General features: G+C 42.5%; 6 protein-coding genes, 3 long non-coding RNA genes and 1 other non-coding gene across 24 annotated transcripts; 3 read left to right on the top strand and 7 right to left on the bottom strand.

The window, feature by feature from the left end:
* Positions 1-9,743: 9,743 nt before the first annotated feature.
* On the bottom strand, positions 9,744-47,646 carry LOC121071416. 2 transcript variants are annotated; one of them, XR_005820579.1, is made up of 4 exons: positions 47,083-47,646; positions 44,233-44,335; positions 11,997-12,294; positions 9,744-10,309 (listed from the first exon to the last, which is right to left on the bottom strand). It is a non-coding gene; the product is annotated as an uncharacterized LOC121071416 (long non-coding RNA). The 2 variants fall into 2 exon arrangements; XR_005820580.1 differs by lacking the exons at positions 44,233-44,335; positions 47,083-47,646 and adding an exon at positions 32,905-33,759.
* Positions 47,647-63,356: 15,710 nt separating this feature from the next.
* On the bottom strand, positions 63,357-72,807 carry DACT1 (dishevelled binding antagonist of beta catenin 1). Of its 4 annotated transcripts, none has more exons than XM_040560126.1 (4): positions 72,314-72,807; positions 70,256-70,388; positions 68,463-68,618; positions 63,357-66,097 (listed from the first exon to the last, which is right to left on the bottom strand). In XM_040560126.1, exons 1-4 carry the CDS (start codon positions 72,671-72,673, stop codon positions 64,239-64,241), a joined length of 2,508 nt encoding a protein of 835 aa, XP_040416060.1. In that variant the 5' UTR covers positions 72,674-72,807; the 3' UTR covers positions 63,357-64,238. The 4 variants fall into 4 exon arrangements, with proteins under 4 accessions (XP_040416060.1, XP_040416062.1, XP_040416061.1 ...); XM_040560128.1 differs by having other exon boundaries at positions 63,357-65,983; XM_040560127.1 differs by having other exon boundaries at positions 68,556-68,618.
* A 36,630-nt stretch (positions 72,808-109,437) lies between these two features.
* KIAA0586 (KIAA0586 ortholog) lies at positions 109,438-177,315 on the bottom strand. 8 transcript variants are annotated; one of them, XR_005820727.1, is made up of 32 exons: positions 176,858-177,315; positions 175,410-175,489; positions 174,263-174,332; positions 173,286-173,352; positions 172,453-172,630; positions 171,826-172,059; positions 171,120-171,291; positions 170,417-170,584; positions 168,820-168,940; positions 167,832-167,976; positions 166,695-166,736; positions 165,582-165,808; positions 164,520-164,592; positions 163,933-164,193; positions 163,371-163,545; positions 157,625-157,813; positions 156,511-156,698; positions 155,260-155,367; positions 153,941-154,021; positions 147,885-148,081; positions 147,567-147,685; positions 146,791-146,975; positions 144,621-144,780; positions 143,845-144,070; positions 143,097-143,338; positions 142,524-142,591; positions 141,584-141,718; positions 139,791-139,971; positions 137,866-138,005; positions 133,017-133,098; positions 117,266-117,388; positions 109,729-109,793 (listed from the first exon to the last, which is right to left on the bottom strand). XR_005820727.1 is itself a non-coding variant. In XM_040560113.1 (31 exons), exons 1-31 carry the CDS (start codon positions 177,147-177,149, stop codon positions 109,648-109,650), a joined length of 4,752 nt encoding a protein of 1,583 aa, XP_040416047.1. In that variant the 5' UTR covers positions 177,150-177,315; the 3' UTR covers positions 109,438-109,647. The 8 variants fall into 8 exon arrangements, 7 of the variants coding, with proteins under 7 accessions (XP_040416047.1, XP_040416048.1, XP_040416054.1 ...); XM_040560113.1 differs by lacking the exon at positions 117,266-117,388 and having other exon boundaries at positions 109,438-109,793; XM_040560114.1 differs by lacking the exon at positions 117,266-117,388 and having other exon boundaries at positions 109,438-109,793; positions 137,866-138,002.
* An 18-nt stretch (positions 177,316-177,333) lies between these two features.
* Positions 177,334-184,561, top strand: TIMM9 (translocase of inner mitochondrial membrane 9). 2 transcript variants are annotated; one of them, XM_040560124.1, is made up of 4 exons: positions 177,334-177,473; positions 180,891-180,959; positions 181,316-181,411; positions 184,045-184,561. In XM_040560124.1, exons 2-4 carry the CDS (start codon positions 180,921-180,923, stop codon positions 184,177-184,179), a joined length of 270 nt encoding a protein of 89 aa, XP_040416058.1. In that variant the 5' UTR covers positions 177,334-177,473; positions 180,891-180,920; the 3' UTR covers positions 184,180-184,561. The 2 variants fall into 2 exon arrangements, with proteins under 2 accessions (XP_040416058.1, XP_040416059.1); XM_040560125.1 differs by having other exon boundaries at positions 177,385-177,473; positions 180,896-180,959.
* LOC121071644 lies at positions 180,946-184,037 on the bottom strand. The gene is made up of 3 exons (XR_005820728.1): positions 182,950-184,037; positions 182,000-182,100; positions 180,946-181,035 (listed from the first exon to the last, which is right to left on the bottom strand). It is a non-coding gene; the product is annotated as an uncharacterized LOC121071644 (long non-coding RNA).
* A 9,456-nt stretch (positions 184,562-194,017) lies between the features above and the next one.
* On the bottom strand, positions 194,018-242,362 carry ARID4A (AT-rich interaction domain 4A). Of its 2 annotated transcripts, XM_040560121.1 has the most exons (25): positions 242,242-242,362; positions 241,716-241,791; positions 240,430-240,540; positions 237,957-238,022; positions 236,922-237,012; positions 225,994-226,073; positions 225,792-225,886; positions 225,266-225,398; positions 223,258-223,337; positions 221,267-221,343; positions 219,496-219,659; positions 211,259-211,331; positions 209,002-209,096; positions 208,756-208,853; positions 207,042-207,270; positions 205,232-205,482; positions 202,794-202,991; positions 201,409-201,493; positions 201,043-201,238; positions 200,776-200,838; positions 198,703-199,833; positions 198,416-198,520; positions 197,335-197,550; positions 196,250-196,396; positions 194,018-195,870 (listed from the first exon to the last, which is right to left on the bottom strand). In XM_040560121.1, the coding sequence occupies exons 2-25, from the start codon at positions 241,719-241,721 to the stop codon at positions 195,767-195,769; spliced, it is 3,894 nt and encodes a 1,297-aa protein (XP_040416055.1). In that variant the 5' UTR covers positions 241,722-241,791; positions 242,242-242,362; the 3' UTR covers positions 194,018-195,766. The 2 variants fall into 2 exon arrangements, with proteins under 2 accessions (XP_040416055.1, XP_040416056.1); XM_040560122.1 differs by lacking the exon at positions 200,776-200,838 and having other exon boundaries at positions 242,242-242,335.
* Positions 242,363-242,839: 477 nt separating this feature from the next.
* LOC121070492 lies at positions 242,840-247,905 on the top strand. Of its 2 annotated transcripts, none has more exons than XR_005820114.1 (3): positions 242,840-243,182; positions 244,161-244,242; positions 246,585-247,905. It is a non-coding gene; the product is annotated as an uncharacterized LOC121070492 (long non-coding RNA). The 2 variants fall into 2 exon arrangements; XR_005820115.1 differs by having other exon boundaries at positions 244,164-244,242; positions 246,585-247,420.
* A 6,319-nt stretch (positions 247,906-254,224) lies between these two features.
* Positions 254,225-265,706, bottom strand: PSMA3 (proteasome 20S subunit alpha 3). The gene is made up of 11 exons (XM_040557750.1): positions 265,548-265,706; positions 264,673-264,755; positions 263,768-263,891; positions 262,693-262,794; positions 262,493-262,566; positions 261,847-261,919; positions 260,836-260,901; positions 256,998-257,044; positions 255,167-255,234; positions 254,960-255,024; positions 254,225-254,416 (listed from the first exon to the last, which is right to left on the bottom strand). The coding sequence occupies exons 1-11, from the start codon at positions 265,566-265,568 to the stop codon at positions 254,372-254,374; spliced, it is 768 nt and encodes a 255-aa protein (XP_040413684.1). The 5' UTR covers positions 265,569-265,706; the 3' UTR covers positions 254,225-254,371.
* A 57-nt stretch (positions 265,707-265,763) lies between these two features.
* On the top strand, positions 265,764-265,836 carry TRNAK-CUU. The gene has a single exon. It is a non-coding gene; the product is annotated as a tRNA-Lys (tRNA).
* A 1,787-nt stretch (positions 265,837-267,623) lies between these two features.
* ACTR10 (actin related protein 10) lies at positions 267,624-281,128 on the bottom strand. Its single transcript, XM_040557749.1, has 13 exons — positions 280,847-281,128; positions 278,933-279,005; positions 278,361-278,443; positions 277,264-277,372; positions 275,495-275,602; positions 275,066-275,133; positions 274,679-274,758; positions 274,242-274,277; positions 272,602-272,681; positions 272,440-272,513; positions 271,911-271,992; positions 270,206-270,407; positions 267,624-269,057 (listed from the first exon to the last, which is right to left on the bottom strand). The coding sequence occupies exons 1-13, from the start codon at positions 280,921-280,923 to the stop codon at positions 268,876-268,878; spliced, it is 1,254 nt and encodes a 417-aa protein (XP_040413683.1). The 5' UTR covers positions 280,924-281,128; the 3' UTR covers positions 267,624-268,875.
* Between the last annotated feature and the right edge of the window lie 7,230 nt (positions 281,129-288,358).

The following is a 288,358-nucleotide window of genomic DNA, read 5'->3' as shown; positions in this document are numbered from 1 at the left end:
TTTCTTGCAGCCCAACCCCATTCCTCTGCCCTTTGAAACATCCTTGCTCTGAGTGCCAGAGAGATAGCATCAGAAAAAAACAACTGTCACTTGAATCTCCCGGAGAAAAAGGCCAAACCTCCCGCACCCTCTGTACAGTTTACATAGGGGAAAAAATAAAATAAAATGAAACAAAAACACAACTTGACCTGGCAGGTCTGCTCCTGGGAGCCCAGAAGGATGTTTGACCTTCTCCAGACAAGCACGGCAGTCGCCCTGTGCTTCCAGAGAAAACCTCTGCAGTTCTGGGAAGTTTGGGGAGGGATTCAGCGAGGGCACTGAGCTCTCTCGGCAAGCAAACAGAAGGCCAGGCTGAAAAACCCTTCTCTCAAGAGGAGCCTAGATGAGGAGAAAAGGAACAAGATGTTTTTCTCACACTGGGACTAACTCCAGCTATCGGTGTTTCCCGACAAAAGCTTGTTTGGGCAATTGGTAGGGTTATGTCAGGAAAAGAAGGAAGAGCAGCTGAAGCATTAACACTTCCCTCTCGCAGTGCTGGTCCCTTGGAAAATGCTCCCCATGCAGACTTAGCAGCAAGCCACCAGGACGCTGAATGAAAGGGACATTTAGAGTGGGCTTAGACACGGGACAAACGATGCTAATGATAAATCCATCCCCCGACGATGAACGGACACGGATGTCCGCAGCTAAAATAAACAAATGGTCTGGGTGAGCTGGCAGGCTTGTTTAGATTCTGCTTGGGATAAATCACAGTGCCCTTTGATCCCGTGATGTTTTTGGCGCCTGTGTTGCTGTCTAGCAGCAGGGTATATTTTTCTATCCTGAGGAGCAAGTGGATTCAGCTGCCTATAGCTGATTTATAGTAGGAAGTGATTCACAGGAAATCAAAGCTTCTCACACAGTAAAAATTGCTGCCTTTTCACCTCCACCATTGGTGCAATGATTAGAGCTCTAGGGACTTTGGTTAGGAAGATCAGCAAAGTGTTTTGTGCTTAGCATAAATCGCTTTCTGCCGTGACTCACAAAGGATGCTCGCAGCAGGCTGCACCTGTCTGTATGCCCTGATGCATGGGCACTGACAGCATTTTCACTCAGTCCCATTCCAGAGATGTGAAATTCACATTTCTGTGCTCACTGCAGCAATGCAGGGCTGGTTCTGGATTTGGATTTCCTCTGTTAATCATATCATTGCTGGGGATTCAGGTCTCCTGTGGGTGTGCATGCTGCTGGGGATTGTCCCTGGCCGCACACCCCCATGAACTGTGTCAGGCCAGGCTGTCTTTTGTCAAATGCCTGAAGCATGTAGTAAAATGAAGGCTACATGTAAGAATACTAGACCTTCCAAAACGTGCTTATCACTAGCAGTGGCTCTGCACTACCAGCCAGGTCATTTAGAAGCTGGTTACTGCTCGCAGTTTCTGATAACCACTTGTATCAGTCTCAGGAGCAGATGAAGCATGTGTTTATTACTGCAAAAACTTGAGACCCCATGGGACATTCAGCAAATATCTCCATGTTTCTAAGAGAAGATTTGGCTCCCGTTGCATCCACTGTGAGCGCAAAGCTGAGTTAAATGAGGAGGGTTTGCCATCAGCATAATCAGAAACACGGTGAAAGGGAAGGATGGGATTAAGACTTGGCTGCTGGTAAGCACATGTCACTTCAATTAATTGCATGGAAATTTCTATGCTCAAGATAGTGATAAAAATCAAATAAAAAAAAGTGTGAAAACTCAGCTCTGGTGTAAATGCCTGGCTAGTTAAATATAGAGGTGTGTGTACACATACAGATAGGTCCGGGTTGAATGATTATTAATATAAATAAAAGTCTGAGTCTTAGCTAGTGAGCATTAGGGTCCCCACTGATGTTAGAAAAGCCAATTACAGCCCCCAGCTCCTCTTTTTCTCCCCAAGATCAGGCTCCCTGGGTGAGTTTTCAGCCACTCTGACATCTCCACACTCCTCGAGCTTGAACAGGGCCAGTCCTCAGGCATTTATCTCCATTAACCCATGACCCTGCACAGCTCACATCTGCACAGCATGCCCCATGCACAGCGGCAGAGCGGCAGATCTACTCTTCTCAAATCATTCTGGGTATTTATTTCCCTCTGTTTCATCCTCCTGGCACAGGCTGCTCCTAAAAGGGCTAGCTAAAAGCATGGGAGAAACTGCATTTTGAGTGGTTATTCCTGAAAATTGCTTTCTAGGTAGGGAGTTGGAGACCTAGACTAGATTGTACCCATAGGAGACACCACAGGAGGGACTTAGAGGAGCTGGGAGGAAGCAATACTCTCTTACCATGAAGAGAAAGGACAGAGTAGGGAATAAGAATGTCAAGCCTGCAAATGCACCCTTACGGGCATGGGACCACACACAGCGTAAGGGCCATTTACAACCATCTCCCTGGCGCAGCCTTGACACCACCAAGATGCAGAAATTTACCTAGCTGGCGAATCCACACTACCAATTTCATTCTGTGGATTGAGGGTAAGCAAAATCTCAGCCAGCAGGAGCTGGAGAAAGACCACAGTGTCCTCAGGGCCCAGAACACGACCCAGTCACACCAGTTGCGTGGGCAGAATGGGTCACACCACACAGCAGTCCATCGGTCCCTACTCATAGGTCCCACATGCAGACCCCCAAAGGCACCCTGTAGAATTGGGGGAAGAATCCAATGATTTAAGCACAGGGAAACAAAGGTGGCTAGTTTGGTCGTTTTGCAGAGAAGGCAGGATCTGTGCCTACCTGAGAGCAGCAGAGGCTGTGGGAAGCGTAAAGAACTAGAATGGGCTCTGTCCCCTAAGCATTTAGTGGTTTGCTCTAATTAAGGCAGCAAGCCTCTCTCTCTTTTATTTTTGCAAACCAGTTTCTTTGTAGTGGATATTTGGTCCAGGGAAACTTTTTTGTAATCATTGCAATAAGTTACATTTATTGGCGTCAGTATCAAAGATTCGAACCAGCTCAGCAAACCAGGATATTTCTTGAGCACAATGACGACAGGGATTTGAGAAATCTTGCCCCTGTTCTTTTTCTTTCATCAATGTGAGACCAAAGGTCTTTCAGCTGAGGATAATTCCAGAAGAGAAAATTGCAGCAGAAAGCCTTTTTTCGTGTTTTGCAAGAGTTGTCTGTGAAAAAATACACTTGCCGTTTCCCATTGGGAAGCTTCCCTATCCAGGGTGGTTACCAGTAGGTCTTTCCTCTAGAAAGACTGGTTGGTCTTTTTTCTCGAACCATCCCCCTACAGCTGGCTATATTGTCTTTCAAAACATGCATTATGTTTATTTGATATTTCTTTATTTTAATTTGAAATTTGATTTCTTTCATGATTGGGTGGGATGCGTGTAATTAACCAAAAATTAACACCCCAAAAAACACCTCATTCATCCTCATGGCTTTGTAAACAATGCTGTAGTGTTAGGTAGATATAAGCCCTCTCCATATTTGACGAGGACAAAGAAGCAGGAGAATATTCATGTCTTTAGAGCAGAAAAAAAGTATGGATTTTGTTTTTATAGACCAGTACATATTTCTCTGCTGAAATATATGGCATAGTTGCCAGCATGAGGCTAGGATGGGGATAGGAAATGAACAATCAACTGCTCTTCCAGGATTCTTCTGGCCTTGTTCTGATCAGTGGATCTGGGCCCCTTTAGCCTCTTCGGCAGAGCTCCAAAATTAAAGAGAACAGAACAACTGCAAAACACAGCCTTGAAACTCCATCCAGTTCTCACAAACACACCCAAGTACATGTATTTAGCGAGCAACAGTTCAAGCACTCTGGTTGTACTTTATAGCTGTCTTCCATGCCAGTCCTGCAGCAGACAAGCAGACAATGCATGTCAGTTCAGCTTTCAGAGGAAGAACTGTCCAAAACCTAATCAAGTCACAAAAGATGGGACCCCTCTCGAGATTAGGTGAACTAAATTTAGGTGTCTATATGTGAGCTAGGTGTCTAAACTCCTGTTATCACATCTTAAATATTAGAAAACCTGGATTTGTTATAGACCAATATATGTTAAAATATGAGGTAACATTGCCAAGTGAGACAAGGATGAGGACAGAAGATCATCTATCAGCATCTCCAAATGGTGGAAGAGCGTCAAGTTACACAACAAGAATTAAAAAAAAAAAAATCAAGACAGGGCACCAAAGGAAAACAGATTCCACCCACTATTTTGAGAAGTTTTAATTTACATTTCAAAAACAAAAATAAAAATAAATTTAAAAACAAACAAACAACAACAACAAAGAACCTCCAACATCTGGAAGATTGTAAGGGACCTTGTACTCCAACCAGAAATCCTTCAGCTGTACCTAAGAGACACGACTGTTGAAGAGGTTAAGTTCTTGGTAAGTAAAGTTCTTAGCAAGCAATCTTTTCCCACTGAGTTGGCCTCTTAAAGTTTCTATTTGTGCTGCTAATGAGGTTCCCACAATCTCCAGGAAGCTGGTCCGAGTTCTAATTAAACAAGACTCAAGGAACTATTCTGCCAAAGTAAGCGCTGGATCTGCCCACCCCATTGACTGACTAATGCAGGCTGGATACATGCAGGCTGGAAATATGCAGGCTGGAAATGTAAATCATGTATTGACATGGAGAGTTATACTCTCCAGTGAGGGCGCTTTCTACAGCTGCAGCATTTATTAAACCTTTGCCATCATCCAAAAACAACACTCACAACTTGAACAGTCCCTAGGGCTGGAGAGTCTTCCAGGACTCTTCTGGCTATGTTCTGATCAAGAGATCTGGGTTCCTTTGACCTCTTGAACATGGTCCCAGGCATTAAGGAACAAGACCCTGGAAAATACAGCCCTTGGACTCCATCCAGTCCTTTACATAAAATACACATGCGCATACATTACTGGTATTAGTTAGAATATCCTCATGGAGCTGCAGTATTCCGGAAACAGCCATGGCATAAACGTGAGGACTGCAAACGCCAGTATGGCCTTAGGCACAACACGTCTCCGTGAATTTTCCAATCCTATTTAATACTTATTATATGTATTTGCTTGTTATCTAAACTTTTAATAATAATCACTCTGAATCAAAATACCAAGATATCCACTCAATGAAAATCGCAACTGTGCCCTCCCCACGAGTGTCACTGTAAGAAAACGGAAAACACAAAACTGACTTCTATAACATTCCCATAGCACACAGATTTTTTGTAGTGTGTTATGCCAGGTCCCGATGAGTGCCAGCAAAGAGCAGAGAGAGGTGCAACTCTCCAAGGATGCAGCAGAGATGAGATTAGCGTCTGTCCATCCCCAGCCAGTCTGCAAGCACTTGGGTATGTGACAGTGTGTGCAGACCCTGACCAGACAATGAAAGATTTCCAGCCAGAGCTATGAGAACAAGGCTAGAGAACAAGTCTTGTGAGGAGGGCTGAGGGAACCAGGGTTGTTTAGCTTAGAGAAAAGAAGGCTTGGGGGAGACTTCATTGTACTCTACAACTACCCTAAAGGACGTTGTAGTGAGGTGGGGATTGGGCTCTTATCCCAAGCACCAAGCATTAAGATGAGGGGAAACGGCCTCAAGTTGCACCAGGGGAGGGTTAGGTTGGATATTAGGGAAATTTCTTTATAGAAAGGGTTGTGTGGCAGTGGAACAGGCTGCCCAGGGAAGTGGTTGAGTCACCATCTCTGGAGGTCTTCAAGAAATGTGTAGATGTAGAACTTAGTGACATAGTTTAGAGGTGGACTTGGCAGTGCTAGGTTAAAGGTTGGACCAGGTGATCTTAGAGGTCTTCTCCAACCTGAGTGATTCTATGATTCTATGAGATGATCTCAGAGTCTCCAGCTACTCCATCCAGATTGAGGAGAAATCTTCACACAGTCTGCAGGACATAAGGAAAACAGCTTGTGCATGTATATTGAGGGAAGATGTTTTTACTTAGGCCAGCGATAGTGGAGGATACGTTCAGCTGGAGGCCTGTGCTTTTGTAGGGCTGCCTGAGCTGACCACAGGACAGCCCCTTGGGATCAAACCGTTAGGTGACAAAAATACTGCAATAAAACTGGAAATGTTCCTTCTCCCAGTGAAATATTTTAAAGGCTGTCTGGTGATAAAGCAGTGTTATCACAGGAGCTGAGTGCCTGAGAGGATGTATTAACAGTGTATATGGTCAGATAAGCAGGAAGGTGTGAGCAAGGAGCTGCCACACTACACAGCTCGATGGTTGCTCCTGCTGCACATCAAAGCAGCTGCACGGAGAGGGACCAGGGAGGCAAATGTAAGGAACTGGTGGCAAATGTTAGCAAGACAGCTCTGGAAATGTCCTGCCCCAAACCAGCAGCAATTAGGGAGCAGAGGCGCACAAAGCTGAATGTGGATGAAGGCAGGTTTTTCAACCCAGTTGCTCCACAGCCTTCGTAGTCCCAGTCCAGGATCTGCTGGCATCAGTGATGGACTCCCATCGACTTCACCAGGGCTTGAATTGGGCCCTTTAGGAATCGAGACAAAAGAGCAAGCGCTTGACTTTAATAGATGATTCATCCATCACCACAGCCCAAACTCCTCTTGACAAGTAGAGGGAAAAACCCACAAATTAAGTGACCAGCGCCTGCCTGCCCCTTTCTTGCTGTTTGTAAAGGAGAACTTTTGACCTCTCTGCCTCATCCATCACTGCTTGGCAGGAGCTGGTCGCTCACCCTGGCTGAACTGTGCCATGCATGTAGCCCCATACAAGCGGTGCTTTTCACGTGCTAAATGATCCTTCCCCTGCTCCTTTTCTCTGCCTCAGCCCTGTAGGGACAGACAATGGCATAGCGCCACTGCTGAGGGAGGAGGCCCTCATTAGGGATGAAAGACCAGCGGGATCATCCTGCTGTCATTTGTGCTTCGTGCTGATTTTCAGAAGAGTCTGGTGGGGAAGTGTGTCTTATCCTGAAGGGTTTTTTCCTTCCAAGCAAGATGACCAGCAGCGGATGCTCTTGCACAGGGCATGGTTAGGGTGCTGACAGTGGGGTCTGAGGACAACAAAAGGCTGCAGGACTTGGGCATTGAGTGGGGATCCAGAAGAGTCCTTTGGACAGGTCAGGAATTTGGGGAGCACTTCAAGGATTCAAGCCAGGCCTAGGCTTGCCTGGAGTTAATTTCAGACAGGATAACCCCACTGCAAAGCTCCCCAGCAGCGTGAAGGATGGTAATACCTGGGTCTGCGAGCCACTGGGTGCCTTTGGGATTCATTTGTGGGAGCACAGCTCCGTGACACAGGAACAGGCTCTTCCTCCAGAAGTGTCCGTGTCTAAGGCAACATCACTCTTCCATTAACAGAAGAAGGCACCCAGAGAAACAGATATGATGACACAGGGAGCTGGTAAATACCAGAGAAGGCAAAAATACAGAGCCAGTTGACTGTAAAGAAGGTCATTTGCCATAAAATTATTTCTCCAGCCCTACACCAAAATGTTATTCAAAGCTGGCATTTCTTGTGCAGCTACATGTCCCATTGCTCCACCAGGAGCAGATAAATTGCTGAGCAGAGGCTGCCAGTCGTGTGTGGTTATTGTGTAAGGGAAGCCTGGCCTGGTTTGAATTTAGGGAAGAACCACTGGAGGAACAAACCCCATCACAAAAATAAATAAATAAATAAATAAATAAATAAATAAAAAGCACAGATTTACCTCTACCATGAGTAGTTACCAGAGTACCATCACCGTGATGCCTTGGTGTGGTTCAGAGACTGAATCGCAGACAAGGAGCCAAATCTGATAGAAGAAGAAGCTGCAAGTGATACTGAAAATGGATTTTAAGCTACTCTGCAGGGTGCATGTTGCAGTTCTCATTAAGCCGAGTGCCTTGGGCCACAATTCTGCCTTAAAGACTGGAGCTGCTGCCAAGTCCTTGCTCTTAAAAATTGTTGACTGACCATCCCTCCTGCACAGAAGAATAACCCACCACCAAAGGCTTGATGTGAGCAGAAACCCTGGGGTGTTTTCTCTCACCACCCCTTTCTCTGGCCATTTCACCAGCTGAGTCAGGCTGGGCTATGTTGTAAGAGTGCAGAGGTCTGCTCCCTGGGTGGAAGCCTCTGTCAGATCTGTTCATGCATTTCTTTGGCTGTTTGGGGCAAGCTTGAAAACCCAAGGGAAGCAAACAGTTGCTTGTATGCCCTGTGCTTTCCCGAAACAAGCACTTCAAGCACTGGTTTGGACTAAAGGCAATGGGGAACAGAATAACATCCCTGAGCATGGTGAGGAAGTTCAGCATCACTGGATTTCCCCTGCAGCTTCACTCAGAAGGCAGCGTGCTCTGAGTGGGAGCCCATCCAACACTCCCAACCAGAACCTCCAGGACAGGAGATGTGGGGTCACAGCTGGGAAAGCGGAGGGAGTTGCGGGGAAGGGGAGCTCATGGGCACCTTGCTGGAGGCAGCCAGTGCTCTCACAGCCACGTGGTCCACAGAAGAGCTTTGCTGGTTCCTAATTTTCTAACTGATGAAGTTTGGTTTCTTTCCTGATCTACAGGCACCTGCTGAGCACTATGGCTGAGTCCTGCATTTTCTCCAATCCAGACTCACTGGGTTAACCCTCAGTTCCGTATTTCCAAAGCCAGCCCAGACCGTCAGCACCTGACAAGGAAGCATTTGCTCCATGGCTGGATGGGACCCAGTCCTTAACCTACAAGTGATCCATGAAGCAAAATCTGTCTGTCTACACAGCTTTTTGCAAACGCTTTCACTGGAGCTAACACCAAGGGAAAATAATAATAAGCAAAGCAATCTTGAATCCAGAGTTGCTGGCCAACATAGGTTAAACAAGTTTTGATCTCAATCGTATGTGAAAGAAGCTAAGACACACTTGTATCAGACACTTCAGACCATCTCAAATCCTTGTTTGAGGCCAATATGGAACAGTATTAAGGATGATGAAAAAATGGGAAGAGAACAAATTGCCTGTAACTAAACAGTAACCTGGGGAAACTGGAAAATCAGACAAATGCCCTCTTGTCTCAGATGTTCAAAGCCCATGGTGGGATCCTGCTGCCTGTTTCACAGCTGGTGTGGGGACACATTTGAAGACGAGAAGCCACGTGGAGCTGGTGGCACTGCCAGAGCATCACCACCTGGAAGCTCCCACGGGACCAAACTTCCCACCTTCAACCCCAGGGCTCAGAGAGCCACACTTGCAGCCTGGCAAAGAGGTTTGTATAAACACACTGTGCCCTCTTCCCAGGGGCCGTGTCAGCCCCCAGTTTGATGAATGTGGGGAGGGAGAAGCGGGGATGTTGCCCTCCAGCTGCAGCCTCCTAAAGGTCTTTTCAAATCCACGGCTGCTGGGCTAAACCCATATCACTCACTGCTGGTTTATGCAGGTTAAATGCAGCCACTGAGGCCAAATCCCTGGTCTCCAGCAGATTTGCATCCTGAAAACCAATGCAATCATGAATGAAACAAAGGAAAAGGGGAAAAAAGGCTTAGTGAAAAGCTGAGGGCTTGAGGGAGCAGGGGATGTGTATTTGTTGGTGTGTGCAGAAAAGACAGGACTCAGCAGAGAAATGTCTGGCGGGATCCCCTAAGCTTAGTGCAAATAATTGTTCCCATCGTCTTCTAACAAGACACCTGAGGGTGTGGAAGGAAAGCAGACTGGAGTGTCACTGGGGCTGGTGTTCAGGGATGGTGGAGCTGTTTCCACTGCAGGCAGCGTGGCTTTTGGTCCTTACAAGGGGGAGAAAATCATTCTCTATATGGGCTCAGAAAGACACATGATATTTCACACTCACACCAATAAAAAGAATTGCCCAAGCAGCTCTGCCCTTTGTGTTTGTGGACATGTTATTGCTGCAGAACAAAATAAGGTAAATAAAATAAAGTCTTGCATTACCGCATTCATGTCCTTCTTGAAGAGAATTGCCAGGGGTTAGGGATTTACCAGCAGCTCACCGCCGTGATCAAGAAAAACAGCTTCCAGCATTGATTTGAAAATCCTGAGAGGTATTTGATAACTTGTCCGAGGCCCACCCTGGCCCCCTGCACACCTTGAAAGACAACCATCTGCTTCTTGGGACTTTAACCCCCTGTCATATGGTCCCCACTAAGTGCCTGTCCCCGGGCACAGCTGGGGACCTGTGCTGATAAAAAGGAGAGGGGTGGGAGCCCAGCTGGGGCAGCAAGCCTGCCTGGCCACGGGGACAGGAGAGATGAAAGGCACTTGTATTTTCCCAGGTGATCCCAATTGCATCTCAAAGCTCCAGCTTTCTTGCTCTGGCTTTAGCCCCAATCCAAACAAACCAGTGCCAGTTTGAATACGCCGAGGGCTGGCTGATTTGCGCCTCTTGTTGTGATTTCACAGTTAGCAGCCGACTGGAATTCAAAGAGGAAAGGAAAAGAAAATAGTCAGAGCAGATTGATAAGATTCCTGATGGGAAACATGGGGCTTGAGTCCCAGCCAGGCCCGGGGAGGCAGGGCTCAAGAACATCAAAGTGAAGATCGAGGGGAGCCGTCCCAGCAGGAGCCAGCGAGATAGCCACTCTCTTGCCCCTTACTCCTGTGAATAAGGGCACATTTGGGGACATTGGGACCCCTGGGGCTAGAGGATCATCTGACAGCCCCCAGGTCAGCAGCAAAGGGGGCTGTAGCAGCAAGCCCGAGGTCAGGAGGAGCTTTGCACTGGAGCACGCTGCTCCCTGTGCATCCATGAGGGCACTTCTTCCTCTTGCCCACAGGGTGCTGAGCACTGGAGAAAAGGGACATGGGGACACCTGCTGTGCCCTTTGTGTTGTTTCTAGCTGTGTGGGTGGGAGACCATATCCATGAGCACCAAGAGCTGCTCTCCCCATCACGGGAGTGAAATCCAGCAGTATCCCCAGCCCACTCCACAGCTGGGTGATTAGTTTTTCTATGTCAGATGTAAGGAAAGGCTTATGTGCTCAAAAACCTGTCTCATCCTCCACCCCCCTACGCACAGTTATATGATCTGAGCAAAATCCAGGCTTCGGTGGCAAAGCTCACCTCAATCACAGCCTGCAGGAGCAGGATCAAAGAGGGATTAAGCAGGGGAGAGCGGCCGCAGGATGCTGGGGGCAGCGGTGCTCAGGCACCCACTGGGTGCCTGGGGAGGACAGGAAGCAAGGACGGACAGACAGATGGACAGAAAAGGGACAGGGAGCAGGATAATGCTCTCTGAAGTCAGCCACCTGTGATAGCCCTGCTGCGTGTCCCATCCCTGCGGTGCCACATCCCGTGCTGGCTGCAGGGATGGGGGGCTACTGATCCACGGGATTAGTGCCTGGAAATCCCGGTGGGGGTTTTGGCTGATGGCACTCACTCTGATAAAGTGCAAATAAAGGGGCCTGCTGGGCAAACGGGATATTACCAGCTCCTGCTCTGGCTGCAGTTTGGACCAGCCTCGGTAGCATCTGTAGGATGGGAATTTCTGCTCGTGTCCTTGCTCGTCCCTGTCTGACCTAGACAGACCTGGTTTGGGCAGGAGGGGGATTGAAAGCACATCTTAAGTCTCTTAATCCTAGAGTTACATGAGTTGCTAATGGAAGAACATTCTCAGAAAATTGGAAAAGCTGAACCAAATCTACCTCAGGGGGCTAAAAACAGAGCGGAGCAAAAAGCGTCCATGCTAAAACCAAAAACATTGTGTGGCTCTTAAGCCCAGCTTTGTTTCCGTGGGATGTTGTAGGGCTGCAGTCCCACGCACAGGTCTGGCACTGCAGCTGTCCCCATGGGGAGCAGCCTCTCACTATCCAGACTGTGGCTGTGCCCAGCTGATAACAAGTCTGAGCCCCGCAGACCCATGAGCTCTGTACGGGAATGGCTGAGAATCTGCAGCTTTAGTCTAAATAGGAAGGAAAAATGGGCACCAAGCTGCAGGCTCACAGGCAACAGGGCTGCTTCAGCCTAAACCCCAGCCCCTGCCCACTGCAGGGCATCTGGTCATGCAGCTCTGCTCAGGGAATGATGTTGTTTGGGGAGAAAACCTCACTGAGGAGGAAAAAAATAAAAAATAAAAATGAATAAAAAGCAGGGTTTGGTCACCTGGCTGATCTCTGCAATCCACTAGCAAGACAGAAAGGTCAGGAGCCGCAGCTGGAAAGACAGTCTTTAGGAGTGTTAATATAGCTGTGAAACCGCAGCCTAAGGGGAAGTGTCCTTTCATCGCAGCTCGTTGTCCATCGAGAACCGGGGACATCTCTGCTCGGCACTAGCAAGGGGTGGAGGTTTCTGGCGTGTCCTCATGAGGCAGCCTGTCCCCAGCCTGATCCCCCGTCCGTCTGCATGGAGACAGCCAGGGATGTGTGCCACCCACGGCAAAGCAGTGTATTTCAGATCATGCCTGTTAAAAAGATAAGCAGAACAACATGGAAAACAATTCAAAAATGACAATGACAGATAAGTTCATTCCACCCTGGGTGGAAACGCCGCTCGGCCTTCACAGGGCCAGTGTCTGCCCTGGGGACCTGGCCTCCCGTCCCCCACCCATTCCTGCTGTTCTCCCTTGTCCATCCCATAACCCCAAATGGGACAGCAAGCCTGTGCTCAGGAGCCACCAGCATGGGCTGTCAGCACAGGGCAGCGTTGTTTTGACTTTATTCACAGGGAACACAAATGTGATCTGTGCATGCAGCCACCCAGGAAAGCATCCCCCTTTGTTTCCTAAAAATCAGCATCCTCCTGAACCCAGCCTGATTGCGAGCATTGTTCCAAATCATGAGACATCCCATATCTAGCCATTTGCAACAAAATAAGTCCTCTCCCTTTCCCTGCCCTGTAAATATTCCCGATATGTTGTTTCAGTGTCAAACTTCCCAGAGCCATTGCCCTCCCCAGCACCAGACTCAGTGGCGACGTGCAGGGCAGCCCGAGCCAGAGCCTCCTGCCACAGTCAGCAAACGAGCATGTTTTATATTAGGCACATTAAGAGGGAACAGTCCTATTGCAAGGAATATTAAATTAAAGGAAAACAGCCAGGAGAAGGATTCAACCCTGGCTATGCACAGAGGAACAGAGGACCAACCCTACATTTGAAGCATGTGGCAGCCCATTGTAATTTCCTCGGTCTATTTGAGCTGTCTAAAGCTACAGACACAGTTATGGTTGTGCTTCATAACTCCAGGGACAGACGGCAAATTCACTCTTATGTTATCTCCTCCACCACTCGAGGCAGTCGTGTTATGCCATAAAACCCTTTACCCCGTGATGGTAAAAAGGAAAACCCTCTGTGCCCCCAGACAGAGCTCAAAGGAGCAGCACAGCTGCCGAGGGCTGCGGGGTTTCTTGCCTATGGCACAGCATCAGGATTGCAAACCTTGTTCCCCCACCCCAATAAATCAACAAACCTGCCCTGCCTCCTCACCTGGGCAGACCCTGTGGCAGCATCACAGCCACCCTCCTGCCCCAGCTAATCTCCCCCAGCCTCACAGACCTCTCACAAGGAGGCAGGCACATTTTTTCCTCCCCTCCACGTCCTTCCAACCTCCTGTCAGCCCAGAGCACTTGAAAAAATGTGAGATTCCCCAGCCAGGATTTACAAATACCAACATAAAATGCAAAACCACCAGCCCTTCTGCCCTGTTGCCTTGCCCTAAGGGATGGTTCAGCCACAAGCAATGCTAGGGGCTTGTGCAGAGTGTCTCAGGGTGTGAGGGGCAAGACCCCTGGCAGCGGCGAGAAAGCAAAAAGCTGAAAGTAACACCAGGAAAAATGAGGAGAACAATGTTTTCAGCATGGTGCAAAACTGAGCCCATGGAAGGAGTGGAGTCTCTGGCAGAACAAGGTGCACAAGAGACATTGCTCACTGCATCCAGCATGTGGGTTTCCAGGCAAAAACTTCCAGGGTGCACGGTCCCTACAGGCAAACACCATGGGCATTTCAATGGACAAAGTAGGGAACATATTGCAAATTAAAACTGCTCTTCAATACTTCCTAAATCCTGCCAGCTGACATGGGGAAGGGGATGGTGATAAGGTGGGCAATGCCTGGATCCTGTCGGGGGTGATCTCTGGTGGTGCAGCAGGGGCAGCCTCAGGAGATGCTGCCCTGCAGCCAAGCACCAGTAGTGGCCCTCTGCTCTTAGATTTCCTGCCTGAAAAATTGAATGAATTTGTGAAAAGAGCTTAAGCAAGTTACTTGTGTGTGGGACAGGAGAAACACGGTTACCGTCAATCAGCTGAAGGGTGGTGTCTGTTGAAGACAGAACAATACAGCAGGACTTGATCAGGTGGCCATTCCCTAAATGCAGCATCGGTGCTTAGGGACATGATTTAGTGGGTGACATTGGTGATAGGGTGACGGTTGGACAAGATGATCTTGAAGGTCTTTTCCAACCTTAATGATTCTATGATTCTAAAGCAGACGCTAACACTGCTGGAGCCCTTCTGCCTGCTTCTGTCTGCGTATGGACCTTTTATACAAGGTCCATTCTGTAAATGTAACACAGGTCTGTACACGAGGCCCCATAGCTTTGTTTATCCCAGGATGACTCTACAGAGCTGAGGTCAAGGAAAGCTCTGAACGACTTTTGTGCTGTGTATTCGCGGAGGACAGAGCAGAACGGCTCATCTGGAGCCTGTTCGGGTCCGAGGTGGGCCCAGGGCTGCAGCAGCTGGACCAAAACCCCAGCAACTGAAAGGCTCAGCAACGCTGGACAGAGTTTGTCTCCTTGTAATGACAGAGCCAGAGGGAAACTTCAGATCCTCCTCCAAATCCATATTTTTCCAAAACTCAGGCATGCTCAAATCCAAGGGGCTGGCTTGGCCTTTCCTCTGCTGCTAACAGCATTCAGTGTGAAACGTACAGCATGCCGGAGAGCACTAATGCCTTGCAGACCTGTGTTGTGTCATTCCAGTGTTATTTATACAAAACTATTTAAAAACACAGGGTAAAACTTGCAGAAGCCTCTGTGTGGAAGATTCATTTTATCTAATTTTATCCACCTATAAACAGCAAGCCTTAAACTAGACACCCAACGTAAGGATGGCTGTAGTCTTCAAGGCTCTTCTGCAGTCAAAAAGCAGAGACCAACATGTCTAGGAGGTAATGTGACCCTCATAACCAGGACACCCGTCCTGGGAAGAGGAAAATCATGTTCTAGAGCTGCATCTCTCTCAACCAGACACACAAAATAGCTTCTGCTAAACATTTGGCTGTTAGCTGGGTTGATCAGGTAAGATGAATCGTGCTGATATGACTAAAGAACCTAGTTCCCATTTCTAGCACTGACCTAGGCACTCCCAGCTGGGTTGTTACATACCTAAAAATGCTGACAATGATTTATAGAAGTGCCCACAGGCTGTTGCAGTCAATGATACTTCTGAAGGCTTCTCCCCTTTTATTTTTCAGGAAAGATTTGCACACAAGCCTGCATGTAGCTCCTTCACCCACAGCAAGAATTAAGCTCTTTGGGGCAGGGCTATTGGTCTAATTCATCTGAGCAATGCAGGACACACCATCTCCCACGTCTGGACTTTGAACAATACCATAATGTCAAGAACGGGAAAGAAAGCACAAGCCTCCCAGCTGGGAATTGAGACCTCAGTGCTGTGCATTTGTCACTCCCTTTCAGTCACATCTCCCCTTATCTGTACATGCCTGAGGAAATTCTTGGCTGGGAGCAGGCAGGACCCCGTCTCTTGACTTGCCTCCAGGTCTTCATGCCTGCTCCAGAAGCTTTCATGGAGTTCCTCACCCTCCACAGGATGAGCAGTGCTGCCCTTGGCAGAAATGAGCTGAAAATGCCGCGAAGGCAGCAAACCAGGCAAATGCCACAATGGTGCCTGGTGCCGTACAACAGCTCCTGATACCTGGCCTCGTTAGCACCAAAGACCACACGCTCTGAGGCAGGTCGTCTGCCTTTCATTAGGTCTGGGATTATGCTGAGAGAGCCTCGTTAGATCTCTGGCGTCGCCAGATCGAGCCGGCCAGCCCGCAGCAGCGAAAGTGTCCTCTCCATCTGCAGGATGGCTGCGTGAGCCAGAGAGGCTGTGTGGGATCCACGGTGGCCTGACAGTAGTTTCCTCTGTCAGCAAAATCCCAAGGAAAAAAAAAAAATAAGAAAAAATAAGAAGAAAGCTACAGGGGGAGCAAACATTGCAACAAGCAGGATAATCAGCTGCAATTCAAAGCAGGGAGGATATCTGCTTATTCCCCTGATTTACCCGCTGCAGCTCAGAGCTTTCCGCTTTGCAACTCCCACCCCAATGCTCAATGGGTAAATAAATGCTCCCAGAAATGAGCTGCAAAATATTAGTCACGGCTAAACGCTCTTGTTTTCTGCGAGCTCTTTTCACAGCAAAAGCTGAAATTATCGTTATTGAGATAATTGCCTCGCTGTAGACTGTTTAGCCTGTCATCTGCAAAACGAAGAATGGCCGAAGGAGCCGAATCTGCTCCCTGCCCCACCTGTGTGCTGGGGGGGAGCCCTCCTGGCCGTGTGGCTTCCCAAAAAAGCTGTCAATGTCCCTACAAGAGGCTGCTCTCAGCACTCTCCCGCTGCTCCCTTCCCGCAGCCCCAAAGGAAGTACGAAGTGTGAATTATCACAAACCAAAGAAAAATCTCATTTTAAAGGCAACACATTTGGGGGAAAGGGAGAGAAATAGTAATCAAGGGGCGCAGCTTGAAAATGGCTTTGAAGGGCCAGGGTGCTTGCGATAGCAGAACATTTCTGCCTCCCCGACGGAGCAGGGAGGGAGGGAGCAGCCGAAGGTCAGCGCTGAGCTGAGGAGCAGCCGCAGCCAGAGCACTTTGTACTTGAAACAAGGCTTGGCAAACCTTTGGGAAATCAAGATTTTTGTCAGGCTTTGCAAACTATTTTTGTCCCTGTTGTTGCTGGGTATTTGGAGACAAAATAATAGAGGCCGAGGGGAGAGGGGCTGCTGTAATTTAACCCCAGGACCTACGTCCTCTCTGAGGCTCAGATGGATGGATGACCTGCAGATATTGCTTGCTGGCTCGTACACTGCGTGACATAGCGTCCACTGCTTCCCATTTCCTCTCTGCTTTTTGTTTGTTTTTAAGATGGTCTCCCTAGGCTGTGTTTTCACTCTTTTTCCTCTATTTCAAAGGTTTTCACTCTGTTGGATTATTTCTCTCTGCTCCAAAGAGCTGTACTGTACTGAGAAGGAGATGAATGCACAGGAGCTATCTGCTCTATCCGAAACAATCTGGAAATCCTCCCATCTAGACATGCTGCTTTCAGATGTCTGCTCCTCAGGCTTGTCCCAGGCTTGTTTTGCACCCATCCTGTGGGGCAGTGCAGTTTGTACCATGGTCCCCAGTCCCACCACAGTCACAGCAAGGCAGGATGGGCTAAATACTTTGAAGACCTGGTGGTTGTAACCTAAGAGGAGATAGGTACCAAGTGGCTGTGCATGTGGCACCAGCATGAGCCTGGTGTCTTCTCCGACTGCTTCAAGGGCTGGTGGCATTGCTCAAAACGCCCTTGTGTTTCATGCTTGCAGTTCTACAATCTCTGATCTCCTAGGACTAGGTAGGAGTGGTTTCACCTGGTGCCACTTGTCCCTTTTTCTGCCCTTTTGCCTGAGGACACTGAGTAGGGGCAGGCAGCAGTGAACAGGGAGGTGCTGAGCTCCTGCAGACCCTGGGTTAAAAATAAAGGCAACCAGGAGATTGCACTGCAATGTGCATCCACTTCTTCCAGACCATCTCCTCTGCTGGCTTGGCATTCCCCATAAGAGCTGCTCATCATTAACCAGAGGTGGATAACTAGTTCCTTTTTTTTTCATTCCTTTTTAATGCATTGCACAAGCATGGTCTGGAGAACATTTTCTGCAGCTGCCTGTGTGTCACCCATCTATTTTCTCGAGGCCCTGCAAAACAATGGGGGCTGGTGTTTGCTGTCAGAGGCCAGGGCGCAGCTCTCTACACCATCTGCTCGGGGCTGAGGGACAGTCACGCTCTCCTCCTCCTGCCTGGCACTTACTCGTTGGCTTGGAAAACAGAGCCAGAAGGGGCGGCTGCAAGCTCCCTGTGGTGGGCAGGGGGTAAGGACTCCTTCCAGACCCCCACGCAATGGGGAGGTGGCCCACGGGAGCCTCCTGGGAAGCTGTGATTACTTGGTGGTGGCCAGGATGTGCCAGCACCCACCGGGGGCAGCTTTCCAAGGCACAGACATCCAACACGAGGATTCATCAGGAAGCTAATAAAATAATCAATGCTGGGGAGAACGCCCTTAAGTAATTGATAACAAGGGTCCTCCAGGTGACAGCTGGCCCTGACAAGTAATAATCGCCTGGCCGAGAGAAAATTGCCACAGTGCAGATCACTGTCAAAGATGTCTGCTGTGTGTGATGGATATCACTGGTACGTCTCTCTCCATCTCCTGCTTCCCCAACAGGGAGCGCATCCACTCTATTGGAAACCCTGCCTGCTCCCCAATTACATCTATGGCAACTAGATAATTTCAGAGATTGCTCCCCAGCCACTACCTACCCTGAGCTCTGCAAACAAAAGTAATGATCTCCGCTCCTTGTTTTATTACGGGTTTACTGAGCTCAGAGACCTCAAAATGCCACCTTGCAAATATTAATTCGCGATGCTTCACGTTTCCTCTGGTGTCAAGGAAACATTCACTGCCATTTGCAGCTGATCATAGAAACAGAGGCTGTTCTTCACTATTGTTCTCGTAAAAAGTGCTCAGAAAAAAAAAAGTTGGCTAGGTCACATGCTGCATTCATTGTAAATGTTGTCTTTATTTTGTAAAAGTGTAACCATTCCCTCATATTTTCATGCCCACTATAAATAGCTCTGTTTGAAAACTAGACAAAAACCATCACATTGGTTTCGCCTCTGGGCTTTTCTTTTGTTTATCCACAGGTCTAGATAAACCACCGATAGCAATGAAGGTTAAACACAACAAACCAGAGCAAAGTAGTTCACCTGTTTAAATTAATTTACCCCCAAATGCTGTTTGTGGCTCCCACAGCTGCAGGGCACCCCTACACAGTAACATTCAGTCTCTGCACTGCACCTGCCTATATCCAACACCTTGGGCGACCCTGACCCTAAAGATTTAACCCAAATTGCAAGGGCAAAGGGGGCAATTTCACCCTTAGCAGAAACATCTGGAATGCATCAAGCTGCCAGTGGTCCCCTTGCACACTTAGCCCAAGGTGCTACACGTGAGCACAGAGTTAGGGACCGGCTCAAAAAAAAGCACCTAAACTTCAGCTTAATTTTAAGTTAACTTTGTGTCAAATATTGTGCCAAGGAGGGGTGGGTGCTTGCATGCCCTGCTAATAAAAACCATGTGTGTGCAGGCAGTCAGACAGGCCCATGACTTTCTTATTTTTCTGGCCTCTTGTCAATCATGTGTTCCTCCCTCTGCAAATTCCCCAGTGGCAAAGCCAGCACCCAAAACACACACACGTCCTCCAGCCACTTATTTATGGTGCTAAGGCTCTAAATTGGTACTTCGTAAATCTCCTTTGCAAGGGAGCTGGGTTAGCATTGCCAATATCATAATACAGCCTAATCATTTATCAGTTCTCCCCTTCACACTATTATTCCTTGTCTAACAGCTCTGGCTTTTGGCACTGAATACTAATGCCACGGGCTCATCAGTATGCTGGAAGGCTGCGCGTGCATCTCAGCCATGCACGCTGATAGCATGAAATCCATGGAGGGAGTAATGAAAATTCACACGCATCTCCATAGCCCCATTAGCATACTGCACAGCCTCTTACCTATCGCTGGCATAAACTGCTGGCCCCAGATGTCCCGTGGACTTGGCCCTGCTACGCTCATCACCACAGACACAGCCAAGTCTCCTTTGTGAAATGCAAGGGAGCGGCCCAGGAAAAAGATGTCCTTCCTAAGCTGGCTCTACCTTTACTGTTTTTTATGCAAACCTTTAACTTACACGGTTTCTGCTGCTGTAGCACTGAAAGCGTGACCTTGAGCAAAAATGCTATGCTGTTCTGAAGGGACCTAGCAAGCTCCTGAAAGCACAGAAAGCCACGGAGGGAACTGCGGGAGATCTGTAGCTCTCAGATGGGATGAAGGGATGTGGATGGGATACAAAACAAGGCAGCAACCACCTCTGAACTGGTGGGATCCACCACTCACTCCTCCAAGAATGGCATTCGTCTCAGTTGCATGTTTTTTATTTCTGTGTTGCCATACCTTGTGGCATCTCCAGCAAAAGGGCTGTGCTGTGGACAGGGGAGAAGGTGACACCCATTAGGGTGTCAGCTCCAGCCAGGAGCTCTGGGGCTGGCAGGGTGGAGAGGCAGCCTTGGGTCTGTAAGAAAGGACACTTGCATCCCAAATGAGAAAAGCTGGGAGGGAAACAAAGTCCTTGAGAGGGAAAAAGATGTGCCTAAAATCACCCAGCAAGGTAGCGGCAGCACCGAGAACAGGTCCAGCTCCCAGCCCTGGGCTCAGCTCCCTCCTGACCTGCAAGCTTCACCTCTCATTTCAAGGGCAGTCAGAAAAGAAACCAAATGTGCGTTGGTGTCAGAAATCAAACACACGAGACTAGTTAGCCCTCTCCTTATTATATTGCTCTGTAATAAGGGTCTGCTCCAGAGTCGGGGCTCTCTCTTTTCATCCATCCAGACAATGTACCCACTGTTATTCCCTCTGACTCCCGAGTTGCATGACCCAGCGATGAAAAATGGTTCTGATTCATTTACATTAAAGATGTGGATATTTTAAGGAGCATAGAAGACCTTCTCTCATGATTGTTAAATGTCCGCAGTGAAGCACACAGAATATAAGCCACTGGGTCATGAAATTTAGCATTTCTTTCATTCTTATCTCCTTTTTCCAGCTTGCCAGAACACTGCAAGCCATCATATTGATATATAAGCAGCAAAATCTCCCTCTCAGAATGGAGAAAAATATTCACCTTTAAATAATATTGGCCTTTGCCAGTGAAATGCACAGCTACAACAGCAGGACACACAACACAGGTTATTACAAATGCTAAATACGAGCAACCAAAGACTAACAAGAAAGCACAGCCACAAGCATCATCTCAATAATTTGCAGCAAACTCTGTGCTGCCATAGGGAAGTGAATGTAGCAGGCATGTGGATGCAGAGATCTAAGTTTTCCGGGCAAGCTGAAATAAAATCAAATAGGAGGCAGAAAACAGGTTGTTCTGCTACCAGACTTCAGACTCAGTTCCTCAATTAGCTTTCTGATGAAGCATTGCCTTTACTTTGAACCCGCTCCTGGGGGAACCAGCATACAACTGATGTATTTGATGTGCACACTGCTCTCACATGCTAGAAATGCCTATTTACACACAGGGCACATCAGAGAAAAATAATTACAGTCTCAGCCCCCTGCACCCATCCTGCCAGCTCTCCCCTGCCTCTCATTCACTGTGCAAAGCCCTTGCCTCACTTTTCCTGCCCTAAGCACAAGTGCTATGGCACAAGTACAGTGAGGACCAAGGGATTTCTCCCCTCCAACCCACATGCATATCCCACAGACCCCAGCTAAAACAGGCATCTGGTCTTGAAAATCAATGGTAGGCACTGACATGCCCTTCAGGACATGTTTCCGGCTGGTGGCAGAGCCAGCGGCTGCAGGAGGCACAGCAAATCACAGCAGCCCAGGGAGCTGCCCCCAGCCTGGGATGTAAGGGACCTCAGGGACCCATTACCAAGACCTATTAGATATAACATCCATGCACGGAGCGATCAGCCATGTGCTCTGCCAGCCACCACACGCTGCAGTCTATCTTTATAAATTAGCCTCTATTTCCCCTTTTGTAAGGGAAGAGGAGGAGGTGAAGAGTCCCTAGCCCATTCCCACAACTCAGAGAAGAAATCCTGTATTATTAATACAGTAATCTGTCATGCTGCCTGCTCTGCAAGAAATGCACTCCTTTTAACACAGAAATCCATCCCTTCCTATGGAAATGAAACAAATGTAATCACCACTAAGTATCGCTAGTCCTTCTTGGCTTTTGTATCTGGGGCCCTGCACGTCTTGACATTCTTCATGGATTTTCAGTGCTGACCAAAAGTTCAACTCACTGCAAGTGAAATTTCTGGAGGAAGCAGGGAGTGTCCCATCTGAAAGCTATAAAGAGCTCCATGAAAAACAACAGAAAACACTCATACGTCTGCAACAGATTTATTTGTTGGATTAAGAAAGTCTTCCCTAAAGTTGCAATTTATGTCCCAAACTCAGGAAAGCATCCGCAATCAGGCTATCACTCAAACACATGATTAATTTTAGAGCAGACACGCCAAACACATGGTCTGTTGGCCAGACCCAACCTGCACAGTACATTCACCATGCTCTCTGCGTCATATTCAGATTCTCCAAAACTATATTTGCATCCTATAAATCATTGTTCTTGTATTTCTGATGCAACCAGTGCAGCAGCATCTGTCTGGCTGTGTGGACGACCAGCAATGACTCTAAAGGGCAAACACCAAAGACCGCTTCCTTCAGATGGAAGCAAGAAGTCATTCTTCCCATGCTATGCAGTGAATCTAAATCAGCGCTCCCAAATTCCTGCTTTGCCCCTGGTTATCCTCTCCAGACCTGCATCCTTTGGATCTCAAAGGGGGGATCTTGCTCCTACCAATCACTCTGAGCTTGTCAAAGTGTCCTGCAAGCACCCCAGTCCATGCACCATGCTCACAGGGGAGTTTGGCTGGAAATGCTCCATCTGCAGCATAGCTCAAAATTCATTCCTGAAAGAAGAGCCCCCACAAAAAAAAAAAAAAAAAAAAAAAAAAAAAAAAAAAAATTAACCAGATATCTAAAAAAAAAATGGGAGGAATGCAGAAAATGAATCCACCAACATGAAAACCCAGGAAGCTACCTTTTAGCCACCAAGAGAATCTCGCTGATAGACTTGATTTTTCTCACCCAGCCAGGAGTAATGTTTTCTTTTTTTTTTTTTTTTCCATTTGCTGAATGTGTTCATTCTACGGAGGATTTTTTTCTTTCTTTTTTTTTTTTTTTTTTTTTAAATAAGACAACAGACATTCATGGCTCCCAGCTGTCAAAAGCCACAAAATGCCTGAGGCTGTCTGTCTTCTTGCAAATGCTGAAGCTGTTTTCCTGTAGACTATGTTGTCATTAATCAAGCTTCAGACTCAGCTTAGTCTATATCATTGCCCATAAGCCAAGGGAGACACTTTAGGGTCATACTGAAATGCAGAATCTCTGAACCTACCACAGGATTGTCAAAAGCAAATGTATCAGCTGGGCTCGTCTCCCACTGAAATCAGTAGGTTTTTCTTTTGATGTGGCTCAATTCAAAGGCAGCATCAAGGATCTAGGAATAGAGGTAATCTCTACAAATTGGTGGACTATATCCTTGAACATCACCCAAAAAAAGCATAGCTCCAGACCCAAAATTAAATAGTGTTTAATTTCCACTGGACCACTAGATGTGGGCCTGGCTGGTGACTGGCAGTGACCCCCAAGCTGCTGTTGCTCAAGTCCAGAGATCAAGAAGGGCCCCAAGATGTGTATGTCTGCAGGGTGGCAGGAGGAAGAATGGCACATTCACCATTTGCTTCTGGAAAAACATGCCCATGTCTGGCGTTCTCACTTCAAAAAGAAAGTTGAAAAACTGTAAACAGTTCAGGAAAGTGTTCTAATAGGGGGGAAAACTTATCCTGAGTGACAGATTAGAAAGTTGATCTGTTCCACTGAAGCAAGGCACAGTTCAAGGGTGCCGATGCTGAGGTCTATAAGAATTGCATCTCCAGTTATCAGAGCAGCAAAGACACCATGTGGGTGCAGGCTTGGGCTAAAGATGTTCAACCTGGAAATGGGGAGCTGCATCAACCAAACAGCAGACCCTCCAGCAGGTGGAAGGGCCTGGCAGGCACTGCCATGCTCCGCAGGGCCAGGCAGAGGTGGTGCAGCTCAGGCGTGCACCATGCCCACAAAACCTCCATCTTGCTCCCAGCCATAGGGATTTAACAAGTTAAAACCAAGGCCAGCGGAGAGCAAGTGGTGACATGACCCGCTGGCTCCACAGCATCGCTCCCAGGCCCAACCTGGCCGACGCGGGCTGGAGCAATTGGGCGTAATTGCCCCTTTTCGGCATTCTGGCCTCGGGAGAAGCCGCAGCGGGGCCTCCCAGGCCTCCGGCAGCAGCAGAGGCCCTGCCCTCGCAGGCTGCTTGCGAGGCCCGTCTCGGCCTGCGCGAAGGCTTTGCCTTTGCTCGGGTAATGAGATATTTCGCATCTCACACTTCTCTCCTCTGAGCCAGGCCAAGTGCCGTGGTGGGATGACCTCACTGCGAAGCGTTTGCCACACGTCGATATTCAATTAATGGCTGTGAAAATGGCCATCAGGGGCTGAGCAATGTGAAGGTCACCACAGGGAGACAGGCAAAAGGAAGAAGCAAGAAGTACAAGCAGAGGCACCAGGGACAGTGATGCTTTCAGCCCTTTTAAACTCTAACTCAGTGATATTTCTGTCATTCAGTCCTTTGATTTTTGCCTTTTTATCTCATTTTCTAATACTTGTGCAGAGATTTCTCTTCTGTGAACCAGTTTGAAGAGAGCTTCTTTCATTATCCACATGTAACGTCAAGCAGGAAGCCCAGTCCCTATATCCTCAAGTCAGTTTGGAGAATGCTCACCACACTCCTGGTGGCACGTTTGGCTGCTTGGGCACTGACATGAGTCTGGAAATATCCGTGTCTCCTCTCAGTGACTGGCAGAACAGTGAATGATGGGAAGAAAAACAGACTGGGGAAAAAAAACAAGACCTTTCTCCATCTCATCTCACTCAGAAAAAAATTTTGCTTTGAACGTTTGTATCTTATCTTATCGTTCAGGTCATCTTTTAACTGCTGATAATTTTAATTCTAGCAGGCACTTAATGTGCTAATCAAACCTGATGGCTTCTCAGCAGGATAGAAAATCCCAAGCATAGATGTGATTATTGGGCTTCTAGAGAGAAATGCTGGCATGTAAAGAAAAAAAAAAAAAAAACAAAACAACATTTGCAGAGGGATTATTTACTGCTGTCTTCACTCTAAGTCCTAATTCACCCACATTGTTCTGTTTTACACTTGGGTTATCCAGGCACATGTTACTTCATCTGTTCCATCCTACAGTGGAGGAGGGATGTAGCACAGGTGTGAATGGTAATAACTCCCCTTTTCTTGTGCTATTAACCACAGCTATTCTGCTACTCAGAAGTTCACAGCCAGGCCAAAACACCACATCTGCAACCCAAATAGGTTTCCACGAGGCCTGCACACTTATTCCCTGCAGCAGCAGGACTTAACAGTGGGTGAGGGTGCAGATGTGGCCCAGAGGTTCAGGGTGATGCAGGCACCTCGGGCACAAATTTTCTTTCCTCAGATTCCCATGCCAGCACAGGGGATGGGGCCCAACTGAAGAGGCACCTTTGGCATGGGATGTAGCTCCCCTGCTCCTGCCCTGCTGCTGGTTCCTGTGGGTGGCCTCACAACTAGGGAGAAAAGAAACTTCCCCTTCTCTTCCCCTGACTTGGGCTGGTAAAATACAGCCTCTCCGAGACCAGCATGGTAATAAATCCTAACCTGCCAGGGTGATGCATGGATGCACAATACAATCAGTCCCAGAGGGAGGCAATCTCTGCCTGACTAGACCAAACTGATGTGCTGCAGCAGGTGGGAAGGATGTGGATGCTCCCCAGCAATGACCCAAGCGTGCTGCCCACGCACCCTGAGTAGGCTAGTGTTCAACAGAGGAGGCTGAAGCAATGAGTGCAACCAGCTCACCCAATGCAAAGGAGACTTCTCCAGACAGGAACAGACTTCAGGACTGATCAAGACCAAGGGTGGCATCTTTTCTCTCCTGTGGCCTGGATCTGCAGCATTCCCTGCATCAACAAACTCTGGAATCCACGACCCGCTCCACAATCACCCAGGATGGTTCAGATAAGGGAAGTACAGAGAAGAGTAGTATGATTTCACCCAGACCCCAAGATAGCTCTTGCACTAATCACGTCTCTGCAGTGTTTTGCTCCTCTGTATCACCAGTCACACTGATGCCGTACCAGTGTGCCAAGGAAGCTCACACCTGAAAGCTAAACAACTTTAATGCAATCAGGAGGAGCATCCCAAAAGCAGGCAGCAGAACCAGACATCCCAAGCACCACACAGTCCAGAAACATTGATCAGCTCATTACACTGGTGAACACATAAAGGCACAAACCTGTCCTTACAGCAAAATTCTTACTACTTCAGTGCAGGATTCCTGCCTGCTTAGCCTCAGATTTGCTCTAAGCCATCCTTGGAAGGGTCCACCATTTCCCTCTGAGATAATTTCCATGGAGATATGCAGAGAAAGACAAACATTTCTGTAGCATTTTCTTCCTTTCTCTCTGCCTGCAAACAGAAAATTGGGAAGGTACACAAGGGCATATGTGGTATAAGTGAGTTTTGAGATGCTCAACTGGCAAATTCTTTGTGGAAATATTACAATTAATTATCAGTGTAGTTTCTCTTGTGTTTTGACTTTCGAAGAAACCCATTTAACCTGTTTCCCTTTGTACTTAGTACTTCTAACATCAATGAAGAGTATCACCTGGAAGACCTTTTATAGGCACAATATATGCCATGAAAACTAAAAAGATATTTCCAAGAAATCCCAGCTGTAGCCTTCAGACCGTAAATCTGGGAGACATTTCCCACATCATAATTTCTCCCTTTCAGTATCCTCTGTTCATAGGGAAGTACTGACTAAGTGTTAAGCCTCCAGACTGAATTTCTGATTCCACCCCTCAAAAGAGCAAGAACCCATCATTTGAATTTATCTGGAAACGCTTGTACAGAAATGCTGATCACTGTGATTAATTGTCACATCTGCGGGAGCATCCTGTTCAGGGAAAATTTAGACTCAATTCTACATGGGTTATTTACGAGCCAGCTGCTCCAGCCATTAAAACCGCCCTAAATATCTGCTTTCCCTACTACAGTTTGAACAAGCAGATTAGTCCCTGAAATCACAAACCCCCATGTTTTCCAGCTCAGTACAGCTCACCGCAAAATAAAGACCTCAATAAATAGCACTGTTAAGGGCACTCCTGCTGGAACGAGCCTTCCCTAGTAATGTTTCAACTCCGGAAAGAGCTTGTTTTGAGCCCCGAAGAAATCCACCGGAAATAACCTTGGAATTTGTATGTTTATCTCTGCGTGGCTGTGGAAGAACTGTGGGAGAGGGTTGTTTTTGTTTTGCAAGGCAAATAGAAAATCTATGATATTCTTCGATATTCCAAGGCCTCCCTCCCTTCCTGCTGCAAGCAAAGGGCTCTTGTCCAAGATGTTTTTTTTTTTTTTAATCAACGCCTCCCCTGCCCCAGCATAGAGCAATCCAGTGTGGAGCACATTCCTTGGCATCCTCACCCCTAATTGCTCTCAGGCTGTTGCAACACTTCTCGTGTTCCCGGTTCAACCCAAAGGCTGACTTGGCTTTGGAGGAGGCTGGGCTGACCCCTGGTCCTGCTGAATCCACACTCCTGGTGGGGTGGCTGGGAGACATGCAAGGAGCCTGCTTGAGAGATGAATCACCTGTTGCTGGGGATGAGGGAAGGTCTCTGCTCTACAGCTTGCAGGAGATCTTGCTGAGACTGGACAGAGAGCACGTTACAGAACATCTGGGATGAGGATATTCACTCAGACTAGTGCCCCCAAACTGTCCACAGGAATAACTTGGCTTATCATTTCCATTTTCACTGTTTCCCCATTTTCTCCTCACTTCTGCTCTGCTCCCCACCTCCTTTCCAGTCCCTGCTTGGCAGGCTGCCTGCCGCTCCCTTCTATTTGACCCCCATTCTATCCTGCAGCCCACCTTCAGAGTGGTGAAGCCTGAGATGCGTTGACTGAGCTGTTCTGCCCAACAATCACCCTACTGCTCTGCTACCAAAAAGATCTCTCCCCCACAAGTCCCCCTGGCATCTCTGCTTTCTCCATCTTGCCCGACCCATTGAGGAGAGCCAGGACCCCTGCCATGGGAGCAGGCAGAGGCACCATGCTGCTGCCAACTCAAGCGTTCATCAGTAAAAAAGACCTTGAGCCAAATATCTGTATGATAGTGATGGGCTCACAGATACCCACAAAACCTCACTGTAAACCATTTACTGCTTACATCGCATCAACACTTCTTTCCAAAGCACCTACACAGTGCCACACATACAAATCCAGGTGGAGCCTCAAGCAATGCTGTAATATTAGTAATAAAATAGGATAGCTCAGTTGGCAGGGACCTACAAAAATCATCAAGTCCAACTGCAATACTAATAGGCACAGCCTCTTAGTGCAACCTTGCCACTGCACGTTGCCACACGCACACGATTGCCATTCATGATGCCTGCATGCACGAGGTGTTATTCCCTGCAGAAACCCCAAGGGAACAGGCTGTCCTGGGGGCAGCATGGTGCGTTAGTCCATGGGAGGGTTAAGCAGCTAATGACAAACTATCACCGCCATAATCGAAACCTACGCGTGCAGGCAGCGCCAGATGTATTCAGCATCCTGCAAACAAAGGCTCCAGGCCAGCACAGAGCGACGTGTGAGCCAAAGGGTTTTCCCAGAATAAGGCTGGGTCTGGCATAAGGCTTGGGAAGGGAACTGCTCCTTATTGCTGGACTGCCCTCCGTGCAAGTGTGTGGGGCACCACTGGGAAAGGGGCCTGGGTCTGGCACCATGTTCCAGTGGTAATGCAGGAGCAGAGGCTCCCTGCAGTGAAAATGCTTGCACTGTGGGGTGGAGAGGTTGCTCCATCGACGGGGATTTTCCACAGCGTCAGTCATAGCCCCACGGTCAGCCTCAACCGGGATGGAGGCAGGCCTGGGGCTGAAGGCTTCCTGCTGCTGATGTGTTCATGTGGAGGAAAAGTGTCACAAAATGCTGGTCAGTGATCAAGGGGGTGCCCAAGGACAGCCTTCCCTGCTATGTCCCAACCACACTGGGGCTCTGGATTGCTGCCATGGCCACCTGGCACAGGGCCCTCTGTGGTTAGACACCAGACCTGGTGCTCACCAGGAGAATTGTACCCATAACCTTTACAAAGGCAGACATGGGCATCGCTGAGCTAATCTGTGCCATGCATGGAGCTGTGGTATTAGGGCGCCGATCTGTAAGGCTGCCAGGCACCTCCAAGTGACAAGCCCTGCTTTCATGTGCCCTGAAGCCCTGAGGTTGTTTTGGCTGGTACTGCCTGCATGGGGCACCTGCTCAAGAAAGGGCTGAAAACTGTTGGTTATTGCAGGCAACGATTCACCTGCTTCATACACAGGACTGAAAAATCTACCTGGTGTGGTCCATCTGAAAGCACTCTGGTGGGCTTTACTTTGGTCTTCCCCACTGCAGTGTGCAAGGAGTGGGAAATGAGTGAACCTCCATGGTGGGGATCAGCCTTCTGCCCATGCACAATGACCATTTTATTTGTGCTCAGGAGACCATAAGCATAAGGAGGAAAGGAAAACCTGAACTTGGGAAGGGTTCAATGACAGCACCACGCAAGGAAACCATGAGCAGGAGACAGGGCACACCAGGCAGACCGAAGGAAAAAGCAGGGGCAGGGGGAGAAAATTTGGGCTGCTCAAGCAAACTCACTTTTGGTCTTCCCCGTCTTTGTCGTGCTTGGCTTGCCTTGTCAAGCCTGTCATCTTGTGCACAAGAGCCTCGAAAATGGGGGGTATGGGAGCTTTTCTGCAGGGAGATGTTTGGAGCAGGACATCAGGGTGGGGATCTGGAGTCAGCCAGATCACATAAATCATTGGGATTTCAGAGCCTGATCTCAAGGCTTTTGGAGGGACTTATGTGCTGTTTGCAGATGTGGGACCCACCCTGATTCAGACCCCTTGCTCACTGCAGGGCCAGTAACATTTCCTTGATGCATAATAAATTGATTAATTCTTGCAAAGAGTAGAAATAATATGATATTGATGTCCCTAGGTTTGGGTACCTTCACGAACTTTTAACATACACCCTCCTTTCTGCATTTAAAAAATAATAAATAAATAATAATAATTAAAAAAAAGCAATTTCAGAAAATTTCTTAAATCTCTTACAGAACCACAAGACCAGCTCCCTGGACAATACATCTCTTTGCAGTCATGCATTTCCTCCCCCTTCCCAGCTCCAGCCTGTAAACTATTTGAATGCTGATGGTTTTTAAATAGCTCTCAATGAGGATTTTACAAACGGGGAATGGCAAGGCAAAATAAATAAATAAGTAAATTCTGTGGGTTGGGGATTTATGTAAACACAAATTCCCTGCAACAGCAAGTTCCTCACTGCATGTCGCTCCTTTTACACAAACACACCATCAGATAAAGGAATGAACATGATTCATTCACTGCCCTCAGATGTGGTGGAGCCCTTGAGTGAAACATTTAAACTATTCTGCTAGATTATGCTGCTTAAAATCAGATTCATAGGACTTACAGGCTGAGGCAGTGTGGCAAGAAGCAGGCTGGGTTTCCAGCAGACACAGGGTTGTGCAGAACAGATTGCTCCACGGGTGCTAAAAACTCTCATGGGGGCTAGAAAAGAGGTTTTGTTTAGCTGCATTGAGCCATCGGTGTGTGGAGACGAGGAAATCATATTTAGATCTGTTGGCCTGCTCTGGAAGCTGTTACAGGCTCAACTTTCCTTGCCAGTGGATGCTTTATCTTCCCATGCTTGTGCTAGAAATATCATGGGACCACAATGATGGCAGGCTGCTAGATAGTGAATTCATTATTAGACCAAAATAGACGGTGCCTGTCATTCAATAGTGCTGCTGATGTGACTAAGTTTTCAGTCACATGTACTTCTTTTTTCTTTTTTCTTTTTTTAATCCCAGGAAATGAGCCAGAACTGGCAACACTGTTAAAGCACTTCAAGTGAGAGCTGTGGACATGCTTCACGGAGGGTCAGGGGGAGCCCACACAGCTCCCTGAGACTGAGCTGAAAAGCACTTTGGTAGCCGAGATCCAGGATTGTCTGCATGAGAGCTGGCATTTTCTGTCAGCATTTCAGCCTTGCTACGTGACATGCTAGTCCCCACGACATCCCCGTCCCAAGGAAACCTGTGATACTTGCCCAGACAGCTCTGTCCTACTGTGGTACCTGAGCCCTTACTAGTCCTTAACGATTCCTGTTATCCTTGTCTTGGTGAGATGGGGAAGTCCTGTAGCTCCTCAGGGGGGAAATATAAAGCCCTGGTAGAGTTGCTCCCAGTCCCACAGGAAGCTCATGGTTGGGCTTCAGCCCCGTCTCCAGATACCATCCACCTTATCCCACCAGCTGTGATGCACCGAAGGTCCTGCTGCAGTAACTGAAGGAAGAATTTGGCATCCGAGCCCTCCAGCCTCTCCTTGCGACAGTCTGCATTGTCTCAGTGGTTACTCATGCTCATGAAACGGGAAGGGTTTCAAGCTAGAGCCCATAATCCTGTTTTTTTTTTTCCATGAAGCCTGTGTAGAAAATGTGGACAACTGCCCAGTTCCTCCTTCACAACACCAGCAGCTCCATTATGTGTGCACCAGGGAGCTCGTCTCACATAAGAGATCTCGGTTTCTATTCGTTCTCCAGGTGATAAAACACCAGGTAAGACTTGTGCAGAGAAAGGAAACCCCAGCCCTTGGCCCACTCTTGGCAAAATTCCTTCCTCCTGCCCAAAACCCAGCCCAGCTCTCCTGGCCGCAGAAGCCTTCAGGCACCAACTGAACCCAATCTCTCTGCTGCATTTTGGCCATTTTAGGCGAAGGCAACCTCCAAGCACAGGACTGAGGATTTTGGGTGATGTTGGTGTGCACAGGTGCTCTGGAGAGGCTGAGGCTGGTGCACAAGGCAGATGAACCCTCCTGCCTTCATCTGAGTATGGGGGATCATTCCCCTGGACAAAAGGACGTGCTGCCTGGGGCAGCACTTGCTGACATCTCCCCGGGGTTCCTGCTAGCAGGTAACCCCAGGCTGCATTACTCCAGCAACACTGGAAAGCAGGTTGGGAGCAGAGCAAAGCTGTGCTCTTCAAGCAGTTGCCAAGGTGGCTGTAGACCAGACACTTCAAAAGAAAAATAAGAAAGGAAAAAACAGTGTTTGAATGGTCCTGAGTCCTGGCACTGCCTCCACAAGCCATCTGTTGAGAGCACCCTCTCCTTTCCTACGGGGTGTGTTATTCCCAGGACCAGAGAGGAAATTTCTATTTCCACAGGACCAGAGAGGAAATTCCCCAGTTTGAGCACAACAGTCCCCTGTTTGCATAGGGTATCCCGCAACCTTGGAGTTTTCCTACAGAAACCTGCCCCCATTTTTCTCCTGACCACAAAGCATTTGCTTTGCATTCAGCAGGAACAACCAGTTTCGTGGTTGAATGAACGATCGGTGTTAATTAGTAGCATTCAAAATTAAAATAAAGGTCAAAAGAGGGTAGGCACTATCAAAGAGCCTTGTTTGCTCAAAGGAAACATGAATGACACTTGTTCAGTGCTTCAAGATAAACTTGTTCAGGCACCAAGTTAATGAAGAAATAAATCCTCCTCTCCAAGGAACGTCACAGCTCTTCAAACACCAACCACACGTCTTTCATCTCAAGGTGTGCCGTGCCCTATCTCTCATCTCTCCTGGTTGTTTCGTTTCTCCTCACTCCCGAGATGCCAGCTTGAGGTGAGATGGGCAAAGGCATCTCCCTGCCCTCCTTCCAGATCTTCACCATGGAACGAAGGACGAGGGGGTGTCACGGGGTGTGGGTGCATGTGGAGTGCAGGGTGGTTGATTTTAGGACTTTGGCTGGTTGCAGAGGGCTGGAGGAGTTGGCAAGTGGTGAGCTGGACCCCACGGGCACTGTGGACCCTCCGTGCTTAAAACCACAAGGAAACATGAAGGCAGACAGACACGGGGTGTAACGAGACCCCTGCCCGCTGCTCTCCCCGGTACCATCATCCTGCCCAGCCACCTGCGGGCACCCAGCTGGTGCAGAATTAGCCAGAAGGCAATTAAGGGAATCGCTCACCTGGGCTGGGTCACCTTCTGCAGGTGCTTCGCTCCATCGACAACAGAGGGAGCCCGAGGATGTCTGTGCTCCACACTCAGGCATCTCAGGCAAATCTAGGGTGGGATGAACCAAAGCCAAACATCTATCCACGCATTCAGAAGCCAGCAGTAGCAGGCACTAGAATATATTTATATGTTCACAAAGAGGGAGGGAAGGTGCGTGTGCACCCTTTGGCTCCCCCATGACCCCCAAAACACCATAAATCACCCTCCTCGGGACAGCAGGATGCAGCAGGACATGCCTCCTGCCCTGGCTGCTCCGCTCCTGGCCACGAGCAGAGGGTGAGGGTGTGGGTGCTGGGGGGTCTCGGCAGCAGTGCTCCAGCTCCAGCTCCCGCTGCCGAAATCTCCGGAGGGGAGGAAGATGGTATTTCCATCTTTTGGAAACCAAGCACTGGGAACACGCCCACACAGGCTTTGTCATAATCTCCTCAATTCAGTTAGAAGTAAAGAAGAGGCAGAGGTCAAAGTTTTCCTGGCTTAACAAAGATGCTATCAAAATTTAACCTCTTCCCTGCTGCCAGCACGCAGGTCTCCCTTTCCTCAGCATTCAGGAACACAACAAACACATGCTTATCTTTGCAGCAGCAGCATTTCTCTTCTCCCCTTGCCCTGCATGCACAGCCAGCAATGTTTCCGACACCAGAAGGCTGAGCAGATTATATTGCATGGCAGCCATCTGCGGAGCGATGCAGTCCTGCATGCAGCATCCCCTTCGGCTGCAGACAGGCACGCTGCTTCGCCCCATCTCACATGCTGGAGGAGATGAGGCATGAAAGATGAGCTTCCAGGGGAGCAGATGGGCACCTGTCAGCAGCCATACATCAAGAGATCGTTGCTTTGGATTGTGCATTACAGAAAAGAAAAAAAAAAAAAAAGAAAAGAAAAGAAAAGAAAAAAAAGACCTGCAAGATTTTCAAACACATGATTCTCAGCACTGTGAAAAAAATAATAATAATTTAAATTAAAAAATTGGCAGCTCTATCCTGTTTCTCTGGGTGACCAAGAGTGAAACAGGCCAGCATCCCACACTTATCACTGCATCCCTCACCACACAGGAAAAACAGCAAAGAGGGGTCCATTTTCTGAGCTATTGCCGCCGGCATTGCAGGGGAGTGGTGGTGGCTGCATACAGATGGATGACCTGTAGAGCAAGAGCAGCCAAGTGCTGAAAGACTGCACTCTGCATCTCAGCTCTGTCAATTCCCAAAAGGTCTGGAGTTTGTTCTGGTCCGCTGGTTGGTGGCCATTGGGATCCTGAGTCCCAGAAATCAATAGTGGACTGCAAATGTGACATGTTAGCGGCAGGGTGAGGATGCTCGAGTAACTTTATCCTGCCCAGCAGACCCCTGGGTGGCCTCAAGGCTGTTTGCTCCAGCCCAGCTGTCTCGGAGCCATACGGCTGGTAGGGCGTCAGAGAGGGAGATCAAATTTGGAGGCTGCAAAGCACGTGGTTGTTTGCTTTCCGTGTCCCAGCTCAACTTTTGGCCTCCTCCTTTCATAATGAATTTCTCAGAGGTTCTCAGCATTGCTTGCTCTTTCACAGAGTGCACTTCCAGCTACAAAAATAGCACAGACACTAAAACAATCTTCAGGAATCAGATAAGAGCTCCTCCCAGGAGGAAGAAAAAAGATCCTTTTCTTCCCTTTTCTTTTTTTTTTTTTTGTTCTCTCTATTTAAGAAGGCTGATATGTTACAATTGTAGGCTGTGATTTCCATCCTGAGGTGCTTCACAAGAGCTCCCCAGCATCCTCCAGCCATGCTGGCCACCCAGCTTCTCCCTCCTCTGGTCCTGATGCTCACTAGACCTTTCCCCAAGCAGCACCAGTTCTTGCTGGCTGGCATTCTCCCATCCTCAGGAGTTAAATGAGCCCTCAGAGGGGTCCCACCGGTCCTGGAGCCACAGTGAGAAAAGCCCTGGGAGAATGAGGATGGGAGAGGGGAGGGGAGGGAGCGTGGGACTTTGTGCAGTCCTTCTTCCCCCTCGCTGCTTCTCAAGGAAACATGTTTAAAACCATTCTCTTCTCTAAAATTGGAGCTTTATAACTCCCTTATCTGCATATACTGACAGATAAGCACCCTGATATATGTCTGGTCACATTGTGAACTCCCTGCCCCTTGCTCCGTGTGTATGTGTACGCACAGAAACAGACACCCACGAGCCAAAAAAAGAGCCTTTAAATCTTACATAAGTACAAGTAAATAGCTAAAACACAGCAAATGGTGCTGTGCAGCACCTTGAGTGGTCTCCCAGTTCATCCCCCAGCACAGGGTCAAGTTACAGCTTATTGCCCGGGTCTGTGCTAAAAATACCCACTGGCTGAAATTCCAGTCTTCCTGGGCAACTGCTTCCCTTGACTCTCTCCTTTTCACCCTTCAAAGCTTTTCCTGGACTTGCTTGTCCCTCACTGCCATCGAAGCCCGGGGAACAGCTCATTCCCAGCCCACTCACAGCACACATCTGGAGATGGTTACGTCTCCCACTCCAGCTCTGCTACGTTCGCATCTCTTTTCTAGGCAGGCAGTGGCAGTCTGTTTGGGGAAAAAAAAAAACAGTGGGGACAGTGTTGGAGGAAGCAAAGGAGGGGTCAGAAAGAGAGATTATAAAAACAGATGAAGAACATGCTGGACCAAAACCATGTACTGCATCAGCCTGAAAACACAACCTGAATGTGGCATTTGTTGCAGTCCCCATGCAACACTCCCACCTCCAACACGGAGCGTGGCCTCTGCACAGGGCAGCACCTTGTGGCATGACTCACCTCCACCAAGCAAAGCACATTTTCCACCCACGTAGCTGCAGCTCCTCTGCTGGAGGTGACCACGGCAGCTGCGGACAGGAGCATGCACCCGCCCCGCAGCACAGACCTGCCCCACCAGCCATTTGCACTAACACCTCTCCCCTCGCAGAGCACCTAAAATGCAAGGGAAGAACAAAAGTAAGCAAGAAGCCACGCGGTGGGGAGGGCAGAAGACAAAATATGCTGCCTACATTCCTGGATGTGCCATACTGATGCCCACTTTTCCCTTTAAAACCAGCAACGACTCATTGAACCTTAAGAGTAAAGCTGAATTTACCAATACATGAAAAATTCTTGAGTCCTAACCGGAAGGAAATCACTGTCCACTGAAAAACCTCCAGTTTAGCCTGCTTGTCCCTTACAAAACACCCTGCATGAGTTTTGGAGCTGATGCAATCCCATCTCAAGGTGTCAGGGCCCCAGGTCAGTCCAAACACTTCTGGGAGCATCCCCAGCCCTTTTTCCTCCCCCAGCCTCAGAGACACTGCTCCACATTTTTGCCTTACTATTTTCCTTGGCAGCTGTTTTCTTTCAAGCCGAGCTATGGCTGCGTTGCTTTTAGGTACTTAAATTCATATTCTTGATTCATTTCTTCCCTAATCACTTGGGATGCTGCATTTTACAAAAGGGAGTGTAATTAATCTTCCAGGTTTGTGCATGTGTGATGAAAAAGATGTGATCCATGACAATTTAATGCGCCAGCTAGCTGCTAGACAATGGAAATCTCTGAGTTATACCCAAAAAAAGCCACACCCAGACTCACAAAGACTGCAGCAGCTGACAAGCATCTTTTGCAAACTCTTAAAAAGGAACATTTTTTGATTTTTGTTGTTGTTGTTGCTGGCGTTTTAAACTTGGCCCCAAAAATCAGTTGCAAAAGAGCATTTATTCAATTTATTGAATTTAATTTTTCATTTATTCAAAGACCCATTTGTTCAATGGGTCAATGAGCTGCAGAAGCTGCTGAATTTCTCACAACACTATCAGTCATCTAGGAGAGCCATTGTGGTGCTTTTTGTAGGGTGATGGCACTCCTGCTCCTGTCTTACATGCATTCCTTGCAGCGATGGTGGCGGTTGGACCCTCCTCGTTGGCATTGCTTACAAACAGCTCCATCCCATCTCAATCACTCTCTTAGATGTTAACAGCTCTGTGATGTTCAACATAGATATTGGCTGCCCATAACAAAGCTGTTAGAGTGACATTTTGGTAGGAAATGGTGGGAAATCTGCAGCAATCAGACAGAGCTATAAAAGGTTAATGAAGATGAAAGGACAGTAAATGCAGAGGGAAAGCGCAGGCAGCCAGAGAGATTTTTGGCAAGATTTGCTAAGCTGCTGCCTGGCCACATGTTAATACATTTCCTGCATTTCCCAATCAAGCTGCTCGTTTCCAGTAGCCTCAGCAAATCTGTATCTCTGGGTGAATCAGGAGAAACGCAGAGCTACTGTGGGGATGGCAGCATTTGCAGCAGCTCTTGCTCATTATTGAGCAAAATGTTCAAGTTTCCAAATGGAGTTTGGAAAGAAAATTTATTTCATCTGGGTACTGTGCCACTGGGGAAGCTAAATTCACAAGTGCTCCAGCCTGGAAACTCTCTTGGAACTGAAATATTAACTGTGGTGCTCACCTAGGGGCAATCTCTTTCCGAGTCACCTCTGTGTTTTTGGAAGGAAGACGTTTCACTCAGCATTATCAGGGGGCTGCTAAGAACAAGCACTGCCAGGTAGGACAGGACGGGGCAGGGCACTCTTTCAAAGCAGAGAGGAGGAAACTACTTAATTAGTCTCAATCCTCATCATGGGACAACTCTCATCATGGGATGCTACACTTGCACTGCAATTCCCAGATTTCACTACGGGACTTCAGTCACTGCCTTTGGAAAGCAGTTTAATGCTCTAATAGATGTCCTCATTACAGTTTTCATTTTCCCTTGCCACCCCATTGTGTTCTTCATTATCTCGCTCACCACCAAAAATACCCCTCCTTCCTCACCAGCACTTCAGGCTTTCAGAGGACTGTGTGCTCTTACCTAATCTCTCCTACCCTCATCCCATGTCAAGAGGGGTGCTTAGCTAAGCCATGCACACAGCTCGCTGTCAGCATCGCCGCATAAATCAGCCTCTGCAGCCCCAGCACGCTGCCCGGTGCTATTCCCTGAATTCCTGCCACTCATCACCAGCGCCCTGCAGGCAGGTGCCGAGGAGGGGACAGGGTCCTGCTGGGTGGGCTCGGACAAGCTGAGGACTTGCAGCCCGTGTTCACCCCAGCCCTGGGCACCCGCACGTACAACCCTGCCCTCCAACCAGCGGTTTTGCTGCCATCTCCTTGAACTCATCCTTCATATGACTGTTCACGAGAATTTCTCCATGCTTTTTCCAGCTTCCCCATCTCATTAAGGAGCAGGTTATTTTTAGCTGTGTTTACTCAGCTTAAGCATTTCCAAAGCAAGCCTTGCTTTCTTCTGTTGCTCATTTCTCTCGGTTCCTCCCAGTTCCATAGCGACTGCAGGTTTGGCTACGCCGCATTTAGCACTGAGATCACTTAGGAAGGCAGCGCGTTGGGCCAGCTTTGCCACTAGCACCGTCTGTCACCCGGGAGACACCTCTTTCATCCCAACCACACGTCCTCCTGCAATTACCGCTGTCAATACTGATGTCAAGGGTACATGTCGGCAAACAGACTTTGCTCACTGCTAACTCGGACCCGACATGGCTTGCCCTTTGGGGAATTTGGGCAATAGCTGCCACCTTTCCTATCTCCCATGACGGTGGGAGTCTGCATGGCAAGACACTGGGGCCACCCAGACCCTGGGCTGCACAGCCCCAGTGCACAGCAATCCCCACCCCACCCTGACACCAGCCTCAGCCTCGCCAGCCTCAGGATTTTTGTGGCCGTGACGAACTTTGAGCCGGCTTTCAACTTCTGCAAGCTGCCGTGTCCGTGTCGCTTTGAACCGGCTCCATGAGCAAGCCACCCTGACAAGCCAGCGTTCGTGGGGCTTGCAGCCAGTCATGCTGCAGCCCATGACAGATTTAATTGCAGATTAGAAATGCCGTAGCAGAAATATTACAGGAGATTTCAGATTCTAATTGTTTCCTGAATAAGGTAGGAGACAAATTTTATTTTAAAACCCCCAAGTGATGACAGCCAATGTTTTGGTGTGAAAAAAGATAAAGAAGCAACTGCTACCTCACCGTGAACAGGTAACAACTTCCAGAGTTTAATCTTACACCTTAATTTGTTCTTAATATTTGCATCGTGGCAGCAGCCAGGAGGCATTATCAAGCTAAGTGCTCCTTTGTGTCAATACACAGCAGCAGAAAAACTCCCCGCCCAAACGAGCTGTGAGTGTTGTATCTGCTGGAAGAAAGCCACGCTCCCTCTTGTGCCATATTAACACACTTTTAGCGACAGAACTGATTAGGATTACTGGTTTGGATTTGCTCAGATCGAGCTCGGTTGGGTTTTTAATCTTTGGGATAAACTGTGGATAGAGAATTGGCTGTTTAGGTGTAAGGGCATTGCTGGGAAACAGTCCGCCAACAAAATGACTTCGGTGCCTGCCCTGGCGGGTGGCAGCTGATAATGAAGTGCTAATCAAGGGGGCAGGGGGGGATTTTTGGCTTTCAAGGAGCATCAGACATCTTTGCCTGATTCTGTCCCCACTAGCACAGAAATTAAGAGAGAGCTGAAGAATGTGCGCTAAGAGTGAAAATAAGCACCCTCCACTCTTCTCAGATTCAAGACGATGCTTGATAGAGTAATTACGGAGCCATCGCTGGCAAGCCAAGACACAGGGAGCATCGCTCGGGCTGTCTGAAGCTCACAGCTCTCCTGTGATGTATTTTGATGCGGCAGCCTAATGAAGTCTGGCAGGCCACACGTCCCTTCCATCTCAGTGAGGCTGGCGGGTGGCGTCATGCTGTGGCTCAGGGGTCCAACACAACGGCAAGCTGCTCCTATCGAGCTGCTCTCATCTGATTCCACAGCGCCTGATGAAGGGAAATGCTTCCCGACATGCCACGGGGGGACTCTGCTGCTGCACGCCAGCACTGCGATGCACTGGGACCCCAATCCCTCACCCTTGCCACCCCACTTTCCTTAGGGCTGCCCTCAAACCTGGGATGCAGACTGCAGCCGAAGGATGTCAGAGCCACGATCACTGGCCACTCTCAGCCTGAAGTTGATGTCCTTTCTAATTCTCATGGACATCAGAAAGATTTATCCGGAGAGATCCTATTTTACAGCCTGTGCCCTCTGGTGTGTTTGCTTTTCCTGCGCTCTGGGTTCACAAGCTGCTCAACCCTCCCCAAACCCTCTCCCAACCAAGCTGGGTGGCTATAAATTATAATGGACTGCAGTGCACTCAGCTACGGTCCTGTCCATCATCTGTGTGCGGTATTAACCCCGTGAAACTTGGTCACCCAGATCTGTGTTTCCCCAGCTTTGAATCCTTATCCACCACTAAAACCCTTCAGACAGCCGAAGAATGAAATGCGCGCAGCAGCAGGCATTTCTAAAGAAAACTTGATGGCTTTCTGACACCCGACACATGCAATTCCCAACAGAGTTAATTGAAGCTAATTCCTCAAAGGCTGAGATGAGAATATCCCCATAAATTATGTTCTTGCTTCATTCCAGACAAGAACGGCATGAATGCATTACACGCAATCCCTCAATTTACAGTATTAAAACTGGCAAGTCAATCAAGGAGACAGCATAAAGTCGCTTGAAAGCTGAAATTCATTTTCAGCCTCTCTCCATCTATACTGTAACCTGAAGGTCTGATTTTTTTTGAGGGCATCTTTCGTATTTCCACAAACAGTGGGACTCCTTTTGGAATAAAAGAGACTTCCCCATGGGTTTTCAGTGTGCAGAGCCCCTGCTTGGGAGATTTTTCTGGGGTGCAGGGTTTTCATGGTCTTGTACAGAAGCAGCTTTCAAAGATATCCCCAGAGACCTTTGGGTTTCCAAGCCAAAGAGAAAACAAGGCAGGATGAGCAGCACTACATCTCTTCGTCAGCTGCAGAAAAGCCACGGCTGATGATCGGGGAGGGCAGGCACAGGCACACGCATAGGCTCTAACCTATAGCACTGCTACTGCCAATTCGCTCTCGTTAGCAGAGTTATTTTTAAATCCTGTGTTTTTTGGACACACTCCTAACGACAAGTTATTTTTAAATGGCAGTCCAAAGAAATAAGCACATTCTGTGTGCCATTCATGTCGCTCTTGTAGGGACTGAAATATCAGTGAATTGTACTGGGGGGATTATGTAAATGAAATCCAGATTCCACAAAAACTGCCCGGCTTCCGTGTTGCTCAGAATCAGAAGCTTTGAAAATAAATTTCTGTGAACTTCTACTGCCTTGCAGGATCTCTGGGGATGCAAAGGTTGCAAGTGGTTTCAGGTGTGGTCCATAGCTGGTTGGTATCTATTGCAAGGCACCTGAGTACTTCATGTTGGATAGTGGAAAAATAAATATCCACACAGAGCAAAGGTGAAAGCTTAGCTCAGATCAAACAGAAAGCCTGTGACAGAACCAGGATCTTCTGAGTTCCACCACGGCTGAACCTCAAAGCCATGCTCTAACTTGATATAGATTAATGAATCAGATTTTGGCATCATATGCCACAGGATAAATGACCCATAGGGCAACACTACTGTCTCCTTTTTTCATTTATAAGGCATCTTTGACATGTGTTATTTGGCAATTAATATTTTCCCCAAGTTCAAGGCCGGCCATGGTGACCGTGCAATAATTCTTGCTGGAATTCATAGACGTTAGGGCCCAGAGAGGCCTTAACGACTGTGTCCTGACCTTCTGCATAGCAAATAACCCAATTCCTGCCTCAAGCCCATAACTCCTGACTGAGCTATGACCCATCCTCCGGGAGATATGCAGACTCAACATAAAGACGTGCATGATGGAAAATCCAACTTGTCCTTGGAACACTGTTGGCAAGGTTAGCTGCCTTCCTTCCTCAGAGTCCTCCAGCTCTAATTAAGCTGACTCTCATTTCCATGTAACTTATTCTGCTAGAATGAAGCACTGACTCCTATTAGAAACATCTCCCATATGCAGGTGCTCCATGACCACAGCCAAGTCATCTCTTAACCTCTCTGATCAGCTAAACCAGAGGGGTTAACATTTAATCCTGTATTCACCACTGTAGGTCTGCACACGCAGTGATGCTGCTGCTCTTTAATGAGCTGCTCTTCAATGAGCAGCAGTTGCCACAGGTCAGACGAGGTTCAGTAAATGTCCACATGAATGCCCTTCACCCAGAGCTAATGCAGGATTATCGTCATGTCTATAGCCCAGCTCAGGAGCAGCAATGAACTGACATGATTTCTTTCACTTTTGTCTGTTTTGGATAGAACAATTCATGAATGAAACATTCAGCTCCAGAAGCATTAAATGCATTGACACAGCAGCCCAAATATATTTAAATATAGCAATACCTACCTATAAAAAATAATGGTGACGTAAACACCTTTTTTAACAATTAAATGGTAAAAGCTGTGTTACCAGCTCAGACTCACAGAAAAGAACCCACTTTAGGGAACCCCCTTACATTTTTACAAATGAAAGGTTGAAAAAATATTGAGCATCAGTGATACATGAGCAATATCATGTTCTGTTCCTCTATTCTACCCAAGAGATAACGTTAATCCTTTGATTTATTCACAGCGCCTTAACTAATACCGTAATAAATGGTATTGACAATTGAACTCACTTCTGTAAGAAATTCATTGTACTTGCAGCACATACAGTAAGAAATGCCTTCGCACACCTGTCAGGAGATCTAAATAAAATTAAAGAACTGAGAACAAAGGCAAATCAGATAGGCATAGCTGATTGGGAAATGTGACTTGCTTATACTGGGATAATTTTTCTATACATCTAATGCAGCAAACTGCATGTAAAGAAACCATTCTTCACATCTTCTTCAGTTCTTCAGTTTAAACACATGAAACTTCAGTTCTTTGTTTCCCAACGTAAGGATGGCTGAGCTACTGACCACCATACAGCACTGGCTTTGAAAAGACAGGCAAAGAACTGAATTGATTTAATCTTATTAAAATACAGAGCAGTTTAACTATATTATCCCCAGTGACTTACTGATGGCTCAATTGCTGCTACAATCTATGCAAGGCTTCAAGTGATGAAACTGTATTTGTTCCTGCCTTGTCTCTCCTTTTCAAAATGGTCTCAGAGGTTACTGCTATCACTGGCTAATCAGCACTCAAAGGAAATTGTTTCAGAAGCAGAACTAGAAATGTCTCCTCCTGCATTACCAGTATATAATTAGGGGAAAGCTGCATTCCTTTCTGCTATATACACAAAGTCACAAAAAGCATTTTCTAGAAATGGCCTTAGCTTAGGGTCAGACAACAATGATCATCTATAACTCACCCAAGAACAGTCAAAAGAATTAATACCGATTACAGGTTATGAGCTAATTCAGTCATTCCTCTTAAAAATAAAAAATTAAAATAAAATAAAATAAAATTTAAAATAAAATAAAATAGAATTAAAATAAAATAAAATAAAATAAAATAAAATAAACCCACCACTGCTGTTAAATGTTAAAAACAGAGCACTTGGCACAACCGAGTGCTGCCAGCCTGCCACAAAGAGCCGTCTATTAGGCCCCTGTGGTGTGTGTGCAGCAAACCCACAGATTCAGCAGTCGCTCAGGATGAGGCACCAGCCCAGAACCGAATTCATGCAATTTGAACACTGACCTATGATTATTCTCAGGGAATGGTGGCAAAAAGCAGCCCAAGGTTCCAAGGTTTGATTACAAAAAGAGCATAATGTTACACGAGTGCATGGCAGTAACTATAAAAGTCCCAAACTGCTACAGCTATGGCATTTTCCCTCCAAGCTACACGCTTTAGGCAGTGAGGAGGCATGGGCTGTCTCCGAAAGGATGAAATCCTCTCCTCCATGGGGCAAGAGGGAGAGGGAGAGGTGCTCGTGGCTGCCGTGCAGCCGTCTTTCTCTCCATCCAGCCACACCTAGCACACGCGCTGGCAGCTCAGCTCGTTCAATCAGCAAGATAAATCATCAGCCTTAATGCTTTTGAAGTGTGTCCCAGGCAAACCACCTCGTGAAGAACCCGCACCCACTCTCTGCTAAACTCCCAGTGCCGCTCAATTGGACTTCCAGGAGCTGGAGCACAGCCGACGCTGGTGGTGGAGGCTCAGCTTTTCAAAGCCCTATGTTCAGCTGCCTTTCAGCAACCGCTAAGCAATTTGTGTTTGCACCCTGCTATTTGTTAAAGCTGGTTCAGGAAGGAAAAGGATTCAGTGCCTGTTTCAGATCAATCCCCTTAGAAATGGTCACTTAGCCCGAGATGAAAATGAAGGATTCTCGGTTCTGGAAGGGCACAGCTCAAGTCTGAGCAATCCCTTTGAAATATCCCTACAAGGTGATGAAAGAATGGGAGTTTTTCTGAGCAGAGGGGGATTACCAGTGCAGTCAGCATCTCTGCTTTGTGGAAGCTGTTTGAGTCTGCGAGGAGAGGCTGAGCACAGACAGCAAGATGTGGAGCTCCCAGTGCAACATGACAGTGTCTGGAAAACACGCAAGAGGAGGTCATAAAATGTTAGTACAGAAAATGTTAATATTTTAGTGTATGGCAGAAACAAAATGCAAGACGCAATGTTTACAAATGAAGAGTTGCCCAAAGCATTTCTGTCTTTCAATTTCGTTTTAAAAGGGCCGGGGTGCTGGGGGAGGAGTGGTGCTGTTTCCAGGGAATGCTACCCATTCTGCACAGTGTAAATCAAAATTTAAAAGGGGAATGCTGGAGTATTTCAGCCACCCATGGGGTTTCTCCCACAAGCAATCCCCAAAGCTCAACAATGAGGCTTTCTTTCCTGAACTTTAAAATTTGTCTTGTTAAAGACAGAGAGGGAGCAAATGTGGACAGAGAGACTGGGGACATACTTGATCAGGAAAGGCAAGCACAAGAAGCATATGGTGGGGAAGTGGATGGCCTGAGGTGTGAACAACATCTCTGTGAAGCTAAGAACCTCTGTACAGGGGCCATTGATCACTCTGGAGGATGTGACACTCACCAGTGAGAGGAAATGGCAGGAAATTAAGCCCAGAATGTGTCCTGGCCATGCCACTGTCACCTCCACAGTCAGAGCACGATCAGACCTAGATGTGGGCAGTCACCTTGGAATAACGCCACGAGTTACCAGCAGTACACAGCAGCAGATAAAAGCAAAACCATCCCTGAGACTTGTGCCATTAAAAAAGGGGGGTGAGGAGAGGAGGGAGGGTGAAGGGGGGAATTAGGAGGATATATAGATTATTGTACTTTGGGCAGATATAAGATCTGTGAAACTTCAGAAAATGGGATCTTTCTGTATAATGACTTTACTGTACCCACCTCCCCTTTCTCCAGACCTTGACCCATCTTCACTTGTTTTAATTTGCATCTCAAGGCCAGAACCAGCCTGCTACAGTCCTCTGCTGCACCACTCACTAACAGCCTCACCTCCCACTCTTCCATGCTTACAGCCACCTCGTTTCCTTCTTCTGGGTAGGGGCTAATGTTGCAGCCAGCCTTTCTGACTACTTTACAACTCCTGACAAGATTTAGATCGTTCCCTGCTTTACCTCCGTGATGATGCAGCAGGCTGTGCCAAGAGGAAATCTTCAAAAGACTTTGTGTAATGTCATAGCTAAAGTGCTGCAACCAGCCAGATCTGGGCTCAGGATCTCCCCAGTGAGCTCTGCCGTGTGAGCAGCCCTGGTTATTCCTCCCTTCTGCTGGATGCCCAGGGAAGGCCTTCCACCCTTTTTCCATGTTATTTTTGCTGCAGAAGAATGCTTAAATAAATCGAGCCATCGGGTGCCCCGACCTCCCACCTCCTGATTCAATGCTTTCCACAAAAATCTGGAATTTCCAGACGCTCTGTGAAGCTGCTGCAGCATCCTTTTCCAAGATGAGTGCACGAACTCAAATCTGAGGCAGATCAAGGAATCGCTGTGCATAGATGCCTCTTTCCAAATACCCGGTGCTATCGTCCAAGTCTTTTAACTGAGTCCAGCGTCCTCTTGGTGATTACCCAAGGCTTTGTTAGACATGCAAATGAGACACTCATCTAGGATCTTCTTAGATGAGGACTTCATGATGTGTTGCCTACCTTACGATGACAATGGAAGAATTTTTTTTTTTGCTTCTATTAGAGACTGCTGAGTGTGCACGGGAGTGCAAGCCCTCAGAAAACAAGGTTTCGAGGAGCTGACAGCATTCCCGACTGACAGCACACCAGTTCGCCTGTTCAGCGAAACCACCGTGAATGGCAGCGAGGAGCAGGCAGGCAGCCAACGGAGATCGCTGCCTTCTGTGCTTTTCTTCACCTTCCCTTTGTCCTGCAACCTCACCGCCCTTCTAATCGAGCTGTCTGCTTCAGGCTGGGGCTGCCTGCCTGTCTGTACGTTATTACTCTGGCCTCCTAAAAGGGGCTTTGGACACTAGCGCAGAGTAAAAAGGAACGTGCAGACTCCATTTCAGAAACAGCATCTACCACACCCAGCGGCATCTGAAACACCGGCTTTTCCCAACACTCACACTAAGAACTAGTTTTCCAGCTAACTGCTGAGAAATGTTGACATTTTGAAACATGTCCCTGATGGATTACTGCAATCGAGTTATGGGCATGGCACTATTTAGTAGCATTTATTAGATGCTGCAATTTGGAATAGTTTAAACATTATCAATGAATGAAGCAAGCAGTTATTAGGTAACCTGGACACGGTAAATATTCAGTCTCTCCTGTTATTCATTCCCCCACCCCATCGCTTTGTGATTTTAAAGCACTTTGTTAGGATGAGAGTATTCTGCTGCTGTAGTGATGGGAAGAGCAGGGATCGGGAGATGGAGGAGTTGGTAGGAAGGGAGGAGTAAGAGCGTGGAGTTACTCACGAGCACCTGGCAGCTCAAAGGCTGAAACTGCCAGACCCATTTCGGAAGGGAAATTTTGCAAAACCCACGATAATACCCTTGCAAAGGTGAACTGGAGGATCCACTGGTCTGCTGGCATCAAGGCAATCCAGTTCTGGCCTTGGGTGATAAAGGAGCCTGAAATCCCAGCTGCTCTGCACAGACAGCAATATCCACACACCCAGCACTGGGTAGAGCTGGCCCCCAGTGTGGCACAGCCTGGCCAGCACAGTTCTATACCCACACCAATAAACTTTGCCCCATGCAGCTGTATTCTGCTCATCCCAGAGCCAGCTTCAGCTCCCCACCACACAGCATCAACTTGCTCCAAAAGGCCAAGACTTAAATGCCAATTCTTACATTTCTGGAGTCGAAGATGGGCTCCCCCATACTGCACTGGAGCATTATTTCCACATGCTGCTGTGTTTTGCCAAGCCATTCTGCTCATTTCTAGGAGGATCCCATGGGGTTAAGGAATTAGCCCGGGGCATGGGAAAGTTGAGCTTCATTCCTTGATCTGCCACAGAAACCCCAAGTGCCACTGGGCATATCACTCAGCGCCTGCACTCGGGTCTCCTAACTGTAAAATAGGGATAGGAACCCTGCGAGGGTGTTGGCAAGAAGATAAACGTATTACCATCTGGGAGGTACCGTGATGCTGAGATAAGAGGGGCCATGGAAGAAACTTAGATAAACAGTTTCAAAACCCTCAGCTTTATGGTCCTTTCTCTTCTACACTTGACGTAGTCATTGATTTCACATAGACAGCTTCAGTCTTGTTTGTTCATAACTTCCAAAGCGTTAGAGGATGACAGCCCAAGTAACAGGTCCTCCCTCAAATTTCAAAAGGTTGTGATCTTTACAATGGCCGTTTTCACCCTAGATTTTAAAGGGAGCAAGCAGAAACCTCCAGAACACTTTGAGGCCAGCAAACCTAAGGCTTTGAGCTGTGAGTACAAGAACATCTGTGTCTTTTCCCAATGCTGTCTCAGCAACCTCAACGTTTCCCCTTGGAGCATACCAAGTGAATCCTCTTCCAGAAATGCTACATCTCTAATGACTGCAAGATTTGTTTTGCCCATCAGCACTTTTTAGGAGCAGGAGGAAGAATTATAGAGAAGTCATTCCCCAAAAGCCCAAGTAAAAGAAATCTGATCCTGCAAATACTTTCTAGGATCAGTGGTTTAAGCTTTCATAGACACTGAAGAACTAGGAGATGACATGAAGTCACTGCAGGAAGATGTAAACAACCCATGAAAAAAACATTGCATTTCAAAAGATAGGGTACTTCTGAGGCTTCGGCATTCTAAACACAATTATCTGATGCCAGCACTGTTTATTTGGTGTCTGAGGTCTCACATGCAGGGCAGCCACAGCTTATCAGAGAAGAGTTGTCACCCATTTAGAGAGAAGCTTTAAGCTAACAAATTCCTGCACTCTGGAGATACTGACCACATGTGAGAACGGGGATGGTCGGGTTCATTTTCTACTAGGGAAAACAGCAGCCGGCACCACTACCTCTTCTCTCATGATTAGCCCCAGCTAAACAACACAAGGAAGGAACAGGTGAGTCAAACTGGAGTCCTAGCATCATTATTCCAATTATCCAATGTGAATATATATAAATAAACAGCTAAACACCAAATAGATTCCTTAACTTCAAAGTTCCACATTACCTGGCTGAATTATCCTACTTCCACCCTAATAGAAGATGCTTAAGAGAATAAGAAGCTTTCAGTCACATTCAGCAAGACAGTTTTTATGCACATTCATGCACAATGCACCTCAACTGAGCAACAAAATGGTGTAAAATATTTTTTTTCAGCTTCTGAAATGATTTTGCTGATGGGCCAGGGTCATTCCATAGGTTCATACGATATCAAATACCCTTTTGTCCTTTTGAAAACCGTGAATTACAGCTAAATAAACCCTAGTAGCTTGTTCCTTGACATTAACTATGGAATTGTGTTGACATATGAACAGCCGACTCATGTTGTGTTGCTCAGCGTTTACCCTGTGCCAGCCCGGAACATGCTTGGATAATTCCATCTAAGTAGTTACAAAAACAGCAGAACTCAGGAGAAAAGGCTCCTGCAAAATCTGGCACCATTCCAGTTCGCTAGCTAAATGCTTCCATCTGATATTCAAAACAGGCAGGTGGAAAATTATCCAGAGACACACCATCATGTTCCGCCTGAACAAATGCAAGAGGGACAAAAATACCACGTTGGGCAGTAAGTCAATTTAAATCTAACAGCTTTCCCATTGATCCTCCAGTTTTTTTCTGGAAGATACACCGGCTTTTCTTCTGTGGAAGAGACCTGCGTGTTTGAGGATTTAGGGGTTGTAATGCACATTATTTTTTAGTGTGTTATAATGTACATTTTCCTCCTTGCTTGGTAGGATTCAATGGGAATCCAGCTTCCTTCCCTATGTCAGCCCATCGCTTTATTCCACCAGGACTCCTGTGCAAATAAAATCACCCAGGGGGTTTGTAAGGTCTGCTCACAACAGTGTTGGAACTAATTAGCGATAAAAGCCAAGGTGATGCTAAGCAGAGCATGCTCAGAACTGCATCTCACCTGCCATCCAAAAAACTACCGCCCATTACAAACGCCGATCCCCAAGGTCAGCTCCTCTTGCAACAAGATGCGCTTTGTTCTCACCTAGCAGGGGACACATCTGATGTAGCTCTTACACGGTGTGACCTCCTCACTCAGTGCACCACCGGCCTCACAGGTTGCAGAGTCAGCAGTCATGTCAGTGCTTCTGACATCGCAATGTCCATTAGAAAGATGTATTAGGCTTTATTATAAACAAACAGGCTTTGGTACAAGGAGCTGTATTTCAATTACTTAAGCCCTAATGCCAAACTTGGTCTGTTTCAGAAGCGAGATAATACAGCGCTCACATAGTGTGTTATCCTTGCTTTTCAGTAGCTACAGATAAGTATCATTGTGTCACTGTGAAAAAATGCACTCAATTATCCTACGTTGTTATTACTTAATCTGCGTTTCAAAAAAAGCTTTAGACTGAAAAGATGGTAGATAAAGACTAAGTATTGCAGATAAAGGCACTGCTTCATTGAATATATGCTGTAAAAGCATGAGCTGTGGTTGCACACATTTGAATGAACCAGGCTCCTCTCAGCGTGTTCCCATCTTGGCAGAACCGCAGCCGCGGCGGGCTGCTTGCACAAGACGGAGGTTGGAGCGCTAAAAGCAAAATGCAGAGGTAGACAGGGGGAGAAGCCTGTTTCACGTAGGAGAGAGGCTTTGCAAAGGCTTCCGTAATGCCTAGCAGCAAATCTCCTCCCTCCTAAGGTCTGTCCAGGCATCACACGTATGACCAAGCTGCACAGGGCACAGCTGGAGGTGACAATCCAGTCTGAGGCTTTCTCAGATGGGAAGAGGAGCTGCATGCAGCAGACCAGGGCCACCAGGTTAGCATTCTAGTGAGAGGTAGCAGGACTCTTACTGTGGATACCCATGTCTGGATTACAGCCACAGCCCCGCACAAGTGCTGTGTACTTTAATGGCCCCAGAAAATGGGTCTGGCACTCTGAATCGACGACAAATTGATTGAATCCAGATGTTGTGAAAAATGGCTTTTCCAAGTTCAACGGCACATGAATGGTCTTAGCATGCCCCCGGATAATCTGACTTCTGTGCCTGAGTCTGCTGCAATAAACTAATTGGAAGGAATAATATGTTGTCTCTGTGTTGTGAACTCCTTGGGGAAAAGGGCTTTTTAATTGCATGCACAGCCCGTGACCTGGTAGGCTCTAAATCTTGCTGGATGATGTGCAAAGTTATAGTGGGACCTCAGCTGAACACCCCGAGCTCATGTTACTGTCTGGATTAGCAAAACTTTAGACTATTAAATTGTCTGTATTCTTCAGGCATTGCTGGGAGTTTGGTTTCCTCACCAAAGTAAGCTTTTATTTGTCACAGTCAAGACAAGCAATACAACATAGGTATAAAAGCACAGAAGTATAAGCAGCATGGAAATGTTTTTTGGCCAAGCCAGCAGAAACAGTATGGTAATTTTGGCTTTGTAAGAGTGCAGAGATGGCCAGAGCCTGCACAGTCAGGCTTCATCACTTTGCAGAGCCCACCAAAACAGATATATTTGCATTGCCTCCACCTAATTAATGCACCCTGCCAGACCCAATCTTGCAGTCTTCAGCCTGCACATGCAGAGCAAGACCGCAATTTGGTCAGCTTGTACAGCTCAAGGCAGATAAAAATGACCTCAAAAGCCAAGCTTGATTCATGGACTGCCTTTAGAACATCCCTGGGAGGATGACTGATTGATCCTGTTTACCTTTGGCACTGCAAAGCACTTAACATCAGTTTGGGAGAATCACAGCTTTGTAGTTGTTATTCTAATGGGCTTCAAGACAGGAGTATTTGTTTAGGAGCACGATAAGAGTTTTCAGACCACTGGCTCCCTGGGCAAGTCTCTGAAAATCTACCACAACACACTCAAAGTCATGGTGTTAAATTTGTTCTGCAGAGCATTACTTCTCCATCAAATTAAAAATAAATAAATAAATAAATAAAAGAATCCTACAGTGTTTAGCCCACAGCTGTCCCAAAACTGCAAAAGTGGAGGAAGAAGCCTGCAGCAAAGGTACGGAAGAGAAAAGGTTGCGAGCAGACTCTTCTAGTGACTAATGCGGCTGAGATAAACATCTCGATGCTCGCTAAAACATACAGTATCACACGCAGATTAAAGGCTCGTTCGGAGATTTTGCAAGCAGCCAGTGACTCCTACCCAGCCATCTGCCCAGAAAGGGCCTCTGAGTTGTCAACCAATCCATTTCCCCAGTGCCACAGGCTGGGCGATACCGATCTCTGCTGTGTTTTGTTAGCAGAGCTTTGAAGTAGGAGTCTCTGCCCTGGCAGCAGCCCCCTTTAGGGAACAAAGCCGCGGTCTAGCCAGGCTCTTCACCAGTTGGCCAGGTATTAGGTTCTTTTTCCCAGCTTCGGGGCAGCCCTCTCACTAACCTTTTCCTCTGACCTTTTGCAGGGAGCCTTCTGCTCGTGGCCATCTGCATCCTTTTCTTGTAAAGCCTTCACCTGAGCGTTTGCAGCAAGCAACTGCACACACACTGGTTTGCATCAGTCACAAAGGCTGTAAGCCTCCAATTAACCACCTCATGCCTTTTAATGATACAACGCTCAACAAGGAAGAGAATTAGAGGGAACATCCTCAGAAGTGGTTTGCAGCAGGACAGAGCTGTCTTTATTACTGTTTATATTAGGGTAGCACGTAGGAAACTCAGCTAGAGGCTGTGAAAACAAATAGAGAACTTGGGGAATTAATTTAATATGGAGAATTTATAGTCTATAGGACAAGATAGAGTAGGTGGATGAGGTGTAGGGTAATGAGGAGAACACAATGATTTTTTAAGGATCAGAATAGCCTGCCAGCATCCTCCGCTCACCTCTGCCAAGTTCCTGTGTTCTCCTTCCTCAACACCACTTCAGGAGTGTGAATGATGGCAGAGGCCTCAGGAGCAAAGGCAAGTACTTCTGTGACTCCCAGAAGACCCATGCAGCACAGCACAGGGGAACGCACTGTCTTCATCTTCAAAAGATAGCTGGAGATACCGCACCTGCTCAGAAGGTTTCAGGCAAAACAGCATTTCAGAGGAATTCACCAATTCAGCAAAATCTCAACAAGGTGAGTCAATTTTACCCAGGTTCCCATGAAACTCGCACAGGGCTCCAAACATCAGAAACCTGCTGAGTTTCCTGCCTGGTCACCCATCTGGTTCCTCCACCGTTCAGGTTTCCAGGGCCCTAGGGCAGCCTGCTGCAATGCAGGCTGCTTCGCAAGAGGGGACTTCAGTGCTCCCACACCTCTCCATTTGGGTGTCCCAGGTGTTAGACTACCTCAGGGGCAAACACAAGAGCATCCACAGGTGGAAAGCCCATGAAACCAACCTGAGAGGCTCGGTGCTCCAAGAGATCAGCCCACAGTGAGACAACCCACAGTGCACGGTGATGCACAGTTTCCTTCTGTGGAATTCCTACCTGGTTGTGTTTTGCTCCAGTTTGGAAGGAATTGAGCCTACTCAACCCAGAACCACCATTTTAAGCCCATTTCCAACAGCCCCATCAGGGCAGCCGTAGACATTTCCCCTCTCAACAACAGCCTTTGCGACTCAGGGAAGGTGTCAGAGGCAGGGATGAAACACCACAGGGATGTACAAATCAGTCAAATCTGAATTGCCTGATCTGGAGGGCAGATGATACAAACCACCTTACAGTCCCATGAGCTCTCCAAGGCAGCAGAACAAGGTGAAATCTGAATTTTCTCCATCATCTTCCAATGGAAATACTTTGTCTGTGGAGGAGTACACATTTGATGTTAGGAGTGACCCTGTGGTCCTGGGCCTGACCCCAGGGCTCAGACCACCTCATCAGACCCATACGACAGAGAAAATGGGAGGAAAATAAAAGATTCACTGAGAAAAATCACTCGTTAAATATTTTTTTTCTATGATTTACTAGAAAACATGTGGAAAGAGGGCAGATTTTTGAAAGGCTGAGATGAGATAATACCAAGACAAAAGGGATTGAAGGTTACTTAAGGTATCTGAAAGGTTTCTTGTTCTGCTTCATGTGGCGCTGGACATTTCTCCCTGGTCATGGACCAAGAGATAGCAGCATCTGCCATGCACAGGCTCCTTTGCTTACCCTGTTCAGCCACAAACAGGCTCCACCAGGAGCTCAATTTTATCAATACCATGAGAAAAACATCTCCAGTCGTCTGTGTTGTTCCCAAAGACATCCCTGCAACATGTCAAGCAAGCACCAGGGCTCGTCCTGGGGCTGCAGCCGGGCATGCTGTGAAAGCTGAGAGCTCCTGAGCACGTCGTGGGGACGTCCTCCTGGGAAACATCTGCGGGAGACACTGACACCAGCTGTAGGGTTATGTGGGGCTTGAGCAACAAACCATCTGTCAAGACCTGCTTATTAGGGTGTTTACTCACAAAATTGGCCTTTTCATCACTGCATCATAAGCGGTTTCTGAATGCAGCCCTGACCACCAAGAAAACGGTCCCGCGGAGTCAGTCAACAACAACGAGAGTGGAGCCAGCGGCCAGAGGAATTGGTTTCTAGCACAAGGACCAGCTACATTTTGCCCAGCTTCACAGCTCCCACTCATCCATTTTGCTACCCCCACTAACTGCAGAGATCAGTGAATTATCTGGGGGTTTAGATTAACATCAATGAGCATCCTTTGGCAGGAGAAAGGACTTTTTGTTTCCTTCCCCATGTTAAAGCATTGACTCTGTGCTAAACTGTAGGGATTTTTTTTATTATTATTTTCACTTACTTTGTTGTCTTTCCTGTCCACATCGTGATGCTTTTGTTAAGAAGATAAAAAAGGGTGGAGAAAACACATGAGAGGAGAATGAATGAATGAATAAACAAATAAATAAATAAATAAACAAATAATCTGCTCTCTGCTCATCTTTTTTCCAATACAAAATCCATTGATCATTTGGAATGGATCCACAAAGTTCACTTAGACCACACAAGTGCTGTGCTCTGAAATCATGAGGAACACTCCCTCAGCTGAGTGACTTCAGACAAGAGTAATGAGGACAGAGGAGGAAAGTTAAATAATCCTGCTTTACTGGCAGAGAGGAGGGAAGTGAGGAAGGCTCAGAGCACTCACAGTACTGCATGAGCCTGAGCTACGTACCTAGGGTGATAGTGGGCCTCTGTAACAGCCCGGGGGCAGCCACATGCTTGGAATAAAGCATCAGCGATGCAGCAATAAAAGCCTCTCCCACGGCTAAGACCATCCTTCAAGAGTTGAGTCAGAGATCAAGACAGGAAAAAGAAAGCAGTGGGGACCACAGCAGAGATCACTATCTCCATGGCAGGAGTAAAGGCAAGGGAGGGGAGGGGAAGGAACTTATCGTTTAACAGCAATAATAAACATTTCTGAGTGTGTTTCCTCTCAAGGCTCCTGTGGTGCTTGGTCCCAAAGACGGAAAACCAGAACAGAGAAGTGGTATCCTGCAGGTTGCTCAGGCAGAGTGGCAGTAGATAGGGCTGAGCTGATGAAAGCCCTCTAAGAGTAAATTTGGGGTTTTCCGCAGATGTGAAATACAATTCTGAAGCCCTCTGCCTGCCCCATTAACCCTGGTGAAACTTCTAATCTAAACCTCCCCTCTTTAAGTTTAAAGCCATCACCCCTTGTCCTGTCACTCCACTCCCTGACACAGAGCCCCTCCCCAGCTGTTCTGCAGCCCCGTTTAGGCACTGACAGATCCCTGTGTGGTCTCCCCGGAGCCTTCTCTTCTCCAGGCTGATCAACCCCAACTTTCCCAGCTTCTCTTCATAGAAGAAATGCTCCAGCCCTCTGATTATCCTCGTGGCCCTCCTCCTCCCTGCTTGTACACATATAACCAGGATTTAGCCCCAAATTCCATGGCTGAGTGCACAAATTACAGAGGGAGGAGAGGGGGAGCAGCTTGGCTCCACTCTCCCCAGCAGATCCCCTCCTGATCCTCTCACTGCAGGCTCTCTCTCTGCCCATGAGCTTTCTTACCCCAGCACCTGCTCTCCTTGGGCAGCACCCAGGGCCTCCACAGCGGCAAGGAACAAATCACAGAGCTCAGAGAGAACCAAAATGGGAACAGGTAGTTAAGAAGAAGCGACAAGGAGAAGACAGGAGCCACCCAAGGTGCTTGGAAGCAACAGCCGCCAGCCCCCATCATTTACTGCCCACGGAGAGGCAGCCTTTGAACAGCACTTGTGCTCCCCTTGCCAGTCTCACCCATGGCCACCAGATCTCCCTGCAGGATCGTCTTCACCCTGAGTGTTGATGGGCTTTGGGTAGGAAGAGTCATATCCAAACCTCCCAGTCTTGATATCCCTGTCAGAAAAATATCTTGGGGTATCTGGGGATTGTGCAGATACAGGGTTGCTATGTCCTGTGCAGCACCATAAGACAGCAGTGTGTTGACTGGACATGTTGTTCCATGCGTGGCTCTCAGAAGATGCCTGTAAAAAAAAAATGGACATGTTGCAGATGAGAAGGGGACGGTTTCCTTTTCTCCTGAGCAACTGAACATCAAGAAAAGCACTATTGTGAGCTCTTTGTCAGGAGAAACAAGCCAGAAATTCAGTTTCATACAGCGTTTGTGCGTTAATGCTAAGCCACAATTTGTATCATTAAGAAGAAAAGAAAAACAGTGAAGGAAACACTTACCAGCATGAACGTGGTGTCTGCAGTAGCCTGGAGGCATGAAGGTGGCGTAAGCACTAGCAGTGGTTTGGATATCCAGGTCAGTACCCGGCACTGCCCTTGACCTCATTGGCCACCAGGTGAGACGGCTGCTCGCGTGATGCAGTCAGGTGCAGCTCCCAGGGCTGGTGCCGTGGCCTTTGCAAGCTGCTCCGACTGGATTTACAGACTACTCTCTTATCAAACCTGATGGATTTCCTCTCCCACTCCTTTCCCAGCCCTTGCCTCGCACTAGGAGATAGAGAGCATGACACAGCATAGAGGACTGACCTTATGTCTAGAAACAGAAGGACATCGCTGCGTTTTTGCCTTCCAAGGCTCTGGATTTTCAGCAAACTCCTACTCTTTCCCAAGTTTGCCTTCCCAAGAGAAGAGCAACCTCTGGAAATGGTGTCAGTCAAGAGTCCAGGAAAGAAAACTGTAATGTGATACAGGTCTAACCCACTGAAACACTGGGAATGTCTCATTTTACAGTGGGCCCTTCCAAGAGGAAACCAACCCACTGTAAATAATGTGTCTGGGAAGAGAAGACAAACTTTTAACCCTTCCCTAACCATTACTGTTTGCTCAAAGTGCAGCTTTCCTTGAAGCTGTGCTAAGTCAACCTCTCTATGCTTCCAGGCTCTGTTCTCCAGTCCAGGTAACCCTGACACCCCATTGTTTTGCTAAGCACACCACCCAAAACTGAGACTCAAGTAAGATTAGCCAGGCACAAGAATGGGTGGTGGGTCTCAGAAGGCTTGTGTGTGTGCTGGCCCTCTCTGCCCAGATCAATCTCCCACCTCCACCTGGACACCTGAGGGAAATGAGCACATGCAGAAGGGGTCATTTTTTCTCCTCCCAGGTGCCATTCTCAGGGCTTACAGAAAGCCCTGCTACCAACACAGAGCACGAGCACATTCCCTCTTACGTGTCTCTAAGTGTTTTAGCTCAGTCACCTCAAATACAACAAATAACAAATGCATCTCTTCCTTTAAAAGACCTTGTTTCCATTATTGGTTAAAATACAGACTCGAGATACTGTTCCTCCCGAGTTCAGATGAACAGTTTGAATCAGGTTTCACCATACAGGGTCTGGCTCTGAAGGGAGAGCAGGGATCCACCAGGGAGTCCCTCCAACATTATCCAAGAGAAGTCACGAGGACAGCCTGCACAAACAGATATGTTTCATCGGGATGCTTGTAAAGACAAGCTTAGAGACCTCGATCCACCAGCACTCCTGAGCACATGCTTAATTCACTCCTAACCGTGAAGTACCCAGAGCATGTGCTGAAATGCTTCGTTGAGTCGGAATGGGCTTAATCAGATGCTTAAACACTTACCGCATGAATACTTCAGATATTAAGATTGATTGGGTCCTTGTCCCCCCTGTACCTCATGCTTCCCCTCCAGAAAAGCCCATTTCTTAAAATGTAAGGCTTACAGATTGCAAGGAGACCCAGGGAACATATTTTTCAACAGGTTGCAAGTTTTCCAGCTTCCTGCCCTTGACCACAGAAGACTTGAACCTTTCTGGGGGGAAAACACTTAATCTGCTTGCAAAGCCATTACATCATGAGGTAAGACTCCAGACCATATACATTTTCCTTCAGTAATGTCATGAAAACCTTAGTTTGCAGGACTTTCAACTCCAACTCCTTTAAAAAGAACAAAAGCCAGATTTTCAGAGCTTGGCTCAGTGACATCAAGTTATTAATGTTAATATATTTTATTGATCTTAAAGGAATACAGCATGGAAACAAAGGCCATTAATAGAGAGAGGCTCTGCTTACATTAGCAAGGCATTCCACACAGAAGGAGCAGATCCAACCTGACGGCCCCACAGGTACAATATATACAGTTCTTGTGTTTACTTCAGCCTAGATTTACTCTTGTCCCCGGTGTAATTTGGAACAAATTTGTCCACGTTTTTTGACTAAATTTATCCATATTTTTGGACTGGAAGCTGTTCTAGGGAGCCATCACAGGTTCAGACCCCATGCTCCTGCCCAGGTAGGAGCACATTTCCTGAGCCCCTGGAGTGGAGTGTCTAGGTTAGGGTCTCAAAGGCATCTAGCTAGCACGCACCAAAACTGCTCTGCTGTCCAAACTAAAAAGGCACAGATGTAGATACAAACAGAGAAAGAGGAAAACTCTCCAAGGACAGCAAAATCCCAAGGCAAGGTGCAGTAAATGCCCAGTGCTCTGCTATTACTACAGTTTGTTTGGGTTGGTGGTCATCAACATTTTCTGCAGTTTAGAAACTACTGTAGGATGAAAAATTGCTGTCCAGTGATTCCCATGGTAAGCTAGTAAATGGACTATGTCCATAACTGCATTTCCATTACAAGCGATGGATGTTCAGCATGATAGAATTATATAATCATCTAGGCTGGAAAAGACTTTCAAAATAGTCAAGCCCAACCAGCAACCTGACCTATCAAGTCCCATCACTAAACCATGTCCCTTAACACCACATCCACGTCTCTTAAATACATCCAGGGACAGGGACTCCAACACTTCCCTGGGCAGCCCGTCCCAACGCTCGATCGCCCTCTTTGTGAAGAAATTCTTCCTCTTATCCAATTTAAACCTCCCTTGGTGCAACTTGAGGCCATTATCTCACATCCTATCACCTGTCACCTGAGAAAAGAGACTGAACACCCCCCTCACTGTGGCCTCCTTTCAGGTAGTTGTAGAGAGCAAGGAGGCCTCCCCTCAGCCTCCCTTTCTCCAGACTAAACAGCCCCGGTTCCCTCAGCTGCTCCTCACAGGACTTGTGTCACAGACTGGCCACATAAAAAGGTGGAATGAAATTGTTTTGCCATGGGACATGAGTGACCAGAAACACTTGTCCATTGTTTGAAGAAATGCGTGCCACCATCAGTCAACCGTGCAAAGCAAACTTCCTTGCAAAGCAATGCAAACCACATCTTCAGCAGCGGTTGGGAGGACAAAAGAATAATAAAGACTGAGGGAATTCAGTTGCATAGACAACTTCTATCAGCTAAACCAAGATCACAGGGATCTTGGCCTTCTCAGGACCACAGGCCTTCTCAGCCAGCACAATGTCTCACCTCTCCAGCTTCAACAGTTCTGTGCTTCTGTGCAACTGTGCAACTGTGCTTCAACAGTTGCAACAATCTTTAGGGAAAACATGCAAGCCTGGCCACTATCTGCAGTCCATTCTCCTCACACTCCTTCCATTTTCTACAGTCTTTAACTGGGGGTGGTAGAGCACACATCCCTCCCTCCTTTCTGTAATACCCTGTCTATCGCCTTTGAACTTGCTGACATTATATCTGCGCTGCTATTGCCTGTGGCAGCACATTCCTTGCTGTGCAAAAAAAAAGCACTTTTTGTTATCCCATTTAACTGATCTCCCACTTGTTTCTGTACATCTCCCCTCATGCCAGCACTGTGGGATTTTTAAACCCCAGAGCAATTGTTTCTTGCCACAGTGATCCATCTATATTATTTTGCCAAATTAAAAAAATAAATAAATGAAAATCATGCCATGCAAGGAGCCTCAACGCAATTCCTTGGAGTTTCAGGGAAATTCACAGGAAAAGCAGATAGGTCTGGGTTTTGCAGATTGTTTCCACTGGTTTGCAGTCTCTGTATCCTCTCTGTACTGTGCACAGGAACTGTAAAATTGAGTATTATGTTGGAAAGAGTTGGGAATGGTTCTTTTTTTGTGCTAGCAGTTCACTTATATGTATGATTGTTGGCTGCTCCAAAGGTACAGCTAAATGCTGAATTTAGCTATTAAAAACATCTTTAGCTATTTCTGCTTCTTCACAATTTTCATGTCCTTGTTCCCTCCTGCGAGAAAAAGCACATTGAGGGAGAGCCATGCCCTGTGTCATGAATCATCTGCCGAATGGCAATCACAGCTAACAAAAACCTTGTCTGCTCTTTGTGGCAGAAAAGGATACAGGTCCCTCAGGGATGGCTTTGCTGGCTGCCACCTGAGGAGCTCCTGACCTTTCTCAGAGCCAACAAACAGATAGATTTAGGATTAATGAAGGTAAAGGACTCTGTTGGGGGAAATCAGTTGTCAGTCTGTACATCCAGGATGAATCCCACGCCAGGAGAAAAACTAGAAAGCTTTTAAGAGATGGACAGATTCTTTCTGAAGGCCCAGAACAAGGAAAGCTGCAAAGGCTGTGAGCTGAAGGCTCTCTGCAAGGAGTTGGGCTATGGAAGGGAAAAAACAGACCTGGGAGACTGGAGCTTATCACTTGTCCCAGTAAGGCTGTTGCAGGACTTGACCAGACACTTAAAGTACCTCATCCACTGCCACTGCTGAGAGTGGCCTTAATCATTTCAAGAGCACTGGAAAAAATGAAACACCGTCCCTGAGAGGATTCAGGCTTGCCCAGTCCATCTTACCAAGCCGGACATTGGACTGAAACACCTCCTTCTTCCAGCCTTTCCTGGAAATACAGATGAACCAGAATCAGACCACTGCATTTATGGGCTCTTTGTTGACACCTTCTTTCAGACCCAGCTGTTCCAAACCCTTGTGACACCAGTGGATTGAATCTCTCAGGACAAGCACAAGGTCCACAACAGGGGCCCCGCGCAGTTGGGACGTCTAGGCAAAAAGCCAGGGCTTCTCTCTGACCCCCCATACACCACAGCCAGCTTGCTTTGTGATCCACTGACCCACAGCTGTGACTGGACTTATGGAGCATAAGACAGACCCCAAAAGCCTGCTGTGACACTCTCATATCCCTTGTGAATCATAGCACCTCGAATCGTATGTGATGCTGAATCCTGCACTAGAGGAGATAGTACTTCAGAGATGCACAGTGACACTCCATAACCTAACTCAGAAGCAATCCAGCTACGTTCCTTATGTTAAGCGTGTCCTTCTGTGCTTTGCTGGGCTCAGTTATACATGCAGCACGGGGGTATAAACCCAAACCTCCCCACCATAACCTGTCCTCACCTTGAAATAGGCCCCAGTGCACTGAAGACAAACCTCGCAGCTTCAAACTTCCAGAGACTACCATAAACACTGTGGATAATTAAAACACGAACATTATGAAAAGTACATTGGCAAGGACTCAAGGCTGTGGAGATGGAAAGCCAGGTAGCTTAAAGAAGTGCCAGATATTTAACTGCTGTCCAAGATTTGCAGATGTTTTTCAACCTAACATTGCAAAAACTTACTAACATAGATGTGTTTCCTAAATCAGAACCAGAGAAAAGAATGTGTGCTGTGTTTTGGGACAATATCAAGTACTTTTCCAGCACTGTAAGATTTTTATTTTAAAAATAACAGGGGGGGAGAGAGGGGAAAGGGGGAGATGTAGGCCTGTTTAAAGGATTCTGGATGCTTACCTAAATCATGTAGGAAAAGGAAAATTCCTTTTCCAAACTGAAATGACTCAGATGCAATTAAAACAGAGATAGCATCGGCGCATTTCCCCATCTGGTATTAAGCTACCCTATGAGCATGCTGCAGAATGCAGTGGTTGCAGCTGATGCAGTTTTAGTGATATTTAGGTGGTTAACTTCTTATTATTTTACTCAATTACTTAAACCGAAACTATTCAGCAACTCACTTTTGGAAACCAGCCTCCTTCACCCGGTAAGAGACAATATGCTAAAACACTGTAATTAAGAACTTATCTTTCCAAAGCCACTGGTCAGTTTTCTTTCCACCAGCAGCCCCTTTACAGCCACAGAGACAGTGCACATCTGCAGATCCTCTCTTTTACTCTGCTACACCTTTGAGGAGATTTACAGGGATTTGCATGTTTTTTTCTTGCTCAGAGAGAGATTATGTGGCATGATTAAGAGAGATTTTAGGAAAGAAACCATGAGCTTTGACAAGCTTCTTGACATTCCCTTTGTTTGATATAACACCCGTCAGTTATTAACAGGGATGTGTTGAGCTGCTGATCAGCTTCAGTAATGCCGTGTTTCATAACAAACATTTCTTCCCTCCCCTCTCTGTAGCAGCAGCTATTGTCCAGCAACTTCTGGAATAATTATTCTATATTAATATTTTATATAACATATATAAAATGTATACAATGTATATACTTACATATATACACACACAAGTTACCCTTCCATTTTAAAGCAACAGGAGAATTAAGACCAGCTGAGTTACAGCTTCTCCTTTTTCATGGGAGATGGACATGTAAGGACTTTGTGGGTCACTGCATCTAGAAACTTATGACAATACTGCATGACCCCACACAGAAAGTGATATTCCTCTACTAAAAAAAAAGAAAAAAAGAAAAAAAATATGACATGCATCTAGATGCATCTCATGATGAAATCCACCACTTAGACAAAGTGTTACCACTATCTCAGAAGCTGTTCCTAGAGACATTTAATTCTTGGTGGATCTCTCCTTCCGACATTTGCAATGCAAGGAAACCTGAGAAAGTACCATTCTGCTTTACAGCTGGGTGACAGCAGGAAGGACACAGAGAAACCACAAAGGAAGGCCTCTGCCCAGCCAGGCTTGCTATGGACCAGACGAGCTGCACATATATCCCTGAAATTCCTAACCATCACAGCATCCATGCTAGTTGTATGCCCACTGCTTCACAGATCCTAGAGCAGAAGATGAACCTGCAGAAAGCAGCCCATTCCCTGGCCCAGCTCCACCAGACATGCCTGCCATAAACCTCCAGCCATCCTACAGGCAACCTGCAAAGTTGTTGCTGCAAAGGGAAGCAGCGTTGTCTGCGGTTAGCTCCTTTCTCCTTTGCTGGCACAGACTCACCTCCAGTCCTACGGGAAGAAAGAAACTGAGACAGAGTCCAGTGGGTGACACAACTGTCACTTCTTTCTCCTAACCTTGTCAGGGTTGTGCCACAGATTCCACGCCTAAAGGGGGCACCAGGGACACCAAGCCTACAGTCTCCTCTACCCAGCCCAGCACCTGAGCGAGCACGCAGCTTTTGACTATTCTTTTACTGGTCAATTCAGAGGGACACCCGTTGCATTACACAGATCTGTTTGGTTACAGAAACCTACCATCTGCCCCTCAGTTGTACGTTAGTCTGCAAGCACCCTGAAGCAAGGAGGATTAATATTACATTTCCATCTGCTCCGCAATATGAGCTGCCCATAAGCAACAACCTGAAGACATCTCCGAGCTCCTCAATCCCATCTTGCCCTTAAAAAAAATGCAAGTTACTGCAAGAACAAGAGGAGCCACGACAATCCAGTTCCCTCAAAGCACAAATCACATACACAGCAACATTTTAAACTTGCTCCATTTCCTGCATGACGAATTCCAGGGAATGTTAACAGGCCACATTAAAGAGACACCGAGGTGGTGACAACGCCAATACAAAACCATTGACTGGGTCTGCCCCAACGTAACAAACTTTAAAAAAGTATTAAAACAGACTGTTTATTACAGCATATGATGTGTTATATTAATTTACACAATGATATATATATAAAAACAGCCATTGATGATGTACAGTAAATTGGACATCAACAGGAATATTAAAACTACTGATACTCATGCACGTGACATGCATATGTTTTTTTTTTTCAAAAGCAGTTTTACACAATATACTGAAGCTACTAAGCCTTGGTCAGCTGCTCCAACAGTTTATTCTGAACACCACCACAGTCCACACCGGGACTCCCAGGAAATCAGAGCAGAGTGCACTCCAGAGAAGGCAACTTGACCTTGGAGATAGATTTAACAGGAGCCCTTTCCTCATGGGAGAAGGTTGGGGAGGGACAGAGGCCAGCTTCAAGAAGAGAATCAACAAGAAAAAAAAAGACAAAAAAAAATCAGGCTGGACTATCAGGAGGAACAAGTTCAAGATGTGGCAAGAGGAGCAGCAGAAAGGGAACAAGCAAAAACATGAAGACCACCCATACTCCCTCCCCCTCACCCCCTAAAACCTTATGACCTTAAGCTGTTGATATCCTGTATAAGACCCAGAACTGGAAAAAAAAAAATAGGCAAAGAAGATCCATTCCTGGAAACATTAGCCTTTTTTTTTCAAAGCCTTCTGATACTATGCACTGGAGGCTGTTCACCACTGAAATGGCAGTGTTATGTTTTGTTTTTTTTTAAACAAGTGTAATGGTTTTTATTTCCACTTAAAAGGCACTAGTATCCACCCAAGTTCTGAAGACAAGTGACATAATTTACCTTAAGTTTTAAATATTTGTATAAAAAAAAAAATCTGTGGAAATATGTACACAAAAGCACCTTGCTTCCGAAAGCAGAAGCAGATACATTCCACCAAGTCCCTTCACTAGACGGTCGTCATGAGCTTCAGGGAGCCTGACCGAAAGCGCAGGATTTTCTTCTTGAGGTTATGGGAGGCTTTGATTTTGACAAAGGCCTTTGCTGCATTTTCATGCAGCTCTGGAGCCGTGACCGTCTGGATAGGGAGCGTCTGGACAAACTGAGACCAAATGAGGCCCCCACTTTCATCAGAGTCACTGGTGGTAGTGCTCTCCCCGACGAACTCCACCTCACTCAGGCTGGACTCGCTGTCTCCGAAGCAGTTCGTCGTGTAGTTGCTCTGCTCGTCCTCGCTCGTGTCCACCACGGTGGAGTGGAACAAAGACTCACACTCCGCTGAGTACTCCGAGTCGCTGGCTACGTAGGCGTAGGGGCTGACATACGGCAGGGGGACTTGCGAGTAGACTCCTACGCCATCCCGCCGGTTCCTCCTCGCCCTCCGCAGGGCCTCCTCGTAGGAAATCTCCGCCGACGACTTCCACCGGCGGTAGTCGGCCCGCTTGTGTTTCGGCTTGGCCACCACAACCTCCCGGCCATGTCCGTGGGATCTGATTACCGATTTATGGAGGCCGGCAGGCCTGCCCTGGAGGCCAGACTCCGGCTGCAAGCTGCTGCTCCTCTTCCCCCTTGAGGAGGGCTTTTTCAGTTTCTTATTTGTATCCAATTCCTCAGGGAAGCGGCACTTCTTGCCGACCGGCTTGCCTTTCTCCCGCAATGTCTGCGCGCCATTTTCCAGCCCATTGGTGAGGTGCGGCCTGTGTTTCAGCGCTGAGCTTTTCAAAATCTTGACGTTTCGGGTGCCTTTGTGGAGCTTAACGCTTTGCTGCTGGGCCGGTATGTACTGGGCATTCACCAGCAACCCATCGTCAAGGCTTTGAGAAGAAGAGCCCTCGCTTTTGAAATCCAGCATGGGCCTCTCCTCCACAGGAGGCGAGGAGGAGTGAGCCACCTGCAAGCTGCTCTTCAGCAGAACCTTTTTGGGAGGCTGGCTGACCCTGGTCTCTGGCTGCAGCACCACCGGCTTCCCTGGGCTCTCTTTGGGAGACACCGTGAAGAGCTGGCCGCTTTCCTTGGGAACATCCCCCGTGGTAGCCACCATGTGCCGGTTTAGCTCTGAAGGCGCTGGCTTGGCCCCCCGCAGCAGATGTTTGCTCTGGGCTTCACTCGCCGCACCGGGTGGAAAAGCCGGTGGCAAAGGCACCTTTCTACTCTCCACCTGCTCACCACCCGCCTCCCTCGGCCTCTGCTTGAGCGGGGAGGACACCACGTTGTCCAAAGCGGCCGTCCCACTGGGCGGCAAGCACGCTTGCTTCGTGCTCTTCAGGTTCACGACATTGCTGTGCGAAACTGCCCCAGCAGCCTGCCTGACGCACATGCTGCCGTGTCGCAAGATCCCTTTGGTGGGATCAGCGTTGAGACTTGTCCTTGGTTTGTTAGTCCTTACAGAGTGAGTCTTTCTCTGCACCAGGCTTAAGATGTAGCCGTCTATCCTCTTGCTGGCGGACGGGCACGATGCAGGGCAGGAGCCCGGCGGGAGAAAGGCATCGGCTGCTTTTCCTGAGTCTATTTCAGATCCAGCGCAAACGTCGGTAATATCGCAGCCAAGTCTCTCCTCTTCTCGCTGGGGGTTCTCAGTCACAGGGAGAAGAAACATGGGACTCTGCACAGCGACCGCATGGAGAGGGCTGGGGTACCGGTAGACGTCACTCCCGTTTTTAGACACCAGATCACACTGGTACTTTGGATGTACATCTGCAACGACATCGAGGGAATTTGAGTGCGGTGTGGACAAAGAGCGACAGACAGAGCCTGCGGTCTGGTCCTCATGCTGGCCTTCCTTATTATAATCCATCCAGCCTATGAGATCTGAAAGGCATTTTAGAAGAGTTTAGAGAGCCTACCAGTGACAGTCCTGCTGTTTTTCACACGCTGTCAGGGGCTCCGGTCTCATCTACACAAGTGGTGTAACGTTTTCACTACGGCAGTGCTGTTCAAACAGGAGAAATCTCTCTACCAGGTTGCTGCTCAACAGCTATAAAAGCAGCACTATTCTTCTGTGGGTCTCTTCCCACCTGCATCTAGGGAGGGTTTGCACCAACATGGCCAAATTGTTGAAAAAATAAAAATCTCAGCCCTGATGAGAATATTTACATTGATTTCATACTTGTGCCTAGACTGCTAAGAGCTTCCTGTTTCATATCCAAGCCACCCAGAAGTCTGTAAAGGTCTCTCATGTTTGTGTGTTACACTGTCACCTGTATAACTCACTGTGGGCCTCAGATGTATAATTCTTATTTTACTTTGCCCAAAGAGAAAGAAAAAACATAGACAAGAGACCAATGAATTGCTTCTAGCTTACTGACAAATTTCACTTCCAGATTTTTCCAAGTATGTCTTGGGTCAAAAAAGAAAACCCAGATTTAATTTTATTGTTGTTATTATTATAATTATAATTACTATTAGCATGATAACTATTTATAATTGCAATAATGTAAATAATAATAATAGGTGTGCATTTTGAACAATAAGAGGTGAAAGAACGGGAAACAGGCTCATCTTTCCACACAAGTACAAGGATTGCAGGTCAATACAGCCGATCACCTAGCCTTGGCTCTGCAAAGAGAGTTGTGGAAGAGAAATCCAGTGCGTTTCAAGATGCATGAGTCAGATGTAATGGCTAAGGCACTTATGTAGGAGACAAGCAACCTTACAAGCAAGGCTTCAATCCAAGCACCTAAGATTATTATTTTCTTAAGGTTTAGTTCATTTTGTCTTCCTGGGTAGGGGGACAACCTAAATGATCCTTGCAGATTATTGTCAGTTTTGTTTTCTACCCTTGGGCTAGAAACTTCAGCCAGGGTTCTCAAATTTGAATGCTCAGTGCTTGCCACTTATCTAAGGCTTATTTCAAAAGAGGTCTCACATACTTTGATGAAATTAGCTGATAGAGATGATGTTCCTGTGTGGGCAGGAGAGGGAGAACAGGGAAGGTAGGAACAGGCACTTCCTCCAGATCACCTCACAGTTTTCCCACATTTCCTAAATTCTATGTCAGAGTCAGGAAATGTTGCCAAAAAAGACTTCTTTGAAACGTGCCAGTTTGAGAAATTTCCTTCCTAAAAGTGAGACGGTATGATTAATGAGAGTTTTAGATTTCATGTTGTACACAGAAAAAAAACAGCAAAGCAATCTGCTGGAAAGCCTTATGTATGTTTTTCTTTTTATGTATGGCTGCTGAAAATCACATATACCTTTCAACAGGGAACATTAAATTACCTCAAGCTGCTCAAAGGATAACTTAGAGGAGTTCTCAGCATCTCAGAAAGAATGTATCCCAGGCTGAATTTTCCCACTTCTGAGTCAGAAGAACATGAATTATTTTGTCCTCGTTTCACAAAAATTCACTATAAGTTAACCTTAAAGAGCAGAATGGAAATTAGAAATACTATGGTTACAAGCATCCTCCACAACCCAGAATGGACTTAAGGCTTTTGAATGAGTACGGCTGCAACTTCAACCTGTAATGCTCAATCACAAAAGTCCTATTGAAGCAGGACAGAGTAGGACAGAGGAGGCCTTCCTATTTTACCATCATACACAGTAAGGATTGCAACTTCAACCTAGTGACAATGGAAACTCAACAGCTCTCTGCCGGAGACAAAATACGTTTTCCCTTTTCATTATGTCTATTTGCCTGTAATACCTACATGAAGAACACACCTGAGCATCATCACGTGCGTGTTAAGGACCTTCAGAGCTGACAAAATGACTGCTACAAACAGACCAACTTGCAACCTGCAGCTAGCTCCTTACTCTGTCACTTTTAATAAGGACAACAGTGGGCCTATATTGCATGGCTGTGGAGGTACTTCTAATTACTGCTGTTTAGTAAAAATGCTTTTCTAAAAGAAATCATGAGAAAATAGCCGACTAATGTGTTTATGTGCGTATGTACCACTGCCCTCTACTGGGTAGAGCAGCTGTCATATTTTCACGAGTTTTTTTCATACGTTAAGGGCGACAGATTCACATGTAAGGCTGGAGTGGTGGAAGGGAAATGGTCCTCCTGCCTCATGACACATGTACATGATAGGCACTGGAATCTTTTCAGAGCACAGCACATCAAATGAAAAGAAGAAGGGTTAATCCAACCCAGATACTCCTGAGGCAGTATTTCCAAAGCCAAAGCCACCTCCTGGAGTATGATGTATTCGACCTGCTTTTACTATACCTGCAGATTTAGGGCGTCCATCTGAGATATTCAGTGTTGCCTCCAAAGGGCTGCAAAAGCAAGTGCTAGAATGGCAACTGGATAAACACTCACTGAAGACAGAGTTAGACGAATTCGAGAGCGATCCAGAAGCTCCATCACTCAGCTCATAAAACCCTATAAAAATAAGAGTTTGGATTTATATTAGTTATGTCTACACAAAGTTACCAGTTGTGTCCCTAGAACGGCAGTCATGCTCATGTTTATGTTGGCTTACCCTATTGCAATTAGTTATGGGATTTCATTCAATCATCCAAAAAAGCAGTGCACAATTTAGTAATACCCTTACTGCTACAAAGAATTCAGTTTAATAGTAAGGCACTTAAAAGTAAAAGAGCACAACTTTATTCAGCATATGATTTTTTTAACTGTATTTTTTTTAACCTTTATAGGGGCTCGGGTTTTAACCTTTACAGGGGCTTATGGATTTTAGCTAGAAGGCTCCAGGCTGTGTTTGCCAGCCCACTCATTTAATAGCATATTCCAACACAGACTCCCCAGCTATCACTTGACTACAGAATTTTTTACCAAGTGTTGGGCCCAATGCAATCCATTATTTTCACCAAAGTTCTGGACATAGATATAATATTTAGGATGACATGACAGAAGAATAGTAAATAATGTGCAGACACAGAAAATCTTATTTCTTGGTAAATAGGGTCTACCCAAGAAAAATACAACACACTATAATCAAGATTTAAATTGTACATTTAGGAAAAAGGAATGCAGATCATGTCTACAGAACGAGGATGCATCCTGGAAAACAATTCTCTTGAAAAGGACTTAGTCAGCATGGAAAAGCAGCTCAATCAAGCTTAATGATACGGAAAAAAAAAAAAAAAAGGAAAAAAGAAAAAAGCTAATGAGATTGCTGGATGTACAAAGAGACTAATGAATAACAGTTGGGAAATGACTTCACCAGTCTATATGGCACTGGTAAGAAAGACATTGGAACGGTGTGCCTAGTCCTCAAATCCAGCACGCTTAAAACAAAGCTAAAAAATTGGAAAGGGGCCATAAAGCTATTTAAGAGCTTGGAAAAATGCCTTGAAACAAATGACTTAATGAACTTGACCTGTTTAGCTCATCAAAAAAAGCTGGGAATTAAAATGTATAGCACCTCCAAGAGGAGAAAAAGCTGGGCACTAGAAAAGACCTTAGTCTATGGGAGAAAAGCATTTGAAAATAAATCAGTATGGGAGCAAGTCAAGTTCAAATTAGAAATAAGCAATGGTTTTAACAGTGCAAGTGATTGTTTGGTGGGTTTTCCACTTTTTAGTGCCATCAAAAGTCTAGATGCCGCTAAGGAAGGTTCCCCATAGTTAAATACCATTTATTGGCTTCAACACAATTAGAATGGAATGAAATTCAATACATCGGGGATCAGATATTACGATTCACTGTTCCATCTGGATGCAAGATTAACTTTGACATCTTTCTCTTGCTGTCGCTGCTTGCTTTTACCATTTTTCCTGCAACCTCCTTCCTAATACACAGGAGGATTGGAACATTTTGTGGGTGGCCTTGAGAAAAAAACATGACCCAGACACTAAAAACCTAATTAAGCTTGAAACATCCCTCTGAATATGTTGTCTACAAACAGCAACCTTTCTAGTAGTAGGTGAACTTTCCTAGTTGACACTAACTATCAGAGTGTGAATGTGCAATATACATTTACTGTTGCAGTACTGAAAACTACAGGCTGCTTAATTCCAGGTACTCAGAGGCTCCGTCCTGCTGCACATTGGCCTTACCTGAACTTGGACGACTGTCTGTCTCAAGGTGTTCATCTGTCGTTTTTTCCACGTCCAGACGGAGGTCACTTATTTGCTTATCTAGCTCTTGCAACTGATTTAATAGGCCGGCATCCCTCCTCCTCAAGCAGTTCTGGAAAACAAGACGACAAATGTCAGCTCCTTCAGTGGGGCAGACACGAAGGGGTTCCACAGACTATCAGCCTTCTCCCTCTGAGCATCATGTCAACGTTCTTTAAAAAATAAAAAATTACAAACAGGACGAAGTCCTGAAATTCTAGATACTTGCTCTGGATAAATACTTAACTGAAGAATTATGCAGGCACTTCATTCCAGCCTTTTCCAACCAGCTCTACATAAGGAGCATGCCCCACAATACACTGTGTTGGCAAAGCGCTCTTTTGCGAGAACACAGCTGTAACAACAAAGCTGTTTTGTATGATATGGTAAAACCAGACCTGCACATATGAAATGGGTTACTTCAGTGAAAATACAGCTTTGCCAGTGTAATAGGGGACGTTCACCACCGCAGTGATGCTAGTCAGAGATCACATCTGTTCACACAATGGGACGAGCGGCTCTGCCAACAAGTGTCTGTAGTGTGGGAACCGCCTCGTTCTGCTGCACGGTATAAGCCCATATTCCACCACAGAGGCAGCAAGATTCCCAGAGCTGGGATCACCACCCTTTTATTAGTTTTGCAGTGCAGCAGGAAGGAAGAGAAATTCTTCCTCTTCTCCCATTATAATTGTACAAAATTGCTGTGAGATGAATTTTAAGGCTATTTATGAAGGTAATTTGATGGCATAAAATAAGCAATAAGAAATGATTTTGTAAGGCACTCATTAACCCACGGTCAATGCAATCAGTTTCCCTGTGTGTATTATAATGTTGCTTATCCATCATCTGTTCTGCTTCATACTCTTTAATTGTTCTGGCTTTGGGGAAAGTGGGGGAAGCAGGGGGAAGGTTTATCTCTTTTTTTTTTCTAAGTGCATCATTTGATCTGTGCCCAGCGGTGCTCCAATACGCTCATCGCAAAGAGTTTTGATGCTCATAACTGGGCTCGCTCTGAACCCATTAAATCAAGGACGACCCTTCCCTGGGCTGGGCCAGTCCTCGGGCAAAGGGAAAGCGAACGCCAACAGCACGAACGAGGCCGTTTGAAGCCGCGCTGGCTTTGATCACCATCCCTGGAGAACCAAAGGGGTGACCCAAGTCTTCTCCCACCTTTCTGGCCGGAGCTGGGAGCAGGCTGGAAGCCGGGCTGGGGTTCGAGCGGTGCCTGAGGGCGCCACCTACTGCCCCCGGTGTCCCCCCAGCCCAGCCAGCGCCGTGCCTGCAACGTCAAGTGCACAAATGGAAGCGCTGCCACAAAGCCCCTCTTCGGGTGGTGGTGCCCTGGTACTTGGCTACAGCTCTTGCCGAGCAGCGAGATCATTTTTTTTCTTTTAAGGAAGGAAATCAGTCTATATTAGGTGCACCAAAAGGCTAGGATGAAAAAAAAATTGGGGGGGGGGGGAGCAAATAAATCGCGCCGTCCAACTTCTCCCCCGGTGAAAGCAAGTGCTGAGCCGCGCACAAAGAAGGCCAGGCACAGCTGTAGGCTATTTTCATTGCAAACCGATCTGCCGCTTGCCTTCCCTTCCCGCACGAGCCCCCAAGCGCGTCTCCAACAAAAGCACCCCTTATCGCGCGGGGCCCGATCCCGAGCGCGCCGCAGCTCCCGGCGCCTCCTTTGGGGCTCGCCGAGCCAGGAGCTCGCTTCCCACTTCCATTCAAGGCAAGGGGAGCGCATCTCTTGCCTTGAATGGCAGTCGGGCCGGGCAGCCACCAGCAAAACGCCGCCGGGGCTGCGGGAGGCGGTGGCCCCCGTCGGGGCTCTCCCCTCCAGCCGGTCCCCGAGAGCCATCCCCCGGCTCCCCCGGGACGAGGGCAGGGAGCCGCGGGGAGAACGGGGCGTCACCGCCCCGACGGGACGGGGTGTCGGGCTGCGGTGCCTTGGTGCCCCCCCCGCCCAGCCGCCACCCCCAGCACCCCGAGGTCCCGGGGGCTCACCAGCTGCCGCCGCAGGAGGAGGATGTTCTCCTCCAGGAACTTCTCCTCCAGGCTCCGCGGCGGCGGCCCCTCGCCCGGCTGCTGCTCCCCGCGGCCCCCCTGCGCCCCCGGGGGTCGCCGCAGCAGGAGGCTCTTCACCAGCAGCTCCTGCCTCTGCCTCAGGTAGTCCAGCTCGCCCAGCCCGGCCAGCGTGGCCTCCAGCCGCTCCCGGGTGCGCTGCCGCTCCGCCTCCGCTTCGCCCTTCTCCCTCCAGCGAGCATCGGCTCCCCCCGACGGCCCCGCTCCCGGGACCGGACCCGATCCCGCTGCCGGTGCCGGTCCGGGTCCCGCCGAGGCGGCGGCCCCGGGGCTGGCCTTCATCGCCGCAGGGGAGGGGGCTCCGCCGCTGCCGGGCCCTGCCCTCGGGGGGCCGCCGAGCTCCGCGCTGCCGGGGCCGCCGCTGCCTCCGGGGCCGCCGGTGCCGGTGGCGAATGGGCCGCGGGGAACCCGGCTGCCGCCGCCGCCCCGCGCCCGCCCACCGCCGCTCCGCCCTCCTCCTCCTCCTCCTCTTCGGCCTCCTCCTCCTCTTCCTCAGCTCCGCCTCCCTGCGGGGCCGCCGGGGGTCGGTGGTGGCCGCCGCCGTGCCCCGGCGGAAGGAGCCGGGGGCGGCTTGGGGGTGGGTGAGGGCTCTGAAAAGCCCCTCGGCGGCACGTCGGGGCGCTGGGCAGCTCAGCGCGGCTGGAGGAGGAAAATAAATGGGGAGAGAGCAGCCCAGGGTGGCGGGGAGAGCGGGGGGAAGGTGGGGAGCGCAGGGGGAAGGTGGGGAGCGCAGGGGAGGTGGCCTCAAGTTGTGCCAGGGGAGGTTCAGGCTGGAAATGAGGAGACATTTCTTCTCAGCAAGAGCAGTCAGGCGTTGGGACGGGTTGCCCAGGGAGGTGGTGGCGTCGCCGTCCCTGGGGGTGTTCAAGGAGAGGTTGGGCCTGGTGCTTAGGGACATGGTTTAGTGGGTGACATTGGTGGTAGGGGGATGGCTGGACCAGATGATCCTGGAGGTCTCTTCCAACCTTAATGATTCTGGGATTTTATCATTCTTGTGCCAGGCTGCAGCGTGGGCACGAGGATCAAAGCACCGGCGAGGTGTTGCTGCAAAGCCCGTTGGAGTGGACTGGCCGAAAAAGCCGTAATGAAGTGAACTTCATGCAGCATGTGGACTAATTGCAGCCTGGGACGTGCAATTAGGTTTACAATGGGTAGGCGGTGGAAAGAGAGGGGGTGGGGGGAAATGCAGATGCTGAAGGGAAAAAAAGAAAAATGTTAGAATGAAAACAGAGCAAAAACTGAGTTCCGGATGTGTTCTGAGGGGAGAGAATGGAAGAGGAGAGAAGAAAGCATTCAGGGAGCCCTTCACAATACGGGGTTTGTTTGGAAACACACCAGTCTGCGGTACAGCAGCTCTCCCAGACATAATGAACTGCTCTTTCCTGCTCTCCCTCTGCTCCGCAGAAGATTAGGACTGTTTGTGGTATGGAGAGGTCTCACACAAAGTTAGTGTCCCACTCCCATGCTGTCTGCAGAAGGCGGTGGGTTGTGGGGTGCCATCCACCTGCTTTGTCCACTGTAGGTGCTGGTCCTCGTTGCAAAGAGCCTGCAGCTGACACAGATTGCTATTTCACAGACATTTCAAGCCAACGTAAAGTGCTTTCTAAAAAGAGCATTCATAACCAGCCCTCAGTCCCTCCCAAATGTTTGAGGCCGTATACATCACCTCAGAGAATGGCTGACGCTAAAGCCAGCTCCATTCTTTTTGCTTTTGATCTGTTCCCAGACCTGGTTCACCACACAGCCGTGTCAACAGAATGCATCTACATTAATATTTCAGTTTGGATTAGGAGTGCCTTTTTGAGCCAGCCCTCAAGTCATTCCGGCTTGCCGTGCTTCAATTCACATCACGGGCTGATCTGAGAGCAAATGCACCGAGCTGGTTTGGGGCAAAACAGAAGAGGAGGAGGGAGCACACCCAAAGTGCTGCAGCCACTAATGGGAGGTCATTAACGGCCATTCAGTCTGTGGGATGAGAACACAACTAGCAGCACCCTTGAAACACATACAGCATGGACGGCAGGCCCTCAGTACGGCGATACTGCGTGGTAAATCCTGTCCTGGCTACTAATGTAGACGTAGCTGTACGTGCCAGCAAAAGCAGGGAGGCGAGGCAGCGCAGGAGCAAGCAGCCAGAGAAGGCAGGGCCACTTCTTTGGGGAGCAGTGTCAGTGCTGCCAGATCCACAAGACCATGAAATTGCAGCCACAGAAAGAACTGACAAACACTGAAAGGACAAGGGATACCCCAAGGGCAAAGGAGTGACTGAGGTTGCTAAGCAAAGCTGGAAAAAAAAGCCGAGTCCCGTACTGGACCAATGCCCCTCTACTTATTTTATCTCTCTCTGCCCATAAAAGGCCCAGAACTGGACTCGGACCCTGCCCACAACCTATAGGCCACCGCTGATGACCAAAAAACCTGCTCCATGGCTCCTTCTCCTGCATGGAGCTTGGCACACAGCACCCTCTGAGCATGTTTATGCTGAAAGCGGTGTTGCAATGCCAGTTACTTTCCCAAGCAGGTACCAGAAGCTCTCCAGATACGGAAACACAGAGCTCATACATTTTCCTTCACCCTTTTTAGCCGAATTTCGCATGTAGCTCTGTGCTTTGCATGCGTTCGTACACAAGGCTTCATGCAATATTTATGCAGAGCTATTTCAACTATTTCTGTGCTATTGTGCGCTGTGCAGTGTACGCGTAGCTTCAGATAAAAAATACAGTGGTAGGTAGCTCCTGCCTTAATGTTCAGATGTATTTATTTGCCACTTATCATTTTGTAGATTACTGTCAATTCCTCCCTCCCAAGGCACCTCTTCCACTCTGACAAGTATTAGCTGCTGCCAGTCTCCCGTGCTCCCTGCTTACATTTCCATGTTCATCCTTTGCAGTGCATCAGCTACAGGAGGGAAAAGCAGCACGAGAACTGCCAAAACTGTCGACCGTGTCCATCACATGGAGAGGAGAATGCAGTTTGGTTCAACTGAACCAAACTCACTGAATGGCTGGGAACAGCAAAGAGGAAGGGAAGGGGAATGTGAAGAAAAGGAGCACGGGTTTCACCCCATGGACAGAGCAGTAAGAAGGTGCCAGCGAAGCAATGGGAGTTAGGAGGCTGGGCAGCATGGGAGATGTGCGAGTGAGCAGCCAGAAAGAAATGTCAACGTGATGTGAGTACCAGAAAGAAAGCAAGAAATTACCTAAGACACCAGGAGCGAGGGAAGGGTCAGAGAAGACTGTGCAAGAACTAGGATGAAGCTCAGCAGAGCTGAGAGGTCATGGAGAGGAGCAGAGGGAGAACCTAGAAAGACAGAGTTTGAAGAAAGATCAAGGAGAATGAGCATGGAATAGTCTCTTTCATTTGCTTAGGAAGATACTGTTCAGAAAACAACAAAAAGTCGTGAAAGCGTCTTCCTCTCCTGGTGTGCAGCAACACCTGCAGGACTTGCTCTTACACTCCTTTGTAAAGTTGCTGTTCCTTCACTTGTTTAATCAGTTCAAAATCTCCAAAAACCAAATAATCCCAGGTTCTCCATTCTAAACTTGAACACAGAAGCTGCAAGGAGTCAGTGAGGTATTTGCAAGGAAGGAGAAGAGGCTGCGATTGAGGAGCTCTGTTGCTAGGATGTTATGAGAGGTGTAATTCTGTCTGGTACAGAGGCGGTTATGAAATGGCTCATCTTCTTTGATTATCCTGGCTCATCCCTTATGATTACATTATTAGGTGGTAGCAATGATGTATTCCCTTTGCACCAGGCATTTCATACATAGGGAGTAAAGAGATGATCTCTGCCCCACAGAGCTTACAAGACAAGAAGCAGCAGATGGCAGTCACTGGTAATATGAAAGGAGCCCTGAGAAGGTAGGGGCTGCATGAGCAGTGAATTTAAAACACAGAGGTGCAGCTCCAGAGAAATTTTCAGAGCTACCACAGTGACATCTTGCAGAGAGAGATGAAGGAGGTTAAAGAACTGAGTCTGTGTACACTGCTGATACTGCAGGTCTGGGCAGAGGAAAATTGTACGTCCAAAGTCTCTGAGGACTGTGGCAGCCCTGAGTAGCCACAAGCCAGCAAGGTCATTACCGTGAATTTTGCCAACAGAGAAACCAAGACAGCAAGGGGGAAGAGTTTTGGACCCCCATCTCACCACTGATTTCCTTCCCTGTGGGATCAAACCCCTACATCCCCATGCATGCAGTTGACTTTCCATCCTCCACCCCTGCTGATCTTTGAATCCAGTTTAGATGAAATGAGGCCAATTAACACTTGTTACGTTTCCTAGGTTAATTTCTGACCAGCCACACTAAAACGCATGCAGGAAATTGCAGAAATTAAGAGGAACATTACAATTCCCTGTTTGTAAAACGAAGGCAATTGCTTTCTTTGCTTATTGTAACAACACATCTGAGGCAGGGCAATACGTTATCCAGAAACATCCACTTGGGGACCATGCTAAAGACCCACAGCCAACATTATGCCTCTAATACTTTATTTTAATCTATTCTAATGTTAATTTTCTAATCATTTCTTAATTGCGTTGGATAATATAATGGGGTATAAATCTTACCAGCAAATCAGACTGACATCAGCTTGAGTTATCATATTTCCATGGTTACATTATTATTACAAGTGAACCTTGCGCTTGTTACTAACCACAAACAATCCCAGCAAATAACCTAAACTGAAGCAAAATATCCTGGCAGCGTTTCCATTTTTTGTCAAATGAAAACAATTTCTGTGGGTGATAGGTAACTGCTGCGTGCCTACGATTCATTTTACTCTTTTCAGCCTCCTTCAGCTTACATTTATTTCCTTGCTTTTGTACAGTGCTGAAACACGTCCATGCTGCCAACAAGATGCACAGGCCTTAAACGTGGAATAGGCTCCTTAACACAAAACTCACAATATTCAGTTGATAACGCTACCCCAGCCTGTCAGAACATTACCACATTTGTATTGTTGTGCCAAAAACTACTAATGACTGCTACATTAAGAACCACCAACAACTCATTAGGTCCCTTGAGGGTCCATTTTCGCCTTATTCTAACCTGATCTGCCTTTGGTCTCCCTTGAAAAGAAGCAGTTCTGTTTGCTCTCACCCCCAATGTGTGTCAGGTAGAAGGACAGACACCTCCCATGGGGTCACTGCAGTGATCTGAGCCCCTCATGTGCACCCTGATCTGACGCAAGAGAGGGGAAGATGCGCTGGAACCAGGACAGTGACACCATCCCTTCCACTCCACCTGGTTGGGCATTTCCTACATTGGGCTATTCCTCTGCCAATGATCATTGTCCCACCAGCTGTGCAGGGACCATGGCTGGAAAAGAGCTCATTGCCCCTATATGAGTTAAAAAAATTGCCTCTTCTTTCCTTTTTTTAACCCAGATATTTCGGTGATGCAGTTTTCAGCAGGAAGAGTTGCGCTGGCATGTTTGAGAATGCAGAGCTCAATGTACGAATGAAAGGAAAAGAGCAGGAAAACCTCCAGCAAAAAGCTTCATCCAGAGGGAATGTGGAAGGAAGGATGGACTGTTTGCAAAACAAGAAGTCACCCAGGAGGCCACGGGAGAGGATGCAGAAGACAGCTGCTGGTGGGGAAGCGACATTAGAGCTTCTCCAGACGTCCCTGTCAGGCCGTGAGCCGTGCGAAGACATCCATTTCCTTTCCAGAGGTAGCAGCCCATCTGCGTAGCCAGGAAAAGGGCTGACTTGGAATCACCCATTGCTGCCTCAGATGGCGTGGTGCTTCCCCAGGTGACAAAAACCCCAGTTCTGCTTCACAAAGGAGGCCAAGCAGTGCAGAACCTCTGGGGAACTGGCAAGCCCCGAGCCCAGCGAGGTGCTGCAGCGCTGCTCCAGCAATGCCTCCGGGCTGAGGCAGCTCCCAGACTGGCCTAGAAGATGCAAAACTTGATTCTAGTCACTAGATTAGGGAAGACGTGCAAGAGAATTGGATGGAAAGGTTGGAAAGGCAAGATCAGCTCTCTTTTTACCTCTTTTTTTAAGGATAGGAGTCTGATAAAGACAATGCAGGGAGAAGGAACATGGGGCTAACTAAACCGGAATCACTCTCAAAGGTCATAAGTGACAAGAAGCAGAGCTTGAAGCCACCCTCTTGTTCACTATAAAGAAACTTTACCAGCTGCATTCCCTCCCCAGGCCTGTGAACACTGCTTAAATGCATCAGTGCTGAGCCGCTCCAGTGACACATTCGATCTCCCTCTTTTTCTTCTTTTTCTCCCTCATGACCAAGCAGATGATGTCAGTTGAGTTCTGCCATGATGACTTTTTGATTCATCCTTCCCAATCTCTTGTTTGATGTTCTTGTGCTTTTATTCCTTTCCTTCTCCTGGCCTGTGTTTCTTATTTACATTTGAGGATGCCTAACCGTTGGTGACGGACATCTGCCAGGTTAATGCCTTCTTGTTCCCTTGCTGCCAGTGTTCATCTCAGCACATCAGGCTGGCAACAGTACGGTGTCTGTGGAGAAATATCTGTTAAACTATGAATAACCAGCTACCAGAAGTGGAAGAAGAGAAATGATGGGTTTAAATTACAGTTTAGGATTTAGACAGCCTGGGAAAATTTCCCAGGAGAAGGAACTCGCACAGTCTGAGGAATAGAAAGCTTCTCCATCATGGGATGTCTTTGATAAAAGGTTAAACATGGATTTGTCAGGATTGATAAAACTCTCCAAGGGCCAACAACTCTTCAAGCCTTCCCCTCTCCTCCCACATCAGGGCCAAAACACAGCAGGGCAGGAAAGGTCCCCTCAGGGGGCTGACCAAGCCAGCTATGGTATAAAATGGTGAAGATATAGTTACAGTGACAGCAGCACGGCCCAAATGTTTTGTCCCAAAGCGAGCTTGTGCAGTTTGTGCTTTCCCTGCTACCTGAAACACTGCACCCACATCAGTGCTTCTGTAACAGCCCCGGCTCAGCATTCAACCCAGCACCAGGGGGGTTCCTGCTGGTGCAGTGAGCCCTTCCCTATTTTTTTTAATTATTATTTTTATTTTCTTGGCGAACTCCAACCCTAAAGCCTTTAAAGAGTTCGTCCAACCCCAGCTGATGCTCACTTGGGACCATCACAGCTCCCCTCTCAGCACATAGTGAGCATGAACCTGAGGCCACCTGCCTGTATCTGCTGTGCACCAAACAGCATGCCTTATGGACTGGCCGATGCTTTCTTTTGGATATGGGCAAGCCAAGTTGGGCTAAATAACTCAAACAAGGTCACCAGACCTCAGTGCCAGAGGCCAAAGAGTTAAGGTGTGGCAACCCCCATCATATGGGATCCCTCAGAGATGGAGATGTCCCAGGTGTAAAGGGAGAGACCTCAAAGGACACTGGTCCTCAGTACCTCACTTCACTCCCACTGTCTCACCCTCCTCCCCTTTTTGTGTTCAGGAATTTAACTTTGCATTGAAGAACCTAGCCTAAAATTCTCTGCTTCTTCTCCATGCATCATCTCCCTGCTGCTTTTGCATGCTCAGAGGGTTAACAGGAGCGAGTCTCATTTTGTGTGCAGCAACAACAGGTCAAGGAACCACTGAAAAAAAAGCAAGAAAAAAAAAAAAAACATAAATCTCTTTGCCTGAAACAAATCCCCTTTCCACTGCGCTGGGGAGAACAAACACAGACCTCTTGCTGCTGCTTGAGGCACGTGCCTGGAGGAAGGGAGGTGTCACTGGCTCCAGCTTTGCATCAGCGAGTCCCATAAAACTTGGAAGGTCAGGTGTGCAGTCACGGAGCCTGCTACACGTGCACGGCGTGATCTGAATCGGAACAGACAGCGCTCAGGAGGGAATTGCTGTCAGTCTCTGATCCTCGCGGTGAACCTGAGCCAAGAACCTGCCGCACACAAAAGGCTGGCTTTGACTTCAGGTGCAAGCTGACCTGCTGCACAACCTGAATCTCTGTTGTTTTCATTGTTCCATCATTTTCTGAGTATTAATCCTGTTATCAATGTTGGCTTAGGAGGAAATATCATTTCTAATCTTCTTTAATGAAGGCTTTGCCCTGGAAGAACACATTTTCTATCAACCCGGCTATCTGCAAACATGCAAGAGAAAAGAATGGCATTTCAATTTCCTGAAAAGATTGGCCTAAAACTTTAATCTGAGTCTCACAGCTGAACCGTTGACTCAGGGCACGCTGCTTCTGTGCATTGCCGTTTGCGGTATGAGCATCAGATGTGCAGACGGGAACAATTTTTAGAAAAATAGCTGGCAACGGCATGGCAGCACTAAGAAATTATTTCATTCCAAAAGATGCTGGCGTGGCACATCAAAGTCTGTCTCTCATAGTCTTGGGACAGCACTGCCAGCCCCTGCAGGACCACAGCTCTGTCCCAGGACAGGCTCAGCAGTCAGCCTGCTTCTGCCCAGGCCCACGAGAGCACCAAGGGCAGGGAGCACTGGGTCTGGTGTGCTGGCCGAATGCCGCTCTGGTCCTGTGATTCTAACTTTGTCTTCACTTTAAAGGGAAATCTCGTTTCTGGTAACCATTTTGGTGCCTCTGCAATAGGCTGAAATTGTTGCCCGGAACTGTTCCTGCTTTTCAGATGATTACCTCCAAGTGGCTCTCAGATTCCAACTGTTAGTCTCATGCATAATGTATTTCATTTCAAGCCTTTCATCTGTGCATAAGTTTTCCATCTATTTCCATCCCGGACTCAGCCACTCTTATACCTGTGAAGCACCAGAAGTTGCTTTTTTCCCCACATCTGCATTCTCATTGCTCTCAAACGCTGCTCACTGGCTCCAGCTCTCATACCATAAAACATTATTTCAGGGGAAGAGGTTTGTATTCACCCTCTTGCTGCAGATTTTTGGGGACACCTCCTTTCCAGCAGCTAAGGAGTTCACTGCCTCCGGCTACTCTCTGCTCCCTGCGCTTGGTTATGGACCAGCCTTGCTCCTCAGTCCACATCACCCATCCACAGGGAGCAGGATTAGTCCACACTCACCCTCTCCTCTTAAATAAACTGGATGCAGGGGCTGTCCCACAAGGAAAAGCTGGTTCTGGAGGGCAGAAGGTGGCCAGCAGAAGAGGACCTCAGAGGCCTCAGCTGGGCCAGTGAAACAGCATCACACATCAGCATCCCGGTATTACCAAGCTGCCTTGAGATCTCTGATGCAAACTGCAGGGCAGTTCAACTTCTCCAGGAGTTGTGCTGGGGCATGTGTTGAATATCCATAACTCCCTGGGCTCACTTGCATAATCACCTGGTGGCCAGGGACAAGTCATTTAGATGACTCGGAATAGCAATGGGAGCAGATTTAGAGGAACAAGCCTTCAAAGCAGGAATGCAGAGCTCAGCAGTCAAACATCCAGCAGTATCTGGATGCCACTTCTTTTCCAAATCCTTTCAGATGCAGCCTAAGGGGTCAGTATTGACTTTAAAAGCCAGGGGCCCTGATTCAACAAAAACAGCTAAGCACTTAATAACATTAAGCACATGCTCAAGTCTCTTCCTATTCAACAAAGCACTTAAGCACATACTTCACCCGTCTTAGATGGTCCAGAACCAAAACACCCAGTTCTCAGAATTTCTTCTAACTTTATTTAATTTTAGAGGAGGGACAGGAATTTGAACCTTAATCCATGTTTTGCAAAGGGTCCCTATTTGCAAGTGAGTCAGACTCCATCCCCAGACCTACACACCCAAACGCTGGCGCATTCATGCTTTGGCCTGGGATCTGAATTTTTCAGCTTGTGCCTCACTCATCTATGCTCATGTTCATTAAAGAGATTGAACTGCAGGCAGGGAGCTGTTAAACAGTGTTCCCATGCAAGGTTTAAATAGATGAGATTGATGAGACTTTCCCCCACTCCGCCTAACGAGAGGCAAACCTGAGCCACCACCTCTGTGCACATTGTGCAGATGCTCAAGCTAGCAGCATGCAGGATTTGCAGAGCTCCTCCAGTCTGGCAGCTCTTTCAGAAATCTAACCCCACCGCAGCACAGCTCCGTAGCCCAACTCCCAGAGTCACGTGAAATCCTCAGACTTTAGTTATTATTAAAATCCCATGTAGCATTCCCTTTGCGCTGCAGAGGGAGAGCGCAGAGGGAGCAAGCAAGGCGCGCTGCGCGCCCAGGGGCTGCAGCCAAGGCAGGGGGCTGGCAGCCAAGAGAAAGCACCCAGCCCCGCAGCGAGAGCCTCCCAGCTGTTGTTTCAAGCTTTCGGCAGACTGCAGCAAGCATCACCACATTGCTTTGCACACATTTCCAAATGTCACTGCTTCCTCCAACACCTTTTCCTCTTTCTTTTTTTTTTTTTGCATTTTGTTTGTTTATAACAAAAGCTTACATCCTCCAGAGTTAAGCAGCAGGCATCGGGTAAAGTAGCAAACAAACAAAGAAACCCAAATAAAAACATCTGGGCCACGTGGCCAAATCTGAGCTTGCTTCCCAAGTGCCAGTCGCATCTCGGAGCTCAGCTCTTTGCTTTTGCTTTGGCGAGGGAGCTGCAGGGCTGCTGGCAGGGCAGAATAAAGCTGTGGAATAAAAGGCCAGACTTGTTCTAGGGAGACTGAAAACAAATAGACAGCCAGCTGTCTGCGTGAGCAGGGGAAGTGGTACTCAGCCATCTGAGGCAGCAGGGGGATGTGAGCCCTCCCAGAGACATCACCCATTGCCTGGAGGAGGAAGAAAACAAACCTGGTTAAAAAGAAAAGAGCGCAAACAGCTGCATCAGGGACCTTCCAGGAAGGGCATCACAGGAGGGTCTGCTTATTAAATCATTTCCAGAAGGGTGAGAAGAGGAAGGAGCACCCAGACAAGGGCAATAAGAGGCTGCCACTTTGGCAAACAAAAGGCCCAGAGTGGGCAGCCCCCTCCTGGTCATGGAACACCAGGAAAGGCAGAGCAGGACAGGCTCACTCAGGCTCACTTGTCCTCGCCAGGCAGGGAGATGCAAGGGGAGGCTGGAACAAAGATTGAGCATGAGACCAGTAATAAGGAGAGACTGGCATGACAACGGCCTTTTGGGCAGTATCTGAAAGACAAAGCCCTGCCTTAAACCTGCCTTGTTAGTTGGCTTAGTGCTATGGCTGCTCTGAACTAAAGCCTAGGCACTGGGAACACCGAGCATCCTGCATTTGGGCAGCAGGCAGAGCCTGCAGCAAATGCCCCATCTTACGGAGGAGGAAGCAGAGGCAGGGAGACGAGTCATCCTTCCCAGCTACATCACCGCGATGAGGACAGAGCTGGCCATGCACATGAGTTTTACTTGTCACCATCTGGTGCTAATGCCACCAGACCAGGCTCCTTGGCACCACTGGATGACACAGTTAAACAGGGATTCTTCCTGAGACAGATCAATCAGGCTTGGAAAACTCAAAGGAAAATAAAAATTGACAGCAAACCCTTGCAGCCCAGCAGCATTCCTGGAGCCTGTCACACTCGGCTGGGCTCAGCCTGGGCGTGGGGCTGTCACCTCTGCGATGCCAGGCGTGATGTGGCCACACATTTCCCTGCCTTTACAAACAGGTGATGTCCTGGTGCAACCAGCTTTCAAAATTACCCCACTGCCTTGCAAGAGACAAACAGCACACCGCCGTGATGAGGCAAGAGTTTTATCTTGCATAGGTAGATGGACGCAGGCACTGACCACGGCATGCCTGAGAGGGCCACGCACGGTCAGGCCCAGGTGCCAAGTGCTGGTGCAATAACAAGGGCTGGGCTCCTGGGTGTCACTCGCCACCCTGGAGATCATCCTCTGTCCTCTCCTGTCCTGCTCCAAAGCCAGGGTGGGGAGCAGATGGACTTGGCCCCAGGGCAACGAGCACAGGGTGCTGCCTGGGTTGCGCTGATCTGTCCAGGCCTTCTCCACCACTCCCCTGCTCACAGGCCATTCCCACAGGGGTGCACCAACCCCAAATGTGGGTGCAGCCCCTAATTTTACCACAGCAGACATCTTGCCAGGTAGCTCACGCAAACAAGGCCACGAGGAGCACAGCTGATCAACGCCGGCTTAGTCAAGAAGCAGGGGAGAGGCTCCACAGGCCGTTACACCCCCTTGTCTTTCCCAACCATCCCCAGCAGCTCATCCAGGGGACTTTATCCCTAAACTGACCTAAAACATCATTCCCTCCTGCCTCCTTGTTCCAGTGGTGTATTTTCTACCCTACAATCACAGAGACCATGGAGAGCAGGGGATGCCTGGCTGATTTATGAGGGCAGCGAGCTCTCGGTTTCCCCGGTCGCCCTCGGAGGATTTACGGCCCAGTGCGTCAGGGGTGAACAAAGACCTGCTGTTCGTCAGCAGAGACCTAATGATTCTGTCCGTGGGGAGGAGGTTTCAAGCGCAGATAACCTCTGCGAGAAGAAATAGCCACTCCTGGGTGTAACACGAGAGAGAAAGCAAGCATCCGCAGTGCTCTGGTGAAGCTTGGGGAACAGGAGCTTGCGTTGTTTGTAAGGGTGGAGAAGAAAGGTTAGTCATGGGGCAGCGGGAGGAGGAAAGGAAGTTGGAGTTTGTAAATTTGGCTTCTGGGCTGATTTTCTCTTGGGTGTGCTACAACTAAAAGCTGATTCTTTACAGGCCTCGAGTTCCAGCTTCAACCTGCAGGACACACAGCTACGAGGCACCTACGGGCAGGTCTGGAGTACAAGGGCTGACAAACGTTCAAAGGCTTGGCTGGAGCCTGTGCACTTTGCCCCTCCATCAGCGTGGGTCTCTGATCTCCCTGCAATCACTAAGAGCACTGCGGGCAACACTTCCTAAAAGACTTCAATACGGAGTGGTGGCCCGTGTGGTTTTCCTCTCGGCTTGTTATCCAGTCTCAAAGGACTGGCGTGAGACTCACTGTCACTGCAAGAGGTGATTCTGCTAATGGATCTGACCACGAATCCCACCCAGCTGTTTACTGTACCCTTTGTACCAGAGTCATCAATAAAGGGGGAAGGACTGTAAACACTAATTACTATGCAGATTTCAAAGAGAGGCGCATCTGTGTGTTTGGGTTCTGCTTTGTTTGTTTGCTCACACCTTCACAGGACAAAGCGGAGCTTTTTCCTTAACCCTTAAATTAGCAGGGGAAGTATGAATTTGTTGTGATACTAGCTGTCATATACATTTCTTTTTTATTTTTTTAAACAGTAACACCACTCCCTGAGACTGGAGATGCTGCATCTCAGTATGTGGCTTCCTGAAGGAATAAATCCAGAAAGCAGCAAATTCCTGCTCTAATTAAAAGAACATCTCTGAGACAAGCTTTTCCGTGAAGGAAACAGGAAGGCAGAGCTGACACGTCTAATGCATATATTAACACTAAAGACATGGAAATTAATTGGATTTATTACCAGTCACAGCTGCAAAGATGGCTCATTTCTAAGTTTATTTTACAGAAAGTGGCGGGAGGAGTGGGATTTCATAGTCATCTCTGTTAAGCTAATGAGCCAAAACTAATGGTCTCTTCTCATTTAGAGAGGCCCCAGTTCCATGGAACACCAAAGTGTGCGTGTAGCTCTCACTGTGGTTTCCAAGGGATGCTTTGCATCTGCTGGAGTGCTTGGTGAATAGGATGCTTGCAGATGTGTATAGTCTGGGAGGGAGGGGAAGCATTTTTTTCTGAATGGGAGTCAAAATGAATAGGATAAACCCAGTGAAATTAATTGCATTTCAAATATAAACTGAAATGAAGTAAATCTGGCTTGCCAGTGAAGAGGGCAGCCCCAGGAGGATGTCTGGGTGCTGCAGGAAGACTGGTCTCTGGCTGGGCTTCCTTATTTATTTATTTTTTGTTTCCCTCAGTCAATTTTCTACTGTTTTAACAAGTTGAACCTGCTTTCCAAGGGGGCAGATACATTCAAAAAAGAAAGCCATAGCTACCTTGTGATGGCTCCAGGCAGGTACACCACTGAGATGGGAATCCAGGAGCACAGCTGCACCTCGATACCTGCTCCAATGCCCCTAAATCACAGCCCCTCTCTTGTTTTCTAGGCTGTGTCACTGTACACCGAAGAGCTTTAAAAGATCCTGCTTCTCCTGTAAGTGTAAAAATAAATAAAATAAAATAAAATAAAATAAAATAAAATAAAATAATGGGTTTTTGGTGGGAAGGCTGACCATGGAAGTGGCAAGGTGAGTGTCATTTGCAAAGCATTTATCTCACCTCCCCATGAGAGTGTTTTGGAGGATTTTGGAAGCTTCTTTCCCAAACTGGAAAATGATTTTCTGAGGGAAAGACAGGCTGCTTCAGGCAAGGAGGTGTTAGACAAACAACAAAAGGGAAAGGTGCAAAGAGGGAACAAATGGAAACTCATTTAGCACATAATGAAGGTGCTGAGAATAAAATTAATCAAAGCACTGAAGGAAGTGCAGAGAAATTCTTTCATCACTTACCCACCAAAGGTAGGTTCTGGCTAATAAACAGAGGGAATCGCTCTTGTACAGACATAAATTTGGCGTAGCTGGAATGATGGAAACCTAGTGGGAAGCTGATTGAAGTGTTAAAAAAGCAAGGCTTTAGGAAGGCTGAAGTGGGGAGAAGAAGGGGAAGCATTAGAAATAGGATCATGAACATCCAGGTCATTGGACTCAGTTGTAAATTAATCTGAAAATTGATGGCTTAATCGTCTAAAGCAGAAAGCACAAAATAGACCAACTGGTATCTGCAGCAGAGCACAAAATCAAACCTGCGCACCAGCTGAACATCTCCTGAGTGCCTGCCAAAGGCACGGAGGGGAAAAGGGCCAGATTGTCACGGGGAAACTTCACATGGAGTGAGTTCTGCAGGAAAGCTGCCTCCAGCGCTGAAACAGCCTCCGTGTTTGTAAAGATGATGGTGATTATTCCTTATCTCAAAAGAACTCTCACATCCAACAGGGGGGAATTGTATATTAGACCTTTTTTCTTGGCAGATACAGAGAATTTGATCACAGGACTGAAAATGCACAGTAGCTTAGGTAGGAAGTGATTGCCACTTGAAAACATTTGTTTTGTGCAGGCAGAACAAAATCAAACCCAGGAAGATTGCCTCGCTGCTCTCCCAGGCTGCTGCTACAAACCTGAAAGCACTCACACGCCAAATCAGATCAGAGAAGGAATTTAAACAGAAAACAAAACAAAACAACAAAGAAAAAAAAAAACATACAAGAATGATAACTGGGGAGTGTTTAAGAACGTTTCTCTATACTGACCAAAAGCTACAATCTCACAATGGAGACAGACTGTTGCATGGGCTCAATCAACAAGCCTTTCTTCCTCAAGCAGAGAATATGTGTATCCTTTAGGAAACAAATGGGGAAAGAGGAGCCGACAGCAGTGAATACAGTCAGAAGGTAGGACCTATAGATCGTCTGTATGGTGAACAAAGGGGCACAAGAGGTGGGAGACAGCCAAAGAATTAGGGCAATTGCAGCATTTTTTTTTTTAATTACAGGGGAACTTCTTGTTTTCCATGCAGGGGGCAAAATAACCCTGCAGAAAAGGCACCGAGGGACAAGCACCATTTTTAGTTGTGTCTTGAGAGCGGCCAGATGGCATGGAGACATCATATGGGGCTGATGACATACTTTTCACTCCGGTGGTAGCTAAGGTGGTCATTAGACAGAGGCTTGATATTTTAAAACAAATGGCTTTATCCAACCTGCAGCAAGGCAGAACTGTCCATACCAGGCTTTTGCCTTGAAATTTCTATCACTGCTTTGTTGACACGAGCAGTGCTGGGAGCTTTCATGCAGGGGCACCGCCAAGAAGCTTGTTGGGTAAGAGCAGATAACGCAACTGCTAAGGCACTGGGAGCAGCCTTACAGTAAAACTCTGCCGTATCTCCAGTGGTAGGCATCAGCCAGTGGTACCAGCACTAGCAAACAGCTCTTTCCTGTCCTCACGAAGAGCAGATTAAATCTGGTGAGGAGCCTGTGCTGCTGCTGGCTCCGTGGCACAAGAGCCACAGCCCCTCGGAGCAGCGAGGAGGTCCCAGGTGCTGGGTGGGACAGGATCTGGCTGACGCTCCCCTACAGATCCTGGGCTTGGGCTCGCTGGGGGATCAAGTGCTTGCCTTTCCAGCTGGACACTCCCACACCCACCTCATCCGGGTTTGTTAACAGAGATTGCGTATTGCAAAGCCAATTTGGAAACTCAGTAATCCTCAGCCTCTTCCCTGCTGTTTAGCAGAACTCCAGCCCTCCTGGGAGCTCCCCAAACATCCTCAGAGCTGCCCAGGAAGGCAGAGTTAGTCACCTATAAACCTTTTACTGATGGGGACAGATCCAGAGGAAGGGTGAGCCCAGGGCAGCTCGATAAGTACACAGCCAGGCTCGCTTCCACTGCTCTGGTGTCCACCTCCCAGCCCAGGAGGGCAGCCAGATTCCCTTGTCAGGATGGGGACACTGATACTCCTTGGCACTGCTATGTTCTGGTGGCCGCCCTGCTACCGACCCCAAATGCTGTCCCTGATTCCACTGCAGCTGCACTGAAATCACCCCAAGTAAACGTGTCCCACTGTTGGCTGAGTCAATAGCTGAGGTCGTGGTGCACGTGTGGAGGTGTGCACCAGCAGGTACCTTCCACTTCCAGGGCCCCATGAGCGAAGGAAGACCACACAGAGTGGCACCGACCTGCCGTGTTCGTGGTCAGACAAGACTCGAAGCAATGTCCACACACACCCACCTCCACTTTCCCAGAAAACGCCCGTTACACCACCACGGCAATGAACCCTCAATTATTAGCGACGAACAAAAACATTCTCCCGAGAGGTGGGAGAGAACAGGAAAGCCGATGGGCCCAACCCAGCTCACCAGAGCCAGCGATGCGGGGCATGCATTGCCAAGCCATGACTGATGCAACGTGAGCAGTCTCGAGCCAGGAAAGAGCAGAGACCTGGCCTGATGAAAGAGGATGCCAAATCCCATTAGCTTGTAGCACGGCCTGGCTGAAAACTTTAGGACAAGAGGCAAAGAGCAAAGTTTGAGTCCACCAAGAAACCCACCAGGCTCCTGGGTGCTGCTGGCGACATCAGCGCTTATTAATACCGACTGTTATGTAGCAAGGGAGCGAGTAAAAGCAATAATATACTCCAGATTCATTACTGTCAGCTCCCTCAGAATTATGTGTATTAATGACCAGATTATATCTGTTTATACAATACAAATTACCATAGAGTGACTGCCGGCATTGAAACGCTCCTTGTCTGTTTGACACACATAAATAATGGAGGAGCTCACGCTGCATTTGGTACACATGAGTAACCTTTTATCCCCGGCACCCTGGTGCAGGCTGGAGAAATGACTCGGGTTTCAAATTCCTCGCCCCAGCTGTCATTAGCCTCGCAAAGCGTTAGCGAATCGGCGGCTAATTGATGTCCTTGTTGGACATTATTTTATTAGTCAGGCCTGGTGAGCATCAAGTGGAATTTTAATGCCCTTCCATCCTTGGGTCCCCTTGTCTGTAAGTGTCAAGGCTTGGAAATAATTAACTGCACTCTGAGAGTAATTTTAGGAAGAGGTAAGAGTTATCCTGTGGGGTTGGGTTGCTGCAGCTGGCCCTGATGCTGTGGCCAGGCTGCTGGCAAGGACGGGCCGAGCGTCCCTGCTGTAAGAAGGCAGAGCCCAGGCCTTGGTCCCCTGGTGGTGGTGGTTTGTGGGGCAGTTTATCGACCGGGTCTGGGGTTGACATCGTCCTCGGGTGTGGGTGGTCCTCAGGGAAACTGCCCTGGGGAAAAGGGACAAGCGGGAGTTTGCAAATGGCCTTGGGAGAGGGTTCAATGAAAGCCCAAGGGATAAAACTGTGTGGGCTACTGGTGGGTAATGGAGATGTTGCCCGTGCAGCATCATGGAGCCACCCAGCATGGTGCAGAGCAGCAGATGTCCCTCTGCCATGTCCCAAAGCCCAGGCACCTGGTGATGGCAGGGCTGGGGCTGAATTGCCTGTCGGTCAGGGCGCTGAATGTGGCCCTGCGCTGGTCCTGAGTGCCTCTTGGCAGCAAGATTGCTGTCACAGCACCAGGCTGAAGCCAACCCCCTGTGAAGGTGAGGGGGAGGTTTTGCTTTGATCTGCACACAGAGCATGTTGCTTGGAAAGTACTAGCCTTTTGCCTTTTTCCTTCTGCTTTTCAGGCTATGTAGCCTGAATGTGAGCACAGATTTATCAATCAGGGACAAAATAAAATATTTTTCCTTGGGTTGAAGTGAAATTTTGGGGATGTTTTCCTTTATAATTTTTTTTTTCCTTTTGGTTTATAACAGCAGTGGGAAGCCCCCCACAAACCCAGGCCTCCCGAGCTCACAGAAGAGGATATACTCAGCCCCATCCCCTGCCGATCCCTTGGGACTTCTCCCTGTCCTTTTCGTCTTCTACCCATTTCTCCATAGCCTCGGGAACAGTCTCTTGCTGCATGTGTATTCTGCATTTGCTCTCAAGCAGAGCCTCTGAGGTGACAGCTCACTGCAAAAAATAAATAATTTAAAATAAACCCCTCATCAATCTCACGAGCCCCTTACTCCAGACCCGCTTACGTACTGCACGAGCTTTCCAGGAGCCGAGTAAAAACGAACAGAGAGCTCGGGCACACCAGGCTATTCATACATTAGGCAATAATTATAATGTATATTAACTGCCTGGGTGTTGAAAGAGTCCCAGCATGAGATTGCTTCTCTAATAGGAGACAGAAGTGATAAAAGACAGTAATAGATTGCCTTTCAGATGTGGAATTAAAGGCAGCAACTCATTAGATTATTTTTTTTTCGCAGCCTCTAATCGCAAGGAGTTTCTTTTCAAGTCAGATTTCCATTTCCAAGGCTAAGCTCGGCAACACAAACAGAAATTAAAGCAGGGGGTCCTATTCCCACCTCCGCGGCATGGCAGGAGCCGGGAGTAGCAGCGCTCAAACCAGCAGCGCTGCCCGGAGAGAGCGGAGCCCAGGAGCCAGCCCACCTAGGCAGCCCTCTGAAGAAACAACCATCAAAAGATCAGGATTTGGCTGCTTTTTATTTCTTTAATACTGGTTGCAGCCACTAAATTTCCTTTTTTAAGAGATAGCCTAGGAGATAAAGCTTTTGAGTCAGAGCAATCAAACAAAAAATGAAGTTACTTCAAAGCAGCAGCAGAGATTCTTAAAAACTGACATTTCCACTTACTGATCCAGTTTGTCTCTTGCAAGGAATGCTTTCCAGACAATTTTGGCTGCCAGTTTTAAAAGGAAAGCAAAGAAAGCAGAAGAAAAGGCTAGATTTTAGCTGAGCTGGGAAGCACAGTAAATAACATTCATTAGGTTCTCCTGGACAGTTTTAATGACTCAGAGTTTTAAATCGTTCATTCAACATCTTTACGGGCCAAGCTATGGTATGGTTTCAGACTTAAATCCTTTGGCAGGAGCTACATAATCCATAAAACATTTGAAGGGGGAGGGGAAAGGAGGCATAAAACCAGGCTGGGAGTGATGTCGCTGGTCTGATTTCAACTAAATCAGCCCCAATCTCGGTTTTATCTCTATCACCAGCACCTCACTTGAGAGCGGAGCACCTCCACCTCCCTGTGCCCAGACCCTGGCACATTTTGGGTGCCAGTGCTCCTGGGTACCCCAGGCACAGGTTAACCAGGTCCCATCGCCTGCGTTTCGAGTACTGAGCTCCTAAACACAGATGGCAATTGGGATCTGGCAGCACAAAAGCTGCATATTTTCCCCCCGCGCTGTCCACCCTGAATGGAAAACAAGCTCTTTGGCAGATGAGGATTTTCATGGGATTCACACGCAAAGCCACACCTGGGGTTTAGGGGTAATTTAACCCCCTGGGGAGGCATGGTCCTTGTCCCTTGGGAACATGGCACTGCCTTGTGACCCCCTGTCCTCCCAGCACTGCAAACGCTGCTGGTCCTGGTACAAACACAGCCGGGGCTGATGTTGCTCTTGGAAGGAGCTGGGGTCTGGCCAGGGGAGGGATTTCATCCTCGTCACAGCAGGCAGGGGCTGCCCAGGCCAGGGCTTTGCCCGTCAATCCCAACACATCCCACCTGTAGTGCAAACCCGCAGAGGCACGCTCCAGCTTGGCTCTGTTCCCCAGCTCCGGTCATTCCTCCGAGGACAAAAGTTCCAAACCCTGCAGCTGTTTACTTCGCAGAAATAGGATCGGGACCTAAAAGTAGCCTTTAGACCCCCCCCACCAAAAAAAAAAAAAAGCTTCATGGATCCATTTTCTTTGCTAAGCCTGCTCGCCCCTTTCCCCTTCCTCCCAGCATCCTGTTGCATGGAGAGCTCTAGCACAAACCAGGTACAGCTGAAAACAAAGCATCCCCCAGAGAAACCAAGGAAAGCAATACAGTAGTGAGCCCTTCCCTGTGCTGCTCCATGTGCTAAATCCATCGGAGATGAGTGGAGCAGACGAAGAAACCCCAGGACTTCCCCCCCTCCCGCCCCTTTATGACTGCACATCCCCACAACGAGCAGGCAACGAAATCCCGCAGCCGCATCAACAAAATCAGATCAATCCCCCGGCTACACCTCCCCATTTCAGCCTGATCAAATCGCTCCTCATCCTAAGCAGCTGGGGGAATAGCTCTTTATAGGGAGAGGCGCAGAAGGAGATGGAGCCAAATTAAAGATTCATCCAAATTAACAGGTTCAATTTTAAAAGAGGCAGGACCGGGCAAGAGAGAGCTGGGGAAAGTCTTTCTTAATGAGCTCGGTGGCAGGAGCATCGTTAATAATAGATCGGCTGGGGGAAGCACGCAGCCCAGCAGCGCGGGAGGCATCTCCCTCTGCTCCGCAATAAAATGAGCGGCGTGTGTCCCCGCACAGGTGGCTGCTAAAGCTCCCTCCGAGCCTGAGATTAAATTTCGGTGACCGGAACAAAAACGTGGCATCAGTCGTACCGACAGGCCCGATGCCGCCAATAGCATGGAGAGACAGTTTGTATTCCCTAAAAACAGGGAATATAATGAGTAGTTAGGGAAGAAAATGAATGATTCTGCTGTAGGATGAGGTTCCTGCAGGTTCAGCTGTGCCCCTGTCTGGTCCTGGTTTGAAAATGAACCCACCAGGAGAAATGCTGCCATCATCAAAGCGCAGATTTTTTCAAAGTGAAGGGTTTTCCCCGACATTTGGGCTTAAATTCTGGGGTGAGCTCAGTGCGGCCACACAGAGCAGGCCAGGCGAGGGGCTGGCTGCGTTAAAATCAGACGTGCAGCACTTGGACACAGCACTTCCCCACAGTTTTGTGTTTGAGATGGAATCGATCTAAATTCTTCCGGGCTGGACTGGGAACTGAAAATAAAAGGTAGTTGGTAGATATCATTGTTTTCATACTTTATTAATGTTGATGTAGTTATTATTATTATCATTACTACTATTATTATTATTACTACTGTAATTACTATTACCATTACTATTGCTATTACTATTACCATTATTATTACTATCACCATTATTATTACTATTATTACCATTACTGTTATTATTATTATTATTGGCCAAAATGCCTCTGTTGCAAGGAAAACACAAGTTTCAAACAAAGATTTTAGTTCAACCCCCCAGCAAGGGGACTCTGAGCCGGCAGCCTGGCTGATGCCTCTCCCTGCCCCACCTCAGCACCCACTTTTAGAGAGGTTCAGAGCATTTCTGCGTGCCCCGAGCCTGCCCAGAGCAGCACCCAGCATCTCTGCTGGGGCCGTTTCTGCCGACGCTCACGGCTGATGCTCTCTCGTTTCTGTGCTGGCAGGGGCTCCGTGAGCAGGAGGCAAGATTTATGGGAACAGTCGTGGGAGGGAAGGCAGGAAGGGCTTACAGGGCTCAAGAAAGTCTGCAACTGGATTTTTCCGCGCTGGCTCCCCGGCCAGCAGAGCTGCTTCGCGGGCCGCCAGCAGCCCCATGGATCGCATTGCTCCCCTGCTACGGCTGGGCAGAGGCTTCGCGAGGGGTTCCCGAGCACTGGAGAAGTGCAAGGGGCTGCAGACGAGCACAGGGGCAGCGAGAAGGGGGCTGCAAGAGGGGGACGGGGCAGGTGGGACGGGGCCACGGTGTGGGGTGAGCTGGGAGGGAGCCTGGGCAGGGAGGAGGCACAGCCAGCAGGAGAAGGGACAAGGCAAGAGCCACAGGCAAGGAACCAGGAGGAAAACAAAGCAGTTTGTGCCTCCACATCCCCAGCCACAGATCAATCCTTTTAAATTTTTTTTTTCTTTTCTTAATTTTCTTAATTGACTTCAATATTCCTCTCTCTTGCTTTTCAGCAGAGCCTGGCTCAATTTTTTACCCCCAAGGGAGAGATGGACAGCCTATTTCGCAAAGTGCCTGTGGGCAGGCTGATTTGCTATGTATAATGTATAGATATGTGTGTGCGTATGTATGTATGTGTGTGTATGTGGTGCCTTAAAACTCCATGCAACGTGGGTATCTAAGGACTTTCACAGAAACCCTTCCAAACTAACTGGCTTCAAAACCAAGGTGCCACCATGCCCTTAACGGAGTGTCCTGACCCAGGAGCACCTTGTCACCACCTCCCTGGAGCAGCCACTGGCCACGGAGAGCAACCAGCGTCGCTTGGTGCCACGCAGACATCACAGAACGGTGTTAGCACTGCTGCAGAGCATCTCAACGCCAGCTCCCACTAACAAAGTAACACTTTATTCTTACAACTGTTGGGTGAAAACCACTGGAAGCACATCGGCTCCGTGACCTGCAGTGCCAGAAACTAACAAGAAGCATGAGCAATCTGTCCTTACAGAGGGCATGGTTTTCTCATCCCAGTAATACACATTTTATTGTGTTTTTTTTTTTTTCTGGGGTGACACCCTATTCCTTGCTTGCTTTGTGATGCATGAGACCTGAAAGACCACCGAGGAGTCCTGATACCTTTAGGATCCACCAGGACTGGGCCTGCAGGGTAGCTGCATCTCCAAAACGCTGACATCCAACCAAAGCATCAATGAGCATCTTTCCCTGCTGATGCTTCACTTCCAGCATGACCACCCTTGAGCTGAAGGTTTTGGTTTTTTTTCACTTGTTCAAGACTTTTTTGTCCTCAGCAAAGCACCGCTCAGTGCTCTCAGGCAGGGAATAGCCAGTTCCCATGAGCTGAAATTGTTGTACTCCCAAAACAACATTTTAAAAAGTTTTGGCTGCTGTACGGCAAAAGCCCTCGGTCCCCACTTGGGGTCGGTCCTTTGGAAAGCAATTGCTGGCGAGTTTTGTTTTTTAATTAGAATGTGGCTGCGTAAAAATTTATAAAGAGGCTGCTGTTAAACCCTGCTTTTTACAGCTGCGCCTTGGGGAAAAAGCCCTTGCTGCAACGCGAGGGGAGGAACAGGCGGGTGCAGAAGGCGATGCTTCCCTGCTCCCTGCTGGGGGCCAGGGGAGAGGCTGAAATGGGGACTAGGGGTGTGCTGGTCCCACCCAGCTCCATCACGCTCACTTCTGCCTGCCCCAAATCCTTGCCATGCCCCTGCCATGGTTGTGCAGCTCCCACCTCCCCTCTTGCCAAGGACCTGCTGCACGATGAGTCAAAAAAAAAAATCAATTTAGCAGCACGCACACAAGCAATGGCACCAAAAATTAAGCAACTACAAAGGAAAAAAAAAAAAAAAAAGGACACTCCTGGTTCCCATTCTGCAAAGGATCCAGGAGCAGAGATCTGCATGCAGGTCCGGCTGCACTGCTGCAGGTACCTGAGCCATGTGCTGGCAAAAGCTGCAGGAGTGCATTTTTCCATCCTTGGCCACTGGAGGATCTGCAAAATTTCTCCCAACGTTTTATTTATTTATTTTTATTGCCTTGTAACCGCTTATAGACGTTTCTTTTGGAGTAGCAGGGGTTTCTTTGTTCAGGAGCGAGGAGCACTTTGGCAGAGCACAAGGCAAGTACGACCCCTCCTGAACAACTCCCCGGGATCCCAGCAAAGTGCCTGGGTCTGCAGCAAGACAGGGGCAGAAGCCTTTCTTTGCCAGCTCTCTTCAGAGAAATAAACACAATAAATATGATTTATGCAACAGTTCAATGTTTTCCCTGCTCCCGAAGGTGGGAAATCTGCTTGGTTCAACTCACCCCTCCCTGAGCTGTTGGCGTGCACCAAGAACATGAGATCCCAGCGTCTTGTGGGAACATGACAGAGACATCAAGGCCCAGCACAAAAGCAGTAACTAGCAGCCCAAGCACCAAGCCCATCAGCAAAACAAGAGAAACCAACTGAGCCTTGGGTTCCCACCTACAGGTAGCAACTTCTCTGCTGCAGCCAGGGCAGTGAGCAGGCATCTGCAGCTCCGCAAATACAGCAGGAAGATGAGAAACATGTTCCTGCCCCAGGCAAAGCTGCAAAGTGGCCAGGAGAGGAGTGTGCAGGCAGATTAATGTGGTATCAGCGAAATATTTGGAGCCAGCGCAGCCAAATGAGCCCCGCTGAATGCATGAGTGGATCAATACAGGTCCGTGAGCAGCCCCCAGTTAGGGAGAACTCTGGAAACTGCAGGTGCCCAGGTCCAACACAGCACTGGAGCCATGGCTCTTCTGAAATCCTCCTTGCGAGGAGCTGGCTGTGCTGCTGCACACACCAGGGCTCCCCACTCACAGTGGCTTTGCTCCAGCAGCTCCTGAGCCACCTGCTCTGACTGTGGTCCATGGGAAGTGCACGGGGAGGGGGCTCACTGCCCACCCCAACCCATCACAGCTGTGCCAGGGCAGCAGCAGGAGTGGGAGAAATGCTCTGCATGTGCCAGTGTGCGGGCTGAGAGCCAAAATCCTATGCACATCAGCCTGACAGAGAGAGGAAGGTTATCATGTTAGTGGTCAGTGAGATTTAAGGACTGGTGTAGGATTTATCACCGTGTTTTCGCACTCATCTGCTCCATGTACCCAGCTGGGATCTACTCTACATTCACACTGTGACTATTTGGGACCCAAGGAGGAAGCATGTGGATTCCTTCTATGTTTCTCTTTCAGTGAGGCTAGTGAGCCTATGCCTAAATTTACCCTAGAAAAGGGTCTCCTTGAAGTCAGTGCAAGTATTTGTATGTTTAAATGCAGGCATGTGTTTTAAATATCTTATAAATTTGAGGCTTGGGCACAGTAATCCAAAATACTCTCACATTTCTGAGCTTGTCCCAGGCTCAACTCCTTTCAGAGCTTCTTTCAAGTTGCTCAAAATCTTTGCACATGAAAATTTTCCATTTTGTGTGGATACTGTGTCAGTTTTACGAGCAGCGGCAGCAGCCCCAGCAACTCAAATACTCCTAGAAAGAAAGTAAGGGAAAAGCAACATTTGATTAGGTCCTTGGACTGTGTCAGAAATGTCTGCATCACCTCTATTCTGATTTATTCCTTGCTGCATGAGCTCAGCTTTGCACCCCTTAAACTATTCAATTTGAGCATTGTTTTCTTCAGATGTTTCATTTGCCATGCTAAAGCTAAGTACCACAGCTAAAAATCCCTGTTACTCCAAAGGAAAAAAAGGGGGAAAAATCCTTTTCCCTGCCAGAGATACCTAACAAGACACAGAAATAGCTATGAAAATAACAGACTGGAGAAGCATAACAGCTGTGCTGCATCCACTGAGCTTTGCTTTGTGTTTCTGGTCGTGGCCACCAGCAGATGCCCACAGCAGGAAAAAGAAATCTATGACAATTGTATCGCATTTACTGAAAATGATCTGAATTTCCAGCTCATTATCTCATTTGAAATTTGCAATCTAAGCCTTCCTGTAGTTCATAAAATGACTTTGCAGCCAGCAACTGGAAGAAGCAATGGCCATAAGAGTTTCTCAAGAGATCTGTGCTTCCCTGCCATGCTTCCCCGCTCTGCCTTTCTGTGCTCCTGTTTAAGAGCGATGTTCCTGGACTGCAGCTCCAAGAGGTTTGGGTTTCACAGCTGCCATGACAGCAATTTTCTCAGCTTTGCAAGGTTCCCTCACATCCTGTTCAAAGGGGCTTATCTCTGCTTGGAGGCGATGCTCCTCCGTGGAACAGATGTTCAGGCTGATCCCGCATCGCAGCGCTTGACGGTGACGCGGCCCCATTTTGAAACAATTAGCCTCCACAGTTGAAAGAAACCTAATGTTGGCTGCTTGTGCACTTTTGAAATGAGAAAAAAAAATCAGGAGTAACCTCTGATTTATGTTTTTTTCCAAGTGTGCTAAGATGCTCTGAATTTACAGTTCATTAAAATGGCAGCATGTCCTGGTTCAGCTGCCGGTCCCAAGATTTGTTATTTGAAGAAGCAAATCTCTGGACAAAGCTGCCAGCACTGGCAAAGAGCTTCCTCAGTCACACAAGCGACAAAAATAAAATAAAATAAAATAAAATAAAATATAAAAATAAAATAAAATAAATCTTTACACAAATTTACATGAATTTAAAACTAATGAATTAGCAAGAAGTGCTTATAGCAGTGTCATCCATAGCTTTTGGACCACAGACCACTGTCAACACACAAAATTTATCATGGAATTTGAGGCAGTCTCCTTATTAAGTCTTTAAATGAAATTGCTCTGGAGGTGATTGCACACAGCTGAAAGCCACGTACCCATGGTGGTGGCTGTCTGCAGATGACAGCTTGGGAACCGTCCGAGCGGGATGCTAATGCAAACCCAGCAAGTCACAAACTGCTGTAAACGGCTGTAGCACCGCAGAAGTCAATGAGGCCACATCCAGATTTATATCGGCTAGTAATTTGGTCCCCTACACTAAGTGGCAACAATACCCACAAAAAAGGAACTCACAGCCACTGTAATGAAATTATCTCCCTTTGATCTTGTTGAGGCTCCTCTAGCCATAGAATCACAGAATGGTTTGGATTGGAAGGGCTTAAAGAGCATGTAGCGCCAACCCCCTGCCATGGGCAGAGAAAAATTCCATGAGATCAGGTTGCTCCAAGCCCCATCCATGAAGTTTAACAAGAGCAAGAGCAATTCTGCACCTGGGATGGGGCAACCCTGGCTGTATGGACAGTCTGGGGGACCAGAGGCTGGAGAGCAGCCCTACAGAAAGGGATCTGAGGGATTTTGGTCAACAGAAAGCTGCACATGAATCAGCAGCGTGCCCTGGCAGCCAAAAGGTCCAGCTGTACCCTGGCTAGCACAGCACTGATGGTCAGTTGAGGGAAGTGACTGTCCTGCTCTGCTCTGTGCTGGTGCGGCCTCACCTCCAGTACTGTGTGCAGTTTGGGGCACCACAGTATAAGAGGGACATAAACATTGGAAGGTGTCCAAAGGAGGGCTACAAAGATGGGGAAGGGTCTGGCGGGCAAGATGTATGAGGAGCAGCTGAGGTCCCTTGGTTTATTCAGCCCAGAGCAGAGCAGGCCGAGGGGAGGCCTCATGGCGGCCTGCAGCTCCCTCACAAGGGGAGCTGAGGGGCAGGCGCTGAGCTCTGCTCTCTGGGGACAGCGACAGGACCCGAGGGAACGGCATGGAGCTGGGACAGGGGAGGGTCAGGCTGGGTGTTAGGGAAAGGTTCGGCACCCAGAGGGCGGTCAGGCACTGGGACAGGCTCCCCAGGGATCTCACAGCACCGAACCTGCTGGAGATCAAGAAGCGTTTGGACACCGCTCTCAGACATAGGGTTTTATTTTTGGGTGGTCCTGTGTGGAGCCAGGGATTGAACTTGATGATCCTTATGGGTCCTTCCAATTTAGGATATTCTATGATTTTATGATTCTTATTTAGTTTAATGTCATTACTCCTTGTTCTATCACTACCCAGCTGTCCTGCAGCCCCTTTAGGCACTGGCAGGCCGCTGTGAGGTCTCCCCGGAGCCTTCTCTTCTCCAGGCCGAACACCCCCAGGTCCCTCAGCCTGTCCCCACAGCAGAGGTGTTCCAGCCTCTGAGAGTCCTCGTGGCCTCCTCTGGACTCGCTCCAACAGCTCCCTGTCCTTGTGCTGGGGCCCCAGAACTGGGTGCAGGGCTCCAGGTGGGGTCTCACAAGGGTTGAGTAGAGCGGGACAATCCCCTCCCATGGTCATGCAGATCCAGATCAAGAGCAAGTACCCAGCGCAGAGCCGCTCTGCTGACAACACACATCCCCTGCCTGTCTCTGTCTCATCTCTCTTTGCTATAAACTAAAACCCTGCTTCTTGCCCTCTTACCTTATATCACCTCTTTTAGCTTGCATTTGAAAGCTTGGTTTCGTTGAGGCATGTGCACAGGGCGCTGTGGGATGTTGACGGGCTCAGCAGTGTGGCAGGCAGTGATGGCCGAGTCCCCAGCAGGCAGCAGCTGCCAGGCCATGTGTCCCTGTGTCCACGTGTCCCTGCTGCCAGGTGGCCTGGCACCGATGGGTGCAGTCTGCCAGGACCAGGCTGAGAGCCCAGCAGGACCAGCATCTCTGGTGAGAGCTCAGTATCAGCAGATGGAAATAGGGGACGAGCTGAGGGTCAGGAGGGGGCTTGCAACCACCATGACCTTCAGTAACAGAAAACAACTGCGCAGGCTGCCTGAAATAAAACTCCTTCTCCTATCAGGTGACAATCAAGGCAACTGCGTTTTCAACCATCAAAGCAAAACCGAAAGGCTTTGGTCTCTGCAATTGTTCACAGACCTTAGCTGGGAAGTTATCTTGGCACTGAACATTTTAGTGAGAGAAATGCTTTCTCAGGCTCCTGGAAGGACCACACAGCACAGACATGCCAGAGACATCCCCAGGTATCAGATACATAACTCTTTTCATAAGGATGCTTTAATCTCTAGCAGACAGCCCCTAAAATAGGGTAGCAGAACCGAAGGGCAGGAGTGGAATGGCCAAACATTCTCAGGGACCCAACACACACATAACACTCAACACTCCACAAAGAAAGCTTGCAAGATGAGGCTTTCAGGCCAATGGTGCTATTGTAAAGTGACCGTGGGGGTGGGTTCACCTCTACTACCCCCTGCTCCCTGCCACCAAGGCTCCCATCCAGCCACTGAAGGGGAACAGCCACCTTACCCCACCTGGGAGATGTCTCCAAAAGCAGAGCTCACATCCTAAAAGGCCTGTTCCAAAAGCCATGAGGAGAATCAGAGGCCCAGCAGAAGTGTGGACATTGCCCCATCCCTGGAAATGTTTAAGGCCAGGTTGGATGGGGGCTTTGAACAACCTGGTCTGGCGGAAGGTGTCCCTGCCCATGGCAGGGGGTTGGAATTAGAGATCTTTAAGGTTCCTTCCAAGCGAAACCATCCTGTGATTCAATGATTTATGATTCTGTGATCTTCGCTGCCCAGCAAACTGAATCCCACCCATCAGTGGGACCTCTGTACTGGCTGCCTTTTGCATACACAAAAAATAGCAAGGCAAAACATGGACCCAGCACTTATTCCCCCTGGAATATTCCTACGAGGTTCGTCACTGACTAAAGCGATTTCAGCTTCCACCCCCCTCCAAACCTGGGCTTTTTTCCCCTGGATTCCTGCAGTGCAACACGCAGAGACAGAACCACCACCGTTATAGTTCTTGGCTGTGCACTCTTAGCTACAGTGAGGCATTGGCAGAGCTCAGCGCACTAATTCACCTCCATGTAAACATGATTATTTTAAATGAACTCCAGACAAGGTTTAACTGTAAAAACATCTCCAGTTTTTGAAGCATTTTTAAGTGCTCAGCTCAGAGTTGTTTTAGTTAAGGTAAGAACTCACCCTTTTTTTCAGTTTACAAATAATATTTTCAGAATTAATAATGTCCCAACACCCCCCTAACTATAACACGATGCTTGAAAGAAAGTCGCACGTCTGAAAATAAAGCTACACCAGGATTTCACGGTTAGGATTTTCCCTTTCGTAGCTGGGCTGTTCATTTCCTTACAAGCAGGAATGCTTTCTGCTTTCAAAGCCAAGATGAAGAAGAGAAGCAAAAACAGTAAGAGGTATTCATTTGGCTGCCTTACTTTAAATGTTTCTGGCATAGAATTCCCATTATAGCTCGCAACGAAAAGTGGCAGAAGAACATTGTGTATACATTGTAGTGGTTGTACTTTCTCTGAGCAGACATGCTTGCAGGAGGCGGCAGATTAAAGAGCTGGTGTTACTTCAGACGAAGAAAAATAACATCTTGCCAGTTGTGTTTATTTGCAGGGACACATGATTTATGCTTTCCCATTTGTAGAGTGGTTGAGAGAAATGGATCACGTGGCACTGTTTAGATAATCCCTGAGGAAATTCAGGCTGCATCAGGCAAGGAGAGATAGGGTTTGTTCTCTGAGATGAGCAGTGCTGGGAAATGGCAGGGAGACGTGAGATTTCCTCAAGTTCTTGGAATGAAGTTTAAGGCTCCGATTCCCTCAAAAGATTGAGTGTGGGTTGGGAGAATGAAGCAATTAAGATAACAACCAAAATAACCCAAGTATGGGGGGATGAATGGTCCTTTCCTGTTATTGATTGGCCCAGTGCAGAGAAAAAAACAGTGCCTCCCTAAAAGATCTTTACCTGTCAAACAGGACAGCAAGAAGGTACAGATCTGCTCCTGTGAGCAGCAAGGAGGGGTTTGTCACCCTCCTGTCTGTGCTCCTGCACCCTGCTGTCTGTAAGGGCTCCTCGTGGTGCTGAGGTCCCCATCTCATCCCTCTGTGCCTTCTTGCTTTTAGCAGGACTTGCAGAAACCAGCCAGATTCTGCAAAAATTTTGTTTCCCAATGAAATCTACAAGAACCTGAGCAAAACCATCCGCATCCCTACCCTGAAAAACACGCTCACAAAAATTAGAGGAGGCAGCAGCGTAACTGTGCACCGAAAGAGGACAGTGATTGCAAAGATGGTTGTAGCTAACTGATCCCCTCCCTCCCAGCCATACCGGGGAAAAAGAACAAAATCAGTCAACAAAGTTTGGCACAGAGGGGCACAGAACTGGAAATCCTCATCAGTTTTGAGCTGCAAAGTTTATGGGCCAGAGGAATCCCTTACCTGGCATCCTATTGCCTAGAAAGCTGCATTAAACAACTAGCATTAACAGACTTAAGCGGTGTTTTAAGCAGATGCTGGGTTTCACAGCAAGTAAGCACAACGTCTGATTCATGCCTCGGTGCCACAGGTGCTGATTAAGGAAACGCAGCGGGGAGGGAGCCGCGGCTTTGCAGCACGGAAGGGAAGGAAGGCGGCATTTACGTGACAGCTGCAGGATGCTGGATGCCCTTCTCCAAGGGCACATCACGCAGGAAGAGCACAATTTCCAAGACTGTCAGAATAAAAAGAAGGGGAGGGGGAGAAATGACAGGATGCCACTCAGCCAGCAAAATCCCCAGTCACTGCAAGAAGCGTCTCCTGGAACCCATTAAAAATAAGCTCTAAGTCATCATTACGGTGGCAAGATTTACACATAGCGATCAAACAGCGAGCTACCCAGGTGATAACAGGCTGCAGAATCAGTACAAATTTATATATATTAAGGAACAGGCACCAATCAGGGGAGTGTCTTTCAGGGGCTGGTAAGAAATGAGTGCGCTGAGATGGCAGAGCAGGGAACGACCCCGTCAGTGTGACAGGGGCACATCCCTGCACAGGGGGCACTGCCCGTGGCCAGCTCAGGGCAAAATGAAATGTTAGCAATCCTAATTTGCAGGGCTGGGCACTCCTGCCAGCAAAAGACAGAGCCGAGGGAGGGCCTGGAGATCCCAAATCGCTGTGTCACCTGCCTAACAGCAAGCTTTTCAATAGCTCTGCTATTTATTTATTAAATTTTTAATTTTATCTGCAAAGCAGAACACAGCAGCAAGGTTGCTGCTTTCTGCTTGGTGCTACCTAGAGTCGGCCATGGCTTCAGCTTTTTGAGTTTCACATGAATTTTTTGCTCAGCACCCACTAAACTAACTCACAGATGACCAATTTTTGCATTTCTCTTTTTCCCAACTATTTTTTGAAAACTGCCCTTGTCCTGCAATGGGAACTACAAAGGCGAGAAGCCCACTGGCTCTTAGTTTAAGCCATTTCAGGGGCTTCATGGATCCCTTCTCAACAGCTTCAGCACAGGACATGTCGGATCAAAAGACCTATGGGCCTTGGGGGTGCCATCTGGTCAGGAGGACGATGCCTCCCTGCCCCGAGCAGGCAATGAAGCACCCGTTCCCCAGCCTTTTCTTCGACTGACAGCACTAGGGAATGGCCTCCTCCATGGACAAAGCGCCTCACATGCTCCTGGTTACACTTCTGATCTGACTTTTCTCCTACCTTCTGGTTTCTAGCCTAAATATGAAGCAATGTGTAAGGAAAAAATACTCCCCGAACTACAAGAGGCTACTTTCTGCCCTCATCTCTCAAAGCAGAGGATGAGAACAACAGGCAACAGCAGGTTTAACCTTCTACCCAAGATATAACAAAAGCTCTAGACATGGACAGAGAATTTTGGGTTTTGTATTATTGCCCTCACAGGGGCAGGGCATTGTTATGGCTTCTGCATAACCGGGCACATGAGTGTAGTGAGATTTCAAATTTTTTCTTGGGGAATCCTGACAAAAGCATCTGTTGCAGCTCTCTCACCTGCTCCTGTACTGAGATGCCAAAAGGACAACCCTGGAGAAGCAGAGAAGAGCACTGTCTGGCTGAAGAAGTTATAAAGAAGAGGCCAGAGTTCTTTCTGGCATTATCTAACCGTTTCATACATAACTGTACCACTGGTCCTGACAGAAACAAGAGAATGCTAAGACGTGCAATGGTGTGGCTCAAAGATGCTACAGCATTGGGTTGGGTAAATGATAGGGTCACACCTGCGGGACCACGAGGCAAAATCACAGCCTAGTCCTGGAAGGTGGGGGAGCTGTCACCACACGATCATTAACAATGAATATTTTAGAGACAGCTTTTGAAAGACATATTTAAATCAGGAGTGCAGCAGAAGAAAGAGAGAAAAAAAGCAGAAATCCATAGGAACACACCCGCTGGCCAGTACAAATACTACAAACTCACAAAGTGGCTTCCATTCCCACTTACAAAACCCTGTTGGACCTGTACAGAAAGGATGAACTTCTCATGTCGTATCAATTCAGTAGGATGCAACCTTCTTGCCCTTCTGTCTTAAACTCTTGTGTCTAGTGTTAACAGTGAGCTGTTAAATAGCTGCAGGGTTCCCTCTCTGAAACGGATACATTTCAGAGTGAGATCCAGCAATTTTTTGCACATGTGTAATTTTAAACATGTGAGTACTTAATTCACGGGGAGAAGGTTGGCACTTACATCTGTACCAAGTCAGGACAGAAACGTTATCCTGTATTGATCTGCAAAGCACCGTGGAAGGTCAGCACATGTTTTCAGCAGCTAATTTTGACAACTTCCATCCCTGAGCTATGAAGGTGAGCAGCAGTAATAAAAACTTCACTTTATCCAATTTCCCACAATTCAGATAAGATTAATCGTGCACATGAAGTGCTCTGCTTCCTATATACTGAAAGCCAGGATAACTCAGCTGGGTAGGGGGAAGGGTGCTGCTGGCACCAGACAAGCCAAAAACCAGCTCGTGGCTGAAGTCCTGTCCCAAGGGGCTTCTGCCTGTGCCAGGAGCTGCGCGCTGTCCCTGTGGATCAGTCACTTTATTTTTGCTGCCCTCATCGTACGGCATCTCTTTTTTTCTTAGGTGTGTGGGAGAGGAGGGGAAAGAAATTGGATTCCGAGCACCTCCCTTCCAAACTGCCAGATCTTACTTTACCAGAATCAGATTCCGAGGACCTCACTTCCAAACTGCAGATTTTATTTACCAAAATCAGAAAATGATGGTCAGCAAATAATGCTTTGGACATTTCAGCTTTGCACTTTCATAACTTGCAAGTCCAATCTGTGAGCAAACACCCTTGTCCTGGTGCCTTCCTAGTGTCACACTCTGGCCACCTTCACCAGGAATTCAGCTGAACCAAAAAAAAAAGCCCGGGTTTTGGTTTCCACACTACAATCCTGAAATAGAGCAACAACCTCCTCCCCCCACCTCTCCGCTGCTGAAAAATAGAGCCGTACAGAGGTGGGGTTTTAATACTTTTCCTGGATGGAATTCTATTTGATGCCGTTAAGCTTTGATGACATACCCCAATGACTTGCTTGGAAGAAATCCATTTAGCAAGCTCGCAAATCACACTGTTTCAGTTCTGTGAGTGCCCATGAGAAATGTGCATTTTCAATCACAAAAGCTGTAGAAACAAAATGGAACTTGGAGACGCAGACAGATGAATTCCTTATCGCAGCTTGGCTGCGCTCACCGAACATGTGCTTACCATTTCAAACTCCGGAAAACTATTTACAGGAATCTGAAATACAAGACTGAATCCAAAGTAAGAAATAGATAAATTTCTAGATGATTTTTTTTTCCGTTTCAAAGGAAAAAATGGAGAGGCTGATTAAAAACAAAGCAAAATCCCAACCCCCCCACAGCCTTTAGCTTGTTCCTAGGATTATAAAAACTGACTTGTAACATGAGCTGTGCGCAGGGTGCCGGATTTACAGAGGTCCCCTTATGTTTATGTGGCAGGATATTTTGTTTGGGGTATGTTTGGGGGGAAGAAAAGCAAATACTTTGCACTTCCTCCACCCTCACAATTCTCTTTGAGTGGTAAGTGGAGGTTGCAGTGGGGTGAGTGATTAGGACATCCCACTGCCACAGCGTAATTCCCACCAGCACCACCTGAATCACACCGCCAGGCATCCAGAGGCTTCCAAAACCACACATCAGTCATGCCAAGGTGGAACAGAGCATAACTCCAGATGCAATTTTCAAAACCAATTGGAAGTGGTCTGCACTGGGCCTTTTCTGACATATTTGCTTAAAAACACAGCTCATTTCCACGTGGCTCTACTCCTTCCAGTACCTAAAGGGGGCTAAGGGAAAGCTGGGGAGGGACTTTGTCAGGGGGTGGAGTGAGAGGACAAGAGGTGATGGTTTTGAACTAAAAAAAAGGTAGGTTTAGATTAGATATTGGGAAGAAATTCTTCACTCTGAGGGCAGTGAGGCCCTGGCGCAGGCTGCCCCGAGGAGCTGTGGCTGCCCCATCCCTGGCAGTGCCCAAGGCCAGGCTGGATGGGGCTGGGGGCAGCCTGGGCTGGGGACAGGGGTCCCTGCCCATGGCAGGGGCTGGAATTAGATGGGCTGTGAGGTCCCTGCCAACCCAAACCAGCCTGTGGTTCTGTGATTCAGTCAACAAAAATACCTTTGACTTAAAGGCATTTGTCCCCAAGAAGAGTAAAAAGAAGAGAATTAAATAAATAAATAAATAAATAAATAAATAAATGATGCTCAACACTGCAGACAGTAAAACCTGACACGGTTGTTTTCCTGGTATGACAACTGCCTCCCCCACCGGCTGGGACTGTCCCATCGCCTCCTCGTGCACTCTCCTCGCTGTGTGTCCATCCATCTGCCATCTCTCGTCTCACCCCGTTTGGCAGCTGTCTGTCTGCTCTTGACTCTGTTACTGAACTTTGTTTAGCAAAGTGCTGTCCTGATCCTACAGCTCCGGGCTCTTTTCCTGTTTACGCTGCAACAAAGGGAGCTTGAATTATATATGAGCATCCTAAAAAGCCTGGCAGATTAATAGAGCACTTGGAGCGTAGTTTCATAAAGGTTTTTCTCTTGCTGGGAAGCTGGTTTAAGACTCTCCCCCCTCTCCACTGCATTTCGTTATCCCGTCAGTAGCTCCAGTGCAGCTCCTTGATGCTGTGCTGAAGCAAACTGACACAGGATAAAGGATGTCCCTACCCTCCCAAAAACAGCTGCCGTTCAGAGCATCGATCACGTCTATGGTCTGATTGAAGGCCCAGCTCCCCAGCCAGCAGTCTCAGCACCCCCACGGTGTAAGGACATCCAGAAGCAGCTTCACCTCTGGACAACACGTTCGTGACACTGCATGGCGGAAGCCAGCTCCTACTAATGCTCTCACTTTTTTAAAGCTCTGTTGCATTTCGCATGAAGCCTGCCACGCTTTTCCCCCCAACCCAGATGTGCTATTTTCATCTCTGTCAAGACAGACAAGAACACGACTCTGAGCACAACGTGCTCAGAAGACCTCCTTTAAAATTGAATCCCCTGGATATTACTGACCTTGAACGCTTGAAGCTCTCTCTTTTTCCATTTACCCTTGCAGATTCTGCAGCAAATCAACCAAACCTCGTGTCAATGCGATCAAAATACAACCGATGGGAACTTTTAATCTTTCTCAGTTACAGGGAGATGAAATCAGTGCAGGCTCCATAAAATAAGAGTAATGGGAACTGCTCACGGTTATGACTATCTGCAACAACAAAGCGCCTCCCATTAAGCGATGCAGCGAAGCTGTGCAGATGAAGTTATATGCTCCAGTGTCACAACAAGGTGCAAGTCAACCAAAAAGGAGTATTTTTCCCTAGCTTTTGAGAGCTGCTTGCATGTCCCATATCTTTGAAAGCGCCACAGTGTCTCTGATTTTCCAGGCACCCCATGAAAAGCTCAGACTGGACAAGGAACAGGGCAAAAGCTGTGTTTGCCCTGCCTGGAGAAAAGCTCCTTTCCTCGTTTTCCTGCTGGAGCACATCCAAATCCCTCTTTTTTGATTCACTTAGATGCTGCTTGGGGCAGGCAATCCTACCTTTCTCCCCACTGCTGAACTGGCCACATGGCTGTGAGCAAACTGAGCAGTCCCTTGGTGGTGGCAGCGTTGCTGCTAATCACGGCGTGGCAGCTCTGACTAGAGATCACTGGGCTTCCAAAGGGCTGAGACTACCAAGTAGCTCTGTCCCAGGAGAAGAAGGAATTTACATAAAATGAATGTAAACAAATAACATTCTCGATTCAGACATGTTTCAAGAAGGACGAGACTAATCATCTCTAGGGAAATAACTATCAAAATGCTGAAAAAACCCTGCAGTTATTACAAATAGAAGTGTCTTGCAGTAACAACACGAACCCTAAGGTCTCTTTTACATACACTTTTTGAATTACTATTTTGTGAGAGCGGTCTTCTACGGATGAACAAGCTCTGCAAGTATCCAGAAACAATTTTCTTGCAGACTTTGATTTCGCATATATTTTCCTCTGGCTCCACATTTCAATAGTACTGACACTGTATTGAGCCAACCATTCTTTTCCCCATCACTGAGAGAGACCTTTGCCATGGATTTTAATACTGATCTCTTCCACAGTCATTTGTATATACAATAAATACCTAAATGACCTTCATGATCATTGACTTAGCACAGTGATTCCAAAAAATTATTTTATTTGCTTAAAAATATCAGATATATTCACAAGCAGAATCACTGCCTAAATTTACAATCATAATTGTAACAAAATTGCAAGAAAAACAGTACAAAATAAGCAGTACTGAAAAACCAGTATTGTGATGAAACATCCAGACTATCACACCAGGCAGACAAACATACCAAACAAAACCTTCAGACAGTGACTGTCAAGCTTTAAAATGTATCTGTCCCTGAAGAATCCGAGTCCCCGTGTATGCTGCTCATACTTTGTGTTGGGTTATCTGTATTCATGGAAGGCAGCTTCACCGACACCTTTGCTGCAGAAACATGTGAATTTAAATGTGGGACAACATTTTCTCCTAGAAAAAAAAAAAAAAGAAGAGCAGAACAAAACCAAATTATTTGCAGTCTACAACAGGTACAACTTTACTGGAGTCAATTTGGTATTGCATCGCTTCAGGGAAATACAAAGAGACAGACACCTCGCTGCCCGCAGGTTTGGGGCATTTCAGAATGTGCTAGTTCAGCCACCTCAGTTCTCTTTTTATCAGACAATAAAGGGATGAGTATATGGACATACACAGAATGTGTTGTATTTACATACACATACATCATATCTACACACACACGTATACGTACATAATCTCCAGTAGGCATGGAACAACTTCAAACACACACACTGCTTCCCATAGGAAAAAAACAAAACAAAACAAATGAGATCTGCAGACACTAACAGCATCTCTAAAATCCATCAATATGTGTATGTCTGTTTGCATCAAACCTTAGAAAACATTAAGGCTGTTCAATACCACATAGCTTTATACAATCCTAAAAAGCAAAGCAATTTAGGTTGAAGCTATTGGCTACAAGTCCCATGAAGAAAAACACCCTGTGAGTGCTTCGGCTGCCCAAAACACAAGTAAGAAGCTGTTTTAGCTTTGCCCAGCTCCAACCCATTTCCCTGACTGCTTATGGAGGACACCAGAGGTGGGAAGGCAGAAGGGTGACGGGCAAAAGCTCCTACATTTAGCCACAGGAAGGAGACAAGATGCATCAACCCATGGGGCGGAAGGAGCAAGACGTAAATCAGGCTACAGAAACGGTACAAAGCAGGGCAGGAAAAATGGCACTGGATGAATAGCATAGCATTCACAGAGCTACAGGAAGAGTATTTGGAGATTTCAGGTGTCCTTGGGATATTTATTTTAAATGCAGCATCTACTAGCAAAACAAACATACACGAGTCTGTGTTCACCAGCAAAGGCTCTCCTGGTGTTTGTTCTTATTCCAATAAGCTATAACAATTCTCCCTTCCTCTATGATAGGCTAGGTAATTAAAACACTATTTTCTCAATGAAAAAAAGTTCTTTCACCCCAGTTAATTATCTACTCTGTCACTGTAGTAGTAATCGGCTTTCATCTGACTTGTAGCGAAGCACGCTTCAAATGACTAATTAAAACAACAAAACCCCACTGCAAAAATAAAGTTTCATTGGGTGTTTTTCATGCTCAAGCAGCTGCCAACAGCCTAGGAAGTCAAACACGAATGAAGCCAAAGATGGTAAAGCCAGTCCATGGAGCAAGCTGTGCCAGCCAAGGCACAGGGAGGCTCTGCAGAGGTAGCAGGAGCACCAGAGTATTTTTGCGTCCCCTGGGAGCCACCACGTCACCTCCCTGCCTCAGCGACATACGCACTTTGCGAGAAGCAACGTCCACAGTTTCACTGCCTACCCTCACTTTTTGGACAGCCTTCTTCATTACCAGCCTGAAACCCTCCCCAGAGTTTGTGTTGGCATGGGCCCGAGCAAATTAACACACGGGCAGTAGGAAGCCACGAGGAACTCAGCATCTTCTGAACGTTACTCAAAAGCACATTTACGGTAACACCCCAAAGATGTGCAAGGAACATATGTGTTTTGCTTTTTCCAGAAGTCATTCCATGAGCTTAGTCTGTAACCATGCTTGGATGACAAAAATAGGTTATTCAGAACGGGAACAGAAGAAAAGCAAAGGGTTTATTTGGTCAGACGTGAAGCTGACACACAGTAAAAGATGTGAATGTGTAATGCCCAAGGAAGCTCTGTAAATCATCCTAGACGCTAAAGCAACCCTCCGTCACTATATGGAGTTTGATGCTTTCAAAGCTTGACTTTGTTCATAATTTCCACAGTCATGTCACATTCCATGAGGTCATTGTTTCAACAGCTGTTTTCAGGTTTATGGAGAAAAAAAAAAAAAAAGGGGTGGGAGGTATAAGAAGATATATATATATATATATATCCTTATCCCAAGGCTCAGCAGGAACTTCACAAGCATTTGATTCTGGGGTGCTGAAAGACCATATCATATCAGTCTACATTCTTCTTAACACGTACTCTACTTCATTTTACAGATATAGTATACTTCCATTTTATGATAGATATAAAATGCTAAAGGGACAGAGAAATCAACAGAATATTTCCATCTACTTGCTCAACTGAAAAACCACCAGGTCCCAAGTTATCCAAATACCCTTAAAGATAAGCTTAAAAAAATACCCAAAGTAAACACTTCCCGTTTTCTAAAGAAAGAAATCTGAAGTCTTTGACTTTGTTAGATACATGAAGAAAATACACAACTTTCAGCACTTTAACTGTAAAAAATGATGGGTATCCCATTTCAGCTACTCAACAGACTCTACTCCATGACTGTAACTTTCCAGGACAGAAAGCTGCTAGTCCTACGCTCTACGTGGGCTCAAAGTTGCAACTATTACGTTACTTTCATGTGCACTTTATCATTGTCACCTCTCACTTAATCTAACCTCTGGCATGCACAGTGCATACGTTTTAAAAAACACCTCCACATACATAGAGATGTCTATGTAAATAAATACACAAATGCCAGCACACGTTTAAATGCTCATATTTATGCTTACACCTATGTTTTTAAGCATGCATATGTACTGATGTCTATAGTGGGCTGTTGCTGTACATCAGTGATAGTTTGTACAGCCTTTGGCCAGCACCTCCTTCAACACCATGATATTCCATTTTATTTTTCCCCCCATCAGAGAACAGCTCATAACCAATACGAAGTCGGTTTCCTCTTACACACTGAACTTTTCACAGCTGCAAATATGCAAATAGCAATGGTTATAATCTCCTGATATGCCATAAAACTGCATGGAAAATTCCTCCACTTACAAAGCAAGGCAAGGCAGGACAACAGGCAATCTTCACAACTTTTTCCTCTTTGGACGCTCTGGAAGTACTCAATACAATTTTGTAATCACGTACGTCGATGTAGTTATAAAAATTTTCCTTGTTAAAATCCAATAAGTGGAACGCGGGACCTAAGGTGCCCTCCATTCCTCCAAATTCATCATCACCATCTAATGGGATACATTCATATAAACTGTGAAAACCAACACCCCTCCTGAGTGTGCGAGGGTCTTTGGCTGGTGGAAACTCAGCGGTGACTGGAAACATCTTGGTGACCCTTGGATGGAAAAGGTCAGGTTTCGGATTAGGGATTTGTCCCAGGCTCGGCAATCTATAACAAAGTTGTGTACGGTACTAAATTTCCAGATCTTTGTTTAACAGAAACATAAAAATTAATGGTGTGTCAACCATCCGGTGACCTGTGAAGGGAGTTTTTCCTCTACGACGTACCGTCACACAGCGAGCATGCTATGTACAAGTGCACTGTGAGTGTGTGCCAAATGGAAAAGGAACTGAAACACACTGAAGGGAGGCTTGGTTACCAATACCATATGGCAACAATAAGAACAAAGAAAAATATTTAAATCTTTCTTTTTAAATTTTTCTATTTGGCAAAATAAAAAGACTAAACAAGTCTGACTTCTAAGCCAAATAAAAACCACGTGCTTTAACTCCTTAAGGTCGGTGTCCATGCGTTAAATAAAACTTTCAATTTTAATCTATCGGGAGGTAAAGCAGACCCTTATCTCATAGACGATGAGTGCTATCTTCACAGACAATGAATAGGGAGGACCAGGACCCAGGTTATTGTTTTGGTATAAAACTGGAGCTGTAAGTACTGTAATTACCTGCATATGACTTCCTGAAATTTATAAACAACCAGCACCCCCCAGAACCCTCCCTCTACTCTCTATCTGATGTAAAAACTGAAGCAGCTAACTTCTTGAGCAAGAATAAACTTCCAAGCACATGAAAAAAGCCAACGTGAATGCAGCACTCCTGCAACATTCCTTTAACAGCGCGGGGTAATCTCAATGGCTTGTTTCTTCTTCTGCCAGCTTCCAGCTGCTTCACTTTGTTTATTACCTACTTCAAAGTTTCAAATGCTGTCCTGTCCCAACAAATAACTTCCTCCAGATGGCATTATCTCAAGTGTTCAGGGACAGCAGAGCACCTGCAGATCTATAATTCAGCATCTTAAAACCTCCAATGAAGTGCCTTAATATTTTTTTTTCCTCCTTTTGCTTTTTCCCTACAAAAAATAGTTCTACATCTGTGATATAGTTGCAAAGACAGAGATGTCAGAAATTCTTTACGGTAATGACTGATAAGTAGAAGAATATGTACGAGCCCAAAGATAACGGAACCACTACCAGTAGAAACACTTTATCTGCTCCTCTTAACTGTAATTAAAGATGTGAGATACGTACTGGGGACACCACTGTGTCCCCACTCTATTTCTCCATGGATTTCTGTAGGGTAGCAAAAAAACCCCAGCAACACACTCATTTTTGTACCTGCTCGTAAAGGTAAGCTACCCAGTACATCAACACAAGAAGCAGGATCTTCTGCAAAATCCAAATTATTCCAGACTTGCTGGGCTGACGTATATTGATAAGAAACAGCCATATTTTGATGTAAGCAATTTTGAAGGCTAAAGTGAAAGAGAAAATACACTCCAGTGTCAGTCATGTTACTAGTTATAAGCAGCAGTATTTCCAGTCCAGACTCGCGTCTAGCTAGACCCCGTATATTGGCTACGTAATTCAGGTCTTCTGGAATTTAATGGCTTACACAGTTGAAACCTGGTATGGTAAGGGACTGCTCACATGGCCTCAAGATGGCAAAGAATACAACATTCTCAGAAATGAGCACGACCATCAACAGTTTCTCAAATAACCCGGTCGTTTGGACTAAATTATTCTCCATTCATTAGACACGATAGGTACTCCGGTCTTCCAGCCCTGGCCCGCTTCCACCTTGAAGTCATATGCATATTTATGTTATTATGGAGATGTCCTTCCTCAGCTCTGCCAGAAACGAAGAGAAAATGTTTAAGCACGTGTGTTTTTTAGGGCAGGGCCTCTGTTCTCGTTGTGTAAGTGCATTGCTTAGCACATGGCCCTCGACTGCAGGTCAGACAACTGGCTCCCACTAGGACCGAAACACATAAGCAAGAGCACAAGATGCTCTGCAAGGGCAGGCAATTCTGTTCTCTATCCCCCAAACAGCCTATCCCTAGCTTAACCAGTTTCATGACAAACAGGAAAGACTCTAGGCAAACTTAGGCCAAATTTCCAGGGCTGAGTTACATGAAAGGGATAGATTTACAACTCAAACCCATCAGTTATTCTACAAAAATGGACTGACATCTGTAGGGCCGGAGCCAAAAATGTCTGGATCTAAAAGCACGAGTTGACTGCTTGAGCTGAAAAAACACAGTTTCATTCTCAGAGGCTTCAGCCAACTCATAAACCCCATAAGTGGGCTACAGCCACCAGAGGAGACAGAAAAATATATAGTATGAGCTCAGTTGAAGTTTTGACCTAAACTTGGCAAATTCTATCTTCACATGGTGTAATGTACTTACAGAAACCGTGTGTACTAACAATGCACAGAGAATAAACATGCACACACACACGCTTTTCTTTTTTTGTTTGTTTGAGCCGTAATGTATATCCTAGCTATAAACATTGCTGAAAAGAAAATAAATCAGATCCCAAGTCGGTATAGGAGGGTGGGACGCAGGCTAAGCAGCTAACAAATATTTCAAAGCAGAATACTTGAAAATGATTTTTCCTCCTCTCAAGTCTGAGTTCAAGGTTCAGTGGTTTTCCAAAACATGTTATATTCCCACCACCAGCAACACTAAACAGAACAAAAACTAGAAATACATAAAATAAACTAGAACCAGATTTTTCAAAATCCTAATACAGTTGCAAGAGACCGGTAGGGAAGGGCAGACAGAAAGCAGCTCCAAAAGCATCTAGGAATGAGATTGCAGAGTTTACTAAATAAATATTTCCTTTTGGTGACTAAAATCTCCTCTACTCCCTGAGATCTGGCATAGTTTGCTCTGCAGAATATCTCATTGTTTAACAATGAGGTTCCCTAGCCATATCTCTTGCTGTTGTTTCCCAGCAAACCACTTCCAAAAGCTGTGTAACGATCTTTCCATATAACTACAACAATTATTAATACGAAGAAGAAATATTAAAAGTCAACTTCAATGGTCCATATGGAAGCCTGTGTTTTTTTGGACATGCGAGTGGCTGGAAACAAATAATCATTTTGGAACTTTTTTGCCTTGCTGCTCTTGATCGCAACCATTTTCTTGCAGAAGAAGGAGAGGAGGGGGCTGCAGTAAACCTTGAAGCAGCAGGTATTCAAAAATTGTAATTATTCAAAAGTAAAAGGGACAATGAACAAACAGGAGCTGGCCCATTACCTGTCCAGAGTCTTTGAAAAAACACTAGGAAAACACGTAGCTTGTGCAAGGCTGGGGGGTGAAGAGCAATCTCTAAATCCACAAGAGAACCTAGGTAACAGCTGGTGGAACTGGGAAAATCTGACAAGTGATAATTAAAAACCAAATTATCTCCTAGATACTATTTTTTTTTCATTTTCTGCAAAATCTAACAGGCAAGTGGATGGGAAGGCAATTTTAAAGTATGGTTATATAAAACTAATATATTTCGCTCCATTATTCACACCTTCATGTTTGGGGATCCAAAAGACATTTTAATGCCAGGTGCTGAAGCAAATTAAAGAAGCTCAAAAGAAGACGGACTTATATGATCGATAGCAGGAATGCAGAGCAAATTGTCAAAATGAACTTACGCAGACCTCCCTCAGGATGCAGAATCACTCACTACAGTCCTAGCAGTAGGCCTGGCTCCCCTGAGACCTCCTATCTTTACATATTAATTGCAGTAATACTGCCAGCAATACTGCCTCCAGCTTATCTACATCATACCACAGCGCTAGACATAATAGCATTCAGAGCCTACATGGGGAGTGGCAAGGGAAAAAACCAAAGCACCTTTTTAATTCTTAAAAGTTACACATCTTGTTTTTATTTTAAAATAATTAAGCAGTAATTTACACGTGCAATTGGAGCTGAACAAACAAATGCAATCATGTTTCACCGTAAATCAGGGTTGCAGTGGGTTTGAAAACGAGCATCTTCCAGGATAGTGAACGATGGGTGTCCCAGGGAGGGACACCTAAGTAAATAAAGTTCCTTTACAAGTTCGCATAGTGCCCAGAACACATTTTGGGTTACTCCAGAGTCTGTTTCTGCCTCGGAATTTTTGTTCAGATCAGTTTGGCCCAGGCACGAGGTTACCAATGATAGGATGGCTCTCATGCAGCCTTTGACGTGCGGTGTCCCTGCACTTGGGATGTGTGTTCAAGGCAAATGACGATCCCTACTTATCAGACAGGTTCCCTACGTCGCAGGTCAAGACCGAGCATGTTCTCCACAGTGGTGTTTGCACTGCATGTGCTTACTAAACATGGCACGCTCTATTAACTCCTCAGCTACGTGACTATTAAAACAATTGTTAGGAATGTAAGAGAACAACTTTCGGTGAATGTGGGAGAAGTCACAAGCTGCTTTCTGTCACCTGAAACGTGATGGGAGCCCTTGATGTGCTCTCTCTCTCACACAGACAAGAGGGTTTCCTGGGCAGGAGGTTACATTCCCTGCAGCCATGGCAGCAATGCACACCCGGGTCACAATGAAGGCTCTGGGATGCACATCAGGAAGAAAAGAGAGAAGTTTCTGTACCACACGGCCCCTCAGGCACTGCTGCAGGGCTGAATTTCCTCACTGCAAGTCACTCTCCACATGTAGTGAAGTCACTAAACGCATCCTTATCATAAAAATTTATAAAAGACATATACTCAGAATAAAAACCTGAAACAACAACCTTTTTTTTTTTCTTCTAGATGACCACTTCATCTCATTGTAGCTCTCTATCCTGAATACTTACATGTTCACACAACCTCATGCATTTGTTTTGGTGATTTTCACTTTCAAAGTCATGGGATTCTCCATATGGAAACAGTTTGCCATTACTGTACTACCCTTACAAAAATGTGGCTTATTAAAAAGCCTATACCTACAGCACAATTAATCAGGTTTTGTAATTGCACCTTTTTAAAAGATTATTATCCCTCCCCAGGAAAACAAAGCAAAGCAAGGCAGAACCAATCCAGCCCTATACAGTTAGCATTTGTTGGTGATTTATTTCAATAAACACTGCATCTCTACACATACATTTCTAGCATGCATGTTGACAAAGTCAAAGTTAAAAGACCTCCTTTCAAGCCATTTGTTAAACAGTAGAAGATGGCCACTGAAGATCTTACCATTTATGCCCATGAATTAACTTTGAAAGATATATTGGGAATATATATTGGGAATATGCAATTCGAGGAAGCCTAAGGAGGTAAATAATTTTTCTACAGCTCAAAAAGGGTACCATACTAACCTACGTAAGTAGACATACTTTAAAATAAGGAAAACATTAAATGTCTTTACTGGAAGATCTGCTGGGAGACACTTAATACACAAGTGTCCAGACCCTGTTCTTACAAAGCCCATCTAAGCCTTCTCTTGAAATGAGTACCAATGTGATGACAAGTAACGCTGCCTCTACAATCTTGTGCCCTGGACTGGAGACTTGGAAATGTCTGACAGCAAACACCTCTTTTTTTACTGTGCTACTTTGACATTTGTTAAAGTCTAAAATGTTTAAACTTTGTGCAATAGAGATGAGCATTCTTCCTAAAAGAAAAAAGGAAAGGAGCGGAGAAGAGGAGAGGGAAACAAAAACCCAAGAACCTGTTACATGGGAAAGGATATAAACAAAATCCCTTTACAATACTTGGGTGAATCTGACTGGTTGGGGTTGGAACTAGATGATCCTTAAGGTCCCTTCCAACCCGAGCCATTCTGATTCTATAGAAGAGCTCACAAATAGCTCTAAATCGGTGAAGTCATTGAACTGCAGAAACACTGCTCTACAGCTACGCAGCTTATATAGCATACTCCCTCACCTTCTTAACTCCCTCATGCACTTTACTACCTATGTTTAATGACACCCTTCCATCTCTGCTAACTGTTGTAAGAAGCAGGGAAAACACTGCAGGTGCCCCCAGCAGCGCCGTGCCTCTCGCAGATTTCTGCGCTGCCCAAGGGTCCCAACAGCAGCCATGAAACCAAGGACCGCCGCGAGCAACCCAGACGCTGCTCAGCACAAATCCCCGAGCAGCAGCAGTCTGGCAGTGCCGTCCGAGACATCAACATAACCACGTACATTGGCTTCTCAGCTGGGCAGGTGTCCTTCACCTCCAAAACCACGCACACACAAAACTTGAAACTTCAAAGAAGCTGGCTGGGCTAACTGGTGGTGGTAATTCTTTTCACTGCCCAGCGCCAACTTCCTTCAGAAAGTGTTGCTCTCTTTGACAGCTGCTTTTCCCAGTCCAAAGTGGTGGTGCCAAACTTGGCTCGCACTCAGTTCACCAACGGCTTTCTTCATTGCCATGGGCCGCGTGATTAATATAGCTTGTAAGCAGCCTGAATGAAATTCATTTATCAATTGTCTGGGTTTAAGTATTCCTGGCCACAACCTGCAGTGGAAAGGAACACGTAGGGAAAGCAAGGAGGCGTGTGTGGGAGCGGTTTCCTTGCAGAGGTGTGGGATATTGTGTGCGACACGACTCGTGCAGGTGAACAGCACAGGTGCTCGGTCTGTGCATGGTGCTAGAGCACTCGCTGCACCTCCTGAATCCACAACTTGTACGGCGTTTGTAGGAAGAGCAATTGTGGATATCACCCTTAGAAAGCAACTTTTGGCAATGACATAAAACCAGTTATTTGAACAGTCCCGATCTGCCACAAGCACACACACTGTGCAACAGTACAAAACACACAAAGGTACAAAAACTCCTAAAAAGCTCTGCAGACCTCGAGTTGAGATGAGCTTGCACACAACACACAGGTCCACAAAAGCAGTAGCTGAAGCCCTGGACTTACAGGGTTTGCAGGTGAAGGATCAGGATCTAACTTAGTTACATACATGCCTCAGGTGCATGCAAGTCTATACAAAATGTTAATACTGAAGAAAATCATCCATGAGTCATTTTGGTCCATAAGTAGATTTTAAAGCATCTTACAGAATTTAAGGGCTCTCTAGTAACTTGAAGCCAATTCATTCATATCACATATATATTATACACATATATCTGCACCCCTAAGAGTAGGAACACTTATTCTACAAGTACCAGATACATCAGTCTGCTTCCTTGCAGTTTCTGCACACAATCATGGAAGGATCAGAAATTTTAAACACATTATCCATTATTTTCTTTCTTTCTTTCCCTCTCTTAAACATGGGCTATCATGAAAGAACCGATTGCAGAATACACTTAAAATTCACTACATCTACAAGTTTGGGAACACATTTCCCGTCATAACTATTCTGTCACTAAGAGCTATATGGCTGCACTGCCTACACAAGAGCGGAAAAGAACATCTTTACTAGAGAACAACATTTGAATGTCACTGTTATTTGATATGCTTTTTTTTTAATCTTTAAGAGAGAGAATGCACGGGCTGCAAGGTCTCTGAGAACAGGACTGTCTCCTACGACACGGGAAGCCTGGCAGAAAGGGGCCCGGATCACACCTGGAGCCTCTCACGGTTCTGTAATGCAAACTGCAGCACAGCTTTACTGCCCAGGTTACAGTGAGTTGTCCAGTCCTTCCCTGCTCCTTCAGGAGAGAAATAAACAAGTTAATGCAGACTCACTGTTCACTGCTCTATATTTTCAGGGAACTACTTTGAAAGTGAATAGAGTGGTAGCCAAAGTGCGGCATTATTCATACAACCTACATTTATCATGCCCAGAAAGTTTCCTGTCTACTGCTGGAAATGTATTCTAAATCTGATAAGAAAAATCCCCATTAAGAATCATTTGCTTGTTTAATTTTCACTTATTGAGCTTTAATGTACCATAAAAGTAAGTAATAACAACAGTGCCTTAAATAAATATCGCTTGTCTTGTACTCATTAATGTTTTAGAAGAGCACATAATTGCCTCTAGATACAGGAAGCTGCTGGAAAATAAAAACTCACCAATCATATAAACCAAAGTAAGAGCTTTAAAGAATTTTTTGTCGAGGCCTGAGTTCAACAAAAATGTATTCTGTTCACTGTACACACGACACCGATGGGAATAAGAGCCAGTTCAAGTTCTAAGTTACCATTACTTGGGTAATAGCTTCAAGCTGCAAGGCACAGCTGTATAGGCCCAGCCAGACAGGCTATCACAGCAATGCTTTGATAGCATGGGGCCCTTAAGTGTCAGGATATAGAAAAGGCAGCAGTTGTTGGCTGTGAAAACAGTCTGATACAAACCAGATGGGGACTTACTTGATGGGCAACACAAAGGAAAACAATTGGCTCATTCAACAAAGTCAGGCCACTGCCCCAGAGAATTAACAGAAGACAATAACAGTCAACCAGAGTTGATGCAAACAAGAAACAGCCATGTGGTTATGGTTTAAGGAATTGTTTCTCCTCAGACTAAACATAAAGTTTTGATTTCTAATTCTTATATTCATTAATTTCAGTCCAGTTTACAAGCACCCTCTTCCTCCAAAGTCGTCCGTGTAATTCATTTATGTAGCACCAGCCTTCACACACCTACTTAAACAGAAAAAAATTACATGACAAAGAAGGCTGTATTAATCTAATGTTTCCTGAAGAATGCCAAGACCTCAGACAACTTTCTGAACAGTGTCAGAACAACATTGCAGATGAACAGCACACAGCGTGTTATTAGGCACACTAACTCTGAGACATTTGCATGAATACAGCAGTATATTTACCGATTCGTTCCGATTTTAAATGAATAAAGCCCAGTAGGTCACATGCTGAGTTACTGGAGTACAGATGTCTTCCAGTTTTGTGAAGAGTTCTGTGTTTTTATTTATTTTGCTTTCTCAGAAGTAAACTTCAGATCAATTATGTTACCACATAACAGTCTTGTTTGTCAGGCTACAGTGGAAAGTCTATTAAAAAAGCTATTATCAAGCTTTTTTGGAAACAATCACAAATTTAAAAAACAGCTATTTCAGCCATAACTCAAAAAATCCCCAACCCTTTCAGCTTGAGAAGCATGTTTGTAGAAGATTATGGTCCAAAATCTTAATTGCTCTTGCTGTTTTATTACAGGAAATATAAAAGTGACATGTGCAAAGGTATTTTGATTACAAATTACTTACAGAGATTGCACAATAAGTCAGACCTCTAAAGGCCTTCTGCAATTTCACTCTCAGACTGAAAACATCTGAACTTTCTTTTCATACACTTCAAAATGTTCACTCTGGCAAGCTCCGTGCTGCAGTGCTCGATACGTAAGGTTGGACAGCACATCCTCGGGGTACCCAAGCAAGCGTACCTACAAAATGTGGTGACAAACAACGTCCTGGATGCATTATGAAATCCCATTGTCCTGGGATCCGTCAGCCTCAGCACACCACCACACATCTCCTGAGCTTCACTATCACTGGAGATGGCTTGATTCATGGATTTCTGAGCTAGCAGCGTTGCATGAAGTAAACATCTCCTAAATATATCACTCCAGCCTACAACAGGTACGCATGGAGACTCCTCTTCTTTATTAGTGCTCCACTTCCCATGCAGACTGGCAAAAAGAGCTGAATTAAAGAGCTCAATGTATGGCTCTTGTTTAACAGCCAGCACTGGATAGCCAGAGCTAGGGAGTTTGTCCTAAAACGGAGGAAAAGACTTCCTGAATTAACAGAGCACGGAGCCAGAGGCTCGCTGTTATCCTGAGTGGTTCTAACTTTTAGCGGCTGGGGAGCTCGAGCCCGTGAGCATGGTTTTACTTCAGAAAAGACTGTAGGTAGAAAAGGACATTTTTCCTTCAGTGTCCTGCCGTAAGCACGGAGCCAACACTCTAACAAAGCCGTTGTGTGCTGCGCTCTGTCTGAGCTCAGACAGCTCTCCAGCAGGACCACGAGGCTCCTTTCCAAAAGCGCAGCCAAATTCTTGAACCCTCCGATGAAGGGGCGGGTTGTCACATCGTAGCAGCGAGGATTTTGCCTGCAGTGCTGCTATTATTCATTTTGCACATCATATATATCGAGGTCAGAACGCATTTTTTTTTTACGTACAGCTGAAACTTTGGCCTGAGTCCCTTCGTTAGGCCCTCTCCAGATTAGGAACCCCAGGAACAGAATGGCCTTTATCAGCCTCTAACCACGGAGATACCGCCTGTCTTAGCCTCGCGTTTAAAAGCAGATGAGAGAGGAGCAAAAATCTCTCTAAATCCCACGTCTGCCTGCACAGGCAAACCCCAATGCTTCTAGCTCTTGTAAAAATGGTTTTAGACAGCGTTAGTCAGAGAACGCCTCCACAAAGGGCTGTATGTAAAGGCCAGCTGGAGCAGGGGGAGGCACGACTGGCCGTCCATTAACGTGAGGACTCTTAACAGGAAACTCTTTCCCCCCTCTTTTCTTTCTTTTTTTTTTTTTTTTTTTTAAACTCAGGAAGGAAGCTTCATCTTCAGAAACAAGCATTCCCTGTGTAATCTCGCTGCTTGCATGCCTCTAGGATCGGTTCCAATTACCGAAAGAAGCAACATGCACTTTAAAGAAGCTAATCGCGTATTTACACTGTAACACAAGCTAGTAAATATTTCCCATTTATTAATTGTGATTTACATAACAGCGCACAATGGCAGCTGTTAAGTAAATAAAACAATTTTCTCAAGATCTGTAATTATGGTTTTAGGATTATAAAAACAAACGAGAAAAAAAACAGAAATGAAGCCACTGCCAGCAAATTCCATGCCTTGTACGTCCACTGAAGATACAGTGGCCTGACCAGGGACAGAAACTGCAGCTGTTGTGCTGTCTTTAAACCAAACACAGCTCTGCCTAAGTCTTGCAATAGGTGCAGTGCATAAAACGAGGCCACAGTATGCAACGCTGAGATTATTGCTTTACTGCAACAACAAGAGGTAGGATGCAGATCAGCAGGTCACACCGGATTAAGCCTAACCTGCTTTGAATACATAATTTTGACCCAAACCGTAAATGTAATTTTACCAGACTCTATGTTGCCTGTGAGATACACATTTTCATTGTTTGGTTATTGTTGATGATGTATTATTTTGCATTACAGACGTGTGCCTATCTGACACTAAAAAAGCAAGTGTTAATAGAAAGTCAAAGTCATGCTGTACACAAAGAGAAACAGTCACCTCCCTGCAGCTAAAGCATTGGGGAAAAACACATTTTACAGAGCTGCTACAAATTTTGTGTCACACTCAGCAACTTACACTCAAGTTGTTTATAAGTGTGCTTAAAAACAGCTCTTCCTGCTTTAAAAGCAAACCAGGAGTTTTACATTAGAGAAGAAAAACAGTCTCTAAGTGACAAGAGATACAAAGGTTCTAAATCTAAATTAAGAATTGCTAGGTATACTTCTATTTTTTTTCCTGAAAGACAGCATTCATGATGAAAACCAGAACACAGTAGCCCACAGACAAAATGTAACCCATCTCCGTTATTTACTACTGTTCCTTGCAGCCACCAAAAGCATACTTGACGCGAGCATTTCAGAGACGAGAATCTCTAGTATCTTACTTTCAAAATTAGTTTTATGGAAGATAAAAAGTACTTTAGCCAAGCCTTACATCTGCACATATTCAACCCTTATAAAATGGAGTCCCACATGCAACCTCAGCAGAGAGCAACAGGTCACACATTACATCCTCAATCTTCACTCAGCAGTTCTTACCCCATTTTGAAGAAGAAAGCTACTTTGGCAGACTGCATTTTCTCCAAATCAGCATCTTATCAAGGAGTAGCAGTGCAATTATTTATATAGTATTCCTGATTCGGAAAAATTCCTAAATAACATTTACTCTAGGGCCTTTTTTGAAAGTTTTCTCTACTCTTAACTCTAAGCAATTAACCTTGACATGGCATATCTTAACGTGGGCACTGCGAAGATTTAATATTTCATTATGGGCAGTCTTTGTATCACTGTATGGAGAAGAAGGTGATAGAAAAACCTGGCCTTTGTTCAATGCATAAAATAGGAGGTCTGCTTACTCCTAGAGGATCCAGAAAAATGAGTAAAATAAAATATGTAGGTAACTACACTGTTCAAGAACATGAGAATTGCCTGTAAATCAAGCCCTCTCACAATATAATAAGCAGTAAAATTAAAAAAATAATAATGTTACAATTTGACTGTGGATACCAATCATCTAAACATCCATCTTTATTGGCTAGTTAGTTTTTATTAAGAACAACTTCACAGCTATGCCTTGCCTCGGCTAGTAGGGCAAAAAAATTACAAAGCATTAAAAAAGAAAACAGAAACAAGTTTAATGGCTGAGAATGACAGCGTTTGTAAATCCCTCATTCCCTTTATAAAAGAGGTTTGCAGGCAAAGACTGTGGATTATTTATCGCTCACATTAAGCTACCTCCACACGGTGTATATACCGTTGTCCTGGTAATTTCTCTTCTACCCAGGCGTTCCTCGCACAAACAGCTGGCTCCTTCTGATTTTGATGGAGTGCTTTACAAAGCTGAACCGAGAGCCTTTGAAGAACAGGTAGAGCTGAAGGGTGTCCAGCTGCCCCTGCCCGAGGATCAGCACAGCCAGGAAAGCAGAAGCTGTTCATCCTGGTGCTTTTCTCTCAGATGTATACAAGCCACTAAATTATAAAGGGCAACATCTGCTTCCCCTGCCAACCAGAAAAATAAAACAAACCCAGTGTATACTGAGGATGGAAAGCCTACGTTTCTCCTATTACTGTGCTGTAAATGTTTCTTTGAGATGAAATATGTGCTTGTAATGCTCCTTGTCTCCTTCAGTCACCATTCAGTATCCACACAACGTGTCACCAGCCTCAAAGACTTCCTGGTCTGATACCAGTGCCTTTTAAGAAAGAAATGCAACTTTCACACTACAAAGGAAATGCGAGATAAGAGGCTTTCTGAAAAGCCTGTTAACCCAAGTCCAGGATGTTCATCCTAAGAGATCCTATAGTGCAGCCACCGAGTGAACCAACTTGGAGTCAGTCTAGCTGAGATGGCTGGGACAGGTACTAATCGCTGCTCAGCTGATTACATTACCATGAAGACGACGTGTAAAGGGACTTCAGGCTCTATACAACTGAGCAGCACGTTCAGGAGAGACTATTCTGATACCTACCATGACCCGCTGCAACACACATGACACAGAGCAGCTCAGGATGCTCGCTTTCCAGCCACACACCAGTTCCTTCTTATAAACCATGGCACAGAGCTGTGGAACCACTAATTTGTGAGAAACTTCTCCCTCCAGAGAAGAGCTAACTGGAAACAGCCCTCAGGCTGATGTAAGCATGAAGTACGTGGGGAGTCTCTGTCCTTAGGTGGCTTGCCTAAGCCCATTAATTTTTTGTGTGTGTCCCCCATTTATATAAGCAATGTTTGCATGAAAGGGGAAAGCAGGTCAGCCCAGTCAGCTTGCTACCATCTGCTTTTATTCAGAGTTACTCAAGATCAGTGCCAGTGGGACCAGTGCCCATTTAGGAGGTTTATTGTGTGTGTTTATTTTTTGCTCTTTACAATGAAGGCAACAGCAATTACTGTAAGTTTGTAAAAGTGCATACAAATCATAATACACAATACAAAGCTGCTTCAGTCAGATCCCAGCGTGTTTACAAATCCTCCACAGGCTGTGAGAAAGGCTGCTTTGGCACAACTATTTGGATAGCCTGGTGAGGAGTGTGTTAGTGTCCAGGAGATCTGAGCCTGTATTTGATACTTGCTATCAAAGCCATACCTTGCCTGCAATGCACAGCACCTCCAATGGATTCACCAGCACGAGAAATACACAAAAGAAAGAGCATCGCATTTTAGTTTTGGTGCTTAGCTCCTGGCTGGATGAGCATCAGGGAAATTAGCAACGCTGCTGTAACCTACTTATATGAAATCCCTCTTTGCCACCAGACAGGCTTACAGCAGGAGGATTTATACAACTGGAAAGTGGAAGTGATTTAAAAAAAAAAAAAAAAGAAAAGAAAAAAAAAGAAAAGAAAAGAAAAAAAAGAAAAGAAAAAGGTAGAATGCCAAAGTGGAAATAGGAATTTCAAGCTCTCAGCTAGTATATATAACAATTCTCTTAAGAGTCGATATGCAGCAGCAAGAGGTTCTCTCCTCGTACTGAGAATTCTGCCTAGAATCTGCCCCGCCACTGGTACAAGATATAAAAAACAACCTAAGAATAAACAAACTTTTTTTTTTTTTTAAAAGGAAAAATAGAGAGAAATCCACATTGCAAGGATAAAGCATGGGGTGTCACGTGCAGCTTAGCAGAAGTGCCTGACACTGTGGACTACTTTGGTTCCAGCAGGTAGCCACAAGAGTTTAAAAAGCAAATGCAATTATGAATCTACAAATTAAAATAAATAAATAAAACAAAATAGAAAAACACCACTAAACTTGGAGGGAAAATCCTTCACATTATTAAGAAACACTTAACTTTAGAACAGAAGATCCAAAGAACCCTCTGGTGTCTCTGCCATGAGATGCAGACAGCCACACTGGGTATCATATGATATTTTGAGGCAAAAAGGAGATGCAAACTCCAGAAGGTGCACTGGATGCTTGATGTAGTATTTCAATGGATTTTTCAGTTTCCCAGTATGAAAAAGGGACCAGTCCAGCATTACTAGCACATCATAACCCCACGTATGAATCAAGTACCAAGCTTATTTTTGTTACTGCTCTGCACTTCATGTTTATGATATATAAAATGTGCTTTGAGGGTTACCACATGTCACTGGATTAGATCACCTGCAATTTTTTAAAATCTAAGCTTAGGGAGGGAATCAGATGAGAATTCCTAAATGTTCAACTTGAGCCCCAGTAAATCTGAAAAAAGACGAGTGAAAATCCAAGTATTTCAGAGTCTCCAGAGGAAGAAATCCTTTAATTAGTGACAATGTCCGTATGAATGAGTTTTTCCTTCCCTTTCTGCTGAAAAAACCCAACTGGTGCTGGAATTTCAGTGAAAATCTCTATTGCTGTGTATAGACCGAAGGAGTGACTTAGTAGAGGAACACACCACGAAACTCAACGAAATAAGCGTAGACACTTATAATAATACATATATAGAATAAGAATAAGCGTAATAAGCGTAAACACAAAGATCTGATCAGAAGGGAGGATGAAGCAATTCTGAACTGTTTACGCTATGACAGTGTAGATGCCAGCCCAACGTCCTGAACTTAAAACTTCTGAGCAGGAGTAATTCCTTAAGCCCACACTGGAAGGTTTCCCACTTCATTCCTATTACTTTATCAAAAATATAAAATACCTTCCCTCCAAAAATTAACAATGCATACATCCAGCATGGAGCAGAAGTTGATTCTCACATGGAGTGTACAAGGGAAACCTGAACACAGATAAAGCAATGCAGATTTCTTGATGGGTGTAAGGCATTATCTGCACAGGCACCAATGACAGACTGAAAGGGGAAGTTCTCTGCCTTTGCACACTCTTCTCACAGCAAAAGCCTCAGCACAAGGTCAGAAGTGCCTTGGCAATACTTCGTAGTAAGGCAGTGCTGTCTCCCTCTGTGCCACTTAAGGAGGCATGCAGTAAGTGGAGAACTCTCAGAAATTACTTTCAACTTCTGAGAAGCTGAAGGAAATTGCTAAGTGATCAAAAACCTAATACATGAAAATCAAAAATGAAAAGGGCCAGGTAAACACACGGTGTGCAAATGAACACAGAGGAGAGGAGAGCATCTTCTTCTTGAGCATGTCAGTCTCCAGCAGATCCTCATCCTGCAAGGCAGTATGAGAATGTTTGGCTCAGCTTTCTTTAAGTATAAACCATTTTTTTGATTTTCTATTTCTCCATCTGATTATCTGTATTTCAGTTAATTAAGGTGCCTTTTTTTTCTGAAAAATAATTGAGGTGATTCAGTGGGGAAAAAAGCAAACAGCTATAAATGACATGTACCATATAAATAATATTTACAAAACCACGAAATTCTAATCTACTGTTCTAAACATCCTGTAACACAGCTACATACTGACTTACAGTAATTCAAAGTAGAAACCCTGAAGTGTGGCTACTGAGCATTTTACATGGGGATATTATACCGACTGCATTCTTATTACTGAGATGCATGTTTTCTAATGCATGGGTTATCATATAACTGCTATGGTTGCTCATGCAGAAAAAGCAAATGAGTACTGTTTGAGAACTGGTGTTCTGAGCACTTGGATCACCTAAAAGCTACTTAGAGAAAAGGCAGAGTTTCTGTGGGAAACACAGCTCTGTGTTTCCTGACTTGCTTGAATGTAAAATGTATTAACTGAATTATGTCAGTGGGCCATCTGATATCATGTGGAGGTAACTGCGTAGGAAAGCCAGAGTCAAAATAATCCAGAAATGAGAGTTCTGAAGAAGCACAGCAAAAAAAAAAAAATAAAAAAATCAGGTAAAACTCTACAGAACAAACATTTGCTTGTCAAATGCCATAATTATATCTAATTGATTTCATGGTTTCAGTTTCCAGGATTCTCTCTCAGAAATTAGTCTAATTCAAGGAACAATCTAGGCTACACAAACTACTCCTACCTGTCAGGTTGTGGTGGTGTTCTGCCTACAGTGTGAAAGAACAGCTCTGTTTTGCTTCACTAGCTGCATTTTCAGAGTGCTTTGGACAATCTTTAGCAAAAGTCTTGAGAGAGATTCAGTCCAAAAAAAGAAACAGCAGAATATTAAAGAGAAAGTAAACTTTCAATAGAATAGTTGTTAAGAGTTTGACCAAAACAGTTCCAGTTCCAAGAAAAAAAAAATAAAGACCTTTAGCCTTATCCTAATCTTCTTCCTTCCTATTGAAGCATCTGTTAGATATTTGCCTCATGCCACAGTAGTTTTAGGTAAAAAAATAACCCCAAACCTAACTCAGAGCAATTTCTGGCTGAAGAAGAGAGAAGAATATTTAGTTATATCTATTTTTTCAATCCAACATTATGTCAATGTGAACAAAGTAGCAGCCCATTTCTAAAACAAAGCAAAGATTCTGGAAGTTTGGTTGTTTTGTTGTTTCCTTTTCTTTTTTGTTTGTTTTTACGTTTATATGTATATATAGAGAGACTATTTTAAGGGCTTCTTGCCCTCTTTTTCATTTATTGCACAGATCATCTCCTCTCACAAGCAATTGTGCAATCTCTCCGTGGCAATAAAGCCAATTGCTCAGTCTTCCAATATTACTTTCCCATGTACTTATGGCTGCCTGAATATAATGCACTAGCTAGAGATAAAAAGGAATTATTATCATGGAGTTATGCTCTCTAGGTACATTTTGAGAGTCTGTGCTATAGAAAAATAATTAAGTGAAGAACATCTACCTCTTGGTTCTGAGCTGCTCATATTAAAGCTTAAAAATGCTCTGCAGTCAAGCATTGTCACCTGTTCTTTTATTTTAATTTAAGAACTCTGAATTATGCTAATGCAAACCTTAAAAATGCTTGTATTCTGGAAACATGTATATTCACCAACCACAACAATTATTATCATATTAAATTTATGAAGATATATGAAAGACTGGTATAAAGATTAAAGGGTATTATAAAGCCAAAAATACATATGCATGTATATTATACACTACAAATATATGTTTTCAAACCACTGTCTCCACTATGTCTAGAGAAGGCACACATTTCAATTAATAATACATTCAGGCTTTACTTTCAGTTGTAACTTTCAGGAGACATTACCCTTTCAGGCATGATAATGTAACAGTCCTACTGAACTTCAACTTTCATTAAAGGACATCAATCAACTTTCTTTCAGTAAAAACACATGTTCACTGCAAACCACAAAAAAATTCTTGTACAGCAAAAGAAAGTTCTATCGTATACACATTTATGACTGTAGACAAAAAATAAATCAAGTCTTGTCATATATTTATCAATTAAATAAAGCAAAGGCTAATTTACATCCCATTTTAAGTCCAAAACAATTTCTCTTTTCTCACAACACCCTGAATTCGCACTTCGTATCAGGGCTCCAGATTTTCTGAGCTCTACGATTGATAAAACCACTTATCCTTGAAACTCTGAAAAAATACCTAAACGATTCTGCCTCTGGAATGCTTCTCCATTTTCAGGCGAGTACTCATTGTCCCTTGCTATCTCACTAAAGACAACTGTTTGACATGAAGTTTAACAAACAGGGTGCTTTGATCTTACCGTAACAGATGTGCTTAATTTTCAAATGTATTTACTTAAACCCATGTACACTTATCAAGTTGCAAGTTTTGTCTTTCAAATGATTCTTATTAATTTTTACCCTCCACCTTTTGACTAAGTTCAGTGTGGTAAAGCTTATACAGGCAAGACCTTCTGCTTAAAACTGACAGACAGTTGTTTCCATTTGCAAATCCTCTAGACTTTTATTGGCTCATTAAATACGTATACTATGAATGAGATTTAAATTATCCTTGTATATAAATCATCTTTTTTTTTGAGTTCCCCGCAAAGAAAATTGACTACTGCCATCTTGTGGCCAAACATTTTCATCGGACATTCTTGGACCGTGCTCAAATACCTTGTATTACACTATGGGTAATACCTTATTTTATTTTAAGATAAATACTCTAGAAAGTAACAGATCTGATGAAAATATTTTATTCCAACTCCAGCTGTCTCCAATGGTTTACTCGATGATACAGACTGGACGTGCTGCCTTGTTAAGACTTTGAGCCAAAGTTGAGCTGTGAAAGCCTGAAGTAGTATTAGGGAGATTACTTTGCCCTTCTTCCTCCTCTCTGACACTTACTAGGAAGTAGTGGGGTAGAAGAAAAAAAGGAAGATATAACCACTAGTGAGGAAGACTGCTTTTAATGTTGGGAAAGGTCAATCCTACAAGGCAGAACTGGTACATAATTTCCTTTTCTGCAATACAGAGGTCATAATTTATTGGAAATTCAATTCCCTCAGACAATTCTGATTTTCTGAACAGTAGAGGAAAGATATAGTTCTTCCTATTAGAAAGGGTCATTGCAATACCTTCCACCAATATTAAAAAAATCGAGGTTTTATTTTATTAATAAATTGGATTTATTTTTATTTAATAAATTATTTTTTTATGTACCCACCTTAAAAACACATTGATAAATGTCTCTACAACAAAAATTGTACATGCACTAAAGTATGCCACCTCTGTAAGCTTTTCCACTAACTGCGCATTGAAGCTAAGTTTTACATTACTCATAACTTTATTCTTTATATGTAAACCATGGTTTTGAATTTAGATTTCAAGTCCCATGACCATAACATTGGCCAAGGGTTTTTCTTACCACTTTTAAGTAGTTGAAGCATAATAATTCCAACAGAATTAGAATTCAATTACATGTTTAAAAAAAAAAAACGGAATGGAAGAAGTTCAAAGAATTATTTTTAAAAGGGCTTGCATGAAGAATTTGTCTATGTTATGATGGAGCAATTATAATTCATATATTGTACATTGCTGGTTTTTAGATTCCTGCTCTTAGCACTTAAGATGCAAATTGCTATTTCTCATTCTGTCACCTCCACAAACTTATTATCTGCTAACATAATTAAGTAGTGCAGTAATATGCATAGTTCATGTTATTCCAACACTGTCTTGAACTACAATAAACAAAAAAAAATTCTCATGCAGTATCATTAATACTTTTGACAAACACTGTTAAATAATCTCTAAAAATAGAATGGTTATGCACAGATAGTGATTTTCTTTTGTGACAGATAGTGTTATCTGTTACACACTAGCTTGAAACCCATCTTAACCCAGGCCATTTTAACACTGAAAATCTCTATTTTTCTCACCTTTACATGATCCTAATACTTTGTATTATCTTTCAGTTCTCCTCTAGTACCCCTGCATTTTCTCATGTGTGTGAACTACTGCCGTCTATCACCACATTATGTGTATTTTGTTTGCAGAACAGCAATTAATGATTCAGTTGACTACATAATATGCACATTGTGAAGCTCTTGACAAATAAAAATTTAAATAAATCCTTAATTGCAAGGATTCTGATGATATATACAGACAGATGCATTTCCAACCTTTTGGTAATTGCTGGGGTGCACCAAAAAGTATGCACACAGATTTGTACTGCATACAAACATTCAGAAATTTGGGAATTTCGTAGTAATAAAAACGAAAATTTAAAAATCAGATCTTTAGTATACATGAGTATACAACAACATTTAGAAGTTAAGTGCTTAACTGAAAGAACTATGTTTGCTTATTGACAATTTACCTTCTTGCTGCATCTCTTCAGACTTCCTTTTCACATGAATTACTCGGGGTCTCACAATTTGTGCATCTCCTTGGCTTTCCTCCTACATATCATACATTAAAATCATGTCAGAAAGCTGATTTTTAATTTAAAAGCACAGTAAAACTACGTGAGGCTTCAGGAAACATTCACAGAGGTTTTTAAAGATTCATTAAAGGTTATGCACTTGTGCTGCTTCCTTTCAGCTTCAAAAGAATTCAGATCTGAATTAGCTTACTGCAACTCTATTTCCTCTCGACTAACATCCTGGCAGAAGTAGGTATGGCAAAGCGCCATTTAGACCTGAAGACACAGAAGACCTTTAACTCCTGCTAGAAGAATGTGGCAGAAAGAACATAAGATTCCTCTGGCTTTCTTCCATACCCAGGACTTCTCCATGGGTATTATCCTACTGAATAAAAAGGGAAACAAACAAACAAACAAAAAAAACAACTAAACATTTCAGCACACATATTAGAAAATGCATGCCTAGTTTAAAATGTATTTCCCTGACAATGTTTTTAAACTAATTTTCCTCTCTTTCTTAAATTTTCATGAGGATCTATGTCTGCATCAATGCCTATGGGAAAACAGTTAATTAGACGCAACAAACACACTGCATGTTGAAAAGGGAGACAGCACATTGGCCAAATATGCTTGTTGTCCTGTGTGCTAACTGTCTGGAACAGTAATTGTGACCCAAGAACATTCCACCACATATACATAGGAAAGATGGAAAGTCCAAAACAGAGTTGTCCTGATTTTGGCTGGGATAGAGTTTATTTTCTTTGTAGAAGCTTGTATGATGCTGTAAGACTTAGAATGATGTGTGGAGACTTCGAAAACTCAGGCATTCTCTAGGACAGCCAAAATTGATTTAATTAGTTATTCTGTTGATTCCATAAATGAATATAAGTTTTTTAATGGAGATTTTTTAAAAAGATTACTTTTTTTTTTTTTGCATATCATAGAGCATTTGGAACTTATGGATAGAATTGCTGTTTGACTTCTGGGAAGACTATACGCCCTGAGAAGCAATAGCATGGGTATTATCTTGAAGACCTGATGACAAAGTACCAGCAGTATTTTGCTCCCCCACAGATAACAAGGAAGAAAAGTATACTTTAGTTCTGCAAGAGAAACTCTCCACAACAGAAGCCACAAGTGAAACAGAAGCCAGCCAAAAATACAGATGAAAAGGAGAAAATATATGTCCGTCACACAATAAACACGATGCCAACTATGCAATCAGGGCTTCCTGACAACCATCTCCTAGAATAAGGGGCATCTCAACAGCAATGACAATGCTTGTCATGTACTCAGTGATTGTTTAAGCCAGTGTTGCAGAAATCAAGGAGGAACAAAAAGGAAAGCCATTCAGTCACTCTCTTCCTCACTGGCTGCATGGCCAAGTTAATACTCCCCAGTGAACAAAGCTTAGAGAAGCCTACACTAGCAGGTAGCATGTCATCTCTGTAACAGGCATGAACACCACCTCACCGGCATAGCAGTGAGCTAAGGTTGACCAAAGTGAATATACATGCACCTGGGATCAAGCTAGCATCTCCTCAAGGCAGTATGTGCATGGATGGACCGGTAAGGACTGGCACAAACTCAGGCACCTCTACATAACATGATGCTGACCTACTCTGTTCACAATTTGAAGCTGACAAGATAAGAAAGATTTAAGATGATTTTCTGAAAGCAGAAAGGTCTAGCTTTAAGTCTCACGGAAATGTGATGGAAGGCCATCAATGCTACAGAGCATTAAATGTAAGCATAGAGGTATACCGGTGAGAGTCCATTTGAAATGTCTTGTTTGGTGTTTTTGTTGTGTTTTGTTTTTTGTTTGCTTGTTTCTTAATAGTTTTATTTTTTTAAATAAGACAAGCTAAAAAAAAATTAAACTTAACTGAGGTGCAAGCAGAAGTTGAGAGATAACACAGATTCATAACCTACAATTATGCATTCCTGGAGGACTTAAAAAAGAAAACATGTCTTTTGAAATACCAAAAATGAAAGCTAATGAGAATACCAAAGTGACAATCCCACTCAAAAAATGTTGATTGTAGAAAAACATTCCGACTTGTACAAGAACATTATGAAAATATTTTGCAGCCGACTTTCTAAAAATGAATAGGGGACTTTCAATGATTTAGATTTACCATCTTCAAAATGTTTAGCCACACAATTAGGATTATCAACATTCATAATCCTCCCATGAGGGCGCAATGATTTATCTAGAACAGGAGGAGCCTGGCTTCCTCCGAGTCATTCTGTTGCTTCTTAGAGTACGAGTATAGGGGTAAAAGTGGCCACAAGCAGCAGTTCATTCCTATATTGTTACACAAGAATGGCCTGAAGGGGTCAAACCAAAGATGCATTTAGTCTGGCATTCTGTCTAACAGTGGCTAAAAGCACATACAAATCTCACAAAAGTCCAATGCCAGAAATGGAGGAGCAGCTGAGGAATTTGGGTAGATAAGAAAATTCCTGTATTACTAAAGTCATTCGTTTTGGAGTGACCACACAGACTTCACTCCTCGTGACTAGAAGGCATTTGCTCCTGCCCTCCATGAAAACACAATGCTCTTTCTGTTGGTCAGAATCTGGCCCAGACACCTGTGAGAGGGAGCAAACAAGTGGTACATGTATGGCAGCTCCACACCGCTGCCCACAACCTCTCTGAAAAGAAGATCCTGTTCAGGTAGGTTACAAAAACCCACCCAGGCTTTGCCATAATAAATCCTAACATCCACAAGGTGCCTTCCCAGTTAAATAAGAACAAAGCTCTACAGAACTCAAGGCCCAGCTGGACACCACCTGAAATATTTTCTCAAGCCTCTCTGCAAACACTATTATAAAGCCTAGTTTTGCTCCTAAATGGATTGGTCTTCTTGCTCCATACATAGCCGATAGAATTTTAGTTCAAAGAAAGCAAAACAATGCCTAGAGATGAAAAACAAATTGTGAAATGACTGATGTCAGAGTCAATAACTAACCTGGGAGGAAATCTTTTAAGAAGTTTAAAGTGATTATCACCTTAAAACATTTCATAGAATGACTCATTCTGAATGCCTGAGTACCTCTTGTTTCAAATTGCTTTCAAATTACCTGGTACCGAGTTTTTTTTTCAGAGAAGGATACACAGATCTAGCGGAGGACCTCACGAAGCATGGCTTTGCCCCATGCAGGGCAGATGTTTACTCTGGTTATCACTTATAGGTATACACATCACAGAATAGCTAAAAATCTAGCCCATGAGAAAATGTGATTTAGAGTCTTATGTGAGGAACACCCACATGCAGGAAGAATATATTTTATTTGGGGGAAAACAACAAAACAAAACCACACACACAAAGTTTGGGGATTTGTCTGTTTGGTTTGGAGGGAGGGTGAGTTTTTTATGCCAGCAGGCGAAAAAGAAAAAGAACACAAACACAAAACCCCACCACACTAAGGGCTCAGATGCAAAAATAGGTTTCTAAAGATGAGATATACATATATATACATAATACACATAAATTTGTATGTATATTTTCTCTTTATGAAAGACACTGGGTCAGATCACTTTACATTTCTTGTATAGGTGAGACTATGTAACATGGGTCATCTTACACATGGTACATTACCATTTGCCTGTACCTTACACACAAAAACCAATTGTATCAGCTAATTCTTCAGAGTATGAGATGCAGATATGACTGGGTTCTTCATCATAACTACTGATACCAAAAGAAGGAAACACACCCTTTACACTCCCTACCCCTGTTATTTTTGGCTAGTGAAAGGATAGCAAGGATACAAACTTCACCTCAACAGACACTGAGATTAACAGAATCCAGTCTTGTCCGTGAACAATCACTCCAAGAAGTAATATAATCTGATGACCTCAAAGTGAAAGAGGTATATACCATTTAAAAACCTCTTTGAAGATGCAACACATCCCATCAAATGACATATTTAAGAACTGCTCAGAAAACAATAGCACAATACACATCAAGCCTCAAAAACAACAACAACAACAACAACAACACAACAACAACGTAAGATTGGTAAATATAAGATATTTTGGGCTATTCTTAATATAGACTATCAGGTAAGGACAGAATGCATCCAGGAACATAACAACTATGGTAAGTATATCATTACTTTCAAACACACTGTGAAGCTTAACATATCTGCCACCTCATTTATAGCTTTTGCCCCTTGCCATTTAAATTTACCTTTAGTTAGTGAGGTAACTAAATCTCTAGGTAACAGCACACACTAATAAAGTAGTAAAGGACTAACTTTATAGGTTTCAAGCAGAGATCAACAGGATCTTTCTCTACCTTCAAGTATCCTAAGGTACATCACCATTACTGCCTATCCAACCCTGCCCCTACTATTTCAGCCAAAGCTCCTGAAATGCTAATATCATTGGTTTACAACGAGAGAGGCTGAACCTCTACTATTACTTCCTTTCCTGTATATTCCATGTGTTATTTTTCTGTATTTGAAGTACTGTGTCCCTCCACCACTGGCATAGCCCATCTGAACTGAATATGTATACTACTAGGTCCTGTGAGACCGGTGAAGCAGCAAGGAAGCGTGGAAAAGGTAAAAAGGGGATCTCAGCCTAACAGAAAACATATTGCTGGATTCTGTCACAGTAAAATCATTTTTTATTACACATGTGTACCTCACATACAGCTTCTCAGCTGAATGTGTCACTTCAAACACACCAGTTCTGTGATTATTCACACTAAACATGAGAATTAAACATTTATTTTCCTAGGTTTCATTTTGCACTTTCTGACTAGTGACAGAAAAGATTCTTTGAGTTTACCTGGGAGGAACCCTTTGAGAGAGATGTCACGCTGCAGTCTGGTTGGGCTGCTTGCAGAACACGTTTTGAAACGGGTTGCGATTCCAGTTCAGCCATAAGCATTGGACCGTGACTCCTATCAGCATCTCCAAGAGTTTCTGCTGAGAGAGAAAAATAATTAAGAAAAAAAAAAATCCTTGATGAGCTGGAGCAATAATCTCCCAGACAGCTCATGTGACAGGATGTGGAGCCTTTTCAACAATGGACATGCACTGTTAAAGAGAATGATTCCCTCCTTACATGGTTCTTCAGATATCCATCTAATTGGCCTTGTGAGGTAAAAAGAAAAAGGAAATGCATCTCTGTGGAGATCAGAGAAAAAAATCAGCCTTATCACCTGTAGATTTCTAACATGGCAAGCATTTATTGTAGTTTCAGAGAAGTATAGTTCATGATACCATTATGGGCTTAATGCACTTTACCACACATACTGGAAAGAGATTGGAAAGGCTTCTTCATGAAAATGTTTCACTCTGCTCACTCTGCTGTGTGGATGAAAAGAAACCTGTATATACTCTTTTTTTTAAAGGGGTAATTTGCTGTATAATCTTGCATTTATCATGCTTTCACAGCCTGCAAGTGTGTAAAGCATCTTTATGAAAAATATACTGACAGATCATGAACTAACTTTACCCTTCTGCTATCATACAGAGCCAAAGAATGAATTCTAAGTCTAATTAACTACAATTATTGCTTAATTAACTGTAATTATTGTTCACTTTAAATACATGTGCCACTTCTCATTTGCATGTTGGTTTTTATATCCATAACTTCAAGCACTGAAAACAAGGATTTAAAAAGGAAAGACTGCTCATCAAGATGCTGTTACACACCTACATAAGCAACACCTTAAACATCCTACAAAGGGATTGTTTCCACGATACAAAAAAAAAAAGTCACAAAAGTGAAAATAGCCATACACATACAATCCCCAGAATTCTTACAAGATGTATCTGCAAGTAAATGACTCATTCTGACAAAGAAACTAGGTACCCACTACAAGGCCGTATGTACAGAGATAGACACCCTGAAATATGTAAACATTATATTGGTACAACAATTACTTCATTTCATCCCTAAAAACAATTCTCAAATGAAATGTTGGACCTGCACCCTAATTGTTGTGGCTATTGGGACATAGCACATAGTTCTGACTTGCATTAGACTGAAGGACATGAAATCTCACAAACCAGTGAATGGATACAGAACATTTGGAAGAAAAGAATAAACAATCATTAAGTTTTTTTTAGAACTGAATTTGACTTGAAAGAACAAAATCTGTATTCTACAGGTCTACTTTTGTATAGACAAGTGGGTACTTGGCATGATTTTTTTCAAATTGTAGGATATTATAGATGGAGAAGAGTGAAGACACATCTTGAATTAAGTCAATCCAGTTCTCAGAAACAGAACGCTAATCCTTTCACTGCATCAATTGCCTTTAAATTTTTAATACTGGATTTTGAACACAATCTCTAAAATTTCTGCACAGAGAAGAAATCATAGAATCATGGAATGGTTTGGGTTGGAAGGAACCTTTAAGGATCACCTTGTTCCAACCCCTCTGCCGTGGACAGAGACACCTTCCACTAGGCCAAGTTGCTCAAAGCCCCAGCCTGGCCTTAAACACTTCCAGAGATGGGGCATCTACAACTTCTCTGGGTAACCTGTTCCAGTGCCTCACCACTGTCTGACTAAAGAATTTGTTCCTTATATCTAATCTAAAGTTACTCTCTTTCAGTTTAAAGCCATTGTCCCTTGTCCCATCATTACACTCTCTGATAAAGAATCCCTCTCCAACTTTCTTGTAGGCCGCCTTAGGTACTGGAAGGCCACTACAAGATCTCCCCGGAGCCTTCTCTTCTGAAATAACAGTCAAATCATACCTGCAGTTTGGGCAAGCTGCCCTGGTGACAGAGAACGGAAATCCTGGTATGGTCTGTTCTCAGAAGTCTGAGCAGCTGCGTGGTCCATATTAACTGCGTGCCCCATTAGGATTCTCTCTGCTGCTCCGGTCAGCCTAGGTCTTTGGCCTTCACTGAGCTCCCCAACACTGTCATCAGAATCCTGCATAGAATAGCAACATCAGAACATCAGGTAGACAAAAAAAAAAAAAAAAAAAGAATTTCTTCCAAAACCAGGCAAACTTAAGTCTATACAACTAGCATTGAATAAAGGTAGCTAAAACTGAAAAGCTATCATCTAATTGGGTTTGAAAGCAAGATATACATTTATTAACACTGAACTGAAAAGAATTGGAGCTGAAGAACACCACTTATTTTGTTAGCTGTGTCACAATGTGATAAGAACCTAAGTTATATTTTGGCACAGAAGTCTTTAATATTACAGATATGTCCACTCTTGACTGCCTGTAACATTGGAAGCACCTAAAAGCTTTTGAATGTCTTTGTATAGCATGTCAGATAAAAACTTTAAAATATGTTTGAATGGCACATAAATGCAGATGGTTCTCTGGATTCTGACTTTCAAAGCTGCAACGAAAAATAACAGTTAACTTGCTTCTACGCAGGAAAAAAAGATGGCTAAATACACATACATGCGTGGAATCATTCTAACGCAATACTAGCAACATCTACAAGAGATTCCCTTGTATACAGGAAGGTATGCTTGCACACACCTTGCCAGAATCTGTGGAGGAATTTATTAGTGTCTTGTATGGACAGACCAAGCAGTCTGTAGCTATGGGAAAGCCAAAAACCAAATCAGAGATGCATTTTTAATTGGCAGTGCTGATGAGAAAATGTCATTACAATTACAGTTAGGCTCAGAGTTGACGCTGCAGAAAGCTATTCTCTAAGTTCATCCACCAGAGCTCATTAAGTAAAATAAAGACAGACAAATGAACAGTTAAGGAGGCGAGTGAAGTCAGTAATTATTTAGACTAAACTGACCAAGACAGAAGGAAGAAACTGCATATGCATCAGTAAAAATCACAAAAAGCAAGATCTGTCCTAAACAAAGGTGCTCATGAACTGTGTTGCTGTATTCAAAGTTCACTTCCTTTAAACATTCCTCCAGCTATGTCACTTAGAATAGACACTCAATCCAAACTATTATTTTCCACATAGAAGATACCTAGATGTGTTACAATAAATGACGTTTGCCCTTTGTGATGCAGTTGTACTTTTTCTGTTAGTCTGATTTTTCTGCCAACCAAATATGAATATTTTGAGGTTTTGTTCCAAGATCAGTATCAAGAGCATATGCAAAAGTGCATGAAAACATTTGCTGATAGTTACTCTTCATAACAGCCGTAAGAGCGTGTTAGGCAGGTAAGTGCAGTGAACCTGTAATGCCAAACATACCAGCTACATTGCTGAAGTGATGAAACACCTCCCTGGTGTTCCAAAGGACAAATCTGATACACTGAAATAATCACATACACACCTAGAAAACAAGGTATGTGTGACACTATGTACAGCTAACTTACTTGTACAGATGTGTAACCTTCAGTGGTTTTAGAAGTTTTACATGAAAATAGACAATGGCAGCGGGGTCACTTCCAGCAGGGATTGAGGTGTACGAACTTAACAGTAAGGTTAAGCTTGAAACTTCATAAACTTAAGATTTTGTCTACTTTTGAGTAAAATAGTTTCCTTCACACCTCACATGCTTGTGTTTCACTTTTGTGTTGCAAGAAAAAAAGACATTAAACTACCTCCAAATAGTGCATTCCTCCTTGTGCAGCAACAGGTGCTTGATTTAATTTGGCTAAAAGGGTCAGCACAGGATCCCTGTGATAGCCTTTATGGTGTCTTCTCACCACCTGCCCTTCGCTGGGAGGATCATAATCCTGAAACAAAGAAACATAATCCATATAATCCTTGATCCTGAACTTTTTTTTCCCCCGTAGGAATCTGCATCATTCTTACTTAAGCTCACAATTAAGCTTTTTTCTTTTACAAAGGAAGTTGTTACAGTTTCCACATTCAGAACCTGTGTCATGATAATCCAGGCATCTAAAAGTAAGCAAAGTGACACACTGCTTTCTTCTTTTACTCAAGACACATGCAAAGTCTTTAAAAAGCTTTATACCTAAGATTGCAATACTTTGTGAAGTACAAGGTCTTTTAAGTCTTCAAGTCCAGAGAACAGTTAAAAAAGTGGAGAATACTTTGACTTCAGAACCTTCCAAGACAAAGCATTACACCACCAGACATCAGATAAAAAAACCTCTACCGATGTTTTAAGCAGCCTTAACTAACTCCAGTCTCAGCTAACCTACTTTAATACATTAAGCACACGAGCAATTAAAAGATGGCTCAAAACTGAAACAGTAGAGCATAACCATGTTCTACTCTGTTTTAAGTTGTCTTGAAGTTAAAAGCACTAGAAATGAAAATGCATATTAGCTCTCTCTCACCTGCAGAATATAAGCCATTCAACTTTTTTTTTTAAATAAATTAGTTTGTACAATGTGCTTTTTTTTTTTCTTAGGAGCTATGAAATTCTAATGATATTTGTAAGCGTACAGTTTAAAAGTGTAAAATTTAAGTTGTAAGTTTATAAGTGAAAATGCTTAAAGGTCTTCCAATTTACGAAGCTGCTCAAGGCAGACTACCACATTAAATGCATTCCCTTGTCAAACATTTCCTTACCATTTCATTGGCATCTTGTAAAGTACTCATTAAGCTCTCAGTGATGTTTGGAAGAGACGGTCCTCCTTCTGTTAAGGTTGGAAAATATTTTAAGTTAGAAATATTAAAAAACATATTACTTGTATGAAAAAAAGCTAATGCCACTTTCTTCAAATCATTGCAACACAGTGCTTTAGTAAATTTGGAAACTGCTGCTACCAGATGTGTAGTGTAAAAACAGACTTCCAGCTTCCAGAAAATCACTCTTACACTTTGCTTTCAATAAAAATTTAGTACCACATGGGACTTGTGCAAGACAGTCCAAATTATTTTTGATGTTGATTTTATGACTCAGCAGCAGATTTAATCTTTTTTTCATTAGTAAGCAGGTTCATTTCATTTTTTTGTTGAAAAAGAGCAATGTCATCTCTTAAATTCATCCAAAAACATGAAGTGAAAATTAAAGGTCAGGTTTGTAGTTTTATCTGATAATGTATGAAACATAATTCCGGTAGACTGGATGAGAATTGTATAAAGAAAAAAAATTCCAAATTCAAAAAAAAAATAATTCCACAAATTTGTTTCATTAGTTACCTCTTGCAGCCAGCATCTGGCCATAGCTGAACACGACCTCCCCTTCTGAGATGGGTCTGTCTGCAGTTTCTGTTTCTGTGAGGGTAAGACTACTTTCCTGCGTGGACTGCTCAGAACTAACTGTAGATGCAGCTGATGGAACCTGTGGTTCACAAGGAAGCGATTCGAAGGGCCTCGGTGATGACTGCCAAGATGGAATAATCAAGGCTTCTGGTTCCTCATCATTAGCCACTGACATCTCACTAAAATGTAAGAATATACACCATGAACACACCAAAAAGCACCGAACGTTACAGAGTAAAAAATTAATATTGAAAATAAATTAATTTGCAAGTATTATTTTCAAATGGAAGAGTGCAGCACTTTACAGTCTAGTCCAAGAATCAACATGCTTAAATAACATCAATGAATTTCTAGCTATAAATAAAAATTACCACGTGCGTTCCCATTGAGGCAATAGAAAAGATAAAATGCTAATAATACAGTTTTTAATTGTCACTACATTTATTCCTGACATGTTACACTGTCAGTTTCATATTCAGTGTGACAGCGAATAAGGACACCTACATTCTGAGAAAAGTCCCAATTTTACATTTTTCCCAAAATAGAAGTTAAGTATTTCAGAAAAAGAATGCTGGTTTATCTCAATACCTCCTTAAATATACTTTGGGGAGTACTGTCTACTGGCTTTTTGAGGATATATTTATTTCTTAATAAACAAGAAAACCACATAGCCTGTTAAACTCACACAGCCCTGGGATGTATTGGTTCTTCAGCTACAGGACTGGGTTTCTCTTCTTCCAGAGGAAGTTCTGCATCATCCCATGGGTTTGGAGGCTTTGGTTTCCCCATTTTTGCAGCTTCAGAGACCCACTCTGAGGCAGGAGAACTTGGCGTGGCTATTCTAGGAGGCGTATTGATAGGAGTGATCACAGGTGTGCCAACAAGACTAGCAGCAGCTGGAATATCAGTTCCTGCATGTGTGAAGCCAAATTTCAGATCAGAAAGGAAAGCAGGAAGTAGCACTTGTAATGTTTGTGGTATCTTTTTGATAGTTATGAAGATGAGACTAGATTAAGGCTAGTTTCTTTTAAGTACAGTGGTGGCATTTGAAAGAGTTATAATAAAATCTCAATTGTTTACTTCCTTTAATAAGGGAGACTGCTTTGCATTTTAAAAACTATGCTGCTTTACTTGGAGAGTGTAAATTTGGCTCAAATAACATTAGGAACACAGGAAGGAGTAAAAGACAGCTATTTTTCTAATGTGAAAGGTGGGGGGACTAGGGGAGTGGAAATCACAGTGTAGCAATGTGCATGAAGTTTGAAAATAGAACTGTTACCAGATAGATGTTTGCTTTTTATACAAATTAGCTCATAATTTCTGTATTACATGAGTCCCCACTTGAATCATAGCCTCAAGAATGTTTATCCTGAGAGATAACACGTCTTTGAAGAAGAAAATTAAAGGCAGTAGATTAAAGCATATTTGCTCCTTCTAAAGTTCAATTATTATTTTCACTACCTGCTTCTTTCATTTTTTCTTGTTCATGAACATCTCCACCAATTTCTGTAATAGATGGAGAAGACTCTGGAGTTTTGACTGGAGGCAATTCTTTTTCTGAAGGTGGGGTTTGTGGTGGTGTGGCCTGGGGTGTTGGCAATGGAGTAGGCACAAGAGACTCCTGTGGAAAAAAAAAAATTTAAAAATGTAACGAAGTTGTTATCTCAATGCAAAACTCCTATCTTCCAAGTATCCCCAGAGTCAGTACAGCATTGGGGAGGGGAAAGGAGAGAGAAAGAAGTTATCACTAAACAGGAACAGTCATTGCTTAGGATACGTGCTTCACAGATCTAACTCCTCCATCTAAACGTAAAGTTGCACCAGGTTAAATTATTTGCCTGGACAAAAGAAGTTTACAAAAAAAAAAACAAAACAGTAAATTATCTTACAAGAATTATTATCTTACAAGAATTTTAAGAAAGCATTTGATACAATGTTAAGTAAGAAAATACATCCTTACACGGACAAAATTGAATCAATATATTTACCACAAGAGAAATCAGTTAAAGGTAAGATTACAAACAATGCAACTGCCAAGACAGTGAAGCACTGAAAAAAGCACAGAAACTTGTTCTTAAACAGTTCTTAAAAAAAAAAAAAAAAAAAAAATCAGTGATAGAGATGAATCTGACAAGCAAGTATGATGCTGGTTCTCATTCAGCCTACTATGGAGGAACGTGATGGATCTCTCCAGTTCTGTTTTCTGATATTTCATAAAGAAAACAAGATAATCAGGCTAAGGAAGGCCTCCAAGCTATTTTCTGAAGAATAAATCCTCAGACTGATGATTTTTATTAACAACTCTTATGGGAAATGAAACATGCTAACACATTTAGCAGTTCACACACAAACACATGAAATCATGAACACTGAAGAACCTGGTAGCTAGACTTAAGTTCTAGATAAACTTCACAGAAAAAAATGGGTAGATCAAGAACACACAACTACATATTCAAGAACTTCTGCTATAAACTAAGCATAAATAGAAAAAGGGGAAGAGAAAAATTATGAATGTACAAGTTAGCCAAAGGATAACTGTTAGACTGTTTCTGTTTCCATCAGACTGTTGGAAAAACCTTAAAAAATAAAAAAATAAAAAAGAAGGTTACCTGAGATTGCAATAAAGGCAGGAGACCATTGCTACTATGGCACAAGGCACTAAGGAAACCCCATCTTGCATACTTTATTATTGTTAAAAATGTGTATTAACATATAAGTGTTACCCATGGTCAAGACCAAACTAAATTGGAAAACACAGAAGCACTGCCCATCAGTGCGAGTTGAAAAACAAAATCTGTATGGATGATTGTTTCATTTAGCCTAATCAAACAAAGGCCCAAAAGGACAAAACTAATCACTAGAAGTTAGTAAATGAATATTTTAGTAAAGAGAAAACAACCATTTCAGTTAAGGGCATTTCAATTTAAGCTGGTACTGAAATAGGAAGACTTGAAAGGGCCATTAATTAATTCAGAATGGTAATGAGGAGAGAGGTTTCTAAGTATCAGAAGAAAAAGATCCAAAGAACAGCCCTCTTTAATCCATAATGGAGTGAGGAAGAGCCCTTTGAATGCAGACCTTATACAACACTGGACTGTAGCACAGCCATGCCGTTATCAAAATAAGAGACAGCTGTCATTTGGTTATCAAAGGGAACACAAAAAATTATTCTTTATTACAGGAAGCTCTACTAATCATTTAAGTGCTTACTAAAAACTACTGAACTTAAAAATTAGAAAGAATTAATACTTGTTTTTACATATATTCACTGTAGGCTGCCAGCCTGTAAGACCAAAAATATCAATCAGATCAGTTTATTTTTTACTTTTGCAACTTTGCAAGAAAGTACCATACCTATGTTATATTCAACAAAGTGAGAAAGGTTTTGTCTTGTTGCTTGTTGGGGTATAATAAGGAATAATCAGAAAATGCAAATCACACATGTTCAGCTTCAGTCTTTTTCTTGTACATATCAGTACCACTATCCTACCAAGAAACTATCCCTTAGGAGATGATTTAGTGGGTGACATTGGTAGTAGGGTGATGGTTGGACCAGATGATCTCGGAGTTCTTTTCCAACCCTTATGATTCTATGAACTTCAGTAGGAAAATTTAAGTAAAACACTCTTACCGTCGTAATTGCTGTACTTGGAACAATGCTTGTAGCAGCAACTGCTTTCTGAGCCTGCCTGTTACCCAGCATGGTCTCAATTGTCTCGCTGAGAGCTTCGTTTACAAAATGGCTAATCATTTCTGAGTCCACTGGTACACCAGCATTGACAAAGAGCTGAAAGCCTCCACCACCTGCAACCTGAACTGAAAATGAAGAAACACAAAGCACACACACAGGCCTCAGTTTTTAAATGTGTACTATACCGCAGCCATGTATTTTATCCCCTATGAACTTTTAAACATTCCTTTGAAGAAAGTGATTTTTGTACTTTGTAGACAAAAGAAACAGTAGAGAAGCAATTCAGGGTCACAAAAGAAAAGCAATTCAGGGTCACAAAAGAAGCCAGTAAATAGCAGTGACATCATAGGAAAAATGCATTTCTCTCTCATTATCACATTTTTATACGGGAAATAATTTTTGACGTATCTATTAAAAAAAAGAAAAGCAAACAAACATTACAGGCTCAGCAAAATGCTATGCACATGCGAAATCTAATTTAGATGGCCAATTTTTGCACAATGATTTGTGCATTTTGTGTATTGTGTTTTTTTTTTTTTAAATTTTGGTGGTCTAATAACACTTGTTCAGTCTCAAATTAAAGTATGCTCTTTTGTATATTAAGAGTTTCACTGGTATAGCATAATCTGCTCTTGGGCACAGCTATCTAGAGAACTTGTTAAAATTAGCCTATGCTTGAGAAAATCCATCCTCTGAGAACATTAACTCCTACTTACCAATATCAGAGGTTACACTCTCGCTGTCCTCCCCCTCTGATGTGCTAACACCGGGCACTGTTTCTTTCTGAACTGGGTACATCTCACTGATAATTTTTGCCATTATTTCTTGTTCCACCCTACAAAAATAAAATGTGTATAACTATCAGTAACCATCAAGACACTTCAAAGTATACAAAAGAGTATTCTTGTCACAAAATATAAGGAAGTTCAAAGGAAAGAGAAGGGAAGAGAGGGTGAGGAATAAAGGGAAAGTATTCTTACAGATTTCTTCCTTCTTTCATATATATTCTGATATTTTGTTACACTGCAACTCACCAATTTATCAACCTGTTTTCTATAGTTTCTCTCCTTTCAATCAGTTTATCCAAAACATCAGAAGATTGTTGAGGAGCAGATGCCACTGGAGGAAACACAGGACCGCTGTATGTTGGTGAGGCAACTTTAAAATGTCCATTAAGCTCTAGAAGAGGCTCAGTGAATTCTGGAATTTCATCCCTCTCCTCTTCCTGATCCTAAAAAATAGTTAGTAAATTAAATTATAATGTATTTTTGGAAGACAGTGTCACTGAGGTAACCATCAGACTTTTTTCCTCAAGAAACAGTTATGTGCATATCGCAGAACACAAACTACATTCTCCCTTTTTATTATGTTGAAGTTAATTGACACGATTCTAAACCTAGCAAATCATAAATCTGCAGAGGTATAAGGGCATAAGAACTGCTGGGTAAAATAACAGGATTGGGATTTTATTTCTCACACAGGGCAGGGAGCCAACGGTAATACTAATACTGGATTAACTAACTTGTGACGTAACTGTGTTTTTTTTTTTAATATGTATTTGAGAAATACACCTCCTTAAAAAATAAAGCAAGCTTAGGAAACTTTTTACAGTCACTTGCTGGATTAGTGGGTTTTGTTGCTGGGTTTTGTTGTTGTTTTGGTTTGTTTTTAAAAATTAAACTTTCTGGCCTGGCTGAAAGATACATTGCCAGAAGTGTGCAGAACAAGCGTGCAGTCATTCAAAGCTGTAATAAAGTTGCCATCACTGAAGCCAGACATTAATAATTTATACGTATGTTTCCATATACGTTTATAGTTAAGCTAACTTAGATTGCTAAAAAGTTAGAAGACATTTCTGGGCAACAAATTCACAAGAGACATTTTGAATTTAACCTTGATGTACTACTCTGTGCTCATTAAAATGTGTTTCCAAAGATATCACCCTCCTTTTTCCTCCTGTGTGCACAGACAGCATGAAGTCCCCAAAAACAGTCACCAACCCATCGTATTGTACTAAGTGTCCCCTGATATAAGAGAACCTGTATCCGTCTCTCATAAAATTAGAAGCAAACATCTCAAAAACTAAAATAATTCTCTACAAAGATTGGGCATGCTGAAAGGAGATGAAGAGCTGAGCCCCAAATTATGAGTGAAAAGCATATTATGGTGCATAAAAAAAGCTCACTGTAAATCTACATTTATTAAGAATGATCTCTAACACACAAAGGAAAAAAAAGGGTTTCTTTTCCGTTATATAAAATAAATTTACTTTTAACCAATAAAAAAAATAAATAAATTACTTAACATGAAAAGAAAGGAGAGAAGAGAAAAAAAACGACTAACAGTTTCCTCTCTCGTTCCCCAATCCAGCATTAAAATGCTTCTCTCCTACCTTAACATACTTTAAAACTGAAAGGTCAGACAGATTTCCATGACGAGTATTACAACAAATAGCTACTGGAGAACTTTTGGATCTTTAATGAGTTTAGAGAGTAATCTTTTTTCCAAATAAAAGCTGTAACTTACAAAGCAGGCAAAACAGAATATGTATATTTGGGGAATCGCAAACAAAGATCTCACAGTCATTCTATGCATTCATTCAGAAAGAAGACAGTAAAGTTAAACTCAGAATGGCACTGGATGACTTGCAAGCAGATAAGCAGTTCATTCTGTTAGCATGTATGTATTCATAACCATAACTCATTCTGACAGCAAACATAAAGATGTCTTTGCCCAGTGTTTCATTATGCATTTTCTTCTGACTGCACTACTCCATAAATTTTCTTTGATGTTGCCTATTTAATATAATCTTTTCTGAAAGTATGCAAGATGCAAACATCTGGATTAAATAAACCAAGTACATACAATAAATCTTGCATATAATTAGTAACTTCTGACAAACTTTCGCAGTTCTCCTGCATTTCTAAATTATGAGCACAAAATATGTTATATTTAATGGCGTACAAATCCAAAAGAAGGTTATATTTATTTGGGGGTGATATATTATCTCTGCTGAAATTCTTAAAAAATGAAAGAAATCAGCATTTAATTATAGAGATTGAACATGCACATATATCACCTTGTAGGCCAATCCTGAATAATCTGCACTCAAGTCTGCATTTTAACTCCCTGGAGACTGTTGAAAATATCTATCACAATTCCCAATCAAAATATGGCATAAATTAGAAAGTCTTTCAGATACGATTGGAATATTAATCATTATACATTCTTACAAAGTATCAAGCTTAAATTATATTTCCCAAATTACATTCAGATAATTAAAAAAAATGTTTGAGATGATTAGGTAGTATGGATTAATTTTGTTCTGTTACCAAGCATGTATACGTGTAGTCCCTTATAAAAGCTATCCAAAACTTAGTCACGGATTTCTAAAGCACGTCTCCCAGCAAGGTCAGATTGCACTGCAGGTGCCATCTGTGACCTTCTACCTGAAGAGTTGTATGTGTAAAAAATCACAATCGCACTGTCCCACAGAGCATTTCTTGAAAACCAGGGTTAAGGTGAATATGTTTACTCTGATCCATCCCCGGAGGTGTTCAAGACTAGGTTGGATGAGGCCGCGGGCAACCTGATCTGGTGGGTGGCGTCCCCGCCCATGGCAGGGGGGTTGGAACTGGATGATCTTTAAGGTCTCTTCCAACCTGAGCCATTCCATGATTCTATAATCTCTGCAGGTTACACGTTTTGGGGCAGCATTCAAGCAAAAATACTGAGTAATGCGTCCTCACCTTGCAACTAGTGCACGTTTAGAAAGAGCAAGATGTCTGGCTGATGCCTTTACAAGGCCTTTGCCTTGTAAACTCGTTAAAGTTATTGCCAGTTGTGGCTGCTCATGCTCAGGAGGCTAGAATCAATAAATGTGTAAGTCCACGTGGGGCTCACGTTAACTGAACAAGTATCACACTCTGGAACGAGACAGTGTCCATGCAAAGGTTGGCATTATGAAATCTCTTCTGTGCAGACAGTCTGAAGAACTCACGTAGGTACAACCATGGATTAAAAATAAAGAAGTGTGTAAAGCAAAGCTGTAACGACCCTTTTTGATTTATTCCACAGGTGAGTTGTCTTACTATGGAATAAGAGGACCCAACTCAACTGCTTTGGAAAATGTAATTCTGGGTCTTCAGACGCAGTTGGCAAAGTTGCAATGGGGGAACAACACACATCCATCATCGCTGCCTGTGGCGGAACTTGCATTTTACAAGTTGGGACACAGTGCATCTGCCAACAAGAACCAAGCACCCTTACCAGGGCTATTTCACGGGAGTGATCAGCCCCAAAGTCCAGGCGTGAAACCCAGCCCATGGATTGACCCTCCAGCGATCCTTTAAGGCTCCATGGGGATGTTCTGGGATAGTAGGGAGAGGGAGAATTACTAAAGGATGTAAGGAAGAATATTTTGGGACACTACAAAACCCCTTGCACGTTGTTTACCAGAAGGAACCATAAAGGGGCTTTCCATTATGCGTGAATGTAAGGAGGTCAAAGTACCAGCAACTGGAGTCAGCCCACAGGTCCTGGGGCCTGAGTGCTTCTGGTGCCAGCAGCGAGCACCAGCAAGTATCAACCCAAAGCAGCCATCAAGCAGGACAAATGGTTTGGGAACCAGGTATGGGACAGCTCTACGTCTGGGCAGGATACACGTGTGTGCACAAGTTAGAAGAGTTAGAGTCAGTCCAGCCTGAGCTGCTGGAGAAGGGAATGGGATCAGCCCGGTGGTGCTGTCTGAGTGGTGATCTGTGCAGCCACCCGTGTGTGCTTGTATACGTGCACTTGTGTATTGGATACCTGTGTTTGCGCATGTGCCTACTGGCTGGCTGGACCTACTTTACTGGCTGGACCTGGAACAGGCACTGCAGCAGCCTTCCTTTTCTCAGGCTGCCCCGCTTGGCATCCCCTAACAACCGGCATTTCAGCTCCTAAGCAGCTCTTTGGATGTGTGTACCTTCTGGTTGGAAAGGTAAAGCAAAGCTTAGGAAAGGGAAGTGCCTGTGCCAAGGTCCTGAAGCTTTTTTGTGGCATCCATCAGTGTAAAAATAAATAAATAAAAATTCATCCAAATATATACTCTCTTCAGTTCTAACATAATTAAATTTCCATAAAGAAGGGGGGGGGACACAACGGTAAGTTATTTTCCCATATAGCACTTTGTGCACATTCTTTCATGCATCTGAATCGAAATTATTGTTATAAAAGAGGCTTTCTTCTGATGTCTTAAGTACTTCTGCCACTCCAGAGGTTGATTTTATGCTTCCACATTGTGTTTGTCTCGCACATTTTAAAGAACATTGTCTGTATGGGCATAGGCCAAACATATGTTTCACTTGGAACATTTTTTGGTATTGTGGGTAAAATATATCCCATTGCCAAAAATAAAAGATAAAAGCAATCCAGGAGAAAAACGAAAAAATAAAGGACAAATAACTGTTATTCACATTAAAAAATTGTGTGGGACTTGCGCCCAGCAAGAGGACAAGAGGCAACGGGCACAAAGTGAAGCATAGGAGCTCCCAGCTCAATATGAGGGGGTACTTCTTTACTGTGAGGTTGAAAGAGCACAGGAATAGGTTGCCCAGAGAGGTTGTGGAGTCTCCTTCTCTGGAGATATTCAAAACCTGTCTGGATGCCATCCTGCACAACGCGCTCTAGGTGATCCTGCTCGGCAGGGGGGTTGGATGAGGTGATCTTCAGAGGTCCTTCCAACCTCAGCCATTCTGTGACTGTGATTTCTTAAACAGTTTTTGCTGTGCCAATAAGAGAAACGAAACTTGTCCAAATAGATTTAATTCCTCCCTTCCAATATTAAAAGATAATTTTGGAATAAAAAAATAAATCATTTCCCCACTTTTGAAAGAAAAACTACATCTTTAAAAATGTTTTAACTAACTGATAAGTTTAAATGATAAATATTAAAAATAAAATCTACTGTATTCGCCTGTAGGCTACAGAGTTAACATTTAATGTATGCTCTAATCCTGGGATCAGGAGCACATAGAACAGGTTTAAACAACAAAAACAACTGGGGTAGATTTTGACTAGAACAGAGCAAGTCTATTCACCAGAAAGAAGTTTGAGGAAAAAACATATCAGGAGGATACTAGCAAAGGACCACATTTTCAAGCTCCTGATGACTTGACTTAGACTTAAACGCAGCAGGAGACAAAAGCTGCCATCTTCCACAGAGACAAGATACTACACAATAGCTGGGTAGGAGCATCTTGCTGCCTTTGGAGGCAGCCTTTCTCAGCTACCATTGAGTTTCTGCTTGTGCTCTTAATCCAGAGAAGTGAAATACAGCCTGGTTCACCAAACTCCAGTGTTTGTCAGCCCCCACTCTGACTGACAAGCAGAGTACTTGTTACCTAAAAAGACTAAACTGTAAAAGAATATCTCCAATAAATCCATGCCATCATATTCAAGAAACATCAATGCTGTTAAATATACACAGACATCCTAACAAGACAGGACGTCGAGCAAAACAAAATCTTGTCACCTCTTAATGGGCCCAATGAGGTAAGTAGTACATGTTACATACGTGTATCACTTTAAAAAAAAAAACACATGAAAATAATTTCTGACTAAAATGAGATATTATACTAACATGTTTTGGGACCTCCGAAACACATACAAGTTGTTCTATACTAAAATTTTCTAAAATGGGAACCTCAGAAAATACTTTCATATTTTAAAGTTTCCATCATCTCACTTAAAATCTGTAAGAGCCTCTTATATATGCATTACATTTAGAGCTTGAAACTGTGAAATTTAAGTGCTATAATCACCACTGATTTTAGAGGACTACTTCTATTTCTAGTGGATTCTAACACATATAAATAAAAGCTAATTTTAATTTTTTACTGTAATTCTTCAAAGGTCCTTCACTAACATACAGGAATTTGTGATATTGTTTATGGCACTGTGAACAGTTCAGTATTGCTCACAATGAGTATTTTTAAAGTTGCTCATAAAGCACACTAATTTTCTACATTGCGTTTTCCATCATGATAGAATAATATAAAGCAAATAGAAAAACATTTAAAAGGAAAGGACATCTTTGCAATATAATTACCTGCATAACATCGGTAACATCAATTAAATTTGTTCCTGGAAACTTTGTGTCTTCTTCCTCACTATGTAAATCTTCTGGAGTCTTATAAAGACAGATGGAAATTGTTAGATATCTCATGTTGGTGGAAAAGAAAAAAATGCATTAGCAGGAAAAACTTCATGCCGAGAATGCAGTTAAATTGTCAGTCTTGTCAACAGCCTGAATCCAGGAAAAGTGCTTTATCTATCTTAAAAGTTAAGAGAAATTTCTTTGCATAGCATAAAGAGAGCTTATTATAGCTCCTTGTTGTACGCTGACAACTAAACCTTACTGATACTGAATCTAATGGAGTATCTCACCAACAAGAGCTCTAGGGCAATACCTCTAACTTATTAAAAAACATCAGTAACACAAACTACTGCAAAACATAGCATGCAAAAATCTCAAAGTGTCTTAAGAAATTTGCTTGTGTACAATTTTTACAGTGTTAATTAATAATTAAATTTTAAAATAATCATTGTTATTTTCGCCACTGGTCTCTGTGTTATGCTGTGAATATCATGACCATAGGACTCCAGAGGACCTAGCTCCTTAAGCCAAAATGGCATCTGAGACGCAGAGAAAACAGAAGGTACAATAACTAAACAGAAACAATCAGTGCATCTCCGTGCCTTATTCAATTCACACTGTCCAGTCTGTGCAATGGACAAGACAGAAGTCCACTGGAAACGTGCCACCTGCAAATATGTGCCCTAGTTTACTACCTTATCTTGCAACACACAGCAGTAAACATTTTAGTTGAACAAAAGCCTTCGTTACTGCTTAGATTATATTAAAAACACTTTTGAAAAGGTATGTGGAAAGAGAATGGAGGGAACCAGTCAGCTCCACAGCCTAACCATGTTGTGTCACCTATCCACACGCATTAGAATACCAATGACAGGCTACGCCTGCATGTCACTAACCACTCAAATATGGCCAAGGAACAGACAGAGGAATGAAGAACATCCTCAGTCTTCATGCGAAAACACTGAAACCAGGATAAGACATTAAGACATTATATTGGCCAATAAGCAATTACAGCTCTTAACAAGGCACAGGTTTTCACAATAGCGATTTAATCTTGGAAGAGCATCTTGCTACAATTTTTCATTTCCTTAAACAAATCCCTCCCATTAAATGCTTCAAAAATAACTGCTCCATGTTTCCAGGAACTGGAATTTCCTAATTTCTCTACCTAAAACGAAATATGAGATAATGTTGCAGAAATTTAACATAATTGACTGATTTTTCTGTTTTAACAAAATTCAACTCACGCACACATTTAGACCAATCAATACCTGGATTACAGCATCAACAGGAGGAAGCGCAGGTTCGGAGCCTGAAGGCACATGGTCTACACTGCCACTGCCACTTGAAATACTGTCAATATCTACATTTGGTAACACCTAGGACAGAACAAATAACCAGTCTGAAAAACTATGTATTAGCTCAGCTACTATTGTTGAGCTTTTTATATTCTTCCACTTTTTTGTATTATCTTCCTCTTGCTATTAAGTCACAAAAACCAAAACCAACAACCTAGCCCCAGAAATATTATCCTTTTTTGTCATGCTACCTGATTTCTCCTGTCCTCTAATTCCCTGATACTACGTCTTGCACGTGATAACAGGCAAATATAAATATTCACATAGCACATGTGTTTGACGTGCAATTTATTTTAGTTGGTCTACAAGCCACTGTGTAAGGATGGTTGTTGGCTTCATATTGTCATATATCTGGTATGGTAAAATAAAGGGATAAATCTATTACAATATATCTTGTAATAAAGGCATGTCTATTACAGCATCAAAACTTTTTTTGAAGAACAAAAATTTAAATACTTGTTTAATTCTTCGGGGGAAAAAAAAATAAAAAAAATCACTGTACCCATTTAAGAACTGGGTCAATTAACAGGAAAAAGGTATGAGAGTGGAATCCAGTAACACAGTGAGAGGACAAAAGCCATACTCTGCCTGTGTTTAGCTTTTGTTCTATGAATCATTTGTATCTGAAAGTGCAGGTAGGCATGTACATATTCTCTATAAATTGAATCCAAGATACTCAACATGTAAGAAATATTAACTTCCTTGACAACAGACTCATGTGAAAATAAGAAAAGACTAGGTAAAGACTTCAACGGTTGATTAATCAGGAGTGAAATTATTGGGTTCAATATCATGCTTGAGAAAGAAGTCTTACAGGTCAAACCACCCTTCCAAGAAAATTGTCATTTATTTTAATACTTTTTCATTCAAAGTTTGTTCTGGCTTGAAAGTCTCATTAAAAAAAAAGTGAAATATTACATGACATAGAACTATTTTACAAACACATAGTTGACTTACAAAAGAAACAGTTATGCTATTTTGGTTAAATCATTGTTAAGATGTGACAACTTGTTGGTCCCTCCATTCTACACATTTCTATTGCTTACAGAAAAATCAGCCACTGAGGTCGAAGTAAGTCTCATCCACCACTTCGACCACCACCACTGTCTTTATTTAGCATTTATTTGTTAAAATAAACAAATAACCATCACTCTTGATACATACCTGCACAGACAACTGAGGTGGATCCTTTTTCTCTGATCTCATCTCTATCACAGCTATGTTTGGTTTTTTTATCTCAACCGGAGGCTTTGGTGGTGCTTGAGGAAGAGATGTTGTAATTGTAACAGGATGGGGTTTACCTATAACTACTCCAGCAGGCTGCAGGGAGATGTCACTAATTTGGGTTTGACCTAAGAAAAGTTTTAAAAAATGTTTATGTATATAAATAAAAATCTTTAAAACAAATCTGTAAATTAATAAACTAAGTAAAATTAAATTGTATCAGTGTTTTACATGAAACAGACTAAGATCTCATGCACAATTACAGAACAAGTCTGTATTTTACCCATTACCACTGACTAAAGCACTATGCTTCAACAAGTAAATTTAAGCCTGAGTGAAAACCATAAACTTGCCACAGCCATTTTTTGCAACTATTCAGTTTACTTGACTAGGGTGACACCTATTGCTGAAAATAAGAATAACCACACCGTTTTTGTCAGTCAAAAATTACATACCATGCTCCTCCTCCCCTCATATTTTCTTAACTATATTCAAAATACTATTACACTTAGGTTAGTATCCATCAAATTTTGACCTGAGACTCCCTTACTTTTTTATTTAATAACTATCATATTTAAATGCTAACCTAATAGTAACCTTTCCTGAAACAAGGCCTGTATAGAGGTTCTACTGGAAGTCCAAAAATACAGAAGCCATGAAAATGAATTAGTGTGTTTGGCAGAATCCTGCTGAAATTGTTGGGCTGAAGTCATTGTTGATGTTGAATTCAAGCCCTAATGGTTAGTTCTTACTTACACATACCAAACTTGAAGCCAGAACATGAGCCCTAGAAATGGAAAGCATACCACAGAAGGTATGTACAGCTATACAAATAATATACACCTCAGCCAGAGTGTAGCCAGATATCCAGCATGAAGAATTAAAAGAACCAGCACATTTCAAATGTTCTCCCACAAACATTTCCCACAAGAAAGGCAGATGTAAATCTCACGGACCAGGGCAAATCACTGACTTGAGAAGATGGAAGTTGCATTTCCACAAAACAGAACATATTAACCTACACACATCCCTTTTACAGGTTATTTGCTCTTACCCAGTGGAATAGCCATAGGAATTAGGTGACCTTCAAGTGGACCGCAGCCAGCTGGTACATCTTTATTTGGACTAAAAAGATATTGATTTTCTTGAGTAAGTGCATATAAAGGATGCTGGCTTTTGGGACTGGTTACTACCTTCTGTGCATGAGAACAAGTCTGTGTTCTTGCTGACTTTACCTTTGTACCTGAAACAAGAGCCAGATAAATAGCACAGATCAATGCATGTCCGAACACAGTAACACCCACCACACACTACTAAAATAACCCTTCAACAGAAACAGCTACAAATTTTTGCTGTGGAATATGGAGGGAATGAGGGTGCAAGACTGGAAGGACAGAATCTAATGGTGCTATGTCAGGTATCTTAGTATTGGCATTAGTAAATGAGTTAAAATTATAATTTTTGAGTAGCTAAATCTGTATTTTATATATATATATATATAAATATATAAAATATCTTAGACCTCTGTTGTTACTAATCATCACCATTCATGTAAAAAAGGACCAGTTAACATATCAATAAACACTCTTTTTAGCTTTGTTCGTATTTAATAGATTACTAATTAATTGAATAATAAAAGTCAACATTTAGGGATAATAAAGATTGATAATGTGACTTTTAAGAATACAGACACAGAAGTAAGCCAAAGGCCGCTCTTTTGAGTGGATTTAGTGCACACAGATTGTGGGTTATAAGTGTACAAACAAGAACAACAGCAAGTCATAACTCTTCAATCAGAAAATGCAGATCAGAAAGAAGTGTCTGAAAAAGGCTTTAAGGTCACGTTGGATAAACAAAGCAATGAGAAAACAGAATACAATGTTGTGGTGAAGTGGATAAACGTAGTCCTCAGATATCTCAACAAGACAGAAGTAAGGTGGAGCAGATGACTTCCATCTAAGACAACACAGCGTTCAGTTCTAACCCTGTATCTCTGTAAATATTAATATAGATTGGGCATTAAAAGACCATTTTAATTTTTTTAGGGAAGTCAACTGGAAACTGAAGTAGCTGTAAACTGAATCCAAACGCTCACTACAGATCAGGTAGTGAATTTAAAGTGTCCCATTTACTTTTGAACCATAAGGTTACTTCTAACCACGGGAAAAAGTAATTAAGGGCAGAATTTCTCATGTCTTTAAATGATGCACACATGCCTTTCTTCAAGCATAGATTAGCCAGAAAAATCATTCTTTAGTCAAAGACAAATTACTGGACTCAGTAACATAAATAGATACAGTTCAGTGGCTTGTGATTTAGGAGAGGTCGTACTACATGATCTAACAGTCTCCCCTGGCCTTGAACTTTTGAGTAAAAACAGAAATTGGCAACGTATCTGTAATACCGCCAACTTGTAAAAACAAGGTTCTCACAGTAAGAATGATTAAGTACTGTATACATGCAGCACCTCATTTTAATTGCTTTCAACTTTTCATTTCCCCCTGAAAAGTTTATTTGCACTGGGCAGAAACTAGACATTTAATTAAACTTAGTTTTAAAAACCTGGTGTTTACATATATTTATTAGTTTGAATTATGTAAGAAAACAACTCCAGCTTTTTTTTTTTCCCCTCTAAGAAATTCGCTTGCTCATTAAAGTGTGAATAGCTGGATTTTTTTCCTAACTTCTCAGAAGAAACCAAGCACTAGTCACTACAGTTTATTTGCAAAGAAAATGGTTGAGAAAGTTATAAAATGACTGAAAAGAGGCTCTCCAGATGGCCATTTCAGTCTTAAATAAACATCCTTATTCTAACAGTAATTTAACACAAGCTCAGTGGACTGCTCTAACAAAAAAGAGTCATTTAATAAGTCTGGATTTTCCAGCCAATCAAGCTCAAGGCCAACTACTTGCAATAATTTTAAAGCCTTTTATCACCTGGTACATCAAGGCCAGGAAGGGAATATCTGGGTGCAACTCCATGAAGGCAGAAACTAACCATGTCTAATACATGCAAGATTTTTTAAAGAGCCTCATGCTTTAAAGTGCTTACTCAATTTTGTTTCATTTTATTTACACTTTTATTATAGAGGAGTAGGGATCTGTTTCTAAATTTATTAGTTATACTTTCCTGCTGTAACTGCCTCTTTCAGAATAGCAGTCCACAAAAACACCCAACAATTTTTTCATCATGAGACTCATGTAGAACACTGAAGCATTACTTTTCCATTTTATTAGCAAGATGCAGGAGAGCACAAAAGTTAAGCAACCTGACCAACTGTCATATAAAAGTCAAAGACAAGTAATGCCAGTATGAAAACAAAGGCTGACCTCAGTCTAAAGCTGTCAAAGTTAGAAAACTTGGAAATAGGTTAAATATTCATAGGAGCACTATTGTTGTAAATGACACGCCAAAGAAATTCTATCTTCTTCCTTTCTTCCCTTAGATAAGGATACAAGGGTGCCTTATTTTGTTTCTTGACAGCAAATAAAATAAATGCAATTTTCTGTAACTGCAATCTGACGTGAAATGGAGAAATGATTTTTATGATGGCTTTATTATTGCAAACACACATGTGGCTGCACTGCTGTAGTATGACTTAATGACTTGGAACAGTATTACTTTGGGTAAAGGCTATCCAGAGTTCATTCTGTTTTCAAGCAAATACCTTTTAAACTGTATTTGCCACATTCAGGAGACCTGGAAGATTAAATTCAACATGGATCCAGTACCTAGTTTTCTCTTTCATTTACTATTTGCCTCCAACAGAAAACAAGCTAAAGCACAGGAGCAGCTTATTACAACTGCATGCAATTTGCACCTTTAAATTTCATCGCCACTACCAAATTAAACATGCCAGCAGTAGAACATCCTTAGTGTCAAAAGATCAAATGAACTAATTCTTAGGATAATTGGATTTATGTGGGGGTGTGGGCAGGGATGTGGGGACAACACCCAACACACTTGTCCTGTCTCTTCACAAGGTATTGTTTCTGAAAGGATAAAATTGCGCTCCCTGGAAAGGTTGTGACCTCTAAAAGACAAGAACCCTATAAATCAAGATGAAAAACGTCATTCAGGACTCAGCAAAAGTAGAGCTGCTGATTCAATATTTTTAAAGGAGTGTCTGTTCTCAGTCCAAATCTTTGGGGTCTCTGTAGTGTAGCATTAACTATGAGGTTCCTAAGTGCTTACTAACACACATTTCATTCAAAAAATTATGTACAGAATAAACTAAATTACAGCTGTGCAGCACTGCCAGTAGAGTCAAAAAGAGTGATATATCATACTGATCCTTCAAATGAGCACCCTGTCATTTCTAAAAACAAGGCAGGTTGTTTTCATATACCAAGTTTGCACCAGTTAAAAATAAATTCTGTTTTAAGAAGTCTTTTTGATCATTACCAAGACTACACAACACGTTTTCAAGGGAGTTTTGAGAACTGCAAATACTTCCTACCAATAACACTTTTTCCTCATGGATCACAACTGAGTTATAGAGCAGTCATAAGAAAAGTGCCAGGAAATCACCTAACGACTACACTATGCTTAACAATAGATTCTTGTACTATTCTGAGGATTTGACACTACGGATGTACACCATAACTGAAAAAAATAATAGCAGTGCTAGTCTCCAAGGACATAAATTCAATGTTTTATACCATACATTTTTATGGCCTAAAAACATGGTCTCGTTAAGTGGCTGCCTCTGTCATATTAATGTCTTATTTCATACAGAATATAATATTTTGACAGTTATAATGAAAACACTATTTTTAAAAAGAAGTGACAGTTAAGACTGCATCAAGTGTATTTTTCCTGCATGAGTGCCATCAGCACAAGAACAAGAAGTGAATAGGAAAGCTAACAAATACCGCACTTTTTCCACTGATGCTCACCCTATAATCTTGATTGTGCCCACCATCACTTTAACTGCCGCTTAAACTTAATACAATATTTCCCTTGATGATGATCCTTTATCATGTAATTTGCTCGCTCTCTGATGCGGGGAGAAGAAACTAAAAGTCCTTGTTTGTTGTCGTTTTTTTTCCTTCTGCACTCCACTGTTGTTTTCTTTGCTGAGATTTTCTAGTCCTCACTGTTTTGTTGGTATCTTGCAATCTTCTTTACCTCCTAACAATGTGTTAGGATTGCAATCTTTTTTACCTCCTAACAACTTTCAGTTAAGGAAACTAGTATCTTGACTACACTCTTTTCTGCACAGATATAGAGAAGAAGAGCAGTCACCCTCCATTGCTTCAGTCATAATGAAAATAACAGTACAACCACTACAGAAAATTCTTTGATTAAGCGTCATCCTTCGTAACAAGCATTCTAGTCATTAACAGTAACAGTAGTAATGACCTCTAAGTCTCCCCTTAATCCTACACATTAGTTTTTCTGATGGATCTATTATAGATTAATCTTAATCACCCATATTAAGAAACAGTACGTTTTGAAAAGATAACTGGAAAATAAAACAGATCCCATTAAAACAGACAAATCTAAGATGTACAATTTCAAACTGTTAATGATTTGTGAAAGACTCAACAAAAAATACTGAGAAAATTCCATAAAGATATCAACTGTGAGAAGATTCAGAGCAAAAGGCCTCTGAAACAAAGAAAAATAGGAACTCATATTCCGAACATCCACTTGAGATACAATCCTACACTTTCCATACCTCCAACATAAATACCTAGGCAAACACTGAATTTGTTTTCCTTCTGCACTCTACTCTGCTATTGCTTTCTTTGCTTAGATTTTCTAGTCCTCACTGTTCTGTTGGTATCTTGCAAGGTTTTTTTTTTTTTTTTTTTACCTCCTAACAGTGTGTAAAACAACTTTCAATAAAGAAAACTAGTATTCTTAAAAACATTAATTTTAAAAACCAAAATAAAGACTATTTTTAATGAACAGATGAATTTTACTAGAGTACGCATTCAATTCTACTAACTCAAGATAAAGTTTATCTACACTTACCTGTGCCAGATACGATTTCATTTCTTTTAACATTCCTAATAGGTTTGAAAATTAGAATCTTCTGATCTTAACACTTTGTACATAACTAATGAATAAAATTCATTATCAACTAATAACCTTCATCAATTAAATAACAAGTTAGTACAAAAAAAGTTATACTCTGCATTTAAATCTGACTTGAGTAACAAAAGAAGGGTTATTGCTATTTAGTGAACTGAACCAATGCTTCTGATTAACGTCTTTCAATATTTTCAGGTTAATAGATGTCATCTTCATTCCAATAAATTTCAATTTTCATTTCTCAATTCACATATTAGAGGTGGGAAAAGCAGTATCAGGCTTCTTTAATTTTCCAAATCTCAGAAGTTTTCTTAACTCTGAATAAGTTAAGTCAATTAAATGACATGACTGGATAAACTTTACATAAGGAATACACATCCCTCACTAGCCTTTATCAAAAGCTGGGTTAGTCTTTCAACACACTCAACTTCCAGGCACTCTTGTAATTACTTTCAATTACTTTCAGCAATTCAGTTTAAGACTTGTGCAATAATAAACATATTTCTAAACTTAATGGTAGTGTAAGTATGAACTGGACAATCCAAAATAAGTGAGGTACAAGGCAAACAAATCTGAAGACCTGCTGTTATTGTTTAGTTTTGAAAGGAGTATCTTACAACCCTCCTGCAATTACTTAAGCATTAAATTGAAGAGCAGGGAAACACAAGGAACAAGCAGGTAAACACAAGGAATACATGGAATTCCTAATAGAAAAAAATGGGAAGGAACACATTGTTCACATTTGGGAATCACTTACCTCTAACACACTCTATCACTTTAGGTCTTTGAATTTTAGATTTGGGAGAGGGAGAGTTGAATCTCAGATATGGTGCTTTTTTAAGTGTGCTACGATGGCCTTGGTAAACCGGTTTTCCATAAACTTTGCTGAGATACTCTTCATTTTGTACCACTGCACTTCCACCAACAGGTCCCTATCACACACACACACAAAAAAAAAGTTTACAGTTCTTAACGTATGAAAATTTGAAAACAACAGTAGTGTTACAAAAAGCCTACGGATTAAAACAAAAGTAAGAAGCTTTGCAAGAAGACATTGCATGCACACATTAAAACTTCTGCATACAGAACACGAACAGCCAGATGCAATAGCAGGTTCTGGATAATCCAAATTTGTAACATAACAATGAATTCTACATTGTTATGCAAAGACAATTCTGACAAGAAAAAACACCGGACAGGACCATCATTTTCATTTAAAATTACTAGTCACACAAATAAACACTTTTTTTTCACACAAATCCTACAATCTAAAGCAAAGCAGTCATTACCAAAAAGAAAACAATTACTCGGGAACTCACATCTGCCCTTTTTTCCTTCCCCTGCAAACTTTCAGAAGAAAAGTAAGTTCTAGAACTCTGTTTGCTCATCTTATCTTCTGCTTGCTTCTGCAACGGCTTAGCTACAGATAAAAGCTTCTTTGTTGAGCATCCTTGAATTTTCTGAGGTTTTGATTTACTTTCTTTATTGGTCTTCATAGCCTTCATGTTAGGGGCTCTCCTGATCCATGGGACCTTTTGATCATATTTCACTTGCTCCATATCATTTCTTACCATTTCAGCCTAAAGATAAAACAAACATAGCAAAAGGAGATTTTATCTTCAAGGCTATCAGAAGAATTTGTGGATAACTTTGAAGATCTAAGAAATGGCTGGTGTTTTTTTTATGTTAGCGAGCAACTGTGACCAACTGATTTTCATTAAGCAATGAATGTCTTAGAATAGAGGCAAATATTATGTTATAGCAAACTACATGCTAGTAATAATAAGCAGTTTTCTCATGTTTTTGAGTTGTGAATGAATCATGCTTAATTGTCAACATGAAAGAGCAATGTGAGATGAAAAAGCATAATGCAAGGAACCTGAACTCATTTTTTCCCCAGCCATACCTGGATTTCTGCACTGATTGCCTTAATCCACTCATCCACAGTCTTTCTGATACGAATCTCCTCCGATATATCTCTGAAATAAAAGAAGGAAATATTTTAGGACAGTGCTTCTTAAATTGCATTGATCCATTCCTGGGAATGTAGCGGCCTTTTCTATGGAACATGACAGAAACAAAAAACCAGAACACAGAGAAAGTACGATTATGCATGTCTACAGTCTCCAAAAGACACTGAGCATACTTTACCTGAGCTTCCTAAACCTAAATCTGTTCTTACGTAATGCCACCTACAAAAACTGTCCTGTTGATACGTGCTAACATTATTACAAAGATCTCTGAACAAGTGGCATCCACGTGTCAGTGCCTATTTCGATCAGAACTTGGTAAAACAGGACTACAAAAACATTCCTACTCAAAAGATAAAAAGCAGATGACAAAGATTATCACTTCCTCTAAAAGACAATTATAGCAGGTATCACGTCTGAAAGATCTTTACATGAAGAGTTACCTTTCTCAATATTTCAGTTGGAAAACTATAATTGATTGAAGTAGGTGTATTTAACACAATTGACTACCAATTGACAAGCAAAAGTTCAAAAACCAAAAGATCTGCTGCATGACGACTAATTCTTTAACATTTACAGGCTTACGAAGCCTCTTCAGCTCTGAATGATGACATTACTCTTTTGTCTTCCTATTACTGCAAATTTGTCTACAAAAAGCTAAGTGAGTTTTTTAGTCCCTGCTACCGATAGCTGAACAGTTGGTCCAGGTGTTAGTCTGAGAATTCAGCTTCAAGTTCTGGAGCACAGAACATCCAAAGAAGTAACAGGTACCTATCAAAAAAATTCAATTCACGTCACAAGGTTCAAAAAACATTTCAAGTTCAAGAGTATCACATCATGACTTCTAAGAAGAGTCAATCGATAAATACTTTTTTTTTCCCCCCAGGGAACTGCACTAGTTCTTCAATATATGGAATTCAAAAATTTGTAAGAGAGGTAATGAAAGGTGAGCACATGGAATGAATAGACACACAAAGCACTGAATAATAGGGTCTAACCTGTTCGTTGTCAAGGCATTAATAAACGTATACATGGCATCCCCGTCTTTTGCACGAATAATGGCTTCCAAATTTTCTTCAAGAACTTTTTTACTGCTTTGAACTCCTCTCAAAATCCTTTTAGCTTCCCTCAGCAGAGATTTTGGTGCTTTAACATTTTGAAGGATGGACGGTTTAACGAGCTGATGATGTTCAGGAAGATCAGATGCAATGGCAGGGTTTTTTGACTGAAATTGAAACAGAACCACTACCTTTTAATCAGAGCTTTTAATTCAGCTTGCTACACCCTGATCAGAATTTCTGTTCAAGTCCCAGCAGATGAGAGACTGTCCACATGTACTATCAGCAGCTTCAATTACTCAAGAACTTTCAGTAGACTGCACATACACTTAAAAGTCAAGAAGGACAAGAACTAAAAGGACTCAGATGCTAATCTATAATGTACCAACTTAGAGAAACAACGTAAAGCTAGTAAGCATGTGAAAAAATGGCACTTGGGTATATGCAAGAGGTACTACATGCAAATCTGTCCATGTAACAGTAAAGTATAATTAAAAACATAGTAAAAACCAAAGTCCACTAAATATATGCACTCATTTGGCAACACTGTCCCAAGAAACACCAGGCAAAATATGTGAGTTTTAACAGCAAAGCACCACATCTCAACATTCGCCATGATCCCCTCTCCGTTTTGCTGTCTTTTCATTTTCATAAGAAACAATGAAGCAACTATCAGCTTTTTACTTATGTACTCTTATGAATTTCACCTAAGAAATACAGATACACGTTCAAATTAAAATGATGTAGACTTGCCAGTTAGACCCAGAGAATGAAATGGCAATTATATTAGCATTCCACACCATGCCTGTTCGAGGAGGAAACTTTCTGACTTCTGCATCATTCCCTCAAGACAGTTCATTAAGACTGAATAAGACAAGACAATGAACAAGTTACATCTTATTTTGAGTAATGTAATCTGTACGTGTAAGCAACTTTTTTTCAAAAAAAAAAAAAAGATAGATATGCAATAGTTACCATAGTGTTATCTCATTGCAAGCATATTCAAAACAGTTTCAGTACTATACTCTTAAAAAAAATAAATTCAAAGTATACCTTAATAAGATCATTCATGTCTGATTTCCATAAATCTGCTTCCTAAAAAGACAGAAGAGATCTTGAAATGTATATAAAAGACAGAGCTGTCAGGGTAAAATCTAGAGTGGATATCCGATCAATTTCAATGGGCACAATGAATTTCTTGTGAATACCTACACCTCACAGAACACTTCTTTTGGGTTAGAGCACCACCTTCTGTTCCATCTCCACCTATCTCAGTTACCTCAGACCTTCCATTTGCTCATGGTAAGCTAGTGGGCATTCATCCCAAGCATTTATTCTCTACCTCTACAGAACTCAAGCAATGATAAGAAGTCATCAGCTAAGTACCTAGTTGACTCAACCCCACATTTGTTGAAGTCATCTTTGTCTTCCTAGTGACTTTTTCCTTCTTCAATAAAGAAAAAATTTGAAACCATTTACTTCTGCAATTTCTTACCCACCTTTGCTCCTCCTGTCTCACCCTGTTCTGTTGTCCATCCTAGGGTGTTATTCAATGTAAGTTTTTAGCAATAGTGGTATGCAAATATTTGTGATGTAAAAGGGGCACGTGACATAGGCTCTCTTACTAATAAGAAAAGTTAAAAATGCTATCCACTAACACGTTACAAAAATCTGTGAAATTGGGTTATCAACTATACTGTAAGATACAATGAGATTAAGCTATGTTTTCTGAATATACAGCAACACTTTACATAAAGAAATGGCAAAATGAGAAAGAAATTAGCTTAAATCATCCCTAGTGCTAAAGTGCACGAGTGCATTGAGCTTTCCCTAATGGAACTATTACATCAGCTCTGTAGCTCTAACGTCACGGGAAGAGAGCCAGCAGAAAACAAGCACTGAAAATATCCAAATACCTTCCAATAAAATGAATAAATATTTTTTATTTTTCACTGTCTTATATATGGCAGAATGGAAGTAAGATTCTCTACATTCTAAGCTATTGCACACCCATTGCAACACCATTACCCAGGCTCAAATCCCTTCCACATTAAAAAAAAACAAAAACAAAAAAACAACCTCACACTATTTCATGCCATTGTGAACAAATGTCAGTCTTGTAAGTTTTTCTCAGCATTTTTTTATTCCCCTCATTCAAACTCTGGGACATTCTAACACTATGTACTTTACCTGTACAATGTTGTGCATTTGTTTTCTTAACTGGCCAAGATCTTCAAGTAAATCATCTGCTTTTTTCACCGTTTTCTCAATTGAACTGCAATTTTGGAAGGGCCTTTCAAAAGCAGGGCATGAGTCTACATGCAAAGCAGTAGGCCTGATGGGAGAAATACTTGTTACTGCAAGTTTCATGGCTCCTCACATGGCCCAAAAAAGTAGCTGACTGACACTGCGCATGCACTTATCATACTTTTTATGCAAAACAGAATTTGCTTTTTTATCTGAGGTTACAGACAGGTTACTGAGATCTCTGTTTATTGCTTAATACCTTGAGCTGTATGCTTGCATTTTGAACAGTGAAACTACATTTAAAATTCAGATCTAGCAGAGCAGCATTTTAACTTTGAAAACCTGTCCATTTGAAAAAAATCATACTTTTGTTCCTACTATCATAAGACAGTACATCTTTAGGCATTTTTCATTATATTACTGAAATTACGACATCCAATTATTGCCTGGGGAAAAACGTGTTTCAGACTAGATAGCTAAGAAAATTTCTTTGACCTATTCTAAACCTTAGAAACTGATGCTGCTCCTTCCCAACAAAATGTTCTTATATAGCTCCCATCAGTAGACAGCTTAGAGTCTCACTGACAAGAGAATTCCATTTTAACACAGTGCCTGCATAGCTGGCTTCCTGACACTACTGCCCAAGCCACTGGGATAGAAGAAATATGTTCAGAAGGCAGAAAAGCACTCCGAGTGATACCCACTCACCTCTGAAAATGGCGTTACAACCTGACCCACCAACTAGCCTACATCTGCCTTCAGCATGACAGAAATGCAAAAGCACCACAGAAATAGTTGGGCTCCAGTGTTTTACTTCAAGCACAGCTTTATCAGACTCAAGAACCACTCCAGTGATTCAATTACACCATCAATCTCATTAAAATTAACAAAAAACAATCTTCCTCAATTTAGGGTTGTTGCATTTATTTACCTGTCTATCCTGGAATGCCAGCTCGTTTGATTATTGTTTAACGTTGCCTTCTCAGAAGAATCCCTTTGTCTCACCAGAGTTTCTTGAGGATTCAGAATATGCTCAAGAAGTCTCCCTCCACCTACAGTAGAACAGAAGAAACAGTTACGTGTACTGTTAAGTTTGTTCAATACATATAATACTTTATTTTCATAGAATCACAGAATAGTTTGGATTGGAAAGGACCTTAAACATCATCTAATTCCAGCCCCACCATGGGCAGGAACACTTTCCACTAGATCAGGTTGTTCAAAGCTCCAGTCAACCCAGCCTTGAGCACTTCCACGGACGGGGCAGTCACAACTTCTCGAGGCAGCCTGTTCCACTCTCTCATCACTTTCATAGTAAAGAACATCTTCCTTATATCTAAACTAAATCTCCCCTTTTTTAGTTTAAAACCATTACACCTTGTCCTATCACTACACGCCCTGACAGAGTCCCTCCCCAGCTTTCCTGTAGGTCCCCTTCAGTTACTGGAAGGACACTCTAAGGTCTTCCCTTCTCTTCTGCAAATCGAACAACCCAACTCCCTCAGCCTTGGCAGGAGAGGTGCTCCAGCCCTTTGATCAACTTTGTGGCCTTCTTTTCCTTTCCAAATATTGCATTATTCTGTAACACCCAACAAGGACAGTAAAAATAATGTTGCCTTTTTTTTTTTTTTTTAAATAAATGCTTACTTTAGATACGACAAGTCACATAAAAACATTCACACTGATCTATCTTACTGTGACTGCTTTATATTAGCAGCGTCAAAAAACAGATGAATGAAACCATGACAAGCAATTAACTGAGTCACAGAGGAACATTTTGTCCATAGGGTCACAGATTTGTTCTTCTTCCTTCACCTGGCTTCATTTATTCTTGGCCCAGAGAACAAAGTGACAGCATTGAAAAAAAGAGAGACAGAAGCAGCAATCTAAGAAAAATCTGATGAAGACACAAACCGGCATTTTGTCCGTGATGATACAAGTACAATGCCTGGATCTTTTAAATGGTCTTCTTCTGTCTTAGATCCTCAAGCAATTCTCCTAAACACCAACTAAAAAAGGTGCTTTACTTTTTGATGAAATGTTCAAAACCAAGTTTCACACCATTAAATTGATCTCAAGTAGTAAAAGAAAATGACTCATTTTGCTTTGCACATACTATTTTAATTGCTGTAACCCAGAGACCCTGTGGATGCATTTGTGTGAAAAAAGTAAATTCAGCCGTGATAACAAAGTTATTGAGTAGCTTTCCCATTTTACATTATTTTGTATCATCTTCTTTAAACCTGACAACAAGTAGTTATTGTCTTTAACTTCTCAAGTCACAATATATTTCAGTGACAAATTCTAAAGCTATAGGATAGCACAGTACTGTCATTAAATCTTTAGTTGGTTACAAGTAGCTGACATTTCCAACATGAACCTTTCCCAAACGCACTTTTCCAATATTCTGAGTGTAAGTATCCACGCGCTAGCAACCCAACACCTCAGAAGAGGGAGGAACACACAGAATAAATCCCAGACCATACTGCTCATGCTAGTGGAAGACAGGAGTAACTTACTCACCATACCTTCATGTGTGGATTTGGGAACATTTTCCTTTTCTGTTATAGGGTTTTCTTTCCTTGAGATTTTCACATTTTTTGATACAGGTTCCGGAACATAACTCCGAGGAACTGGTGTCTTTAGAGGAGATTTTTGTGTATGAATTCCACTACTCTGGAATTGACTTGAATAGGCTTCAGAAGGAGGAAAAATATATATAGTTATTTAAATATGTTAAGAATTCTCTTAATATGAAAACAAATTTGGAGAAAAAAATGCATGCCAACATTAAGAAATTTTCACAGGAATGCGAAATATTACAGAACTAGATAAAAAAGTAAACAGGAAGAAAATGTCATATTTCCAAGTACTATTATAAAAGGATCAAAACAAGCAAAAAACAACAAAAAAACACCAACTAATACTATGAGCTAGCTCAATACAAGCTTCCACACAGTTTGTCAGTAAAAATATTGTGTAAATCTAGGCCTCACAAATGAAATCAAATTGGTGCAGACTACACAGTCAGAAAGTACCAAACTCTCACTTTAAACTGGAACATTTTCAGAATAAGTGTTTTATGATATACAGTATATTATGTCATAAAACCAATTATACAGCAGAAATGTTTACTACTCACTGCTACTGCAGTGCGTAATCCAATATTAATTGAAACAAAATCAATGCAGAACAAACACTGAAATTAAGATATTAAGAATTTGTCTTCACCTGGGACAGGTGGACCTCTGCTAGAAAATAAATTCTTCTGACATGAAGACATATCATTGTTAGTAAGCAATTGCTGTTCTGCCTTCTCAGGCTGTTTTGTCATGAGACTGGAAGATGGCAGGCGAATTTGCTGTAAGCCACCTACGTTGACTGCAGAGCTAATGAGATGAGACTAAAAGAGAAGAATTATAATGAATTTCTTATACGTGCATTAGTTTCTCAATAAAACTTGAAACAGGAACACTTGTCATGTAATCGTATTAATCAGATTTTGACATGATACTTAGAAGAAAAAAAAAGCATTTACAACAGTCTCAGAACACAAACATGCTTGCACATTATTCTTCCTTTCAAAGAAGCATGCAAGACTGTCCAAATAAACAAACTAATTTTCCTTAGATTTTTAGTGTGACCAGCTAGTTACTAAACGAAAATTCCCTCAATTAGCAAAGGTCTAACCAACTTCTTAGGAAAATGTTCTCATTCCCACAATTTTTGCATTAACTTTTTGCAGACAGAAGAATTACTGGGGGTGGGAGGCGCAGGGAGAGGCAACAGCAATCTGCAACAGGTGGATTTCAGATTTTCCAGAACCAGAAATAAATCAAATCAAAATCTAAATCAAATTTTAAAAACAAATGGTTATAATATTAACACTGAGATACAGAAGAAATAAGCAAGAGCTTCTGCCATTTTACATAGATACCTGAATATTCATTTGTTGCTCCTGTAACTTTTCCAAATGCTGAATCCGCTGCTGCATTAAAGTATTCATTTGTTTTTCAAGCTCAGCAACTCTTTCATGACACTGGGGATTCTCATACTGAGTCTTCATATTTGTTTGCCGTTCAGCAACACGCTGCAGTTGTCTGTCGGTCTCCTGTAGTTTATGAAGTAATGCTGAAACCGAGTTAACTTTTGCTTCCAAATCATTTTGAACCTAAGGAAAAAAAATAAGTAAAAAAAAACTTACTGTAAAAGATGTGCAAGCGTGAAGACAGCAAAACACTCTTCTTATCATCATGGATGGATTTGCTTCCCAAAAGACATACACAAAAAAATACCAGTTGGCCTTAATGTCTGGTGGATTAGCCATACTATGAAATTCTTCTAAAGGATAAATTAAATGGTCTCCGTCCATAAGCAGCCAAATCTCACTTAGTCAAATCCAAGTTAGCTCTCTCTGCTGTAACGGTAAGTCTGAAATCACTAGCACAGAAAACATTCAAGACATTCAGTTCCCTTTGGTTCTACCACCAATCGCTTCAAGCTTCCTTAGAAGATCTATTATTTTAAAGTGGGCAAAGAACTAATATTACTGCAAGCTACTTACTTTGAGAAGTGGAGCTGTGGTAGCAATGGCAGCAGCAGTTGCTGCTGCGATGGTTGTTGCAGAATCAGCTTCCCTGTGTGTTGGCCTGGTGTCTTGAGTAACAGTTTCCTTTCTTTCAGTGGAAGCATTTCCCAAGAGCTGTACCTTCACCTCCTTAAATACAGGAGTATTCTGAGTTCTGTAAAAATAAACAAGTTCCTATAAAAAGCACTGAAAGCAATGAGAAAGCATCAAAATGCCCTCCAAGCAAAAGGTTTCCCACATTTAGCCCTGGAATGACTAAACATATAAGCATTTCTCCTTCATTTCCTTCTCCTTGATGTCCAAGAAAAAACACATATTCTGATGTTTTAGTATGGCACAAGAAATTTCTTGAGGTTATGTTACGGTTTATAGCATAGAAAGCACTTCCACGTGATGACTGCAACCACAATGAAGGATGTGTTTACAGGTCGTACTTCGCGTAGTCTTCCTAAATAATTTTTGAAGATTTCCAGCCTACGGATAAACAGCATATATTCTTATACGTCTATAAAAACATCCTGTGTGAGTTTGGCACTAGATGGCTTTTCTGTCGAAACAAATCTTGCCTGGCTCTTGTATCATGAAAACATTAATTCAAGTAGTTTAAAGACATTACAAAGATACGCAAAATAAACAAGATATTTCAGTGACCTCTGAATGATAAAATAAACTGAAAACACCTTTATAGACAGAAAAATACTAACAGAGAAAAAAATACTCTTTCCTTATCAGCTATACATTTTGGCAGAAACTGAGGAAGTTATGTACCGTATGCACAAAAATAGAACAGCACAACAACACGGACTTACTTTTGCTTTAATACTGCTCTCAAAGCCTCCTTCTGGCCAGTAGCATATTGAGAAATAAAAACATCATCTGTGTGGAAGGACAAAAACCATTTTGTTAGGTTAACTGACACAAAGCACCTAGTGTAGAAGTAGACACAAAGTGTTATTGAAATAACAGGTAGGCAGTAAGCTTCACATAACACAATTTTACGTGGTATCAAATGTCGTTATCACTAAAACCCATTTTGGTATGCTCTGGAAAAGACAATTACATTACCTTAACTCTGTAAAATGTGAAAGAGATTGCTATATAAATGGTAGCTTGAGCTTAGACTACCCATTCGGTAAAACCCTGCAAATTTCAACTTGAAATAAACGTAATTAAAACAGTATTTTAGAACTGTGAACAAGTATTTTCCCACAGTCATCATGAATAACAACAAAATATTTTAATAGCTATTAATCATGCTAAAAAGTTTGCAGTCTCTCCTGTATCTACTGTTTGTTGAGCAGAGGTAAAAACCCAAGCTGCAGCAGGTTCATTGTTTCATTACTGCTAATTAGCCAGCTAGAACACGTGCTGATAAGCCAGCCAGCTGCTACCTCTGTAAGTCATAGAAGAGGAAACTAAAATACTGCTTCTTGGCCTTAAACAGAGGTCATGATTTCTGTTCCTTTTCTCTACCCAGACAAAGATATCCAAGAAACCAAAGGGAACTTTCCCTTATCCAAGGGAAAGGCATCGACAATGGGACTTCCTAGACAGTTAAAAATACACTCTTTATAGTGTAGGTTGCTTGCAGAAAACATGCATTTGTGGTTGCAACATTTAAAAATGTAAATTACAATTACCTTCATTTATAGCAAAGACACCTCTGAATATCTGCACTCAAAATTTTCTATATTGAAGAATATCCAAGATAAAATTAAAGCTTCTTTTCCCTCTAATCAATCTTCTTATGAAAAAAGGGCTGTCGCAGTACAGCAACTTGTCTTACCTTTAGGGCTTCTGTTATCTTCCGGTAGCGCTGAACAATTTTCTTGTACTGCAGCTTCTTTAAGATAATCCTTCAAAGCAAGAAGAGCAGAAAAGCACACGTCAAAGCCTGTGGTAACAGTAGCCAAAATTTTACAAGCAGATGGAATTGCTGAATACGTAAGTATAAGCAATCCCACAGTACAGTAACACCTGGTCATGGAACAAGGTACGTTAAGGCTTACCTCTACCATAGAGCCATGTGGACTTTGTAGTCAAGAATTCACATGACATTTTAGGAACAAAAAGTACAAACACAATTAAAAGTATGTATTCTGAGTGTGGATTTAAAAAAAAAAAAAAAAGGTATTTTCCTCATTTATAGCCAAAGAAGTGGTAGTGAAATTACATATGTTCAGGCTTTGTACTTGATGTACCTAATCTCAAACAATTTGGGATTAGCCATGCTCACAGAACTAATCTCACGTGCCACTGACTGTGGAACCGAAGGGACAGAGATGAATTTCCTTGAAGTGGAAACCATCAATAATCAGAGTCTCTGAGGAGTCATAAAGCCAAGTTAGAAAGGTGAAAGTCTCTTACTTGACTGTGTTTGATGGTGTTGCATTGTAAAACAGTACTGCACCATCCTTTTGAGAACTTTTTTTCAGCTTACTAAGTCTACTGAGCCATGCAGTGACCTTGCTGCAAGCTTTTCACAGTGCAGACTGATTTTATCCTCAGGCATGCTCACTACTGAATGGAAGCCCTGTAGACAAGTCTCCATTGTATGGGAGATACAATAAATGAATCAAAAAAAATTAAAATCTTATAATTAAAAGTATCAGAGAGTTCCATATAAACTGATGTCCATTTCAATACCTATGATACTAAGAGGAAAACAAAAAAAAAAACAAAACAACAAAACAAGAAGCTTCAGGTTTTTATAACAAATATTGTGCAATGTGCAACAGCATTTTCAAAGGAGGAATTGCACTAACATTTAAAACCATACCTGGGTATTAACCCAGGTAGCAGCGCAGTAAATAAATCTCCTCCAAATACTTTAGCATGAAGATCTGCTAAGCTTTTACAGAAGGTACAACTTTTTGAGAAAAACACTGTTCTCTTACTCCAAGATTGCAGGAAGCAACAGTAACTTTTCTTACCCTTTGTGACACCAAGAGGGGCTCTGCAGAAGTTTCTACTGAAGGAAGATGTTCTGGGTGTCCTTTAGCACTCTGGACTCCTAAAATAAAAGCAATTTTACTGTAGTTACAATAATTTTGAATGCATTCTCATTGTCCCCTAACTCAAATCTCAATCTTTTCTCTGTATCGTTGAATACCCAAATATAATGACTTTCCTAACACAAATGACCACAGTCATCAACCTGAAACTTACAAATGTTAACAGACTCTGTGAAACTGAATTATAGGCTTGTTCTACAGTACATTAAAAACTCATTGAAGAAACAGAGTATCTGAAAAATCAACAATGTCTAGTGAAAAATCAAGTCTAAGGATCATAGGAACACAGAAAATTACTTGTTTAGAGAGACAGTAATACTTATACGTCAACATCTTACAGAATGACACTGAGTACAGTACACGTTTTACTAATGTCAGACTAGTCTGTCTTCCTAGCACTACGAAACTAACATCTGGTGGAGCTGCTTGAGCCCTTATCCCCCAAAGCCTAAAAAAACAAACAAACAAACAAAAACCCAACAACAACAAAAAAATCCTTTCTGAACTCTAAAGACTGTAATTGACTTAAAAAAAAAAAAAAGAAACAAAAAGAATAGTCTAGCTGGCTAGACACAGCAGCACCGTATACGTCAGTTTTGAATTTGAGGAGTACAAGGTACAGCGCTACAGCTTCTTATATGCTGGGAATGTGACATTTTAACTGTAAAATTTGTAACAAAGAAAAGGTAAAAAGATGATTTCATTAAAAAAAAAAAAAAAAGAAATTTGAATGCTTTAATTAATACTACCACGAATAGTTTTAAAAAGTTACAGAAGAGGACGTAATTCATTTTTTCGTTTTGTTTACCTCATCTACACAAGACTCATTGGTACAGACACTTGATCAGTATATGTGGTTTGTGCCAAGGTGGCAGGGTTGAATTGGGTTAAGTTGTTGAGCTGGGTTAAGTTTCCTCTTTAGGTCCCTGCACACACACACTGTTTTACCCTCTGATGCTGCCATCACCTTTCCTGACAAAGGCATTGGGGAAATGTAATGGTCTGATTACGGTCATGATTTTTCTGATTAGATCGCTTCATCTCTACAGACTCTGAATGCAGGGTCAGGACTGGAGCTCAGTTCATGGAGCTCTGACCCTGCAGGCGTCCCCTTCCACAGGGGAAGCACAGTCATAGTTACAAAAGTTTGAGAAAACAAACACCACCTTTGAAAAAGTGCTGCAGAAATCACAGAACCATTTAGGTTGGAGGAGACCTCCAAGATCACTTAGTCCAACCTCTATATGCTGATGTCGACAGGATTAGAAGACGAAATGACTTCTTAAGTTATAAAGAGCCATATAACTGGAACCAATGCAGTATTATTCTATCATAAAGCTAACTCAGCGCCCCTACCACAGCCGTACCTCGTGCGGCGCTGCCGGCCACGGCACCAGCAGGCCGGCCGCACGGAGCCCTGCCGGGCAGCGAGGCCGGGGCAGCAGCCGGCGTTCCGCCTCTCCCCAAAGCCGCGCGGGCCGCGGGGCCGGCAGAAGCCGCTCCGCGAAGCTTCTTCACAGCAACCGTCACTGCTTTAGGGCGGCCGCCGGCCCCCAGGGGCCGCTCCCGGTGGACGCTGGTGGAGCGGACGAGCACGTCGCCGGCCGTGAGGCTGCCCGAGGAGCCCTGGCTGACGCTGGAGTCGCTTTCCCCGTCCATGAGGCTCCCGCAGCGCGGCTCTCGGCGCTTTACGCCTACGAATAAAGGCTAAAAGCGGGTTCGGGCACAACCCGCGGGCCCCAGGGCACGGCCGGGCCTAGGCCGCAGCCCGCACCCGGTCACCATGGCAACAGCGCCCGGTGCTGCCCGTAATGGCGCCCCGCTTCCGGGAGGAGGACACATTAAGGCGCTGCACGGCGCTCGGGGCCGGGAAGGTAAAGCTGGCGGCGGGGCTGCGCTCGCTGATTCGCCGCGCCTGGTGGCGAATCGGCGGATCCCGCGGCTGTCCCTCCCCTCCCCGCGTGGCCGGCTCGTGGCGGGCGGGTGAGTGCGCGCGCGGGCGGCGGGGGGGGGGGAGGGGGGAGCGCTGAGGTGAGGGGACGTGGGGGGGGGGAATGGGGATGGGGTCCCTGTGGGGGCTCCGCCGCTGTCTGTGGGGTTTTATTCCGTTTTGTCCCGTTTATACGCGTGCTGAGGCGCCTCCGTGGTGTTGTGTGCTTAGAGCGGGAAGAGAGCAGAATAAAAATAAAATTAGAGCCTCGTGGGTGCGGTGCCCGCCCCGCGCTCACGTTGTCTTTGGATCTCGCCCTCAGTAAAATCCCAGAACCATTAAGGTTGGAAAAGCTCTCCGGGATCATCTCGTCCAACCGTCTCCGTGCTGCCAATGTCACCCTCTAAACTGTGACCCTAAGCACCACATCCAACCTTTCCCAGTAGTGCTCAGCTCCCAGCAAAAAGGTTGAGGGGAAAAAAAAATAAAAATCAAAACGCTGGGCTTGTTTAGTTTCCATGGGAAGGCTACTGTTGACTCAAGATTAGGTAACTGGCACAAATATTCATTACATCAGTGGGGGGCGGAAAAAAAAAAACAAGTTCCTCAATGGAGTTTGCAGCGTGCGTCTCGTGTGTAGGAATGCCTGGCTGTTAAACGGAGGCAGGCTCTTCAGCTGTACAGTAATGATAATTGGAATGCAGCTTTTGGTTATTATCGCTTAGGAGTTGTGTTCGTGAACCCTCTGCTTCTAAAAGTCTGCAGGTACAGCTGAGGAAATCGTGCTCCCACATGTATGCAATTTTAGGAGAGCTCTGATATCTGTATTTCTGGCTCCTGGTAGATGATTGACCCACACTAGCTAGCAATCCTTATCCTAACTGCTGCTTTTGTTTAATAAAGTACCTTTACCTTTTTAAAGAGAAACTGTGACTACCTGGTGATTTCAAGTCTCCATGGCAGCAGCAGAAGGAAATATTAGGAGTGCTTTCCAGGTTCTAAAGCAGGGTGGGGAGCTGGGATTTGGCTTTCATGGAGAATAGGTTTAAATAGGCTGAACCCCAAGTTCTCCTTAGTTGTTAATCTGGCTCAGAGAGTCTTATTTTCAAAGTACATCTCTCTTGTACGTAAAAACATGTCTGGAGGAGCAGCAGGGCCCTTTGAGAAGGGAGACCCCCCAGCTATTGCTGCTTTCCCCGTGACCCAGAACACACAGACCGTGAGGCCCTCTCACACCATCACCCACTGTCCTTCAGAGCTGTCTGCTTCCTTTGGTGTGAGGTGTTGAAAAGTGCAATGCTGAATTTTGAAATTGCATTTATCCCAGAGGAAAGTAACGCAGGCTACGTGGGCTTAAACCTGAGGCGTGCTGGAGCTGTTTGAGCAGCTAGGTACGAAGCTGGGTGCAATGTTAGTTAAGGTGCCAGTCCTTCACTGGGCTCTGGGATGGCTTTTTTGGTGTTTCACAGGCTGGAGGGGAAAGGAACAAACAACGGGAGAACTTGGAATGATGCATTTAACGTCCTTTAAGAATAAACCAGATCTGCACATTTCTGGAAATACGCAGGTAGCACATTTTTAGATGTTAAGGGAACTGCCTGTAATTTGTAGCTATGCTGAAGAAGTGCACTACAGCCATATAATTTCACTGTCTGCGGTGTAGAAAGTGTAAAATACCTGTAGAGGGACTAGTGCTTCAGACATTTACAATCAGATAGTGCCATTGGGCTGCTTCAAATCAGAGTTGTTTCCCAAGTGTGACAGCTTGGTGGAACTTTAAGCTTGCCAAAGCAGTGACAGAAGAACAAAAGATCAGGTTTGTTATAAACAAACAGTGAAGCAATACGCAGTGTGAGAAAACGGCACTGACAGGAGCTGAAGCTTTTCGCTCATTGTGCTTGGGAGAGGACAAAAGTCTTCTCTGTTCTCAGTGTGTTTTAGTTGCCTGTTTAATAATCTCCTTAAAGTGACTTGCCAGAATTGTCTCTGTTTATTTTTTTTTCTTGTAACAGACTGAGAAATGAGAGAGTGGAGATGCCATCCATTTTCACTAGTTGTCCCAGGTGACAATCACGTCCTCTTCTCTTAAAATAAGTTAGAGGTTACATTAACCCAAGTAAAGCTTTGTTTCTTCTCAGTAACTTTATTTTGCAGGTTCTTTTTAAAAGAATAGCCTGTGTAGTTTATCTACCCATGGTAATTCTTGGTCATGGGGACAGGTATCTTAAATCCAAAATTCATGTGCGTTCCTTATCTTCAGTCCCTGACTTCTATCACCACGTACTTCCTATGTAGTGATAAAGTGGAATTTTAACAGGCAAACATCATAATTATTCTGCTACTGGGAGGGGGAGGGAGACTGCATGCTTGCAAGAGCTCCATAGTGCTGTTTAGTTGCTTGGTTTTCTTTCTCTTGTAGAAGTTTTGTCTTTTTGTGCTTGTTCAGAAGGCTTGCTTACCCTCTTCCTTGCCCCTGCTGAGGGACTGGAATAGTTTAAGCTTTCTAAAACATGGACGTCTAGCTCAAAATTTGACAAAGCAAAATGCAAGAATAATCACAAGTTGCCCTTGCTACGGGGCTAGATGAACTTTTTTCACAAATTACACTTTGGTACTAATTTTTCTTCCGCTGGTTAATGCGAATAAAATTGAAGGAGCTTGTTCTCTTCAAGGTGTAATATTAACTTTCATTATCATCTGTGACAGGTCTTGGATAATTTGTAAAGTAAGGAAAACGAAGACTAGGTTTCACTATTCTAGGAAGCCTGGAGGTTCACTTTCAAGCCTTAACTTGTTTACGGTGTTGAATTAGGAATGTGAGCCTTCCGTAAGGATGCTTGCTTAAATTCTTGCATCCCTGGCTGCTCACTCTTCCATTTTTATTCGTTAGTTTTCATTTAAGGCTGTTCTCATTCCTTTATGATTTCCTGCGTTTAACTTGCTGTATAAAAGACTGGCACGTTTGCTCTGGTTAAAGGGTTTGGTGAGAATGCAGCTGCACAGAAGCAGTGTCTGCTTCTCTGATCCATGCCAACCTACTCAGAGTTGTTACAGTTTTATACTTTTCCTTACAGTTTTCACAAATGACATCTAAAGTCACTGAAATTACAAGGCTAGATAATGTTATTGCTTGCTTCTCCCCCACTCCACTTTTACTTTGTGTTTGAAAACATTTATGATTTTTTCTCTTCCCTGCATCGTCACTTTAACTGTTTGAAATGCTTTAAAAGTGTTTAAAGGACAGCAGTTCGAGGTGAATCTGTGAAGATTTAGTATCTGGAATTATCTTGGATGTTCTTTTAACTTGAATATGTCTCAAGGAGATAACTTTCCTTCAAGTGGATGGCTTGAAAGTTTGCTACCAACGTTGCGTGTAAATACATTTTGGGAACGTATAAAATTCCATTCTGTTTTAAGATGCTGCAGTCAGGATGTGTGCTTTTCGTGTCAAACTCAACTTTTGTCTTCAGAACAGGTGACTGAATCGCAGGCAGTAGAATATGGCTGGACAAATATCTGAATCTGATCAGATCAAGCAGGTAAGATGCTGTATTCACGAGCAGTGGCTTTGAAGATCTTGTGTTGCTTTGTCACACAGAGTAAAAGTCACAGGGCCTGGAGAAGGAGACAAGGTTCTTTCAGTTGTCTTCTGAGATGAGATTTGTTCTGTAACAACCAACGTTTAAACGTCTGACCACTGACACTGTGTAACATCTGATTTATTTGAGCGCTAACAGCATTTTTTGTGCCGAATCTAATGGCTGACAGTAAGATCTTCTAGTGACTTGTCATTTAAATCTTAATGTCACCGGATGGCTCATGAAGCTGTGTGCAAGAAAAATTGATGTAGATTTTTTTTTTAAACACTCATTATGTGTTCAATTTTTATTTGTAGTTCAAGGAGTTCCTGGGAACGTACAATAAAATTACAGAAAACTGCTTCCTAGACTGTGTAAAGGATTTCACTAGCAGAGAGGTTAAACCAGAAGAGGTATGTAAATGTTTCCTATGTTTTTAATTACCTTTTGGTAGAGTTGCTGTTTAATGTTCAAATTTCAAAAGTAATTTAGAAGGTTTTGATCTTTCAACTAGCTAAAAAGCAAGCTAGAAGTCTTTGGAGGAGTGTAGGTGTTGTGGCGTGCAGCTTCCAAGTGAGAAAGGAAGCGTGCTAGTGGAAGGAAAGGAAATAGTTTGTCTGTAGCTTTGCTTCTGTAAACACGTCCAAAGGTGATAACAATATTTCTTTGCACCCTAACGGTCTGCTGTAAAAAAAAAAAAAAAAAAAAAGCCAAAACAAACAAAGAAAAAGCCAAGTGCTTTCCATGTGTTGCATCATCAGCTACACACAAATAATGAACCAGGGCTTCTTTATGTTTTGTCCTTGTCTTCTCTTCAGTGTATGTACAGAGAGGCAACCTTCCTGGTCTCACTGTGAGCAGTGGCTGCTTCACGTAGTTCAGTGTATTTTACCCTCTGAGCTATCAGAGGAAGTTCTTGTGCCGATGGATGATAGCTTTAGGGGCGTGGAAGTTGCATGCCTCTGCAGTCTGCACCCGTTTCCCCACAGGCAGAATCCTACCCGCGTTTGCTGCGTTGTAGAGTCGAAGAAACACAGGCCTTCAGAACTCCGGCTGCTTAGTCCAGTTCTCTGCATTGCAGGGAGCTCCGTCATAGAGTCACCTGCAAAAAAGATTAGGCTCTGGATAAGATGAGTTGTGTGGTTTTTTACCTTTTCTCTCCTGATGGGAGGCTGTTCCAGCATTTCCTAATTAAGTTGGTTACAAGTCTAATAATCAGTTTAACGGCTGCCCCTCGGTGCAGGCAAAAAATCATGTCTCCTTTCAGCTTTTGTTTTGCCGCACTAAGCGAAGCCCTCCTGGCTTTCCAAGACACATTTCTTGTTACCCTGATCTCAGTGTCTGCTTTAGTGGAATTTTTCTTGATTACAGGTAGTCAGAGTAATTCTGAGTAAGGTCTTGTCACTGTCTTTTACCAGCTCACGTGGAATTGCTTTGAATTGTACAAGATGTGACAGAAGTGTTAGGGGCACAACCTCTTTTTTGGGGGGGGGATGGCATTTGATTTCTACTAGAAGATTGGAGTTCTCTTTTTTTGCTAAAGAGTTAAAGATTTCTTTGAAAAATAAGAGTTCGAATCGTCTTTTGTTAAAGACCTGGATTCAAAACCGGAGAATGCTCATTGGAGAGGAATTAATTGTAAAGGTTGTTTAGCTCATCCAAAAAAAAATATTCTTAGCTTCTGATCATCTGTTTTTCGCTCCCCCTTCTATGATCTGCAAAGGAGCCGTGTTTGGCTGTACAAGAGCCGTCTGTTTAAGAGTGGAGGCTAGGAAGAAACGTTCGGAAGGGGAGCTTGTTCCATACTTATCTGTTATGGATTTTCTTGCTAAGCATCTGGCTGTGGCCCTTGCTGGAAACAGAAGGCTGGTCTAGATGGGTCACTGGCCTGATCTAATCCTAATTTCCTATTTCAAGTTGTAGTTTCTTATTAAATAGTTAAGACAAATACCTCCATGAATTTCCTTTGAGATTCTGCATTTGTTAAAGCAGCTGCTGACCTCTTTCCTTACAGCAGTCTCCAGTGCAAGTCCAGACTTCCCCAGGCACCGTATCACAAATACCACGCCCTCGGGAAGATGTGGCTTGGAGTAGTTCCAGAATTCAGCAGCGTTTGTTTCCCAGTCAGACTTAACTGCTGCTTAGCAGGTTTTGCTGTAACTGGTGCCAGGTCAGGCAGAGAGAGAAGAGTGGACCTGAGAGGGTGTTTAGTTGCTGGTTCTTTGTCTCGTTCACTTCCAGCCCCTCTGCTTTTCACATCCCTTTATACTGAGCAGAATCAAAGCCATTTCTGGTTTTCTAGTAAGCGTGCAAAGAGGTCGTCTTTCCTTTTTATCTGAGTTTGTTGACTTTGACAGTGATAGCAAGGTTTGCAGCCATGACACAGAATATCTGATTGGTAGAACTGGAGCTCAGGAATAGATTTCATAGCTTTTTCTCTACAGTTAAAGAAAGGGGAAAAAATAAATAACAGTACCAGTGGAATAGGCTTTGTTATTCCTGTCCCTGTCCAGCTAGCTGGCTGACAGAGCTTCAGAGGGTTTCTGGCTGCTTCTGTGAAGGTTAACCGACCAGGTACAAGAAGAATGATAAAGCTAAAAGGAACAAGGTCAAAAAAAAAGGTTAAACTGAGCTAACACACTGCACCATATTTGGCTGTCAAAAATAGGTGTTTGTAAAACCAAATTCAGAAAAAGGGAAAACAACAACAGAAAAATAGGTTTAGTATTTACTGCAGAATAAAATGTTTTATATACTTAAGTTTCACAAGAGTGGTCCAAGGATGAAATGGTAATATCTCCTAGATCTAAGATGTTTTATTAAGAATGAGTATTAAAAGATGTTTCAGGCATTCCTTGAAAGCTAAACTTACTGTTTTCTACTGCACAGAGAGACTGTGACCAGTTCGGTCCTCAGCTTGAGACTAAACACAGGCATGAGATGCAGTCACCGAACCTTACGTCCCTGTAGATGATTGTATTCTGGGTCCTGTTTGGGGAGGTGTTTGACTTACTGTTTGAAGCCTTCTCTTTTCCTTTTCCTTCAGATGACTTGCTCAGACCACTGCCTACAGAAGTATTTAAAAATGACACAGAGGATCTCCATGAGATTCCAGGAGTATCATATTCAGCAGAACGAAGCTCTGGCAGCTAAAGCAGGACTGCTTGGCCAGCCTCGTTAGACAAGAGCCCTCTGTTCAGACTTTGTAAGCAGTGCCAGTGTTCGTTGGGCAGGAACACATTTTGGATTTTCTACTGTCAAGTTGCATGTCCAGCAACTCCGAAGAGAGTTCTAGATGCTGGTTGGAAAGTGGAAACCATGAAGGGTTACACATGAAGTTAGCAAGTGTTGGCTGGCAATGGAGCCTGCTTCAGAGGTCCTTTTCACTCTACAACGGCATAATACTAATACAACCTCTTTCAGGGCCTGCAGACTGGTATGTTTAAATTTGGGGGGGTTGGGAAAGTTGCATTTCTTCTGTTAGGACTGATTCAGAGGCAAAATAAAAGTGTAATATGGAAATGCACTTTTTTTATTTAATTCAAGTAAAATGAATGAACCCATATGATTGTGTGTATGTTCTTTCCAAAGATACTTTTTAGGACACTGCTTGAGAGCCGGGTTTTGTTTGCAGCCTTATTCCTCATCCTCTCTCACGGAGTCTCGTTTGTTCGTTGCTGCTTGAAGCTGCTGATAGATAACCAGATTGATAACTTTGTTTCAGCAGGGAGGTATTTGTGGATGCGTTATGTCTCTTAACTCAGGAAGAACTCAGTTGTTTCATTACCAGCCACCCTCTCAGAGCCCTGTGATCATTCGGAGTCTCCTGGAGCGCTGGCTGGTGATTATTAGAGCATGGAGCCGAGGGTTGTTGCAAATGGCAGTCAGCTGCTGCAACTAATGAGCTCAGGTAGGCAGGGATGCTTTGCCAGCTTATCCCTAGGTTATGTTTGCCTCATGTTTCACCAGCTCATTCCTTGACAAGCAACATGAGTGTGTTGTTAGCAGCACCTGTGCCCAAGGCAGCTTCTGCGCTCTCCTCATTTCCCTCTGGGAACCCCGGGGGTCCTGTAAAACTGGCTTCGTGGCCTGATGCAGGTGTGGTGCACTCCGAGCACTGAGCTTGCTGGCAGGTTGCTCCTCTCCGGTGGCATTCACGCAACTGAAGTACAAGATAAGCACAGGATGGTGCCTCTTTTGCTGCTGGATGAGTACAGAGGAGTTTGTGAAGGCTGTTCTGATGATGTGGTTTTGGTTTGGGGAAAAAAACTGTGCTCTGTTGAAAGGCTCCTGATAGCTGAGATTCTCTAGTCAGACTGTTAGTACAGTGGAATGACAGCTCATTCCTGTTTCGTTACCAAATAGCTGCATTCTGGAGTACACAGTTGAGAAAAAATAGAGTGCACTTTCATCAGTAACCACTGTAATGTGCTTGCTAGCTATCAGGACGTTTTGCTTTAGTTTTAAGTAATAAAACACAGTGACAAATGGAAATGAATGTCAGAATTAGTATATACGTTGAGATATCAAGCAATGAAGACTGACACAGAACCTGACAGCTGACGTGAAATAGCTCTTCTATAGGCAACAGCAAGGAACAGAAATGGCAGGAGGCCTGCCTGCGTGCTTTGTTGTTGTTGTTGGCTTGTCTGTAGGTTTTGAATTCCATCAGCAGTTTGAAAACATGATTTCCTGCCTTTTTTTTTGTATTTTTTTTCTTTACTACTATAACTCTCAGCTGTCCAGGCTGTGGATTACTGGGCACTGACTGCAGCACAGTACACCTGCCCCTTCCACTGGACACTGCTCTGCTTGCTGCTGTTTAAAGCTGCTCCAGCTCTCCACAGAGATCAGTTTGTATGCCTTTCAAAGGTGGAGGAAACAAATATGCTCGTATATTCTCACTGACGTGTTTTGTAGTATCCACATCACTGCTTTTTCCTACGTAGCCCATGCCTTGTTACCTTGGAGATGGCTAACAGCTAATTCTAAAATGGTAAAGGCTGAAAAATAGCCCAAATAAGGCAGCAAGACTGGAAAAGTCCAGGTTTTTTTCAAAGGAATAACAGACTAATAACATCCAGATTGTTTGCTATACTTAGATGATAAATGCTACGGCCCTTAGAAGCAATGTATCCATATTAAATAGATAAGGCTTTCCTTTAAATGTCTAACAAAAAGACGTACGGTAACATAATTGAAATTATTCCATTTTCTCCTCCCATTTTAGTGTGGAAAGAGAACACAAACTCTTAAATCACTCTTCCGAGTAAAAGTGATGGGACTGGAGGATGTTCGTATCTTTTGGGCAAATTTCCTTGAGGCTGAAGTGAGGAGGATTAAAAAAATACATATATTTTTCCCTCGTGTTTCAGGTTTTGGGGGTAGGAAGATGTGTAAATATTTGTTAAGACAGATTTATTGTACTAAAGGTTAGGCAAGTATTAGAGAGACTTAGTTAATAAATTACTTTCAGGTTCCCCAGTTTCCTTGGACTCCAGTTTTAAAGCCACCTTAACTCCCTGTTATCCAGGGAAAACATGCATTCTTAAAATCTAGTCAGGCACCAGTTCTCCCTGCCTCGCCCTCCCCAATGCTCTCTAAGCAAACAGGGGATTAAAGTGTCGCTGATTGAACGTTTTGTTGATAGCTGCTACCCTGAAATGATCCTGCCTGGATAAAAACTCTGACTGCAGCAGGAACAGTATGCTTATACTGACCACGGTTCCTTTAGTGGATGTTGCAGTGCTTCTAGGTCTTTCAATCCAGGTATCTGGACCCAAGGATGATGATACAAATATATTTTAGCTTGGAAATAAAGTGCATCAATGTAACTAAGCCATTGGGGTGGTGCACACAGAGCAACAGTGAAAATTTTCTTAAAAGGTTACTTTGCTTTGCTGAACTTTGACTTCCCTTTGCTTCCTTGGTGAGGCAGCGTTACCTGACAAACACCTTAAATGATGTTATTCAGAAAATGGTATCCCGTAAGCCTTTGTCAACTGGGTTTGTGGCTTGAGAATGATCCACAACACTGAAAGAGTCACTCTGTTTCAGTGTCTTGCACGCATTTTAGTAACATGTTTTTCATTATGCATGTATTTATTATGGTGTATTAGCAAAGGGCTGTAGCTGTTCTTTCCTCCTCGGTACCAGGTTGCTGCCAGTACTCTTCTCAAAAAAACTGCGAAGACAAAATCAGTATTTCATGAGTGCCTGGACAGATACCTACAGTGAAGGCTGGGAATGTCTACAAAGGCAAGCTAGGTTATTATGAGAAAAAATTCTCAACAGTTTATCATTTAAGGGAACAAGTCCTGCCCTACCTCCTTCGTCAGGTCTAGCAGGTCAGAACCTCATAACCTGAAGATGAGCTGCTGCAACGGTTACAGATTTGCTGACTCAAAGCCTTACCTTTGGATTTAACCATGTGTTAGTCTTTAAAGGATAGAATTAAATTGAAGTATAATTAACTAATGGTTCATTTAAATTACTTTTGGTATTGTACCTCCCAAGCCTCTGTTAAAGAGGAAGATATTCAAAGGTACAAACATTAAAAAAAAAAAAAAAAAAAGGCTAGATTTCTAGCAGTTGTCCCGTTTGGTTTTCACAAAATGCGCACTGAATTGCAATACGCTTCTGTGTGTAACGATAAAGTGTATCACTAGTCATATATCTAACTGCCTAGCTTCTGATAGCACTGGTATTCTGGTAGGATTCTGCCAGCAAGATTATCTAGTATGTATTTTGGGGGCTTGCCTACTGCATATGGATGATAGATGCAGGTTTTTCAGCTATCCCAGTGATTAAGTGCAATGAGCAGAGATCCTGTTTCTGCTGGTGGGAACCTAATCCACGTTTTCTCTCCCAGCAGAGTATTTAAACCTCCATGACATAGCTTAATCACATACATTCTCCATCCCTCCTTTTGAAGAGCTTCAGCTCTGCACAGGATAGTGACATGCACAGCCTAAATCAGAATAATAATAATAAAAAAAAGAGACTACAGCATAGTCTCTGGTTCCTACCTGAGCTCCTAACTGAAAGGCAGCAATAGTAAAGGTAAGGTGCAGTGTGGAGGGTAAGTGAATCACCTTGACGAAGCATGTTAGTTTAAGTGCAGGAATGGAAACAATCCTGGTGGAAGGAGGAGAAAGGATGAAAAATGGAGTGGTGCTGAGGAGGGAGTACTGAGAAAACTGTGAAAAAAGGAGCCAGAGTGGAGATGGGAGGGGACAGAAGGCAACAGCTGAGTAGTCTGCCTAAAAGTGGTTTGATGAGACTGGGCTGGTGAACGGACACTCCTTTGGAGGTGACATTCATTGCAGCACAGATAGGAACACAGGTCCTTCCTCTTTAGATGAATGTTGAACCAAAAGGCTAGAAAATCATGCAATTACTAGTCAGCCCACAGAGAATGGAACAATTTCAACAGGAAAGGTCAAATAAGAGCCTTGCTGCAGAATGCCCTGTACATCAGCGGTACTGGCAGAGCGATCAGATCAATCATCTGGAAGATTATAATAGCGGGTCCTTGAGTTCTTTCAGGGATGGGAGCAAAGTCCTAATTTCCGTAACCCCCACTGAGTGCTTGAGCTCTTAACTGGAAGGGAGGCAAAGGATGCAAAAATCTTCTGTAAGAAAAGTGGGGGCTAAACAATAATGCCAAGAGGAGTGTAGCTGTGACTTCAGTGCAAGGAGGTATTCCTCTCTACTCTTAAATACTGAAACTCAGAGAAATGGAGTTTAAGCAACAACTCTTCTCAGCATTTTCTGTTAGCTAGGTTAGGAAGTCAGCACACAGTACTTGAGGGATCTCGTTCAAATCTTGGGGAGTCCATTCAGTTCGGCTCCCAATTTATTGAATGAGTCTGGCCCAATTTGTAAAATCTGTAAATCTGACACTTAAATTACACCGTGTTTATACCCAGAATTTCAAGACAGCGTTAAAAGGATTCTAAATTGCTACAGTTCTACTAAATATCATGATTTAAAAAAATTATATTTCACCTTAACATCATACTCCTTAGCCTTTTGGTGTTTGGTTCTTCTTTCTTTAAATGGAGCAGGCAGCATTCAAGCTTTTGTAGTTCAGGACTAGGACTGTAAAATGATGGGCGAGTCTGTTTGCTCAAGATGTCTCAAATATAGAAACAGATGCAACTGAAAGACGCAAGAAACACACTAATTGCTCTTCAAAAAAGAAGCTCATTTTGCTCATTTGCAAAAAATACAGAATAATTCAGTTGGAAGGGACCTGCAACAATCATCAAGTCCAACTGTCTGACCACTTCAGGGCTAGCCAAAAGTTAAAGCGTGTTACTGAGGGCATTGTCCAAAGGTCCTTTGAACCCTGATACCCACAGTGCATCACCACAGGACACCTGTTCCAGTGCTTGACCACCCTCATGGATAATATCACACAATGCTTGAACTGACCATGCCTGGTTTTTTATTATTATTCTGTAACTTGGGCCCTCTCTGAGGGAAAGTGAGAGGAATGCTGAGGGAGCTGGGTTTACTGTGTAAATATTTACTAAGGTAGCATACTTGCTATACTGTCATTTCTTCATGTAATGTGAAGGGGAGAATATCTGAATTTTAAATAATCAAAGCAGAAATCCAGTAGGTGGCTATTTCTCTGTTTGACAGATCCTGCCCTTACTGGGGTATGGAATTAAACACCCGTTTTCCTCACTTTCTGCCCAAGCGTGTGATGGATTTGTGCGCACTGTGGCTCCAGGGACACTCCAGGAGCCACTGCTGACAGGATTTTCAAGCCTCCTCAGCCACAGGGTGCACTGTAACCACCTTATCGGTAAGGAAAGGGGTGTTGGCCGCCTCTCCGACCGTGTTTGCACAGCGGGGCCTGCTTATCTCTTCAGGAAAAAAGCGCCTCTGCCCTGCGGGAAGCAGGCGGGAGGTTGCAGCGCAATGGCGGGCTCTCCCGCCTGCCTCAGGGCAGCTTGATCTCGGAGGCAGTGGTTGAAGCCGCCTTAGCCATGGTTAAAGCTGCCTCAGCCACTGCATCTGAGCTCCTGCACCTCCATTTAGGCCTTGAAACACCTCCTGAGCAGGGGCTGAGGCGATGGCAAGGCTGAGGGAAGGGCAGGAGTCCTGCTGATAACTGGCCCCTCATGTGCGTGGAGCCTGAGAGGCACTGCACGCTGGCGGGGCCTCCCTGTGCAGGGGAAAGGTCCTGCAGTCAGTACGTGAGGAAAAGCATAATAAAAATACATTCATACTGCTTTTTATTGCCTTCAAGAGATGTAGGGAGGCGGGCAGAGAAATGCTGCAGGTAACAGAGTGCAGCGGCCTTGCCCCGGGGCAGAGCAGGGAGCAGGGAAAGGCAGCACAGGCAGAGCCGCTGGGTGTATAGGGCAATAAACTGAAAGGGAAAAGAATGAACAGCGTAATAAATATCAGTTTTAAGAGACTGGGCCTGACGTAGGCAAACAGAGAAGACGATCAGAGGCTGCACTATGAAAAGCTGTACCCCACGTGGAAGGAAGCTGCTGAGATAGTTTCCCCCCCCACTCCTCTGTACTGAGTGTAAGCAGAAGGAATCAAGCTATTTTTTTTTTCTTCAAAAATAGCTTTAAACCTTACCAATCCCTAGAGGAAGTAATTTTCACAAAATGAATGAGCATCAAGAGATACGGTTTTAAGCTGGCCATAGATGTAAACAAGTGGCTTGTTAAAAAAAGAAATAATCACCCTTGTGCGAAACAAACAATGTATTTCATACAAATTCCACATCTTGCCCCTCCTTATGTAACTGGCATAGCTGGCAGGATCGTGGCAAATTAGGTCAAGCTGTACCCAGATGAGGGATTAGAAACAGAGTGGTTTAGAAATAGCTGAAGAAACTGACAGGGCTGGAATGGAAATATTGCTGGGCTACTCTGAAAACCAGGGAAATAGAGAGACAGAGCCAATAACACATAATAATTGTGTCTATTGAGAACAAGGCTCACAATGTGAGTTAAGCAAATGTACTGCTGATAAACATCCTGCAGGTTTTCACAGCTGTAATGGAGCTCTAGTTCCGATTTTCTTTGCTGGCAAACAATGAAAGAGAGAGAAAGTAACAGTCACAGTACTTGCTTTTTTGTCACAATGTGTGAGCTGTATTGGTAAATTAAAGCCAAATAGCATAAAACCAAGACACTTTTTCACCTTCAAAAGTTATTACTATAGGACAAGCAACAGCGTAATGGTAGTACTAATATAAATAGCAGGCAGTTGGAGACCTAAAGCAGAACCAAACAGCACAGTCCCACTCCAAAACAGAAAGTAGGATCTCAGAAAACGGGAAGCAGCAGGAGTAACAGCATAAATAGGGGTGAGATAATTCGAAACAAGGAGGAAGCTAGAAAAGTCCTATTCTTAGAAAGGTTGAGAAGTGGTCTGCTTTCATAATTAAGATGGTCTTATCTTTTCAGTTCTCTTTAAATGACAGTGCAGTGAGTATTCGTCATCAGGCTGTAGGAAGACAACATGGTAGAATGACAGATTTTCCCCAAAATTGAGGGCAACAGCTTGGTAGGAGTGTGAGCTAATTATAAGAAGTTTGTTTTTTTTTCCCTAAGCCCTGGAATTAAAGTGAGTCAGTCTCTGGCAACATCCCCATTGGTTACATTGCTCTGTCGTGTTTTACATCTTCAGAGGTAGTCTTTATCCTCCACATTGTAGCAAATAAAATTCCAAGTACAGAGAACTAAAAATAACCAAGGTTTTAGTGCACAGTAGCTGCAAAACACAAGGGCACAGTGAAATAAACAGCTCAACATACTTTTAACACACTCATTTTCTGTTTCAACTTGTGAATCAGTCTTCTAGTCCAACTGTCAGATTTGTTTCAAGTGATCAAAGCAAACATGCTCTTAAAAAAGAGCACAACAGCATTTCTTAGACTTACTGCTGTAAAATAATTCCAGTAAATGCTGCCCAGAAAACTCATTTGATCACCTCAGATATCCAAGAGCATTTTTAACAGGGAAAAGAACATTTCATTGGAAGAATTTAACATTGACTTTTCTGTGTGAAATGCCATCTTCTTGACAAACCTATTTGGAGAAAGAAGGCACTGTCGAGTGGATAGTCTGACTGACACACGAGCTGAGAATCCTAAGATTCCACTTCTCCTTCCAGCTCTACACCAAAGCCATTCTGTGTAATTCTGGTATCCATTACCATGTAAATTAAGAATATGAATCCACTTCAAAAACTGCTCCCTACATTAATCTATTACTATGTATTAAAATAAATTTAGAATCTCAGAGGAACTTGTACAAAATACCTCAAAGCGAGCAACTGATTTCACTTTTTCTCCTCTACTGCCGTCCTTCAAATTAAAGGTCTTTGCTGCTCCCTGTGAAAGTCAAATGCATTATGTTTCATGAAGATACACGCTTTTATTTGCTCGTGCTTTTACTTCCAGTTATTACTGTGTCTGTTTGACTTCTGTTGAAATAACGCTTTGTTACTCCGACATCTTCGAACAGATCAGGCAGAAGCAAAGTGATTAAGTGGGTTCTCGAACACAAGCAATCTGACAGAGGAACCAGAAACAAGGAGATTAAACTGGGTGTTGCCTAACTTACACCTTAGAGATAAAATAAAAACTCATTAGTATACATGTAACTGGTACACACTTTCATGAAAAGAAAGTAAAAACTCAAGTAAAGAAGTGAACCTTTTCTTATCCTTTGTCCTTGCATGCAAAATTTTTGTTTTCTAACTTTCGAATTATCTACTGATAACAATCTAAAGTAACAAGTCTGCCAGAAATCTGAAAGTTCTTCATATCAGCTGTAGGTGGGAGGGGAAGGTCTGAATTTTCTTAAGAGACCTGCTCTTTTTAGTAGTTGTTTGTTAAATTTGATCCCTTAATCCTTTGCAATTTTGCTACCTCCTAACTAAACTTGAAATAGTGTGCATCATTTTGTCAAAAACTGCAGATTAGAAGGCAGAACAGGGAAGACTGCCAAGAGGGTGCTTTATTTTTGATTGTTCCTGCAAACATGGTATGTAATCTCTTGTTTAAAAAAAATCCCAATTCAGTGTAATCATAATTACTGTGTCCTCAACAGTATGAACTTTAACTCAAGGCATTAGAAGGCACTTTAGGGTTCGCTTTATGGCAACAAAATAGAAATGAATGGATTATAACAGTTAAGAAATAAAAGACCTATCAGGGTCTTGTTGATTTCAATTTTAGAGCAGCATAGTCCCATATTATATAGTTAATCTGTTTTTCCCTATAGTTTCTTATGACATTAATAAATATTACTTTAAACATCTACTGAATAATCACGGCTAACTGATATACCTCTTGCCAAAAAGACAGAACTAGGAAACCAGAGACATGTGAGAGGTTTTGCTGGTGACTTGGCAGAAACTCGTCCACCTTTTCTTGCTGGTTAACTTTCTCTCAGGATAATGTTAATTGTTATTCCAGAGCTCTGATGAGTACTAGTGTGAGGTAAGCAGGTGGAAAGAGGGAACGGGGAGGACAGTTTTTATATGAAGCAGCAGCAATCTGTTAGACTGGGTTTCCATGTCTCATGGAAGTTTTCCATGCGCTATTTTAAACATTCCTAAGAGATAAGGAGAAGCAGTGAGCGTACATACAGTCAATATCAATGCCAAAACGGAGGTCGCTGAGAGCTCATCCATCATTTATGCATGTTGAGTGTGTGTATATGTCTGTTTAAACCTTCATACAGTATGTAGACAGAGATTAGATATCTGCATAAAATATAATCTTGTTTCGCTGAATTTAAAATTTACTTCTATAAATACCAATCGTGGAAGATAATCTGATAACCCGTGACCCATGTTATTTCCTTTAAAATGAGTATTGCTATTTTATTCACAGCTACTATGAGGTTAACAGTGAAAGCTAACTTTGAAAAAAAAGCCTTTACAACAATTCATGGAGAATAATTTCCCTATTTAGATAAGTCCGGACATTTACAAGAACAATCACTTAAATAAAAATAGAATTTAAAGCCTATGTTTAAAACATAGCCTTTATTAATGCTGTCTAGTGAGCTCCATATTTATCTTACATTGAAAGAGTTCTGCTTTGCTTAAGAAAAGACAGAAAAAGTGCATTTACAAGAGTACTTTTTCTTTAATTTTCTGCGAAAATGGAAGGAATCGGAATCACAAGTTGACAAATGTTGTAAAATGAGATTTCAAGAAACATCAATTTTAGTAATGCTACTCCATCACTAGTGTTTCGTTCTGACTTTCTGCTGTGTGAACCAGAATATCCTGATATACAGTCTAGAGCATCTATGTTATTACTCTACAGCATATTAAACACAGAAAAAGGGGTTAGTTAAGAACCCCCTCCAATGTACAAACATGAATAAAAAAATTGATAAAAAAATCACTTTTATACATAATGTATATGCAAACTGCTTTAAATACATGGTTTTGGAAGAGTTATTTACAAAATGTATCTGTCTGTGGGACAATCCACAGACAAAGCAGACACAGTTGCTTTACTTTATTGTTGCATCTCAACTTTGGGAGATATAAGTTCATTCGGCAGCATAGCAAACACAAGAACTTGTGACAAAGTATCTTAAGGGCAACCCAAAAAATTTTGTTCCTCAAAACAAGGTAAGTACTAGGACTGCCAAAGTTTCCAAATAAAGTCATAGTTTAATCCAGATGCCCGCTTACAGATCTATATTGTAGAGGACACATCGACGGACCCACTTTTAATACAGGCATGGCCACTGGATAAAACCTCCTGTAAGAGCCATAACTGATAGGTATGTTTTATCGAAAGAGTGAACTAACCTAGATTTTTTTTTTTCCAATTTTATTAATATTTTAAAAAATACATAAAAATACAACATCCAATGTCTGAATAAATATATTTAACAAGTTGCAAGATACCTTATTTTACACAAAAATTTCAGCTTTAGAAATCTTGTTAAATAACTTCATCGTTGTTATATATTTCATTTTTTGTCTTTTTGTAACAAAATAAAAACTCTGAAATTACATAGAAAAAAGACAAAATATTTTTGTCAAGGGATAAGATAGTCCACTGAAAACCTATTCACAATTCCACTGTAAACATTAATAAACATTAAAATATTTGCATAATTGTGTGCTCAAAAATCCTATAAAAAGTGGAAGACTTATTACAACTGTAGTTTTCAGTCAACTACACTTCCTTTCACAATTTATTTTGTCCCATTTACATCTTTAAAACTGGGCACATTGCTGAACACATACTTTGGCAGTTCTGTATAGCAAGTGCTTCCACAAAGAGGAACTACTCACCAAGAGTTAATATACAGCTCGGTGAAAGTGCAGCAGTTTCTCAGTTCATTTTGATAATATTCTGATGTCTACTTGGTGCACTTGCTCTTCTAAGATTTCCCTAGAACACCTGAATGCTTCATTGGACATAACTTTTCAAATTTGATAAGTGCCCTTTCTCTGCATTAACAAAAAAAACAAAACAAAACAAAAACAAACACAATGACAAGCATGTCACATTGTGCCTACAAACCTTCAGTTATCAATGAGCTTAATTTCTCTGAACAGTAAATTAAAAAACAAACAAACAAACAACAAAAAAAAGGAGGGTAGGAGGGTAGAACAGATATAGTCCAGCAGTGGAAGTGTGTACAGGATATACTTGGCAATGTCAAACCAGTTGAGTGCTTTCTGTGGTTGAATTTCAGGATTTAAGTCCATGGCAGCAAGTTGCTGGCAAGGCAGAGAAATGTGTATCACCTGCATTCTACAGCAAGCACATTTTGGGGAGGAGAAGACGACGATGGACTCATTCCAGTGTCAGATGAAGCAGATGACATAGACGCTCCTGTATGAGACACTGAATATACAGAACGTATCAGCATCAGACTGTCCAAGTATGTATCAGAATGAAAGTTTCTGTAGTTATTATATTAAAAAGACCTCAAAGATTTGGCATGTCATAGAAACTGATATACTCAGACCATGCTTACAACTAGGAAGTCCAAATTTTCAATGGACAATTATATATAAAAAAAAAAATCAGTAAATGTTTTTGTTAGGTTCAAGTTCTGAAAAGCCACAGATGCTCTTTCTAAATACATATATATGAACAGAATAAGCAGATAACACTTTTTTTTCCCCAAAAAATAATACTGTCAAACTTTAGTTGCTTCAGATTCTCTATTTTCAAGAAAATGAACATCTCAGGGGAAGCATAAAGCAAACTTGAAAATTACCTTCTCTGTCTTTCTTTTTTAATCGCTTTCTTCTCCTGTCTATGGTTGCTACTTCTGACTTCAGAGACATGTAGTACTTTCTGATTTCCTGTAGTTTTTCTTGTAAGAAAGAGATCCTTTCAGCGCTGCTCATATTGTCCAGTTCATCTTAAAAGTGGGAAGAAAAGGAATAAAAGCTTCATTAAGGTGATCTTAGAAAAATGAATGCAACTTTCAGAGTATACAAGACACAGTGTGAAAGATATCATTTCCGTAACACTACACCAAAAAGGCCTGTGACTGATTTAGAATATGAGAATTCACATATTTTTCTTTCAGAAAAAAAATTCTTGTAAAATCCCTCTAATCCAAGTCACTTAAATCAGGCAGACAACATTAATAAGAGTCATGCTGCCCATGAGGAAAAGTTAGATATTCAACTATCCTTTCCAGAATCCTTGCACTCTTAATGAAAGACCTTTCTTTAACAACAAGGCATCAGTGGAGGAGGGAAGAGTAACACTCAAAAAAATTCTTTATCTTCCTTAGTTTTAGGCTGTTGTTTTTTTTTTAAATGACAGGTGAGAAAAACAAAAGAAAAACATGATAAAATACACCAAATAATTGCTTATCAGCCTGTTCATCCAATCACCACCTCTTCAGATCACAACCTCAATTTTAGCAGCATTGACTCCTGAACTTTAATTTAATATTTTGACCATGGCACCAAAAACTGGGGATTTCAGACTACATTCACTTCTTGGGGAAGCATGAGAGAGGTAGGACTGCAGTGTACAGACGCTCCATAACCCCAAAATTTACTGAAGATCGCCCCAAATCATCTGGGATCAACAAGCAGAGGAAGGGGTGAGTGATGTGTGTGTGTGAGGGGGGGATCAAATTTCTGTCTATTAAAAAAAAAGCTGTAAAGTACAGAAATAGTAGAGAATACAGCTATGGAATTCAAGCATTCACTCTGAAGACTTTGCTGAAGCTTTTCTAAAATACTGAAGATCCTATGCCTCAAAATTTATGCTTCACTGTTTAAGATGATACTAAAAAAAAAAAAACACACCACCACCACCACCACAAAAAAACCAACTTACTGAGTTGAAAACTCCATTTGTGTACTCTAGGAGAAGCATTCTGGTGGTGGTGCTTCTCTCTGTGTTTATCCTTTTCTCCATCTTTGATGTGAGGTGACATCACTCTTGCAGGTGATCGAGAAATCTTCTGTGGTTTGGATGAGTTCATGTGTTTTACAGGAGTACATTTACTGGAACTGTCCAGGACAGGAAGGTCTTCACTGTCACTGCTTTGTCCTGCAGTAAGAGAAACGTACTTGACTTCAAAAACAAAACACTAGCATTTTAAAAATGTTATCTAAGTTACAAAAAGGATTAAGAAAGAACTGCTCCTTCTTGCTCGGAAAATTCCAAAATACACACAGGAAAATTTGAATCATCAGATTCACTACGTAACAGATACAACATGCGCTGAACTCTCAAGTGAACTGATCTTTAATGCAGCAGAGTCAAGGGCTGACCAGGCCCATTAGTTAAGGAGCAATAATCAATTTTTTCTACAGAAGTAATAAGGAAGCTTATTTTAAAATAAGGACATTAGCACAATGATAAGCTATCTTAAGTCACATATTTTGGGGTTCTAATACAAAGCAGACACTAGAACTCCCTTTTTAAAGATTAAGACTGTATTAATACAGATAGCTAACACATGATTCTGGATATACAGTATATTGCTTTATACATTTACTAAATTGCTTTAAACACCTAAAAGAACACTTGTGAAACTAATAGCATAGAAGCTTTAACAAGAAACAGAACATTTTAAGCTATAGAGTATGCAAACATTTTAGATTCACACAATAATCGCAATATTCTACATTAGCCAGAAAATATGTCTGAATATTCTATGTCAGATAATTAACTATTTTAGTTTGACATTAAAAAAAAAATTGACAAAGCTTTCACAAGGCCCAAATACATTGACTCATTCTATTCAGCTTCTTCAAATTTTGATCAAGGTAACAATGATTACCAAAACTGAGGTATGGAAACGTAAGTTCCACCTAACAGAAATAATCTGTATGTAACAATGAAAGCAGGGGGCCCTATACATGTTTATATGACAGCACACCCTTCCCCATCACCCCCCTCAGGAATGTACCTGTTCCATTCTTTTCATTTTTGGCTGCAGCACTTGATCGCTTTGGAGTACGCTTTTGTTTTTTTGCCAGTGTTCCACTATTGCTGTCACTGGGTCTTTTTTGACCTACATGAGGGGAAAAAGAAAAAAAAAAATGCACCTCAAATATTTCTGCTACAAACTCTTTATAAGCAAGAAAGAAACGTAAAGCTAGAAGACAAAACAAACCAGTCAATTTTAGCAAAGTAATGCCAGACTTAAGATGACTTCAGAAACCATTAGACTGACTTGTCAGAGGAAACGCTCACCCTTCTCTCCGATGTCTCTTTCTTGCACTGCTATGCTACAATTGCTTGACGTAGTACTGGCCTCAAACCCGTTAGCAGACTCGCTTTCGCAGAGCCCTTCTTGAGATTCCTCTGCCACACTGTCGACTTCAATAGTCATGTCACTTTCGCTCTTGATGCTGCGGGACTCATCCTGACTAAGAGTAAGAGGTGAGGCCACTGAAAAGCTTGACTGGGCAGCAGGGGGTAAGGCAGACGGGTTTGAATTTGAAGTGTTCGGGTCTGGCTTTTCTGATATTGTATCTTCACTACTGCTCTTCTCCTTTTCATCCAAGTCATCCAAGTCTACTTCGTGACAGAGCAAAGTTTCCGGACCAATCTGAGGCATTGCATCATCCTCATCTTTTAAGGGAACGTTATCATTTTCCTCAGATGGACATTCAAAGTTCTCATTCCTCATCTCTTGACCGTGCTGAACCGATTCTGCCACCAGGGATGGCATTTCTTCATTTTCAGTTCTGAGAGACTCTTCAGCATTCAGCCCTCTACATTCCTCTGCCCCAGTACATTCATTGGTCCTCTCATCAGATACAATATTTGGGACTTCCATCTCACTCTCCCGTCGATTCCTTTTCTCAGGTGATGCCTGCTCCGAAGTTTTCCTTTTCAAAAGCTTCTTATCTTTTGTCGAAGGTTCCATTTCACTTTCAGTAGTGCTGGAAATCTCTTTACAGTCCAAGGAAGACACGTCTAATCTTTCAGTTTCTGTGAGAGATTCATTTGCCACATCTTCCTGACTTCCTGGTGAAATCTTTGCATTCTCTAAACAGGGATCTTTTGTCTTGCTCCTTCTCCCTTTTCCTTTAGGTGATTTTTCAGCTTCTCTCTTGATTTCTTCCATTTGTTCTGATTTATTTCCAAAAATCTGAACAATTTGTTCACTTTCTTCAACTTCCAGTTTCAGTGTTTCTAATGGCTGCACTTGACTCCTGTCATTTTCTCTCAGTGCATGAGGAATCTTTGGGCTTTCCTCATCTAGCTTCTCATCATTTAGTTTTTCGTTTTTTTCCAGTTCTGAAGTTTCTGGAGAAAATTCTTCATTCAAATTCTTCTCAGATGACTCATCTGCTTCACTGTCAGATGAGCCAGAGTCTGCAGAAATAAAAATAAAAAAAACAGAAGGGAAAAACACCCTAAATCATCAATTACAATTACTTTTGTCGACTACACAAAAACTTTTTACCAGTATTCTACGCTACTAAAATCAATTTAAAATAAACAATTCTAAACTTCAACAACAACAAAAATGTGTATTAATGAACACGCTTATTACAGTTCTTATTATTACTCAAAATCCTTATTAACTACTGTACTAGTAGAAGTACTATTCCCCAAATTATCCGGTATGAACAAATGAGTTTAGCAAAAATGATTTCACATATTTCCATGACCTGTAGATATCGTCACCCTATCTGGCATCAGCAAAACCAAGCAACCAACCACCAAACCAAACCATAACTCCCCTTTTCCCCTCTCCATGTACCCCCCCCAATCAGGGAAAAAAAAAAAAAACAAGCATCCCTCCCACACCACAATATGGACCGTCCACTGCTAAACTATTGCACCAATCACACACCATTTACAACACAAGCACTATTATGTTACCAGAAGATTATTGAAGGGACCTGTACTAAAAGAAGATGTTGATTTCACTTCAGTTCTTGTTCACAGAGGCTTAGAAACATCAAAAATATCGTTGTAATTTGTATATAATTAACTTCTTTACTGGATGATGCACTACTGAGGCTGAGGACTTAATTACCATTATAAAAACTATTATTATACCCCTAGATTTGGTCTGTTCAGGATTAAGACTGAAAGGCTCTGGCCAAAGAAGACAGGATGACTTGCACTGTCATTTCCATGCCATAGCTTGCCTGTGAGCAAATTGTGCTCTTCAACAGTTTCAGTTCAACTACTTCCTCGGTAAAATTCACAAGGAGGGGAAGGAAAAATAATAAATAAATAAAAACCTCTTTTCAAAAAAGGTACTAAAAAAACCTGAAAAACATACACAGGACTGAGATCACTCACCGTTTGATCCTCTATCAGAATCAAACATTCCTGAGCTACGTCTCGTCTGCCTGCGGGGTGTTGCTAAAATCAAAATCAAAAATATTAATTTTTATAGAGTAAAATCTGTACCGAATTTTTTGTTTTATTGCTTGCACACTGACTGGTTAAGTAGGACTTCAAAGCTGCTGAAAGCACTCTGTTCCCTGAAGTTGTCATGTTAATGCACTGCATTACATCACTGTTTACATGCACTTCCATGCCAGAACAAGAGTGTATCAGATGTACCTTCTGTTCCATTTGGCAATGGTGAGGAATCTGACAAGTTGTTCCGTGCACTTCTGGCTCCTGATTTACCTTCGCTATTAGGTGTTTTGGATAAAGACGTGTTTGATGGAAGAGTAGATTTCAGAGGGGGCCGCCCTCGCTTTGATTTTTGTTTCTCCTCCTCTTTCTTCTCATCCTTTTCACTGTCTTCTTTATTCTGAGGGAGAGAATTAGGTATTTATTAAGGTGAAACCTTTTCTTATTTTACCCTATACATCAGTTAAAAAGCTACATTATGGACTAAATAATCTTATTTTTTTAAATTAGGAACAATCATAGTCATAAAGTAAGGTACTATAAGAAACTTATTAAAATAATCAGTATTACTTTTGTTCTTTTCTTCTGTTTTCTCTTTGGTCCTCCTTTGTCCACAGGCCAGATAATCCGATCAGCTTTCACCCATTCATCATACCTGAAAGCACATATCAGCATACTTTCATTATGGCATATAAAAACTTGTTTGCAATATGATATTTAAAAGATTGAATTACAGAAAATGTTTATCAAGGAAAGGTAGAAAAGTAGAGCATGTATTTACAAATACATGCAGTATCTGCCATTAGAAAGATTAAATTTCTAATAAATTTTATTAATAATATTTTTTCTTCTAATAATAATTTCTAATTTGCCATTAAAAATTTACCTTCTAAGATCTTAAGAAAATTTGTGATGAACAGAGGCATGGGGGAATGGAGGTACAAAGTTCGCCGTCTCTTGCTAGCAAAGCACTACAAGTCAGGGAAACGACACAGCTACGCAATTTCTGAATAATTTCACACGATATACCAAAAGTCCATTTTCACCAAATCATGCCTCAACAACAAAATATAACCTTTTTTCATTGAGTTTTTAAATTATAGCAACAGACAGAATGAGATTATGAAAAGCACAAAATATACTGCTAGTGCTTATCAAAATTTCCTGATTTATTATCAGGATAAAGGGAAGCCTGTAAGTACCTGGGAGAATACCACCCTCTCCTCCCGCCCAAACTTAAAGTTGCCTCAAAAAATAGATTTGCTTAATTTACTTAAAAACTTACGGACTTATCATGTCTCAAGTTATACAACAGAAGTGTTTTATTTTTTAAAAAAAATATCACTTTTGTGATACGTTTGCCTATATAATCACAATGTTCTTAAACACAACAAACCCCGGCGATTTCTACAGCAGTGTTAGTGCGGCTGCCAAGAGAAGCTTTTGATAATTTTTTTCCTGTAGTTCTTTGTTGCTTAGCTCTCTCCTACCCTCTTCTACATGTAACAACCGTTCTTTATAATCAGTTAGCACTGAACGCAAGAATAAATTTTGTTGCCAAAACCTCAGTACTTGATAATCTTCTAATTGCAGACGTCTTCACCGTTCCCAGTGACTCTTATTTGAAAGTCTGATGCTGCTAACGCTAGCTGACACAATAAATTACAGGGATACTCCTGTGAGGAGAGAGGATTACTCACTTCAAGCAGGATGGAAACTTGGAAACATACAAGTCTATTCTAAGATTTCAATGCAACAGCGTCATACCATGAACAAAATTACTACCATTGAAAAATAGAAGAGTCAGATCCTGTTACCATGTTGATAATTTAACTCAGAGCCAAGTCACCGACTATCTTTCTCTTTTTTTTTTTTTTTCTTCCTAAAAACAAAAACTGTTTTGGAAGTAATAATCTTTTTAACAAAACAAGAAATGAAAGGCAATGTGTTCTCACCTTACATTCCAACCATAGTAATGAACTAAATATAAAACTTCTCCATCGTCAATTTCAGTGCTTTTAATACTGGCTTCATAAATTTTTTGAGTCTTTCCACGTCCGTATTTTACTTTTACTTTGGTTCCAGTAAGGCAGGGTTCTGTGTCCTCCTCATCCTCTTCACCTTCTGATTCTCCTTTGTTCTCCATTTCCTCCCTGCAGTAAAGTATATTCAAAATACCCACTAATTAGTGACAATCAAAGTTTTAACATTTAACTAACACAGCCAAGCTACTACGAAGAAGAAGGCTGTGTCAAAAATTTTCTAATTTTTTGCATCCTGTGCTATTTTTAAAACACATTTGCTTTTGACACACTACTTTGAAATATTTTTTTTCATCTACACTTTGCTTAACAGATTATATTTTACTAACAGCGTATGGAAGTTTGGATGGCCATCCCAGTGGCCCTCTCATGGTTGGAAACACCATGGAATGGTGTTCAAACAAATCTTGAATAAATCTGAAACAAACCTTGATTACAACAGTTTTTAACCAAGTTTAAAAGTGTCTACACAGCTTTTATTAGCTATATCTACATCTTATTAGCTGTATCCAATATTTAAACACAGTATCAAAACATTGTTCCAACAATCACACTCTAACCTATTTTTAGGGTGAACTTAGAGTAACGTAAAAGTTAAACTAAAAAAAAAAAATGCCACCAGGAAAGAAAATACTGAAAGACTGTGGATTTCTTTTAATACAATATTTTTGCTGGCCCTCAGTGAAAGATGAACTATCCTGTTGTAGCAAATAGTTGAAAGAAAAACAAAGATGACAAGCACCACCTGTATCACTTAAAAGAAAACTATTTTTGATGTCTTAGTCACTTGACATACCCCTGCAACCTGCTACACACCCACACTGCACCTCCATTTGAGGCATTTTTGCATGCTACGGTCTACTGCAAGATTTTTCTTTGGGCTGCACAGTAACATTTTCTTTAAAATAACTGTGCATTGCCTCCACTCCTCAAACCTCTTTAGCAGAAAAGTTGCAATATCCCTACCCCTAACTCAACAAATCCTATTCATTATCAACTGTGTCCCACACAACTTGGCCACATGCACCAGCAAAAAAGGTAGGAAAACCAGCTTAAAGTTAACAGAAGCTGTTAGCTAAGAAGACGTCTACTCTGGTAAAAACTCAGACACCTGATCACAGCTTGTTTCTAACCAGGAATGTAAATCCATTTCAAGTTGTCAGACTTTGGATGCAACTTTCCCTCGTGTGGTGGTTTTACCCTGCTGGGCAGCCACACTCCACCACAGCTGCTCTCTCGCTCCCCCTCAGAAGAAGAGGGGAAGAATTTAATTAAAAGGGAAAAGGAAGAGGGGAAAAAAAAAAAAAAAAAAAACTACCAAAGGCCATGAAGAAGCACAAGGAGAGGAAAAAAATGATTCTCTGCTTCCCACAACGAGCGATATTTGGTCATGTCCTGGGACACAGGGCCTCAGTAGGCGTGGCGGTTGTTTGGGAGGACAGACGTCTTCATAACGAGTCTCCCCTCTCCTTCTCCTTTCCCACCTTCTATTGCTGAGTGTGACATCATATGGCATGGAATATCCCTTTGGTTGGTTTAGGTGAGCTGTCCTGGTGATGTCCCCTCCCCACCTCTTGCCCACCCCGGGTTGGAGGGAGCCCTGATGCAGTGCCAGTATTGCTCAGCAGCAGACAAAACACTGGTGTGATACCAGTGCAGTTCTAGCTACAGGTGCAGAGGACAGCACTGCAGGGGCTGCTGCAGGGAACGTTACCTCCACCCCAGCCAGACCCGATACCCCTCTGCAGATGGTTTGTTTCCTCTGCTGTCTCCTCCCCCATCCACTACTCAGTCACTCTGTTGTTGCCCTGCCACGCATCCCCGTGCCATCCTTTTCAACCTGTCTTTAGGTTTCATTCAAACTCCTTTTTCCTCCTTTACCTTCTTGGCAGATCCTCTCCTACCTACCTACAATACATTTAAGTAACAACAAAACCAAGCAAGCTGCAGGTTCAGTGGTCAGCATTAAGCACAGAAGAAGAGGGGCTCTTTTCCACCTATATTTTAACTGCCCAGTTGCTCACCATCCGTATAGCAGCCTGCTCTACTTGGCACCTATACGCACTAGGGTGATAAAACACAAAGACAACCTTGGCAGGACCTTCAAGGAAATGGAAGTGAAAAATACTGCCTGCCATCTCCCAGAAAAAGGTCACTCCTTAAAGTACAGTAAACTCTCCAAGCTTGAAATAGTATTTTCTTTTTCCTGTCTGGCTGAGTGAATTAAGGTCTTTGATTTTCACGTTTTAAAAACTGGTCAGATCTCCAGCTCTGTGGCTACCCTTGCTTGGAGCATGGCTCTATCAGGACACAGATATACTCCTAGGAAGGTGCTACAAATTAATTCTTACCTCTCCCTCTGCCTTTCTTCCTCTTCATCTGATTCTTTATCAGACTCTTCCTGTTTTTTAATTTTTTTCTCTTTTTGCTTTGGTGTACTTTTTCTCCCTAGTGGAGTTTCATTTTCTTTCTTTTCTGCATTCTCAAGTGTTTCCTCTACATCTTTGTTTTCCTTATTACTGTCTTTTAATTTATCTTGTGTTTTATCCTCTTCACTCTCTCTTTTAGCAGGGGTTACATCACGGGCAAGTCTTCTTCGTCCCTAGAGCAGAAACAAAATCTGTTTAAATCTGTTTAATACTGGCACCTTCCTTTCAGCATCTTCTGTCCGGATATCTACCTGTTGATTTTACAGAACAAATCTGCCAGCTTTAGAAATACTAAATTTTTAAAAGGTACTTTGAGTACCTGCTCAATTGGTGTCTGGCACTGTTGACAGGTTCTTGGGGGTCTAGTACAGATTAACAATTTTACTACTAGAACTATCTTTCGTAAGGACATTGCATAGTAACCAGAGCATTTAAAATACATTATGAATGCAAGGTTAGTTATTTGGAGGCTATCCAAAGACAACAGTAGTGAAGGCACTATAATTACGATTCACAGTAAATCGGTAAATACTTTGAAATCATTCATAAACAGACAGTTGTTGACTGGATTAATAAAGTAATAAAATATATGATCAAGTAATATTTAGTTATTGTCAAATTAACATCAACAACAAACGATTAAAAAAAATCTTTGATTCCTTTATCATCTCAAGGACTAATTTTCTCCAAAAAGTTTGTCAAGGTAAAACAAACAAACAAAGCTAGTGTCACGCCAGGAATTTCATCAAGGCTGATACAATTTGGAAAAAACACTTTAGACAGAAATAGAATATATAATGCAAATCTAAACTTATGTTTACACTATGTCTTTCAACTATTGATTTAAAGGCCATATCCTTGTTTGAAAAATTGATTTACAGGAGGTACTTCAGTAGAATTACAGTTTAGTTAACAGGATGCTTACAACTTCGGTGATTTTAAAAGTTGCATTTCCTTGTCCTTCAGTAATATTTCTCTTTTAAGGAGCACATAATGACTTTTTAAAAGATCCAACAGGAATACTACAGCACCCTAATTCAGTCATATTCAAATACCTTAAAAGTATCCTTGTATTCTCCATCAGGTTCAGTTTCCACCAGCTGATGGGTCACTGATCTTATCTACGTAACTACTAACACAACCCTCACCGATACAGCATTCAAAGACAGAGGAAGACAAAAAAAAAAAAAAAAGATATCTTCCCTCTCCTATTTTGTCTATGTGCTGTAAAATTGCATGTTTTCTTCAATTAAAAGAGATATTGTGATAAAAATCAACTCAAACAAATAGGACTTCCTTTGATTCTTTACGCTGTAGCAGTCCCTCGATATCCTTGCTTCTTGATGCACAGCTCTGAATTCCATGTGCCTGTGGAAATTCCCACCCACCACCAGGATTGTCCTGCTGGGTTTCTCTGTTCTGATGATATACAGCTCTCAGTAGCTCTCAAACTATCCCTGAATAGAAACATGACTGACATCAACACAGCCTTAGCAAATCCCATGGATGGTTTAGAACACACAGAAATAGTGAAAACCGATTCTATTCACAGGTAGAATGTAATTAACAACTGAACACCAACTCTTCGTTCACTGAACGCTGTCCTACACTCGTACAAGCACATTAATTCAAATGTACAGTTGCTCCACAAGGGAAAACTCATTATGTAAACTGTTCAGTATACAAAGGGGTTTTGTTAAGTACTAAATAGAAATCAGTTCGAACTACTTACCCTTGGGGATCTTAGTTCTATTTCTTCTTTTTCACTCTCACTGCTGGAATAATTTTCTTCTGCTTCTTTTTTTACTTCTGTTGGAGGCATTTTTTGTTCCTCTTTCACACTTTCCTCCATTGGTTCCTCGTGTTTCTGTGTGTCTTCTACCACTTTTGGTTCATTGTGATGGATGGTCCTGAACTGAATGTTTGCCGAACGGCAGTATTCTTCAAAACCATAAAGATACCTATAGGTAGAAATAAAGATTCATTTATACGTTTCACCTTGTGTTTTTTAATTCATTGAAGTGCAAAAAAAACTATTTTTCTGCTTGTAGGGAAGAGCAGGAGGAGTAGTAACTTCAGGAAAAAAAAAAAGCCAGAGGAGATTTTGAAATGAAACAGTTCCGCACACAAGTCAAGCAGCGAAAAAGAAAACTCTGCATGTACACACAGGTGCTTCTCACACATTTAACTTCATCTCTGTCCAATTAAGAACTCATGACAGTAAAGCTTACGAATATGTACACTGTTTTGCAAACATACACTGACAGCTAAGATCAGCCCAGTATTATAATATGGGCATACAAACAAGTTACCACATGGTAACAAATTGTCATGCATCGGCTTGTCCTCTGGTAACTGCCTGTGTACACACTCTAATCCAGTTACAGGTGAGAGAAGTATGAACTAGCTTATCCCTCAAAGAATAAATACGTAAATCACAACACACCATCATGTGTCCATACAACATCATTACCTCCACTGTAATAGCAACTTTGCACACGTTTATTTTTTTATCATACACACTCTTCTCTGTAAAATACAGACCTTAAACATGTGCCCGGTTCAAATCCCACTGAAGACAGTCTGAATGTTTTCAACTTCATCAACATTAACATGAGTTGAGTCATTAGCGAACCCTATTCAATCAGCCAAATTTCCTTAGGTTCGAGTCAAGAGAACCTCGTTCTCCCCTTTTACTCAAAAAGTCCAATTGTTTCTCGCTCAAAATTTCAGGAGAATAAATAATTAAAACAATCTTTATTTAGAAAACGAGACTGAAAAATGTAATTCCTAAAACGTTTCCACTTCAACAGTTATAGCCTCACTGAAAACCAGGGGTCAGAATAAAAAGTGTTTGCATTTTCAATTACAGTAGTAATTTTGCTACTCAATACCGTCACATCACCATAGCAATGTACATTGGTTATGCTCTAAAGCTATTACTCTACAGACGCCACACAAAGATGACATTTAAACATGCTGCCTGAAACACATCTTCCTCTACCAACATTTGTGAGGAAGTTAAAGAAACTGGTATAAAATTCTGCTCACAGCATGCAGCATCTACAGGCTTCAAAGAGCATGCGACTGAGATCAATAACCACAAATTGCAAAGCTGAATTTGCCCAAACCTTTTTGCTCCTAAATAACTGACTGTTATATTCTGAAATGGCAGCATCACCTGCTGAAAATAAATGCTTCTTGATAAGAAAATGAGCAGGATTCTACTGTTTTACAGCAACAAGAACTTATCCGGTCCTGACCACTCCTCCTTTTCTCCATTGTTTCAATCCTTGGCACTGGAAAACGCTCAAAACTCCTCATTAACTGAAGAATGTCAACTACTGTTTCATTAAACTATCAAAAATTGCTTTAATATTGTTCAAGTTATTAAAAAAAACAAACAACTAAGAATGTTTTCACCATTATACAATAGGAGAACTTACTTTCTATAAGCAGTTTTTACATTGTAGGAAGCAGCCGAGTTCAAAATAGGAATGCCAAGGTCCATATAAATTTGCTTCCATACAGCACCGCTCTCAATCTTTGATGGGGGAAAAAAGAAAAATAAAAAAGTAAGTTTTCAGGTTTTGTTAGCCAAGAACATTAAGGAATGACACTTAACACAGACACAGTTCACAGCCTTTAAGAACGATGAGACATGTTTAGTTTAGGAAACATCCGACACTTACATTGTCACACCCACCCTGCTGATATACCAGTCTAAAAAGTTTGAAGAGATTAAGGTCCTTGTAGCCCAGAACAGGTGGTTTGTTGATAGGAGTACCTAAATAAAACAAAGATAGAAATAAAATGTTATCACACAGAACAGAAAACTGCTGTTTCCATTCCTATAGCGCCCACTTGATTACCTGGATACACACTCTTCACACTTGACACCTTTCTACATTCTAACATCTCTATTTAATAGTTCTGTATGTTTCAGTTTAGTAGTTTCCAACCCTTCTTTTGGATACATCGCATATTTCTGGGTGGTTTATTAGCATACTGCCACCAGCTGCTTGATAACTCTGATTTCTTGGTCTCCTTTCCAGTTTTGTGCAATAATGCCTATCCAACTGGCTGCATCCCACTGTTCCTCTCTTGAGGGTGGGGGCAGCCAGAATTGCAGCAAACTCTGCAGAGTGCCTGATAAATGCTGGAATATAGCAATGTGTGAAGACAGTAACTCAAAACACTGTGGTCTGAAAGGAATGTGAAAGAAGCAGAACTCTTCTGAACGATGAAAAGATACACAGGCAGAATGTGAAACAGCACAGTCCTAACAGGACGTGAATATTTGGGACAATTCTGAGAAAATGAAAGAATTTGACTCAGATGAGTGGGAATTATATAAAAAATAATAATTTCAAAAGGAGAAACCAAGTGACTGGGGAAAGCAGCTGCCTGTGTAGATGGTATTCATCCCAGCATGGAGGAATATCAAAACTCTTCCCTGCTGCTTGTCATCTTCACGCAATTGTATTTGGAATCTTGAAAATAACTTAATTTGGGAATACTGACATGATTATACAAATCAAAATATTCTTAGCGAGAGAAGAGAATGTAGAACAAATCTGGTGGGAAGAGATGTTGCTATAAGAGCAGGGGGAAAAAAAAGGTAGATGGGCAGGGAGAAAGACCCAGTCCTGAAGAAGACATGCATATTGCTCACTCAACATGCTAGCTTAAAGAACAGTTTCTAGACTGGGACTTCAAATTCAGTGCACAAACACTTTCTTCTTTCTCCTCTGCAGATCACTGACGTCATCTCTCTACTTGGTTCGTAGTAGGTTTGGTAAGAGTGTTTAAGAAAGGGAGCAGGGAAGGAAGAAAACAGAAAAGTAGGAAGAACCAGCCTACTAGACATTTGGATTTTACACAACCAACGTAGGGTTTTTTTTTTTTGTTTTTTTTTGTTTTTTTTCCCTGAAATAACCTGCCTTGGAAGAATAACAGGCTGTCTCTAAAAACACTGGTTCTACACAAATGGCCTCAAAATGCTGTACTGCAGTATACCCTGCCGTAATACACGATCTGTGATAAGCAGCTGGCAATATTGAACAGACTTGGAACTCTTCTTTTATTATTGAGTGGTCAAGAACAGACCTCATCCATAGGGATGCAGAGCCTCTTTAACAAAGCTAACCTGATTTTTTATTTTCACTTTAAAACCCAAGAAAATGTACTTTAAAAGGAAATAAAGGAGAAATATTCTGACGCTACACGCATTCCATTGTAGTGTCAGTCTCATCACAACTTCAGATATGAACAGCTTATGTAACAGTTCTCCCAAGTCAGCAGGTACATCCTGCTCTCTATCTATATACTGCATGTGTACTACCAATGGATGTCTTACCCCACAACTTTAACTGCTCCAATTTATAACAGTCTCACCTAATTCTGTAAAGAAAAGCATTTAAAATACATTGTTTTCTTGTTCCAGCTACTGGACAAAGCAGAATTTTGTTTCTTCAGGTGAGTACCATGATTAAGACAGTTCTGCAAGGAGCTGAAGATGGCACATCTCCTATTATCTGCTGGTTGAATTTCATCATCCGTGAATAGCTGCCTCAGGTTCCAGCCTGAGATTAACAGCAGCAAAATTCCCAGCCGTGGCTGTCACAACAAGAAATCAACCAAGAGCTTATTTAACAGCGATTGTTAACACAAAAAAGGTTTTGTAAAAGCAAAACAAAACCAGAACACCTCAGGGGGGATTTATGTTTCCTTTGTGCACTGTGCTTCAAAGTATTTGAAGTAGATCTGCCACATGTGAAAATGGGGAGAAGTGTTTATCCTTGACCAGACCAGCTCTTACCCCGGTTCACTGATGTGAGAATATGCTCATAACAACATCCATTACATTTCAAGATACTTTTAAAGCTATTAGAAAAAGTGGACTGAAGTTTTTTGTTTGTTTGTTTTAAATAATTAATTTGCTATTACCTCTGTCTTCCATAAACTTATAAAGCTGTTGGAGGAAGTTGTCCCTCTCTTCAGGATCAAGCTCTTCCTCAGGCTGTGAAAACAAATGCAGTCATAATGAAAGCAAAGCATGCAAAGCAACAATTGATTTGTATAAAAGCATAATGGCAAAAACTAAATCAAAACCACTTTCCACTTGGCCCTACACTCATATGGTGGCGAAACATCCAGAAGACAAAATCTCCTCAGGAGACTGAAGTGGGTACCTCAAGAGGACAAAAAGGAAGTGCAGGTTAGAGAAAACCTCAATCCATGACAGAAAGAGCCTAAGTGTGATCCTCAAAATGAAAATACACTAATACCTGATACTAATACAGAAAAGATCTCTTATTTACAGGACCAGAGCAGTTCACAGGAATGCTAGTTTTTTTTTTTTTTTTCAAAGCTCATATTTGGAAACACTTTTACAGTCACTTCCACAATTCTCTGACCACTTATCTTCCATAATTTAGTATTATAAACTCCTGAATCTTATCTTTAAAACTTAACTCCTCAAAGAAACTCTTACAAACTTTATGGGAAGTAACCTAAACTGTATAACAAAGATTTTATTCTTTGCAGGTGAAAACTGTGAAAATAAAGTAAATTTGGGAAGGGGAGAGAAGGGGGGAAGACAGAAGGCAAGAGGAAATAATTTCCACGTATCTACATAAACTTAACAGCATTCTGAGATTCTAGAAGAGACCCAAAAAAATCTTTTCCCTGCAACACTTTAAGCATGCCACATTCTTCCTGCCAGCCTGGCAATCACAGGGATTGCTGGTAAGGCAGTTTGCTCAGGGAAGACTGCAGCTGTCTGAAAGGAAAGACACACAGTACGTGTCAAAAATCTTACCCTTACATTATTAAAAATAACAGCAAAGTCACACGCAGTTCCAGAAGGAAACCAGAACAGTAACTTCAGTTTCAGCCTTCTCTACATTCTATAAGCTTTAAGCTTCGAGGCAGGAAGATATGCAGTAAAATGTAAATGTATATGCTACTGCCTTGTTAACCAGAAAGCAATCTGCCAAGCATCATGAATTTCAGCCCTCTCTGCTTCAGTGAATTCTAAGCTTCAAAGCCCAACAGGGATCACCTGTAGTCACGCAGAGACGGTATCTGTTTCTTATTTTCCCATTTTTTTCTTGTGAAATAATTTGAGGAAATTAAATGAAGAATCAGAACACTGCACAGTATCATCTACCATTTACTCATGCTGTGTATTATAGGGATTACATAAAGAGAAACAGTTATCTCAAGAATTATTATGTTCTTCCAGGTTAAGCAATGAATTATTGCTATAGAAACCACAGCTTTTTTTTCCTCTTAACAATCTAGACTGTGAACCAACTTCACGATCGAGAAATTTCTAACAGCTACTGTAATGTTTACCGATTGAAGGCAATACAACTCACACTATACTAACTCAATCTATCTAAATAACAGTAAACATTCAGAAATATTTCTGAATACTTGAACTCAAACCATTTCTTTTACATGGGCATAATGCCAAACCAGAGCTGTAGGTCAGAACAGCAGAAGCGCAGGTTAGGAATAGCATTCTTGCAGACAGAACGTTAACCATTTCACTGACACCACGACTTTTCACCTGAAGAAGAACAAAAAAGGAAGGATGAAAAGCTTTTACATTCTTATAGAAGCAGGACAGAAAACCTGCCTGCAATATTCATTCATCTACGTGAGACACCCTGACTGCTGCACCTCCTTCTCTCTGGTGACAGCAGGAGCGAGGCTGGCACCCCTCGACAGGAAGAGTCTGACTCGTGCCTGGTGCCCACGCCAGGGAAGACACCGACTCCTTCTGAGAGGTGACTTGAATACGACCTGAATGCTATCCCCAGAGGAGTAAGTCATGGACTTTTTTTTTTTTTATTCCCCTAGTGACTAAAATTTTGTATTTAAGAAAAAGAGAAAGAGATGAGAAACTCAGGAGAGAGATCAACCCTTCACATATATTATTATTGCAACATTGAGACACATGGATTTTTTTAAGCGATCATTTTTTTCATCAAGGTTGTTTCCTATTTGTAACTGGGCATAGGACCTCCCAGAAGTGTCTGATGTTTTCTTTAACTATACAAAACCATCATCCAAGATGGTGAATCAGCATTCTTCAAAGCTGCACCTGAAGTGAAGAAAACCCCTGACAAACACTGATGCCACAACCTGCCATCAGTGAGGGACTGAAGAGCTACAATTCCCCGAATGTCTTTCCAGCAAGCACTGGGGCGTTTCTCCCCTCCAAAACTTACTTCTGTATCCAGGCACTTATACCCATTTTAGGTTGGGCATAAGTAAGTTCACGGTGATGATTCTTCAAAATTAGTTTTCTTTAGAGCATTCTGTCTCTCCATTCATTTTTTCCCTACATAGATATTGAAAGAAGAGAGACACTACCCAAAGGTAAGTTCTAGCGAGAGGCAAAACAGTATGAATTTTTTAAGTGGCAAAAGTTCAAAAGTGAGACCTTTTTGTTGTTCATCCAATATCCATAACTAAATGCAACATGAAAATATTTGTTTTGTTGCAGGGCAAGGCACATTTGAATTTCATAAAAAAAACAACAAAATGTCCATTTTCAATTAAAAAAAAATTAGGGTGCTTGAGATGTTGTTCCTTTCTAACTAGCAGATCCCATCAGTTAGAGAATACTGTAAACACTGAAAAATGAGAGCAGCAATAAAAACAGGATCTCTGTATAATGGATTTCCCATTTCCATTTCATACGACCTTCCAACTAATACTAACAGCACTTGTAAGTATCTTGTAAAAAGTATTTGGTGGTTCTTGTTATCAAAATAAGCACAACATAAAACCCACTGAAACTTGCAGAAAACTTGTAATTGGCTTTGCTTCATTTACTTTCAAGCCCCTTTATTTACCGGGAGCTTTCCCTCTATCTTTAGTGTGATTTTAAAAAAGAATACAGCTCTCTTACCCTGACTCATCATTTACTCTCCAGGAAGCTGTTAAAGCTTCTGTGGATGCTAACCTGTGCAGCTGAGTGGGAGCAGAAAGGAAGAAGCAGCTTGTTTTATAAAACAAAGAATGAATCCCTACCTACATGATATACTCAATCACCACTGAGCCGAGGTACCAGGGACAGATCTTTCTTTTATGTTATTAACGGCTGACAATACCATAAACTCGTGTGAAAGAAATGCAATCAAAGAGGAAGAACAATGTGTGCAGGATCTGGAGTTCAGAAGAGTATGCCATCAAGATAAGGTGCCAGAATCAGCGTAATTCTGTTGCTTCAGAGTATTTAATTACGTTTTTGTCACTTGCATATTTGCTTTCTGATACTGAGTTTGAATGCTAATTAAGGAAATGAAAAGAATTAAACTGACTGCAACAAGTTAACAGCTTTATACCATGTGAAGATGAGAGAAGTCTTAAAACGTTCATTTCTATCAATAAGAACCAAGAATCCAATCATCCTCAGCAGTGGCTCTCCCAAGAGGTACACCTCAGTTCATAACCTTTTCACTCACCTTTGAAGAATATTCTGAGAATGGCTGTTAGCATGACATTGGGAGCGAGAAATTCTTTTTTAAGAACATTTGCTCATGGTATAACAGGCCGTGCTTCACAGTAGCCAAACTCCTACACATGCCTGTTTAGTATTTTTTTTTTTTTAAATACACAGACCACTTCCTTCTGAAGGCCAGACTTCTTTAACTTTGAAGTTACAGTATTTCTGTACGCAGTTAGCTTTTTCTATATTTTCTTACATACACATAGGATGCAGCAGAAACGCACAATTGAGGTAAGGTGTTACCTGGTCACTTACAGAGAAAAGGCTACATGGGAAACAAGAACTACTCTGAAGTGAAACTTAAGTATTATAACTAATAGATGACCACCACCGGTCATTTGGAGGATTCTCAAGGCTCCTAAAACACACCACGGATTTCATACACTCATCCTTCCTTTATGAACTTTGTGCTCATGAAATATATGATAATGGTTATCGTGAGAACTCAAATCCTTGCTCATTTGCAGAATGGCTACATTGGAATTTCTTCTGGCATTTTCCCTGCTCAAAAATGTAAAGCAATTCTGACTGCTGTTGTGATAGAAGAACCCTAAACACTTTAAGTTAATGCACGCTATTAAACCTACTACACGTGTCTGTCAGGTGACAGTCAAAATGAAGAATGAACGAAAAATCCCCTAAGCACACACACGGAGGTGCTACAACTCTTTTTTTTTTTCAACGGCAAGAGAAGCATGGAGATAAACTAGCTAGATTATTTTTTCTGACCACGTTAGGCATGTTCAATTAGGAGGGGATAAAGTGAAAGAAGAAAAACTGTACTAAAGCAACAAGTTGGAAGTCTTTCAAAGATGGTATTATAACCAATTCTACAAGTAAGACAGAAATCCCCTTTTCCAGCTCATGATGCTATAAGATACAGTTTCGAAACTTGCAAAATTCAAACTCTAAAGAACAAATTCCTTACTTTCATTCTGATCTTACGTAAATAGATCTATTAAGAACACATACTGCGTACTGAAAACATATTTCAAATAACTGTAGGTTGAAATCGTGATTCCTTCAGAAACGGAAAGGCCTACAACAGGGAGACTAAGAGGACCAAATGTTGCCTATATATTCCCTTGTAAAATGGCAAGTATTTAATTACTTAATCCTGAGAAACAAATAGGCATGGTTTCTTCCCTGACAGAACAACTTACGTAGAAACAAATACAGTTATATATGTAATAGGATTTATAATAAAAATCAAGTCATGCTCCAAAAGCTTCTATTTCCATGTGGAGATGCTGGAATTCAGATTTTTTCTTTCTTTCTAACTGCAGTGTATTCTTTGACTGCCAAACGTCCCCTGAAAATACAGCCATCCCTCTTATTCTGCCATGTTGAAAACTGGAGAAAAACCAAGAGATATGCAGATTCTTATCTGGAGTCAACCCAATAGAGTGATTTTTTAAAAACTTTCATTTGTTAAAGATTTTTTTCTACAGTACCTCCTCATTTTTCATCTTTTGTGACAAAAGCAACATCTGTTCTGTTACTCAAACTTCACATTGTGAATCAAAAGTAATCCTGAGTTGCATCATATGTTGCAATTATTGCCAAAAATCCATCCATATGAACATGCTGAGCAACTCACTGTAATACAACCCTTGGTAAAGCCAATGACAAGCAATTTCCACGTTTTCCTCCGTCACAGTCAACTCTGGGCCACCCAAGGCAGTTACCAGCAACGAGGATTGGCATCTCACCACCACCACCATATTGTTCCCATTCCTCAGAATATGAAAGACATCACAGAACAACCGTGTAAACCCTGAAAATAATAATTCTAATTGTGCTAATTCTACCACACTCTGCATATTTCGTGGAAGGCAGCATAATTAGAAAGACAGTCTCTGTCAAAACAAAGTTACAGATTTTAACCCAGCTACTGGAAAAATAGTAGGATCTATTATCACCAGCTACAGCAGGTCTCTGCTCCATTATCATTATAAAAGATTCTACTCCAGAAAAACAGGATCCCTTCCATTCTCACAATTAGGCTCTTCTGACTGACTTTATGCTCTCATTATATATTAAGTAGGCCTGGGCCCGTTTGATTGATGTGATGAAGGCCTATCGTGGCTGGTCAGCAGCAGGCCAAGCCTTGACAGCAAAGCTGCTGTGCATTTCAGACAGTGGGAGCGCAGGGCGTGGAGGAAAAGAGAGCGTTTTGGAAATCTCTCCGTCACATCTCCAGCTACATAGCACCTTGCAGTTCTAAAACAAAAGGTTTGCTGAGAGTATTCTGGCAGAGGATGGACAGAAGCTGTTTTGACCTTGATAATAAAGGAGGAACTTTACAAAAGGTAAATGCAAAATTTGAGTAATTCAACATTCGCAGTGAAATACAGGCAAGGCACTACCATTCATTCGTCAATTCTCTTTGCAACCGTTATCGCTGCCCTTCTAAGGGAAAAGAAAAAAGGAAATTATGACAAAATTCTCGAAATGATCTTTAACTGCAGTATCTAGCTTGGCCCACAATTAAAATAAGATTATGTACGGTAACAGTTGAATCAGGAATTTGATTGAATTGGCCAGAATGACAGTTCTGCTCTGACAATCTATAAAGATTAATATCTATCCCCTGCTACATAGCTTCAGCATGAAGATGCTCACCTTATTTTTATATCTCTGCCTGTCACCTGGAATTAATGGATTCCACAGCTTTTCCTATCAGCACACCTACCTGTCTGGAATCCTTCGCTTCACTACTCTACGTTTAGATTATTCCTTTAAAATATCCCTATTTCTTTTATAGAAATGCTTTTTTTTTTTCCTTTAAAAAAAAGCCACCAAGCTCCCCCTCCCCCTTCTTTGTTTGAAACACACAGCACTTTTATGCAATAGCCACGAAAAATGATTTTAAAAACGAATACTAGAAAACCAGTACAGCAATCCCTGATTTTTAGTGCCTGATATTCTGCAATTTTAGCCAATGTTAATACAAACAGACCAGTACAGACTGCAACAGTTCACACCCTGCAAAATGTGGCCTATTCAGTCCTTTTCACTGCAAACAGAGGAAAAAAACCCAAAGGTTTTTTATATTCTACACACATTTAGCCTTACATTTATCTAACCAGACCAGTATTTTCATATAGACATCCACTCCATTTTGCAGAACACTGTTATTAAGGCATAAAATTAAAACCAAAAATAGATTCTTATTGTCTTTTTTTACGTGGAAAGATCGACCCTGGTTGCATGCTCCACCAGACAGTTCACAGATCAGAAAGCTGTAAAATCTACCTCAAACCCCCATTCTCAACAAAAATGTTAACATCACCGATTAAAACACAACGTCCTTACCTATGAGCTGCATTCTTTCAAACGTAAAAATGCTTTTATTTCCTTTCTATCTAATCTGCCCAGTGCCTGGACATAATTTCAGCCTGCCTTCCAAATATTTGCTTGCTTTCTCTCGCACTGCACGGCATCCGCAGTTACACGGCATTACTTACATTCTCTTCCATATAAAAAAAATCAGACATTACATGAAAGGAAAAAAAAAAAAAAAGAAAGAGACAGCCCATTTCAAAGCATCTGGCAAGCCTCCCCTGGCGGGCGGCCAAGGCTCAGCTAAATCTTCCCTCTCCGGGCGAGCATGCTCACTGGAAACCAACAGAGTGTTGCTGAGGCAACACCGTAGGCAGCCTCCAAGTATGAACAGCCATTCTGTTTTCGCTGTGACAAACCGCATACTACAGGGGAAGTGAAAGGGAAACGATATTTGACCTTCCTCGGAAGACAAACTTCGCCGTGTTTTTCTAGAGAAAAGAACCAAACGTTGCCAAGCGCATTGTGAAAATTACCAAAAACACGAAAAAACGCACCCAGACGCAACTGAGGATGCCCTGCCCATCCCCACCTCCCCCCTCCACACACACTTTATTTCTAAATTTAACATCAAGGTTAAAAACAGGTAGCAGAAATAAAAGGAAAATACGCAAATACATTTTGTTGACATGAAACCTTCACGAGAAAGGAACAACTCAAAATATTCCAACACAGAAAAACATTTTACCATAAGTTTCAATTAACATTAAGCAAAATATTCATCCACTTTGTCCCATTCCTAACCTGTAATATAACCTGTAATGTTCAGAAGAAAACCCACTGTGACTCACTTACAAAGGTAAGTACTGCACTGCACTGCTTTCAGCATCTTAGAAAGCAAACAGCTTTAACAGCCATTATGCACTACCTCACTCTTTGTCAAGCTTCTATTTTTGCTTCAGTGGTTTAATTTGACCTTTTATCAAACTAATTTTCAGAAACAAGCTACTTTTTATGTAAACTACATATGAACTACAGAAGAAAAAACACAAAGCTACTTTTACTTAATACTAAGATTACTACTATTTGGCTCAGTGTCAATTTCTTTTGTTCATGTTTCTCTTTCACCCAGATTCTTTCTATCACTCTTCTCCGCCTTGAATTTTTTTTATTTCTTTACTTTACATACTTCTTTACCTAGCAGATAATAGCATGAAATCTGCCACTGTTCACAAGTACCAACAAAGAGGATGGGAGCAAAGGGAAGATGAATAGGTCTAAAAACACGAAGTAAGTAAGTCTGAGGGTAAAATGTTGGACATGCACATTACTCTATTACCTTTGAGGAATTACTGAAATTGTCCAGACTTACCATTACTTCTTCATTTTTCTCTTCTCTTTTTATTTCCTCCTCATCAGTTTCTGCCGTAGCTCCTTCTTCATCGCTGCTAGAGGATTCCATAATTTCACTTATGTCCATTTTCCAGTTCCGAGGAACACTCTTTGTGCTGAGAAACGTGCTTGCTTCCTGTAGCCCTACAGAAGAAAGGGCCCTGTTTTTACCTCATCCAAAGTATTCACAATCACAAAGCATTTTTAAGTTTCCTTTTCATGTTCTTGTACATTTCAATGTTAACTTAAACCAAATGATAAAGTAGGTACTTCAGTTTTAAAAGATCAGTCTACACGCTTTATATTTCAAGACAGTCAAATTTCAAGACAGTCAAAAATTACAGTACCAGTAAGTCAAGGAGCTTAGATCGAGAATAGCCATCCGTATTTTCAAGGCATATGTCCTCATGAACACTAGTAAGATTTACACCTGTTTATTTACACAGCAAAGACAATCACCTATACTTATTCACATATGTTCTGTGCAACTGTGAAGCTGTTCTGTTTCTGTATGAAAGTAACAAATACTGGAATAAAGCTATGAAAAAAAAAATCACAGCGAAAGTACCATAAATTTCTTTGTTGTTTACAAGTTATTTGCATCTTAAAGTTTTGATATACAGATACTTTGTTTAAGAGAACTGTGTTGGAACAGAGAAAAAATAATGAATACGGAAGTGATGATATGGGGAGAGGTCAAACTTGTACAATGGGAATACCCCTAACTGTTTAATGAAGAAGAATCAGAAGAGCATCCAAAAGAGGGACATACTGCAATGAACCATTCACAGTATTGCTGGAGAAGAAAATATTTAACAGCATATTTAACGGCTGCTGATAAATAGTAGCCTTCAGAAACTTGTCTGCTCTCTTCTTGAAACCATTTTTACATTTCATTCCTCAATGTCCCTCACAGCCAACTGTGTTCTGCATTTAAAAGAAAAAAAACAACACAATCCTTTCTTCAATTTACCTTAAACTTTTGGCTGTATTGAAGTTCCGGTATTCTGAAATAGTTAGTAAGATATATGGGAAAACTTAATCAAAACCACCTCAAACTGTCTTACTTGAATTATGTTAAATCCTTACTTGTAAAGGAGCTGTTCCACACCTTGACTCAAAATGGAGGAACTGTTGGTGGCAGGTTTGTTTTTTTTTTAATACATGTTTTAAGTTTTTTTCCTTAAAAAACGTTACATTTTGAGGTGCGACCGGAATGAATAGCACTAAAATTTTAAGAATGATGTATATTAAGGTGAGAATCTGGCCTTTTACAAGCTCACTAAAAACATGAGTATTGTAGTCACATCATCCAAGCATTCAGAAAAACCAACCTCTGTAATTATACTCTTAAACATTAATCACAGGCTATTCACAGAGGCTATTCTAATAAAGTTTACACCTTGATGCCTGGGTATTTTTCACGTAAAGACAAAGTATTTTGAGCTGTAGCACAAAACTGTGGTTTTAGGAGAGGTAACTAAATATTCCATTGTTTAATGACATTTCAAATACTGTACCTTCAAAATATTTTTTTCAATTTGCATGAATTTAGAGCAGAACAAAAGAAGAAAGTCGAATCAAGTAAACAACACCTTTACTAGTTGCTCTATTGATAAGGCAGCTGTATCCACAGTTTCTCTAATTTGTCACATTTAAAATTGTCAAAACAACATGTGGTTACTAATTTGCAAAAGGTAAATTACCATTGTATGAGTTTTTTTTTTAATCTAGAATTTATTCTAATTTACCTTTTTTAGGGGAGGACTCGGATTTTGGTAAGTTTAGAGCATCTAGTTCTTTGATGTCTTTTCTTGCTACTGCGTAACTGAAAAAAGAAGGTGGTTCTGTTATTTTCATAACACAGTAAAGCAAACACAGTAAAGCAAGTGTTTGACTTAGAAAAATAGCAATTTCTAAAAATTCTTGAAATTTATTATTCGCTTTCAAGCTCCTCTCTAACAACTAAATGCGTAGGGCATTTGTCATTGAAAGCCACAATGTAAGATTCAAAATCAGGATAGTTTCCAACATTCCTCTGAAATTCAGACACTAAAAGAACTCTTACAATTAAAATTACGAAAAGTTTGTAAAGTTTCTGTATCTACAGGAAAAAAAAAATTTGCACAAATTTGAAAAGTTAAAATACCCGACATAGGCTGAAAACACTTTCCAAATTTAAAATGCTCACACCATTCAACAGCTGCTACCCAAAATAGCAATTGAGTTAAAAGGAAACAAACCCTCCATTTTCAAAATGCATTTCGAGTAGCACAAAAGAACAGTGAAGCCAAACTCACATATCTGCACTGATACATGGTTGGTGTTTATTTTTAAATTACAAAAGTGCTTTCATAGCAAAATATATGGAAGCTACTCTGTTCTAAAGTTATAATAAATATTCAGTTACTGAATTACTACAATAGAAATGCTAACCAACCTGCAAGGAAAGCCTTACAAGTGAGTTATTATAATAAGATTTTTTTCTTCTTTCATTACATTCAGAAAAACTGGAGTAAAACCTCAGGAATTGGAGGCCGCCATTTTCTGAAGTTAAAGCCATAATACTATGGGAAAAAAAGTAAAACAGAGCAAGGCTGCATGTTTTTCCAATAACACTCCACCCTTGGTATTTAAGGAACCATACGAACCTAGAAGGCTGATGATACAAGTCTACATTAAGAGGCCAGACTGAATAAAGCCTTCAGCTACCTGAAACATGTTTCAGTAACCAAAACCTCACATGCTAGTCAACATCAAGACTATTAAAAATCACAACTTGTTCACTTTGAAAGAGAGAAAGAGGGGTGACAGGTGGCCTTCACCAAGGATGTTAGTTACAATATGTTGAGACAGATGCAATAGAAATGCTTTAGAAAGAAGATGACAAATAAGGGGAAACAGCTTTGAAAAACAGATTTGGTATTCTTTTGAATATGTTATTCCTTAAGTAACACGCATCTCTCTCTTTCTCTCTTTCCTCCTTCCACCCACCCTTTTTTTGGAGGGTGGGGTGGGTGGATGGAGAGGGAACGGAAAAGGTAAGATTAAAAGGACCTTTCTTTCTTTTCCCAGAACTCTTGGTCCAGATTCTATAAACATTTTAATTAAACAGTTACTTTACATTCACTTCTTTAAAAAAAATAAAATAGATTAAACATTTTTTTAATTTTGCCATTTAAATAGCAATGTGTATCTGGGCACTCAAGGTAATGGGACAATCAGATATTGAAACTACTGCAACAGGGGCCTGTAAAGTTGTAATAACTAAGACTTTCAGGGTAATTGTTAGAACCAAAGCACAAATTATACAAACACATTATAGAACAGGAAATACTTAAGGTTAACATCTGTTTTTTTGAATTTGTTGATTTTAAAGACACCAAAACTGTACCAATCTGTAATACAAACACAATGTAAAGGGTAAGATGGGGAACACAGAAGAAGAAAATAGTTGAACTATGAATGACAAGGGTTAACAAAAAAAAGTACTTCAATTCTGTTAAATTGAAATCAGTCATTAACCAGGTGTGTTTCTCAAACCATGCAATATTTCTAGCCCTTAAGTGGTAAGCCATTTGCTTGCACTTTTCACTAAGAAACTGCAACAGTCTACAAACAACAACATACTAAATTGCACCCTTTTGGAAATTTTGGAAAAAAACGTTAACGTCTTCAGAAGTAATGTCTTATGAAAAAAATGAAAAAATGGTAAGTCTAATAAAAGTTAGCTATTACTTACAATTTGGAATCTGCAAAGGATCGAACTAAACACTGGTCCTTTTTCACAGTGACGTCATCATTACAGCTGGGAGATACAACCTGAAGTTTCAAATAAAACACTTTTTTAAGCAAAAAAGAAAAAAAAGCTTATCTTGAATGGACTGACAGCAGGAAAATAGCTGTTTTCCTGTTTCTTCTATCATAGTTACCAGTTCTGAGAAAAGAAACATACTACAATATGCATTACTAAAGCCAACAATAACAAATTTCAAGAAGCAGTTTATCTCCAACTATTTATTTACTCTACTTGTCATGTACAAGCTAGAAAAGTTTACTATTTCATTTGTAAACTCAAAAAGTACTCTACAGGGGTGACAACACGGAATCCTGTTAATGCACTTAGCTTTTTTCTCCTGTTCGTACAAAAACCGTTTAAAGCATCTTTTTAAAATGAAAGTTGCAAACCCACTTATTTTATACCAACATCTGATCTTAAGCACTCAAATTGATAGCTAAGTAGCGATTTTTTTTTAGGTGTGAATAATGTAAACCAGTACAGATTTCATTATTTCACAGCAGCATCATCTCCAGAAGTCTAAAAACGTGATAAAAATGCGTTTGCAGTATTTGTATTACCACAAACACATTTACGTTCTGTTCTAGACCATGTATGGACAAAAACCATGAAATGCAGATTGATCTACCAGGATTCAGTGGAAGCTGCGCCACCCCATTCCAATGAGGCAGAAATCATCCCCAAACCACGACAAGACATTACCGGTTCTCAGCTAGCAAAGAACACAGCAAGTACACGGCTTCTAAGTAACTTAATCCCCTGCCTGGAACCACGTAAAGTTAAAATCTGCCGTTAGTGAAGGGATATACAGCAACGAGAACACTTGTAACAGTACCGCATTTCACATTTTTAACTGTGGTATAGTTGGCTAAGTCAGTGTCAGCTATTCACCCTACATTACATCATTATGTTCTCTCAGGGAAGGGAAGACAACTAGCCAGTGATTAGTTCATTACCTTTTGATATTAGATTTACTTAGGGAATAAAATGTTAAACTAAGTTGGAAGATTGCTATAAAGCCAAGCCCTTTCCATCTAAGGAAATCAAGATTCAAAACACAGGACTATGGTATATTCAGTTAAGTAAATGAAATCTGTAAAAATTAGTGAACGAAACCTGCCTGTCTGTTTAATATTCCAAGTACTTTTTAAATTTAAAATACGCACATCCCTGATGGATGACAGAAGATGCATATTCAGCTTGTCTAACAAATTGAATACTAAAGCTGTCTACTAAAAGTTTACTAAAGAAAGCTACTTTTGATATATATATCTATAAACTTTTTTGTGCTTACAAGCAATCTGCAAAGTGTCTGTCTTTACAGTACAAGCCTAGTCACTTGAATTTATTCAAAATATATTTATTGTTAGCAATAGCAATGAACATCTGTATCCTACACTGACTGCTATTTTTATTTGACTGTCAATTTCTAGAGCTAGAGAAACTAGCGATTCACGTAAATGTAAGGATGAAAGGAACTAATACTTCAACTTAAAATGCAAGTCTAAGGAAAAAGGCAATCATTAAACACAAAAAGATAAAAATTCCACTGCACTTAAGACTCATAAACCTAGTTGCTCTTTAACTGCCTGGGAATGCAAGTCCTAACTTACTCTATTTTTAGTAGAAAAATATCTTTGCATACCAATCATTTTATGTGCAGTTTTGAAAGACTTAAGAGCCATTAAACTGTAAGTTATACACAAATGATCATCTTTACTCTCCTACTGTTCACAGATACTGCAGAATATTCAGATTTTTAGAGAATACGAGCAGCAGAGTTTAGCCTGACTGCATTCACAACTTTGCTATGAAAGTTGTGAATTCTGCAAACTTTCCTATCCGGGAAAAGCACTATAAGAACAATGCAACAAGTCAGATGACATTCTTGTAAAAATAAAATAAATTAAGTAGTATGACATTAGAGATGTCAACGCTTTAAATCACTTACCAATGCTGGATACCAGTCTGACTTCTCAGAATTACAAGTCACACTCACAACTTTGCCAAGCAATTCATCATTGAGACGCCTTTTATCTTCATCCTCTTCTTCACTACTTTCTTCTTCCTTTTCATCTTCAGTACTGAATTATTAAAACACACGGTATTTTAAAGTTTTCAACTGAAGTTAACATTTGAGAGCAAATACAGCTTACAGCCAGATCTTTCTTGCTCTTCTGCAAAGCTTCACAAACAGAATTTTAAGAGCTGAAATAGCTTGAAATATTCTTGAATATTAAGTGATCTTACTTAGAGGAATTTGGTAGAAATTCTTTCCAAGAATTAGCATTTTGCAAGAGCAGATGTTAGAGCTGGAGGCATGAATCAGGTTTGATTGTGTATAGATATGAAACAAAGATAAATAGTCTCTACCCTCAAAATTTAAAAGCATCTTTTTTCCTACTTTGCACAGTATAAAGAAGGTTAAAACCTCCAGGTTTTAAGGAAAGTTAAAACAGAGCACTATCAAAACTCACACAGGAATAGAAGATCTCCTTCCTCTATTAGATTTCTTCCCAATAACTGGGGTTCCAAAGTGCTCTGGATTGGTTAGTGGTAGCTGGTCAAGTGTCTACATGGATAAAGAGAAAACAAAAATAATTTGCAATTTCTTATTATATTAAAAAAAAAAAAAGCTTGTACTACTTAGCTTTCAAAGTATATCCATCATTGTCTTACCTCACTTTCTGCAAAGTGCCTTTCTCCCTTCAAGCATAATGAAGTTCGTCTCAAGGTCCTTTCATCACCATCATCAAAAACTAGAATGAAGTCAAGAAAACACAATGGCAGAAGATGATCAGATCTCTTTCCCAAGCTGACAAAACAAGTCAGCTACTATTTATGCCACAATTTAGAATATTCCCTAAAACATGATTTCAAAGACCTTCATTTTAATGTTTCTTTGGTTCACAAACAAAAGGAAGGGTGGTATTCAAGATTCAGTCTCAGAACAGATAACATTTTCACAAAGAGATTCAAGTCAGTTCAAAGTAAGGCTTTTGGAGGCAACAGTCTCAGTCTAATTTAGACGTCCTACTCATCAATACATTGCACTTCTTCGTAACATAGCTATTGGCTGCACACCAGTTACTATTACCTAACAATCTTTTTTTTTTTTTTTTTACGATTGTTGTTTTTAGCCTATCCATTTATTCCATACATTCTTCATTTTAATTCTTTCTCTTCCTACAAACAACTCCTCAAAAAGACAAATCAATGGAAAGAATTCCAAGCGTGATAGTTTTTGCTACACTGTCAGTACTGTGCTACCAACAGCCTGAGAGTACTAGAAACTTGCAACTGTACATCTAACCGATTTAGAAAAAGTATAGAAAGAATAGTCAGACAAACATGAATTTTAACAGAACGGGGTAAGTCAAAAGGAAGTTCCATTAATTTACAACATGCAGCTGAAGAAGACTAGGACACAACGAGTTTTGGCCAAGAAACATCTACTATTTAGTAGGTTTAAATAAAACATTTTCACAAAGATTTCTTTTAAGAGAAGGAAAGAAAAGATATTAATCCCCCACCCCCATCCTCCCCACTCCTACCCCAAATTTTATTTTGAAGATTTTTAAATGGTTTGGTACCTACAATTTGTAGTCAGCAATAATATTCCTTTTAACTTAAGTAAGTCACAGAAAGAGTTTGTATTTTAAGATGCACATGATATTTTGGCAGTCCTACATCCCTCGGTTCTGGTTCAGACCCCTCTGTCTGAGCCACACGAACAAGCTCTTCTCAGAGAGCAGAGACCAGGTGGCTGCAGTCTGGCATTCCAGTAAGGTAAAAGTTTATTTGTCCGGGTCAAAGTGCAGAATACAATTCTATATTTAAACTACTTGAAACACGCTTTGTCCAGTAGTGAACCTCTTTTTTTTTTTTTTTAAATAAAGTTTAAAGATTGTTGTGTTTATCCATATGATAATTTTGACTTCCAGTAAAAAAAAATAAGAAATCCCATGATCTAGCAGGAATATGGAATGCATGGGTATTGTTAACAGGAACAGTTTGGTTACAGCAAGAAAAACGCTTAATTTATTTGTCAAAAAAAAATGAACAGAATAGCCACATTCTCAAAATCTGAGATTAAATCCTTAGACTGAAATAAGACTACAATAATAGCTATATAAAAAGGTATGAGCACAAATGCAGTTACAGGAACCTTAAAGCTAAGATAAGCTTTAAGGTTCCTAGATCTTTAGAGTAGAGATACTGCTGTGACATGTTCCACTACCAAATAATCTTAATGGCTTAAACCATAATATAGTAAACATGAAGCAAGTAACTTTTTCCCCTCCAAAACCCTAATATTTTAAAACCAGCAGATAGCTATAAGACTAATTAGCCATACTAGTCAATAATCTTTTCAAAAACTTTAAAACAGAGATACCACAAAGACCTGTCAACCCCAATGTCAATACACTACTCTCAAAATCCTCTAGTCCAGTTTACAGCTTCAGGAAACCACCACTGATACACTTTGCACTAAAAGGGAAAACAAAATATGAGGCCTTCCTCTCAGCACTGTACATTAACATGTGTGTATATATATATATATATATATGCCACTATACACACACACACACACACACATATATATATATATACACATATATGTGCCACTCCTTTGAAGTTTGAGTTTCGTTACCCAATCCAAATGTATCACTCATGATCTCTCTACGTATACTTTGATATCAATATTTCAACAGGATATTTTAAGTTTTAGGGTGTTTAAAAAAAACAGCAAACAAAAAATATTTTATGGACCCTGCAGTGCTTATCATTTCTCATTGGTCTAGAGAGGTTTAAAAGCAGATTATCATCATTATCCTTTACCAAACGCGTTCAGAACTTCAGTCAAAATACTCATTTTTCACAAATTTTAGGGGACAGAAGTCTGGGGATTAGAAACAGGTAACTTTATTGGAAACCGCAAACAGAATCTGATACGTGACAGCAAAGACAAAAAATCAGTATAGTTTCTCCCCACTTTCAGAAGCTCTATTTAATAAAAAGTAGTATAGTATACGAAGAAATCAAGCAAACCATTCATAAACTGAAACAATTTTCAAAATGAGGAGAAGGCATGAGAGGTCCCTAATATTTTTCATGTTTCAAAGTCATGCTTATTTAATTGCTTCAAGGGCAAAATGAAACTTCCTTTGACCATACGAGATTTTTTTTTTAGATACCTAAGAAATTCTCTGCTCATTCTACAGCAATTTATGTTGTGGACACATGCAACAGCACATGTAACTGACCACATGGTTGGACAACTCAGAGCAAGGCAATATCTTTGCAGAACAACAATGTACATTATAGAAAAGCAGAAAGAGGAAGAATTCTTTAGCTAAATCAGCCATCATGTTTTATGAAGTGTCAACAGAGGAAGGAAAGAACCATTTTTCCATACAAAAATATAATTTGAGTTTCTAAAGTGAAGCAAAACGAGTCTCACAAATTAACTGCGATAAATGAAATATTTTGTAATTGTAGCTACTTTAAACTTCCCTCCCTTCTAGTGAAAGTATTTAAGTCTTACTTAAAAGGTAACCAGAACCACGCATCGATATCGTTAGCACCTTTAATATATATACCTTTCCAGAACTAAGTAAAGGCCTTGTGGTTTCCACCTCACTTGCTATTTATGAAAACTCTACTTTACAAGCAGTACTGCTCATATTACTGCCACCTTTTGCACGACATTTTAAAGCAAGTCCGAGGCGCTTGTCTTTTCAACATATGGGATGGTATATTAGGGATTTCATGAATACGAGCAGTAGGTAAGACAGCAGAGTGGTTTTGGCTATTCAGTACGTTGACAGTCTGACAGCAGTCGTGGCAGAACTTAATGCACTCAGGATATGCTATAAGCCCCAAATTCCTTCCACTGTTTAACCACACCCAGAAGTAAAAGTTCTTAACTCTAGTTAAAATGCTTATTACAAACAAAGAGACAAATTTAAAATGATAAATTAATGTTGAACAACCTGTACTAATTGTATAATTATATATATTGTACAATATATATACAATATAGTTTCTTATACAATATATATATATATTGTATAATAATAAAATCAATTGTATTAATATTAATGCTTTATCATTTCCCAAACAAGTTGTTGTTATAACTCCAAATTCTCTGCCAGCTGGAATTCTACAGGTTGTTCTCCACGAGAAAGAGTTTACTGAACAGAGTCAGTTGTGTAAAGGAGGGATGGAAACAGGGATGGAAGATAGGGAGCTCTCTCTCCATACACATGTAATTTAGTCATCAGAGGACGTATTTACAGGGCCACAATATTTATCTTAGAAGAGGAACTTACAATCCTGTCCTTCCAAAGACGCGAGTAAGAAAAAAGCAGAAGCCCTTTACGTACCACTGTTGCCTAACCTCGAAGTGGGCACGTACTTGTGGCGATGGGGTGTAGCAGCATGTACGTCTGAAGAGAGAACAACACACACGAGCAGGAACCTAAACCTACTACTGAAGAGTCAATCTAACAAAGTAGGGATGACAAGAGGAAAAGCTGGACAAAAGGCCTTTCTTCCAATACGTGTTATTTAATGAAGAACACTGACAGAAGGAAAAAAAAAAAAAAGATGACTAAGCAGCACAGCCTGGAGGAACTGTCTCTGTTATAATGTTTGTTCTAATTCCATTCCCAAGATGCCCTATGTAGAGCTCAATATGCTCCATACAGAGCATATTTAAACAGTGGAAACAAAATGGAAAAATTCAAACTTTCACTGCATCCCTTGTCAATAATAATAGTAAATTAACAGAAATCATTTTTTTTCCTGCTTGTGGAAGCCTAGGCAAGCCAAAGCTATGACAGAAAAACAAAACTCTCCACTGGGAATCAATGCAATGCTTCCAAAATGCTAGTAATTTGTGAGCTATCTGAGATGCTATCCATGAACGCATCCACAACCCCGTGAAAGCTTTGTAGCTTTTTGGTTTTCAACTGTGCAAACAATATAGGAAGTACCAGGATGAGTATTTCTCAGTTGATTAAAAACTGAGTACCTCCAAAATGCATTTATCCGTGTAACTTTCCACACGCTACGGATGAGCACTGTAAAAGGCCTGTATGTGCCTACATATGCCATTAACAAAAATAATATTAATCTTCTTCTCACCAAGATGCTGTCTCAACATCTGTTCTCGTTTACTTAAAGAGAGAGAAAAAGCAGAACAAAGCAGGAGACTAGTGATAACATCCTCATAAGAGTTACAATATTACTCGTACATAGAGCCATCAGTCTTACCAGAACAAGGCAGTCTTGTAATAGATGAGAGAATATGGAAAACAACCCTCAAGGCTGCATCTGCTTGCTGACTTCAAATCCAACAAGTTCTGGTACTGTTGTTGCCCAAAGGAGGAGATGTTCTATACAGCATAGCAAGTACTTTTATCTCATTCCCCCCTCCTATTGAAAAATCTTTAAGTCTACCAAGACAACAAAGGTGCACACCAACAAGTAGGAATTGTTCCTGTGCCACTACGCACACTTACTTATTTTCACTTGCTGCCTGACAAAATAATAGTTTGTGAGCTACCAGAGATGCTATCCACGAATGCATCCACAAACCTGTAAAAGCTCTATAGTTTTTGTTTTTCAACTGTGGAAACAATATAGGAAGTACCAGGGTTCAGGCAATACTTGTTGAATGACCTTGGAGCCAGGGATTGCACTAATCAACGATTCATCTTTGTAACAAGACGCTGTAGAGTATTGTGCTACCGTAGAGACTACAGAATTCAGTGTTCTGTTTTTTTTTTTTTTTAAAGAAAACTATTTTAAATGAGCTTCAGTTCCTTTGCAGAAAGGTATAGAAATACGGCTGAAAGCACAGAAGAATGAACTTGGAGAGTACTCATATAAAACTATCACCTCACAAAAACCTACTGCCTGAAACTGTTTCTTCTTTCCTGAGATGTTACAGTAATCTTACTATTGTAACATAGAAAGAGATTAAAAAAAAAAAAAAATCTACCTCCTGAACATGTCCCAGTACAAAACATGGTGCTGCTATTCTCCTTTCAGCTTCTTCAGAAAGCAACGAATGCAGTTTTATATGTGCCACGGATACACTAAATTCATGATATGCCCCACAGAAGGATTCCAGGTAAATATGGGATTTCTTCAAAATCCACCCAAGCAACATTTTAGAGACAGAAAGAGCAAACTCACCGTGGGTGAGGGAAGTCCGGAGCACCAGCTAGATGGGGACAACCGGACAGTTCCCCTGCCACGCTTGTCATTTAGGAATCCGGGATGACACACACACAGCCAGAGGATGAAGTGATGCTTCTGGGATGTAGTACTCAACAGGATGCAGGGAAGACGGACTGGTCAAACCAGCCGCACAAACATGACCTGTGCTGTGCGCATACTACGAGAAGCGTGCTGTTGATGTTACAAAAAGGCAAACTAGCAGGACTCTGGCTTGGATAAAATCAACTGTCTGTCATGGCTCTGATAGCTTTTCTGATCCTTCATAAAGGAATAAGGAAAGTTAGGAGCTTCAAGTTGTAGCGGAGACAGGACCAAGTGAATTTTTCCTCTAAGCAGAAACATCCCCACTCAACAACAGGTGAGGAAAATACTACAGATAGATAGCTCCCGTTTCTCCTGCTACTGCAAGTCCTAGGACATCACAGCTCATTTTATGAAAAATGTTTTCAGAACTGTCAACTGGAATTTTTAAAACCCACAGAACATATTTAGCACCTGACATCTCTGTCACCTGCCCTCCTAAGCGTGATACCCCTGGGTGACACAACCTGTGGCTCACGCTGTACTTCATTTCCACAGCAACTCCTGCCACCCCAAACCCCACTTGCACAAGGACGAGCATCAGGTGCCAAACTCCTCCCAGCACACTCACTCACTCAGCCGACAGCATTCCCTGCAAACCCTGCAGCGACCACACGCCAGGAGGAAGCCGCCACCACCACCACAAGAGCCTGGAGAGCGGCGCCAGCAGGAGCTGGGGGCTCACGGAGGTCTCAGAAGCGGTGCCCAGCCTACAGCACAGCCAAAGCTGGGCCATGTCGATGTACAACACGGCACCAGAGCCAAAGAGGAAAACCCTTTTGGCTTTGCATACTCATGTGGTATTGAAAAGAATGAGAGAAATAGTTTACTATTTATAATAAAATATTCTGCCTGAAAACCATAGTTCTCAAAGAAATAAAAAATCATGTTCTCTTGCACTCTGACCAGTACGTAAGCCCTACTACGGACAGCAAGGTCTGCTAGAAACTGCAAATGCCCCTCAATATTTTTAATTTCCTATTTCCTTTTCATTTCAGAGGAAAAATAACTGAGATTTAACTACGTTTTCTCTTTCTTCAGAATAACTTTTCCATGACTCTCTCTCAAAAGACAAGGCACAAGGCTTGTACGTATACAACATATTTGGTCTGTTTTTACTTCCATTTAAAGTTGTAGGTATGGTTAAATTACACATCCTCAACAAGAGATCTAAGCACATGCATGTTATTGGCCTTAGCCTTGTCAAAAGAAAGATGATACTTGTTTTGATGAGACAAGAAAAAAAAGGTTGATTTAACAGCAGCTCTTCAGATGCTTCCTGAAAATACTGTTTTGCACTTTTATATAAAAACCGCATTGCTTTCACCTCGGAAAAGTTTTATAAAAGTACTTCCTTAAAGAACTTATAAACGGGGGTTTCTGTTTTCTGAACTTATGGTAACAATTCTAAGATTCCAGAGAAGGTTAAGGAAGGAAAATATAACGATGTACTCTGTTAGGTGTGGCCCATTTTCTTTCTTTCTTTCTTTTTTTTTTTTTTAAGTTATTTTAGACATTACTGCAGTATTTACCCGCAGCATTTTACAGATTAACAGAGAATCGGGTAGATGGTACACTAAGCAAGCAGCAATTCAAACATGGCTCCACTGAAAACAGATCTGATGGACTGTTCTAATGCTGTATAATTATCACCTAGTAAAATATTCAGCACTTCAAAAGCATCAAGGCAGCACTTCAAAAATTTTAAGTACGTTCATTTAAAATAATTAAGTTTTAAAAGAATAAAACATCCAACTGAGCCATTTGTTACTCAAAGAACTTAAACTGCTATTACTGTCATCCCTCTTTAGATTCTGTTGAGCAGACGAGAGGGCAGAGACGCGTGATGGAGTTTTCCAGATGTTAAACTTTCACTCCAAACAGATTTTGTTTCTTTACCTGCTTATACTTCTTTACCTACTTAAGCTCTCAGAGAGCTGGATTTTGAAGGTATTTCCACATCACATTTGAAAATTTCAATATGACTAAACAGCTACAGAAACACCATTACTATGTAATAATAGGTGAAATAATTCCACGGCAGCTAGCAAAGAAAGAAAACCTTGATTTATTTTGGGCAGAACACCAGTAATAGACAGGAGATGTACTGTTAAAATAGACTTATTGACATTGTGTCTCTCTTGTTACGTTGGTGACAAAGTAGCCGACTACAGAAAATTATTTATTTATTTAATAACGAGTATTTATTACTGATTTCTCTATCCTCATCAGACTACTTTTAAATCACTGAGAACGAGATGCTACATAAAACAGAAAATAAATAGCACAGGAAAAGCACTACTTAAAAGCAAGCTTTCCCTTGTGCTTTCCAACTCAAGCCTGACCGCATTCAAGAAAACATTCTCGAACTGGGAAAGCTGTTTAATCCACTTCCTTTCAGCTTTTAGCTTTGACTGAATCCGTCAATAAGACTGCCAAGTAGTATGGCCACCATCTATTAAAAAGGAACCAATTCAACTCTGTTTACTTGACAGCAACATAAACATACACTCAATATCTATCCAAACCTTTCTACAAGGATACAATGGGAGAAACGGGCTAAAAACAAGGCTTATTTTTCACACCTCAGTGTTTCTGTACTCAAGCTAGAGCATTTCCCAAACTTTAAAAGTTAAAGTAACCATGTTATTAAGATACTCAGATATTAAGATACAGGTATTTCATAATCTGCTTAATCTGGACAATATTACCTCTGCTTACAATACCTATAAACCTGCCACCACATACTGCTCATAAAAATGTTCTTAACATCTAAATACAATTCCAGTGCGTTACAACTGTATTTTTGTAGTCAAAGGTATATATACTCTTATGTGCCATACTACAGTACTGCATGTTAACTTACCATAGAATTACTTAAATCCTCTTCCACTCCCAACAGTTCCCAAATTTTGACAAAGTCCTAGCAGTCTTAATACATTTGCATAGGGAAAACATATGACCTTATTTTCTCTATTCTAGCTGTCAAAAGATATTTCTTCAGGGAAAAAAAAGGGATAATAAATCAAGCCGTTCTTTCGAGTTTCTGAGGAACAGCAGTTAATAAATGTATAAGGTAAAAATCACGACATGCATGATTTATCTGTTATTGTAGAGTGTTGAAAAACTTGTTAAATCTAAACAACAATCCACTATAGCAAGGCAAAGTATGTATTCACACTTCAAATTATCCACTCATCAAGTAAAGATTTTTGACAGAAGTGCTCTGCTCAAAAGAAGAAAACAGACAAAAACCCACGCCCCCAAAACAGGGGATTTGAAGTTCACCTGTCAAATGTAAAAAGGCATAGAAATTTAATTATTTGTATCAATTAATAATTTTTAATCACTGAAGAGGGAATGTGGACGGTTGGTTTACTGATTAAATTTTCCAGTTCAAATTCAGATTTAGCAAAAAAAAATGCTATTTAAAACTAAAATAAGGAGAAGTTTCAAAATGGAAATGCTAATTCATTAACCACAAAATTATTAGTGCAAGAAACGTGTTTCTTATCTCTTCTGGATCTGAATGGTGCAAGTCTAAGTCTCATATAGAAAAGGTCCAATGTTCTTCACCAAGTATGTTACATCATAGCACAAAGCCAAGCAGGTTTAAAATCTGCACTCCAAAATAAGCCTGCCTTTTCCCCCTGACCTGACACACACTACAATTTTAAAGCTAAATCTAGAATTTTACAGCAGTGGTATATCCTTGAAGGAAAATTACAGAATCACAGCATGGTTGAGGTTGGCGGGTCTGGAGGTCTTCTGGTCCCACCCTGTGCTCAAACAGGGCCACCCAGAGAATGGGTGCCCAGGACCCCACATCCAGGAGGCTTTTGAAAATCTCCAAAGAGGAGACTCCAAAACCTCTCTGAGCAACCTGTGCCAGTGCCCCGTCACCTGCACAGTAAAGAAGTGCTTCCTGATATTTGAGATAATGACATATGATGATATGAATATGCAAAGAGCAGTGGGGCTTTGACAACTGATAAGTGAACTGGCTTACATTTAAAGTGTGCAATAATAATAATCACGTAGCAATAAATCCTTCCAAATTACTTCTATTGAGACTGTGAGTCTTATCCTGATCCCATCAAAGACTACATAGTCTCGCCTACCGCAATGGAAAGGTTGGATTACTGAAAATATCTTCCTTCTAACTTAAGGAAAAAAAAAAGGGCTACTGAATCAAAATAATCGACACGTCATGCTATATGGGACGCCTCAGCAGGGTACTGAAGCATATGCAGTAAAACCTGAATACATTCTATATATAACACTGCTAGTAAGAAGAAACAAATACCAATTTAAATTTACAAGTACCTATCTCAAAAGCAGTGGACTAAATTAGAATGTACAGCTTTTCCTCTCAGCCAGGTACTTGCAAAACTATTTGATTCAATTACTGTGGTTTGAAATATATGCTTATCTAGTATTATTAATTGAGTGTTGCTGGCTGTTGTCATTCTACTGTTAAAAGTTATTGCAGAAAAATCTAGATATCATAATGAGCGATTCTAATTATGGAAAATAATGAAGTTTCTCTTGCAATAAATCCATATTCAACTTTGAAATTTCACTGACAGTGCATTCTGAGGTTTGTTTCAGTAACTGAGAAATGCATGAGCATTCAGCACAAGAGGCAAAGTTGTTTTCTATTTTACTTTAGGTATACTCATTACTTGTTAATGATTTAAACCAATGGTTAATTTCAAGTCACAAAAGAACGTCCTCTCTTTCCTTTGAAAGGCAGTTCCTTAAAAAAAATAAATCCTTTCTGCTGTTGTTTCATACAAAACGTGACTCTCAACTCTACACAAAATGGAGAAATAACTTCAGAAGACACAGAAGCTATTGGTAGTAGTTTTTCATGTTTATAAGATTGCATCTAGTGAAAGAATGCTTGCATGTCAGTCATTCATTACATGTCACGAGTTTTCAGCTAGAACTGGAATTTTGAAGTTTATGTCTTAATATCTGCAAAAACTCTCTCAAATTCCAATGAGTGAAACCAGCTTCAGCATACAGACGTTGTGCCAAATAACACTTGACTGCTGAGCTCTGCAATTATCTCCGCAACAGCCTCCCTCAACATCAAATAATTACTATCCTATTTTAAAAGGAAAAGGACAACAAGACCTGGAAGACAAAGTCCCCTCCAAAATCTCAGCTTTTACGACACAGGATATAATTACTTACATTATTATCTATAATTAGAAATACATTGTTCAAAGATTAGAGGCCATAAATTAAAACATGTGGCTACTCACCTACAGTATACCAACTAGCGTCTGTCAACTTGCTGATAACAGCTTCTTGAAAGGATCCGTCAGGCATTTTTGTTTCAACCATTGCACCGACCTGCAAAAAGGAGTATCTCAAGGTTACATAAAATCTCTAACTCAAATAATGGAGGTAAAACTCATGTAAGCATTAATTCTTCCACTAAGCTGGTTTGCTTGTTTAAGATGCATTTTAGCTATATGTTACTCTGTGAAATGTAGTTACATGGTTGGTACGAACAAAGGTTCCTAGGCTAGAAAGCTGAACTTTAGGTAGACAGTAAAGCAGTAAAAAACTTGGAACATCTAATTTCAGTATGACTTACAATAAATAACAGAAAGCTAATTGGAAATAAATATTCAACTATTCAAAGTAACTGGTACTTTATTGTTGATGTGCATACAATCTCTACTAATTTTTATATTTTAAAACACTTATACCATTCTCTCTAAATTCAAACATGTTTATTCACTGTTGTACCGTCAACTAGATCAGAATCTAAGTATCAGCCTACAACATGTATTGGTGTTCTTGCATTAGCTACAAAGAAAAATACAAAAAAAGGTGATCTATAAAGAGCTCTATGTGCAGCTGATGCTCTCTAATGCAGCTGTTCTGGCAGACAACTATTAGGTATCATAAAAATACACATCAACACACATTTTTATATAAAATACATTAACTACTTTAAAAACACATTTAGAACAATCATATTTACTATTATCTAACAGGCTTGAATTTAGCCTCATGGAATCAAGATCTCCATTACTTATGAGAAGTTTAGAAAAATCAGCGTGTGCAATATTGTTTGCATACGAAATATTCTACAGAGAAGCATAAACAGCCTCCAAACATTACAAGAGTTGATGCTAACTATTCAGAATCAATCTGATTGAAAGCAATGGGCCACCTCCTGTTGATTTCAATTCTGTAGATCAGGTACCCAGATAAACACCATCAAAACTTTCTATTTTACGAATCAACTATGTGATTAAGAAAAAAAAGGCATGCAGTATACATACTCTTAGAGGTCCTTTCACTTGATCATCTTGCACTAACTGAGTTGAGTTATCCCCCTTCAGAACCACCTGGAAGATATTCATTAACTTTTCAATACATATCTTATTTTTAATGGTAGATAAAAAGCATATGGAAGTGTAATAATAATTTGGAAAATAAGATCTATCAATCAAACGTACTCAAACATTATTGAACGTAAAACCTTTGGCATGGATGGTTTTACTCACAGGAATCCCCAAGTATCAGACTTAACACTCAACCTGAAACATCATAATTAAAGAAAAGGGCAAATCAAACACCAGGTATATCAACTTTTTGATTGGAGTTTGAATATCAATGCAATCCGGGTTATACCTGGAACCGCGTCTGCAGACCAGAAGATTAATGGGCTTTTTCTCTCTCTAACTGTAGCACTTCATTAACAACACATCGTTTGAGTACTAAACTGCAACCAAAACACAAAGCTCTCTATATTAAAACATATCCAAAAAAAATTTTTGAACTGACCACAATACCACCGTTTCTGCTATCTCAAACAAGAAAAAGTTTCTATGGTAAAGATGTGAACCAGTAAAAGTGTAATTAAAATAAGGATCAGCTACACTGCAAGTAAGCCATGTTTTTCCATTTAAAATCCTGTGTCTGAGAGAGTAACACTGATGACAGAATGAACATAAGCCTATGCAATTTGAATCCCTAAGTTTGCAGAGGCTCGGATTTAGAAACATTAAAAACAAATATTTAATGTTAATGGTTATTAACCGTTTCTCTGCCATTTTCTATAGCAAAAAGAGCTACTTAAGTGTCAAACATGTTTTAATCAAGAATTCCTACTTCTTTTCAGGATCCAAAAATTCAAGGAACTTCCTTTCTACCTATAAAGATTCCCAGTTATCTAGCTCCCTCTTTATATCATTCAACCACAGCCTATATGGCAGCTGCATGCTAACATGCAGTTTGCAGTACTATGAGTTCCAAACAATAACACAGTTCATCCAGTTTTTACTTTTTTTTTTTTTTAATCAGCATTGAGATAAATACAGGTAGTTCTGCTACTCAGGAAGGGACTGCTGGACTCTTTGCACTTGGGAAGTACGCCGGGGTGTGCCCGCACGCTCTTAATTACAATATCAGGCTTAGCTTGCTTAAACTTCAATTGTTATTTTACAATTGAGATACAGTGACAAGAATTTCCACCAAGTCAGAGCAGCCTCCTATACTTACAAGTCTTTCCGTGGAGCAATAAAGCATATTAAATGCTTTAAAAGCTATAGAGTAAAAGAAACTCACACCCATGAACAGTCTTAAATGCTCAGACCAAAGAAATAGATACAAAAATCAAGGATATCACACGAGGAAAGGGAGCACTTTGCTTCCTACAGAGCATCTCATTAACACAGATTTCAAAGAACATTGCAAATTTCTAGAAGTACTCATTAAGAATGGGAGAAAAACTGAAATATCTGAAGTTTTTGTTTTTTCTGTTTAAATCATGAAAAGAACTCTGATAAAGTGATATGATCTATATATAACTGAAGAGACTGATAGCTTGTTCTACTTGATCTAAGCATTAAAGCACGTGAAAACTTAGATGCATTCTAAAAAGAAGCTTTCATCTCTATTTGGTAAGTTTTATTGGGTCACTAGTGCCTTATTTACATATCCTGGACAGTAGACTAGAAAGTACGAAGCGGGAAGAATTTGAGAGAACAAAGTACAAGAACAACTTCTATATTTACTTTGCATCCTTAACTTCTATTTAACTAGGTTTTATTTTTGTTTTCCCACATTAGCATTAACAACAGTACTACAACATCAAAATAATGACTTTCTGTTTTGGTTGTTTTGGCATAAGACCTGTAAATGTAAATGAGTATTAAGTGCCAGTTCTACACTAGCATAGGAATTCAGCTACAGCTAAAGAACACTACTTTAGAAGCGGCTGTAAGACGCTCAAAACTAACAAGTATCATCCTAAACATTTCTAAAACCTGACCGAAAACGCTATTGCCATCTTTTTCATTCTAACCTTGATTTATTTTGGCATTGTCTCTTAAGTAAAACTGACAACGTCAGCTGGAAGGAAATGTAATTTTTGCTTCTGAAGAGTCTGCTCTTATCTCTCATTACTCATGTAAAGCCATAAGCCTCTATTCGTAACATCAAAACTGATTGCTGTGAAACTGATGCATTCCAAACAGAAGACAACCGTGATCAGGAAGTAAGTAGCACAAATAGGTAATTTTTAAGCCCATTCCTGCTGAAACAGGAGTGAGCTCAAAAATCTGGAAAACAAACCAAAAAAAAATTGAAAAAAAAAACACATGAAAATCATAACTGCACCAGCATTCAAGCGTTCTTAAAATTCATTTACTAAACTGATGAACATTTCCTAATATTCAGGATTTTTATCTTTTCTAATAACCCTTTCAACACAGTGTTTTAATACCACCAACAACAACCACAGCATACTACCTTGACTTTCACAAGCCTTTTCACTGTCTTAATCTTTGCCTCACAGAAGGCACCACGGTACTTGGCACTGACATCAGTTCCCACTGTCAGGTAGGCAGGTTCATCCGCTGCCTATTAAGAAACAAAAAATAGGAAGAAAGTTAAGTTTTTATTTATTTTTACAGCTACAGCATCATATATTTAATTTTTCATCTAAACTTTGAGACTTATTGATCTTTAAGTGATAAACAATGTCTGCAATCAGACTGCTCTTCCCATAATAATTAAAAAACAACAAAAACAACAAACAAACAAGTTACAGGAAGTTTTGTTTCACATAGTGTCGCTGACCCCTGATTCTGTCAGCCTAATTGCTCTCCTAGAAATATCTTTGAGACTTTTAAATTGATCTTTCAAACATCTTATAAAAAGGGTAACAATGTGTAAGAATGACAATTAATTCAAGTTACTCTCATACAACATACAAAAGGAAAATACTTCAGCTGCAGAACTGCAGTACAAAAGATAGCTGCACTTTTCTCAGTTATAAGCAATTCAATGACACAGATTATTTAAAGCATTTGAGACTGTTATCATCCCAATACCTACAATTAAGTCTGTACCATTCTATATATAGGACTTTTTTTTCTCCTGCGGACTAAAAGGAGGCCTCTAGAGAAATTTGCTCTGCTCTTTCAAACAGTTGTTAACTGCTATTTTTTTTCTTGAAACCCCTTTACGAAAGTTCAGCCGCTTCTGCATTCTGAGAGAAAGAAATATTTGTCAGCGTGTTTTTTTCCTTAATCTGGATCTTATTACTTAACGTTTCACTTTATCGTGCTTGTAGCAACAGATAAACAAGGACAAAACCCCCGTGCTGAAAACGTCCATCAGGACAGGAAATCAGCGTGGAATATTAAGACGCCGCTTTGTTGTTGTTTTTCAATCGCTATTATTTCTTCGACTGCGAAGGCAAGAAAAGTTTTTCTCTCTTTTGTGAGTTATCCTGCAGTAGTTAAGGCTACGTACGGAGAAAAAACAACACCGGCAACAGCAAAGAGAGGACAAAAGCTGTGGTTTTGCAAACTTGCAACAGCGGCTGCTGGTACAGGAAGCATTTCGGGGCTGGAGCATGAAGGACAACAACTCGCAGGCACCGTGCGGACCTTCAGGTTGGAGCTCCCTCCGCTCTCCCCCCTCAGCTTGGCAGCGAGAGGAGGCAGAAGCGAAGCGAAAACCTCCGGAGGAGAAGAAGGAGGAGGAGAAGGAGGAGAGGCGAGCCGGGGCCGGCCCGGGAGGCAGCCTACCTTCATCTTCGGCCGTTACGTGAGGGCTTCCAGCTCCGGGACTCCTCTCGGCCGCGGCCAGGCAGGAGGAGAAGGGCTGCAACACAACGAGAGCGGCTGAGGCGCGGGGGGCTGCCCGTGAGGGGGCGGTGGATTGGGGGGGGGGGGGGGGGGGGGGGAGCGCGCTCCGGGCCGTCCCGGGGCCGCTCGGTGTGTCACGGCGCCATTGCTCCCGCTCCCGGAACCGCACGGGGAAGGAGGGGGGGGGGGGGGGAGGGGGGGAGAGAACGGGGGAACCGGGGCCCCGCCGCCGCCGTCGCCTTCCCCGCCCCTCCCCGGCCCTCGCAAGTTTGGGCGGCCCGCCGGGGGGACGCGCCGAGCCGCCGCCACCGCCGGGCTTCGGGTTGCCTGCGGGGGGCTGAGGGGGGCAGCAACGGGCGGCCCCCTCCTCCGAGCCCCCCTCCCCTGAGCACACACACACACACACCCCCCCCGGGGACGGAGCGGCGGAGTTGCGGCTGCCCGCCCGCCCCGCTCTGCCTCGTACCTGGAAAGTCGGAGCGAAGTGGGCAGCGCCCGCCTCGGCTCGGCTCTGCCCGGCTCGGCTCGGCCCCGCCGCGACGACGCCGACGCCCCCCCCCGCCCCCCCCGCGAGCGGCGGCGCTGAGCGCGGCCCCGCTCCGCCCCCCCCCCGGCCCGCCCGCCCGGACTGGCAGCGGCCGGGCAGCGCCGAGCCCAATAACAAGCTGTTGAGCAGAATCCGGCCTGCTCGAGCTCCCATTGGTCCCTTCCTGACGCCCCCGGGGCTCTGCCCCGCCCGGATTGGGCGCCGCGGACGGCGCTGCTATTGGTCGCGGTGAGGACGGCGAGGGCTATTGGTCAGGCGTCGACGCAGGTAGAGCCACGGGGACTTTTGATTGGCTCTCCGCCGGGGAGTGATGAGATTGGTAGTAGTTGAAGTGAAGTCACCGTCCCCCCCGCGGCTGATTGGCGAGAAGCGGAGCCGGATGTGTCTCCGAGCGCGGCGATTGGCCGAGACCGGGAGGCGAGGAACAGCGACGGCGCGACGAGATTGGCTGGAGCCGCCTCTCCGAGCCGCGCAGGGGCGGGGGGACGAGGAGAAGGGCGGGGCGGGGGGAGGGAGGGGGGAGGCTGCGGCGGGCGCGGCGCGGCGCGCATGCGCGGCGGCGGTCAGCCTCCCGGCGCCATTTTGTGTGCGGCTTCTTCCCATTTTAGGCGGCCGCGGGGCGGGGGGGAGGTGGCGGTGCCGCGGGGCCGGGCCCTCACATGGCGGCCGCGGGGCCCCCTCAGCGCCCCGGGGCCGCCTCGCGGAGTGGTTTCGGTGGCTCCTCAGCGGCCGTGGCGCAGCCGGGAGGCTCCGGAGAAGCCGGAGAAGCAGCGGTGGTGCCCCTGGTGGTGGTGCTCGGCGGGACCGCCCCGCCGGAGGGAGGCGGAACAGGCGGCCGCGGGGCTGTGAGGCGGCTGCAGGTAGGGGGCGGTTAGCGGGGGGGGAAGGGGGAGGTATGTGGGGGGGGGTTACTCGCTGTTACCGGAGTCCGCACCGCTATAGGCTGCCGGCTCTCCCGGTGCCGTGAGGTGGTGCTGCCTAGTGGCGGTTACTGACAGGAACCGGTTACACATGGCCGTGCTCGTGTTTTAATGGCAGCCTCGCGTTTTGACTCTGTGTGTAAAGCCTGTTCTGTGCTCAGACCTGGCGTAGATCCATTATTTTTTCTCACATTAACGAAAGTCTATTTGATTTCAGTAGCTCTCTCTCAGCTACATCCGTACCTTAGGCTTATTTAGAGCATCAGTGATGTTACCTATCAGTGTAACTACAAAGCCTGCTTTGCTAATGCTGAAAGGAATGGATTGTTAGCTTATTCGTAGCTTCCATGTGAGATCTGATCTAAAGTTTTTTTTTTTTTAAACTAAATTTGATTTTTTAGGAAGCAGCAGGCAAAAAGACAATTCTGTAGTGAGTTTAAGTGCCAGTTAATAGTGTAGTAGTATACTATACTACAGTATAATATTTGTAGTAAGGATTAACGCACGCAAACAATATTTAGAATTGACTACAGATCACGTATAACACATCTGAAGCATAGCTTCAGGTTTCTGATGTTCAGATCTTGGTTGTAAAGACGTACAAGTTATAGGAAGGCTTGGGGCATTTCTTTTAATGCTGAGGGAATTCTGATTTTGTGTTGTGGTTCCAGCTGATGCAGTGAATAAACTGAAGAGCAGATAATTATTTAGGATACATTAAACTTAATTCTGCTGTTAGTAAAACTTTGAGACTTTACTTCAAATGTAAACTTACGATATTTCTGTAGATTGTATTAGCTAAATCATGACTTAGACTGTGAGATTTTGGAGCAATGGTTTATATCTCTGTACTAAGTAGAGTACCACTCAATAAATAAATCTGTGACAAAACTAATCAGTCTTGTTTCTGATTTCTAGCAGAAAAATTCTGTCCACCTGGGTGTATCTGTTGCAGCTGGCGTGCCTTGGAAGTTCTTGGCACATCATCCATCTAACTACTGTGAGCAAGGTTTTTTTTTTCTATATAGTTAGTCATCAGAGGAGGTGACTTGTGCTTTTATGGCATTTAAAGCACCTAAGAATGTCTAGCTAGGCAGCACACCAAAGAGCATAAACATTCACACGCAACTTGGGGATGATGTCTGGTATAATGGAATGGAAAGGCTGCGCTTCTGGCAAGCCGGAGACAACTCCTATTTTTGGTTTAAAGCAACTTTTCATTGAAACATGAACTTCCGAACTCGGAGCAGCACTAGGATATTGAAGTTTTGCATCTAAAAGTATGTCAGTGTGAACTAGCCCTTGAGAATTAAATATAGCTTGGCTATACTGTATCCTTGCAGTTGTGCCCCTTCCCCCACCATGTGATCTCTTACAGGGAAACAGTTGACAGGAGTGGAAAAAATGAGCAGCAGTTTTCTGGTGTGAGCCACTCTATCATGAGCCACTTTAACTTTACAAAGCTAACACTTTCTTCTGAGTTATAGTATGAAACAATCAGTAGGGGTTTTTATCTAATCTCTCTTTAAATAGACATGCTAAAAGAAAAATATTTAACACCATTGTTCAAAGCAGTGGCACTTGTATTATGTGTACTCTGTTAGTACTAAAGGCCTTGTAGGACAGAATAATCACGTTTTGGGTGTACGTTTTGCTCTTAGCTCGTGCAAAGCAATGAACACTGAGGCATCAAGATACTCTAAATGCATAACTGGTCTTGATGGCTCAGTCCTGTAAGTAAATTAGAAAAGATAACTTCAAACTTCTTTGGTGTAATAGTTGCAGAATTCACAGGAAGTTTGTTCAGTCTTGCATATATGTGGCATTCAATAAGAAAAGGCAAATACACTGATTTCTGTGTCTTGCAATTTCCTTAGTACTATGAGTAGCATCTTTAATATAATTTTTTTTTAAAGTGTGGACTCCTTAGGAAAAGAGAATATAACGAGAAGAGAGATTTCTGGGATAAGTAAGGTGTTTTAATTCTGTTCAGTAGTCAGACACTGCTCTTGATGTACTGCATTTACATATAATTAGAAACTCAGAATATGTATACAATAAGAGCCAAAACATTCAAAGAGTGTTAAAAATAGTGATTCTTGTTCTAAATTGAGCTTCTCTGTATACAGTGAAACGCTATGTTACTTTGTCAAGTTTCACAGATGTTCAGGAGACTGCTAGCTTTTATTTTTTGTTTCTAGTGTTCAGTTCTCCTTTTTTAGATGCCCTTCCCCTTGGTGTTTCTGTGCTGCCAGTAAGTAGGCAATATTTTTCCAGCAGTGGTTGAGCAAACATCTGCCTTGTGGTTCAAAACCTGTCTGTGTGGAACTCCTGTATTTCTGCATACATGAAGGTCAAATGTGTGCTTGCCGCAGAGCTCTGTCTGATTCTCCGTAATTGGCTCAAAAGAGTGTGTCAAGGAGTTCTGGAGTACTTGGTATACTTTTATAAGGAAAAAAGGGGGGGGGGGGGAGGAGAGGAACAAACCCCACAGGAAAGTGATGACACCAGAAGGATCAGTTGTTAATAGCTACATCATAAAAATGAAAGGCCAAACTTTTCCTTGTGATGGAAGTAGTCGTGCTTTACTGCTAACTCTCAGCAACAAGTTCCTTCATGTTTTTCTGTAGATATATAAATAGAGGTAGATATAAAAAGTGTATGTTTTATTAAAAAAAAAAAACAAACTAATACTGACTGCTTAGTTACCCCAGAACTGGCACTTTCCTGTTCCCATGTTCAGGAAAATGGGTGTTCAGTTATTCAAACGTAAATGTGAATGCTATCTTTGAACACTTCATTGTGAGTGTTGTTGGAGAAAGCACAGCAACCCTTCAACCTGCACTAGTTCAACCTGAATTAGTGCGTTTTGTTCCCCAAATCTTACTACTGGTTTCTTGAACCTGTTAGAGGCATGTTTTTCACCGGTGCAGTAAGTTCTGGATATGAATAGTTATGAAAATACTTCTAACGTAGTACTTTGTATGAGGGGAGAGGGAAAAAATCTGAGTCAGCTTTCCTGTTAGCTCTGACCTAGCCGTAGTACTCACTTTGCAGTTTCTCCTTCCAGTAACATGAGTAAAGTGCTGATACCTGCTCAGCTTGTCAGAGTGTATCTCGTTAGTGGCTTCAGAGATCTCCGGGGAGAAATGGTCCTGTTCTTCCTGAATAAACTACATCCAGACTTTGTTGTGCTTGTGGCTGCAGTTTGTAAATGCAATCCTGTGTGCTATAAGATGTGTGCAGAAACTAGTGACGCATCAGCCGATCTGTTATTAGCAGCGTAGTACCAAGAGAAGAAGTTTTAGTTCTCAACTGATGGAACTGCTGCTTTCATCCTAGAAGCTGAAGACTTGTGTAGCAGCTGCCGTTTCAGTGTGGCGGAGAGCTTTGGTTGCCATCACCTGGAACCAAGTGATCAGTCTGTCCTCCAAAACCTGAAGTAAGTGCTCGAGATCAAGTGTGGATTCCATTACTGCTCTGGGTGGTAACATTACTTCACGTGCTTGCTGAAGGAGAATATTCTCCTTACGTTTTCACAGGCTAACTGGTATTTTAAATGCCAGGAGTAAAGGTGAAAGATTAGATCTAGCTGTCATTCATGCATCATCAAACTTTGTTTCAGCCTTCCATGTAACTTGTTTGCAACAGGCACAACTTGGTACTAGAAATGTATCCTGTGCGTATATCCACGTGGGCTGTGCCAGTGCATCAACCATTCTAGCACAGTAAACCTAACGAGCACAGAGTTAAAATAAAATTAACTGGTTTCCAAAGCATTTCTACTAAATGCAGCTTTTTTTCTTTTTGCCTGGCCTCCAATGTGTAGGCTTTATTGTTGGTCTAAACAGTTTACCTGTGCAATTTTTGATCTTTCAAAGTGAGAAGAGACGTTTTCTATGGGATTGGAAGAGTGGTTCTCTGTAAAAATAGTCAGTCACTAGTTTACAGAGCAAATATGGTTTTAGTGTTCCTGAAATAAACTCAAGTTGAAAACTTTTAAACTTGCATGTGAAACTCTAGATACTCCTAACTAATTCTTCCTAACGGAGTCAAATCTTGTTTATAAATAGTAGTGCTTGAGTAGTTTCCCATCTAAATCAAACATATGGGGTGAAACTTGAATGCAAAAACTGCTTTGGGGAGTTGCAGTTACATAATTTAAACTTTATCATTTAAATGAGGTTGCATGCTGTGTTTGAAGAATCCTACTGCAGTCTTCCAAGTAAGTTAAGATTTCTGGTAGAATATACTCCTCCTCAAATACTGAACTTTTGGAACCGTCTTGGATATGGATTCACTTCTTCAGCTTTTGGTGAAACCAGATTGGGAGTAAACATACATTGAGTGCGTGTCTGTTGTTCACATTGTTCATATCTAAGATGTTGACTGATGCTGAAGTTGGAGAGCTAAAATCAGTTTTTTCTTTTGGTAAAGAGAAGTAACTCCAGTTGGATTATTTTTCTCAATACCTGTGTTAGAATATTCAGGATAGTGTTGTTTTTTGCTCTTAAAGTAATTTTCAGAGTGATTTGTCACAGCCAATCTGAAGTTAGAGTCCTCCTTGCTCATGCTACCTGTTGCCAGTTTATATCTTGACTGTCCTTTTCCGTCTGCAGAAGGAGTAGTTTAAAAAGTATAAGAGGAAATAAAACTTAAAAGCTGTGTTTTCATATGCACAGCCTTTTTCTTGCTCAGTTTGGATTTTTACTAAGACACATTTCCATACTTGCAGAGAAAGAAAATACTGTTTTAATACTGAAGGTGAGTCCTTGGACGTGGTCAACCTGCTAGCACAGGTGTCCCCTCCAAGCCTGTCAGCACTGACAAGCTGTTGATTAAAATGGGGGATTGTTTCAGATGCAGGCTGTCAAGCACCATCACCCAGCTGGCTTAGGGCTAGGGCTGCATGCTCTCTCCTTGTCACTTTTCCAGAAAGCAATGCGTATGCCACTATTAGTATGCAGCCCAGCAGAAAGAAGCAAAACTACTTGTGCAAGCAGGGATATTCAGCAAAAGAAAGCCTGTGAGGGCAGTAGTTATGCCCTTTCTTCTAGGGCTTTTACTTGTCCAAATTACTTTAATCACTTCTGGTTAATTTACTTTTCAGCCTCAGCCAACAAGACTGCAGTTCGTTGGTATTGATTCTTTTCTAAAAGCATTAATGCCCTCAGTCTTTTGAATTAAATGTTATTAGCTGTAAGTAGCTGCTGTTAGTGAGAATCACTTTGGCCAGTGATTACCTTCTGATTTTCCTCCTGCTTAGGCCTTTTTTCAAAAGCTGCTTTTTCCTTTGTGTATTTTGCTTGAAGGATGTTATTAGTGGTAGTTAACTTCCAAGTGGTGAGGGAATTAGCTGACCAGCCAGCACTGTGTTAGCACAGTTAAGCTGTGAATTAATTGCAAGATCGCGCTGTTTGCTGGTACCTTCAGGGATAAGCTTTCTCCTGTCAGGAGCTGCAGTTCTGCTGTGCACTCTGCCACCCCATTAGTTGCACCAGCACAGCGTAAACAGAACTGCTGAGATGAGCTGTGTTGTGTTGACGTACAGAACTGTCAAGGAACAAAATGTGTGACTTCTTGTGAGTTTAATTATTTTGGGTCAACGAAATGTGTCCTATTAGTGTGGTAGTGGTCTCTTCCTTGCGAGCAGCAAAATGAGGTGACAAACTGGTATGAGAACGGAAAGGAGCATTTGGCTGGGTGAAATAGTTGCTTGTTAAACTGACTTTCCTACTGGAAACGCATCAAGCTATGCTTTCATTCTGCTTCCTGAGACAGCATTTCAGATTTCTTCTATTCCTGATGTATAGAGAAACGGGTTTGGGGAAAAACAGCTTCCTAAAGTGGCAATCTTTTTAGTGTGGAAATGCACAGAATGAGAGCTGAAATTGCGCTTTATGTAAGCAAGCTGTTAAAGTCACCTGAAACTTCCTTTGCTGCTGTTGGAACCTGTTAACGTAGTCTCCTTCCTACCCCAAATAATGAACGCAGCAGATTCCTGCTTTTCTAAAAGCTCTGCGAACAAAACTTTCAAAAGCTTCCTGGTGTTAATTTAAGCATTGCTTTTTGTGTGTGTTCAGAATGTATCAGCCTCTGGGTGAATTCACTGTAAGTTAACCTACCCTTAGAGTAACAGAAGGGTTTGGGTTTGAAGGGGTCTTAAAGATGAGCTGATTCCACCCTCCCATGGGGAGACTAGCAATCTGTTGCTGAAAGTGGACTCTTAATGCATGCGTTTGGGGCTTGCAGGCTATACATGTAATATCAAATGATGTCTAACTTTATACAACAATAAACAAAACTTTTTCTAAATTTTTACTTGTCTCATCTTGTGTCAACCAAAATGTGTTTGGTGGTTTGTGGTGTTTTTTGTTTTTTTTTTGGTGGGTAGTTCTTATATTGTCTTTAGGGGAAACTTCAGGGGATTCCATTTTTTTCTTCTGTATCTGATCATATGCACATGTTTGGACTATAAACTATGCCTGGCTGCTGCCTGCTTTATTCTAGTTGTCCATTTTTGGTTGGCACAGCAATTTGTAAGAACCGTTTTTAAACAACTGTTTCAGAGTCCTTTAATAGCAGTGTACTGAAGATGAAGAGCACTGCATGGTGGTTTAGGCCTCCTGGAAATGGGAGACTTGGTCTGAACTCGGTTGTAGGTCTGGTGTTCTCAAATCCCAACATCTATCTATTGGATAGACAGCAAGGCTACAACCCTACCTCTTCTGCAGCGTGGTTTCTACAGCTCTATAATTGGGTGTAAGTAGAAGATCATCTAATATGGAAAGTTAGGAGCAGTTAATGTCTCAAAATAGCTCCCAATTCATAGGTAAAAGTAACTTCCTTGCTGTATGTAACTTGAAAAACTGGTGGGTGGAGGAAAAACTAGTCCTTGTCTTGGAGGCAACTGAAAGAAGAAAACAAGGGGGAGAGAACACTCCTTACTGAATTTTTGGTGGTGGTACAGTCTCAAAATTTTCATGACAACTAATGCTACTTTTCTCTTCAGTATCTAGAAGTTCTGCACTTAAAAGTCCGATTATTTTGCCTTCCTGCTGATAAATGCTTAAGCTATGTTGTGGAAATCATTGTTTGGTGTTTTGTTGTGTGGTTACAGTTTGTCTTAAGGAAGAGACTTGCAGTATCACTTATGTAGTTACACCAAAGCTCCTTCCTTAAGGGTGACTTGGACTGCAGAGCCAAATAGCATCTCAAGCATTACTGTGTCTGTACGGACAGCAAAACTTGCAGCGTGGGGGGCTTTTAACCTTAGGCCATCAAGCTATTTTTGGGTATGAGAAGTAACAAATGACCTGATGCTTGGCACGCTCCAGATCTGCATGGAATTAATTGTTTCAAGTGCTTTTTTCTGAGTCAACACCAACTATGGAGTAGTAATAGGTATTAGGGAGATATCCTTATGTATATCTGCTATGCTGGATTTTATGTATGGGTTACTTCTGAGATGTTCAAACAGCTCAATCTTACCTTCGTTTAATCAGCAATACCAGTCATTTTTAATGAAGACAATACCCAAAACACTTTTTTTAATGGCCATGTAAATCAGTACAAATAATCGATTACCCTGATGCTACAGTTTAAATCTCATTTTTGAACACTTCAAGTGAATTTGCATATTCTAAAACCTGTTTTGGTGCAGTCATGGAGATAAATGTAAACTGGAAGGATTACTTTTAAACTTGTCACCTGCAGTCTCCTTAATTTCCTCAAACAAGGCCTCTGTGCATGGACTCGCTGACTAACTGATTGTAACAGGGAATGTGACGTACCCAGTTGTACTAAATATCAGAGCAGTGATTCATCAGGTGCTGAATAACTATCAGTGGGTGTGTGAGACGCAAGAGGAAGGATTATAATGTACATCCTTCCTCGTTCATTGCTAGATCTATGTATTTCTAAAACCTTCCGTGGTGGAAGGGTGACTTTAAGCTAAGAGATGAGTTGGTCTGTACAGTCTCTTTTCTGTTGTGCTGTTAGGGCACATGCTTTGGGTCTCAAACAACAGTATTTGCCATGAATACTCCGAAGTTGTGTTCCAGCATGGCAGGAACTACAGTTATGCATTCCAAATGCGTATCTGACTTTCTGCTCTATTATGTATTCCCATAAATGGCCAGAGCCCAGACCAAGAAGGTTACTTGTTAAGCCCGCAGCAAGAAATGCTGCCATGGTGTGGGCTAATTAGGCTCTTCTGCTATCTTCAGAACTGAAACTTCCCAGTACTCCTGGCAGAAATACTCAAAATGAGTGCTAAGAATCGCCTCTTGCTTAAACCTGTGATTCAGAAATTTACCTTACCAAGGACAAGTTTTTTTTTTTTAGCCTTGCAATGTACTCTTACATTTCAATGTTAAACTCAAACTACAATCAACCACTTCCAGGCCTCTCACTGAGTATCTATAATACAGCTAGATATTTGTTTTTTCCAGGCCTGTATTTAAAAAATGGCCCCTATTAAAGGGAAGCTTTTTTCTTTTTAATATTCCTCTCTCTTGTTCTGTAACAAATCTTGTCCTTGTGTACGTGGTGATCTCAGATCTAGTTTTAGCCCTTCTCAAGCTTAGCTCCAACCAAGTGATTTGCCTCAGCTCTGTATGTTTAGAAATAGGACACAGTCTTCATTTAATCAGAGTTCAATGATGCTGTGCTGTCCTACAGCATTTGCAAGTTTTTATGTAGTTGGTGTTGCCATTTCCTTCTCTTGGAAGACTTCTTCCCCTGCTCAACTTACTGTTTGACACAGCAACGCTAATTCTTAGTAGCAAAATTCACAAAGGCTGGCATTTAGCCTATCAGCTGTAGACTAAAATTAGCAAAAAGTGATACTGCGCAAATATAAATGTGTTCTTAAGTAACATCTTTCAAATTAATAAGGTATTAAAGTGCAGAATGGTTGTCTCATTGGCTATTGCTGAAAGGTAGCAATTCTTAATGCATTGGAAGCCTGCTAGATTTCTATTGTTGTCCTTTTAAATGTTAAGGAAAACTTCAGTACTAAAACAGCTTGTTCAGTAATTACCTCCCCTCCTGTTTTTTTTACCACCCCTGAATAAATGTGAATATTCTTCCCCCAAAAAGATCCTTCTAATTCTTGCTTTCTTTATCTTTCCCCATCTGCAGCCAATGAAAATAAGAGTGGCTTTTTTCCTTACTATAGGTGAAGGTCAGTTCTCACAGTCTGATAACTTAAAACCTGACAGTAACACTCAGCTTGGTGTTGTTTAACTGAATGTTGCCATGACAAGTAAGTTCACTGGAAACGTGTAAGCTCTTAAATTGCTTCTCATTGGGCTTTTCTACACAACAAGCAACAAACCAGAGCATGCTTTTTCAAAGGAACAACTTAGATTGTCATGTTCTCTGATAAGTATCTGCTTTGAAACTTGAGTAAGAAAGGAGGCGGCTATGTTCCTGCCTATATCTTAACATGGTGAAACATTTTTCTCATGCAGAGTTGATCTTGTTCTTCTCACTTAACCCAGAAACCGAACTTGTATGACTGCTGTACTTCCTGGGCCTAGTTCTGAATGGCTCTTACTGAAAGGATTAGCGGGACAGCTGTAGCCACATAAGGATGGCTTTTAATTTCCATTTAGCAATATTTCAGGTGCAGAATAAAGACAGCCTGAAGAGAATCAAGGAGTCCTGTTACATACAGTGAGTGGAAGCTCAGCCCTCAGCAAATGTTTTAGACTACTGATCAGTTTCCTAACTGGCTCTCACTGACTCAAAGAGCTGAATCAGCAGTAAGCTTCACTAGTAAATTCCAGCCGAATGCAATACAGAACTAAGCCCTGACTCTGTGTAACAACTGCACTGTTGCCTCAGGAGACAATGCTGACTGAAGCTATCCATCATGGTCACCATTCACCTCAGTGAGGGAGGCCTGACAGTTGTAGCAGAGTTTGAAAGCTGCGCCTAGCTGGAGAAGCAGGAGTTCATGTAGCTTGACTGCAGCAAAGGCGTAAGCTGAGATGGTCATTAAGCACTGACACAGACCCATCTATCTCTATTTTCTTTCTTTTGCCAAGAAAAGGAAACACTACCTCTATCCTGTAATCCCATTAGAAAAGAGAAAGCAGAAGCATGGAAAGAAAAAAAAAAACTAAGGAAACTTTTTAATGGGCTTGTCATTACTAATATGTAGTACTGAAGCTGAGGCATTTGATTTGTTAGGAAAGTGCATTTTAGGTTTAAAAATGACCTCTGAATTTTAATTCAGTGTATAAGACTTGCATTTGAAGTTTTAAAGTGGTGAATAGACTTTATCTTTTGAGACTTTGAAGTGACTAGATTAGATGCTGCCCCTTTTCCTAGGAAAGGGGGGGAATAGTGTTTTTTTGTTTGCAGCTCCTGGGAAAGTTAACTATTGATTCAGAACTGGTTTGAGAAACCACAGCTGAATAAAGCTGTGAGTACTTGAACTGAACTTCTTTTTATTCCAGTTACACAGCTTAGTAGATCTCAGCCTTACAACTTAACACAAGCACTGTTCAAATGCTTCACATTGTTCACTTTTTCTAGTGTGGTCTTAATACTGCAGATTCAAGTTTTTTTTTCCCCCTGCATTTATGGTTGTTACATAGGCTGAAGTTGTCAGCTGTGTGTATCACCAAAACTGGCCAGCTTTTTTTTTTTTACAGCTAGGTAGGTTGTCTCCTGCCAAGAAGAATCAGGGACTATGGTGACAGATGAACTTGATTAACTAAGATCATGATTTGCAGGAATAACCAAGTTCTACTATGTACTAAACTAGGTAACGTAAGCAGGTGATTGTCAGATTTCTAAGCAGATGACTCTTCTGTACTTAGCCTAGCTCCATACTCTGAAGTGAGAGAAAGCAACGCCAGCCTGATAGCATTTTTCCTTCTAGTGGCTGTTTTGAAGTACTGTACAGTTTGGAACACAGTTGCCTCTTGATAATGCTGACCTGTACTATATTGAAATAACAGCTAGCAGACAGTAAAATGGAAAATTTATTAGTGCAAGTTGGTCACTCAGTTTTTTCCAGCAAGTACATAGTAGCATCCCATGGTTAATACATTATAAACAAACTTGTACTAAGTTTAAAAAAAAAGTTGAACTTGTCTTGAAGTAACAATGTGTTACATATTGTCATCATCTGATTCATCTTCCTCTTTCAAAGATTCCTATTTAAAAAAAGATTAATGAAAAGAATGGTTTAATATCTGTTCTACAGCTTGCCTGGAATAAGCAAAGGCAGTTCTGCTGTTGCTTTACAATCCTCTCAATCTGTACAAAGGTTGATATTCAGCAGGCTAGTTCCTATTTTTAGGAGTTTAACAATGAGCACCATCACTACTTTTAGAACAAATATAAAGCTGTTAAATGCTGGAGGGCTAACTTTCTCCAGCTGCTTGTCTTTAATAAGTCATGTTGACTGCAAAAATTTTACCTTTCCTACTTACACCATTATTGAAGAGAAATATCATTTCTCTTTCAGAAGTAAATAAAACTGTAAACCTGCTGAAGTATAGTTTTTAAGAGTAAAAATTCTCTGGATTACACTGAGAAACTCACAATTCTCTTCAGAATAATATCAGCTACTACGTAAGAGATGTGTGACTCTACATTTTCCAGCCATCACAATGCTGGAATCCTACTGTTAATTCGTTCCATTCCAGCTTTGTCAAGTGGAGCCCTGAGATGACAACAACGACGTTGGACCTTACCTTGGCGTATTTTTCTGCTTCTTCCCTTATGTCTTTGGGAACGATTTCATGTTTTCCACCAGTTACTGCAAATAAAAAGTACATATGAAGCAGAATTCACGTAAAGATTTTGACATACAGAAAGAAGTTAAGAAGCAAATATTTTACTTCAGTTACAGGAACTTAGAAGTTTTATATAGTGTTTCTAGAAGTTTAGAAATGCCTTACCTTCTCCAACCCAGCTGAGTTCCAACTCAAATGCTTTATCTTTTACTTCATCATGAACTATGTAGATTCTGTAAAGAAAGATAGATTAGAACAGATTTGTCAACAGGTTAAATATACTCTTCTCCTTTCACAGATTTCTTATTCTGTTGAAATACTGTTCTTATAGCTAATACAAGCTTTGCTTTCTCCCTTACCCTTCCCTTATGTGTATCCCCCACAAAAACAAGAGCACACCAGAGGATATTCTAGGGTTGTTAGTATAAATGGATGTTAAATGAATACAGCTAAGATGCAAGTTATTTATCTAGTTGAGATGCTTGAGTTATCTTAAACAGAACAGCAGCACCTCTACAATGTGTGTTATTTATTTAAGATTCGGATACTGCAGAACCAAGGCATCACGGCCTGCTCCTGCTGGATCAGTCACAGCAGCATCATATATTTCTCCTGTAAATCTTACTTTAGTTTACACTTGAGACTAAATATGAACATCATATCTTGTATAAAAAAAATATATGAAGTGTACTACTACAAGCTCTTGAAAAAATCATTACTTTGGACTCTGGCAAGTACTTTAGGATTTTAAAGAAATGATTAAAGTGTTTGGTATCTTGCTAAACGCTACTAGGGACTAGCCTTAAGCTAGAAGAAAACAGAACTGTATCTAGAATTGCTGTTAAGTTTTGAGCTGAGGCTGAATTAAAGAACAGGAGGCTTCCGAGCACTTGAGAATCTGTGCCTCATTTGTACAGTTTTAGAATCGGTCCTTGTTAGGTTTAAAGAGTCTACACATTCTTTCCTTTAGCTGCTACCACCATAGCCTCTGACACAAACTCTGAAATAAACTCACAGGCTGCACCACCAACGATGGAAACATTTGTTCCTTCTTTATAGCCTTCTAAATAATAGCCATAAAACGCCTGAGATCAGTATCAGATGTGACAAGCACAGAAATGTCCCTGGAAAACATCAAGTGTTGTAGGTAGCTGAGGGATACTTATATTTGTTTGACAATGTTAAATTCACAAAGTATTCTCAAGATTACTACTGTCCAATTCATGCTCTACCTAGCAGAAGTCTTCCTGGTCTCTTTTCTCCCCTTACTAGTATGTGATTTGCATCATGCCACTCAGTCAGCACGCTACACTCGGAGTTTGTGGGATGGCATTAGCAAGTTCAGGTGATTAGGGCACTGACGCATCATCTTAAATTGCATCAGTAAATAAACCGCCCAGCAGGTTAGCAAATTCAGTATTTCCCGTATCTTCACAGGGTATGAACCTAATCAGTGAAAGGAAAACAGCTATACCCTATATGCCTCTTTAAACAAGGAGTTATACCGTGTTTCTTTTCCAAGTACTTGAATCTTTTAGGAAAATAAGGCTAGGTCAGAGACCTCAGCTTCATTTTTGGCCTGCTACTTCATGTCTGAAGCCCCAGGTGATTGTTCAATCTGCACAACACAGTATGCACCTCTTCAGGACCAGGACACGGAGTTTCTCCCACCTGTCACTTGGTTTATATATTTTAAAAGCAGTGACTATGTTCAGACATTTTAAGCTTTAACCCATTGCTGCTACAAAACTGCACCTGTAACGAGTAGCAGATGAGATAAGTGTATTTTTTGCATCCTCTGTCATTTTGCAGTATTTGGGTAGCATATCCCACCTCAGAAGAGGACAAATAGTAACATACTAGAGTCAACATGAGCACGCATCTAAGAGAAGTGAGACCTGGTACCAAATATAAAAGGAACAGTCTCAGTTTGAAACCATAGCAAGTTCACCAGTACCAATTTCTGTCAAGTTGGAAAAACAGGTTGGAGACTTACATTTTCGCAACCTCTTTAACGACATCACGGCAGGTCATTTCCTTCATCTGTATGGAAAAAAATACACAGCGTAAGAGAACGTCCAGTCTTCCGTTTCCACAAGGCCAGAAACTGAGTGTGCACATAACCTAATGAGCTTGCTGTTATTCTCTACAAATGCATCTTTCACTTTTGCTCATCCTACTACATGCAAGCCCATCTTCCAGTGAAGAATTTTATACGTGAATGGTTCTTTAAATAAAATGTCAGTGTGAAAGACTCCCCACTTTAAAGCACTTACCAGCTGGAATCCTAGAAACTGAACAGCTAACTGTAACATCATCAAAGCTTGACTCATTCTTAGATGCTTTCTGATAAACTACTGTAAAATACCCACACGTACAGTATGGAGGAGGCACTGTATTTTCACATACAACATCTACACTCTTTCTAGGTAGCATACTAATACTTTAGCTCTTACCAACATACTGTTGCAAGCAAGTCTGACTTGTAAGTGGTGCCCAAAGAGAGGAATACTGGTAGCGTGTTAACAACCAACTACATGGCTGAGCAAGGTATCAGCAACTCATTTTGTATTTTTTCCACTGTTAAATCTCAGTCTTCTGACAGCTTCAGAGTTAATCATAATGAAGTCTCATCCCAGTTTCTGTAACAAACTCAAGTTTTGCAGATCAAATCTCTTGCCAGTCAACTCTTTTGGACCACTGTATTTCATTAATGCAGGTTTGAAACAAGATTAATTTTACTTCCTTGCTCAATGTTTCATTTGCACCAACCAAATAAACATCAGCCTTTGATCTATCACTCACAAAAACTCACCTGCCGTTATTAATTGAAAGCAACGGGCCCTCAGTCACAGGATACAGACCAATATGTTATACATTTTACTAACACTTTCCCTAGCATAAAGTGATTTCAAGTTCAAAATTATTTCTTCCTTTTCCCATTATTTACACTGAGCTCAGAGTAAAATCCACTAATTATGCAGTTTACCATCTCTGTCAGATTTTCAAAAAGTTTTCAAAGCCCCAGTATAGAAGTTAGGTCCTTCACCCGTGTCTCAAAACTAAGATGACAACAGTCCTTTGTTCATGTTGAGTCTCACTGCACTTTCTAGGGGTAAAGCGCATGCCTGAGTAAGCAATGGGCAGGGAAAGAAACATGCCTGGTCAGACAGACGTGCCATCATATTTGCATTCCAAGAAGTTTCCTAAACAGAGACCCATTGTGCCAGCCCTTACGTTTGCGACACTCAATCCGTAACGCAGCCGCTGACACTCGCTGCTATTTACAAGTACAATTTGTGTCACACAAACATTTAAATGACTATGTACGTTTACGTGTATGAACTTAGCAGTGAACCAGGAGAACCCAAAAGTCTTAGGTTGGATATTAGGAAGAACTTCTTTACCGAAAGGGTTGTTAGGCATTGGAACGGGCTCCCCAGGGAAGTGGTTGAGTCACCATCCCTGGAGGTCTTTAAAAGACGTTTAGATGCTGAGCTTAGTGATATGGTTTAGTGGAGGACTTGTTAGTGTCAGGTCAGAGGTTGGACTAGGTGATCTTGGAGGTCTCTTCCAACCTAGATGATTCTGTGATTCTGTTACCATCATGCATGTTTACAAGTCAAAACTTGGAGGTTAAGTTTATCTTTTGCCATGATCCTTCTCCCATCCTAGATAATGTTAACTGCAGACAATAGGAAACACTGTAACGGTTTATCACAGATTAATTACAATTATGTCTATATATCAAAAGATTTTAAATAGTATCTGGAGATGCGTGAGAAGCACTGCAGAAGAGATGAAAAGATTCAAATCCTCTTCACATGACTACAAGTTTTCCCCGCAGCTGAAGATAGGAAGTGCTTGCGTAACACGCAACAGATGTGATCCCTGCACTGTTTTTCACTTGCAGTGTAAGCTGCACACGAGGGTTTCTCATGCTACGTCCCCTCCCAGATACAGCTTCTGCTCCGCAGTACCTGTAAGGCAGGTTTTCAGGTTATGCCTACATGCGTGCCTCTTTCTTCCCACCTGTAGTCATTTCTTCCATGGTAAGAGTCTTAGTCAATAGGCCCCGATAGGCAAATCACCCCACAAAAGCTTGTGCACTTCTGTCTTTTTCCCACCTCAGTTTTGTCATTCGATCAGAAATTCATCTTAGCAAAATTAACTCTGCCCTGGGAACCTGCCCAGCCTACGGTTAACAAGAAGCATCAGCATGCAAGACTGCGCTTGCTTCACACTGCTCTGACAGGATCAGACGCCTTACTGAAGGCATTCTGCAAACAAGCCATTGAATAAATCAACGCCGTTGTGCTGTGTGGCACACCACTCCTCCCATGTACTACACTTCGTAGGCCCTACTGTACAGCTCAAGGAATACACATACTAATTAGCTGCACCAATATCAAGCAATAAAGGTTTTGAAAATCCCAGAACTGCAGAGAATTTTTTTCAGTAAATTATCTATTACTCAACATGTTATCTTTATGTCAGTTTGCACATGTGGAAATTGAAGTGATGATTTCTCAGATGCCAAGATTTCAATATCGAGATCAGATCATCTTGTAGGACTCCAACCTTTGATTTGGTGTTCAAGCATCTGACCACATTCAAGACTGAATGAATCGTGTCTAGGAATATTTTCAATTTTCCTGTAATTTTTCAGATGTGATGCTGCACCACCATAAATGGACTATTCTTAAGAGTCTAACAACCAGATGAACGTGAGTTTTTCAATGAACAGCTGTGATGTACTTTTGTAGATCAAAACTATAAATAACACTCAAGAAGAGTATAAAGAAAGAATTACAACGAACAGGCCAAGAGCAGGGCTGCCCCATGCTGTCTCTGGTTCCAAGTGATTCAAATACTACAACCCAAGAGAAGGACAGAAGTCTTCCAGGATTCTAACCTAAGTCAGCTTAAGGCACGCTGATACATTTCGGTCAGCTTCTCTCCGTGGACCACTTTCACACAGCTAACTGTCTACACGCTCATTCAGAAGGCTATGAAACAACTTCTCAGTGTGCATCCACAGAACTTCCTTGTAACACTTCACAAAATTAATTACAGTATTGTGCAAGCAAGAAATGCTGAACAAAAACTGCCCTTTTTGTTTTCCATGACAGCATGCCATACAGTTTATTCCCTCTAGCATTCACAGCACTAAAGTCCTCTTCATCAGATGTAACAGATGTTTTGGAGGGTGCATTACAGTCAGCAACAACAAGCAGCTAGAGGAAAAGAAAAGACAGAAAAGGAGAAGAGAAAAAAAGACAGAAAAGGAGAAAAGACAGAAAGGGAAAAGAGACAGTACCTCAACATCAGCTAGCTGAGAAACACTGTCTTAGCTGACAAGGATTTTCTTTTTCTCCATTAACATTTTCAAAGTCATAATATTCCAGCGGTCACTCTGTATTCTGCAGTTTCACTCACTGTCCTTAACAAGACCAGCTTTTTTCAACTTTTTAAGAAAAGGATCATCTAAAACCTTTGGGGAAAAATAGATATACCACCCTGTACAATGCTGCCCTAAGGCTTTCATTCACAACTAAAAAAACTCTGACATTTTTATATTAATTCAATGACTTTGTTTACTGGCATGCGTGGCAGTGTATGTTCATGCTTCCTGTTTTCAAAACACGGACTCCCTACTGACTACGCGTTGCCCAGGGGCAAGACTTCTGAAATACTATCATTGAGGCTAAAACCATCTACAAGACATTTCTTCCACTTCTCTTGTATCTTACATATTTTAGGCATCCAAAAAAGTAGTATTATAAGGTAGGAATATTTGCCTTGAACAACACAACAGAACTGGAACATCGTACCTGAAGTTTTTCGATCTCTGTTTTTGCAGCCTGCCTGGCTTTACCAATGGCACACCCCCAATAACCCTAAAAAAAAAAAGAGGCAAAAAGTTTAATTAAATACTATGTCCTCTACAGTTCTTACCATTACATATGACAACCGCCCCCCCCCCAAATCCCATAATAATAAGGCAAATACACAGTAAACCTTGGTATTCTGTTTCAAGTAAGATTCCTAAACTGGAGAATAGAACCCAATTACTAGATTAAATACTGCCACCATTGATAGATAAGTGCTCAGTAGTTCCTCTGGGCAGAAACGCATCTGCTCAATTTGTTGCAACAGATCATCTACTGTAACTGAAAACAAAAAGAAAAGCAAACTAGAATTGGAGAGGATCCATGCAGGGGGAAAAAAAACAAAACACAAAAGCCCAAAGCCCCACCTACCATGAAAATACATTGAAGTGTAAGCACGTAAAAATCGAGCACTTTTGCTTCCCTCAAGAGTTACTGTATTAAACATATTGAAATTAAAAAAAAAAAAAAGAGGACCATCCTGTGTAACACAAAGCTGAAGAGACAAACAGAAGTACCCATTTTGATTTGACTTGCTGTTAGCAGCCAGCATCAGAGTAGCAGCCCTTGTTTATCTAAACCTCTCTCTTACACAAAGTATTTTGTGAACGGGGCTTCACTACAATACTCACATTTTTGGGGTAACTTATGGGGCTTTTCATCGGATATAATCAGGTGGAGCGAACTCCCAAATTTCTGAGAGACAAGCTTAAAAAAACTAGTTTCATGGAGACTGCGCTACTTCCAATAAATAGACAATGTCTGTTTAAGAAAGGCATGCAAAAGAAAAAAAAAACAGCTCTGTTCATCTTAGGCAGCGATTCACTGGAGATATTCCCAGGGGAAGAGAGCAACAATTAAGAGCACTTCTGGAATGGCACTTACTGGTTTCCAAATTAGGAGCTTTTAAAGGGGGAACTTACGCTAAGATGGAAATATTTCTGACACACTCACGTATGAAACTCCAGATGGATCAATCATGTACAGCTGTGCACCATCATCGTTATCATAGGACCCCAACATGAAACTGATGGAGAAAAAGGGAAATTAAAAACATTTGTTCTACCAATGCACACAACTATGAAGACTAAACCAGGTTTCCTACATTTTTGGTGCCTAACTCCTATTGTTCTGTTACATTCTAATACGTGGTTTGTCTGAACAGCTTAGCTTGATCACAACACCAAAGTGTGTGCAAGAAACATCGTGCTCGATCTGTAACCAGACAGCAGATCTCAGCTTATTAGTCCTTTTGTGCTGTAGCTGCATGGCAGCTCTAACCTCTTCTTTAGCTATGAGGGTAAGCAGGATGATCACAGAGGAAAGTTCTGCTTTCAGAAGTGCCCCAGATTTAAATCTTTAAACTGCCTCAGCTTTAAAACTGAGGGACAGGCATGTGATCCACCTAGAAGCTTGGTGTTCTCTCATGCAAACATGAATTTTATCCCGTAAGTTTTTCCACACATACAAAAAAGGGATCTGTTTACCAAATGACTCCTAGGTTACTAACACCAAATTTGAAAGAGACTTTAGCCGACCTAACTAGTTCCAGCAGGTGTGAAACAAGATCCTTACAAACAAGCATTTTCAAAAGACTCACCTGCAACCGAAAGGCCTGACAGCGCTGTACAGAGTGTATGCGTGCACGTACATGGCCACTCTGTCTGCAAGATGCTAAGTGGAAACAAAAATTAATGTCTTTATTTGAAGAAGTAAGCAAGCCTCAAGCAGTAAAATTTAATTCTCAGAATCAAGACTAAGAAAACAAAGAACCCTACACAAGCCGTGCCCGTTTCTTACCTTCAGTGGAATATCATAGCCGTAGTTAGATCTAAAGTTGGAAGCCTCTTCTCTAGCTATGTCTGCCAAAGAACGAGCATCGGCCAGAAGTCCTGCTACTGCCTGAAATGAGAATGACCATCAGCTAGTCCAAACGTTTCTTACAGAAAGCTTTTGAAAAGTCTAATCACGTGACTTAACCAAGATCTTCACTGAATTCTACGTATTATTTATTACAGGTGAGTTCAACCAAGCCACGTCAAGATGATTAGGTATTAACACGGTATAGAATTTTTCTCTAGGAAAAATCAATAACTAAAATTATCTTCATTTTAAGTAGTGTCTTCTGATTTGCCAGGGCTATATTAATCCAAGCAATACTTCATATTTTATACTTGGTATTTCATATGAAGTATTCATAACATGAGAATTATGAACGTCACGTATTATACATGACATATAGTTTGGTGTAATACTTCGTGTAACACTTCACAAAAGACACCCATAGCAATGTCCTTTTTTTGCCTCCATTTTGCATGGCCGCTTAGATTACAAGAAAGTCCAGTTCTCTCCCCGATACCGGTGACATCACCAGTAAATACAGCTTCACGCACTTTGGTCACCCAGCAGCCACTGCTTGGCGTCATCCTGACATCACTGGTACGGATTAGCCAGTAATTGATGTCAGCCTTGACAGAATTCAGTTGACTCTCAGACTGTTAAGAAGGAAAAGATAATCTTGTACTCAAGCGCTATTGCAATATTTTCCCTCTTAACACACCTCATTTGTTTACTACATAAGAGGGACGTGTTTATGTTCATATTCAAGTTTGAGCAACTGGACTGCTGAAAAAAACTGCCATGAAATTTATAGCAGCCTCAAAATGCGTACATATCTTCTATTCTAAGTTTAGAACTTTGTGTGTGTGCAATCAAGAATAAGTTACAGAAAAATAGTCAACAATTCTATAGCATTTCTATGTACACACAAATCTTAGCATAACTTACTTAAACTCTTCGTTAGTGATTCTCAGGTCTATATATTTCTACTTTTGAGCAGGAAGTCCCTTTCAGACTATGAGAAATTGTAACTCACCATTCCAACGTGTCGGTCAACATTGAAGAGACGTTTATTGGAACCCTCCTCGTACAGCTTGGACAGAACTAGTTTCTCTACTCCAAAGACAACACCGTCCTTGCATCTTATCCCAATTGCTGTACTGAAAGACAAGATAAATGGAAGTTTCTCACACAGCACTGATCCGTAGCGTAACTAAGGAAGAATTCGCAAAATACTAGAAACTATGACATAATTTCCACAGAAGTAGATCTGTTACAACCCCACGACTGAAGACAACAAGGGGGAGGAGGGGGAAAACAGAGCAGACTGAACACATCAACATTTCCTCGGACGAAGGCAGAGCTGGCTGACAAGTCCCCACACAAACGTTTCACTGCTCCTTATTTGGCACTCGAGTGATCCAGCCCATGCCTTGCTAATCCATCAGCTTCTTGTTGCTACAGCGCAGTTGGGGTTTTTGCCTTACAGCTTTGCCTTGTGTATACTTGAAGGAAGACAGACGCTCTCAGAGAAGCTGAAGTAGCTTTCAGAGAACTTGGATGTCCTCAAGTTCTTCACGAATGCAAAGAAGCCATCAAAAATTAATGAGGCTTTGAGCATATCAGGCTTTCAGTGACTCGGTTTGCATCCAGATTTTGCCCCAAAGCATAAGATTTTGTTGTCCTTAACACAGATGAGTAATTTTACTGCCTGCCTTTGCGTTCTCCACAAAATACCGATTTCCACCAAACTGCAAAGCAAGCAGAAGCTGTTATACTACTTTTATGCTTAATTTGAAGCCTTGTAAAATGAAGCTAGGAACACTGTTGCTTAAAGAGACATTAAAATTAATCTGCAATGCCATCATGCTTGGCTAATCCAATTACATCGCTTTAATAACGGCCATCCAAGAAGCAGAAATGCAGGCAGTTGTATCTTACCTACTGTTCTCCACAGCTTTCATCGCATATTCAACTTGAAATACTCTGCCATCTGGAGAAAACGTCGAAGCTGACAGGTCATACTGAGGAAGAAAACAGTACTCAGCAGGAGAGCATTACTGCAACATCCCGTTATTTTCAGAACAGGTCTATTTATTTAAAAATGTAGGATTGTCACTTGTGGGACATCCACGGGTATTAAGTACTATAAGGAGGCTGCTCCATTCTGTGCAGGAATCACAGAATCACAAAGGTTGGAAGAGACCTTCAGGATCATCTGGTCCAGCCATCCCCCCACCACCAATGTCACCACTAAACCATGTCCCTAAGCACCAGGCCCAACCTCTCCTTGAACAACCCCAGGGACGGTGACTCCACCACCTCCCTGGGCAACCCGTCCCAACGCCTGACTGCTCTTGCTGAGCAGAAATGTCTCCTCACTTCCAGCCTGAACCTCCCCTGGCACAACTTGAGGCCGTTCCCTCTGGTCCTATCGCTAGTTACCTGTGAGAAGAGGCCGACCCCCAGCTCCCCACACCTCCCTTTCAGGTAGCTGCAGAGAGCAATGAGGTCTGCCCTGAGCCTCCTCTTCCCCAGCCCACCCCCCCCAGCTCCCCCAGCCGCCCCTCACAGGACCTGAGCTCCGCGTCCCTGGGGTACCGAGGGCCCCAAACCGAACGCAGCCCCGGGGCCGGCCCCACACCCGCTGGGGGAGCTGCAGGCCCAGCCGTGACTCAGCACGGCCCCGTCCCGCCGCTCCCGGCCCGGTCCCCGCTCCCCTCACAGCCGCCCCGGGGCCGCGCGGCCGCCGCTGCCCGCTCCCCCCCCCCCCCCCCCCCCCCCCCCCGCTCACCCCCCCCCCCCCCCCCGCTCACCCCGGTGCCGATGGAGCTCATGGCGGCGCCGCAGCCCGACGGAGCCCCCTCGCGCTCCCCACCGCCCAACAAGGCGCGCTCCCATTGGCCGCCGCCGCGGCCCGCGGGAGGGCTGGGCGGGCGGAGAGGCGCGGCGGGGTGGTGACGTCACCCGCGGGCAGCGCGCACGCGCCTGTGCGGCGGTGAAGGGCACGCGGCGGGAGGCGGCCTCACAGCGCCCGGCTAGCTCAGTCGGTAGAGCATGGGACTCTTAATCCCAGGGTCGTGGGTTCGAGCCCCACGTTGGGCGCGGAGCTTTTTGCCTCCCCGTCAGAAGGTGCCGGGCGGGGGGCGCCGCTGGGACTCCAACCCCGACGGCGGAGGGCTCGGGGTGCGCTGCGGCAGCTCCCGGAGCAAAGGTGGGCGGTGCGGGCACGGGGCGTGTAATTATGTGGGTTAGCGGGGCAAGCGCTGTGCGAGGGCAACAGCTGGGCGATAGGAAGCTGCTGAGGGCCCCGCTCCAGCCGCCAGTGCTGCTGTCGCTCCCCCAGACACGGCGGGGCCCTGGCAATCGGTGCCTGCTCCGCCGGTGTCCCGCCAACGGGCGCCTGGCTTGGCTCACGGCGGTCGCTCGGCTACAGCAAAACGTCAGAAATGGCACCCAGTAAAGATCCGAGAACCTCGGAGGGGAAAAAAAAAAATAATAAAAAAAAATACAACCCAGCTGTACTGCTGTGGTTCACGTTTGTCACTAACACAAGTTAACGCTGTGAATTTTTCTGCCGTGCCAAGGAAGGATTAAAACATTTAATCTGGAAAAAAAGTGCCAAACCTCTCTCTACATGGTAACGTTAAGGGCTTCCCCAGGGCTAGGTGTTCTAAAAAGCAGAGCACAGACTTAGCTCACCCCTTGGACGAAATAAGAAGCCTCGGTTCTGTCCTTAACAGGGCAGGGGGCTCTGCTCTAAAACCTGCCGGTAAGGCAGGACGCGCTACCTCTGGCTGTGCGCTTGGAACAGCGCTGTCAGAGCTGTCCCGTGATCGGAAACACCACGGGACAGAGTGGGCAGAAGGAAGACGGAACCCACCAGCTTTGGCGGCAGAACCCACCAGCTTTGTGGAGCGCCTGAGGCTCTGCCTCAGTTGTTGCCGGGCAGGACACAACCTGTGTCACGGAGCTGCACCCCAATTATTCACGTTGTAAATGAAAACGAGCTGCAGTTGGGTCTGAATGTCTCCAAAAACTGCATTTTTTACTGTTGTGCTTTTTATTTTTTAAGCATAACTGCTGCAGTCAGCCATGCTTTATGAAGTCAAGAGAACCGCTGACATCCCAAATACTTGCCAAAGGCTAGGTCCAGGCGGATCAAATTCACGTACTCAGTAGTTCTTCCCTCGTGCAGCTCCCACCCCGAGTTTCCATGCCAGAAGCCGTCGGATCCTGGAGTTTCCCAGCCAGCCCCGCAGGCACCACACTTTAGGAGCAAGGTTAGGGCAGAGCCGCACACGGCGCAGCAGGGCCTGCTGGAGGGAATGCTCTCCAACGCGTGTGCAACCCAGTGCGCTTGGTGTCAGTGCAGGAGGGAGAGAAAGGGGTTGGTGGGCCGGAACAAGAGCAGTTAGAGCGAAGGTACTGAACCCATAGGAAAACGAGCGCAATGCCGGTATTTCAAGAATCTGCTCAGCAACAAGCAGCCCCAAGGATATTAAACCATTGAACGATTGGAGGTTTATAGAAGCAAGAGAAGCCTAAGAAATAAAAGAATGCTAAATATCAGACACAATGGGAATACAGGCAACCATGGTGTTTAACCCATTGCTCCGAGTCCAGGCTACGGCCCGACAGGTAAAACCCCACATTGTATTTTGAAGAACTGCTCCGTCACAGCAGACCAGTACTGCCCTCAGCTTGCCACGGAAAAACTCCTGCGCGTGGTAATCACAACCTGCTTCACCTGGGAACCCACTGCTTGGACCGGAGACTCTCACGTCAGTTCAAAGAGGCACCGGCCAGGCCCCATCGTGCTCCGAGGGCTGAGAAACCACTGCTAAAAAACAGCTTCGTCCCGGGAGTATAAAAGAAGCATCGAGAACTGCTCACAACGATGTCTGTTTATTTTCCTGTTTCCTGTACAACAGCCAAGCAGCTCATTTGAAGTAGGAAGAAGACGATTTAAAAATACACCTGCCAACACCACTGGAGAGAAATCATTTGTTGTAATGCTTATCAGACCTCTGTTACCAACCAGCAAAATCTCCCCCATGACAGACTATAACACTTTAAACAATGATTCCTTTTTATTTTTTTTAATTTCAAAAACAATAAGATAAAAAGAAACATCTCCTACCATGTGTCAAATAACCCCAACATGCTAAAATAAAACATCTGAAACAGAACAGCAAAGTCATGCAGAAGCTTATTTAAATGCTGCCTCATGTTAAGTTTCACCACCAGAATGTTTCTTTTAACATATGCTTAAATTTTAGAAACGTGCTACGAGAACCACAGCAGGTAGTTAGCAGACATCATGGGGAAATCAGCCTCAAAAAGCATCTTTCCCAAATACAGTGTTCATGTCAAAATGTACATCGTTTTCTGGAGCAAGGAACTTTGTAGTGCATTTGCATTTAATACATATTGTTGCAGTACAAAGAGGTTTTAATATTTCTGATGGGGGGAAGGAGGGCAAAGAAGTGACTTCTGAACTGGGCATTTCAGTAACAGGTTCAAGATTTCCTCATACGCCTGTTTATAATCCTTGCATAGCTGAAGCCTTCCTTGGAGGAGAGGCACTGGGGGAGCTATGTGAGAATTACAGGCAGACGAGTTCTCTGCTAAAACTCTGCAAGCAGGACTCTCTGTGCAGGGGAAATATTGTTCCAGCACCTTTGCTAAACAGCCCCAAACCATTTCCTAACAGTCCTCACAGGTGATTCAAGGGTGGAATACTTCATATAGAATGTGGCAGAAAAGCTTTCACAGATGTTTCCCAAAGTAGACTCTCCGTCATTCTTCTGAGCATACTTTAAATCAAAATATCTTTAAACAAATCTCAACCATGTCATTTACTGTACAGACAAACAACAAAACTCAGAAAGCTACATCTCATCACTATACATTTTTTCAGAAGAGGACAGAATAGCGCAGTAGTTGCCAAAGTTAATTTTTTGAACTACTGGACATGCTTTTAAATACAGTGTTAGTACATACCATGCTACTCCCCAAAACCATCCACATTGGTCATACTTAAGTGTTACATAAATTACTTAATACAAAAAAAAAGTTCCCAATGCGTGTGTGTGTGTACTTGAAATAGATGAGGAGAATCCTTGCGCAGCATTTAGGTGCTTATTTCTCAGTAGAGAAAGCCCTCTTCATCAACGGTGGGGGTGCTTTTCCAACATCAAACATCATTTCCAGTGGAGGGTTATTGAGACAGCACCAGTCAGGTATGCGGCCTGTCTGGCTGTAATACTCTTTGGACACAGACCGGCTCCCAAGGATGTCCTGAAGTGCTCCAAAAATGGCTCCTACATTGTTGGGGAAAAAAAAAAAAAAGCTTTTATTTGGTGTACTGAACTTCTTTTCCTACTTCTCATCAAGAATCTTAATTTTTTTTAGCTTTGTCCAAAATAAACAAATAAAGGAATGAAAGGATCTAGTCACTTTCCGTTTCAGCAGCCCAGCTAGACTCAAATTGCTTCCAATAATGTCCCTTGAAAGTAAGTGAAAACAAGAAAAAATAGTTTCTGCTGAGAACAAAACTGGCCTGGTTGACCCCCTTCTTATGATAAGCCTTCTTCAAATTTTGATTTTAAGCACTTCAAACAAACCCTCATGTGTTTAAGATTTCCTCTCCCAAAAAAGGATGCAGCACAAGAAGTTCCCCCAAGCTGTGAGAAGATTTAGAGCACAGCAGCTGATTAGCACTGCCAGTGAAAGTAAGTGTCAGAGAACTTGGTGCATATAAGTCATTCCTGTTTGCTAATCCTAAAATGAGACTCAGAAAGTTTTAAAACTAAAATATGATAAACACATACCAAAAGTATATGGAAATAAAATTAAAATTAGTTCCTCATACATATCGGATGGTCTCAGCTTACTAGCCAGAAGTTTAGAGAAGCAACAATTCTTTCCAATCTGAGAATCCTCCTGGAAAGAGTTGCTAGCAATGCAAAGCCCTTCTTGACCACCCTTTTTCCCTGTCCTGTCAGTAGTGCATCCAAACTCCACTGCACAGTTGAAGCACTTGTTATCGGCACCCTGGAGCAGCACAGGGCGGTAACAGCCCGCAGCCTCGCCGCAGCCAGCAGCTCCTTGATTTTCAAACGAGATCTTCACGCACGCTGCAGGTCTCTGCTCTCCCCAATTTCTTCACTGGTGCCGCCCCATGGCAGTAGCCATGCACTGCACTCGAGTCAACTCAGCGCTGGTTCAAATTGCACGTCACCTGTTTAAAGCTCCCACAAACCTCGGTGCCATTCTGCCCTCCAAGTGTCCCCGAGGGAGCTGCAGTCTGCAAGATTTCTTCCAGGAGGGCAGAACAATTCCACAGAGCTCAGGTGCAACTTACGTTCAATACTTCATCTACATTTTACTGCTATTTATTTATTACAAATCCCAGCTGGGAAGTTTGTTTTTCCACTTTGTACCTGTGCTTAATCATTTTCGTTCTTACCTCCCAGCCACGCCACGCAGTTGGGTTTGGCAGGCGGAGTGTGAATTCTGAAGGTTTTAGTGGCGAGTGCTTCTTTGTATTTTGGTTTCTCTACCAGGTACCTGATTTCAGCCATGAGTCTGTGCAGGAATCCTGGCAACATGGCAGTGCCACCGATAACTACCAAGTTCTCCGCCAGCTGCTTCCTGGTGTCTATTGGACACTAAAGCAAAAGAGAATTAAAACAAACAAAAAAAACATTAAAAAAAACAACACTAACTGAAATTGCATGTATGAGCATTCAAAGGTCTCTTCGAAATTCAGCTAGTTTTCCTGTGCATTTCAATCGTTGTTTTCTATTACTTCTCTGAAAAATAATCTACATCTTTTTTTACCCAGACTTCCCAAGAAAACCAGGCTCAGGGACCTGCCCAGTTGAGGCTTGCATGAGCACGCCGTGAGTCGCTGTGAAGCCCTGTAGCTGAGACGGGCCAAGACAACAGAGGACAGAGGTATCAGTGACTAATTCCCCCGAGCTCTGGGAGAAGATCTGCCAGAAGAGACACACAAAACCTCAACCAGTGCTCTCAGAGAGAAAACTGTTAAATATGAGCTTGACTTGTTTTAGCTTCATATGGGAGAAAGATGCTACAGAAACCTCCGTGGCAGAAAAGCCAGAGCATGCCTTTGGTATCAGATAATCTAACAAGAAGACATACGGGTACAAGAAAACCAAGCTTTGTCAGTTCTGCCCCTCAACAAGCAGACCTGTGGTACCCCTTTGAAAAAAAAAAATCTATTGCCAGAGCACTGTGCTCCTCTTGTCCAGCAGAAGTAACTGGACACTCTCTGATATTTGAAAATTTAACATTTGTCTTTGCTAGCCAAAGAATGATGCAAGGTAAAGGCCTGGAGGTAGAGAGGGGAGGGAACAGATCCCGGAACAGATCTTGTCAAACATCAGGAGCTGTAACTGATTGTCATGCCATCTAAGTCTGTCACTCCCCAATAAAATATGTCTCAGCAAACTAATTTAAATAACATTAGGAACTACAGGAAGGAAGTGAACTTTACACCACATCATAATGAAAATTTCCATCTATTTTGGTTTTCTAATCATTTTTTTCTTAAACCTAGTAAGAAATGAAGTGTTTGTATATGCCGAGAAAACTTTCCATACTATTTCTACAATACCGCCTGTAACAGAGATGTCCAAATTAATTTTATTCTACCTCAGGTAAGTAAACAGTCTGCAGGATGCAGAAAGTCTAGCTGTGAGCAAAACACCTTTAAAATGACGAAAGAGAATACCTATTACTTTAGTTCAAGCAGTGTAATTCTTATAACAACAAAAGTATTAGCTACTCCTTTGTATGTACGCGTATATGTATGTACAGAGCTTCACCACCGAAATAAACGCAGCTAGATTCTCCCTTTTGCTGAGGAACACGCACAGTGTTGCTTCTTTTCTTGACTGAAAACTGTTCTAAATAAATTGCTGTATACCCAGGAGTATGAAAACAATCACAGAGCGGATGACGCACCGTGACTTGCTGCCCCACAGTAATTCATCATGTGGCAGAACGCGAGGAGTCATGCTGTGCTGAGATTTTGAAACCAACTGTAACCTGCAGTCAGGGGGGCATCACTCTAAAAAGAGACGTTTCTAAGAGTAGGTTCCCTAACTCTGGAGACATGCAAGCAATTGTTTAGAAGATAAAGATACCTGAATGAGCGAATCTAAGATCAAAGTGGCAACAGATGTCTCTTCATTATCCTGTTCAAACAGTATTTCCACAACTGAGTCTCTGTTGAAAGGACAGGAAATGAGTGTTAATGAGAAGCAATGCTACACCATGAGCTAACAGCGGGGCTGGAAATAACTACAGACTTCCTGCTGACAGCACGACATCACAGCTTCTTCTGTCACGCAGTGCGTGCACCAGGCAGTGCCAAAGGGGAGGCAACAGCTTCATTCACTCCACTTAAACCTGTCTCACCATCATGCATTCACACTCCATTTCTGTTTTCCCCCACCCCTCTGATCTGCTGGCTCGTCTTCAACTGTGAGCAATTTGGAGAAGCAGAAACCTCTTATTATAGGCTTTGCACTGTGCCTATCGCAAAGGCTTTATTTAAGAGACATAAAAAAATGCAAGTGCTTCATTACAATTCAGTTTTATGAAAATTTATGTGCTCTCAGAGTTAAAAATACGTCCTCCTAAAGACAAACATTTCACTACAGTATTTCTCACCTGATGGGGCCAACTACATGGAGAATCTTTTCTCCGTCTAAAGGGTAGTCCACATCTGGAGGTGGCGGAGGACGCTAGAAATAAAAACACAAGCATTGTTTTAAAGGCCAAAACGGCTACGTCTACTTCAAAAGACCAGGATAAGTTTCATTCTCCACCCACCTCAGCACTGCCATCAATGTTGAACTTGGCTGCTTGGATCTTCAGTCCACGCTGGAGATCACTCACAAAACAAGTGCGAACTTCATAAAAGAAAAGGAAGGGACAGAAGAAAGACTGTCGTATCCTTTCATCAATAAAACAGACAATTTTGTTTAACTTAGAGAACACATTTTAGGCCCTGCTGGTAGAAAACAAAACAAAACAAAAAAGCAAACAAACAAAAAAAACACAACACAAGCCTCTACACTTCCATCTGAATTCAGATGTATGTAGATCATAAATTTAAACGAAAACGACACCAGAACTATGTGAGAACAGGCAAGATTTCTTTCTCAAACAAGCTGCATAAGATTTAAAGACAAAAGATGCTATTAATCATGTTTTTGGTTACCACAAGGTGGCAGAGGTTGAATTCTGCTGTCAAACACACCATTCCTGGTCTTGCACTATGGCTTCAAGTAAGACACTGTATTTTTTTTTTCTTTTAAACAATCACTGATCATGTAAATATTTTTCCTAATGCAACTCTTCAGCTTCCTAAGAAATCCAGAAGTTTTTTATTTTCCTCTAAGCGGCACTGACAGACCACAATTTTATTTGTATGCCTACTACGATTAATTTGTGCTATATTAAAATAATAATATAATGCATATAATAAGAATCTTCTTCATAATGGTTGTCACAAAGGAACAACCCTTCAATACACAAGCAATCCTAATTTCAACCCTAACACATTATATCTGATGCCAAGAGATTGCATCAAAACCAGAACCAATCAGGAAACTGTGTTCCATGTCCAGGAACTAGAAAAGGAGCTTCCACTTGACAAAGCACCAGCTCTATTTCAGTTATTTTGCATTTCACTGATGGATTTCTTCCTAATGTCGTCCAGAAGATAGATCCTAGTTACTATCTTCTGCAATTATATCTATTTTTATATCACATGAAACCACATGAAACATTACACAGGAGCCCATTTAAGTTCTGCCTAAAGAGATACCCTATTTTCTTTCTGGTGTAAATGTAGTCCTCAGCTCCTCCTGCCTACTTAATTAATGTATCAACATCTCTTTTATACACACTTGATTTTTTTTTTTGCAAAGCTTATCCTGAGGCAAATGGACACCTTGTAGTTAATTTCTAAACAAAATCAGTTTAAAATATTCATATTTCATGATATTAAAATTACTTAAATGCTGCATTTACAAGCAAAATATTTCTATGATAGTAATTTTTGAAATTAGATCTGCTAACTTTCTACCATGTGCAGTACAGACTGTACACATTCATACACAAAGTGTTGGTAGTTAAAGAAAAATGCAACACCAAGTTACCCTGACCTGCTGATCATACGATATATGCAATAGTGTAACATGTAACGCTCCTACTGCACTATTCTACCAAAATACGAGCTGTCTTGACAGCACAAAGGCTAAACCTGAACGAGAACTTCAACTTTGTTTTGTGTTTGCTTTCAGAGAGGGAGAACAAGGCAAGTTCTTCTGGTAGGTTAAGAAATACGATAAACAGAGAAGCCAAAATAAGTACCTGAATACAATGTTTTGCATGCTTGTTATTATCATTCTCTCCTCTACTGCACAATTTAATAAACTAGGGTTTCATAAAAAAGAAAGTTTTACCTTTTATATCTTCTACTATGTCTTCTGGAACTGAGCCTGCAGCAACAACAACAAAATCAGTTAGAGCAAAAACTTTTTAAGTAGAAAGAGAATTTAACAATCGAACTAACTTTGAGTTACATTTAGGACACTTCCACTTTGACAGCAGCTTTTAAAGATTTCTAAGTAGAAGAATATTACAGAAAGAAGTTAGCCTTCTCTCAAAAGAGACCGCAAAAATACTACTGACCTTTTATCTGGGCTTTCATTTAAACTTACTGTTATAAGTGGCTTACTTTTGAAGTAATATACTCATTTAATATGGAGAAAGAAATCATGAGAGAAAATCACGTAAGATATGATGAATACTACATACATATTTTTTATTCACTGTCAGTATTAATCCCCTTTCCCCAGTGCAAGTTCACAGCACTTACACTGCAGCAAACAGACCTTACCCATCACAGATGGAAGGCTTTGTCCTTTGGCTAATCCTGTATCAACTGTGCACTGTTCCAACAACTGATATTCCAGCTCCCTAGAACATTGCAAATTAAGTTAGGTAAAGGCAGCTATTAACTCAGGACAATTCTCTGTATTATGCTTAAGGGACAGTATTTACCCCCTTCAGACAGATTCTTTTAAATACAGGCTGAAGTAGATCGGGTTTCCACAACTTTTACTACATCAACAAAAGCCAGAAAGTGGTAACTTTCAAAATGGAATACTGGCATAGCAACAGTTACGATTTAAGTAATGTTCAGTAGGAATCTTTGGTCACTGATCAAAGGGTAACTTCCACAAATCACTTAACAGTAGCCTGGGATGTGTAACAGTGAACTTACTTGTGGATAGCCTTTCCTCCCAACGGCAGAGAACCCCAGCAGCTCAGAATCGGAATTCCCTCATATATCTACATAAAGATCAGGAAACTCTCCTTTTTTGTCACGCGTTTTCAGACTGCTGGAACTGCTTTTTCTCCTCAACATTTTCTTAGATTAGCCACCTTTCTCCAAAACTAATTACTAATATATACACAATGGAGTTATGAACCACCTAAGAATCCCATACCACCTTTCCCAAGCTTCAGTAGAACACGGACTGTAACATGTCAGCTGTGAAGAGATTCCCCAAGTGATGATATCTTATAATTAAAAGCTGGATGGGCTGATCTGTTTCTATTGCTTTTTATCACACTTGAAAGCCTATAAAATAGCAGCTTGTCATGATAGCCTTACTGCTGACAGTGTTCGTTCTGTATTATTAAAGGATACAGGCAGCACCAAGCTTTCTTTATATCCGCAGTCCAGCACCATGGCAGAATTGATCCCAAGTGTCAGGAGAGACATTAGATGACTTGGAGCAAACAATACAGAAGGTACCTACATGGAAACCAAGAGGGCAATTGACAGAAGAGGGGAAAATACAAACAACATAAAACACCTAAAGCAATGATGCTTTCCCTAAATGTTATACTAAAATCGAAATCCAAGCAATTGTATCTTGAGATGTCAATTTTTAGTTTAGTTTTTAAGGTAGGGTAGTAATTAATAAAATACAACAGGACAGTAAGATCTATATTCATCTAATTCATGGTACATACAGTTCGTGGTACATACGAGGCACTTCAGTAATATTTAATCTTGGAATAGACTCATAAGAAAAGTGTCAATTACAGAACTAATCTTAAGTCATAGTTCAGATTTCCTATTGTCATTTGAAAAGAAAGAAACAAACACGACTACTTGAAATGCTGCATAAAGATTTGAAGATGTGATTAAAGGCGACAGGAAAATCATGAAAGTGTGCCCTATAACATGCTGTGCACACAATCTCCCAGAAGAAGCGATTTATTATGCTTTTCCCAAAGCAACGTGGTAACTCAAGTCATAATTACATGAGAATGACTTTCTTCCCCTAGAATTCTGCAAAACAAATTTCCTAAACTGTGACTGTTCCTTTATTGAATACCATGCCTTGAAGCGTGAATTACAGAAGCAATTTCAATAAAGCCTGCATTAAAGGGCAACATTACTGGTACTTGGCCCAGAGACAAGTTATAATATTGACCGTGTATTAAAATGCCACTCTTATGCGTTGCACCAGATGGAAGTATTAGCCAGAGAGAATTAACCTCACTTCAGTATTAACTGGCTTCTTAACATGCTACAAAGCCTCTCCATCAAAATATGATTCTCCAAGTCATGAGTCACTTTAGACAACCAATTCTGCATGCAAGTGCTTTTTTGGGAGACCTTTTTTTCCCCCAGGAAGGGATTTGGGGTGGAGGGACTGGGACAAAAAACACACACAAATATTTCAGCAAATTCAAGTCAGAAAATGTATTTATCATAGGAAAGAATTATGCAGAATTTCAATTCAAGATCAGTTGTTAAATTGTGTTGTGGAATCATAGTGGAGTAGGACTGCAGACAAACTAGTTTCACTGCTTTTTATAGAAGAACTTCAACTTTTGTTCTATTTGAATTGAAAAAGTTACGGAACCACCTTCCAATACTTTTTACTTTAGAACTAACCAAGAGTTAGCTTCAGATTTTTCTTGACTCTATCAGAACGACTGATTAAGCTGAGTAGATAATGAATTTCTGGTAAGCTCTCATTTCTAAATGAGTACAGCCACAAGTTAGATCATGTGCTAGACAAAGATATTGACTCTGATAGAAGTCATGAGATTTGATGACAGAGCACTAAGAAGTGTTTACATATAAATTCTGGCTTCCGGCAGTGCTCAATAGAAATTATTGGATCTGTCTGGAACAGGATGATGTGAGCTGTAGTTTCATACAAGCCAGAGAAACCTCTCAGATTCTTAATAGCTGCTGGTTTTTGCAGCCTTTAAGGTGCTTTAGTCTGATCTCCAAGCCCCACCTTCCCAAATGACCAGTAAGATTTTTTTCCAACTTCTTTATGTCTCTCTCATTCTTCTGCCATTATTTCCATGTCTGTCCACATACGGTAGTGATCATCAGTAAGATTTCTACTGTCAAGTGCTATGCTTACAGTAATTATGTGAAACACATACCTCAAAATGCTTGAAAAGGACTCTTGTGAGTGTGTCTCTGAAGTGTGAAGGGCAGAGGACAGATTCTATGATAACAACACGACGGTCTCTGGGATTCACCAGCAGATGTCTGAAAAAGGCAAGATGTGTAAAACAAAACTGGCAAGTTTATGCACATATTACAAGCCCTACCTTATTTTAATGTTCCATTCTACCTGAAAATCCTAGTCATTTGCATTTAGATAGCATTTTCCATGGCAGATCTCAGTCTTCTTCCCAAATTTAAAGTATAAAAAACAAATTCCTAATAGAAAGTTAGGAAATCAAGTTACAGAAAGCAAGTTAGAGAGTTCTCCGCCAGCAGCCTGTAGCTACAAACGTTATACATTTCTAAAGCAACATAAAGAAATGCAAAAATAGGCATGCACGGTAGTCATTAATGGCTTGTCCAGTGTCATACAGTATATCCATAAAAGTGAGGAAATCAGTGTCCTGATTTCAATTACAAATCAATGATAAAGGACACAAAAAAGTAGCCAACACTGGAGATCTGAGGTACAGAAATTAAGTACTCATTTGCCCTGGGTCAAACGATGTTTTCTGCTGCATAAAAGTACAGACTGGAAATAAAGAGAAAATTACCAGCTCCAGGTTCATTACTCACTCATACTAAAAATACAACAAAAAGATGTATTAATCAGGCAAAAGTGTCCTATACGTTAAGATTCCTCCTTATAACCATGGTCATGTGGCAAGGAGTTCTGCACTGATGCAGGATGAGCTTCAGCCCTGCCAAAATCAGTACAACTCCTCAGGTTCTCCTTCAGCTTCTCCATCGAGTCCTTTATGAGTTCCATAATTAAAAGGCCAATTACAAAATATATTTTATTTCTAGAGAGAGACTGATGCTGCAGGCCACTAAGTCTTTATAATAACACCTGAATCTCAGCACCACTGAATTTCTCCAGCAAGAATACAGCCAGGCAGCTACCTGCAAATCTTCTTTCTGTTTTCCTACTCAACTAGACAGAAGTCCCCAGTGACACTTGAAAACCTCTGGATGCACTCAGAAAAAAGCTGCAGAAGGCACGAATAATTAACATCCACGTATCCCTTACCTGAAATACAACATATGAATAAATTCCTTCAGATACGAGTATAGCTCTTCTGTATTAATATTATACTGGACTACTTTGATAGGCTGTAAAGAAAAGAAATATCCATCATCAGCATAAATATTAAACAGTGATAATATAAAAAGAAATGTATCTATCATATATCTGAATATATATATAACCTGATACATATAAAGAAATACTAACTTTTGCCTGTTTTGCTATATATACTTAACAATGTACCTCATAATTCACCCTATAACTAAACTCCAGAGTTTATTGATCCTAATTTTTCATACTGGTAACTTATCTCAACATTAGTTTTCCAAAGCTGCCTTTCTCTACTAAAAAAAGAGCACAGGCAAAGAAATGTCTCAATAAGTGTCCCCAAAATAAGATGGGTGAGCAATGAGTACCAACTAATACATGTTGGTATCACAGTTACTTGTATCTAGTTACAATATTTAATAGCAGCTGCTATAATGAAAAATAGCTGATGATGAACAGAAGACATATCTGAAAATTCCCCCTGAAAATTATAACATACTAAACATTGCAAAGCTAAAATAGTTTACCTTGGGGACATCAGGTTTCTTTATTTCACTAGGAATAATGCATCTTGGTCCTGTTTCTCCTGCAAAACCGCACCTAAAAGAAAACGTGGAAAACTTTATCATTGGAAGTCACTATTAGCAGACAAGCCTATGATTCAAAGAGTAATTAATTAGGAGTATTTCTGTAACTGCAAGGAGGTGTTTTACATACGACTTTTCTATCTAGTTATTTTGAATGAGAAACACTGTATATCTTTTTATTGACTCCCGCTCAGCTGCATTAAGTGAAATACGGTTTCTTCACTTCTGTAAGGACTGTAAAGCTCATCTCTGATGTGCCTCCTAATTTCCACTGAATACAACTTTCTGTTGGCAACTCTCCACCTACAACCTTCCTTACTGCCTATTAAATTTCCAGAGAAATACCTTCCTATGCCCTCCATACCAGCCCAGTTTTCACTGAAGCTCTCAGTAAACACAGGCAGCACCAAGTCATTACGTCCTCTTTAAATCCTCACTTTTTGTGATGTTTACTTAATCACAGGATGGTCTGGGTTGGAAGGGACCTTACAGCCCCCTGCCATGGGCAGGGACCCCTGCCCCCAGCCCCATCCAGCCTGGCCTTGTGCACTGCCAGGGATGGGGCAGCCACAGCTCCTCGGGGCGGCCGGCGCCAGGGCCTCACTGCCCTCTGAGGGAAGAATTATTGGAAGCCTATTTGGTTTTCATAAATAGATTACAACTTAAAATACATAAGCAAAATGCATTGAAGAAAGCAAATAAAAAAAACAAAAGAAATTACAGATTTGATTAAGTACAAATATCAGAAGAAAACAATGGTAGAAAACACTAGTAGAAAGCTCGAAACTGCTGGAATTCAAGTACTTTTAATACAAAAGGTCAACTAACAATTTATTCTGGTATTTGGCAACTGTAAACTCGTTTCTTCAGATCATTTCAGAAAAACTCTAAAGAAGTCCCAGTGTGTACACGTGGTCGTTTACCTGTCATCCTAATAACTTCTGAACTTTCTGTTAATTTCAGTCATACTTAGAAAAGGACAGGTAACTCAGAGGTAATGAAATTGCCACCACTTCTGTAAGAACACAGGTTGGAAACAGACCCTAAAAGCATACTATTCAAGAGAAACACTTTTGTATGAGAGCACAGGATAAAACTACAAAAGCATCCCAAATTTGGGAAAAGCTGGTGATCAGTGACACGACAAACCCACAGGAGGCCACTCGTGGAGTTACTTGTCTCCATCTGGGCTGGGTTTTATTAAATCCTTTCCACAACCAGTGACTTCCAGGTAACAAAGCCAGGCTGCTGGTATGTAATTATACAGTCACTTCAAAAAAAAAAAAAAAAAGCAAGCACAACAAAACACAAAACCAGATTTGGGCAAGAAACCCTGCTCCTACAAGTGTGCCTCATCAGGGGGGCAGAGACAGCACCAGGGTTTTGAGCAGGTAAATGCCCCAAAAGAACACAGACAGGGGACTAGAAAGAGATGGTTTTGTTGCAATGTAATGTTTGTTTGTTTGTTTGTTTGTCTGTTTTTCCTTTGTGCAAGGCTACTGAAACCTCAGGGGCACTTGCAGCCTATTCTAGCCCAGGACATGGGGGGACGTGGCTCTGCGACACCCATGTGAGACGTCGCTTTTTTATTTTTTCAACCCAAAACACGAGATCGGAAAGCAAGGCTCTGGTCAGCTTTACACAAAGCAAATCGCCATAGAAAAGAGGCGGGGGGGGAAAAAAAAAAAAAAAAAAACCACCACCACCAAACTCGTTATTTACTAATTATCTCTCCCGACAGCAGACACCGGAAGCAACCCCCCGGCGCCAGGTCCGCCCCGCGGTCGCGACACGGACTCCCCGGCGAGTCGCGACAGAAGTGGGGACGGGGACACGCCGACACACGCCACTCACTTGGTGAAGGCCTCGCCCAGGTCTATCACCACGGCGGTCTTCTCCCCGCCGCTGCCCAGCCCCTCGTAGAGCGGCATCCCGGCCTCCCCTCGCTTCCCACGGCCTCACAATGGCGGAGCCGCCTTCCTTCCTGCCTGCCTGCCTCCCTGCCTCCTTCCTTCCTTCCTGCCTCCTTCCCTCCTCCTCCCCGCCGCTCCGCCCCGCAGCCCTGCCCGGTGGGCCCTGGGCTGTCAGCCCCGGGAAGAGGAGGCTGAGGGGAGGGCTCATGGTGGCCTGCGGCCCCCTCACGGGGAGCGGAGGGGCAGGCGCTGCAAATGGAGGCCGGGGCGTGAAGCAAGGCGCGCTGTGCCGCTGAGCGCAGGGCGGAGGAGGGCAGGAGAAATCCGAGAATCACGGAATGGTTTGGAAGGGTATCTCAAAGATACCTAGATCCACCCCCTCTGCCATGGGCAGGGATAAATGAAGTAAATTATAGGAAGCTATCACTTAGGAGGCTATTAGGATGACATGTAAATATACCAAAGTGCTAGGTGTAACCCTTTAGGGTACAATAGCCTTGCTCTCCACCAGAAATAAGAGGTCTGTCATGGAAAAACAACAGCAACAAAAAGCAAATAAAAAATCACCATACCTCCTTACTGCTATAAGAGATCTCTCATGGAAAACAAACAAACAAAAACAAACCACAACCAACCAAACAAAAACATGAACCATACCTCTTTACCCCAAGAGAATGACAATTAGGAAGTGAAGATAAGAACTCGCAAATACTGAGGGTAGAAATATCAAACCCCACCTTGCCACCCCATGCATCCAGGACTGGGTTGCCTGTGCCTGGCGGTCAGAGGTAGATGGTGGTGAGCTCTGGTGGGAGTTGACTGATAGGACCCATGTGCTAAAGATGTAATTTGATTTAGTTCTATTTTATTTCCTTTCATGAAAGTGTATTGTTGTGCCATTACAGTTGGGGTTTACCTTCATCAGCCTTTTTTTTTTGAAGGGGTGAATTACTGTTCAGATTCAATCGTAGAGCCACATCAGCATTTTGCAGAATTTGTAGGAACGCTGTATTGCATCAAGTCCTCACAAAATGGCAAGCCATTGAAACCAAGACCTTACTCAGTTTTGGAGAAAATAAAAATTTGTGTTTGTATGTGTGCAAGTTTGTATATAACCATATATAATAAAATACTTTGACACAGTACTGAGGCTTTAACTCCATCAAGGTTAGGAAATGTTAAGTTATTCTAAATAATCCTAAATCTTTGTGTTGTAGGTAGATGCCAGCTCTGCGGTAGGTAAGCTCGGTCACCACTTTCTGTTTACAAGTTACTTAATGTCTCTGAAATACGCAGCCTTGCTTTGACGGTCTTGGCATTTCTGGTTGGTAACAGCCGTGTCATGAAAGCCTCTTAGTGTGTTTGAATGAATGAGTTCTGTAGGCACCTACCGGTGTGGATGGAGGAGCTGTTACCCAGAAACAGACCAAAGAGAGGAAAAATACATGCTGAAAGGCAATGTGAATCTGCAGGAAATAACACAGGACACCAAGAGTTTGCTGCATCTGTGCAAGGCCCCCAGCACACACCAACATCAGCAGCGGGTTGTATAAATCCAACAGCGTCCACAAAGGCTGCTCTGTGCTGAGAGAGACAACAGGATTATCTGTATACCCAAAGAAAGAAGGTGTCCTTTGACAAGCTGTCATCTTCTGGATAAACAGCTGGGCCTTCCAACTGTTGATCCAGCTGGAAACCTATGAGAGCATGCGTGCATGCGAGCGAAGTGTGTCATTAGTTAACTACTATTAGTAATAACTGCTTGGCACTATAAATAGAGCTTAATTAATAAAAGGTGTTCTAATAAATATTGGTTGTGATATATGACTCCCTGTGACTTGATTCCTTTTCTGGGAAAAGGGAATTTATAACAGATGTTGGCTAGTGTAATGCAAATCTGGGATCACTTGAGAAAGAGATTCCTAAAGCAACGTTTATCCCACTACCATCAACAACCTCCTTTCCCCTACCTATCATCTCCTTTCCCCACAATAACCAGACTTATAAAATCAGATGCTTTTCAGGCATTTTTATGCATGCCCAGGAGTGTCACGCATGATCACATCCCCAAAAGATCTGTTGTAGGGTATTTGTACCAAAGGAGTGCATGGGACCCACTTCATTTTTCAGGGAAACAAAATAAATATTCAAAAAAAAATACTGAAAAGCTGTGAACTGGTGGGTTGTGTTTTTGCTCGTGCCGGATAGGCAAACCAAAGAGGCTGAAGTGTGCATGTGCAGCCAGACAAGGGCTCTCAGTGAAGTGAGATTTCAATGTAGGCTGTTGTCACAGTGAACTCAAGGGCTCATACTGGTGTGCTCTGTAGCCCCAAATGCAAGCTATGTGAACTGTGAGCTGCTGTTAGTTTCTAGATGTTTTTCATGTACTTTGCCGGAGTGGTGTTTGTCCCACATCCACACTTTCTATTTAAGATCTGTGAAGGTGGAGCTGTGTGGTAGAGCTGGACGATAAACAGGAATGATGTGGGACACCAAAAGCTGTTGCTGCCACCATCTGCTCTATCGCCTGAGCAAACCTCAGCACTAGCCCGTCGTCAGACTAGCGGCTCTGCAAATCCATTTGCTCTTCTGCTCCTGTCACAGCCCTGTCACCTGCCCCCGCTTCTGGCCTCCCTAAATTTAACTGGGTCACAAAGTGGAGTCAGGAATATAGAGCTGAGAAGAGAAGGTCCATATGTGTGGAGGACTGGAAACTTGAGGAGTCGAAGCACTTGGAGCATCCTGGAAGGGCTCTGTATATTTGGAGGAAACACAAGGAATCCAGGCAGTGTAGCGGGAGTGCAAGAAAGGTGTAAAGAAGGGGAACTCTACAGTGACAAACCCAGGGTAAACTCCTCGCAAAGCCTGTATTTTCCTCATAAAGCCTGTATATCTTTTGTTCAAACTCTGTCCCATAATTCAGTGTAAGCCCCTGCACTCTTCATATGACCCATCACCATTTTGATATCCTGTCAGCTCCTTCTTGTTGCGGAGGAAAACTGAGGAGAAGGAAGAAGCTTGTAGTGGTGATGTGGGATGCAGGAACAGCAAAGGGACCAGCACACAACCAGTAGGCTCTTGGAGTAGGAGTAAGCACTGCCAAGGCAGCAGAGGAGGATGCCAACACATTAAAAAATAAACAAACAAAACCCTGTAGCTATTAAATGCTCCAAGACCCAGTTCAAATTGCCTTCTGATTTTGTGTGTTTTTATGTTATTAACGTTTTTTATTATTATATTTTATAGTTAGTATTATATGCCCTTCCAAAATATGGAAATGCAGCTGACCTTTAAAGCATATGCAAACAACCGTGCCTGAAAATATGTTTAAATGTCATTCTCACACCAGAGCCTTAGCTCTACCATGTCTGAGCAATACCCCAGTGTACCAAGAAGCCAAGTTCAGTTAGAATTATCCCTGCCAGATGCTTTTCTCTCTTTGGGCTTCCTGTCACGAAAATGATCCTGGAATTCCCAAGCTCATGTACTGAGTTCTGCCTGCTGCCCTGGGTTCTTTTGAGGACAGTGGGAGGAAGCTCACGAGGTTGCCGGGCCTGTTGAGAATGTGCTCACGCTGATGTGTGAATTTTCACACTTTTAAATTCCATATAATGCTCCTGAATATCTCTGTGACAAGGATCCTATAAAGATGTAACCTATCATACGTAATGTTGAGCCTCTTGAAACTTGGGCTAAAAAATTGAATAATATGTGATTAATTTAATGACTAATGTCAAATCTGAGCATGATGTTTTCATGACCATTTCCGGCCCCAGATCTCACCTGTTTATGATGTATTACTGCGTCATAATTATGCCTACATCACGCTTATGTTTTAAATAAAAAAATTACTTGGATATGTTTTAGAGGTCACAGGCCCTACTTGGAATATATAGCCCATTGCTTTCTCCTAAACATATTATCGCTGGGTTAGGAAAGATCAGAGCTTGCTGCTAATCACATCACTGCCTTTATAGTCCATTGGAAATCTTTCTTTAAATTACATTAATCAATCACAGTTAACACGAGCTCTGAAATGCAAGCTGCAGCTTAGAAGTGGCTTAATTTAATGGATGGTCTTTCCAGAGCCTAGCAGTTATTGATAATAGAAGCCAGAGAGCCTAGAAGTGTGCCAGTGTTTCATAACAAAATCTATCCACATCGTGCTGGTTTAATCAAGGAAGCTGCTTGCATAATAATGTGGAAAGCACGCTCGCTATCCCGAATATGTAACTGTTGAAGAAACAGATGGTGATGCTAACCCATAAGAATCAGGCTATAAATACATTCAAGATAACAATATAAATGAAGATAATTATTCACAATCTAAGGAGATGGTAGGACAATTAAGCCCTCTGCTAAGCAGGAGGTTGAGGGGAGTAAAACACAGGATCTCCTTAACACAGTAAGACGATGTTCCCTGAATGCAGCCGGCTTGTATAACTCTTGTTAAGTAGTGGTATGCTCTGATATGCAGGGAAGAGCTTGCATAAATATATAAAAATACAAGGAATGAATTGTAGTCTATTGAAATCAGTGAAAATATCAAGTATCCAGTTTATATCAAATATATAAGATACTTCTTTTGGCTAGTGGAGTGCCTTTCAGTTTTTTAAGACTCTGTTAGTATTCAAGCCATTGGCAGAAATAATCTTTTTGAATATCTTGCAGACAAGTTATTGTCACAAGCAGCGCTGTGCGCTCGTCTGCAGGGAGCGGGGGTGAAAGCGAAGCTGGTGTCTCGAGGTGGCAGCTCAAGAACTGCCCCGGAGGATTAAAAGGGAGCAGTTTTCATAAAGAAAATGACTTTTCTGTATGAGTCCTGAAACACGGCAGCTCTTGGATGAATTAATCCTCACAGTGCCCTTGCAAACATTGCAGACATAAAGGAACGTGTCCTCCAGCATAAACACTGCAGGCCCAAATGGGTAGAGCACGGAGGCACCTTGCCCAACTAATATTCTGCTGCCTTTAGTGCAGAAATGCCTATCTGGACCCCCGCAGAGACTCAGATTTCAGTAAACCCCTATGCATGTTTCATTGGCAAAGCATAATTTTTTCTTGGACACAAAATAAACAGTCTTTTGTGTCCCCTCGTTGGACGGCTTTGTCTGTGTGCTTGCCTTTAAGCCTTCTTAATCCTTATATACCAGCTAACCGAGTCACATACCCATTTTTTCTCACAAAATCACATAGTTGCATACTTAGGGGCAGCTTTAAGCACAGTGAAAAAGCAATTGCTCAGAGGTCTAGTTCAGTTCCTGAAGCTCGCATTTCCTCAACTTATCCCAGCACAAGGATTGATGGAGATCCACGTATCTCTTTTTCAAAGAGGGAAAGAGGAAGAAACCCCGCAGTCTTTCTACTGCTTGGTGCTTTGTGAACAGCTAGAACTGGTTCCTGCTGTAGGATTTCACCTTAATTGTTTTGAATATTAATTTCCAAAACATATATATATATTTTACTCATAACCACCCAAAAAGTTGTCTGCATTACTCTAAAAATCCCCCAAAGGGGAAATAATGAAAACACTGATGGTGTCTGGATTGAAACTGCTGTTTCTCACTAAAACACAGCCTGCCTCCCACCCAGGCACCCTGACACCATCAACCTACCCATGGCAAAGCTCCTGTTCGTCCTTGTGGTTGCATGCTCCAGCCCCTCTGAGTTGGTTTAGTGAGGGCTGTGCCCCAAGGGATGGGGTGGCAGGGCTCAAACTCAGGCTGCAGGTCTTTAAAACTTGGGGATGCAGGTTCTTGGTGTAACCTCAAGTTCTGGGAAGCAAAACAAAGCTGAAGTTTTCAAAGTGACTCTGTTTAAGATTATCAAGAAGCGGGGAGTTTAAAGTCAGAGCATTGCTTAGGGTTAGCTTGCTTTGGGGTGGCGTGTCAATTGCTTTTTTTATTATCAGCCTAATTTCATAGTGGAGTATGTAGGACGGGGGAAAAAAATATCCAAGCGCTACAGGGAATTGACAGATGGTTCACGTTTTAGCTGAGGCTCCAATATCCATGGGGATGGCTTCTTCAGCACTTTATTTCTGGGAAAATTGTAACAGGCAGTACACTAACTGCATTGATTTTGTTAAAGGGTATGAAGAGTGAGGGTTGTACAACATTCAGTTATGGCAATGAGCGCTGGTCCTCCTGGGCTGTATTCCCAGAGCAACTGCGACTGATTCCAGCGACCTTGGACAAGTCAGCAAAATCGTGGTTCTGCCCTTAAAAGTGACTGTGTAAAAATGGCACTCTCCTACTCAGCAGATCTGAGCGCTGTGTGTGCTCCAAGTCACATCTGCTGACTTTAGTGACAAAAATAAGTTTTTTACGGCTTTCCTGCTCCCTGAGCACTGCAGAATCTCAAGAGCTGGGAAAGCAGAAGCTGGATCCTGAGCCTTCCTGTAGGATGGATTGCTGTAAATTACAGTCAGCAGTGGGGCTGCTCTGGCATCGCGAGGCCTTGCACAGCTTTTGTTAGTGCCAATGGTGATGAGCGTGGAAGAAAGGGATCCAAGGGGATCCTGTGGATTCAGTTCTGACTGCAGATCGCATTTACTGGGTTTGCAGTTTGAGGCAAAAAATAAATAAAATAAAATCTTTTCATCTGTAAGATGATCACATTTCAAATAGAACCATCAATTGGCCATAAACTTCCTCATGTTTTTCAAAGTGGGCTTGTTTTACACATACCTCCCTGCCTGTAAGATGGGGATACTGTTCTCACTTTCACATCAGCCTGATTTAGACTCATTGTTGCTCTGTTCCAGTGACTCCTGTTTAATTAGTAGGCAGAGTAGGTCCCCTTAAACAGGTGCTACCAGCTGATATAAAGGTGGATTGTGAAGTAAAAATACAGACGGAGTTGTGTGCTGCTTTGAGTGCTGAATGTCCCCAATATTCAATTTGGGAACATCATTCAGCAGAGAAATTAGTGTTAACTATTTTAAAATTGCCTTTACCTTCTGTGGCATGTCCTGACATACTTAGGATACCTGACAGTGTCTCACCACAGATGCCAGGAGCTGCGTTGTAAGGTGCAGTACTTTGATGTCAGGACAATGATGTTTCAGTTCATTTTGTACATACGCATACAAAATGTGTCTTCATGTAAATTTTGAGGTGACCCAGTCTCTTAATTAGGACATGTTATTTGTACTTTCCAGGTTGAGCAATAAGGCTGCAACAGGGATATCACCTTCTGAAGAAATCTACTGCATTGTGTTATTGCTTCCTACAACAGGGGTTGCAATTATAACAATATGCAGATCTTACAAGGGACTCTGACAAAAACTACGTATTGCCATTTCCATTTTACAGAAAGGGAAATGAAGGCAGAGAGCGACGAAGGAGAGTTTTGAAAGTCATCTAACAAGTCAGGGATGGGACAGGAGTCCCGTGCTATTTTTACTAGCTACGCTACCCGTATGAAAGAACAAAACAGCTTACATCCCTCT

This window comes from Cygnus olor, chromosome 5 (assembly GCF_009769625.2).
Source record: "Cygnus olor isolate bCygOlo1 chromosome 5, bCygOlo1.pri.v2, whole genome shotgun sequence".
Lineage (NCBI taxonomy): Eukaryota > Metazoa > Chordata > Aves > Anseriformes > Anatidae > Cygnus > Cygnus olor.
The sequence above is the reverse complement of the archived record's forward strand: the minus strand, read 5'-3'. Positions and strand labels throughout refer to the sequence as shown.

Bases quoted from the DNA above. Each gene is read 5' to 3' on its own strand.
- DACT1 (XM_040560126.1), bottom strand. From the start codon at position 72,673: ATGAAGGCCAGCCCCGGGGCCGCCGCCTCGGCGGGACCCGGACCGGCA. The intron at 68,619-70,255 runs GTAAGGCCAATG...TTATTTTTATAG, and splicing joins AGACAGTCGTCCAAGTTCAG to GGTTTTATGAGCTGAGTGAT. The intron at 66,098-68,462 runs GTATAGTAAAAG...AATGCCTTTCAG, and splicing joins TGGACGCCCTAAATCTGCAG to ATCTCATAGGCTGGATGGAT.
- KIAA0586 (XM_040560113.1), bottom strand. From the start codon at position 177,149: ATGGACGGGGAAAGCGACTCCAGCGTCAGCCAGGGCTCCTCGGGCAGC. The intron at 173,353-174,262 runs GTAAGACAAGTT...CCTTCCACACAG, and splicing joins AGATAACAGAAGCCCTAAAG to ATGATGTTTTTATTTCTCAA. The intron at 155,368-156,510 runs GTATGTATCAAG...GTTCTGTCCTAG, and splicing joins CACCTCAGTTGTCTGTGCAG to GTGTTACCAAATGTAGATAT.
- TIMM9 (XM_040560124.1), top strand. From the start codon at position 180,921: ATGGCTGGACAAATATCTGAATCTGATCAGATCAAGCAG. The intron at 180,960-181,315 runs GTAAGATGCTGT...TTTTATTTGTAG, and splicing joins AATCTGATCAGATCAAGCAG to TTCAAGGAGTTCCTGGGAAC. The intron at 181,412-184,044 runs GTATGTAAATGT...CTTTTCCTTCAG, and splicing joins GAGAGGTTAAACCAGAAGAG to ATGACTTGCTCAGACCACTG.
- ARID4A (XM_040560121.1), bottom strand. The intron at 198,521-198,702 runs GTGAGCGTTTCC...CCCCTCATGTAG, and splicing joins AAGAGACATCGGAGAGAAGG to GTCAAAAAAGACCCAGTGAC. The intron at 197,551-198,415 runs GTACATTCCTGA...CTCTTACTGCAG, and splicing joins AAATGAAAAGAATGGAACAG to GACAAAGCAGTGACAGTGAA.
- PSMA3 (XM_040557750.1), bottom strand. From the start codon at position 265,568: ATGAGCTCCATCGGCACCGGG. The intron at 263,892-264,672 runs GTAAGATACAAC...CTTGTCTTTCAG, and splicing joins AAAGCTGTGGAGAACAGTAG to TACAGCAATTGGGATAAGAT. The intron at 260,902-261,846 runs GTGAGTGTGTCA...TTTTTTTTTTAG, and splicing joins ATCCATCTGGAGTTTCATAC to GGTTATTGGGGGTGTGCCAT.
- ACTR10 (XM_040557749.1), bottom strand. From the start codon at position 280,923: ATGCCGCTCTACGAGGGGCTGGGCAGCGGCGGGGAGAAGACCGCCGTG. The intron at 274,759-275,065 runs GTAAGTTCACTG...GCAATGTTCTAG, and splicing joins GGAGGAAAGGCTATCCACAA to GGAGCTGGAATATCAGTTGT. The intron at 269,058-270,205 runs GTAAGAACGAAA...CCAACAATGTAG, and splicing joins CTGCGTGGCGTGGCTGGGAG to GAGCCATTTTTGGAGCACTT.